This window comes from Pseudophryne corroboree, chromosome 10, assembly GCF_028390025.1.
Source record: "Pseudophryne corroboree isolate aPseCor3 chromosome 10, aPseCor3.hap2, whole genome shotgun sequence".
NCBI lineage: Eukaryota > Metazoa > Chordata > Amphibia > Anura > Myobatrachidae > Pseudophryne > Pseudophryne corroboree.
The window spans coordinates 385274154-385562511 of NC_086453.1; the positions used below are offsets into that span (position 1 = coordinate 385274154).

Below are 288358 nucleotides of genomic sequence, written 5' to 3' on the forward strand. Positions count from 1 at the left end.
TACTCCTGCTTGCAGGAAATGCAGAAATCGACCTAGTTGAAATTCCTCCGTTGGGGCCTTTTCGGCCTCACACCAAGCAACATACTTCCGCCATATGCGGTGATAATGAGTTGCTGTGACCTCTTTCCTGGCTTTAATAAGCGTAGGAATGACTTCCTCCGGAATGCCCTTTTCCTTCAGGATCCGGCGTTCAACCGCAATGCCGTCAAACGCAGCCGCGGTAAGTCTTGGAACAGACAGGGCCCCTGCTGTAGCAGGTCTTGTCTGAGCGGCAGAGACCACGGGTCCTCTGAGATCATCTCTTGAAGTTCTGGGTACCACGCTCTTCTTGGCCAATCCGGAACCACGAGAATTGTGTTTACTCCTCGCTTTCTTATTATTCTCAATACCTTTGGTATGAGAGGTAGAGGAGGGAACACATAAACTGACTGGTACACCCACGGTGTCACTAGAGCGTCCACAGCTATCGCCTGAGGGTCTCTTGACCTGGCGCAATACCTCTCTAGTTTTTTGTTTAGGCGGGACGCCATCATGTCCACCTGTGGACGACCCCATTGATTTACAATCATTTGGAAGACTTCTGGATGAAGTCCCCACTCTCCCGGGTGGAGGTCGTGTCTGCTGAGGAAGTCTGCTTCCCAGTTGTCCACTCCCGGGATGAACACTGCTGACAGTGCTAGTACATGATTTTCCGCCCATCGGAGAATTCTTGTGGCTTCTGCCATTGCCATCCTGCTTCTTGTGCCGCCCTGTCGATTCACATGGGCGACTGCCGTGATGTTGTCTGACTGGATCAGCACCGGCTGGTGTAGGAGCAGGGATTTTGCTTGACTTAGGGCATTGTAGATGGCCCTTAGTTCCAGAATATTTATGTGAAGGGCAGTCTCCTGACTTGACCATAGTCCTTGGAAGTTTCTTCCCTTTGTGACTGCCCCCCAGCCTCGTAGGCTGGCATCCGTGGTCACCAGGACCCAGTCCTGTATGCCGAATCTGCGGCCCTCCAGAAGATGAGCAGTGCACTCTGCAGCCACCACAGCAGAGACACCCTGGCCCTTGGAGACAGGGTTATCAAGCGATGCATCTGAAGATGCGATCCGGACCACTTGTCCAACAGGTCCCACTGAAAAATTCTGGCATGGAACCTGCCGAATGGAATTGCTTCGTAAGAAGCTACCATCTTTCCCAGGACCCGCGTGCAGTGATGCACCGATACCTGTTTTGGTTTTAGGAGGTCTCTGACTAGAGAAGACAACTCCCTGGCTTTCTCCTCCGGGAGAAACACTTTTTTCTGGACTGTGTCCAGAATCATTCCCAGGAACATTAGACGTGTCGTCGGGACCAGCTGTGACTTTGGGATATTCAGAATCCAGCCGTGCTGGCGCAGCACTTCCTGAGATAGTGCTACTCCCACTAACAACTGTTCCTTGGATCGTGCCTTTATTAGGAGATCGTCCAAGTACGGGATAATTAAAACTCCCTTTTTTCGAAGGAGTATCATCATTTCCGCCATAACCTTGATAAATACCCTCGGTGCCGTGGAGAGTCCAAACGGCAGCGTCTGGAATTGGCAATGGCAATCCTGTACCACAAATCTGAGGTACTCCTGGTGAGGATGGTAAATGGGGACATGCAGGTAAGCATCCTTGATGTCCAGGGATACCATGTAATCGCCTTCGTCCAGGCTTGCAATAACCGCCCTGAGCGATTCCATCTTGAACTTGAATTTTTTTATGTATGTGTTCAAGGATTTCAAATTTAAAATGGGTCTCACCGAACCGTCCGGTTTTGGAACCACAAATAGTGTGGAATAGTAACCCCGGCCTTGTTGAAGTAGGGGTACCCTGATTATCACCTGCTGGGAATACAGCTTGTGAATCGCTGCTAGCACCGCCTCCCTGTCTGAGGGAGCAATCGGCAAGGCAGATTTTAGGAACCGGTGGGGTGGAGCCGCCTCGAATTCCAGCTTGTATCCCTGAGATACTATTTGAAGGATCCAGGGATCCACCTGTGAGCGAGCCCACTGATCGCTGAAATTCATGAGGCGGGCCCCCACCGTACCTGGCTCCGCCTGTGGAGCCCCACCGTCATGCGGCGGACTTGGAAGAGGAAGCGGGGGAGGACTTTTGTTCCTGGGAACCTGCTGTTTGCTGCAGCCTTTTTCCCCTACCTCTGCCTCTAGACAGAAAAGACCCTCCTTTTCCCCGCTTGTTTTTCTGGGTCCGAAAGGACTGAACCTGATAAAATGGCGCCTTCTTAGGCTGTGAGGGGACATGGGGTAAAAATGCTGACTTCCCAGACGTTGCTGTGGAAACTAGGTCGGAGAGACCATCCTCAAATAATTCCTCCCCCTTATAAGGCAAAACTTCCATGTGCCTTTTGGAATCTGCATCTCCTGTCCACTGGCGAGTCCATAAGCATCTCCTAGCAGAGATGGATAATGCACTTACTTTAGATGCCAATCGGCAGATTTCCCTCTGTGCATCTCTCATGTATAAGACTGAGTCTTTTATATGGTCAATTGTTAGCAGGATCGTGTCTCTGTCTAACGTGTCAATATTTTCTGACAGTTTATCTGACCACGCAGCGGCAGCACTGCACATCCATGCTGACGCAATAGCTGGCCTAAGTATAATGCCTGAGTGTGTATATACAGACTTCAGGATCGCCTCCTGCTTTCTATCAGCAGGTTCCTTGAGGGCGGCCGTATCCTGGGACGGTAGTGCCACCTTTTTAGACAAACGTGTGAGCGCTTTATCCACCCTAGGGGGTGTTTCCCAACGTAACCTATCCTCTGGCGGCAAAGGGAACGCCATTAGTAGCTTCTTAGGAATTACCAATTTCTTATCAGGGGAAGCCCACGCTTCTTCACACACTTCATTTAATTCATCTGACGGGGGAAAAACTACAGGTAGTTTTTTCTCCCCAAACATAATACCCTTTTTTGTGGTACCTGGATGTAAATCAGAAATATTTAACACCTCTTTCATTGCCTCAATCATGCAGTGAATGGCCTTAACGGGCATTAAATTTGACTCATCGTCGTCGACACTGGTGTCAGTATCCGTGTCGACATCTACTTGTGCCATCTGAGATAGCGGGCGTTTCAGAGCCCCTGATGACTTTTGAGACACCTGGACAGGCACGAGCTGAAGACTCGGCTGTCCCACAGTCGGCATGTCGTCAAATTTTTTATGTAAGGAGTCTATACGTGCACTCATTTCTTGCCATAATACCATCCACTCAGGTGTCTGCCCCGCAGGGGGTGACATCCCTGCTAAAGGCATCTGCTCCCCCTCCACATCATTATCCTCCTCAAACATGTCGACACAGCCGTACCGACACACTCCACACACACAGGGAATGCTCAAACAGAGGACAGGACCCACAAAAAGCCCTTTGGGGGGACAGAGTAAGAGTATGCCAGCACACACCAGAGCGCTATATATATACAGGGACTAACTGAGTTATGTCCCTAATAGCTGCTTTTCAATAAAATATATATACTGCCAAATTTAATGCCCCCCCTCTCTTTTCCCTCTTACTGGTACTGTAGATTGCAGGGAAGAGCCAGGGAGCTTCCCTCCAGCCGAGCTGTGAGGGAAAAATGGCGCCCAGTGTGCTGAGGGAGATAGCTCCGCCCCTTTTCCGCGGCCTATTCTCCCGCTTTTTTCTGGATTCTGGCAGGGGTATTTACCTCATATATAGCCCCTGGGGCTATATATTGAGGTATTTTAGCTAGCCAAGGTGTTTTTATTGCTGCCTCAGGGCGCCCCCCCCCAGCGCCCTGCACCCTCAGTGACCGGAGTGTGAAGTGTGTGAGAGGAGCAATGGCGCACAGCTGCAGTGCTGTGCGCTACCTTGGTGAACACAGAGTCTTCATGCCGCCGATTTTCCGGACCATCTTCTTGCTTCCGGCTCTGTAAGGGGGACGGCGGCGCGGCTCCGGGACCGAACATCAAGGCTGGGCCTGCGGTCGATCCCTCTGGAGCTAATGGTGTCCAGTAGCCTAAGAAGCCCAATCCGGCTGCAAGCAGGCGAGTTCGCTTCTTCTCCCCTTAGTCCCTCGCTGCAGTGAGCCTGTTGCCAGCAGGTCTCAATTCAGTAACAAATTCTAAGACTATAACTTTCTAAGAGCTCAGGAGAGCCCCTAGTGTGCATCCAACCTCGTCCGGGCACGAAATCTAACTGAGGCTTGGAGGAGGGTCATGGTGGGAGGAGCCAGTGCACACCAGGTAGTCTAAGATCTTTCTAGAGTGCCCAGCCTCCTTCGGAGCCCGCTATTCCCCATGGTCCTTACGGAGTTCCCAGCATCCACTAGGACGTCAGAGAAATTATATATTTCCTGATCCTCTTTAGTGTATTTGGATTTGAGCATAACCTACATTTATGTCTAATTAATGGCTGACAGGATATTCAGGTGGGCCGCCAGCCCTGACCCCGCTCTCTCCGATGATAAACACAAGTGCTTACAATACACTCCCCCCCCCCCCCCCCCCCTTTCAGATACGACTAGCAGATGCCATGGATAAATATATATACGGGGTATGGTTTTAGCAGTATATATATATATATATATATATATAATACAGCACTAACATCTCTCCAAGTTCATTGTAATATGCAGCACTAACATCTCCCCAAGTCCATTGTAATATGCAACACTAACATCTCCCCAAGTCCATTGTAATATGCAGGTCTAACATCTCCCCAAGTCCATTGTAATATACAGCACTAACATCTCCCCAAGCCCATTGTAATATACAGCACTAACATCTCCCCAAGTCCATTGTAATATACAGCACTAACATCTCCCCAACTTTATTGTAATATACAGCACTAACATCTCCCCAAGTTCATTGTAATATACAGCACTAACATCTCCCCAAGGCCATTGTAATATACAGCACTAACATCTCCCCAAGGCCATTGTAATATGCAGCACTAACATCTCCCCAAGGCCATTGTAATATACAGCACTAACATCTCCCCAAGGCCATTGTAATATGCAGCACTAACATCTCCCCAAGTTCATTGTAATATACAGCACTAACATCTCCCCCAAACCATTGTAATATACAGCACTAACATCTCCCCAAGTCCATTGTAATATGCAGCACTAACATCTCCCCAAGTCCATTGTAATATGCAACACTAACATCTCCCCAAGGCCATTGTAATATGCAGCACTAACATCTCCCCAAGTCCATTGTAATATACAGCACTAACATCTCCCCAACTTTATTATAATATACAGCACTAACATCTCCCCAAGTTCATTGTAATATACAGCACTAACATCTCCCCAAGTCCATTGTAATATACAGCACTAACATCTACCCAACTTTATTATAATATACAGCACTAACATCTCCCCAAGTTAATTGTAATATACAACACTAACATCTCCCCAATGCCATTGTAATATACAGCACTAACATCTCCCCAAGTTCATTGTAATATACAGCACTAACATCTCCCCAAGTTCATTGTAATATACAGCACTAACATCTCCCCAAGTCCATTGTAATATACAGCACTAACATCTCCCCAACTTTATTGTAATATACAGCACTAACATCTCCCCAAGTTCATTGTAATATACAGCACTAACATCTCCCCAAGGCCATTGTAATATGCAGCACTAACATCTCCCCAAGTTCATTGTAATATACAGCACTAACATCTCCCCCAAACCATTGTAATATACAGCACTAACATCTACCCAAGTCCATTGTAATATGCAGCACTAACATCTCCCCAAGTCCATTGTAATATGCAACACTAACATCTCCCCAAGGCCATTGTAATATGCAGCACTAACATCTCCCCAAGTCCATTGTAATATACAGCACTAACATCTCCCCAACTTTATTATAATATACAGCACTAACATCTCCCCAAGTTCATTGTAATATACAGCACTAACATCTCCCCAAGTCCATTGTAATATACAGCACTAACATCTCCCCAACTTTATTATAATATACAGCACTAACATCTCCCCAAGTTAATTGTAATATACAACACTAACATCTCCCCAATGCCATTGTAATATACAGCACTAACATCTCCCCAAGTTCATTGTAATATACAGCACTAACATCTCCCCAAGTTCATTGTAATATACAGCACTAACATCTCCCCAAGTCCATTGTAATATACAGCACTAACATCTCCCCAAGTCCATTAATATACAGCACTAACATCTCCCCAAGTAAAGCCTGTAATATAGGCTCTTGCACTGATCACACACATCAGTCACAGACAAGCGGCAGTGGCACTGATGAGGCAGCTACCTGCTCCTATGCGACGCTGCATTTCTGTAATCAGCGCAGTTTCCTGTCTCATAGTAAAAGCTGGAAAGATGTGATTAGCGATCTCTCTGCCCAGGATAGAGAAGCCGCCACTTTCTCCCTTCTGGGTGCTATGTGTAATATATATAATTCCCCTGCCTCTTATATGATACAGAACCGTATGTGTGTCACGGGATCCGCACTCTAGGAGAAAGGCGAATCAGACCAATATCTGCAATGAGAAGGATTCAGGAAACGGTCACTTATCACAGCTCTATTTCCCATATTGTGCCCCTGCATCATTCTGTCTCCCTCATAGTGGGGCTGATCCTGGTGAATGACCCCAGCAGCCTCAGAAGCCTCTCAGCGGCCCTTACCAGGAGTGGAATGCAGATGCAGGCTGTATGTGGATCGCATCTTTCCTATCTACTTATCATACAGGAAGTGCTGCTGCCGCCAGTGTTCAGCATGACTGCAGCTAGTAAAGACACACTTCTGCAGCTCTCCAGAGTCCTGTGCACACAGAACCCTTTACATGGACCAAGTGCTGGTACTCCGTAGATCTATCTGCCATGAACACAACTCCCTGCAGCCAGTGTCGGACTGGGGCATTAAGGGCCCACCGGGGGCATGCAGTTGTAGGGGCCCATGTTTAGGGGTGTGGCCACTCTCCAGAGGGGGTGTGGCCAGCCTGCACATATGCTATGCGGCGCTGTCGGCTTGGAGGATGACCCTGACAAATGCTATTGTGCCGCAGAACTGTCTTAGACTGTAAGCTCTCAGGATCAGGGCCCTCTTTCCACATGTGCATTTTCCCTCCCTTCCTTATACCCCCCCCCCCCCCACCCAAACTTCAGGTTCAGCTGTCACTGCTCCTGGGGGTATCATGTCACCTATTGCTATATAGCCTGTAGTACCCCATGTTCTGCAAAATGTCCTACTGGAAGTCTTTTCCGCAGTCCGGTATGTTACTGCAAGCAGCTGCTTATGTAATCTATAAGGCGCTGCAGACCCCTTGTAGCGCCATATAAAGGATAATAGTAATAGTCCCACCTCTCCAGACAGACAGGCAGCGGTAGGGGCCGTTGTCACTACAATGTGACGGGAGAGTGGGGCACAGAACCCAACCAGCGAGTAGAGAAATGCTCGTCCCCCAAGGTACCGCAGGTAAGTGCGAGGAGGCGGCTATGCTCTGCGCAGCATGATGCGATATTACATTATATAACACAACGCGGAGCAGATAGATAGTTCCGCATTCCTGGCACTCAGAGATGGACGTTGTTACGATGGTGACGCAGATTTCCGAGGTTTGGGGTCTGCGCATGTGTTAGAGGCACAGGGCGCTTGTGCCCCCATACAGCTGCAACGTCGCAGTGCTCCGAAAGCTGCAGGATCATTACAGAGAATGGGGGCGTCAGTCACATTTTTGGGGGCTTTCGGAAGCCAGTGGCTGTGTCCTCGGGAATGCCCACATTTAGGGTCTGGGTGCTGTGGTCACGTCACCAGCACAATGAGGACACCTAGAGCATCCAGGGTCACCCGTAGCCCGGTGCAGAGGGCAATGTAATAAAGGGGGACATTGGAAAGTCCTATATGTGGATCCCGTGTTCTGGCCTGGGTAACGTGTACAGGCCGTGTTGTGATTTATGCGATGTCCGTGTTATATGTCACAGGCTGGTCTCTGGGCCTCATTCAGACCTGATCTCAAAAGCAAAATCTTTTTCTAATTGAGAAAACCCTGTACAGTGCAGGTGGGGCAGATGTAACATGTGCAGAGAGAGTTAGATTTGGGTGGGTTATTTTGTTTCCGTGCAGGGTAAATACTGGATGCTTTATTTTTACACTGCAATTTAGATTTCAGTTTGAACACACCCCACCCAAATCTAACTCTCTCTGCACATGTTACATCTGCCCCACCTGCAGTGCAGCCCAACATCTAACTCTCTGCACAATGCTACATCTGCCCCACCTGCAGTGCAGACCATCTAACTCTCTCTGCACATGCTACATCTTCCCCACCTGCGGTGCAGCCCAACATCTAACTGTTTCTGAACATGTTACATTTGCCCCACCTGCAGTGCAGCCCAACATCTAACTCTCTCTGCACATTACATCTGCCCCACCTGCAGTGCAGTCCAACATCTAACTCACTCTGCACATGTTACATTTGCCCCACCTGCAGTGCAGCCCAACATCTAACTCTCTCTGCACATTACATCTGCCCCACCTGCAGTGTAGCCCAACATCTAACTGTCTCTGCACATGCCACATCTGCCCCACCTGCAGTGTAGCCCAACATCTAACTCTCTCTGCACATGTTACATTTGCCCCCTGCAGTGCAGCCCAACATCTAACTGTCTCTGCACATGCCACATCTGCCCCACCTGCAGTGCAGCCCAACATCTAACTGTCTCTGCACATGTCACATCTGCCCCACCTGCAGTGCAACCCAACATCTAGCTCTCTCTGCACGTTACATTTGCCCCCTGCAGTGCAGCCCAACATCTAACTCTCTCTGCACATGTCACATCTGCCCCACCTGCAGTACAGACCGACATCTAACTCTCTCTGCACATGTCACATCTGCCCCACCTGCAGTGCAGCCCAACATCTAACTCTCTCTGCACATGTTACATCTGCCCCACCTGCAGTGCAGCCCAACATCTAACTCTCTCTACACATGTCACATCTGCCCCACCTGCAGTACAGACCGACATCTAACTCTCTCTGCACATGTTACACCTGCCCCACCTGTAGTACACATGGTTTTGCCCATTAGAGAAAGATTTTGCTGCTGTGATCAGGTCTGAATTAGAAGGGCGATGAGTCTTTAGTTTTTGTACATTAAGCTGTAATCTGACTATTTCTTCTACAAGCTGTATCAGTGACACGACCTGACACGCTGGGAAATGTCGGGCAATACATCTTGTGCCACACACACATTACTGCGGACGCGGCGTCATTCATTATAAGTCATGCAGCGCTGCAGGGGGAAATGTAATGTGCGCGCTCTCATTTACATACTGGGGCGCCGTGTCCTGGGAAGAGTATAAATGTGGCCACACACACGCAGCTAGCGACCGGCACGCATTATGTCACCTTATGGGACAGCTGGCGGAGCCATCACCCCTATAATTCATTCACAATTTCTTATAGGTCCTCTTCCTGCGGCCACCGCTGACCCCTCACCCTACGCCCGGCCGTCATGTGCTGCAGCCGGCTGGGTCCTCATCACCCACTCAGGCTGCACCTCCGGTAACCCTGCAGTATGTAATAAGGGGCTTAGTGATGTGGTCTGGAGGAAATCCAGCGCGGGCTTGTCTCTTTGTGGCGGTCCGTACAATGGCCCTCATTCCGAGTTGTTCGCTCGCTAGCTGCTTTTAGCAGCATTGCACACGCTAAGCCGCCGCCTACTGGGAGTGAATCTTAGCTTATCAGAATTGCGAACGAAAGATTCTCAAAATTGCGAATAGAAATTTCTTAGCAGTTTCTGAGTAGCTCGAGACTTACTCTTCCAGTGCGATCAGTTCAGTGCTTGTCGTTCCTGGTTTGACGTCACAAACACACCCAGCGTTCGCCCATACACTCCCCCGTTTCTCCAGCCACTCCCGCGTTTTTCCCAGAAACAGCAGCGTTTTTCCGCACACACCCATAAAATGGCCAGTTTCCGCCCAGAAACACCCACTTCCTGTCAATCACATTACGATCACCAGAACGAAGAAAAAACCTTGTAATGCCGTGAGTAAAATACCAAACTTCTTAGCAAATTTACTTGGCGCAGTCGCAGTGCGAACATTGTGCATGCGCAATTAGCGGAAAATCGCTGCGATGCGAAGAAAATTACAGAGCGAACAACTCGGAATGACCACCAATGTCCCAAACGTATTACGCCTTAACGAGTGATAAAGTGGAGACGAATAAAGAGCCTTGATACACCTGGGCCCAGGTGCTGAGAGGAGGGTAATACGTGCAGCACGGGGCGTCCTGACGAGTTCTGTATATCAACTGGGCCCAGGTGCTGAGATAGGGGTAATATGTGCAGCACGGGGCGTCCTGACGAGTTCTGTATATCAACTGGGCCCAGGTGCTGAGAGGAGGGTAATACGTGCAGCACGGGGCGTCCTGACGAGTTCTGTATATCAACTGGACCCAGGTGCTGAGAGGGGGGTAATACGTGCAGCACGGGGCGTCCTGACGAGTTCTGTACATCAACTGGGCCCAGGTGCTGAGAGGGGGGTAATGTGTGCAGCACGGTGCGTCCTGACGAGTTCTGTACATCAACTGGGCCCAGGCGCTGAGAGGGGGGGTAATACGTGCAGCACGGGGCGTCCTGACGAGTTCTGTATATCAACTGGGCCCAGGTGCTGAGATAGGGGTAATACGTGCAGCACGGGGCGTCCTGACGAGTTCTGTATATCAACTGGGCCCAGGTGCTGAGAGGGGGGTAATACGTGCAGCACGGGGCGTCCTGACGAGTTCTGTACATCAACTGGGCCCAGGTGCTGAGAGGGGGGTAATACGTGCAGCACGGTGCGTCCTGACGAGTTCTGTACATCAACTGGGCCCAGGCGCTGAGAGGGGGGTAATGTGTGCAGCACGGGGCGTCCTGACGAGTTCTCTACATCAACTGGGCCCAGGTGCTGAGAGGGGGGTAATACGTGCAGCACGGGGCGTCCTGACGAGTTCTGTATATCAACTGGGCCCAGGCGCTGAGAGGAGGGTAATACGTGCAGCACGGGGCGTCCTGACGAGTTCTGTACATCAACTGGGCCCAGGTGCTGAGAGGGGGGTAATACGTGCAGCACGGGGCGTCCTGACGAGTTCTGTATATCAACTGGGCCCAGGTGCTGAGAGGGGGGTAATACGTGCAGCACGGGGCGTCCTGATGAGTTCTGTACATCAACTGGGCCCAGGTGCTGAAAGGGGGGTAATACGTGCAGCACGGGGCGTCCTGACGAGTTCTGTACATCAACTGGGCCCAGGCGCTGAGAGGGGGGTAATGTGTGCAGCACGGGGCGTCCTGACGAGTTCTGTACATCATCTGGGCCCAGGTGCTGAGAGGGGGGTAATACGTGCAGCACGGGGCGTCCTGACGAGTTCTGTATATCAACTGGGCCCAGGTGCTGAGAGGGGGGTAATACGTGCAGCACGGGGCACCCTGACGAGTTCTGTATATCAACTGGGCCCAGGTGCTGAGATAGGGGTAATACGTGCAGCACGGGGCGTCCTGACGAGTTCTGTACATCAACTGGGCCCAGGTGCTGAGAGGGGGGTAATACGTGCAGCACGGTGCGTCCTGACGAGTTCTGTACATCAACTGGGCCCAGGCGCTGAGAGGAGGGTAATACGTGCAGCACGGGGCGTCCTGACGAGTTCTGTACATCAACTGGGCCCAGGTGCTGAGATAGGGGTAATACGTGCAGCACGGGGCGTCCTGACGAGTTCTGTACATCAACTGGGCCCAGGTGCTGAGAGGGGGGTAATACATGCAGCACGGGGCGTCCTGACGAGTTCTGTACATCAACTGGGCCCAGGTGCTGAGAGGGGGGTAATACGTGCAGCACGGGGCGTCCTGACGAGTTCTGTATCTGTATATCAACTGGGCCCAGGTGCTGAGAGGGGGGTAATACGTGCAGCACGGGGCACCCTGACGAGTTCTGTATATCAACTGGGCCCAGGTGCTGAGATAGGGGTAATACGTGCAGCACGGGGCGTCCTGACGAGTTCTGTACATCAACTGGGCCCAGGCGCTGAGAGGAGGGTAATACGTGCAGCACGGGGCGTCCTGACGAGTTCTGTACATCAACTGGGCCCAGGTGCTGAGAGGAGGGTAATACGTGCAGCACGGGGCGTCCTGACGAGTTCTGTACATCAACTGGGCCCAGGTGCTGAGAGGGGGGTAATACATGCAGCACGGGGCGTCCTGACGAGTTCTGTACATCAACTGGGCCCAGGTGCTGAGAGGAGGGTAATACGTGCAGCACGGGGCGTCCTGACGAGTTCTGTACATCAACTGGGCCCAGGTGCTGAGAGGGGGGTAATACGTGCAGCACGGGGCGTCCTGACGAGTTCTGTACATCAACTGGGCCCAGGTGCTGAGAGGGGGGTAATACATGCAGCACGGGGCGTCCTGACGAGTTCTGTACATCAACTGGGCCCAGGTGCTGAGAGGGGGGTAATACGTGCAGCACGGGGCGTCCTGACGAGTTCTGTATATCAACTGGGCCCAGGTGCTGAGAGGGGGGTAATACGTGCAGCACGGGGCACCCTGACGAGTTCTGTATATCAACTGGGCCCAGGTGCTGAGATAGGGGTAATACGTGCAGCACGGGGCGTCCTGACGAGTTCTGTACATCAACTGGGCCCAGGTGCTGAGAGGGGGGTAATACGTGCAGCACGGTGCGTCCTGACGAGTTCTGTACATCAACTGGGCCCAGGCGCTGAGAGGAGGGTAATACGTGCAGCACGGGGCGTCCTGACGAGTTCTGTACATCAACAGGGCCCAGGTGCTGAGAGGAGGGTAATACGTGCAGCACGGGGCGTCCTGACGAGTTCTGTACATCAACTGGGCCCAGGTGCTGAGAGGGGGGTAATACATGCAGCACGGGGCGTCCTGACGAGTTCTGTACATCAACTGGGCCCAGGTGCTGAGAGGGGGGTAATACGTGCAGCACGGGGCGTCCTGACGAGTTCTGTATATCAACTGGGCCCAGGTGCTGAGAGGGGGGTAATACGTGCAGCACGGGGCGTCCTGACGAGTTCTGTACATCAACTGGGCCCAGGCGCTGAGAGGGGGGTAATACGTGCAGCACGGGGCGTCCTGACGAGTTCTGTATATCAACTGGGCCCAGGTGCTGAGATAGGGGTAATACGTGCAGCACGGGGCGTCCTGACGAGTTCTGTACATCAACTGGGCCCAGGTGCTGAGAGGGGGGTAATACGTGCAGCACGGTGCGTCCTGACGAGTTCTGTACATCAACTGGGCCCAGGCGCTGAGAGGAGGGTAATACGTGCAGCACGGGGCGTCCTGACGAGTTCTGTACATCAACTGGGCCCAGGTGCTGAGAGGAGGGTAATACGTGCAGCACGGGGCGTCCTGACGAGTTCTGTACATCAACTGGGCCCAGGTGCTGAGAGGGGGGTAATACATGCAGCACGGGGCGTCCTGACGAGTTCTGTACATCAACTGGGCCCAGGTGCTGAGAGGGGGGTAATACGTGCAGCACGGGGCGTCCTGACGAGTTCTGTATATCAACTGGGCCCAGGTGCTGAGAGGGGGGTAATACATGCAGCACGGGGCGTCCTGACGAGTTCTGTACATCAACTGGGCCCAGGTGCTGAGATAGGGGTAATACGTGCAGCATGGGGCGTCCTCACAAGTTCTGTACATCAACTGGGCCCAGGTGCTGAGAGGGGGGTAATACGTGCAGCACGGGGCGTCCTGACGAGTTCTGTACATCAACTGGGCCCAGGTGCTGAGAGGAGGGTAATACGTGCAGCACGGGGCGTCCTGACGAGTTCTGTACATCAACTGGGCCCAGGTGCTGAGATAGGGGTAATACGTGCAGCACGGGGCGTCCTGACGAGTTCTGTACATCAACTGGGCCCAGGTGCTGAGAGGAGGGTAATACGTGCAGCACGGGGCGTCCCGACGAGTTCTGTACATCAACTGGGCCCAGGTGCTGAGAGGGGGGGAATACGTGCAGCACGGGGCGTCCTGATGAGTTCTGTACATCAACTTGGCCCAGGCGCTGAGAGGGGGGTAATACGTGCAGCACGGGGCGTCCTGACGAGTTCTGTACATCAACTGGGCCCAGGTGCTGAGAGGGGGGTAATACGTGCAGCACGGGGCGTCCTGACGAGTTCTGTACATCAACTGGGCCCAGGCGCTGAGAGGAGGGTAATACGTGCAGCACGGGGCGTCCTGGCGAGTTCTGTATATCAACTGGGCCCAGGTGCTGAGAGGAGGGTAATACGTGTAGCACGGGGCGTCCTGACGAGTTCTGTACATCAACTGGGCCCAGGTGCTGAGAGAGGGGTAATACGTGCAGAACGGGGCGTCCTGACGAGTTCTGTACATCAACTGGGCCCAGGTGCTGAGAGGAGGGTAATATGTGCAGCACGGGGCGTCCTGACGAGTTCTGTACATCAACTGGGCCCAGGTGCTGAGAGGGGGGTAATACGTGCAGCACGGGGCGTCCTGACGAGTTCTCTACATCAACTGGGCCCAGGTGCTGAGAGGGGGGTAATACGTGCAGCACGGGGCGTCCTGACGAGTTCTGTATATCAACTGGGCCCAGGCGCTGAGAGGAGGGTAATACGTGCAGCACGGGGCGTCCTGACGAGTTCTGTACATCAACTGGGCCCAGGTGCTGAGAGGGGGGTAATACGTGCAGCACGGGGCGTCCTGACGAGTTCTGTATATCAACTGGGCCCAGGTGCTGAGAGGGGGGTAATACGTGCAGCACGGGGCGTCCTGATGAGTTCTGTACATCAACTGGGCCCAGGTGCTGAGAGGGGGGTAATACGTGCAGCACGGGGCGTCCTGACGAGTTCTGTACATCAACTGGGCCCAGGCGCTGAGAGGGGGGTAATGTGTGCAGCACGGGGCGTCCTGACGAGTTCTGTACATCATCTGGGCCCAGGTGCTGAGAGGGGGGTAATACGTGCAGCACGGGGCGTCCTGACGAGTTCTGTATATCAACTGGGCCCAGGTGCTGAGAGGGGGGTAATACGTGCAGCACGGGGCACCCTGACGAGTTCTGTATATCAACTGGGCCCAGGTGCTGAGATAGGGGTAATACGTGCAGCACGGGGCGTCCTGACGAGTTCTGTACATCAACTGGGCCCAGGTGCTGAGAGGGGGGTAATACGTGCAGCACGGTGCGTCCTGACGAGTTCTGTACATCAACTGGGCCCAGGCGCTGAGAGGAGGGTAATACGTGCAGCACGGGGCGTCCTGACGAGTTCTGTACATCAACTGGGCCCAGGTGCTGAGAGGAGGGTAATACGTGCAGCACGGGGCGTCCTGACGAGTTCTGTACATCAACTGGGCCCAGGTGCTGAGAGGGGGGTAATACATGCAGCACGGGGCGTCCTGACGAGTTCTGTACATCAACTGGGCCCAGGTGCTGAGAGGGGGGTAATACGTGCAGCACGGGGCGTCCTGACGAGTTCTGTATATCAACTGGGCCCAGGTGCTGAGAGGGGGGTAATACGTGCAGCACGGGGCACCCTGACGAGTTCTGTATATCAACTGGGCCCAGGTGCTGAGATAGGGGTAATACGTGCAGCACGGGGCGTCCTGACGAGTTCTGTACATCAACTGGGCCCAGGCGCTGAGAGGAGGGTAATACGTGCAGCACGGGGCGTCCTGACGAGTTCTGTACATCAACTGGGCCCAGGTGCTGAGAGGAGGGTAATACGTGCAGCACGGGGCGTCCTGACGAGTTCTGTACATCAACTGGGCCCAGGTGCTGAGAGGGGGGTAATACATGCAGCACGGGGCGTCCTGACGAGTTCTGTACATCAACTGGGCCCAGGTGCTGAGAGGAGGGTAATACGTGCAGCACGGGGCGTCCTGACGAGTTCTGTACATCAACTGGGCCCAGGTGCTGAGAGGGGGGTAATACATGCAGCACGGGGCGTCCTGACGAGTTCTGTACATCAACTGGGCCCAGGTGCTGAGAGGGGGGTAATACGTGCAGCACGGGGCGTCCTGACGAGTTCTGTATATCAACTGGGCCCAGGTGCTGAGAGGGGGGTAATACGTGCAGCACGGGGCACCCTGACGAGTTCTGTATATCAACTGGGCCCAGGTGCTGAGATAGGGGTAATACGTGCAGCACGGGGCGTCCTGACGAGTTCTGTACATCAACTGGGCCCAGGTGCTGAGAGGGGGGTAATACGTGCAGCACGGTGCGTCCTGACGAGTTCTGTACATCAACTGGGCCCAGGCGCTGAGAGGAGGGTAATACGTGCAGCACGGGGCATCCTGACGAGTTCTGTACATCAACTGGGCCCAGGTGCTGAGAGGAGGGTAATACGTGCAGCACGGGGCGTCCTGACGAGTTCTGTACATCAACTGGGCCCAGGTGCTGAGAGGGGGGTAATACATGCAGCACGGGGCGTCCTGACGAGTTCTGTACATCAACTGGGCCCAGGTGCTGAGAGGGGGGTAATACGTGCAGCACGGGGCGTCCTGACGAGTTCTGTATATCAACTGGGCCCAGGTGCTGAGAGGGGGGTAATACGTGCAGCACGGGGCACCCTGACGAGTTCTGTATATCAACTGGGCCCAGGTGCTGAGATAGGGGTAATACGTGCAGCACGGGGCGTCCTGACGAGTTCTGTACATCAACTGGGCCCAGGTGCTGAGAGGGGGGTAATACGTGCAGCACGGGGCGTCCTGACGAGTTCTGTACATCAACTGGGCCCAGGCGCTGAGAGGAGGGTAATACGTGCAGCACGGGGCGTCCTGACGAGTTCTGTACATCAACTGGGCCCAGGTGCTGAGAGGAGGGTAATACGTGCAGCACGGGGCGTCCTGACGAGTTCTGTACATCAACTGGGCCCAGGTGCTGAGAGGGGGGTAATACATGCAGCACGGGGCGTCCTGACGAGTTCTGTACATCAACTGGGCCCAGGTGCTGAGAGGGGGGTAATACGTGCAGCACGGGGCGTCCTGACGAGTTCTGTATATCAACTGGGCCCAGGTGCTGAGAGGGGGGTAATACATGCAGCACGGGGCGTACTGACGAGTTCTGTACATCAACTGGGCCCAGGTGCTGAGATAGGGGTAATACGTGCAGCATGGGGCGTCCTCACAAGTTCTGTACATCAACTGGGCCCAGGTGCTGAGAGGGGGGTAATACGTGCAGCACGGGGCGTCCTGACGAGTTCTGTACATCAACTGGGCCCAGGTGCTGAGAGGAGGGTAATACGTGCAGCACGGGGCGTCCTGACGAGTTCTGTACATCAACTGGGCCCAGGTGCTGAGATAGGGGTAATACGTGCAGCACGGGGCGTCCTGACGAGTTCTGTACATCAACTGGGCCCAGGTGCTGAGAGGAGGGTAATACGTGCAGCACGGGGCGTCCTGACGAGTTCTGTACATCAACTGGGCCCAGGTGCTGAGATAGGGGTAATACGTGCAGCACGGGGCGTCCTGACGAGTTCTGTACATCAACTGGGCCCAGGTGCTGAGAGGAGGGTAATACGTGCAGCACGGGGCGTCCCGACGAGTTCTGTACATCAACTGGGCCCAGGTGCTGAGAGGGGGGTAATACGTGCAGCACGGGGCGTCCTGATGAGTTCTGTACATCAACTTGGCCCAGGCGCTGAGAGGGGGGTAATACGTGCAGCACGGGGCGTCCTGACGAGTTCTGTACATCAACTGGGCCCAGGTGCTGAGAGGGGGGTAATACGTGCAGCACGGGGCGTCCTGACGAGTTCTGTACATCAACTGGGCCCAGGCGCTGAGAGGAGGGTAATACGTGCAGCACGGGGCGTCCTGGCGAGTTCTGTATATCAACTGGGCCCAGGTGCTGAGAGGAGGGTAATACGTGTAGCACGGGGCGTCCTGACGAGTTCTGTACATCAACTGGGCCCAGGTGCTGAGAGAGGGGTAATACGTGCAGAACGGGGCGTCCTGACGAGTTCTGTACATCAACTGGGCCCAGGTGCTGAGAGGAGGGTAATATGTGCAGCACGGGGCGTCCTGACGAGTTCTGTACATCAACTGGGCCCAGGTGCTGAGAGGGGGGTAATACATGCAGCACGGGGCGTCCTGACGAGTTCTGTACATCAACTGGGCCCAGGTGCTGAGAGGAGGGTAATACATGCAGCACGGGGCGTCCTGACGAGTTCTGTACATCAACTGGGCCCAGGTGCTGAGAGGAGGGTAATACGTGCAGCACGGGGCGTCCTGACGAGTTCTGTACATCAACTGGGCCCAGGTGCTGAGAGGAGGGTAATACGTGTAGCACGGGGCGTCCTGACGAGTTCTGTACATCAACTGGGCCCAGGTGCTGAGAGGAGGGTAATACATGCAGCACGGGGCGTCCTGACGAGTTCTGTACATCAACTGGGCCCAGGTGCTGAGAGGAGGGTAATACGTGCAGCACGGGGCGTCCTGACGAGTTCTGTACATCAACTGGGCCCAGGTGCTGAGAGGGGGGTAATACGTGCAGCACGGGGCGTCCTGACGAGTTCTCTACATCAACTGGGCCCAGGTGCTGAGAGGGGGGTAATACGTGCAGCACGGGGCGTCCTGACGAGTTCTGTACATCAACTGGGCCCAGGTGCTGAGAGGGGGGTAATACGTGCAGCACGGGGCGTCCTGACGAGTTCTGTACATCAACTGGGCCCAGGTGCTGAGAGGGGGGTAATACGTGCAGCACGGGGCGTCCTGACGAGTTCTGTACATCAACTGGGCCCAGGTGCTGAGAGGGGGGTAATACGTGCAGCACGGTGCGTCCTGACGAGTTCTGTACATCAACTGGGCCCAGGCGCTGAGAGGAGGGTAATACGTGCAGCACGGGGCGTCCTGACGAGTTCTCTACATCAACTGGGCCCAGGTGCTGAGAGGGGGGTAATACGTGCAGCACGGGGCGTCCTGACGAGTTCTCTACATCAACTGGGCCCAGGTGCTGAGAGGGGGGTAATACGTGCAGCACGGGGCGTCCTGACGAGTTCTGTACATCAACTGGGCCCAGGTGCTGAGAGGGGGGTAATACGTGCAGCACGGGGCGTCCTGACGAGTTCTGTACATCAACTGGGCCCAGGTGCTGAGAGGGGGGTAATACGTGCAGCACGGGGCGTCCTGACGAGTTCTGTACATCAACTGGGCCCAGGTGCTGAGAGGGGGGTAATACGTGCAGCACGGTGCGTCCTGACGAGTTCTGTACATCAACTGGGCCCAGGTGCTGAGAGGGGGGTAATACGTGCAGCACGGGGCGTCCTGACGAGTTCTGTACATCAACTGGGCCCAGGTGCTGAGAGGGGGGTAATACGTGCAGCACGGGGCGTCCTGACGAGTTCTGTACATCAACTGGGCCCAGGTGCTGAGAGGGGGGTAATACGTGCAGCACGGTGCGTCCTGACGAGTTCTGTACATCAACTGGGCCCAGGTACTGAGAGGGGGGTAATACATGCAGCACGGGGCGTCCTGACGAGTTCTGTACATCAACTGGGCCCAGGTGCTGAGAGGGGGGTAATACGTGCAGCACGGGGCGTCCTGACGAGTTCTGTACATCAACTGGGCCCAGGCGCTGAGAGGAGGGTAATACGTGCAGCACGGGGCGTCCTGGCGAGTTCTGTATATCAACTGGGCCCAGGTGCTGAGAGGAGGGTAATACGTGTAGCACGGGGCGTCCTGACGAGTTCTGTACATCAACTGGGCCCAGGTGCTGAGAGAGGGGTAATACGTGCAGAACGGGGCGTCCTGACGAGTTCTGTACATCAACTGGGCCCAGGTGCTGAGAGGAGGGTAATATGTGCAGCACGGGGCGTCCTGACGAGTTCTGTACATCAACTGGGCCCAGGTGCTGAGAGGGGGGTAATACATGCAGCACGGGGCGTCCTGACGAGTTCTGTACATCAACTGGGCCCAGGTGCTGAGAGGAGGGTAATACATGCAGCACGGGGCGTCCTGACGAGTTCTGTACATCAACTGGGCCCAGGTGCTGAGAGGAGGGTAATACGTGCAGCACGGGGCGTCCTGACGAGTTCTGTACATCAACTGGGCCCAGGTGCTGAGAGGAGGGTAATACGTGTAGCACGGGGCGTCCTGACGAGTTCTGTACATCAACTGGGCCCAGGTGCTGAGAGGAGGGTAATACATGCAGCACGGGGCGTCCTGACGAGTTCTGTACATCAACTGGGCCCAGGTGCTGAGAGGAGGGTAATACGTGCAGCACGGGGCGTCCTGACGAGTTCTGTACATCAACTGGGCCCAGGTGCTGAGAGGGGGGTAATACGTGCAGCACGGGGCGTCCTGACGAGTTCTCTACATCAACTGGGCCCAGGTGCTGAGAGGGGGGTAATACGTGCAGCACGGGGCGTCCTGACGAGTTCTGTACATCAACTGGGCCCAGGTGCTGAGAGGGGGGTAATACGTGCAGCACGGGGCGTCCTGACGAGTTCTGTACATCAACTGGGCCCAGGTGCTGAGAGGGGGGTAATACGTGCAGCACGGGGCGTCCTGACGAGTTCTGTACATCAACTGGGCCCAGGTGCTGAGAGGGGGGTAATACGTGCAGCACGGTGCGTCCTGACGAGTTCTGTACATCAACTGGGCCCAGGCGCTGAGAGGAGGGTAATACGTGCAGCACGGGGCGTCCTGACGAGTTCTCTACATCAACTGGGCCCAGGTGCTGAGAGGGGGGTAATACGTGCAGCACGGGGCGTCCTGACGAGTTCTCTACATCAACTGGGCCCAGGTGCTGAGATAGGGGTAATACGTGCAGCACGGGGCGTCCTGACGAGTTCTGTACATCAACTGGGCCCAGGTGCTGAGAGGGGGGTAATACGTGCAGCACGGTGCGTCCTGACGAGTTCTGTACATCAACTGGGCCCAGGTGCTGAGAGGGGGGTAATACGTGCAGCACGGGGCGTCCTGACGAGTTCTGTACATCAACTGGGCCCAGGTGCTGAGAGGGGGGTAATACGTGCAGCACGGGGCGTCCTGACGAGTTCTGTATATCAACTGGGCCCAGGTGCTGAGAGGGGGGTAATACGTGCAGCACGGGGCACCCTGACGAGTTCTGTATATCAACTGGGCCCAGGTGCTGAGATAGGGGTAATACGTGCAGCACGGGGCGTCCTGACGAGTTCTGTACATCAACTGGGCCCAGGCGCTGAGAGGAGGGTAATACGTGCAGCACGGGGCGTCCTGACGAGTTCTGTACATCAACTGGGCCCAGGTGCTGAGAGGAGGGTAATACGTGCAGCACGGGGCGTCCTGACGAGTTCTGTACATCAACTGGGCCCAGGTGCTGAGAGGGGGGTAATACATGCAGCACGGGGCGTCCTGACGAGTTCTGTACATCAACTGGGCCCAGGTGCTGAGAGGGGGGTAATACGTGCAGCACGGGGCGTCCTGACGAGTTCTGTATATCAACTGGGCCCAGGTGCTGAGAGGGGGGTAATACGTGCAGCACGGGGCACCCTGACGAGTTCTGTATATCAACTGGGCCCAGGTGCTGAGATAGGGGTAATACGTGCAGCACGGGGCGTCCTGACGAGTTCTGTACATCAACTGGGCCCAGGCGCTGAGAGGAGGGTAATACGTGCAGCACGGGGCGTCCTGACGAGTTCTGTACATCAACTGGGCCCAGGTGCTGAGAGGAGGGTAATACGTGCAGCACGGGGCGTCCTGACGAGTTCTGTACATCAACTGGGCCCAGGTGCTGAGAGGGGGGTAATACATGCAGCACGGGGCGTCCTGACGAGTTCTGTACATCAACTGGGCCCAGGTGCTGAGAGGAGGGTAATACGTGCAGCACGGGGCGTCCTGACGAGTTCTGTACATCAACTGGGCCCAGGTGCTGAGAGGAGGGTAATACATGCAGCACGGGGCGTCCTGACGAGTTCTGTACATCAACTGGGCCCAGGTGCTGAGAGGGGGGTAATACGTGCAGCACGGGGCGTCCTGACGAGTTCTGTATATCAACTGGGCCCAGGTGCTGAGAGGGGGGTAATACGTGCAGCACGGGGCACCCTGACGAGTTCTGTATATCAACTGGGCCCAGGTGCTGAGATAGGGGTAATACGTGCAGCACGGGGCGTCCTGACGAGTTCTGTACATCAACTGGGCCCAGGTGCTGAGAGGGGGGTAATACGTGCAGCACGGTGCGTCCTGACGAGTTCTGTACATCAACTGGGCCCAGGCGCTGAGAGGAGGGTAATACGTGCAGCACGGGGCATCCTGACGAGTTCTGTACATCAACTGGGCCCAGGTGCTGAGAGGAGGGTAATACGTGCAGCACGGGGCGTCCTGACGAGTTCTGTACATCAACTGGGCCCAGGTGCTGAGAGGGGGGTAATACATGCAGCACGGGGCGTCCTGACGAGTTCTGTACATCAACTGGGCCCAGGTGCTGAGAGGGGGGTAATACGTGCAGCACGGGGCGTCCTGACGAGTTCTGTATATCAACTGGGCCCAGGTGCTGAGAGGGGGGTAATACGTGCAGCACGGGGCACCCTGACGAGTTCTGTATATCAACTGGGCCCAGGTGCTGAGATAGGGGTAATACGTGCAGCACGGGGCGTCCTGACGAGTTCTGTACATCAACTGGGCCCAGGTGCTGAGAGGGGGGTAATACGTGCAGCACGGGGCGTCCTGACGAGTTCTGTACATCAACTGGGCCCAGGCGCTGAGAGGAGGGTAATACGTGCAGCACGGGGCGTCCTGACGAGTTCTGTACATCAACTGGGCCCAGGTGCTGAGAGGAGGGTAATACGTGCAGCACGGGGCGTCCTGACGAGTTCTGTACATCAACTGGGCCCAGGTGCTGAGAGGGGGGTAATACATGCAGCACGGGGCGTCCTGACGAGTTCTGTACATCAACTGGGCCCAGGTGCTGAGAGGGGGGTAATACGTGCAGCACGGGGCGTCCTGACGAGTTCTGTATATCAACTGGGCCCAGGTGCTGAGAGGGGGGTAATACGTGCAGCACGGGGCACCCTGACGAGTTCTGTATATCAACTGGGCCCAGGTGCTGAGATAGGGGTAATACGTGCAGCACGGGGCGTCCTGACGAGTTCTGTACATCAACTGGGCCCAGGCGCTGAGAGGAGGGTAATACGTGCAGCACGGGGCGTCCTGACGAGTTCTGTACATCAACTGGGCCCAGGTGCTGAGAGGAGGGTAATACGTGCAGCACGGGGCGTCCTGACGAGTTCTGTACATCAACTGGGCCCAGGTGCTGAGAGGGGGGTAATACATGCAGCACGGGGCGTCCTGACGAGTTCTGTACATCAACTGGGCCCAGGTGCTGAGAGGGGGGTAATACGTGCAGCACGGGGCGTCCTGACGAGTTCTGTATATCAACTGGGCCCAGGTGCTGAGAGGGGGGTAATACGTGCAGCACGGGGCACCCTGACGAGTTCTGTATATCAACTGGGCCCAGGTGCTGAGATAGGGGTAATACGTGCAGCACGGGGCGTCCTGACGAGTTCTGTACATCAACTGGGCCCAGGCGCTGAGAGGAGGGTAATACGTGCAGCACGGGGCGTCCTGACGAGTTCTGTACATCAACTGGGCCCAGGTGCTGAGAGGAGGGTAATACGTGCAGCACGGGGCGTCCTGACGAGTTCTGTACATCAACTGGGCCCAGGTGCTGAGAGGGGGGTAATACATGCAGCACGGGGCGTCCTGACGAGTTCTGTACATCAACTGGGCCCAGGTGCTGAGAGGAGGGTAATACGTGCAGCACGGGGCGTCCTGACGAGTTCTGTACATCAACTGGGCCCAGGTGCTGAGAGGGGGGTAATACATGCAGCACGGGGCGTCCTGACGAGTTCTGTACATCAACTGGGCCCAGGTGCTGAGAGGGGGGTAATACGTGCAGCACGGGGCGTCCTGACGAGTTCTGTATATCAACTGGGCCCAGGTGCTGAGAGGGGGGTAATACGTGCAGCACGGGGCACCCTGACGAGTTCTGTATATCAACTGGGCCCAGGTGCTGAGATAGGGGTAATACGTGCAGCACGGGGCGTCCTGACGAGTTCTGTACATCAACTGGGCCCAGGTGCTGAGAGGGGGGTAATACGTGCAGCACGGTGCGTCCTGACGAGTTCTGTACATCAACTGGGCCCAGGCGCTGAGAGGAGGGTAATACGTGCAGCACGGGGCATCCTGACGAGTTCTGTACATCAACTGGGCCCAGGTGCTGAGAGGAGGGTAATACGTGCAGCACGGGGCGTCCTGACGAGTTCTGTACATCAACTGGGCCCAGGTGCTGAGAGGGGGGTAATACATGCAGCACGGGGCGTCCTGACGAGTTCTGTACATCAACTGGGCCCAGGTGCTGAGAGGGGGGTAATACGTGCAGCACGGGGCGTCCTGACGAGTTCTGTATATCAACTGGGCCCAGGTGCTGAGAGGGGGGTAATACGTGCAGCACGGGGCACCCTGACGAGTTCTGTATATCAACTGGGCCCAGGTGCTGAGATAGGGGTAATACGTGCAGCACGGGGCGTCCTGACGAGTTCTGTACATCAACTGGGCCCAGGTGCTGAGAGGGGGGTAATACGTGCAGCACGGGGCGTCCTGACGAGTTCTGTACATCAACTGGGCCCAGGCGCTGAGAGGAGGGTAATACGTGCAGCACGGGGCGTCCTGACGAGTTCTGTACATCAACTGGGCCCAGGTGCTGAGAGGAGGGTAATACGTGCAGCACGGGGCGTCCTGACGAGTTCTGTACATCAACTGGGCCCAGGTGCTGAGAGGGGGGTAATACATGCAGCACGGGGCGTCCTGACGAGTTCTGTACATCAACTGGGCCCAGGTGCTGAGAGGGGGGTAATACGTGCAGCACGGGGCGTCCTGACGAGTTCTGTATATCAACTGGGCCCAGGTGCTGAGAGGGGGGTAATACATGCAGCACGGGGCGTCCTGACGAGTTCTGTACATCAACTGGGCCCAGGTGCTGAGATAGGGGTAATACGTGCAGCATGGGGCGTCCTCACAAGTTCTGTACATCAACTGGGCCCAGGTGCTGAGAGGGGGGTAATACGTGCAGCACGGGGCGTCCTGACGAGTTCTGTACATCAACTGGGCCCAGGTGCTGAGAGGAGGGTAATACGTGCAGCACGGGGCGTCCTGACGAGTTCTGTACATCAACTGGGCCCAGGTGCTGAGATAGGGGTAATACGTGCAGCACGGGGCGTCCTGACGAGTTCTGTACATCAACTGGGCCCAGGTGCTGAGAGGAGGGTAATACGTGCAGCACGGGGCGTCCTGACGAGTTCTGTACATCAACTGGGCCCAGGTGCTGAGATAGGGGTAATACGTGCAGCACGGGGCGTCCTGACGAGTTCTGTACATCAACTGGGCCCAGGTGCTGAGAGGAGGGTAATACGTGCAGCACGGGGCGTCCCGACGAGTTCTGTACATCAACTGGGCCCAGGTGCTGAGAGGGGGGTAATACGTGCAGCACGGGGCGTCCTGATGAGTTCTGTACATCAACTTGGCCCAGGCGCTGAGAGGGGGGTAATACGTGCAGCACGGGGCGTCCTGACGAGTTCTGTACATCAACTGGGCCCAGGTGCTGAGAGGGGGGTAATACGTGCAGCACGGGGCGTCCTGACGAGTTCTGTACATCAACTGGGCCCAGGCGCTGAGAGGAGGGTAATACGTGCAGCACGGGGCGTCCTGGCGAGTTCTGTATATCAACTGGGCCCAGGTGCTGAGAGGAGGGTAATACGTGTAGCACGGGGCGTCCTGACGAGTTCTGTACATCAACTGGGCCCAGGTGCTGAGAGAGGGGTAATACGTGCAGAACGGGGCGTCCTGACGAGTTCTGTACATCAACTGGGCCCAGGTGCTGAGAGGAGGGTAATATGTGCAGCACGGGGCGTCCTGACGAGTTCTGTACATCAACTGGGCCCAGGTGCTGAGAGGGGGGTAATACATGCAGCACGGGGCGTCCTGACGAGTTCTGTACATCAACTGGGCCCAGGTGCTGAGAGGAGGGTAATACATGCAGCACGGGGCGTCCTGACGAGTTCTGTACATCAACTGGGCCCAGGTGCTGAGAGGAGGGTAATACGTGCAGCACGGGGCGTCCTGACGAGTTCTGTACATCAACTGGGCCCAGGTGCTGAGAGGAGGGTAATACGTGTAGCACGGGGCGTCCTGACGAGTTCTGTACATCAACTGGGCCCAGGTGCTGAGAGGAGGGTAATACATGCAGCACGGGGCGTCCTGACGAGTTCTGTACATCAACTGGGCCCAGGTGCTGAGAGGAGGGTAATACGTGCAGCACGGGGCGTCCTGACGAGTTCTGTACATCAACTGGGCCCAGGTGCTGAGAGGGGGGTAATACGTGCAGCACGGGGCGTCCTGACGAGTTCTCTACATCAACTGGGCCCAGGTGCTGAGAGGGGGGTAATACGTGCAGCACGGGGCGTCCTGACGAGTTCTGTACATCAACTGGGCCCAGGTGCTGAGAGGGGGGTAATACGTGCAGCACGGGGCGTCCTGACGAGTTCTGTACATCAACTGGGCCCAGGTGCTGAGAGGGGGGTAATACGTGCAGCACGGGGCGTCCTGACGAGTTCTGTACATCAACTGGGCCCAGGTGCTGAGAGGGGGGTAATACGTGCAGCACGGTGCGTCCTGACGAGTTCTGTACATCAACTGGGCCCAGGCGCTGAGAGGAGGGTAATACGTGCAGCACGGGGCGTCCTGACGAGTTCTCTACATCAACTGGGCCCAGGTGCTGAGAGGGGGGTAATACGTGCAGCACGGGGCGTCCTGACGAGTTCTCTACATCAACTGGGCCCAGGTGCTGAGAGGGGGGTAATACGTGCAGCACGGGGCGTCCTGACGAGTTCTGTACATCAACTGGGCCCAGGTGCTGAGAGGGGGGTAATACGTGCAGCACGGGGCGTCCTGACGAGTTCTGTACATCAACTGGGCCCAGGTGCTGAGAGGGGGGTAATACGTGCAGCACGGGGCGTCCTGACGAGTTCTGTACATCAACTGGGCCCAGGTGCTGAGAGGGGGGTAATACGTGCAGCACGGTGCGTCCTGACGAGTTCTGTACATCAACTGGGCCCAGGTGCTGAGAGGGGGGTAATACGTGCAGCACGGGGCGTCCTGACGAGTTCTGTACATCAACTGGGCCCAGGTGCTGAGAGGGGGGTAATACGTGCAGCACGGGGCGTCCTGACGAGTTCTGTACATCAACTGGGCCCAGGTGCTGAGAGGGGGGTAATACGTGCAGCACGGTGCGTCCTGACGAGTTCTGTACATCAACTGGGCCCAGGTACTGAGAGGGGGGTAATACATGCAGCACGGGGCGTCCTGACGAGTTCTGTACATCAACTGGGCCCAGGTGCTGAGAGGGGGGTAATACGTGCAGCACGGGGCGTCCTGATGAGTTCTGTACATCAACTTGGCCCAGGCGCTGAGAGGGGGGTAATACGTGCAGCACGGGGCGTCCTGACGAGTTCTGTACATCAACTGGGCCCAGGTGCTGAGAGGGGGGTAATACGTGCAGCACGGGGCGTCCTGACGAGTTCTGTACATCAACTGGGCCCAGGCGCTGAGAGGAGGGTAATACGTGCAGCACGGGGCGTCCTGGCGAGTTCTGTATATCAACTGGGCCCAGGTGCTGAGAGGAGGGTAATACGTGTAGCACGGGGCGTCCTGACGAGTTCTGTACATCAACTGGGCCCAGGTGCTGAGAGAGGGGTAATACGTGCAGAACGGGGCGTCCTGACGAGTTCTGTACATCAACTGGGCCCAGGTGCTGAGAGGAGGGTAATATGTGCAGCACGGGGCGTCCTGACGAGTTCTGTACATCAACTGGGCCCAGGTGCTGAGAGGGGGGTAATACATGCAGCACGGGGCGTCCTGACGAGTTCTGTACATCAACTGGGCCCAGGTGCTGAGAGGAGGGTAATACATGCAGCACGGGGCGTCCTGACGAGTTCTGTACATCAACTGGGCCCAGGTGCTGAGAGGAGGGTAATACGTGCAGCACGGGGCGTCCTGACGAGTTCTGTACATCAACTGGGCCCAGGTGCTGAGAGGAGGGTAATACGTGTAGCACGGGGCGTCCTGACGAGTTCTGTACATCAACTGGGCCCAGGTGCTGAGAGGAGGGTAATACATGCAGCACGGGGCGTCCTGACGAGTTCTGTACATCAACTGGGCCCAGGTGCTGAGAGGAGGGTAATACGTGCAGCACGGGGCGTCCTGACGAGTTCTGTACATCAACTGGGCCCAGGTGCTGAGAGGGGGGTAATACGTGCAGCACGGGGCGTCCTGACGAGTTCTCTACATCAACTGGGCCCAGGTGCTGAGAGGGGGGTAATACGTGCAGCACGGGGCGTCCTGACGAGTTCTGTACATCAACTGGGCCCAGGTGCTGAGAGGGGGGTAATACGTGCAGCACGGGGCGTCCTGACGAGTTCTGTACATCAACTGGGCCCAGGTGCTGAGAGGGGGGTAATACGTGCAGCACGGGGCGTCCTGACGAGTTCTGTACATCAACTGGGCCCAGGTGCTGAGAGGGGGGTAATACGTGCAGCACGGTGCGTCCTGACGAGTTCTGTACATCAACTGGGCCCAGGCGCTGAGAGGAGGGTAATACGTGCAGCACGGGGCGTCCTGACGAGTTCTCTACATCAACTGGGCCCAGGTGCTGAGAGGGGGGTAATACGTGCAGCACGGGGCGTCCTGACGAGTTCTCTACATCAACTGGGCCCAGGTGCTGAGATAGGGGTAATACGTGCAGCACGGGGCGTCCTGACGAGTTCTGTACATCAACTGGGCCCAGGTGCTGAGAGGGGGGTAATACGTGCAGCACGGTGCGTCCTGACGAGTTCTGTACATCAACTGGGCCCAGGTGCTGAGAGGGGGGTAATACGTGCAGCACGGGGCGTCCTGACGAGTTCTGTACATCAACTGGGCCCAGGTGCTGAGAGGGGGGTAATACGTGCAGCACGGGGCGTCCTGACGAGTTCTGTACATCAACTGGGCCCAGGTGCTGAGAGGGGGGTAATACGTGCAGCACGGTGCGTCCTGACGAGTTCTGTACATCAACTGGGCCCAGGTGCTGAGAGGGGGGTAATACATGCAGCACGGGGCGTCCTGACGAGTTCTGTACATCAACTGGGCCCAGGTGCTGAGAGGAGGGTAATACGTGCAGCACGGGGCGTCCTGACGAGTTCTGTACATCAACTGGGCCCAGGTGCTGAGAGGGGGGTAATACGTGCAGCACGGGGCGTCCTGACGAGTTCTCTACATCAACTGGGCCCCCAAGTCAGCCCCTTACTGCACATCAGTCCCAATCTGCGCTGCGCACACTGACACACCAGAGCATTCTGTAACATTAGTACATAGCTCTCCTAAGTGCCGCAGTCCTGTGCACTGGCACTATTATTGGGGTGGGGGCTTTGCGGTGGATTCTGTGCCATTGCCCCACCCTTCCCCAAGGTCTGACCCTATACATGGAGCAATGCAGCAGCAGCAATGACACTCTGGTTATAATAGATGGAGACATTATTATGTTACAGACCTCCCTGATAGCCACTGCTGTGCCCCGTGCCTCCTTGTGCCCCGTTATAGCCTAGAAATACCTCACTATACGGTAACTCTCAGTGCTCCCAGTAAATGAGGTGGGAGCCATCACATACAGCTTAATGGTGTGAGAAACGTAACCTCATGCCTCGGTCATGTCATCGTACGCGCGGCAGCCGCTGCCCTTATGGTATCTAACAAGTTATCAAATTGCAAAACGACTGTTTTATCCACATACGGGATCTTCCTCCATCGTCACATTAATAAGCAGCCTGAATCCCCTACTGAGCTGTAGGCAGCCTGGAGACTGGGCCATGGCGTATAGGATTGACATATCACACATCTGATTGGCTGATGCTGGCCGGCAGATGTAACATATCACACATCTGATTGGCTGAAGTCTGGCCGGCAAATATAACATATCACACATCTGATTGGCTGATGCTGGCCGGCAGATGTAACATATCACACATCTGATTGGCTGAAGTCTGGCCGGCAAATATAACATATCACACATCTGATTGGCTGAAGTCTGGCCGGCAAATATAACATATCACACATCTGATTGGCTGATGCTGACCGGCAGATATAACATATCACACATCTGATTGGCTGATGCTGACCGGCAGATATAACATATCACACATCTGATTGGCTGAAGTCTGGCCGGCAGATGTAACATATCACACATCTGATTGGCTGAAGCTGGCCGGCAGATATAACATATCACACATCTGATTGGCTGATGCTGACCGGCAGATATAACATATCACACATCTGATTGGCTGAAGTCTGGCCGGCAGATGTAACATATCACACATCTGATTGGCTGAAGCTGGCCGGCAGATATAACATATCACACATCTGATTGGCTGATGCTGACCGGCAGATGCAACATATCACACATCTGATTGGCTGAAGTCTGGCCGGCAGATGTAACATATCACACATCTGATTGGCTGAAGTCTGGCCGGCAGATATAACATATCACACATCTGATTGGCTGAAGCTGGCCAGAAGATATAACATATCACACATCTGATTGGCTGAAGCTGGCCGGCAGATATAACATATCACACATCTGATTGGCTGAAGCTGGCCGGCAGATATAACATATCACACATCTGATTGGCTGAAGCTGGCCGGCAGATTTAACATATCACACATCTGATTGGCTGAAGTCTGGCCGGCAGATTATTTTTATTATTATTATTATTATTATTATTATTATTATTATCCTTTATTTATATGGCGCCACAAGGGTTCCGCAGCGCCCAATTACAGAGTACATATGCACATAATCAAAACAGGAAAACAGTGACTTACAGTTGAAGACAATATAGGACAAGTACAGGGCAACTAAGCATAACTACACCAGTAAACATAGAGATAAGTTCCAGGTGGCCAAAAAACTGCGGGATCTGGGCAGTTGAGGATTATTAAAGTAAGAAAAGTATAAGCACATGAGGGAAGAGGGCCCTGCTCGTGAGAGCTTACATTCTAAGGGGAGGGGTAGACAGACAGGGGTGACACAGATGGGGTACATAGAGAGTGTAGAACAGAGGGTTAGGATGAGATTTGGCTACGTTTGGTAAAGAAATGGGTCTTAAGAGCCCGTTTGAAGTTTTGTAGAGAGGTGGAGAGTCTGAGGGGGAGAGGTAAAGAATTCAAGAGAAATGGAGCAGCACGTGAAAAATCTTGGAGATAGGAGTGGTAGGAAGTAATCAGAAGACAGGAGAGTCGGCGTGCATTAGCAGAGCGAAGAGGACGGGTGGGAGAGTAAAGGGAGATAAGGTCAGAGATGTAGATGGGAGAGGAGTGGGTGAGTGCTTTGTAAGTGAGTGTGAGAAGCTTGTATTGGATTCTGAAAGGGAAGGGGAGCCAGTGGAGGGCTTGTAGGAGAGGGGAGGTAGACGTAGTGCGTTTGGTGAGGAAGATGAGCCGGGCAGCAGCATTGAGGATAGATGGGAGTGGAGAGAGGTAATTGTCAGGGAGGCCAGTTAGGAGGAGATTACAGTAATCCAGTCTGGAGATGACCAGTGAGTGGATAAGAGTTTTAGTAGCATCCTGGGTCAGAAACGGTCTGATTCTGGAAATGTTTATGAGATGAAAATGGCAGGTTTGTGAGAGGTGCTGAATGTGTGGTTTGAAGGAGAGGGAGGAGTCAAGGATTACGCCAAGACAGCGCACTTGGGGGCTAGGGGAGATAGTCGTGCCATCAATGGATAATGAGATTGTGGGAGGTGAGGTTGTGCGGGAGGGTGGGAAGATGATCAGCTCGGTCTTAGACATGTTGAGTTTAAGAAAGCGCTGAGACATCCAGGAAGAGATAGCAGAAAGACAGTTTGAGGCACGAGTGAGGAGAGCCGTGGAGAGATCAGGGGAGGAGAGGTAGATTTGAGTGTCGTCAGCATAGAGGTGATACTGGAAATTAAAAGAACTAATGAGTTCACCTAAAGAGGACGTATAGAGAGAGAAAAGGAGAGGACCAAGAACAGAACCTTGGGGGACACCAACAGTTAGTGGAAGTGGGGGCGAGGTAGCATCATGAGAGGAGACAGAGAAGGAACGATCAGAGAGGTAGGAGGACAGCCAGGAGAGGGCAGTATCGCGTAGACCAAGAGAGTGAAGGATTTGCAGAAGGAGAGGGTGGTCCACAGTGTCAAAAGCAGCAGAGAGGTCAAGAAGAATAAGCAGAGACTAGTGGCCCTTAGATTTGGTGGCATGGAGGTCATTGCAGACTTTTGTGAGGGCAGTTTCAGTGGAGTGGAGAGAGCGGAAACCAGACTGGAATGGGTCAAGCAGTGAGTGAGAGGAAAGAAAGTCAGTGAGGTGGTTCTAGACAATATGCTCAAGACGTTTGGAGGCAAAGGGGAGGAGAGAGATGGGTCGATAGAGAGAGTGTAGGGTAGGTTTTTTAAGAATAGGGGAGACAAGAGCATGCTTGAAGGCAGAGGGGACAGTGCCTGATGAGAGGGAGAGATTGAGAAGGTGGACAAGATGGGAACAGGCAGAAGGAGAGAGGTTGCGGAGGAGGTGGGAGGGGATAGGGTCGAGTGGGGAGGTTGTGGGGGGGGGGGGGAGTGTATGAGGGCCATGACTTCCTCGCCAGATACATGGGAGAAAGATGTCAGAGTTGGAAAGAGGGTAGGGGAGGGTTGGCAAAGGATGGGTGGTGGCTGGTTGCTGGACTGGTGGGATGTGATGTCCTGACGTATGGAGTCAATCTTGGATGTGAAATAAGTGGCAAAGTCAAGAGCAGACAATGAGGAAGGGAGAGGAGGTGGTGGTGGGCAGAGGAGGGAGTTCACAGTGGCAAAGAGGCGCCGGGGGTTGGAAGACTGGGTGGAGATGAGGATTCTGAAGTACGATTGTTTAGCGAGGGAAAGGGCAGCACTGAAGGATGAGAGCATGAATTTGAAATGGAGGAAGTCTGCCTTAGAGCGTGATTTCCTCCACTGTCGCTCGGCAGTACGTGAGCATTTTTGTAGATATCTGGTGCATTTGGTGTGCCAGGGTTGAGGTGTTGATCTGCGAGGGTGAATAGTGGTTGGCGGAGCAACAGAGTCAAGAGCAGAAGTGAGGGATGCATTGTATAGAGATGTGGCTTGTTCAGGGCATGTGAGAGAGAGAAGAGGAGAGAGAAGTGAGTCAAACAGGGAGGACAGGGATGAGGTGTCAATAGCCTCAATGTTACGCTTCGTGATGGTAGCCTTAGGAGGGAGAGATGGGGAAGCAGAGATAGATAAGTTGAAAGAGAGCAAGTGGTGGTCAGAGAGGGGAAAAGGGGAATTGGAGAAATCACAGCGGTGAGTGAAAACCAGATCCAGTGAGCTCCCGTTCACATGGGAGGGTGAGGAGGTCCACTGGGAGAGACCAAGTGAAGAGGTGAGGTTAAGGAGTTTAGAGGCAGGTGGTTTTGTGGGGTTATCGATAGGGATGTTGAAATCACCTAGGATAATGGAGGGAATGTCAGAAGAGAGGAAGTGAGGTAGCCAGGAAGCAAAGTTGTCAAGGAATTTGGAGGAAATGCCAGGTGGACGGTAAATGACAGCAACTCGAAGATTAGTAGGTTGGTAGAGGCGAATTGCATGGACCTCAAATGTAGAGAATGTAAGAGATGGTTCTGGAGGTATAAGTTGGTATGTGTAGCTTGAGGGTAAAAGGATCCCAACACCACCCCCATGACGACCCCCAGGTCGGGGTGTGTGTGAGAATGTGAGGCCCCCAGCAGAGAGAGAAGCAGGAGAAGTGGTGTCATAGGGAGTAATCCAGGTTTCAGTAATGGCCAGGAGGTGCAGGGAGTTGGATATGAAAAGGTCGTGAGTGGGAGCCAGTTTGTTGTAAACAGATCTGGCATAACATATCACACATCTGATTTGCTGAAGTCTGGCCGGCAGATGTAACATATCACACATCTGATTGGCTGATGCTGGCCGGCAGATATAACATATCACACATCTAATTGGCTGAAGTCTGGCCGGCAGATTTAACATATCACACATCTGATTGGCTTAAGTCTGGCCGGCAGATGTAACATATCACACATCTGATTGGCTTAAGTCTGGCCGGCAGATGTAACATATCACACATCTGATTGGCTGAAGCTGGCCGGCAGATGTAACATATCACACATCTGATTGTCTGAAGTCTGGCCGGCAGATATAACATATCACACATCTGATTGTCTGAAGTCTGGCCGGCAGATGTAACATATCACACATCTGATTGGCTTAAGTCTGGCCGGCAGATGTAACATATCACACATCTGATTGGCTTAAGTCTGGCCGGCAGATGTAACATATCACACATCTGATTGGCTGAAGTCTGGCCGGCAGATGTAACATATCACACATCTGATTGGCTGAAGTCTGGCTGGCAGATATAACATATCACACATCTGATTGGCTGAAGTCTGGCCGGCAGATGTAACATATCACACATCTGATTGGCTGAAGCTGGCCGGCAGATATAACATATCACACATCTGATTGGCTGAAGCTGGCCGGCAGATATAACATATCACACATCTGATTGGCTGAAGTCTGGCTGGCAGATATAACATATCACACATCTGATTGGCTGAAGTCTGGCCGGCAGATGTAACATATCACACATCTGATTGGCTGAAGCTGGCCGGCAGATATAACATATCACACATATGATTGGCTGAAGTCTGGCCGGCAGATATAACATATCACACATCTGATTGGCTGATGCTGGCCGGCAGATATAACATATTACACATCTGATTGATTGGCTGAAGGTGACTGGCAGATATAACATATCACTCATCTGATTGGCTGAAGCTGGCCGGCAGATATAACATATCACACATCTGATTGGCTGAAGGTGACACATGATTGGCTGCTATAGGTCCATCCCAGCACGGCAATTTTATTAGATCAGACCCACAAACCCCAATCATAATCCTGCTCCCTACAGTGAGGAAAATAATGACAAAAGGCCCCTGCCTGGATGACTTACTAACTTGTTGCCCATAGCAACCAGTCAGATTCCAGCTATTATTGTCTACAATTTGCTGGATACATGATACACAGGTAGAACCGGATTGTTGCTCCCACCCAATATGTATCACACATCAGATGCTGATCAGAGGGGTAGTGGAGCATAATTTGTACCCAGACCAGCGCCTCCTCACCCACTGCCAACCTTTGCCTCCTCAGCCCTCAGCCGCTCCTGACTATTGGCACCAGGACATGCCCACTAGCCCGAGCAGATGACAGCTTCCGGTTTGCTTTTCAGCTGCTGGAACACAATTTTCGGAAGCATGGCAGTCAGAGTCGGCAGTCAGTGCCTGCCGGCTACGTGTGGGTGGCTGGAGAGAGGCACAGGATCTAATGGATTAAGGGAGGGGCGAGAGGGGCGGTCGCCTCAGGGCCCCCACACATTAGGGGCGCCCACACACTGCATATTGATTTGGAGGATGCGTTTAATGACAGCGGCCGCCGAGGAGCTGCTCCGTAAACAGACAAGTGACTGTGAGCCACCGGCTGCTGAGGTGTGCTGTCGCTGCTGCTCTCCCTAAGTGGTGTGTGTTGAAACGCGTCAGCCCTAGGTGGTGGAACAGCTGAGGTTACTATTTACCTGGGTCCAGGTTACCAAGTGTTTCTGCCTGTTATAGTGCTGCAATATTGGTACTCTAGGGGAGATGTATCAAGCCTTGGAGAGAGATAAAGTACCAGCCAGTCAGCTCCTGCCATGTTACAGGCTGTTTAAAATGACAGGAGCTGATTGGCTGGTCATTTATCTCTCTCTCTGAGGTTTGATACATCTCCCCCTCTGTGTCCATACCTGCAAACGGAGCTCCTACTGGACGAGACTCTGGAGCTCTGCATAATGCTATTTATCCATGATCCCCTATCTGCCCTGCGTCTCGGTGCACCTTTCTGTCACCTAGCATTGCTCCCATCTACACACGATACGCACAGGGCTGTCTATACAGCATTGTAGGGCCTGAGTAAAGCAATGCAACACAAAAACTTACCCCTCTTGTGGTCAACTCTTCACTCTGATTGGTGGATACCTTCAGCCATCCTCCAATCAGCATGCTGAAAGGATATCCGGTCTATAGATCTACAATAAAAAGGTCTACAGTCAATAGATCGACCACTAATGGTAGACAAGCGTCGAAAGGATTTTTTTTGTGTGTGTTTTTTAAACATTTTTACAGCTTTTGCTGCATTTACTGTCCACGTCCCAAACTATCCCCTCTAGTAACCTTGTGGCGAGCGGACACATTTCAACAAATTGGGGTAAAAAATGTTTAAAACCACAAACAATACCCTAAATTTTATTTTTGTGTGTCGACCTTTTGACTGTCTATCTTTTTAATGTCTATCTACTGTATCAGAACCTGCTGAAAGCCATTCACTGTCTGGCTGCAGGCTGGAGGCAGGTAGAGATAGCTGCAGTCTGATTGGTGGATGGCTCCAGCCATCCACCAATCAGCATGCACCGTCTGGCTGCAGGCAGGTAGAGATAGCTGCAGTCTGATTGGTGGATAGCTCCAGCCATCCACCAATCAGCATGCACCGTCTGGCTGCAGGCTGGAGGCAGGTAGAGAAAGCTGCACTCCGATTGGTGGATAGCACCAGCCATCCACCAATCAGCATGCACACAGCCATACACCGTCTGGCTGCAGGATGGAGGCAGGTAGAGAAAGCTGCAGTCTGATTGGTGGATAGCTCCAGCCATCCACCAATCATCATGCTGACAGCCATGCACTGTCTGGCTACTTGCTGGAGGCAGGTAGAGATATCTGCAGTCTGATTGGTGTATAGCTCCGGCCATCCACCAATCAGCATGCACACAGCCATGCACTGTCTGGCTGCAGGCTGGTAGAGAAAGCTGTGAGGCCGCTCTGATTGTAATTCATAATCAGAGCAGCCGGGCAGCATTCTCTACCTGCCTCCCAAAAAGCTCTTGATGCACCAGCCCAGGGGGCAGATACCCCCGCCCAGCTGCCCCTGTTCGAAAGGGCCCATGAAACATGGATCTCTGGGAAACTGCCCGGGGTGTCCATACATTTAGATGGCCCTGGGTATGCCCCAGCTTACCAACTATTCCCCTGGACTCCGCCTGAGAGACTGCAATACAGTTTATTACGCCAGTTGTGTGTTTACTTTAAATAAATTCAAACTACCGCTTATAATAAAGTGTTGCCACATATGACCTCATCGCAGTATTATAACTTGTATGGATGCTTTTATTACATTGTGAGTCTGATTGTTATGCGTATAGTTATATTAGTTACTGTGCTGTCTTTCTTCTTTCATTTATATTGTGTACATCTTACAGTTTACTCAGACAGCAGCAACTACTAATATATCTCCAGCGCCAAAAGGTTATTCACCGATTGCAAGTCCTTATTTTATCAAGCCCAGAGGTTGTACCTTATTATATCTAGACTAGAGGTGACGCCTTATTGTACCCAGCCTAGAGGTGACGCCTTATTGTACCCAGCCTAGAGGTGACGCCTTATTGTACCCAACCTAGAGGTGACGCCTTATTGTACCCAACCTAGAGGTGACGCCTTACTGTACCCAGCATAGAGGTTACGCCTTATTGTACCCAGCCTAGAGGTGACGCCTTATTGTACCCAGCCTAGAGGTGACGCCTTACTGTACTCAGCCTAGAGGTGACGCCTTACTGTACCCAGCCTAGAGGTGAGGCCTTACTGTACCCAGCCTAGAGGTGACGCCTTATTGTACCCAACCTAGAGGTGACGCCTTACTGTACCCAGCCTAGAGGTGACGCCTTATTGTACCCAGCCTAGAGGTGACGCCTTATTGTACCCAGCCTAGAGGTGACGCCTTACTGTACTCAGCCTAGAGGTGACGCCTTATTGTACCCAGCCTAGAGGTGACGCCTTACTGTACCCAACCTAGAGCGGTGACGCCTTACTGTACCCAGCCTAGAGGTGACGCCTTTTTGTACCCAGCCTAGAGGTGAGGCCTTATTGTACCCAGCCTAGAGGTGACGCCTTATTGTACCCAGCCTAGAGGTGAGGCCTTACTGTACCCAACCTAGAGGTGACGCCTTACTGTACCCAGCCTAGAGGTGACGCCTTATTGTACCCAGCCTAGAGGTGAGGCCTTATTGTACCCAGCCTAGAGGTGACGACTTATTGTACCCAGCCTAGAGGTGAGGCCTTACTGTACCCAGCCTAGAGGTGACGCCGTATTGTACCCAACCTAGAGGTGACACCTTACTGTACCCAGCCTAGAGGTGAGGCCTTACTGTACCCAGCCTAGAAGTGACGCCTTATTGTACCCAACCTAGAGGTGACGCCTTATTGTACCCAGCCTAGAGGTGACGCCTTACTGTACCCAGCCTAGAGGTGAGGCCTTACTGTCCCCAGCCTAGAGGTGAGGCCTTATTGCACCCAGCCTAGAGGTGACGCCTTACTGTACCCAGCCTAGAGGTGACGCCTTATTGTACCCAGCCTAGAGGTGACGCCTTACTGTACCCAGCCTAGAGGTGACGCCTTATTGTACCCAGCCTAGAGGTGACGCCTTACTGTACCCAGCCTAGAGGTGAGGCCTTACTGTACCCAGCCTAGAGGTGACGCCTTATTGTACCCAGCCTAGAGGTGAGGCCTTACTGTACCCAGCCTAGAGGTGAGGCCTTACTGTACCCAGCCTAGAGGTGACGCCTTATTGTACCCAACCTAGAGGTGAGGCCTTACTGTACCCAGCCTAGAGGTGACGCCTTACTGTACCCAGCCTAGAGGTGACGCCTTACTGTACTCAGCCTAGAGGTGACGCCTTATTGTACCCAACCTAGAGGTGAGGCCTTACTGTACCCAGCCTAGAGGTGAGGCCTTACTGTACTCAGCCTAGAGGTGACGCCATATTGTACCCAACCTAGAGGTGAGGCCTTATTGTACCCAGCCTAGAGGTGAGGCCTTACTGTACCCAGCCTAGAGGTGACGCCTTATTGTACCCAGCCTAGAGGTGAGGCCTTACTGTACTCAGCCTAGAGGTGACGCCTTATTGTACCCAACCTAGAGGTGACGCCTTATTGTACCCAGCCTAGAGGTGAGGCCTTACTGTACTCAGCCTAGAGGTGACGCCTTATTGTACCCAGCCTAGAGGTGACGCCTTATTGTACCCAGCCTAGAGGTGATGCCTTACTGTACCCAGACTAGAGGTGAGGCCTTACTGTCCCCAGCCTAGAGGTGAGGCCTTACTGTACCCAGCCTAGAGGTGACGCCTTATTGTACCCAACCTAGAGGTGACGCCTTATTGTACCCAGCCTAGAGGTGAGGCCTTACTGTACTCAGCCTAGAGGTGACGCCTTATTGTACCAAACCTAGAGGTGACGCCTTACTGTACCCAGCCTAGAGGTGACGCCTTATTGTACCCAACCTAGAGGTGACGCCTTATTGTACCCAGCCTAGAGGTGACGCCTTATTGTACCCAGCCTAGAGGTGACGCCTTACTGTACCCAGCCTAGAGGTGAGGCCTTACTGTCCCCAGCCTAGAGGTGAGGCCTTACTGTACCCAGCCTAGAGGTGACGCCTTATTGTACCCAACCTAGAGGTGACGCCTTATTGTACCCAGCCTAGAGGTGAGGCCTTACTGTACTCAGCCTAGAGGTGACGCCTTATTGTACCCAACCTAGAGGTGAGGCCTTACTGTACCCAGCCTAGAGGTGACGCCTTATTGTACCCAACCTAGAGGTGAGGCCTTACTGTACTCAGCCTAGAGGTGACGCCTTATTGTACCCAACCTAGAGGTGAGGCCTTACTGTACCCAGCCTAGAGGTGAGGCCTTACTGTACCCAGCCTAGAGGTGACGCCTTATTGTACCCAGCCTAGAGGTGAGGCCTTACTGTACCCAGCCTAGAGGTGAGGCCTTACTGTACCCAGCCTAGAGGTGACGCCTTATTGTACCCAACCTAGAGGTGAGGCCTTACTGTACCCAGCCTAGAGGTGACGCCTTACTGTACCCAGCCTAGAGGTGACGCCTTACTGTACTCAGCCTAGAGGTGACGCCTTATTGTACCCAACCTAGAGGTGAGGCCTTACTGTACCCAGCCTAGAGGTGAGGCCTTACTGTACTCAGCCTAGAGGTGACGCCATATTGTACCCAACCTAGAGGTGAGGCCTTATTGTACCCAGCCTAGAGGTGAGGCCTTACTGTACCCAGCCTAGAGGTGACGCCTTATTGTACCCAGCCTAGAGGTGAGGCCTTACTGTACTCAGCCTAGAGGTGACGCCTTATTGTACCCAACCTAGAGGTGACGCCTTATTGTACCCAGCCTAGAGGTGAGGCCTTACTGTACTCAGCCTAGAGGTGACGCCTTATTGTACCCAGCCTAGAGGTGACGCCTTATTGTACCCAGCCTAGAGGTGATGCCTTACTGTACCCAGACTAGAGGTGAGGCCTTACTGTCCCCAGCCTAGAGGTGAGGCCTTACTGTACCCAGCCTAGAGGTGACGCCTTATTGTACCCAACCTAGAGGTGACGCCTTATTGTACCCAGCCTAGAGGTGAGGCCTTACTGTACTCAGCCTAGAGGTGACGCCTTATTGTACCCAACCTAGAGGTGACGCCTTACTGTACTCAGCCTAGAGGTGACGCCTTATTGTACCCAACCTAGAGGTGACGCCTTATTGTACCCAGCCTAGAGGTGACGCCTTATTGTACCCAGCCTAGAGGTGACGCCTTACTGTACCCAGCCTAGAGGTGAGGCCTTACTGTCCCCAGCCTAGAGGTGAGGCCTTACTGTACCCAGCCTAGAGGTGACGCCTTATTGTACCCAACCTAGAGGTGACGCCTTATTGTACCCAGCCTAGAGGTGAGGCCTTACTGTACTCAGCCTAGAGGTGACGCCTTATTGTACCCAACCTAGAGGTGAGGCCTTACTGTACCCAGCCTAGAGGTGACGCCTTATTGTACCCAACCTAGAGGTGAGGCCTTACTGTACTCAGCCTAGAGGTGACGCCTTATTGTACCCAACCTAGAGGTGAGGCCTTACTGTACTCAGCCTAGAGGTGACGCCTTATTGTACCCAACCTAGAGGTGACGCCTTACTGTACCCAGCCTAGAGGTGACGCCTTATTGTACCCAGCCTAGAGGTGACACCTTACTGTACCCAACCTAGAGGTGACGCCTTATTGTACCCAGCCTAGAGGTGAGGCCTTATTGTACCCAGCCTAGAGGTGACACCTTACTGTACCCAACCTAGAGGTGACGCCTTATTGTACCCAGCCTAGAGGTGAGGCCTTATTGTACCCAGCCTAGAGGTGACGCCTTATTGTACCCAGCCTAGAGGTGACACCTTACTGTACCCAGCCCAGAGGTGAGGCCTTACTGTACCCAGCCCAGAGGTGAGGCCTTACTGTACCCAGCCTAGAGGTGAGGCCTTACTGTACCCAGCCTAGAAGTGACGCCTTATTGTACCCAACCTAGAGGTGACGCCTTATTGTACCCAGCCTAGAGGTGAGGCCTTACTGTACTCAGCCTAGAGGTGAGGCCTTACTGTACCCAGCCTAGAGGTGACACCTTACTGTACCCAGCCTAGAGGTGATGCCTTACTGTACCCAGCCTAGAGGTGAGGCCTTACTGTACCCAGCCTAGAGGTGACGCCTTATTGTACCCAACCTAGAGGTGAGGCCTTACTGTACCCAGCCTAGAGGTGACGCCTTACTGTACCCAGCCTAGAGGTGACGCCTTACTGTACTCAGCCTAGAGGTGAGGCCTTACTGTACTCAGCCTAGAGGTGGCGCCTTATTGTACCCAACCTAGAGGTGAGGCCTTACTGTACCCAGCCTAGAGGTGAGGCCTTACTGTACTCAGCCTAGAGGTGACGCCTTATTGTACCCAACCTAGAGGTGAGGCCTTACTGTACCCAGCCTAGAGGTGAGGCCTTACTGTACCCAGCCTAGAGGTGACGCCTTATTGTACCCAACCTAGAGGTGAGGCCTTACTGTACTCAGCCTAGAGGTGACGCCTTATTGTACCCAACCTAGAGGTGACGCCTTATTGTACCCAGCCTAGAGGTGAGGCCTTACTGTACTCAGCCTAGAGGTGACGCCTTATTGTACCCAACCTAGAGGTGACGCCTTACTGTACTCAGCCTAGAGGTGACGCCTTATTGTACCCAACCTAGAGGTGACGCCTTATTGTACCCAGCCTAGAGGTGACGCCTTACTGTACCCAGCCTAGAGGTGACGCCTTACTGTACCCAGCCTAGAGGTGACGCCTTACTGTACCCAGCCTAGAGGTGAGGCCTTACTGTACCCAGCCTAGAGGTGACGCCTTATTGTACCCAACCTAGAGGTGACGCCTTATTGTACCCAGCCTAGAGGTGAGGCCTTACTGTACTCAGCCTAGAGGTGACGCCTTATTGTACCCAACCTAGAGGTGACGCCTTACTGTACTCAGCCTAGAGGTGACGCCTTATTGTACCCAACCTAGAGGTGACGCCTTATTGTACCCAGCCTAGAGGTGACGCCTTATTGTACCCAGCCTAGAGGTGACGCCTTACTGTACCCAGCCTAGAGGTGAGGCCTTACTGTCCCCAGCCTAGAGGTGAGGCCTTACTGTACCCAGCCTAGAGGTGACGCCTTATTGTACCCAACCTAGAGGTGACGCCTTATTGTACCCAGCCTAGAGGTGAGGCCTTACTGTACTCAGCCTAGAGGTGACGCCTTACTGTACCCAACCTAGAGGTGAGGCCTTACTGTACCCAGCCTAGAGGTGACGCCTTATTGTACCCAGCCTAGAGGTGACGCCTTATTGTACCCAACCTAGAGGTGAGGCCTTACTGTACTCAGCCTAGAGGTGACGCCTTATTGTACCCAACCTAGAGGTGAGGCCTTACTGTACTCAGCCTAGAGGTGACGCCTTATTGTACCCAACCTAGAGGTGACGCCTTATTGTACCCAGCCTAGAGGTGACGCCTTATTGTACCCAGCCTAGAGGTGACACCTTACTGTACCCAACCTAGAGGTGACGCCTTATTGTACCCAGCCTAGAGGTGAGGCCTTATTGTACCCAGCCTAGAGGTGACACCTTACTGTACCCAACCTAGAGGTGACGCCTTATTGTACCCAGCCTAGAGGTGAGGCCTTATTGTACCCAGCCTAGAGGTGACGGCTTATTGTACCCAGCCTAGAGGTGACACCTTACTGTACCCAGCCTAGAGGTGAGGCCTTACTGTACCCAGCCCAGAGGTGAGGCCTTACTGTACCCAGCCTAGAGGTGAGGCCTTACTGTACCCAGCCTAGAAGTGACGCCTTATTGTACCCAACCTAGAGGTGACGCCTTATTGTACCCAGCCTAGAGGTGACGCCTTATTGTACCCAGCCTAGAGGTGACGCCTTACTGTACCCAGCCTAGAGGTGAGGCCTTACTGTACCCAGCCTAGAGGTGACGCCTTATTGTACCCAGCCTAGAGGTGACGCCTTACTGTACCCAGCCTAGAGGTGAGGCCTTACTGTACCCAGCCTAGAGGTGAGGCCTTACTGTACTCAGCCTAGAGGTGACGCCTTACTGTACCCAACCTAGAGGTGACGCCTTATTGTACCCAGCCTAGAGGTGACGCCTTATTGTACCCAGCCTAGAGGTGACGCCTTACTGTACCCAGCCCAGAGGTGAGGCCTTACTGTACCCAGCCTAGAGGTGAGGCCTTACTGTACCCAGCCTAGAGGTGACGCCTTCTTGTACCCAGCCTAGAGGTGACGCCTTACTGTACCCAGCCTAGAGGTGACGCCTTACTGTACCCAGCCTAGAGGTGACGCCTTCTTGTACCCAGCCTAGAGGTGACGCCTTCTTGTACCCAGCCTACAGGTAACGCCTTATTGTACCCAGCCTAGAGATGACGCCTTGTTGTTCCCAGCCTAGAGGTGACGCCTTATTGTACCCAGCCCAGAGGTGACGCCTTATTGTACCCAGCCTAGAGGTGACGCTTTATTGTCCCCAGCCTAGAGGTGCCACCTTACTGTACCCAGCCTAGAGGTGACGCCTTATTGTCCCCAGCCTAGAGGTGACGCCTTATTGTCCCCAGCCTAGGGGTGACGCCTAATTGTCCCCAGCCTAGAGGTGACGCCTTACTATACCCAACCTAGAGATGATGCCTTATTGTCCCCAGCCTAGAGGTGACGCCTTGTTGTACCCAGCCTAGAGGTGAGGCCTTACTGTACTCAGCCTAGAGGTGAGGCCTTACTGTACCCAGCCTAGAGGTGACGCCTTATTGTACCGAACCTAGAGGTGAGGCCTTACTGTACCCAGCCTAGAGGTGACGCCTTACTGTACCCAGCCTAGAGGTGACGCCTTACTGTACTCAGCCTAGAGGTGAGGCCTTACTGTACTCAGCCTAGAGGTGACGCCTTATTGTACCCAACCTAGAGGTGAGGCCTTACTGTACCCAGCCTAGAGGTGAGGCCTTACTGTACTCAGCCTAGAGGTGACGCCTTATTGTACCCAACCTAGAGGTGAGGCCTTATTGTACCCAGCCTAGAGGTGAGGCCTTACTGTACCCAGCCTAGAGGTGACGCCTTATTGTACCCAGCCTAGAGGTGAGGCCTTACTGTACTCAGCCTAGAGGTGACGCCTTATTGTACCCAACCTAGAGGTGACGCCTTATTGTACCCAACCTAGAGGTGAGGCCTTACTGTACCCAGCCTAGAGGTGAGGCCTTACTGTACCCAGCCTAGAAGTGACGCCTTATTGTACCCAACCTAGAGGTGACGCCTTATTGTACCCAGCCTAGAGGTGAGGCCTTACTGTACTCAGCCTAGAGGTGAGGCCTTACTGTACCCAGCCTAGAGGTGACACCTTACTGTACCCAGCCTAGAGGTGATGCCTTACTGTACCCAGCCTAGAGGTGAGGCCTTACTGTACCCAGCCTAGAGGTGACGCCTTATTGTACCCAACCTAGAGGTGAGGCCTTACTGTACCCAGCCTAGAGGTGACGCCTTACTGTACCCAGCCTAGAGGTGACGCCTTACTGTACTCAGCCTAGAGGTGAGGCCTTACTGTACTCAGCCTAGAGGTGGCGCCTTATTGTACCCAACCTAGAGGTGAGGCCTTACTGTACCCAGCCTAGAGGTGAGGCCTTACTGTACTCAGCCTAGAGGTGACGCCTTATTGTACCCAACCTAGAGGTGAGGCCTTACTGTACCCAGCCTAGAGGTGAGGCCTTACTGTACCCAGCCTAGAGGTGACGCCTTATTGTACCCAACCTAGAGGTGAGGCCTTACTGTACTCAGCCTAGAGGTGACGCCTTATTGTACCCAACCTAGAGGTGACGCCTTATTGTACCCAGCCTAGAGGTGAGGCCTTACTGTACTCAGCCTAGAGGTGACGCCTTATTGTACCCAACCTAGAGGTGACGCCTTACTGTACTCAGCCTAGAGGTGACGCCTTATTGTACCCAACCTAGAGGTGACGCCTTATTGTACCCAGCCTAGAGGTGACGCCTTACTGTACCCAGCCTAGAGGTGACGCCTTACTGTACCCAGCCTAGAGGTGACGCCTTACTGTACCCAGCCTAGAGGTGAGGCCTTACTGTACCCAGCCTAGAGGTGACGCCTTATTGTACCCAACCTAGAGGTGACGCCTTATTGTACCCAGCCTAGAGGTGAGGCCTTACTGTACTCAGCCTAGAGGTGACGCCTTATTGTACCCAACCTAGAGGTGACGCCTTACTGTACTCAGCCTAGAGGTGACGCCTTATTGTACCCAACCTAGAGGTGACGCCTTATTGTACCCAGCCTAGAGATGACGCCTTATTGTACCCAGCCTAGAGGTGACGCCTTACTGTACCCAGCCTAGAGGTGAGGCCTTACTGTCCCCAGCCTAGAGGTGAGGCCTTACTGTACCCAGCCTAGAGGTGACGCCTTATTGTACCCAACCTAGAGGTGACGCCTTATTGTACCCAGCCTAGAGGTGAGGCCTTACTGTACTCAGCCTAGAGGTGACGCCTTACTGTACCCAACCTAGAGGTGAGGCCTTACTGTACCCAGCCTAGAGGTGACGCCTTATTGTACCCAGCCTAGAGGTGACGCCTTATTGTACCCAACCTAGAGGTGAGGCCTTACTGTACTCAGCCTAGAGGTGACGCCTTATTGTACCCAACCTAGAGGTGAGGCCTTACTGTACTCAGCCTAGAGGTGACGCCTTATTGTACCCAACCTAGAGGTGACGCCTTATTGTACCCAGCCTAGAGGTGACGCCTTATTGTACCCAGCCTAGAGGTGACACCTTACTGTACCCAACCTAGAGGTGACGCCTTATTGTACCCAGCCTAGAGGTGAGGCCTTATTGTACCCAGCCTAGAGGTGACACCTTACTGTACCCAACCTAGAGGTGACGCCTTATTGTACCCAGCCTAGAGGTGAGGCCTTATTGTACCCAGCCTAGAGGTGACGGCTTATTGTACCCAGCCTAGAGGTGACACCTTACTGTACCCAGCCTAGAGGTGAGGCCTTACTGTACCCAGCCCAGAGGTGAGGCCTTACTGTACCCAGCCTAGAGGTGAGGCCTTACTGTACCCAGCCTAGAAGTGACGCCTTATTGTACCCAACCTAGAGGTGACGCCTTATTGTACCCAGCCTAGAGGTGACGCCTTATTGTACCCAGCCTAGAGGTGACGCCTTACTGTACCCAGCCTAGAGGTGAGGCCTTACTGTACCCAGCCTAGAGGTGACGCCTTATTGTACCCAGCCTAGAGGTGACGCCTTACTGTACCCAGCCTAGAGGTGAGGCCTTACTGTACCCAGCCTAGAGGTGAGGCCTTACTGTACTCAGCCTAGAGGTGACGCCTTACTGTACCCAACCTAGAGGTGACGCCTTATTGTACCCAGCCTAGAGGTGACGCCTTATTGTACCCAGCCTAGAGGTGACGCCTTACTGTACCCAGCCCAGAGGTGAGGCCTTACTGTACCCAGCCTAGAGGTGAGGCCTTACTGTACCCAGCCTAGAGGTGACGCCTTCTTGTACCCAGCCTAGAGGTGACGCCTTACTGTACCCAGCCTAGAGGTGACGCCTTACTGTACCCAGCCTAGAGGTGACGCCTTCTTGTACCCAGCCTAGAGGTGACGCCTTCTTGTACCCAGCCTACAGGTAACGCCTTATTGTACCCAGCCTAGAGATGACGCCTTGTTGTTCCCAGCCTAGAGGTGACGCCTTATTGTACCCAGCCCAGAGGTGACGCCTTATTGTACCCAGCCTAGAGGTGACGCTTTATTGTCCCCAGCCTAGAGGTGCCACCTTACTGTACCCAGCCTAGAGGTGACGCCTTATTGTCCCCAGCCTAGAGGTGACGCCTTATTGTCCCCAGCCTAGGGGTGACGCCTAATTGTCCCCAGCCTAGAGGTGACGCCTTACTATACCCAACCTAGAGATGATGCCTTATTGTCCCCAGCCTAGAGGTGACGCCTTGTTGTACCCAGCCTAGAGGTGAGGCCTTACTGTACTCAGCCTAGAGGTGAGGCCTTACTGTACCCAGCCTAGAGGTGACGCCTTATTGTACCGAACCTAGAGGTGAGGCCTTACTGTACCCAGCCTAGAGGTGACGCCTTACTGTACCCAGCCTAGAGGTGACGCCTTACTGTACTCAGCCTAGAGGTGAGGCCTTACTGTACTCAGCCTAGAGGTGACGCCTTATTGTACCCAACCTAGAGGTGAGGCCTTACTGTACCCAGCCTAGAGGTGAGGCCTTACTGTACTCAGCCTAGAGGTGACGCCTTATTGTACCCAACCTAGAGGTGAGGCCTTATTGTACCCAGCCTAGAGGTGAGGCCTTACTGTACCCAGCCTAGAGGTGACGCCTTATTGTACCCAGCCTAGAGGTGAGGCCTTACTGTACTCAGCCTAGAGGTGACGCCTTATTGTACCCAACCTAGAGGTGACGCCTTATTGTACCCAGCCTAGAGGTGAGGCCTTACTGTACTCAGCCTAGAGGTGACGCCTTATTGTACCCAACCTAGAGGTGACGCCTTACTGTACTCAGCCTAGAGGTGACGCCTTATTGTACCCAACCTAGAGGTGACGCCTTATTGTACCCAGCCTAGAGGTGACGCCTTATTGTACCCAGCCTAGAGGTGACGCCTTACTGTACCCAGCCTAGAGGTGAGGCCTTACTGTCCCCAGCCTAGAGGTGAGGCCTTACTGTACCCAGCCTAGAGGTGACGCCTTATTGTACCCAACCTAGAGGTGACGCCTTATTGTACCCAGCCTAGAGGTGAGGCCTTACTGTACTCAGCCTAGAGGTGACGCCTTATTGTACCCAACCTAGAGGTGAGGCCTTACTGTACCCAGCCTAGAGGTGACGCCTTATTGTACCCAGCCTAGAGGTGACGCCTTATTGTACCCAACCTAGAGGTGAGGCCTTACTGTACTCAGCCTAGAGGTGACGCCTTATTGTACCCAACCTAGAGGTGAGGCCTTACTGTACTCAGCCTAGAGGTGACGCCTTATTGTACCCAACCTAGAGGTGACGCCTTATTGTACCCAGCCTAGAGGTGACGCCTTATTGTACCCAGCCTAGAGGTGACACCTTACTGTACCCAACCTAGAGGTGACGCCTTATTGTACCCAGCCTAGAGGTGAGGCCTTATTGTACCCAGCCTAGAGGTGACACCTTACTGTACCCAGCCTAGAGATGACGCCTTATTGTACCCAGCCTAGAGGTGAGGCCTTATTGTACCCAGCCTAGAGGTGACGGCTTATTGTACCCAGCCTAGAGGTGACACCTTACTGTACCCAGCCTAGAGGTGAGGCCTTACTGTACCCAGCCCAGAGGTGAGGCCTTACTGTACCCAGCCTAGAGGTGAGGCCTTACTGTACCCAGCCTAGAAGTGACGCCTTATTGTACCCAACCTAGAGGTGACGCCTTATTGTACCCAGCCTAGAGGTGACGCCTTATTGTACCCAGCCTAGAGGTGACGCCTTACTGTACCCAGCCTAGAGGTGAGGCCTTACTGTACCCAGCCTAGAGGTGACGCCTTATTGTACCCAGCCTAGAGGTGAGGCCTTACTGTACCCAGCCTAGAGGTGAGGCCTTACTGTACTCAGCCTAGAGGTGACGCCTTACTGTACCCAACCTAGAGGTGACGCCTTATTGTACCCAGCCTAGAGGTGACGCCTTATTGTACCCAGCCTAGAGGTGACGCCTTACTGTACCCAGCCCAGAGGTGAGGCCTTACTGTACCCAGCCTAGAGGTGAGGCCTTACTGGACCCAGCCTAGAGGTGACGCCTTCTTGTACCCAGCCTAGAGGTGACGCCTTACTGTACCCAGCCTAGAGGTGACGCCTTACTGTACCCAGCCTAGAGGTGACGCCTTCTTGTACCCAGCCTAGAGGTGACGCCTTCTTGTACCCAGCCTACAGGTAACGCCTTATTGTACCCAGCCTAGAGATGACGCCTTGTTGTTCCCAGCCTAGAGGTGACGCCTTATTGTACCCAGCCCAGAGGTGATGCCTTATTGTACCCAGCCTAGAGGTGACGCTTTATTGTCCCCAGCCTAGAGGTGACACCTTACTGTACCCAGCCTAGAGGTGACGCCTTATTGTCCCCAGCCTAGAGGTGACGCCTTATTGTCCCCAGCCTAGGGGTGACGCCTAATTGTCCCCAGCCTAGAGGACGCCTTACTATACCCAACCTAGAGATGATGCCTTATTGTCCCCAGCCTAGAGGTGACGCCTTGTTGCACCCAGCCTAGAGGTGACGCCGTATTGTACCAAGCCTAGAGGTGACGCCTTACTGTACCCAACTTAGAGGCGACGCTTTATTGTACCCAGCCTAGAGGTGACGCCTTATTGTACCCAGCCCAGAGGTGACGCCCTACTGTACCCAGCCTAGAGGTGACGTCTTACTGTACCAAGCCTAGAGGTGACGGCTTATTGTACCCAGCCTAGAGGTGACGCTTTACTGTACCCAACCTAGAGGCGACGCTTTATTGTACCAAGCCTAGAGGTGACACCTTATTGTACCCAGCCCAGAGGTGACGCCCTACTGTACCCAGCCTTGAGGCGATGCCTTACTGTACTCAGCCTAGAGGTGACGGCTTATTGTACCCAGCCTAGAGGTGACGCCATATTGTACCCAGCCTAGAGGTGACGCCATATTGTACCCAGACTAGAGGTGACGCCTTACTGTACCAAGCTTAGAGATGACACCTTACTGTACCCAGCCTAGAGATGACACCTTACTGTACCCGACCTAGAGGCGACGCTTTACTGTACCCAGCCTAGAGATGACACCTTACTGTACCCAGCCTAGAGGTGACGCCATATTGTACCCAGCCTAGAGGTGACGCCTTACTATACCCAACCTAGAGATGATGCCTTATTGTCCCCAGCCTAGAGGTGACGCCTAATTGTCCCCAGCCTAGAGGTGACGCCTTACTATACCCAACCTAGAGATGATGCCTTATTGTCCCCAGCCTAGAGATGACACCTTACTGTACCCAGCCTAGAGGTGACGCCATATTGTACCCAGCCTAGAGGTGACGCCTTACTATACCCAACCTAGAGATGATGCCTTATTGTCCCCAGCCTAGAGGTGACGCCTAATTGTCCCCAGCCTAGAGGTGACGCCTTACTATACCCAACCTAGAGATGATGCCTTATTGTCCCCAGCCTAGAGGTGACGCCTAATTGTCCCCAGCCTAGAGGTGACGCCTTACTGTACCCAACCTAGAGGCGACGCTTTATTGTACCCAGCCCAGAGGTGACGCCTTACTGTACCCAACCTAGAGGTGACGCTTTATTGTACCCAGCCCAGAGGTGACGCCTTATTGTACCCAACCTAGAGGTGAGGCCTTATTGTACCCAACCTAGAGGTGACGCCTTACTGTACCCAACCTAGAGGTGAGGCCTTATTGTACCCAACCTAGAGGTGACGCCTTACTGTACCCAACCTAGAGGTGACGCCTTACTGTACCCAACCTAGAGGTGACGCCTTTTTGTACCCAACCTAGAGGTGATGCCTTACTGTACCCAACCTAGAGGTGACGCTTTATTGTACCCAGCCCAGAGGTGACGCCTTATTGTACCCAGCCTAGAGGTGACGCCTTACTGTACCCAACCTAGAGGTGACGCCTTATTGTACCCAGCCTAGAGGTGAGGCCTTATTGTACCCAGCCTAGAGGTGACGGCTTATTGTACCCAGCCTAGAGGTGAGGCCTTACTGTACCCAGCCCAGAGGTGAGGCCTTACTGTACCCAGCCTAGAGGTGAGGCCTTACTGTACCCAGCCTAGAAGTGACGCCTTATTGTACCCAGCCTAGAGGTGACGCCTTATTGTACCCAGCCTAGAGGTGACGCCTTACTGTACCCAGCCTAGAGGTGAGGCCTTACTGTACCCAGCCTAGAGGTGACGCCTTCTTGTACCCAGCCTAGAGGTGACGCCTTACTGTACCCAGCCTAGAGGTGACGCCTTACTGTACCCAGCCTAGAGGTGACGCCTTCTTGTACCCAGCCTAGAGGTGACGCCTTCTTGTACCCAGCCTAGAGGTGAGGCCTTATTGTACCCAGCCTAGAGATGACGCCTTGTTGTTCCCAGCCTAGAGGTGACGCCTTATTGTACCCAGCCCAGAGGTGACGCCTTATTGTACCCAGCCTAGAGGTGACGCCTTATTGTCCCCAGCCTAGGGGTGACGCCTAATTGTCCCCAGCCTAGAGGTGACGCCTTACTATACCCAACTTAGAGATGATGCCTTATTGTCCCCAGCCTAGAGGTGACGCCTTGTTGTACCCAGCCTAGAGGTGAGGCCTTTCTGTACTCAGCCTAGAGGTGACGCCTTACTGTACCCAACCTAGAGGTGACGCCTTATTGTACCCAGCCTAGAGGTGACGCCTTATTGTACCCAGCCTAGAGGTGACGCCTTATTGCACCCAGCCCAGAGGTGACGCCTTATTGTACCCAGCCTAGAGGTGACGCTTTATTGTCCCCAGCCTAGAGGTGCCACCTTACTGTACCCAGCCTAGAGGTGACGCCTTATTGTCCCCAGCCTAGAGGTGACGCCTTATTGTCCCCAGCCTAGGGGTGACGCCTAATTGTCCCCAGCCTAGAGGTGACGCCTTACTATACCCAACCTAGAGATGATGCCTTATTGTCCCCAGCCTAGAGGTGACGCCTTGTTGCACCCAGCCTAGAGGTGACGCCGTATTGTACCAAGCCTAGAGGTGACGCCTTACTGTACCCAACCTAGAGGTGACGTCTTACTGTACCAAGCCTAGAGGTGACGGCTTATTGTACCCAGCCTAGAGGTGACGCCTTCTTGTACCCAGCCTAGAGGTGACGCCTTACTGTACCCAACCTAGAGGTGACGTCTTACTGCACCAAGTCTAGAGGTGACGCCTTCTTGTACCCAGCCTAGAGGTGACGCCTTCTTGTACCCAGCCTAGAGGTGACGCCTTATTGTACCCAGCCTAGAGGTGACGCCTTATTGTCCCCAGCCTAGAGGTGACGCCTTCTTGTACCCAGCCTAGAGGTGACGCCTTATTGTACCCAGCCTAGAGGTGACGCCTTATTGTACCCAGCCTAGAGGTGACGCCTTATTGTCCCCAGCCTAGAGGTGACGCCTTACTATACCCAACCTAGAGATGATGCCTTATTGTCCCCAGCCTAGAGGTGACGCCTTCTTGTACCCAGCCTAGAGGTGACGCCTTATTGTCCCCAGCCTAGAGGTGACGCCTTACTATACCCAACCTAGAGATGATGCCTTATTGTCCCCAGCCTAGAGGTGAGGCCTTACTGTACCCAACCTAGAGGCGACGCTTTATTGTACCCAGCCCAGAGGTGACGCCCTACTGTACCCAGCCTAGAGGTGACGGCTTATTGTACCCAGCCTAGAGGTGACGCCTTACTGTACCCAACCTAGAGGCGACGCTTTATTGTACCCAGCCCAGAGGTGACGCCCTACTGTACCAAGCCTAGAGGTGACGGCTTATTGTACCCAGCCTAGAGGTGACGCCTTACTGTACCCAACCTAGAGGCGACGCTTTATTGTACCCAGCCCAGAGGTGACGCCCTACTGTACCCAGCCTAGAGGTGACGCCTTACTGTACTCAGCCTAGAGGTGACGGCTTATTGTACCCAGCCTAGAGGTGACGCCTTACTGTACCAAGCCTAGAGATGACGCCTTACTATACCCAACCTAGAGATGATGCCTTATTGTCCCCAGCCTAGAGGTGACGCCTAATTGTCCCCAGCCTAGAGGTGACGCCTTACTATACCCAACCTAGAGATGATGCCTTATTGTCCCCAGCCTAGAGGTGACGCCTAATTGTCCCCAGCCTAGAGGTGACGCCTTACTATACCCAACCTAGAGATGATGCCTTATTGTCCCCAGCCTAGAGGTGACGCCGTATTGTACCCAGCCTAGAGGTGACGCCTTACTGTACCCAACCTAGAGGCGACGCTGTATTGTACCCAGCCCAGAGGTGACGCCCTACTGTACCAAGCCTAGAGGTGACACCTTATTGTACCCAGCCCAGAGGTGACGCCCTACTGTACCAAGCCTAGAGGTGACGGCTTATTGTACCCAGCCTAGAGGTGACGCCTTACTGTACCCAACCTAGAGGCGACGCTTTATTGTACCCAGCCCAGAGGTGACGCCCTACTGTACCCAGCCTAGAGGTGACGCCTTACTGTACTCAGCCTAGAGGTGACGGCTTATTGTACCCAGCCTAGAGGTGACGCCATATTGTACCCAGCCTAAAGGTGACGCCATATTGTACCCAGCCTAGAGGTGACGCCTTACTGTACCAAGCCTAGAGATGACGCCTTACTGTACCCAGCCTAGAGGTGACGCCTTACTGTACCCAACCTAGAGGCGACGCTTTATTGTACCCAGCCCAGAGGTGACGCCCTACTGTACCCAGCCTAGAGATGATGCCTTACTGTACTCAGCCTAGAGGTGACGGCTTATTGTACCCAGCCTAGAGGTGACGCCATATTGTACCCAGCCTAGAGGTGACGCCATATTGTACCCAGCCTAGAGGTGACGCCTTACTGTACCAAGCCTAGAGATGACGCCTTACTGTACCCAGCCTAGAGGTGATGCCTTACTGTACCCAGCCTAGAGATGACACCTTACTGTACTCAGACTAGAGGTGACGCCTTATTGTACCCAGCCTAGAGGTGACACCTTTGCTGTACCCAGCCTAGAGGTGATGCCTTACTGTACCCAGCCTAGAGATGACACCTTACTGTACCCAGCCTAGAGGTAACGCCTTATTTTACCCAGCCTAGAGGTGACACCTTTGCTGTACCCATCCTAGAGGTGACACCTCATTGTACCCAGCCTAGAGGTGACGCCTTACTGCACCAAGTCTAGAGGTGACGCCTTGTTGTACCCAGCCTAGAGGTGACACCTCATTGTACCAAGCCTAGAGCGGACGTCTTACTGTACCCAGCCTAGAGGTGACACCTTACTGTATCCAGCCTAGAGGTGATGCCTTATTGTCCCCAGCCTAGAGGTGACGCCGTATTGTACCCAATGTAGAGGTGACTCCTTGTTGTTCCCAGCCTACAGGTAACACCATGTTGTCCCCATCCTAGAGGTGACGCCTTACAGTACCGAGCCTAGACATGATACGGTATAGAATTATTACAGTTAGGAGCAGGTTGGTCGGTATTTTATCTGTCACCACTTTATCACTCTCCAAGTCTTAGTAGATAGACCCCATAGCCACAATTTCCATTTTATATTCTATGTGGCAAAATGTAAAGGAAAATGTGTTTGTGAATTGTGGGTATTTCAAAATCATCATTGCAGAGCTGAACCCCCCCCCCCCAGGTCCTCACCAGCACGCCATGTTGCCACGTATAAACAAGTGAAAGGAGCCCAATTTCACCTTCGCTGGCCTTGTCTGATCCTATGAAATGAGAGCTAGCGGATGGGTGGTTTTCCTTCACAAAGTATTTCTGGAAAGATAATTTATACTTAAAATAGATGCTCCTGAGCGACTGGGTAACTATTCCCAATAACATCCCAATACGGACAGCTATGTGCCCGGGGCACTGTTATTATAATCACCAGGAGGCATGTGATGTGCACATGTACTGGTCCAGAAATAGTACTAGAACTATGGTACTACCCAGGTTACATCGCTGTCATTCCAGCGTCACAGGCACCACCCTCACCCAACAGCAATGGTCAGGAAGATGGGTCCTCTTATCTACTGTGAGACATGGAGAAAGAATTCAGGTGCAGAGGGAGGTGAGTGGACGCCTCATCCTGACACCTTACCGCAAGAAGCCTCTTCACGTAGGAATGTCACTGCCGCAGGGGGTCACTTCTGTCAAGTGGGCAAGTGGCCTCCTTGCGGGGCTTGCTACAGGGCCAAGGGAAGGATAACTTTAAAAGGGAATCTTCTACTGGCCTGGGAACAGCTTCTTTATCTTTCGGAAGTGCTAGAATGTGGATGAGTTCATGCCTGGGACATGTTGGTGGCACGTATAAAACCAGTCCGTGTTGTGACGAGCAGACAGTCAGGGAGGCAAGCAGACCAGCGAGAGACGGGATCAGGCACTTGCCCAGAGGACAAAACCACCAGGAGACATGGAGACCTCAGTTGTTGGGTACTTTACATTTGTTCTGCTTCTTCTGGCTTTAACTAAGGTCCATGGAGGTCCAGCGTACAGCTCCGTCCTGTCATCAGACCTATCGGATTTAAAGGTAAGCGTGCCGGCTAGCAGATGCCATCACACAACAATGCAAGGTTCAGGATGTAGCCCAAAGCAGGTCATCTCCTAGATAGGAACCGTTACTCCGTGTACAGGTAATTAGCAGATGATTCGTGGACTCCTTTCTCTAGGGATTAGCCGTACTGTCCCAGATATTCGTACAAAGCCGCTGAAGGAAGACCCGGAATATTAATGTTTCCATGCTTGGGTCTTATTGGGAATCCTCCATTTCCCTTCCGGCCTGGTTATCTATTCCTCACGCCTTCTGCGCCCTGCGCCAGTGTTTCTCGGACTCTGTGTTTTCTAGGTAACCTCAGGAACAGTTAGTACCACCTGTAGATCTATCGTGTTAGTCTATCGACACTCCTGTGCCCCAACCAGATGACCCGGAAGACACGCTCCATGAGGAACGCTGTCTACGCCCCTACTAGATCAGATGTTAGGCACCAATATATAGTGGCACGGCGAATAGGATAGGCACGTGCCTCGTCTGTCACTGTTATTATACAAACACACTGCACACATCGGAATGACGCCTTGTCTCTTATAATGACCTCACACCATTACTTATACGCTGTCTGCTCCGTCACATAACCCTTTTACTACCAGAAAAGCAAAATGTGATTCTTAGGGTCACGGCCTGGAAGAATGGCGGTTATATCTGTAGAGAGAACCTTGTACCCTGTAACAGAGTGCAGAAAGCGCGTTCCCGTAGCCTTCCTGCAGCCTGGTGTGCTGCTCCCATTATATTGTACCGAGCGCCGCTGCAAGAGTGGGATTCAAACGCCGGCATGAAAGTGTGCGCACTGGTCCACTCGCTTGCACTCCTTCCGGGATTATCAGTGACAATGATCATTTATTAGGATTTAGGACCACTTTTGAAACAGATACAATGAAGCCAAATAAGAATAGAAGTGGCCAGTAACAGACAGGGACGGTGTATTGTGTATTGCTCGTACAGAAGATGAACATATATTAAGGTCTTCCTGCCTCTTAAATATATGACCAGTGACCACATGGCTGTTGTGGTACTACAAGTCCCTGCATGCCCTGCCAACATACTGGAACTGAGCAGGCACATAGTTCCCATCTCTAGATCCACCTTGAATCTGCAAGTGAAACTACAAGTCCCAGCATGCTCTTCCAGATAGCAGCTAGGGTATGCTCTCTGTAATGTGCGTATGGAGCTCTCATGAGTGGATATTGTACATGGCACATCAGTGATATTTCCCAGAGCAGTGTTCATTGTGGTAGAAGTGGACGGTGGGGTCAGGGAGCGATTGCTAAAATTCGCAGTCTCTATGTCTCATTACCGTGTTTGGGTCCACGTGTAAAGCGCTGCAGAGCGCGCCTCATTAGGGTTACCTGCCTCTAGATATATAATAATTACAGACCTCACAAAGGGAAGATTCCTGCTATAGTCTAGAAATCGCACACAGACACACACGCGTGATGTTATAGATATTTGTTGTTTATGTAAATAGGCCTTAGATGTGAATGTTGCTTTTGCACATGGCATACACTATACAATGATCTGGCTGGTCAGAATGAAAATCTGGTACTGGATGAGAGCAAATGACAATTAACCATTTGTTCTCAAGCACTGGAAAATGGACAAAAGCCTTCGTGTATACAAATTGGGGTAATCCGGGATTTAACCAATTTGTCTGAACAACAGGTTTTGTCCATTTTCCAGCGTTTGGGAGCATATGGTCAATTGTCATTTGCTCTCACCCGTTACCAGATTTTCATTCCAGCCAGCCAGATCTGCCAGATAATTGTATAGTATATGCCCAGTTTAATTCTCTACTCCCCCGCGTGTCTGTGAGACCAACCTGCACATCCGCGGGGCCACTTACCAAACACTAAGCTGACGCAAGACAGGGTATCTGGGCTATGACCGGGGCAGCTGGAAATGTAGGTGTGTTACACTGCGCTTACCATATAGCTCTACAGGTGGCAAATTTATTAATAAACCATAATTCTGATATATTAAAATACAGGAGAAAACATGTAAATGTAAAAAGGTATTTATTAAATAGTGAGATAAAAAATATCTTTGTATGGATAATAATAACCTAATAGCGGTATACTATGTGACCGGGGCAGCTGCCCAGGGAGTAAATCTGCTAGGGGTACATAGAATATTATAGGTTACTGTGGCTACAATTGGGGGCAACACAATTCCTTGCATGAGGCACTGTAATCCCTAGTTGCAGCTCTGCCGTATAGTCACATTTACACAACGGACTGAGGAAGATAAATGTCTCAGTACGGGAGAGGTTGCAGGAGAGATCAGGATGGCTCTTATTAAACACAGCCGTCACTTGCTGAAGCGTTGCCGCTTAGTAACGCGCGGAGAGTCGGGACAGCTCATTAGTATCAGTGACTGTCCGTCCCGCCAGCTACATAACGCCGCCATGTGCAGCTGCTTCTCCCCGCCAAATAAGTAGATGTGCCGCAGGGGAGAGTTATATAAGAGGATCCTATAGAGTATAACAGGAGGGACAACCAAGGGTAAACGCTATACTCAATTAGCTACAAAACGCTGACAAATACCGTCACACAGTCACAGAAAGTGCTATAGCTACATGATACAAGACTTTGCCACCTTAAAGAGATTACTATCAACCTTATGTAATAATAATAATTATCTACAGCACCGCTGAAAAAATCAAAGTGTACGGTAATTGTAATGCCTGTATGTTAGCAGCTATCACGCAGCCTGGTTCTGATTTGGAAGTAAAGCAAAAGAACTAACTTTGTATCAGGAACAAGCCATATTGCCATGAAAAGGGAGCAAATACAATAAAAAAAAATTATGTGCAGGGTAAATACTGGTTGCATTTGCATGTAGCACACAAATGTTAGGCATCTTTGGGGGGTAATTCAGACCTGATCGTAGCAGCAAATTTGTTAGCAGTTGGGCAAAACCATGTGCAGGTGGGGGAGAGCAGATGTAACATGTGCAGAGAGAGTTAGATTTGGCTGGGGTGTATTCAAACTGAAATCTTAATTGCAGTGTAAAAATAAAGCAGGAAGTATTTACCCTGTACAGAAACAATATAACCCACCCAAATCTAACTCTCTCTGCACATGTTACATCTGCCCCCCCCCCCCCCCCCCCCCCCCCCCCCCCCCCTGCAGTGCACATGGTTTTGCCCAACTGCTAACAAATTTGCTGCTGCTATCAGGTCTGAATTACCCCCTTTATTTCTACACGCAATTTAGATTTCAGTTTGAACACACACCACCCAAATCTAACTCTCTCTGCACATGTTACATCTGCCCCCCACTGCAGTGCAGCATGGCGTTACCCAGGTTGCTTTTTTTCTACTTTACTTCCAAATCAGCAGCAGTCCCACACTCATCCTGCTATAAAGTACTAAGGAAAGACGTAAGCATATAGCCCCATCTAGAGTATGGATTTATTTCCGTATACCAGCCGCACTCTGACCCATGCCTTATCCAGTTAATGCCAAAACAGTATATTTAACCTGTATCTATTGGCACCCAAAATAAAATTAAATCATATGTCAAACTGGCGATGCTAATGAAATAGTGAAAAGACACAAGCGGTTTATTAAAACCACACGTATATGTATCTATAGTACTACGGGTGGCATTCATGTGACCGCCGGTCAGCTGACCGACAGTCATACTAGTAAAGCATCATTACGTCTCCTGTGCATAGTGTATTACTCCACCACACTCACCCTCACCCCTCCAGCTTTCCCTACAGGTCATGTTTTCAGGATTTTTTTATGTGGAAGCAGGAGGGATAATTACTGACCCAGATTAACTCCCCTGTGTATTATTAAAGAAATCCACAAAACATGGCCTGTTGGTGGTACCTAAGGACTGGAGTAGACAACCGCTCACCTACCATAAATAAGTCACTATACACAGCGAGCGGAGCGTCTGCTCTCACCCTGGCTCCGGGCACCAGCAGTAACACTGGTCAGCGAGAAAGACCTAATTGTTATTTGTGACAGTGTAAATACACAGGTCAAATGTAAAACACACAGGGGGGGGGAATTCAATTAATTGCGGTATTTTTTTGAGCAAAAAAAACACACAAAAAACCAGGCATTTTTTTGCCTAACGGTCATTATCTGGCAATTTAATTACCCGTTTTCGTACAAAAACACAGGGATCCGGGGACTTATCCTGGATGCCTGAGTTTTTTTTGCGATCGCAGCTATGATTAGGTGAAACAATGGGGGTCATTCAGATCTGATCGCTGCTGTGCGTTTTCGCACAGCGGGCGATCAGATTCGAACTGCGCCTGTGTCTGAGCCGCAATGTGCAGGCGCGTCGGACGGCTACAACGGGCATCGGCGGTCAGCGACGGGATGGTGCGAAAAATCCGATCGCACGCGGTGACTATCTGATCGCAGGACAGCAAAATTAGCAGCCCAGCGAACAGATCTGAATTAGGCCCAAAATCCCTGTTAATGGCAGCTATCGGGAGAATTTCATTATCCCCCAGGAGTTTATTTATTTATTTTATTTATTAACAGTTTCTTATATAGCGCAGCAAATTCCGTTGCGCTTTACAATTTGAAATAACAATTACAAACTGGGTGATAACAGTCATAGAGGTAGGAAGGCCCTGCTCGCAAGCTTACAATCTATAGGCATATGTACATAAGGAAAGGTGCTATCTATTGCATAGAATGAGAAGACATGTGAGGATATGTGTGGACTGTACAGAGTGGATGTAATTTGATAGCAAGGTTTATGAAAGTTATGTGGGCGGTTCAGGAATTTGATACGCTTGCCTAAAGAGGTGAGTTTTGAGGGAACGCTTGAAGGTTTGGAGACTAGAGGAGAGTCTTATTGTGTGTGGTAGGGCATTCCACAGAGTGGAATTAGCCATGGTAAGTTACTGTGGCTAATTGAATCCCCCCCCCCCAGTATACTTACCAATTGATTATTGCTCACTGTTCCTTTAAGTACAAATGTAAATGCATGCAAGTATAGCCATACAGGACCCTCTGGTAAGGTCTTCACCAGGTTTGAGCAGAGCGACTTGAGCTTACGAAGTTCCCTGATCTTATACTCTGAGTACCACGCACTTTTATAGGATACTGGACGCAGTACCGGGCAAAAACGAACCCGTTACAAAAATAATTTATAGCTCTTTGACCTACATTTATAGATGTGAGTCCGAGGACGTCCTATATAACGACACTTACCTACGAAAAAGAATCATAGTATACCGTATACATGTGCCGCGGTGTTCTGATCGGTCGTTGTAGAGACACGTACGCCCGCAGACCCACGACGACCGATCGTAATGATACTTTGCCTAAAACCAGCGTGGGAAAATGACCGACACAATGGTGATAACGGCATCGCAGTTGGTCCAGTGGTTTCAGACGTTCTCATTTATAAGATGTATAAATCACTGGACAGCAATCAGAGATGTGATTATTGAATTACTTTATTTGGTAAAGGGTATCTGTAGGCCTGTGAAACATCTTCGCCCTTTTGGCAAAAAAAAAATACACAAAACCTGATTTGTGAATGCGCCTGACACTGCCCTAGAACCTGTGTAGAGGTGTGACACACTGGGGCACTACAGTCCCAGCGCAACACGTGCACCTTATAATAACACTTTGTATGTAGGAACAAAGAGAATTGCATTGTCTATACACGAGAAGCTGGTTGGTATAAAATAGGGACATTGCAGTGACAGAACATTACATCTTGGGGCTGTCCCAGGACAGTAGGAAAGTGTCAGCTCTTCGTCACAGCTAATTATGAAATGTTTCTCCGCAGGGTCTCCTGGAGCGTTTAGAAGACAAACTCCCAGCGGAAGAAGCAGAAGTCCCAGCTCAAGACTTATTTCTCCCAAACTATGATTCAGCCGACTCCTCTAATGCAGCTCCAGCCTGGACTGGAGACGCCGCCCATCCCCCAGCAGATATGGGCTATAACCGGGGGTCCTGGGCCCAGCCAGAGAAAATGACACCATTGAAGAACAAGCTTCGAGAGCTGCTGAATGCCCCCCGGAGCATGAGACGATCCTCAGACTGCTTTGGATCTCGGATTGACAGAATTGGAGCCCAAAGTGGCATGGGCTGCAACCGCAGGGTGAGAACACAGGGGTATATGGGGGGCGGTATCTGCAGACACCATTAGATGCTGATGTATGGTGTTGGTAGTGGGGCTGATGTGCACAACTCCCGTCTATCACATTCCTAACGCCCTGATACAGGGATTAGGTAGAGACGCCCGAATCATTCAAACTCATCATACTGACCGGTCCAAGGGCCTCAATCCCACTTCTGCTATGGTCTATGGACTCGATCTTGTGGCTCAAACATCGCAGCTCCGTGTTCCTATTTCCCATTTAAAAGTCTTAAAAATGGAATAAACTATGAGATGTATCAAAACCTTCTAGAGGTAGCAATTTGCAGAATGTACTAGATACCGTAAATAGTAGCTAGAAGCAGGTAGGAGACATGTTGCCCCAGGATATAGATGCTGCCTGTTTGATCTTAAATGGTTAGAAATGTACAGATGTATCCACATTCATCTTGACATCTTTGCTGCGCCTAGGTGCACCATGGTTTATTAGCATAAGCCTTTCATCTATTGTTCTCAGCTGCAATACAAATCAGAGAACAATACAGCAGGGGATTAAGTCTGACTGACCTGGCTCAATTAATCTTATTAAAGGCCAAGATAAACATGGATCCATCTGTATCATTATTCTGCAGTTAGAACAGGGAACCGCACTGCAGACGGCAAATATCACACCTTGAATTGATTGGAGACTGCTAAGCACTGTGCAGGCATGAGATGCCATATTGGCAGCAGCTGTACAGCCAATTCCATGAACTTGTCCGAGGACCAAGACGGGGCAGCTTCAGTTTTTATAGAGTATAACAATAAAAACTAGATGTCACATAGTGAGCAAACCATTACAAGGTGCCGGTAAGAGAACCATATGTCATTCCTACACACTCAGTAATAGATGGAGCCCAAACGCTGACACTCTAATGCCCCGGGAAACATCTGTGGCCGGGCTCCTCTATTACTGGTGCCAGTAGTATGTTCTAATGTGTACACCACAGAGTATACAGGCGGTGCTCAATCTACCCACACCATGTAAGGACGAGCCTAGGGCCAAGAAGAAAAGTAAATTTTTTTTTAAAGAGGTGAAAGAACAGCATTATGCAGAAACTCAGCAGGCATTTGTCCTAGCTGAGGAAGAGGTAGGAGATGCCTCATGCCTCAGTGATGTTACCAAGAAGGTGATGGGTCTATTTACAAAAGTATGGAATATATGAATCTCTCAAACAAATGTGCTTTGGAGAACACAGTGTACATATGTACCGACACAGACACACTTGCAGCGAACGCTGTATCTAAGGTGTACTTAGCATCTAGGAATACGAAAAATGCGTGGCTTGTATTACGCGTGACACGTTCCGTCGCTAGTGATAAGCCACCATATTGCATTGCTTGTATTACGCGTGACGCGTTCCACCGCCAGTTGTGAACCATCTTGCATTGCTTGTATTAAGCAGGATGTGTTCTGTCACCAGTGCTAAGCCACCATATTGCGTTGCTTGTATTACGCGTGACGCGTTCCACCGCCAGTTTTGAGCCACCATACTGTGTTGCTTGTATTAAGCAGGACGCGTTCTGCCGCCAGTGATAAGCCACCATATTGCGTTGGTTGTATTACGCAGGACGCGTTCTGCCACCATATTGCACTGCCTGTATTACGCAGGACTCGTTCCGCCACCAGTGATGCGCCACCATATTGCATTGCTTGTATTAAGCAAGACGCTTTCCGCCACCATATTGCACTGCCAGTATTATGCAGGACGCGTTTCGCCGCCAGTGGTTAGCCTAACACAACAAACAGCAGTGGATTACATCCATATGGTATGATGCAGACAGGCCACTCGGACGTAGGTTCCCCTAACCAGGGGTAGTGTTCTGTGAATGTACACAATTACTGCACATGCACTCTGTGAATTATACATCCAAGTCACTAATGATAAACCTATGTTTTTGTTCCCAGTTTTGACAGGACCCCCCCCAGGTATGGAGGAAGCGTGAGGGGACTACAGCAGCCGAGGGCCACTTTATAAGGATGGTCCTATTACAGCCTCACTGCACCAAACACAACCGCCCTAATTATTTACCCCATGTGCAAAATCTATTTATTTTTCTACATCCAGAATAATTTTGCTCACGCTCGTCACTTGTTCCGGTACTGCTCCGGGTCACACGTGGGTGGTTCAGGACTCGGATGTTGGGATTTGTTATGTATGGGAAGGCAATAAAGACAGGTTTATACTACGCTCATGGTGTCATGCTCCGTTCTGTTACTGACCTGCAATGTGCTGCAGCCTCACTGTACCCTGTGCCCACACACACCCTGGCACAAGGTCTGATGCCACCCCAAGGGTAAGAGCTGAATGGTCTCATCCTCAGATGCATGGCTGAAATATAAATAAAGGAAACCACCGGAGAACGCATAACCCATAACCTAGTCCTGAGGCCGCTCCTCCATTCCCCTGCCCTGAGGCCGCTCCTCCATCCCCCTGCCCTGAGGCCGCTCCTCCATCCCCCTGCCCCGAGGCCGCTCCTCCATCCCCCTGCCCCGAGGACGCTCCTCCATCCCCCTGCCCCGAGGACGCTCCTCCATCCCCCTGCCCCGAGGACGCTCCTCCATCCCCCTGCCCCGAGGCCGCTCCTCCATCCCCCTGCCCCACGCCTTGAACATCTCTGCTTCCTTACATACTGCCATCAGGCTTCCTCCCGCTTGCTTGCACCTCATGTCATCTGTCTGTCGCCCCTTCCCACTAGATTGTTAGCTCCTCAGAGCAGGGCCCTCTTTCCTCTTGTTGTCTAAGCCATCTTCTCCTCACATTTCACTCGCAGCTCTCTCCTACTCAGCGACCATCTTTACCGCTTTCTCTCCGGCTGGTAAAGGCTCCTCTCTATCTATGGCCGCCAGCCCCTAGTAATACGATGATCACTCCCTCACTACTTACATCTTAGCTGTATTATGTATGAGAATTGTGCTGCTCTGTGTTACCTGTACTCTATTTGTGTTATTTATTTACTGTAATGCTAAGTTCTGTGTCCCTGTACTGTCCTCTGTACGGCGCTGCAAAACACTTGTGGCGCCTTATAAATAAAATGTAATAATAATAATAAACGCATCTGGCCGTCGGCCCGTGATCTCAGGATCAGTAACCTGCCCAACTCACCCTGTTCTCCAGCCAGCGTCACAGCGATCAGGCTGGCATGTGGGGCCCTAATAGCTCCCATCTCTGCAGGTCCCAGGGGGCCACGCTGTGCCGATGTGTAGGTGCAGGAAATCTCCCGAAGCAATGGTCAGTAACGCAGAATTACAGGTGAGCAGCACTCAGGGGAGCCGCAGGGTTTATATTACTAAAAAACTAATTATAAGTGCAAATGAGACAAAACGGGCAATGCTGAGGGTGAGACCATCACACCCACTGCCCCAGCCACCAGTGCTCTAGGGGGGAAGTCACAATGATTGTCATTAGCACGCTCACTTACCGCCCATACACGCCACGCTCACGCCAGACGACTAATGAGTAACTCAATCACCCTCTTCTCCATCCATGTGACGAGCAGGCCGGGCAGGATCAGACAGCTGCAGCCGTGCCCTGGTACCATGCATACAATGGGGGCAGCCATTCTCTGCGTCAGCTCCCCAGTAGCCTGCCTCCTGGTCACACCTGGCCTCAGTCACTGGTTCCTAGGGGACTGACAGCTGCAGCCGTGCCCTGGTACCATGCATACAATGGGGGCAGCCATTCTCTGCGTCAGCTCCCCAGTAGCCTGCCTCCTGGTCACACCTGGCCTCAGTCACTGGTTCCTAGGGGACTGACAGCTGCAGCCGTGCCCTGGTACCATGCATACAATGGGGGCAGCCATTCTCTGCGTCAGCTCCCCAGTAGCCTGCCTCCTGGTCACACCTGGCCTCAGTCACTGGTTCCTAGGGGACTGACAGCTGCAGCAGATGCCCTGGTACCATGCATACAATGTGGAATGCCAGTCTCTGCGTCAGCTCCCCAGTAGCCTGCCTCCTGGTCACACCTGGCCTCAGTCACTGGTTACTAGGGGACTGACAGCTGCAGCCGTGCCCTGGTACCATGCATACAATGGGGGCAGCCATTCTCTGCGTCAGCTCCCCAGTAGCCTGCCTCCTGGTCACACCTGGCCTCAGTCACTGGTTACTAGGGGACTGACAGCTGCAGCCGTGCCCTGGTACCATGCATACAATGGGGGCAGCCATTCTCTGCGTCAGCTCCCCAGTAGCCTGCCTCCTGGTCACACCTGGCCTCAGTCACTGGTTCCTAGGGGACTGACAGCTGCAGCCGTGCCCTGGTACCATGCATACAATGGGGGCAGCCATTCTCTGCGTCAGCTCCTCAGTAGCCTGCCTCCTGGTCACACCTGGCCTCAGTCACTGGTTCCTAGGGGACTGACAGCTGCAGCCGTGCCCTGGTACCATGCATACAATGGGGGCAGCCATTCTCTGCGTCAGCTCCTCAGTAGCCTGCCTCCTGGTCACACCTGGCCTCAGTCACTGGTTCCTAGGGGACTGACAGCTGCAGCCGTGCCCTGGTACCATGCATACAATGGGGGCAGCCATTCTCTGCGTCAGCTCCCCAGTAGCCTGCCTCCTGGTCACACCTGGCCTCAGTCACTGGTTCCTAGGGGACTGACAGCTGCAGCCGTGCCCTGGTACCATGCATACAATGGGGGCAGCCATTCTCTGCGTCAGCTCCCCAGTAGCCTGCCTCCTGGTCACACCTGGCCTCAGTCACTGGTTCCTAGGGGACTGACAGCTGCAGCCGTGCCCTGGTACCATGCATACAATGGGGGCAGCCATTCTCTGAGTCAGCTCCCCAGTAGCCTGCCTCCTGGTCACACCTGGCCTCAGTCACTGGTTCCTAGGGGACTGACAGCTGCAGCCGTGCCCTGGTACCATGCATACAATGGGGGCAGCCATTCTCTGCGTCAGCTCCTCAGTAGCCTGCCTCCTGGTCACACCTGGCCTCAGTCACTGGTTCCTAGGGGACTGACAGCTGCAGCCGTGCCCTGGTACCATTCATACAATGGGGGCAGCCATTCTCTGCGTCAGCTCCCCAGTAGCCTGCCTCCTGGTCACACCTGGCCTCAGTCACTGGTTCCTAGGGGACTGACAGCTGCAGCCGTGCCCTGGTACCATGCATACAATGGGGGCAGCCATTCTCTGCGTCAGCTCCCCAGTAGCCTGCCTCCTGGTCACACCTGGCCTCAGTCACTGGTTCCTAGGGGACTGACAGCTGCAGCCGTGCCCTGGTACCATGCATACAATGGGGGCAGCCATTCTCTGAGTCAGCTCCCCAGTAGCCTGCCTCCTGGTCACACCTGGCCTCAGTCACTGGTTCCTAGGGGACTGACAGCTGCAGCCGTGCCCTGGTACCATGCATACAATGGGGGCAGCCATTCTCTGCGTCAGCTCCTCAGTAGCCTGCCTCCTGGTCACACCTGACCTCAGTCACTGGTTCCTAGGGGACTGACAGCTGCAGCCGTGCCCTGGTACCATGCATACAATGGGGGCTGCCATTCTCTGAGTCAGCTCCTCAGTAGCCTGCCTCCTGGTCACACCTGGCCTCAGTCACTGGTTCCTAGGGGACTGACAGCTGCAGCCGTGCCCTGGTACCATGCATACAATGGGGGCAGCCATTCTCTGAGTCAGCTCCCCAGTAGCCTGCCTCCTGGTCACACCTGGCCTCAGTCACTGGTTCCTAGGGGACTGACAGCTGCAGCCGTGCCCTGGTACCATGCATACAATGGGGGCAGCCATTCTCTGCGTCAGCTCCTCAGTAGCCTGCCTCCTGGTCACACCTGACCTCAGTCACTGGTTCCTAGGGGACTGACAGCTGCAGCCGTGCCCTGGTACCATGCATACAATGGGGGCAGCCATTCTCTGCGTCAGCTCCTCAGTAGCCTGCCTCCTGGTCACACCTGGCCTCAGTCACTGGTTCCTAGGGGACTGACAGCTGCAATCACATGACAGAGCACACGATACGGCTGCTTCCACTGTGACTAGCAAGGCCTTCTAATAACCATATTAAGCTGAATCTTCAGAATTTGCTATAAATCTAATTTAATGCTGATGGTTTCCTAAGCACGCACAGCACTGCGCCCGTGTCCCACATTCTCTGCCTACTAAGCAGTTTATTAATCCCAGGAAAATGGTTTTTGCACTATAATATCCAGGATATTTGATTTGGAAACGAAACTAATACAAGTTGGCGATTGTGTTAGAGTATACGATTGCGCATGTCACCCCCAAATCACCAGATACCCCAACACTAACCAAACCATCACTGCATCATGGGTGCACGGAGACTCAGAAAGCTGGCCGTGGTATGCCCAGTACGGAAGTTACAGGAAGACGGAACACGGTGTGACTGGTTACTGCGGGTTAGGGGAAACCGTACACCCACATGCGATGTCCGAGGAGGATTTCGGGGTAACTGCACACCCCATGAAAGGAAAAACAACACCTTAGGAAACGGACATTTTCTTTTTATTGTAGTGGTAATACTGAAAATTACTGAGCAATTAAATTAAATAACAAAAATAAAATCTAACACCACAATTGTATGTACAACGATGAGAAAAATGACGTAACTTACAATACAATTAGTGCAAAACATAATTAGTGGAATGTTACACTAACAGAGCAGGGGAAGGAGATACACAGCGCACAACTACCAGAACCTGGACTTATCCCCAGCTCGCTCCCTCCCCGACGGGCCGGACTGCCTAAGCCGCCATGTTATCACTGCCGCAGTCTCTATACATAGACAGCTTTATTTTGCTCTACTTTAGTTTTTGACCTTTACAGCAAAAATTATCTTCTGTTCAAAATCTCCCCGGATGGAAAATAAGTATGGCTGACAGGCACAGGCTCACAGCTCTCAGCATGTTGTGTGATGGAAGAGAGAGGAGAAGGGGAACAATATGACAGTGAGTACAGAGCTCAGAGGGTGTTCCAAATAGTCTCTGCTCACTGCATCACGTGCCAGGTGACTGTGGTTGCTATGGAGTCATGTAACATATGGGAAATTAGCAGAATAACCAGTTATTAATAGCAGTCCAAATAAGAAAATAATAAGAATTTACTTACCGATAATTCTATTTCTCGTAGTCCGTAGTGGATGCTGGGAACTCCGTAAGGACCATGGGGAATAGCGGCTCCGCAGGAGACTGGGCACATCTAAAGAAAGCTTTAGGACTATCTGGTGTGCACTGGCTCCTCCCCCTATGACCCTCCTCCAAGCCTCAGTTAGGATACTGTGCCCGGACGAGCGTACACAATAAGGAAGGATTTTGAATCCCGGGTAACTCATACCAGCCACACCAATCACACCGTACAACTTGTGATATGAAACCCAGTTAACAGCATGATAACAGAGGAGCCTCTGAATAGATGGCTCACAACAAGAACCCGATTAGTTAACAATAACTATGTACAAGTATTGCAGACAATCCGCACTTGGGAAGGGCGCCCAGCATCCACTACGGACTACGAGAAATAGAATTATCGGTAAGTAAATTCTTATTTTCTCTGACGTCCTAGTGGATGCTGGGAACTCCGTAAGGACCATGGGGATTATACCAAAGCTCCCAAACGGGCGGGAGAGTGCGGATGACTCTGCAGCACCGAATGAGAGAACTCCAGGTCCTCCTCAGCCAGGGTATCAAATTCGTAGAATTTTGCAAACGTGTTTGCCCCTGACCAAGTAGCTGCTCGGCAAAGTTGTAAAGTCGAGACCCCTCGGGCAGCCGCCCAAGATGAGCCCACCGTCCTTGTGGAATGGGCTTTTATTGATTTAGGCTGCGGTAATCCTACCGCAGAATGCGCCAGCTGAATAGTGCTACAAATCCAGCGCGCAATAGACTGCTTAGAAGCAGGAGCACCCAGCTTGTTGGGTGCCATCAGGATAAACAGCGAGTCAGTTTTCCTGACTCCAGCCGTCCTGGAAAAATAAAATTTTCAGGGCCCTGACTACGTCCAGCAACTTGGAATCCTCCAAGTCCCCAGTAGCCGCAGGCACCACAATAGGTTGGTTCAAGTGAAAACCTGAGACCACCTTCGGGAGAAACTGAGGACGAGTCCTCAACTCTGCCCTCTCCATATAGAAAATCAGATAAGGCCTTTTACATGACAAAGCCGCCAATTCTGACACACGCCTGGCCGAAGCCAGGGCCAACAGCATGACCACTTTCCACGCGAGATACTTTAGCTCCATGGTTTTAAGTGGCTCTACCCATGCGACTTTAGGAAATCCAACACCACGTTGAGATCCAAAAAGTGCCACAGGAGGCACAAAAGGAGGCTGAATATGTAGTACTCCTTTAACCAAAGTCTGAACTTCAGGCAGTGAAGCCAGTTCTTTCTGGAAGAAAATCGACAGAGCCGAAATCTGGACCTTGATGGACCCCAATTTGAGGCCCAAACGTCACCCCTGCTTGCAGGAAGTGCAGGAATCGACATAGTTGAAATTCCTCCGTCGGGGCCTTCATGGCCTCCCACCAAGCAACAAATTTTCGCCAAACTCGGCGATAATGTCTTGCGGTGACATCCTTCCTGGCTATGATCAGGGTAGGGATGACTTCCTTCGGAATACCCTTTTCCTTTAGGATCCGGTGTTCTACCGCCATGCCGTCAAACGCAGCCGCGGTAAGTCTTGGAACAGACAGGGTCCCTGAGCGGCAGAGGCCAAGGGTCCTCTGCCAGCATCTCTTGAAGTTCCGGGTACCAAGCTCTTCATGGCCAATCCGGAACCCCGAGTATGGTTTTCACTCCTCGCCTTCTTATTATTCTCAGTACCTTGGGTATGAGAGGTAGAGGAGGAGACACATAAACCGACTGGTACACCCACGGTGTCACTAGAGCGTCCCCAGCGATCGCCTGAGGGTCCCTTGACCTGGCGCAATATCTTTTCAACTTCTTGTTGAGGCGGGACGCCATCATGTCCACCCGTGGTCATTCCCAACGGTTTACCCGCATTTGGAAATCTTCTGGATGAAGTCCCCATTCTCCTGGGTGTAGGTCGCCCATCGGAGAATCCTTGTGGCTTCTGCCATCGCCATCCTGCTTCTTGTGCCGCCCTGTCTGTTTACATGGGCGACCGCCGTGATGTCGTCTGATTGGATCAGTACCGGCTGGTTCTGAAGCAGGGGCCTTGCTTGGCTTAGGGCATTGTAAATGGCCCTTAGCTGCAGAATATTTATGTGAAGCGAAATCTCCTTGGAAATTTCTTCCCTGTGTGACTGCACCCCAGCCCCGAAGGCTGGCATCCGTGGTCACCAGGACCCAGTCCTGTATTCCGTATCTGCGGCCCTCTAGTAGATGAGCCCTCTGCAGCCACCACAGCAGCGACACCCTGTTTCTTGCTGACAGGGTTATCCGCTGTTGTATCTGTAGATGGGACCCGGACCATTAGTCCCACAGGTCCCACTGGAACGTCCTTGCGTGGAGTCTTCCGAATGGAATTATGCTTCGTACGAAGCTACCATTTTTCCCAGGACTCGTGCGCATTGATGTACCGACACCTGTCCTGGTTATAGGATGTCTCTGACTAGAGATGACAACTCCTCGGCTTTTCCCACTGGAAGAAACACTCTTTTCTGGTCTGCGTTCAGAAACATTTCCAGGAACAGAAGACGTGTCGTCGGGACCAGCTGTGACTTTGGAATATTGAGAATCCAGTCGTGTTGTTGTAGCACTTCTGCTACCCCCACTACCAACTGTTCTTTGGACCTCGCCTTTATCAGGAGATCGTCCAAGTACGGGATAATAAAAACTTCCTTCTTGCGAAGGAGTATCATCACTTCGGCCATTACCTAGGTAAAGACCTTCGGTGCCGTGGACAACTCCAACGGCCGCGTCTGGAACTGATAGTGACAGTCCTGTACCACATATCTGAGGTACTCCTGGTGAGGGGGGTAAATGGGGACATGCAGGTACGCATCCTTGATGTCCAGGGAGACCCTGTAATCCCCCTCGTCCAGGCTCGTAATAACCGCCCTGAGCGATTCCATCTTGAACTTGAATCTTCTGATATAAAAGTTCAAGTATTTTAATTTCAAGATGGGTCTCACCGAACCGTTGCGGTACCACAACCACTGTGGAATAGTAACCCCTTCCTTGCTGAAGGAGGGGCACCTTGACAATCACTTGTTGTGATTATAGTGTTGAATATCCACCAACACCGTCTCCCTGGCAGAGGGAGGTGCCGGTAAGGCAGATTTTAGGAAACGGCGGGGGGAAGAACGTCTCGAACTCCAGCCTGTACCCCTGAGATACTACTTGAAGGACCCAGGGATCCATGTGAGAGAGCCCACTGTCCGCTGAAATATCTGAGACGGGCCCCCACCGTACCCGGGTCCGCCTGAGCAGCCCCAGCACCATGCTGTGGACCTACCGGACGCAGGGAGGACTTCTGCTCTTGGGAACTAGCTGTGTGTTGCAGCTTTTTCCTCTACCTTTGCCTCTCGGCAGAAAGGATGAGCCTCTAGCCCTCTTGCTTTTCTGGGGTCGAAAGGACTGTACTTGATGATACGGTGCTTTCTTTTGTTGTGGGGTAGCCTGTGGCAAAAAAATCGATTTCCCAACAGTAGCTGTGGAAACGAGGTCTGAAAGACCATCCCCAAACAGTTTTACCCCCTTATAGGGCAAAACTTCCATGTGCCGATTCGAGTCGGCATCGCCTGACCATTGCCAAGTCCTTAACCCCCGTCTGGCGGCAATGGACCTAGCGCTTATTTTTTATGCCAGCCGGCAAATATCCCTCTGTGCATCACGCATGTATAAGACCACGTCTTTTATATGCTCTATTGTCAGCAAAATATTGTCCCTATCCATGGTTATTTTCCGACAGGGAATCTGACCACGCAGCGGGAGCACTGCACATCCATGCCGAAGCAACGGCTGGTCGCAATATAATGCCCTAGTGTGTGACCATATCTTATAGGGTAACCTCCTGCTTTCTATCAGCAGGTTCCTTCAGGGCGGCCGTATCCGGAGACGGTAGTGCCACCTTTTCTGATAAGCATGTAAGCGCTGTATCTACCCTATGGGGTGTTTCCCCGCGTGACCTATCCTCTGGCGGGAAAGGGTACGCTGCCAATAACCGTTGTAGAAATTATCAATTTCTTACCGGGGGAAGACCACTCTTCCTCACACACCTCATTTAATTTCTCAGATGCAGGAAAAACTACTAATAGTTTTCTCTCACCAAACACAATACCCTTTTATGTGGTACCTGGGGTATAATCATAAATGTGTAATACATTTTTCATTGTCTCAATCCTGTAACGGGTGGACCTATTTGGAGGGTACACCAGTCTCATCGATGTCGACACTGGAGTCAGTATACGTGTCGACATCTGTGTCTGATATCTGAGGTAGCGGGCGATTTTAGAGCCCCCCATGACATTTGAGACGCTGGAACAGGCACAAGCTGAGTAGCCGGCTGTTCCGTGTCGTCGACCTTTTATGTAAGGAGTGGACACTTTCACGTAATCCTTCCATAAGTTCAACCACACCGGTGTCGACCCCGCAGGGGGTGACAACATATTTACAGGCATTCGCTCCGCCTCCACCTCATTATCCTCCACATACCTGTCGACACAGCCGTACCGACACACAGCACACACACAGGGAATGCTCTGATAGAGGACAGGACCCCACAAAGCCCTTTGGGGAGACAGAGGGAGAGTATGCCAGCACACACCAGGGCGCTATATATCACAGGGATAGCACCTATAAAAAATAAGAATTTACTTACCGATAATTCTATTTCTCGGAGTCCGTAGTGGATGCTGGGGTTCCTGAAAGGACCATGGGGAATAGCGGCTCCGCAGGAGACAGGGCACAAAAAGTAAAGCTTTTCCAGATCAGGTGGTGTGCACTGGCTCCTCCCCCTATGACCCTCCTCCAGACTCCAGTTAGGTACTGTGCCCGGACGAGCGTACACAATAAGGGAGGATTTTGAATCCCGGGTAAGACTCATACCAGCCACACCAATCACACCGTACAACTTGTGATCTAAACCCAGTTAACAGTATGATAACAGAAGAGCCTCTGAAAGATGGCTCCCTAAACAATAACCCGAATTAGTTAACAATAACTATGTACAAGTATTGCAGATAATCCGCACTTGGGATGGGCGCCCAGCATCCACTACGGACTCCGAGAAATAGAATTATCGGTAAGTAAATTCTTATTTTCTCTATCGTCCTAGTGGATGCTGGGGTTCCTGAAAGGACCATGGGGATTATACCAAAGCTCCCAAACGGGCGGGAGAGTGCGGATGACTCTGCAGCACCGAATGAGAGAACTCCAGGTCCTCCTTTGCCAGGGTATCAAATTTGTAGAATTTTACAAACGTGTTCTCCCCTGACCACGTAGCTGCTCGGCAGAGTTGTAATGCCGAGACCCCTCGGGCAGCCGCCCAAGATGAGCCCACCTTCCTTGTGGAATGGGCCTTAACAGATTTAGGCTGTGGCAGGCCTGCCACAGAACGTGCAAGTTGAATTGTGTTACAAATCCAACGAGCAATCGACTGCTTAGAAGCAGGCGCACCCAACTTGTTGGGTGCATACAGTATAAACAGCGAGTCAGATTTTCTGACTCCAGCCGTCCTTGAAATGTATATTTTTAAAGCTCTGACAACGTCCAACAACTTGGAGTCCTCCAAGTCGCTTGTAGCCGCAGGCACTACAATAGGCTGGTTCAGGTGAAACGCTGATACCACCTTAGGGAGAAAATGCGGACGCGTCCGCAGCTCTGCCCTATCCGAATGGAAAATTAAATAAGAGCTTTTATAAGATAAAGCCGCCAGTTCAGATACTCTCCTGGCGGACGCCAGGGCCAGTAACATAGTCACTTTCCATGTGAGATATTTCAAATCCACATTTTTTAGTGGTTCAAACCAATGGGATTTGAGGAAATCTAAAACTACATTTAGATCCCACGGTGCCACCGGAGGCACCACAGGAGGCTGTATATGCAGTACTCCTTTGACAAAAGTCTGGACCTCAGGAACTGAGGCCAATTCTTTTGGAAGAATATTGACAGGGCCGAAATTTGAACCTTAATAGATCCCAATTTGAGACCCATAGACAATCCTGATTGCAGGAAATGTAGGAAACGACCCAGTTGAAATTCCTCCGTCGGAGCACTCCGATCCTCGCACCACGCAACATATTTCCGCCAAATGCGGTGATAATGCTTCGCGGTGACTTCCTTTCTTGCCTTAATCAAGGTAGGAATGACTTCTTCTGGAATGCCTTTTCCTTTTAGGATCTGGCGTTCAACCGCCATGCCGTCAAACGCAGCCGCGGTAAGTCTTGGAATAGACACGGTCCCTGCTGAAGCAGGTCCTGTCTTAGAGGTAGAGGCCACGGATCGTCCGTGACCATCTCTTGAAGTTCCGGGTACCAAGACCTTCTTGGCCAATCCGGAGCCACTAGTATCGTTCTTACTCCGTTTTGCCGTATGATTCTCAATACCTTTGGTATGAGAGGCAGAGGAGGAAACACATACACCGACTGGTACACCCAAGGTGTTACCAGCGCGTCCACAGCTATTGCCTGCGGATCTCTTGACCTGGCGCAATACCTGTCCAGTTTTTTGTTGAGGCGAGACACCATCATGTCCACCATTGGTCTTTCCCAACGGTTTATTAGCATGTGGAAAACTTCTGGATGAAGTCCCCACTCTCCCGGGTGAAGATCGTGTCTGCTGAGGAAGTCTGCTTCCCAGTTGTCCACTCCCGGGATGAACACTGCTGACAGTGCTATCACGTGATTCTCCGCCCAGCGAAGGATCCTGGCAGCTTCTGCCATTGCACTCCTGCTTCTTGTGCCGCCCTGTCTGTTTACATGGGCGACTGCCGTGATGTTGTCCGACTGGATCAACACTGGTCTTCCTTGAAGCAGAGGTTCCGCCTGGCTTAGAGCATTGTAGATTGCTCTTAGTTCCAGAATGTTTATGTGAAGAGACTTTTCCAGGCTCGACCACACTCCCTGGAAGTTTCTTCCTTGTGTGACTGCTCCCCAGCCTCTCAGGCTGGCGTCCGTGGTCACCAGGATCCAATCCTGTATGCCGAATCTGCGGCCCTCCAATAGATGAGCCCTCTGCAACCACCACAGAAGAGATACCCTTGTCCTTGGAGACAGGGTTATCCGCAGGTGCATCTGAAGATGCGTGCATTGATGTACAGACACCTTTCCTGGTTTTAGGAGATTCCTGACCAGGTCGGATAACTCCTTGGCTTTTTCCTCGGGAAGAAAAACCTTTTTCTGAACCGTGTCCAGAATCATCCCTAGGAACAGCAGACGAGTTGTCGGCATTAATTTGGATTTTGGAATATTCAGAATCCATCCGTGCTGCTTTAGCACCTCTTGAGATATTGCTAATCCCATCTCTAGCTGTTCTCTGGACCTTGCCCTTATTAGGAGATCGTCCAAGTATGGGATAATTAATACGCCTTTTCTTCGAAGAAGAATCATCATCTCGGCCATTACCTTTGTAAAGACCCGAGGTGCCGTGGACAAACCAAACGGCAGCGTCTGAAACTGATAGTGACAGTTTTGTACAACGAACCTGAGGTACCCCTGGTGTGAGGGGTAAATTGGAACGTGGAGATACGCATCCTTGATGTCCAAGGATACCATAAAGTCCCCTTCTTCCAGGTTCGCTATCACTGCTCTGAGTGACTCCATCTTGAACTTGAACTTCTTTATGTACAGGTTCAAGGACTTCAGATTTAGAATAGGCCTTACCGAGCCATCCGGCTTCGGTACCACAAATAGAGTGGAATAATATCCCTTCCCTTGTTGTAGAAGAGGTACCTTGACTATCACCTGCTGAGAGTACAGCTTGTGAATGGCTTCCAAAACCGTCTCCCTTTCGGAAGGGGACGTTGGTAAAGCAGACTTCAGGAAACGGCGAGGTGGATCTGTCTCTAATTCCAACCTGTACCCCTGAGATATTATCTGCAGGATCCAGGGATCTACCTGCGAGTGAGCCCACTGCGCGCTGTAATTTTTGAGACGACCACCCACCGTCCCCGAGTCCGCTTGAGAAGCCCCAGCGTCATGCTGAGGCTTTTGTAGAAGCCGGGGAAGGCTTCTGTTCCTGGGAAGGAGCTGCCTGTTGCTGTCTCTTCCCTCGACCTCTGCCTCGTGGCAGATATGAATAGCCCTTTGCTCTCTTATTTTTAAAGGAACGAAAGGGCTGCGGTTGAAAAGTCGGTGCCTTTTTCTGTTGGGGAGTGACTTGAGGTAGAAAGGTGGATTTCCCGGCTGTAGCCGTGGCCACCAAATCTGATAGACCGACTCCAAATAACTCCTCCCCTTTATACGGCAAAACTTCCATATGTCGTTTTGAATCCGCATCGCCTGTCCACTGTCGCGTCCATAAAGCTCTTCTGGCCGAAATGGACATAGCACTTACCCGTGATGCCAGGGTGCAGATATCCCTCTGTGCATCACGCATATAAAGAAATGCATCCTTTATTTGTTCTAACGACAGTAAAATATTGTCCCTGTCCAGGGTATCAATATTTTCAATCAGGGACTCTGACCAAACTACCCCAGCACTGCACATCCAGGCAGTCGCTACAGCTGGTCGTAGTATAACACCTGCATGTGTGTATATACTTTTTTGGATATTTTCCATCCTCCTATCTGATGGATCTTTAAGTGCGGCCGTCTCAGGAGAGGGTAACGCCACTTGTTTAGATAAGCGTGTTAGCGCCTTGTCCACCCTAGGAGGTGTTTCCCAGCGCTCCCTAACCTCTGGCGGGAAAGGGTATAATGCCAATAATTTCTTTGAAATTATCAGCTTTTTATCAGGGGCAACCCACGCTTCATTACACACGTCATTTAATTCTTCTGATTCAGGAAAAACTATAGGTAGTTTTTTCACACCCCACATAATACCCTGTTTAGTGGTACCTGTAGTATCAGCTAAATGTAACGCCTCCTTCATTGCCAAAATCATATAACGTGTGGCCCTACTGGAAAATACGGTTTATTCGTCACCACTGGAATCAGTGCCTGTGTCTGGGTCTGTGTCGACCGACTGAGGCAAAGGGCGTTTTACAGCCCCTGACGGTGTTTGAGGCGCCTGGACAGGCACTAATTGATTGTCCGGCCGCCTCATGTCGTCAAACGACTGCTTTAGCGTGTTGACACTATCCCGTAATTCCATAAATAAAGGCATCCATTCTGGTGTCGACCCCCTAGGAGGTGACATCCCCATATTTGGCAATTGCTCCGCCTCCACACCAATATCGTCCTCATACATGTCGACACACACGTACCGACACACAGCAGACACACAGGGAATGCTCTAAACGAAGACAGGACCCACTAGCCCTTTGGGGAGACAGAGGGAGAGTCTGCCAGCACACACCAAAAAGCGCTATATATGACAGGGATAGCCTTATAATAAGTGCTCCCTTATAGCTGCTTTATATATATCTAGATATTGCCATTAAATTTGCCCCCCCTCTCTGTTTTACCCTGTTTCTGTAGTGCAGTGCAGGGGAGAGACCTGGGAGCCGTCCTGACCAGCGGAGCTGTGAGAGGAAATGGCGCCGTGTGCTGAGGAGATAGGCCCCGCCCCTTTTTCGGCGGGCTCGTCTCCCGCTATTTTGTGAATACAGGCAGGGGTTAAATATCTCCATATAGCCTCTGGGGGCTATATGTGAGGTATTTTTAGCCTTTATATAGGTTTACATTTGCCTCCCAGGGCGCCCCCCCCCAGCGCCCTGCACCCTCAGTGACTGCGTGTGAAGTGTGCTGAGAGGAAAATGGCGCACAGCTGCAGTGCTGTGCGCTACCTTTAGAAGACTGCAGGAGTCTTCAGCCGCCGATTCTGGACCTCTTCTTACTTCAGCATCTGCAAGGGGGCCGGCGGCGCGGCTCCGGTGACCATCCAGGCTGTACCTGTGATCGTCCCTCTGGAGCTGATGTCCAGTAGCCAAGAAGCCAATCCATCCTGCACGCAGGTGAGTTCACTTCTTCTCCCCTCTGTCCCTCGTTGCAGTGATCCTGTTGCCAGCAGGAATCACTGTAAAATAAAAAACCTAAGCTAAACTTTCTCTAAGCAGCTCTTTATGAGAGCCACCTAGAATTGCACCCTTCTCGGCCGGGCACAAAAATCTAACTGGAGTCTGGAGGAGGGTCATAGGGGGAGGAGCCAGTGCACACCACCTGATCTGGAAAAGCTTTACTTTTTGTGCCCTGTCTCCTGCGGAGCCGCTATTCCCCATGGTCCTTTCAGGAACCCCAGCATCCACTAGGACGATAGAGAAAAGTGTTTTCCCTTATAGCTGCATATATATTGTATACTGCGCCTAAATTGTGCCCCCCCCCTCTCTTTTTAACCCTTTCTGTAGTGTATTAACTGCAGGGGAGAGCCAGGGAGCTTCCCTCCAACGGAGCTGTGAGGGAAAAATGGCGCCAGTGTGCTGAAGGAGATAGCTCCGCCCCTTTTTCGCGGACTTTTCTCCCGCATTTTTATGGATTCTGGCAGGGGTTAATGTACATCCATATAGCCCTGGGGGTTATATGTGATGTATTTTTGCCAGCGAAGGTGTTAATGTTGCTGCTCAGGGCGCCCCCCCCCAGCGCCCTGCACCCATCAGTGACCGCAGTGTGAGGTGTGCATGAGGAGCAATGGCGCACAGCTGCAGTGCTGTGCGCTACCTTGATGAAGACTGATGTCTTCTGCCGCCGATTTTCCGGACCTCTTCTTGCTTCTGGCTCTGTAAGGGGGCCGGCGGCGCGGCTCTGGGACCGGACTCCGAGGCTGGGCCTGTGTTCGATCCCTCTGGAGCTAATGGTGTCCAGTAGCCTAAGAAGCCCAAGCTGGCTGCAAGCAGGCAGGTTCGCTTCTTCTCCCCTTAGTCCCTCGATGCAGTGAGCCTGTTGCCAGCAGGTCTCACTGAAAATAAAAAACCTAAAACTAACTTTTATCTAAGAAGCTCAGGAGAGCCCCCTAGATTGCACCCTGCTCGGTCGGGCACAAAAATCTAACTGAGGCTTGGAGGAGGGTCATAGGGGGAGGAGCCAGTGCACACCAGATAGTCCTAAAGCTTTCTTTAGATGTGCCCAGTCTCCTGCGGAGCCGCTATTCCCCATGGTCCTTACGGAGTTCCCAGCATCCACTAGGACGTCAGAGAAAATACATTTTATAGACTGTCACAGGTAAAATAAGACACCTCATATTATTATCATGGGATTGCTGCTTTACATTACAGCCTTACAAAGGGTGTCAGAGATCTATTCAGGTGCCAAGGGTCCTCAGACCGGGGCAATAGGGAGATGTACCGAACCTTCTAAAGAGTTCAACTGGAGTACGTGCCCATGGCTTCCGGAGACTAGCTATGATTTTATACTATGTACTAGATAAAGGAGGGCGAGAAGCTGATCTGCTGAGACACTTCCATTTCTCCTCTTTCAAAGGTTTGCTACAGCACGTCTCCTTCAGATGTCTTCCAACCACACACCTATTGCATCTGGCTAGCCACTGGCATTGTTCCCACTGGAGATAACCTGCCCTTCCACGAATCTGTGGACAGGGCTTATAGTAGAAAGAGAAAAAAACACATTAAGTAGACAATACAAGATACGTACAGGATGGTCCAACAGGAACCAAGCACTGGAACATACATAGACAGGATGGTCCAACAGAAACTAGACCCTGGAACACACATAGATGATACAAGACACATACATGATCGTCCAACAGAAACTAGATCATGGAGCACACATAGATGATACAAGACACATACATGATGGTCCAACAGAAACTAGACCCTGGAGCACACATAGATGATACAAGACACATACATGATGGTCCAACAGAAACTAGACCCTGGAGCACACACAGATGATACAAGACACATACAGGATGGTCCAACAGAAACTAGACCCTGGAGCACACATAGATGATACAAGACACACACAGGATGGTCTAACAGAAACTTGACCCTGGAGCACACATAGATGATACAAGACACATACAGGATGGTCCAAAAGAAACCAGACCCCGGAGCACACATAGATGATACAAGACACATACAGGATGGTCCAAAAGAAACTAGACCCTGGAGCACACATAGATGATACAAGACACACACAGGATGGTCTAACAGAAACTAGACCCTGGAGCACACATAGATGATACAAGACACATACAGGATGGTCCAACAGAAACTAGACCCTGGAGCACACATAGATGATACAAGACACATACAGGATGGTCTAACAGAAACTAGACCCTGGAGCACACATAGATGATACAAGACACACACAGGATGGTCTAACAGAAACTAGACCCTGGAGCACACATAGATGATACAAGACACATACAGGATGGTCCAACAGAAACTAGACCCTGGAGCACACATAGATGATACAAGACACACACAGGATGGTCTAACAGAAACTAGACCCTGGAGCACACATAGATGATACAAGACACATACAGGATGGTCCAACAGAAACTAGACCCTGGAGCACACATAGATGATACAATACACATACAGGATGGTCCAACAGAAACTTGACCCTGGAGCACACATAGATGATACAATACACATACATGATGGTCCAACAGAAACAAAGCGCTGGAACATACATAGACAGGATGGTCCAACAGAAACTAGACCCTGGAACACACATATATGATACAAGATACGTACAAGATGGTCCAACACTGGGGAACACACATTTGGGGCTCACAGACTGGCAGACGCCACAAAATGTCAGCATAATGTAAGTCACCATCTAATAAAACCCCCAAAACCTGACCCAACATGAAGCAGAGGCATGTGTAACACCCCCATCGCCTGCTGTGTAGCAGTCAGACACAGAGACAGATTCCAGATTCCCTGAAGTTTAGCGTGATGCAGATCAGAATAGGCTTCGGATGCTGAACGCATGGAACACTGACCCTATATAACATAAACTTTTTATAATGGATATAAACATACAGAAAAGAAAAACCTCACAAATAAATTACTACTTCCTTCACGTTAGTTTTTGGAATTTTGACCGTTAATTTTAAACATAAGGAAGGTGGAATTCATGAAGAGAGCCAACTAAATAACACAGAAAACAAAGATCCAGTTATCAATGATTTCCAGTTCCTGGAATGTGACCCCCACGGACCGTACTGCACAGCAGTAACATAAAGGGACTTGCATTCACTGTAACAATCCGTCCCATTGGTAGCTGCAGGGTCACAGGGTCACACCTGGTAGCGGACGCGGGTTATAGGTTTTGTTGCAAATATTATTCCAGCAGCTCCCGACGGCGGCCCTGTACAGCTCATATGTCTCCCTGTCATACCGTAACACACTTCGCATAATAAGGACTTTAGGAACAGAAAAAACACATTTTGTAAATGGCATCGCAGGTGACGGATGCCGGTACACTGCGCGGCATGACAGCTACTCAGGATGACTGATTTCTGGGACATTTCTGCAAAAAACCTTTGGCATTGGAAAAATAAATAAGCCCTGAATAGCTCGAGGCTTCATATTTTGTTGCCGTATCCATCATTTCAGCAATTTTCTTTGGGGCAGTGTGGGCGGCGGGAGTAGCTCTGCAGACACTCTGTAATAAGACTAGAACATAACCCTGATACAATGTGTTCTGCAACATCCGCCGCAGCATCTCTGGCTGTTGTGGTACTACAAGTTTCAGCATGCCTTTAACACTGTGCATACCACAGGGATACGTGAAGTTACTTAGAAACGATTAATGCCTTTAAACACTGAACTCCTCTGCAACTGCTAATATCTTACCTTAGGTAGCACATTCCATACACCCCCTTCTCTATAGGTGACCTGGCACTACCTTCCACTGTGTAACCTTCCACACCTAACATTCATTGGTAAGAAGACAAAAGTATTAGAACACCTAATAATAAGACTTATTACATAATGGACAAAATGGAACGGATCTATCTTATACATCAGAAAATGCAGCTGGAATGATATTCCCATGCAGCAAGATAGTGGAGGTAAGGTGCGAGGCTATCACAGCAGCACAGAGGACCTGTCTGGGGCCAGGGATAGGGATAGCTACAGGGTCAGGGACATCCTGTGTACGTATCAGGAACCAATGTAGTAACCAGACTGGTTGTGGTCAATGGGAGTCAGCAGACGGAATGAAGAGACATTACTGTCCCTAGATCACATACACATCCTCTTCCAGTTCTGTAGCCATCGCCTGGTATATACATCATTACTGCATATAGTGTGTTCTAGTGTGGCTGGGCCAGTCTGGGGATTTTATACATTATACATGTAAACACATCGGAGTCCTTAAAACGAGCCTCTATTCCCTCAGTGGTCGTCATCCTTTTTACACTACTAGAATTTCTGCTGAGTGCGTCTCCTCCTGACACAGGCATGAAACGCCAGTGGTAACGAGACGGGGTGGACACAGATAAAGGGCTCACATATAGTGCAGCGGAGGCCATTTACAAAGTGCATGGGGCATACCGCCCAGAAGGCCAGAGGTGTTTGCCTAACACACCGCCTAGGTGAGAGCGGAGAGGGTAAGTGTCTCATCGGGTCCACCTACCGCACTGCAGAAACACCTCTCCTTACATTATAATACTGCTTAGCTCAACACCATGTGCGGACTGCTAAATCCTCACGATAAGGGGCCACGAAGGCCGTCACTATTACACATGCCTGTTCTGTGCGAGCCTTTTATTACACTGCCTCTAGGGGGAGTATGGAAACGCTCTTCTCCAAAGTGCAACATGGAGTCTCAAAGCCTCAGGACAAGCCCTGAACACTGGCAACACTGAACGCCTCTCCGCACAGCGAGAATGGCTCCTGAAATCCTGCCCTCTTCCCACCTATATAAGCGGCTTGGACTTTGCACGGAACGCTAAAAAAAAGAAACAACAAAAAAAAACCCGCTGCCGTCTTATGCCATAAAACGTGTGATTTGGTGGAATCCTATACGTGAGAATCGGAGCAGGTCCAAAGCTGCATTTGCACTGTGCAGTGGACGGTTTGCGCTTTGTAAATGACCTCCATTTTGTGCCTCAGTGGCAGCACTAGAATTGGTAATGGCTTCCTCCGCTGTGTTTGCGGCACAGGGAATATAAGATGTTTGCATTCTGCGCGGTGACCTGATCTGCCAGCGGCTCCAGAGTGGAAAGCATCATAGAATGAGGAGACATCTGTAGGCGGAAGGGTCCCTTTTACACTGGAATAGTTCTCATGCTATTAGCAGCTTCCTCCCGGAACACACAATAGCGGACACATGACCTTAGCGTGTACGAGGATGCAGGGAAGGAGGAGGGCATGACCGGTCCGGCACTGGAGAACCCGTCTTCAACATGGCAGAACTCAAGCGTGAAGTCTTTGGAAAGCTCAACCACCCAGAATAGGGCAAATGCGAGGTCACAGTTCACCGATGAGTCCTTAGGGAGGACGGCGGGATCAGGAGGTCATATAGTGCTGCCGCAGCCGCTCTTTTAGGGATTCGTGGGTTAAATTATGCCGGGTTATAATACCAACAATCTGTTATAGAAACAAAAACAATCTATTAGTACAGAGCACCTCAGTGGAACACAGACTGGGGCAGAGGAACCGGCTGTAGGGGCGACGTCTGGACCTGGAGAAATCATGTTCGGCTGCAAGGGGAGTAAATGGAAAAATCCTGCACGCAGGGAACACATTGCCCTGTAACTCAAACATACCGGCAGCTTCCCCTCCCACCTCTGCACCCGTCTCCCCAGCAGCACAATGTCCCATGTACAAGCCTGCGCCTTCCAGCTGTAATCATCCCTAACTGCAGCTAAGGCCCAGACTGAGCACTACGGCACTGGCTGACACAGGAGTTTGTCTCCACCTTCTGGCCACAATCTAATACAGCAAGTCTGCAAATTCAGCCCACTCCATCACAAGCAGGTCTGACGGGAACATTATCGTTTATGTACATAGCGGTACGCAGAGAATATATAATCATTCACACCAGTCCATGCACCATTGGAACGTACAGTCTGCACTCCCTAGCTGCACACTGGGTAACCTGTGGATATCGGATACAGCTGTGCATCAGACACATTCACCACACGGACGTTCTAGGAATTACTGCCTACATGTACTTACCTCTCCCACCGCATTCACCACAGGTAGATGTCTAAGCCCCATGGTTCTGAACAGGTTAAACACCTGCGAGGCATGCGTGTTAGGCGACACAGTGAATGGACATTGGTTCATGTAAGGAGTGACGTCCTGGAAACACAGAGAGAGGAGACATTATAAAGAGGTAGTGATGCAGAATTGTGAGAGACTACACCCCGTTCTCAGACTTCCCCACATCCTGCAGCTACTCTGTACACTAGGCTGTGAGACTCTACACACCATCATCAGACTTCCCCGCATCCTGCAGCTACTCTGTACACTGAGCTGTGAGACTCTACACCCCATCATCAGACTTCCCCACATCCTGCAGCTACTCTGTACACTAGGCTGTGAGACTCTACACACCGTCATCAGACTTCCCCACATCCTGCAGCTACTCTGTACACTGAGCTGTGAGACTCTACACCCCGTTGTCAGACTTCCCCACATCCTGCAGCTACTCTGTACACTAGGCTGTGAGACTCTACATCCTATCATCAGACTTCCCCACATCCTGCAGCTACTCTGTACACTAGGCTGTGAGACTCTACATCCTATCATCAGACTTCCCCACATCCTGCAGCTACTCTGTACACTGAGCTGTGAGACTCTACATCCTATCATCAGACATCCCCACATCCTGCAGCTACTCTGTACACTAGGCTGTGAGACTCTACACCCCATCATCAGATATCCCCACATCCTGCAGCTACTCTGTACACTAGGCTGTGAGACTCTACACCCCATCATCAGACTTCCCCACATCCTGCAGCTACTCTGTACACTGAGCTGTGAGACTCTACACCCCGTTCTCAGACTTCCCCACATCCTGCAGCTACTCTGTACACTGAGCTGTGAGACTCTACACCCCATCATCAGTCTTCCCCACATCCTGCAGCTACTCTGTACACTAGGCTGTGAGACTCTACACCCCATCATCAGACTTCCCCACATCCTGCAGCTACTCTGTACACTAGGCTGTGAGACTCTACACCCCATCATCAGATATCCCCACATCCTGCAGCTACTCTGTACACTAGGCTGTGAGACTCTACACCCCATCATCAGACTTCCCCACATCCTGCAGCTACTCTGTACACTGAGCTGTGAGACTCTACACCTCATCATCAGACTTCCCCACATCCTGCAGCTACTCTGTACACTAGGCTGTGAGACTCTACATCCTATCATCAGACTTCCCCACATCCTGCAGCTACTCTGTACACTGAGCTGTGAGACTCTACACCCCATCATCAGTCTTCCCAACATCCTGCAGCTACTCTGTACACTAGGCTGTGAGACTCTACACCCCATCATCAGACTTCCCCACATCCTGCAGCTACTCTGTACACTAGGCTGTGAGACTCTACACCCCATCATCAGATATCCCCACATCCTGCAGCTACTCTGTACACTAGGCTGTGAGACTCTACACCCCATCATCAGGCTTCCCCACATCCTGCAGCTACTCTGTACACTAGTCTGTGAGACTCTACACACCATCATCAGACTTCCCCGCATCCTGCAGCTACTCTGTACACTGAGCTGTGAGACTCTACACCCCATCATTAGACTTCCCCACATCCTGCAGCTACTCTGTACACTAGGCTGTGAGACTCTACATACCATCATCAGACTTCCCCACATCCTGCAGCTACTCTGTACACTGAGCTGTGAGACTCTACACCCCATCATCAGACTTCCCCACATCCTGCAGCTACTCTGTACACTGAGCTGTGAGACTCTACACCCCATCATCAGACTTCCCCACATCCTGCAGCTACTCTGTACACTAGGCTGTGAGACTCTACACCCCATCATCAGACATCCCCACATCCTGCAGCTACTCTGTACACTGAGCTGTGAGACTCTACATCCTATCATCAGACTTCCCCACATCCTGCAGCTACTCTGTACACTAGGCTGTGAGACTCTACACCCCGTTATCAGACTTCCCCACATCCTGCAGCTACTCTGTACACTGAGCTGTGAGACTCTACACCCCATCATCAGTCTTCCCCACATCCTGCAGCTACTCTGTACACTGAGCTGTGAGACTCTACACCCCGTTGTCAGACTTCCCCACATCCTGCAGCTACTCTGTACACTAGGCTGTGAGACTCTACACCCCATCATTAGATATCCCCACATCCTGCAGCTACTCTGTACACTAGGCTGTGAGACTCTACACCCCATCATCAGACTTCCCCACATCCTGCAGCTACTCTGTACACTAGGCTGTGAGACTCTACACCCCATCATCAGATATCCCCACATCCTGCAGCTACTCTGTACACTAGGCTGTGAGACTCTACACCCCATCATCAGGCTTCCCCACATCCTGCAGCTACTCTGTACACTAGGCTGTGAGACTCTACACCCCATCATCAGTCTTCCACACATCCTGCAGCTACTCTGTACACTAGTCTGTGAGACTCTACACACCATCATCAGACTTCCCCGCATCCTGCAGCTACTCTGTACACTGAGCTGTGAGACTCTACACCCCATCATTAGACTTCCCCACATCCTGCAGCTACTCTGTACACTAGGCTGTGAGACTCTACACCCCATCATCAGACTTCCCCACATCCTGCAGCTACTCTGTACACTAGGCTGTGAGACTCTACACCCCATCATCAGACATCCCCACATCCTGCAGCTACTCTGTACACTAGGCTGTGAGACTCTACATCCTATCATCAGACTTCCCCACATCCTGCAGCTACTCTGTACACTAGGCTGTGAGACTCTACATCCTATCATCAGACTTCCCCACATCCTGCAGCTACTCTGTACACTAGGCTGTGAGACTCTACACCCCGTTATCAGACTTCCCCACATCCTGCAGCTACTCTGTACACTGAGCTGTGAGACTCTACACCCCATCATCAGTCTTCCCCACATCCTGCAGCTACTCTGTACACTGAGCTGTGAGACTCTACACCCCGTTGTCAGACTTCCCCACATCCTGCAGCTACTCTGTACACTAGGCTGTGAGACTCTACACCCCATCATCAGATATCCCCACATCCTGCAGCTACTCTGTACACTAGGCTGTGAGACTCTACACCCCATCATCAGGCTTCCCCACATCCTGCAGCTACTCTGTACACTAGGCTGTGAGACTCTACATCCTATCATCAGACTTCCCAACATCCTGCAGCTACTCTGTACACTGAGCTGTGAGACTCTACACCCCATCATTAGACTTCCCCACATCCTGCAGCTACTCTGTACACTAGGCTGTGAGACTCTACACCCCATCATTAGACTTCCCCACATCCTGCAGCTACTCTGTACACTAGGCTGTGAGACTCTACATCCTATCATCAGACTTCCCCACATCCTGCAGCTACTCTGTACACTAGGCTGTGAGACTCTACACACCATCATCAGACTTCCCCGCATCCTGCAGCTACTCTGTACACTGAGCTGTGAGACTCTACACCCCATCATTAGACTTCCCCACATCCTGCAGCTACTCTGTACACTAGGCTGTGAGACTCTACATCCTATCATTAGACTTCCCCACATCCTGCAGCTACTCTGTACACTAGGCTGTGAGACTCTACATCCCATCATCAGACATCCCCACATCCTACAGCTACTCTGTACACTAGGCTGTGAGACTCTACACCTCATCATCAGACTTCCCCACATCCTGCAGCTACTCTGTACACTAGGCTGTGAGACTCTACATCCCATCATCAGACATCCCCACATCCTACAGCTACTCTGTACACTGAGCTGTGAGACTCTACACCCTGTTATCAGACTTCCCCACATCCTGCAGATACTCTGTACACTAGGCTGTGAGACTGTACACCCCATCATCAGACTTCCCCACATCCTGCAGATACTCTGTACACTAGGCTGTGAGACTGTACACCTCATCATCAGACTTCCCCACATCCTGCAGCTACTCTGTACACTAGGCTGTGAGACTCTACACCCCATCATCAGACTTCCCCACATCCTGCAGATACTCTGTACACTGAGCTGTGAGACTCTACACCCCATCATCAGACTTCCCCACATCCTGCAGCTACTCTGTACACTAGGCTGTGAGACTCTACACCCCATCATCAGACTTCCCCACATCCTGCAGATACTCTGTACACTGAGCTGTGAGACTCTACACCCCATCATCAGACTTCCCCACATCCTGCAGATACTCTGTACACTAGGCTGTGAGACTCTACACCCCATCATTAGACTTCCCCACATCCTGCAGCTACTCTGTACACTAGGCTGTGAGACTCTCCACCCAATCATCAGACTTCCCCACATCCTGCAGCTACTCTGTACACTAGGCTGTGAGACTCTACACCCCATCAACAGACTTCCCCACATCCTGCAGCTACTCTGTACACTAGGCTGTGAGACTCTACACACCATCATCAGACTTCCCCGCATCCTGCAGCTACTCTGTACACTGAGCTGTGAGACTCTACACCCCATCATCAGACATCCCCACATCCTGCAGCTACTCTGTACACTGAGCTGTGAGACTCTACACCCCATCATCAGACCTCCCCACATCCTGCAGCTACTCTGTACACTGAGCTGTGAGACTCTACACCCCATCATCAGACTTCCCCACATCCTGCAGCTACTCTGTACACTAGTCTGTGAGACTCTACATCCCATCATCAGACATCCCCACATCCTACAGCTACTCTGTACACTGAGCTGTGAGACTCTACACCCCATCATCAGACTTCCCCACATCCTGCAGCTACTCTGTACACTGAGCTGTGAGACTCTACACCCCATCATCAGACTTCCCCACATCCTGCAGCTACTCTGTACACTAGTCTGTGAGACTCTACACCCCATCATCAGACTTCCCCACATCCTGCAGCTACTCTGTACACTGAGCTGTGAGACTCTACACCTCATCATCAGACTTCCCCACATCCTGCAGCTACTCTGTACACTAGGCTGTGAGACTCTACATCCTATCATCAGACTTCCCCACATCCTGCAGCTACTCTGTACACTGAGCTGTGAGACTCTACACCCCGTTCTCAGACTTCCCCACATCCTGCAGCTACTCTGTACACTGAGCTGTGAGACTCTACACCTCATCATCAGACTTCCCCACATCCTGCAGCTACTCTGTACACTGAGCTGTGAGACTCTACACCCCATCATCAGTCTTCCCCACATCCTGCAGCTACTCTGTACACTAGGCTGTGAGACTCTACACCCCATCATCAGATATCCCCACATCCTGCAGCTACTCTGTACACTAGGCTGTGAGACTCTACACACCATCATCAGACTTCCCCGCATCCTGCAGCTACTCTGTACACTGAGCTGTGAGACTCTACACCCCATCATTAGACTTCCCCACATCCTGCAGCTACTCTGTACACTAGGCTGTGAGACTCTACATCCTATCATCAGACTTCCCCACATCCTGCAGCTACTCTGTACACTAGGCTGTGAGACTCTACATCCTATCATCAGACTTCCCCACATCCTGCAGCTACTCTGTACACTAGGCTGTGAGACTCTACACCCCATCATCAGACATCCCCACATCCTGCAGCTACTCTGTACACTGAGCTGTGAGACTCTACACCCCATCATTAGACTTCCCCACATCCTGCAGCTACTCTGTACACTAGGCTGTGAGACTCTACATCCCATCATCAGACTTCCCCACATCCTACAGCTACTCTGTACACTGAGCTGTGAGACTCTACACCCTGTTATCAGACTTCCCCACATCCTGCAGATACTCTGTACACTAGGCTGTGAGACTGTACACCTCATCATCAGACTTCCCCACATCCTGCAGCTACTCTGTACACTAGGCTGTGAGCCTCTACACCCCATCATCAGACTTCCCCACATCCTGCAGCTACTCTGTACACTAGGCTGTGAGACTCTACACCCCATCATCAGACTTCCCCACATCCTGCAGCTACTCTGTACACTAGGCTGTGAGACTCTACACACCATCATCAGACTTCCCCACATCCTGAAGCTACTCTGTACACTGAGCTGTGAGACTCTACACCCCATCATCAGGCTTCCCCACATCCTGCAGCTACTCTGTACACTAGGCTGTGAGACTCTACACACCATCATCAGACTTCCCCGCATCCTGCAGCTACTCTGTACACTGAGCTGTGAGACTCTACACCCCGTCATCAGACTTCCCCACATCATGCAGCTACTCTGTACACTGAGCTGTGAGACTCTACACCCCGTCATCAGACTTCCCCACATCCTGCAGCTACTCTGTACACTAGGCTGTGAGACTCTACATCCTATCATCAGACTTCCCCACATCCTGCAGCTACTCTGTACACTGAGCTGTGAGACTCTACACCCTGTTATCAGACTTCCCCACATCCTGCAGATACTCTGTACACTAGGCTGTGAGACTGTACACCCCATCATCAGACTTCCCCACATCCTGCAGCTACTCTGTACACTAGTCTGTGAGACTCTCCACCCAATCATCAGACTTCCCCACATCCTGCAGCTACTCTGTACACTAGGCTGTGAGACTCTACACCCCATCATCAGACTTCCCCACATCCTGCAGCTACTCTGTACACTAGGCTGTGAGACTCTACACCCCGTTATCAGACTTTCCCACATCCTGCAGCTACTCTGTACACTAGGCTGTGAGACTCTACACCCCGTTATCAGACTTCCCCACATCCTGCAGCTACTCTGTACACTAGGCTGTGAGACTCTACACCTCATCATCAGACTTCCCCACATCCTATAGCTACTCTGTACACTGAGCTGTGAGACTCTACACCCCATCATCAGACTTCCCCACATCCTGCAGCTACTCTGTACACTAGGCTGTGAGACTCTACACCCCGTTATCAGACTTTCCCACATCCTGCAGCTACTCTGTACACTAGGCTGTGAGACTCTACACCCCGTTATCAGACTTCCCCACATCCTGCAGCTACTCTGTACACTGAGCTGTGAGACTCCACACCCCATCATCTGACTTCCCCACATCCTGCAGCTACTCTGTACACTAGGCTGTGAGACTCTACACCTCATCATCAGACTTCCCCACATCCTGCAGCTACTCTGTACACTAGGCTGTGAGACTCTACACCCCATCATTAGACTTCCCCACATCCTGCAGCTACTCTGTACACTAGGCTGTGAGACTCTACACCCCATCATCAGACATCCCCACATCCTACAGCTACTCTGTACACTGAGCTGTGAGACTCTACACCCCGTTATCAGACTTCCCCACATCCTGCAGCTACTCTGTACACTGAGCTGTGAGACTCCACACCCCATCATCAGACTTCCCCACATCCTGCAGCTACTCTGTACACTAGGCTGTGAGACTCTACACCTCATCATCAGACTTCCCCACATCCTGCAGCTACTCTGTACACTAAGCTTTGAGACTCTACACCACATTATCAGACTTCCCCACATCCTGCAGCTACTCTGTACACTAGGCTGTGAGACTCTACACCTCATCATCAGACTTCCCCACATCCTGCAGCTACTCTGTACACTAGGCTGTGAGACTCTACACCCCATCATTAGACTTCCCCACATCCTGCAGCTACTCTGTACACTAGGCTGTGAGACTCTACACCCCATCATCAGACTTCCCCACATCCTGCAGCTACTCTGTACACTAGGCTGTGAGACTCTACACCCCATCATTAGACTTCCCCACATCCTGCAGCTACTCTTTACACTAGGCTGTGAGACTCTACACCCCATCATCAGACTTCCCCACATCCTGCAGCTACTCTGTACACTAGGCTGTGAGACTCTACACCCCATCATCAGACTTCCCCACATCCTACAGCTACTCTGTACACTGAGCTGTGAGACTCTACACCCTGTTATCAGACTTCCCCACATCCTGCAGATACTCTGTACACTAGGCTGTGAGACTGTACACCCCATCGTCAGACTTCCCCACATCCTGCAGCTACTCTGTACACTAAGCTTTGAGACTCTACACCACATTATCAGACTTCCCCACATCCTGCAGCTACTCTGTACACTAGGCTGTGAGACTCTACACCCCATCATCAGACTTCCCCACATCCTGCAGCTACTCTGTACACTAGGCTGTGAGACTCTACACCCCATCATTAGACTTCCCCACATCCTGCAGCTACTCTTTACACTAGGCTGTGAGACTCTACACCCCATCATTAGACTTCCCCACATCCTGCAGCTACTCTTTACACTAGGCTGTGAGACTCTACACCCCATCATCAGACTTCCCCACATCCTGCAGCTACTCTGTACACTGAGCTGTGAGACTCTACACCCCGTTATCAGACTTCCCCACATCCTGCAGCTACTCTGTACACTGAGCTGTGAGACTCTACACACCATCATCAGACTTCCCCGCATCCTGCAGCTACTCTGTACACTGAGCTGTGAGACTCTACACCCCATCATCAGACTTCCCCACATCCTGCAGCTACTCTGTACACTGAGCTGTGAGACTCTACACACCATCATCAGACTTCCCCGCATCCTGCAGCTACTCTGTACACTGAGCTGTGAGACTCTACACCCCGTCATCAGACTTCCCCACATCCTGCAGCTACTCTGTACACTGAGCTGTGAGACTCTACACCCCATCATCAGACTTCCCCACATCCTGCAGCTACTCTGTACACTGAGCTGTGAGACTCCACACCCCATCATCAGACTTCCCCACATCCTGCAGCTACTCTATACACTAGGCTGTGAGACTCTACACCCCATCATCAGACTTCCCCACATCCTGCAGCTACTCTGTACACTGAGCTGTGAGACTCTACACCCCGTCATCAGACTTCCCCACATCCTGCAGCTACTCTGTACACTGAGCTGTGAGACTCTACACCTCATCATCAGACTTCCTCACATCCTGCAGCTACTCTGTACACTAGGCTGTGAGACTCTACACCCCATCATTAGACTTCCCCACATCCTGCAGCTACTCTGTACACTAGGCTGTGAGACTCTACACCCCATCATCAGACATCCCCACATCCTACAGCTACTCTGTACACTAGGCTGTGAGACTCTACACCCCATCATTAGACTTCCCCACATCCTGCAGCTACTCTGTACACTAGGCTGTGAGACTCTACACCCCATCATCAGACATCCCCACATCCTACAGCTACTCTGTACACTAGGCTGTGAGACTCTACACCCCATCATTAGACTTCCCCACATCCTGCAGCTACTCTGTACACTAGGCTGTGAGACTCTACACCTCATCATCAGACTTCCCCACATCCTGCAGCTACTCTGTACACTAGGCTGTGAGACTCTACACCTCATCATCAGACTTCCTCACATCCTGCAGCTACTCTGTACACTAGGCAGTGAGACTCTACACCCCATCATCAGACTTCCCCACATCCTGCAGCTACTCTGTACACTAGGCTGTGAGACTCTACACCCCATCATTAGACTTCCCCACATCCTGCAGCTACTCTGTACACTAGGCTGTGAGACTCTACACCCCATCATTAGACTTCCCCACATCCTGCAGCTACTCTGTACACTAGGCTGTGAGACTCTACATCCTATCATCAGACTTCCCCACATCCTGCAGCTACTCTGTACACTGAGCTGTGAGACTCCACACCCCATCATCAGACTTCCCCACATCCTGCAGCTACTCTGTACACTAGGCTGTGAGACTCCACACCCCATCATCAGACTTCCCCACATCCTGCAGCTACTCTGTACACTAGGCTGTGAGACTCTACACCCCATCATTAGACTTCCCCACATCCTGCAGCTACTCTGTACACTAGGCTGTGAGACTCTACATCCTATCATCAGACTTCCCCACATCCTGCAGCTACTCTGTACACTAGGCTGTGAGACTCTACACCCCATCATTAGACTTCCCCACATCCTGCAGCTACTCTGTACACTAGGCTGTGAGACTCTACATCCTATCATCAGACTTCCCCACATCCTGCAGCTACTCTGTACACTGAGCTGTGAGACTCTACACCCCATCATTAGACTTCCATACATCCTGCAGCTACTCTGTACACTAGGCTGTGAGACTCTACACCCCGTCATCAGACTTCCCCACACCCTGCAGCTACTCTGTACACTAGGCTGTGAGACTCTACACCCCATCATCAGACTTCCCCACATCCTGCAGCTACTCTGTACACTGAGCTGTGAGACTCTACACCCCGCCATCAGACTTCCCCACATCCTGCAGCTACTCTGTACACTAGGCTGTGAGACTCTACACCCCATCATCAGACTTCCCCACATCCTGCAGCTACTCTGTACACTGAGCTGTGAGACTCCTTACCACAATCATTCTGGGATTGAGGAGGGTCAAGTTAACATCATGAATGTCTGGATAACGTGGATAATCCTCCGCCATCTCAGTGTGGGTGAGGCGCGGCTGGCTGGCGCTCTAAGAGGCAAAAAACAACTTAAAATATAAATGATAAACATAAATTGATCAAATCTTGTCAATTATAGGTTGCACATAATAAACGAGCCTTATTAATCTGAAAGCACAAACTCTGGGATAATGATCTATTACAGAGATTTATGGAGTACAGAGGGCGACAGAGAAGGACACACACAGGGAAGTATTATTGCTCCGTACAGAAGTATTACACAACTTACAGACTGGTTCTCAGAGTAACACACTCCCCGTACTAGTAACGTGACCAGCTGCGAGCGGAGGATGAGGCCGTGGAAGGTCAGAGGTCTGAATCGTTCCTCCATGGTCCACTCTTCACTAGGGGACTGGTCAGGGTATAGATTGGGATATGGGGTGTACCTGTAAGCAATGTGACCGGGAGACGTTAGCCGGGAAACAGATGATGTATGAGGGTTTGTGGGTTGTAGAGAAGGCGGCTTTACCTGCGCTCTAACATCTGCTGCAGCATGTCCTCCTTCTCCGCCGGTTCCTCTGTGGCCAGGTGCTCGTCGCACATATTACGCAGCTCGCTGGACGGATAGGACTTCATAGACTGACTGCGCTTCCTCTGCTCGCCTGCCCGGGTCAGGATACTGGACTTCTACAGAAGAGGAGACCCCACACTCTGTAATAACGTGTCACCCACAGACTGACAGCCCCGGGGGGAGACTGGCCCTTCCCTGCTCGCCTGCCCGGGTCAGGATACTGGACTTCTACAGAAGAGGAGACCCCACACTCTGTAATAACGTGTCACCCACAGACTGACAGCCCCGGGGGGAGACTGGCCCTTCCCTGCTCGCCTGCCCGGGTCAGGATACTGGACTTCTACAGAAGAGGAGAACCCCACACTCTGTAATAACGTGTCACCCACAGACTGACAGCCCCGGGGGGAGACTGGCCCTTCCCTGCTCGCCTGCCCGGGTCAGGATACTGGACTTCTACAGAAGAGGAGAACCCCACACTCTGTAATAACGTGTCACCCACAGACTGACAGCCCCGGGGGGAGACTGGCCTTCCCTGCTCGCCTGCCCGGGTCAGGATACTGGACTTCTACAGAAGAGGAGAACCCCACACTCTGTAATAACGTGTCACCCACAGACTGACAGCCCCGGGGGGAGACTGGCCTTCCCTGCTCGCCTGCCCGGGTCAGGATACTGGACTTCTACAGAAGAGGAGAACCCCACACTCTGTAATAACGTGTCACCCACAGACTGACAGCCCTGGGGGGAGACTGGCCTTCCCTGCTCGCCTGCCCGGGTCAGGATACTGGACTACTACAGAAGAGGAGAACCCCACACTCTGTAATAACGTGTCACCCACAGACTGACAGCCCCGAGGGGAGACTGGCCCTTCCCTGCTCGCCTGCCCGGGTCAGGATACTGGACTTCTACAGAAGAGGAGAACCCCACACTCTGTAATAACATGTCACCCACAGACTGACAGTCCCGGGGGGAGACTGGCCTTCCCTGCTCGCCTGCCCGGGTCAGGATACTGGACTTCTACAGAAGAGGAGAACCCCACACTCTGTAATAACGTGTCACCCACAGACTGACAGCCCCGGGGGGAGACTGGCCTTCCCTGCTCGCCTGCCCGGGTCAGGATACTGGACTTCTACAGAAGAGGAGAACCCCACACTCTGTAATAACGTGTCACCCACAGACTGACAGCCCTGGGGGGAGACTGGCCTTCCCTGCTCGCCTGCCCGGGTCAGGATACTGGACTACTACAGAAGAGGAGAACCCCACACTCTGTAATAACGTGTCACCCACAGACTGACAGCCCCGAGGGGAGACTGGCCCTTCCCTGCTCGCCTGCCCGGGTCAGGATACTGGACTTCTACAGAAGAGGAGAACCCCACACTCTGTAATAACATGTCACCCACAGACTGACAGTCCCGGGGGGAGACTGGCTCTTCCCTGCTCGCCTGCCCGGGTCAGGATACTGGACTTCTACAGAAGAGGAGAACCCCACACTCTGTAATAACGTGTCACCCACAGACTGACAGCCCCGGGGGGAGACTGGCCTTCCCTGCTCGGGTCAGGATACTGGACTTCTACAGAAGAGGAGAACCCCACACTCTGTAATAACGTGTCACCCACAGACTGACAGCCCCGGGGGGGAGACTGGCCTTCCCTGCTCGGGTCAGGATACTGGACTTCTACAGAAGAAGAGAACCCCACGTCACCCACATACTGACAGCCCCGGGGGGAGACTGGCCCTTCCCTGCTCGCCTGCCCGGGTCAGGATACTGGACTTCCACAGAAGAGGAGAACCCCACACTCTGTAATAACGTGTCACCCACAGACTGACAACCCCGGGGGGAGACTGGCCTTCCCTGCTCGCCTGCCCGGGTCAGGATACTGGACTTCTACAGAAGAGGAGAACCCCACACTCTGTAATAACGTGTCACCCACAGACTGACAGCCCCGGGGGGAGACTGGCCTTCCCTGCTCGGGTCAGGATACTGGACTTCTACAGAAGAGGAGAACCCCACACTCTGTAATAACGTGTCACCCACAGACTGACAGCCCCGGGGGGGAGACTGGCCTTCCCTGCTCGGGTCAGGATACTGGACTTCTACAGAAGAGGAGAACCCCACGTCACCCACAGACTGACAGCCCCGGGGGGAGACTGGCCCTTCCCTGCTCGCCTGCCCGGGTCAGGATACTGGACTTCCACAGAAGAGGAGACCCCACACTCTGTAATAACGTGTCACCCACAGACTGACAACCCCGGGGGGAGACTGGCCCTTCCCTGCTCGCCTGCCCGGGTCAGGATACTGGACTACTACAGAAGAGGAGACCCCACACTCTGTAATAACGTGTCACCCACAGACTGACAGCCCCGGGGGGAGACTGGCCTTCCCTGCTCGGGTCAGGATACTGGACTTCTACAGAAGAGGAGAACCCCACACTCTGTAATAACGTGTCACTCACAGACTGACAACCCTGGGGGGAGACTGGCCTTCCCTGCTCGGGTCAGGATACTGGACTTCTACAGAAGAGGAGAACCCCACACTCTGTAATAACGTGTCACTCACAGACTGACAACCCCGGGGGGAGACTGGCCTTCCCTGCTCGGGTCAGGATACTGGACTTCTACAGAAGAGGAGAACCCCACACTCTGTAATAACGTGTCACCCACAGACTGACAGCCCCGGGGGGAGACTGGCCTTCCCTGCTCGCCTGCCCGGGTCAGGATACTGGACTTCTACAGAAGAGGAGACCCCACACTCTGTAATAACGTGTCACCCACAGACTGACAGCCCCGGGGGGAGACTGGCCCTTCAGTGCTCGCCTGCCCGGGTCAGGATACTGGACTTCTACAGAAGAGGAGAACCCCACACTCTGTAATAACATGTCACCCACAGACTGACAGTCCCGGGGGGAGACTGGCCTTCCCTGCTCGCCTGCCCGGGTCAGGATACTGGACTTCTACAGAAGAGGAGACCCCACACTCTGTAATAACGTGTCACCCACAGACTGACAGCCCCGGGGGGAGACTGGCCTTCCCTGCTCGCCTGCCCGGGTCAGGATACTGGACTTCTACAGAAGAGGAGAACCCCACGTCACCCACAGACTGACAGCCCAGGGGGGAGACAGGCCCTTCCCTGCTCGCACTATGTAACATGCAGAGGTTCCCTTTACTGTGAGCCAATGAGCAGAGATTGTTACATAATAATGACAAAACATATAACGTATCTTATAACCTTTAGAGGAAACATTCGCCGCCCCCCAGACACTGACTTTGAACTTGATGTTGTTGCTAATCAGCTGGTTGCCCTTCATGAATTCCTTTTCATTTCCGCGGTTCTCCGTCACCACCGGGAAGGCGTGATGCGCGGTGGTGCGCAGGATGCTGACCAAAGACTGGATACGTGTGTGAGGGTACACATAGGTCAGATTGGGCTCCATGATATCACTGGCTCTCAGCCTGTGGTAAGAGAACAGCGTATCAAATAGTGAGTACAGCAGCAGCAACGCAGAGCGACCGGAGCAGACACCAGATCAGCTGGAAGGGCTGGCCTATACCGTAGTGCAGACATATACTCCTGCAGGAATCTGACGGCTCAGTACACAACAGGGGCTCAATGGGGCCAGGAGTCCGTGTGTAAAGCGGATACATCAGATGTCTGTCACGGGGCATAGGAGGACCGGAGACACAGATATTTCATGTTACACTTCTCTCTTTTTGTAGCCGGATGCAGATTAGTAAAAGCTAGCGCCTTACTTGTCCATTTCCACCTCGGTTTCCCACTCCAGCAGCGGCACGCCGCGAAGTACCACGTGGATGTCGTATATGCCTTTGTTGAAAAAATCCCCAGTCCACTTAGCAACCTTAATGGGAGAGATCAGGAGTTACTAGCGGCATGTAACAGTCACAGTAGCTAGAACAGTGGTACACGCATGTAATGGGAGAGATGAGGAGTTACTAGCGGCATGTAACAGTCACAGTAGCTAGAACAGTGGTACACGCATGTAATGGGAGAGATCAGGAGATACTAGCGGCATGTAACAGTCACAGTAGCTAGAACAGTGGTACACGCATGTAATGGGAGAGATCAGGAGTTACTAGCGGCATGTAACAGTCACAGTAGCTAGAACAGTGGTACACGCATGTAATGGGAGAGATGAGGAGTTACTAGCGGCATGTAACAGTCACAGTAGCTAGAACAGTGGTACACGCATGTAATGGGAGAGATGAGGAGTTACTAGCGGCATGTAACAGTCACAGTAGCTAGAACAGTGGTACACGCATGTAATGGGAGAGATCAGGAGATACTAGCGGCATGTAACAGTCACAGTAGCTAGAACAGTGGTACACGCATGTAATGGGAGAGATCAGGAGTTACTAGCGGCATGTAACAGTCACAGTAGCTAGAACAGTGGTACACGCATGTAATGGGAGAGATGAGGAGTTACTAGCGGCATGTAACAGACACAATAGCTAGAACAGTGGTACACGCATGTAATGGGAGAGATCAGGAGTTACTAGCGGCATGTAACAGACACAATAGCTAGAACAGTGGTACACGCATGTAATGGGAGAGATGAGGAGTTACTCGCGGCATGTAACAGTCACAGTAGCTAGAACAGTGGTACACGCATGTAATGGGAGAGGTCAGGAGTTACTAGCGGCATGTAACAGGTATAATAGCTAGAAAAGTGGTACACACATGTAATGGGAGAGATGAGGAGTTACTAGCGGCATGTAACAGGCACAATAGCGAGAACAGTGGTACACGCATGTAATGGGAGAGATGAGGAGTTACTAGCGGCATGTAACAGACACAATAGCTAGAACAGTGGTACACGCATGTAATGGGAGAGATCAGGAGTTACTAGCGGCATGTAACAGACACAATAGCTAGAACAGTGGTACACGCATGTAATGGGAGAGATGAGGAGTTACTAGCGGCATGTAACAGACACAATAGCTAGAACAGTGGTACACGCATGTAATGGGAGAGATGAGGAGTTACTCGCGGCATGTAACAGGCACAATAGCTAGAACAGTGGTACACGCATGTAATGGGAGAGATGAGGAGTTACTAGCGGCATGTAACAGGCACAATAGCTAGAACAGTGGTACACGCATGTAATGGGAGAGATGAGGAGTTACTAGCGGCATGTAACAGACACAATAGCTAGAACAGTGGTACACGCATGTAATGGGAGAGATCAGGAGTTACTAGCGGCATGTAACAGTCACAGTAGCTAGAACAGTGGTACACGCATGTAATGGGGGAGATCAGGAGTTACTAGCAGCATGTAACAGGCACAATAGCTAGAACAGTGGTACACGCATGTAATGGGAGAGGTCAGGAGTTACTAGCGGCATGTAACAGGCGCATTAGCTAGAACAGTGGTACACGCATGTAATGGGAGAGATGAGGAGTTACTAGCGGCATGTAACAGGCACAATAGCTAGAACAGTGGTACACGCATGTAATGGGAGAGATGAGGAGTTACTAGCGGCATGTAACAGGCACAATAGCTAGAACAGTGGTACACGCATGTAATGGGAGAGATGAGGAGTTACTAGCGGCATGTAACAGACACAATAGCTAGAACAGTGGTACACGCATGTAATGGGAGAGATGAGGAGTTACTAGCGGCATGTAACAGACACAATAGCTAGAACAGTGGTACACGCATGTAATGGGAGAGATCAGGAGTTACTAGCGGCATGTAACAGACACAATAGCTAGAACAGTGGTACACGCATGTAATGGGAGAGATCAGGAGTTACTAGCGGCATGTAACAGACACAATAGCTAGAACAGTGGTACACGCATGTAATGGGAGAGATCAGGAGTTACTAGCGGCATGTAACAGACACAATAGCTAGAACAGTGGTACACGCATGTAATGGGAGAGATGAGGAGTAACTAGCGGCATGTAACAGACACAATAGCTAGAACAGTGGTACACGCATGTAATGGGAGAGATGAGGAGTTACTAGCAGCATGTAACAGTCACAGTAGCTAGAACAGTGGTACACGCATGTAATGGGAGAGATCAGGAGTTACTAGCGGCATGTAACAGACACAATAGCTAGAACAGTGGTACACGCATGTAATGGGAGAGGTCAGGAGTTACTAGCGGCATGTAACAGTCACAGTAGCTAGAACAGTGGTACACGCATGTAATGGGAGAGATCAGGAGTTACTAGCAGCATGTAACAGTCACAGTAGCTAGAACAGTGGTACACGCATGTAATGGGAGAGATCAGGAGTTACTAGCGGCATGTAACAGACACAATAGCTAGAACAGTGGTACACGCATGTAATGGGAGAGGTCAGGAGTTACTAGCGGCATGTAACAGGCGCATTAGCTAGAACAGTGGTACACGCATGTAATGGGAGAGATGAGGAGTTACTAGCGGCATGTAACAGGCACAATAGCTAGAACAGTGGTACACGCATGTAATGGGAGAGATGAGGAGTTACTAGCGGCATGTAACAGACACAATAGCTAGAACAGTGGTACACGCATGTAATGGGAGAGATGAGGAGTTACTAGCGGCATGTAACAGGCACAATAGCTAGAACAGTGGTACACGCATGTAATGGGAGAGATGAGGAGTTACTAGCGGCATGTAACAGACACAATAGCTAGAACAGTGGTACACGCATGTAATGGGAGAGATGAGGAGTTACTAGCGGCATGTAACAGACACAATAGCTAGAACAGTGGTACACGCATGTAATGGGAGAGATCAGGAGTTACTAGCGGCATGTAACAGACACAATAGCTAGAACAGTGGTACACGCATGTAATGGGAGAGATGAGGAGTTACTCGCGGCATGTAACAGGCACAATAGCTAGAACAGTGGTACACGCATGTAATGGGAGAGATCAGGAGTTACTAGCGGCATGTAACAGACACAATAGCTAGAACAGTGGTACACGCATGTAATGGGAGAGATGAGGAGTTACTCGCGGCATGTAACAGGCACAATAGCTAGAACAGTGGTACACGCATGTAATGGGAGAGATGAGGAGTTACTAGCGGCATGTAACAGGCACAATAGCTAGAACAGTGGTACACGCATGTAATGGGAGAGATGAGGAGTTACTCGCGGCATGTAACAGGCACAATAGCTAGAACAGTGGTACACGCATGTAATGGGAGAGATGAGGAGTTACTAGCGGCATGTAACAGGTATAATAGCTAGAACAGTGGTACACACATGTAATGGGAGAGATGAGGAGTTACTAGCAGCATGTAACAGGCACAATAGCTAGAACAGTGGTACACGCATGTAATGGTAGAGATCAGGAGTTACTAGCGGCATGTAACAGGCACAATAGCTAGAACAGTGGTACACGCATGTAATGGGAGAGGTCAGGAGTTACTAGCGGCATGTAACAGGCGCATTAGCTAGAACAGTGGTACACGCATGTAATGGGAGAGATCAGGAGTTACTAGCGGCATGTAACAGGCGCATTAGCTAGAACAGTGGTACACGCATGTAATCATCTCCTGGAAACATATGTGGCCCCTGCGGGCAGGACACCCGGCAGAGAAAACACCGCACATGTGGCCTGTCTCGTGCACCCTGCCTAGGCGGCAATGATTTGGGGTGAAGTCACATTTGTAGGGGTGCAGCCTAGAACACTGGGAACCAGGGCTGCAAATACCTCAGCAACGCTCCTGGAAACTGCACGCCTGGAAGGGGTCACTGGTAACTAACGAGCGGGCAGTCCGGGCGCCACTTTACAATCAAAGGTTTTCAGCCAACAGAAAAATGATTGCAGAAGTTTGCTGTACCATCACCTAATTCTAGATTCAGTGCTAACACCTAATAATCCGGCTCAGGGGATTCCTGCTGTAACCCTCTGCGGGCGACAACGGAGAATAACAATGGCATAATAAATGTGCGCAAGAGTCATTCGCTAACTGAAGTTCACCTTAGAAAAGTAAATATATATTATAATAAGAATTTACTTACCGATAATTCTATTTCTCGGAGTCCGTAGTGGATGCTGGGGTTCCTGAAAGGACCATGGGGAATAGCGGCTCCGCAGGAGACAGGGCACAAAAAAGTAAAGCTTTAGGATCAGGTGGTGTGCACTGGCTCCTCCCCCTATGACCCTCCTCCAAGCCAGTTAGGTACTGTGCCCGGACGAGCGTACACAATAAGGGAGGAATTTTGAATCCCGGGTAAGACTCATACCAGCCACACCAATCACACCGTACAACTTGTGATCTAAACCCAGTTAACAGTATGATAACAGCGGAGCCTCTGAAAAGATGGCTCACAACAATAATAACCCGATTTTTGTAACTATGTACAAGTATTGCAGATAATCCGCACTTGGGATGGGCGCCCAGCATCCACTACGGACTCCGAGAAATAGAATTATCGGTAAGTAAATTCTTATTTTCTCTATCGTCCTAGTGGATGCTGGGGTTCCTGAAAGGACCATGGGGATTATACCAAAGCTCCCAAACGGGCGGGAGAGTGCGGATGACTCTGCAGCACCGAATGAGAGAACTCCAGGTCCTCTTTTGCCAGGATATCAAATTTGTAGAAATTTACAAACGTGTTCTCCCCTGACCACGTAGCTGCTCGGCAGAGTTGTAATGCCGAGACCTCTCGGGCAGCCGCCCAAGATGAGCCCACCTTCCTTGTGGAATGGGCCTTAACCGATTTAGACTGTGGCAGGCCTGCCTCAGAATGTGCAAGTTGAATTGTGTTACAAATCCAACGAGCAATCGACTGCTTAGAAGCAGGCGCACCCAACTTGTTGGGTGCATACAGTATAAACAGCGAGTCAGATTTTCTGACTCCAGCTGTCCTGGAACATATTTTCAGGGCCCTGACAACTTCTAGCAACTTGGAGTCCTCCAAGTCCCTAGTAGGTGCAAGGCACCACAATAAGCTGGTTCAGGTGAAACACTGACACCACCTTAGGGAGAGAACTGGGGACGAGTCCGCAGCTCTGCCCTGTCCGAATGGACAAACAGATATGGGCTTTTTTGAGAAAAAACCACCAATTTGACACTCGCCTGGTCCAGGCCAGGGCCAAGAGCATGGTCACTTTTTATGTGAGATGCTTCAAATCCACATATTTGACTGGTTTTAAACCAATGTGATTTGAGGAATCCCAGAACTACGTTGAGATCCCACAGTGCCACTGGAGGCACAAAAAAGGGTTTTGTATATGCAATACTCCCTTGACAAACTTCTGGACTTCAGGAACTGAAGCCAATTCTTTCTGGAAGAAAATTTACAGGGCCGAATTTGAACCTTAATGGACCCCAATTTGAGGCCCATAGACACTCCTGTTTGCAGGAAATGCAGGAAACGACCGAGTTGAAATTTCTTTGTGGGGCCTTCCTGGCCTCACACCACGCAACATATTTTCGCCACACGTGGTGATAATGTTGTGCGGTCACCTCCTTTCTGGCTTTGACCAGGGTAGGAATGACCTCTTCCGGAATGCCTTTTTTCCCTTAGGATCCGGCTTTCCATCTCCATGCCGACAAACGCAGCTGCGGTAAGTCTTGGAACAGACATGGTACTTGCTGAAGCAAGTCCCTTCTTAGCGGCAGAGGCCATAAGACCTCTGTAAGCATCTCTTGAAGTTCCGGGTACCAAGTCCTCCTTGGCCAATCCGGAGCCATGAGTATAGTTCTTACTCCTCTACGTCTTATAATTCTCAGCACCTTAGGTATGAGAAGCAGAGGAGGGAACACATACACCGACTGGTACACCCACGGTGTTACCAGAACGTCCACATCTATTGCCTGAGGGTCTCTTGACCTGGCGCAATACCTGTCCCGTTTTTTGTTCAGACGGGACGCCATCATGTCCACCTTTGGTATTTTCCAACGGTTTACAATCATGTGGAAAAAACTTCTCAATGAAGTTTCCACTCTCCCGGGTGGAGGTCGTGCTGAGGAAGTCTGCTTCCCAGTTTCCATTCCCGGGATGAAAAACTGCTGACAGTGTTATCACATGATTTTCCGCCCAGCGAAAAGTCCTTGCAGTTTCTGCCATTGCCCTCCTGCTTCTTGTGTCGCCCTGTCTGTTTACGTGGGCGACTGCCGTGATGTTTTTCCCACTGGATCAATACCGGCTGACCTTGAAGCAGAGGTCTTGCTAAGCTTAGAGCATTATAAATTTACCCTTAGCTCCAGTATATTTATGTGGAGAAAAGTCTCCATACTTGATCACACTCCCTGGAAATTTTTCCCTTGTGTGACTGCTCCCCAGCCTCTCAGGCTGGGCTCCGTGGTTACCAGCATCCAATCCTGAATGCCGAATCTGCGGCCCTCTAGAAGATGAGCACTCTATAACCACCACAGGAGAGACACCCTTGTCCTTGGATATTGGGTTATCCGCTGATGCATCTGAAGATGCGATCCGGACCATTTGTCCAGCAGATCCCACTGAAAAGTTCTTACGTGAAATCTGCCGAATGGAATTGCTTCGTAGGAAGCCACCATTTTTACCAGGACCCTTGTGCAATGATGCACTGTTTTTAGGAGGTTCCTGACTTGCTCGGATAACTCCCTGGCTTTCTCTTCCGGGAGAAACACCTTTTTCTGGACTGTGTCCAGAATCATCCCTAGGCACAGCAGACGTGTCGTCGGGATCAGCTGCGATTTTGGAATATTTAGAATCCACCCGTGCTGATTGTAGCAGTATCCGAGATAGTGCTACTCCGACCTCCAACTGTTCCCTGGACTATGCCCCTATCAGGAGATCGTCCAAGTAAGAGATAATTTAGACGCCTTTTCTTCGAAGAAGAATCATCAATTCGGCCATTACCTTGGTAAAGACCCCGGGGTGCCGTGGACAATCCAAACGGCAGCGTCTGAAACTGATAGTGACAGTTCTGCACCACGAACCTGAGGTACCCTTAGTGAGAAGGGCAAATTTGGGACATAGAGGTAAGCATCCCTGATGTCCCGGGACACTATATAGTCCCCTTCTTCCTGGTTCGTTATCACTGCTCTGAGTGACTTCATCTTAATTTGAACCTTTGTAAGTGTTCAAAAAAAAATTTTTAGAATAAGTCTCACCTAGCCTTCTGGCTTCAGTACCACAATATAGTGTGGAATAATACCCCTTTTCTGTAGTAGGAGGGGTAATTTAATTGTCACCTGCTGGGAATACAGCTTGTGAATTTTTTCCCATACTACCTCCTTGTCGGAGGGAGACTTGGTAAAGCAGACTTCAGGAGCCTGCGAAGGGGAAACGTCTCGACATTCCCATCTGTACCCCCGGGATACTACTTGTAGGATCCAGGGGTCCTGTACGGTCTCAGCGCCATGCTGAGAACTTGTCAGACGCGGTGAAACGCTTCTGTTCCTGGGAATAGGCTGCCTGCTGCAGTCTTCTTCCCTTTCCTCTATCCCTGGGCAGATATGATCTTATAGGGACGAGAGGACTGAGGCTGAAAAGACGGTGTCTTTTTCTGCAGAGATGTGACTTAGGGTAAAAAACGGTGGATTTTCCAGCAGTTGCCGTGACCACCAGGTCCGAAGGACCGACCCCAAACAAGTCCTCTTCCTTTATACGGCCATACTGTGCCGTTTGGAATCTGCATCACCTGACCACTATCGTGTCCATAACATCTTCTGGCAGTTATGGACATCGCGTTTATTCATGATGCCAGAGTGCAAATATCCCTCTGTGCATCTCGCATATATAGAAATGCTCTATAGTCAATAAAATACTGTCCCTGTCAAGGGTATCAATATTTTTAGTCAGGGAATCCGACCAAGCCACCCTAGCTCTGCACATCCAGGCTGAGGCGATCGCTGGCCGCAGTATAACACCAGTATGTGTGTATATACTTTTTATTATATTTTCCAGCCTTGTCAGCTGGTCCTTGAGGACGGCCCTATCTATAGACGGTACCGCCACTTGTTTTGATAAGCGTGTGAGCGCCTTATCCACCTTAAGGGGTGTTTCCCAACGCGCCCTAACTTCTGGCGGGAAAGGGTATACCGCCCATAATTTTCTATCGGGGGGAACCCACGCATCATCACACACTTTATTTAATTTATCTGATTCAGGAAAAACTATGGTAGTTTTTTCACATCCCACATAATACCCTCTTTTGTGGTACTTGTAGTATCAGAAATACGTAACACCTCCTTCATTGCCTTTAACGTGTGGCCCTAATAAGGAATACGTTTGTTTATTCACCGTCGACACTGGATTCAGTGTCCCTGTCTGTGTCTGTGTCGACCGACTAAAGTAAACGGGCGTTTTAAAACCCTTGACGGTGTTTTTGAGACGTCTGGACCGTACTAATTGTTTGTCGGCCGTCTCATGTCGTCAACCGACCTTGCAGCGTGTTGACATTATCACGTAATTTCCTAAATAAGCCATCCATTCCGGTGTCGACTCCCTAGAGAGTGACATCACCATTACAGGCAATTGCTCCGCCTCCTCACCAACATCGTCCTCCTACCTGTCGACACACACGTACCGACACACAGCACACACACAGGGAATGCTCTGATAGAGGACAGGACCCACTAGCCCTTTGGAGAGACAGAGGGAGAGTTCGCCAGCACACACCAAAAACGCTATAATTATATAGGGACAACCTTATATAAGTGTTTTCCCTTATAGCATCTTAATATATATATAAGCATATCGCCAAATTAGTGCCCCCCCTCTCTGTTTTAACCCTGTTTCTGTAGTGCAGTGCAGGGGAGAGCCTGGGAGCCTTCCCTCCAGCCTTTCTGTGAGGGAAAATGGCGCTGTGTGCTGAGGAGATAGGCCCCGCCCCTTTTTCGGCGGCCTCGTCTCCCGCTCTTTAACGGATTCTGGCAGGGGTTAAATATCTCCATATAGCCTCCGGAGGCTATATGTGAGGTATTTTTAGCCAAAATAGGTATTCATTTGCCTCCCAGGGCGCCCCCCTCCCAGCGCCCTGCACCCTCAGTGACTGCCGTGTGAAGTGTGCTGAGAGGAAAATGGCGCACAGCTGCAGTGCTGTGCGCTACCTTTAGAAGACTGAGGAGTCTTCTGCCGCCGATTCTGGACCTCTTCTTACTTCAGCATCTGCAAGGGGGCCGGCGGCAAGGCTCCGGTGACCATCCAGGCTGTACCTGTGATCGTCCCTCTGGAGCTGATGTCCAGTAGCCAAGAAGCCAATCCATCCTGCACGCAGGTGAGTTCACTTCTTCTCCCCTAAGTCCCTCGTTGCAGTGATCCTGTTGCCAGCAGGACTCACTGTAAAATAAAAAACCTAAGCTAAACTTTCCTAAGCAGCTCTTTAGGAGAGCCACCTAGATTGCACCCTTCTCGGCCGGGCACAAAAATCTAACTGGCTTGGAGGAGGGTCATAGGGGGAGGAGCCAGTGCACACCACCTGATCCTAAAGCTTTACTTTTTTGTGCCCTGTCTCCTGCGGAGCCGCTATTCCCCATGGTCCTTTCAGGAACCCCAGCATCCACTAGGACGATAGAGAAATATAATAAATAATAATGAAACACAACAAACAAGAAAAAGCCCCAGCGCACAAACCGCACTCTGCGCCGAGGGGCTCGCAGCAGCCTACACTGGGGTAAATCGCCAGGGCACGGCTTTATGCCTCACCATGAGCGTAATCATTATCGGTAATCCGTACGAGATCTCATTGGTGGATTCAATAAGGATGACGGTGAGACTGATGGTCATCCGGACCACGCCACCCAGGAAAGCCGCGGCTCCAATCAGGGCGAACGTCCCAGAGTAGATATGAGTCATTCCCAAATAACTGGAAGAGACAGAGAACGTCACACCCCAAAGCCAAAAGCCCGGGTGAAGCACCTGCTGGTACATAATCTACCTTTTCAGGAGGTTAGCAACCAAGCGACCAAAGGCTGCACCGCAGAGCAAGGAGGGCACAAAGAGGCCACTGGGCACAGAGACGCCGTAGGTCCAGCATGCCAGCAGGAAGTACAGGCAGCAGAAGACAGACAGCGTGACGGGGCTGAACGTGCCTGGAATACAAGACACAGAGAGATCGTCACATTACAGACCCTCCTGACCATCCGCCACCAGCAATGACACCACATACACACTGACCATCCTGGTGGAAGAGCTGCAAGATGGCCGACTCCTGGGGATTGAAGAAGAGGGTCGCCATGTCGTTGTAGGTGTCATTAGGACAAAAGAACGTTCTGATGCTGGAATTCACTTCATCTGACGAGGAGACCTGAGGAAACATCGTAACGTACAATGAGCGAGAGAAGACAGAGACGTACTCATGGGGATAGCTAGCAGGGGAGGAGCCAGCCACAGGGGGGAGATAGCGAGAGACGTACTCATGGGGATAGATAGCAGGGGAGGAGCCAGCCACAGGAGGGAGATAGCGAGAGACGTACTCATGGGGATAGATAGCAGGGGAGGAGCCGGCCAGACACAGGAGGGAGATAGCGAGAGACGTACTCATGGGGATAGATAGCAGGGGAGGAGCCAGCCACAGGAGGGAGATAGCGAGAGACGTACTCATGGGGAGAGCTAGCAGGGGAGGAGCCAGCCACAGGGAGGAGATAGCGAGAGACGTACTCATGGGGATAGATAGCAGGGGAGGAGCCGGACACAGGGAGGAGATAGCGAGAGACGTACCCATGGGGAGAGCTAGCAGGGGAGGAGCCGGCCAGCCACAGGAGGGAGATAGCGAGAGATGTACCCATGGGGAGAGCTAGCAGGGGAGGAGCCGGCCACAGGGAGGAGATAGCGAGAGATGTACCAATGGGGAGAGCTAGCAGGGGAGGAGCCAGCCACAGGAGGGAGATAGCGAGAGACTTACTCATGGGGATAGATAGCAGGGGAGGAGCCGGCCACAGGGAGGAGATAGCGAGAGACGTACTCATGGGGAGAGCTAGCAGGGGAGGAGCCGGCCACAGGAGGGAGATAGCGAGAGACGTACTCATGGGGAGAGCTAGCAGGGGAGGAGCCAGCCACAGGAGGGAGATAGCGAGAGACTTACTCATGGGGATAGATAGCAGGGGAGGAGCCGGCTACAGGAGGGAGATAGCGAGAGACGTACTCATGGGGAGAGCTAGCAGGGGAGGAGCCGGCCAGCCACAGGGGGGAGATAGCGAGAGACGTACTCATGGGGAGAGCTAGCAGGGGAGGAGCTGGCCAGCCACAGGGAGGAGATAGCGAGAGATGTACTCATGGGGATAGCTAGCAGGGGAGGAGCCAGCCACAGGAGGGAGATAGCGAGAGACGTACTCATGGGGATAGATAGCAGGGGAGGAGCCGGCCACCGGGAGGTGATAGCGAGAGACGTACTCATGGGGAGAGCTAGCAGGGGAGGAGCCAGCCACAGGGGGGAGATAGCGAGAGACGTACTCATGGGGAGAGCTAGCAGGGGAAGAGCCAGCCACAGGGGGGAGATAGCGAGAGATGTACTCATGGGGATAGCTAGCAGGGGAGGAGCCGGCCACAGGGGGGAGATAGCGAGAGATGTACCCATGGGGATAGATAGCAGGGGAGGAGCCGGCCAGCCACAGGGAGGAGATAGCGAGAGACGTACTCATGGGGATAGCTAGCAGGGGAGGAGCCGGCCACAGGGGGGAGATAGCGAGAGATGTACTCATGGGGATAGATAGCAGGGGAGGAGCCGGCCACAGGGGGGAGATAGCGAGAGACGTACTCATGGGGATAGATAGCAGGGGAGGAGCCGGCCAGCCACAGGGAGGAGATAGCGAGAGACGTGCTCATGGGGATAGATAGGGGAGGAGCCAGCCACAGGAGGGAGATAGCGAGAGATGTACTCATGGGGAGAGCTAGCAGGGGAGGAGCCAGCCACAGGGGGGGGGATAGCGAGAGATGTACTCATGGGGATAGATAGCAGGGGAGGAGCCAGCCACAGGGGGGAGATAGCGAGAGACGTACTCATGGGGAGAGCTAGCAGGGGAGGAGCCAGCCACAGGGGGGAGATAGCGAGAGATGTACTCATGGGGATAGATAGCAGGGGAGGAGCTAGCCACAGGGGGGAGATAGCGAGAGACGTACTCATGGGGAGAGCTAGCAGGGGAGGAGCCGGCCAGCCACAGGAGGGAGATAGCGAGAGATGTACTCATGGGGATAGATAACAGGGGAGGATCCGGCCACAGGAGGGAGATAGCGAGAGACGTACTCATGGGGATAGATAGCAGGGGAGGAGCCGGCCAGCCACAGGGGGGGAGATAGCGAGAGACGTACTCATGGGGATAGATAGCAGGGGAGGAGCCAGCCACAAGAGGGAGATAGCGAGAGATGCACTCATGGGGATAGATAGCAGGGGAGGAACCAGCCACAGGGGGAGATAGCGAGAGACGTACTCATGGGGATAGATAGCAGGGGAGGAACCGGCCAGCCACAGGGGAAGATAGCGAGAGACGTACTCATGGGGATAGATAGCAGGGGAGGAGCCGGCCAGCCACAGGGGGAGATAGCGAGAGATGTACTCATGGGGATAGATAGCAGGGGAGGAGCCGGCCACAAGGGGAAGATAGCGAGAGACATACTCATGGGGATAGATAGCAGGGGAGGAACCGGCCACAGGGGGGAGATAGCGAGAGACGTACTCATGGGGATAGATAGCAGGGGAGGAGCCAGCCACAGAAGGGAGATAGCGAGAGATGTACTCATGGGGATAGATAGCAGGGGAGGAACCGGCCACAGGGGGGAGATAGCGAGAGACGTACTCATGGGGATAGATAGCAGGGGAGGAGCCAGCCACAGGAGGGAGATAGCGAGAGACGTACTCATGGGGATAGATAGCAGGGGAGGAGCCAGCCACAGGGGGGAGATAGCGAGAGACGTACTCATGGGGAGAGCTAGCAGGGGAGGAGCCAGCCACAGGGGGGAGATAGCGAGAGACGTACTCATGGGGATAGATAGCAGGGGAGGAGCCAGCCACAGGGGGAGATAGCGAGAGATGTACTCATGGGGATAGATAGCAGGGGAGGAGCCGGCCAGCCACGGGGGGAGATAGCGAGAGACGTACTCATGGGGATAGATAGCAGGGGAGGAGCCGGCCAGCCACAGGGGGGAGATAGCAAGACACGTACTCATGGGGATAGATAGCAGGGGAGGAGCCGGCCAGCCACAGGGGGGAGATAGCGAGACACGTACTCATGGGGATAGATAGCAGGGGAGGAGCCGGCCAGCCACAGGGGGGAGATAGCGAGAGATGTACTCATGGGGAGAGCTAGCAGGGGAGGAGACGGCCACAGGAGGGAGATAGCGAGAGACGTACTCATGGGGATAGATAGCAGGGGAGGAACCGGCCAGCCACAGGGAGGAGATAGCGAGAGATGTACTCATGGGGATAGATAGGGGAGGAGCCGGCCAGCCACAGGGGGGAGAAAGCGAGAGACGTACTCATGGGGATAGATAGCAGGGGAGGAGCCGGCCAGCCACAGGGGGGAGATAGCAGGGGAGGAGCATGTGAGCAGCAGATAGCAAGAGAAGACAGAAGTATGGTGTAGAAGCATGCTTACGATGAGAGCCAGATAGAGGAACATGTGCGTATGCTTGCAGAAAGGAGGCACTAGTGATGACAGATGGAGGATCATGCTCTCAGGGGAGGGGGGGGGGTTTCTTCCAGAACTACAGAGGTGGGGTCTAGTGACAGATCAGAGATACTCTTGAAGGCGGGGAAGGATTGTGCCTGTATGGGGAGCTACTGAGAAGCTGGAGATTCGGGCATGCCCCATGCATTTTAAGAAGCACCGTGCACGTGGGCTGGAGGCCTAGCAAGCAATGCTAAACAGTTGAAATAATCCCCAAATACACTACCTGCATGACCCAAATACACTACCTGCATGACCCAAATACACTACCTGCATGACTTCCTGCATGACCCAAATACACTACCTGCATGACCCAAATACACTACCTGCATGACCCAAATACACTACCTGCATGACTTCCTGCATGACCCAAATACACTACCTGCATGACCCAAATACACTACCTGCATGACCCAAATACACTACCTGCATGACCCAAATACACTACCTGCATGACCCAAATACACTACCTGCATGACCCAAATACACTACCTGCATGACGATGGAGCCATTACTCCAGCTTGTGGGAGGAGACAGTTTTCTACATTCTCCCAGAACCATTGATGACACAAAGACAATTACTGTGGTGACCAAAGAGACCAAGAGGCTTTCACACACCCTGGAAGACAGGACCTTGTGTTACTACATGCAGACGCAGGCAAAGAGACATGCAGACAGAGAGATAAATGCAGGCAGAGAGTCACAGAGAGGCGCGCAGGCAGAGAGTCACAGAGAGAGGGGCGCAGGCAGAGAGTCACAGAGAGGCGCGCAGGCAGAGAGTCACAGAGAGAGGTGCAGGCAGAGAGTCACAGAGAGAGGCGCAGGCAGAGAGTCACAGAGAGAGGTGCAGGCAGAGAGTCACAGAGAGAGGCGCAGGCAGAGAGTCACAGAAAGAGGTGCAGGCAGAGAGTCACAGAGAGGGGCGCAGGCAGAGAGTCACAGAGAGGGGCGCAGGCAGAGAGTCACAGAGAGGGGCGCAGGCAGAGAGTCACAGAGAGAGGGGCGCAGGCAGAGAGTCACAGAGAGGGGCGCAGGCAGAGAGTCACAGAGAGAGGGGCGCAGGCAGAGAGTCACAGAGAGAGGCGCAGGCAGAGAGTCACAGAGAGAGGTGCAGGCAGAGAGTCACAGAGAGAGGCGCAGGCAGAGAGTCACAGAGAGGGGCGCAGGCAGAGAGTCACAGAGAGAGGGGCGCAGGCAGAGAGTCACAGAGAGGGGCGCAGGCAGAGAGTCACAGAGAGAGGGGCGCAGGCAGAGAGTCACAGAGAGGGGCGCAGGCAGAGAGTCACAGAGAGAGGGGCGCAGGCAGAGAGTCACAGAGAGGCGCGCAGGCAGAGAGTCACAGAGAGAGGCGTGCAGGCAGAGAGTCACAGAGAGAGGGGCGCAGGCAGAGTCACAGAGAGACATGCAGAGAGATAAGCGCAGGCAGAGGGTCACAGAGAGGCGCAGACAGAGTCACAGAGAGACATGCAGAGAGATAAGCGCAGGCAGAAAGTCACAGAGAGGCGCAGACAGAGAGATAAGCGCAGGCAGAGAGTCACAGAGAGGCGCAGACAGAGAGATAAGCGCAGGCAGAGAGGCGCAGACAGAGAGATAAGCGCAGGCAAAGAGAGTCACAGAGAGGCGTGCAGGCAGAGAGTCACAGAGAGATAAGCGCAGGCAGAGAGTCACAGAGAGGCGCGCAGGCAGAGAGTCACAGAGAGGCGCGCAGGCAGAGAGTCACAGAGAGGCGCGCAGGCAGAGAGTCACAGAGAGGCGCGCAGGCAGAGAGTCGCAGAGAGGCACGCAGGCAGAGAGTCACAGAGAGGCACGCAGGCAGAGAGTCACAGAGAGATAAGTGCAAGCAGAGAGTCACAGAGAGATAAGCGCAGGCAGAGAGTCACAGAGAGATAAGTGCAGGCAGAGAGTCACAGAGAGATAAGTGCAGGCAGAGAGTCACAGAGAGGCGTGCAGGCAGAGAATCACAGAGAGATAAGCGCAGGCAGAGAGTCACAGAGAGATAAGCGCAGGCAGAGAGTCACAGAGAGGCGTGCAGGCAGAGAGTCACAGAGAGATAAGCGCAGGCAGAGAGTCACAGAGAGGCGTGCAGGCAGAGAGTCACAGAGAGATAAGCGCAGGCAGAGGGTCACAGAGAGGCGCGCAGGCAGAGAGTCACAGAGAGGCGCGCAGGCAGAGAGTCACAGAAAGGCGCGCAGGCAGAGAGTCACAGAGAGGCGCGCAGGCAGAGAGTCACAGAGAGATAAGTGCAGGCAGAGAGTCAAAGAGATAAGTGCAGGCAGAGAGTCACAGAGAGATAAGCGCAGGCAGAGAGTCACAGAGAGGCACGCAGGCAGAGAGTCACAGAGAGATAAGTGCAGGCAGAGAGTCAAAGAGAGATAAGTGCAGGCAGAGAGTCACTACACACATGTTGGGCTCTGCAGGTACAGGCAGACTGATATGTCCTCACTACACACGTATGTTGTGCTCTGCAGGCACAGGCAGACTGATGTGTCCTCACTACACACGTATGTTGTGCTCTGCAGGCACAGGCAGACTGATGTGTCCTCACTACACACGTATGTTGGGCTCTGCAGGCACAGGCAGACTGATATGTCCTCACTACACACGTATGTTGTGCTCTGCAGGCACAGGCAGACTGATGTGTCCTCACTACACACGTATGTTGTGCTCTACAGGCAGACTGATATGTCCTCACTACACACGTATGTTGTGCTCTACAGGCAGACTGATATGCCCTCACTACACACGTATGTTGTGCTCTGCAGGCACAGGCAGATTGATATGTCCTCACTACACACGTATGTTGTGCTCTGCAGGCACAGGCAGATTGATATATGTCCTCACTACACACGTATGTTGTGCTCTGCAGGCAGACTGATATGTCCTCACTACACACGTATGTTGTGCTCTGCAGGCACAGGCAGATTGATATGTCCTCACTACACACGTATGTTGTGCTCTGCAGGCACACGCAGACTGATATGTCCTCACTACACACGTATGTTGTGCTCTGCAGGCGGTCTGGGTACCTGACCAGCTTTGGCTTGGGGTGCACGTTCCTCATGCGGTACTTTGCCAGCCTCTTATTCAGACAGTTGAACGTGGCTCCGAGTAAGCCCCCGATCATCCCCATGATGATAAAGAACGCCAGGTCCAGCACCGTCCACAGGTGACACTTCTTATCCGTCTCCGAGCACTGGAAAGTGACCACATGACACGTAATAATCCCGAGACCACAGTCCCCAGCGCCAGTTACACGCCATATACTGCCATACACACCAGGACATGATACCACAGTCCCCAGCGCTCCTCAGTCCGGTTACAGTTACACCGCCATATACTGCCATACACACCAGGACATGAGACCAAAGTCCCCAGCACTCCTCAGTCTGGTGCCGATTACACCGCCATATACTGCCATACACACCAGGACATGAGACCACAGTCACCAGCGCTCCTCAGTCCGGTTACAGTTACACCGCCATATACTGCAATACACACCAGGACATGAGACCACAGTCCCCGGCGCTCCTCAGTCTGGTGCCGATTACACCGCCATATACTGCCATACACACCAGGACATGAGACCCCAGCCCCCCCGCGCTCCTCAGTCCGGTGCCAGTAACACCGCCATATACTGCCATACATACCAGGACATGAGACCACAGTCACCAGCGCTCCTCAGTCCGGTGCCAGTTACACCGCCATATACTGCCATACACACCAGGACATGGGACCATAGTCCCCAGCGCTCCTCAGTCTGGTGCCGATTACACCGCCATATACTGCCATATACACCAGGACATGAGACCCCAGCCCCGGCGCTCCTCAGTCCGGTGCCGGTTACACCGCCATATACACCAGGACATGAGACCACAGTCCCCAGCACTCCTCAGTCCGGTGCCAGTTACACCGCCATATACTGCCATACACACCAGGACATGGGACCATAGTCCCCAGCGCTCCTCAGTCCGGTGCTAGTTACACCGCCATATACTGCTATACACACCAGGACATGAGACCACAGTCCCCAGCACTCCTCAGTCCGGTGCCAGTTACACCGCCATATACTGCCATACACACCAGGACATGGGACCATAGTCCCCAGCGCTCCTCAGTCCGGTGCTAGTTACACCGCCATATACTGCCATACACACCAGGACATGAGACCACAGTCCCCAGCGCTCCTCAGTCCGGTGCCAGTTACACCGCCATATACTGCCATACACACCAGGACATGGGACCAGAGTCCCCAGCGCTCCTCAGTCCGGTGCTAGTTACACCGCCATATACTGCCATACACACCAGGACATGAGACCACAGTCCCCAGCACTCCTCAGTCCGGTGCCAGTTACACCGCCATATACTGCCATACACACCAGGACATGGGACCATAGTCCCCAGCGCTCCTCAGTCCGGTGCTAGTTACACCGCCATATACTGAAATACACACCAGGACATGAGACCACAGTCCCCAGCGCTCCTCAGTCCGGTGCCAGTTACACCGCCATATACACTAGAACATGAGACCAGTCACCAGCGCTCCTCAGTCCGGTGCCAGTTACACCGCCATATACTGCCATACACACCAGGACATGAGACCACAGTCACCAGCGCTCCTCAGTCCGGTGCCAGTTACACCGCCATATACTGCCATACACACCAGGACATGAGACCACAGTCACCAGCGCTCCTCAGTCCGGTGCCGATTACACCGCCATATACTGAAATACACACCAGGACATGAGACCACAGTCCCCAGCGCTCCTCAGTCCGGTGCCAGTTACACCGCCATATACACTAGAACATGAGACCAGTCACCAGCGCTCCTCAGTCCGGTGCCAGTTACACCGCCATATACTGCCATACACACCAGGACATGAGACCACAGTCACCAGCGCTCCTCAGTCCGGTGCCAGTTACACCGCCATATACTGCCATACACACCAGAACATGAGACCACAGTCACCAGCGCTCCTCAGTCCGGTGCCGATTACACCGCCATATACTGAAATACACACCAGGACATGAGACCACAGTCCCCAGCGCTCCTCAGTCCGGTGCCAGTTACACCGCCATATACACTAGAACATGAGACCAGTCACCAGCGCTCCTCAGTCCGGTGCCAGTTACACCGCCATATACTGCCATACACACCAGGACATGAGACCACAGTCACCAGCGCTCCTCAGTCCGGTGCCAGTTACACCGCCATATACTGCCATACACACCAGGACATGAGACCACAGTCACCAGCGCTCCTCAGTCCGGTGCCGATTACACCGCCATATACTGAAATACACACCAGGACATGAGACCACAGTCCCCAGCGCTCCTCAGTCCGGTGCCAGTTACACCGCCATATACACTAGAACATGAGACCAGTCACCAGCGCTCCTCAGTCCGGTGCCAGTTACACCGCCATATACTGCCATACACACCAGGACATGAGACCACAGTCACCAGCGCTCCTCAGTCCGGTGCCAGTTACACCGCCATATACTGCCATACACACCAGAACATGAGACCACAGTCACCAGCGCTCCTCAGTCCGGTGCCGATTACACCGCCATATACTGAAATACACACCAGGACATGAGACCACAGTCCCCAGCGCTCCTCAGTCCGGTGCCAGTTACACCGCCATATACACTAGAACATGAGACCAGTCACCAGCGCTCCTCAGTCCGGTGCCAGTTACACCGCCATATACTGCCATACACACCAGGACATGAGACCACAGTCACCAGCGCTCCTCAGTCCGGTGCCAGTTACACCGCCATATACTGCCTACACACCAGGACATGAGACCACAGTCACCAGCGCTCCTCAGTTCGGTGCCAATTACACCGCCATATACTGCCATACACACCAGGACATGAGACCCCAGCCCTCCTCAGTCTGGTGCCGGTTACACCGCCATATACTGCCATACACACCAGGACATGAGACCACAGTCCCCAGCACTCCTCAGTCCGGTGCCAGTTACACCGCCATATACTGCCATACACACCAGGACATGGGACCATAGTCCCCAGCGCTCCTCAGTCCGGGTTACAGTTACACCGCCATATACTGCCATACACACCAGGACATGAGACCACAGTCCCCAGCACTCCTCAGTCTGGTGCCGATTACACCGCCATATACTGCCATACACACCAGGACATGAGACCACAGTCACCAGCGCTCCTCAGTCCGGTTACAGTTACACCGCCATATACTGCCATACACACCAGGACATGAGACCACAGTCCCCGGCGCTCCTCAGTCTGGTGCCGATTACACCGCCATATACTGCCATACACACCAGGACATGAGACCCAAGCCCCCCCGCGCTCCTCAGTCCGGTGCCAGTTACACCGCCATATATTGCCATACACACCAGGACATGAGACCACAGTCACCAGCGCTCCTCAGTCCGGTGCCGATTACACCGCCATATACTGCCATATACACCAGGACATGAGACCCCAGCCCCGGCGCTCCTCAGTCCGGTGCCGGTTACACCGCCATATACACCAGGACATGAGACCACAGTCCCCAGCACTCCTCAGTCCGGTGCCAGTTACACCGCCATATACTGCCATACACACCAGGACATGGGACCATAGTCCCCAGCGCTCCTCAGTCCGGTGCTAGTTACACCGCCATATACTGCCATACACACCAGGACATGAGACCACAGTCCCCAGCACTCCTCAGTCCGGTGCCAGTTACACCGCCATATACACTAGAACATGAGACCAGTCACCAGCGCTCCTCAGTCCGGTGCCAGTTACACCGCCATATACTGCCATACACACCAGGACATGAGACCACAGTCACCAGCGCTCCTCAGTCCGGTGCCAGTTACACCGCCATATACTGCCATACACACCAGGACATGAGACCACAGTCACCAGCGCTCCTCAGTCCGGTGCCGATTACACCGCCATATACTGAAATACACACCAGGACATGAGACCACAGTCCCCAGCGCTCCTCAGTCCGGTGCCAGTTACACCGCCATATACACTAGAACATGAGACCAGTCACCAGCGCTCCTCAGTCCGGTGCCAGTTACACCGCCATATACTGCCATACACACCAGGACATGAGACCACAGTCACCAGCGCTCCTCAGTCCGGTGCCAGTTACACCGCCATATACTGCCATACACACCAGGACATGAGACCACAGTCACCAGCGCTCCTCAGTCCGGTGCCAGTTACACCGCCATATACTGCCATACACACCAGGACATGAGACCACAGTCACCAGCGCTCCTCAGTTCGGTGCCGATTACACCGCCATATACTGCCATACACACCAGGACATGAGACCCCAGCCCTCCTTAGTCCGGTGCCAGTTACACCGCCATATACTGCCATACACACCAGGACATGGGACCATAGTCCCCAGCGCTCCTCAGTCCGGTGCCAGTTACACCGCCATATACTGCCATACACACCAGGACATGAGACCACAGTCCCCAGCGCTCCTCAGTCCGGTGCCAGTTACACCGCCATAAACACTAGGACATGAGACCACAGTCACCAGCGCTCCTCAGTCCGGTGCCAGTTACACAGCCATATACTGCCATACACACCAGGACATGAGACCACAGTCCCCGGCGCTCCTCAGTCCGGTGCCGGTTACACTGCCATATACTGCCATACACACCAGGACATGAGACCGCAGTCCCCAGCACTCCTCAGTCCGGTGCCAGTTACACCGCCATATACTGCCATACACACCAGGACATGAGACCACAGTCCCCAGCACTCCTCAGTCCGGTGCCAGTTACACCGCCATATACTGCCATACACACCAGGACATGGGACCATAGTCCTCAGCGCTCCTCAGTCCGGTGCTAGTTACACCGCCATATACTGCCATACACACCAGGACATGAAACCACAGTCCCCAGCGCTCCTCAGTCCGGTGCCAGTTACACCGCCATATACTGCCATACACACCAGGACATGGGACCATAGTCCCCAGCGCTCCTCAGTCCGGTGCCAGTTACACCGCCATAAACACTAGGACATGAGACCACAGTCACCAGCGCTCCTCAGTCCGGTGCCAGTTACACCGCCATATACTGCCATACACACCAGGACATGAGACCACAGTCCCCGGCGCTCCTCAGTCCGGTGCCGGTTACACTGCCATATACTGCCATACACACCAGGACATGAGACCGCAGTCCCCAGCACTCCTCAGTCCGGTGCCAGTTACACCGCCATATACTGCCATACACACCAGGACATGAGACCACAGTCCCCAGCACTCCTCAGTCCGGTGCCAGTTACACCGCCATATACTGCCATACACACCAGGACATGGGACCATAGTCCTCAGCGCTCCTCAGTCCGGTGCTAGTTACACCGCCATATACTGCCATACACACCAGGACATGAAACCACAGTCCCCAGCGCTCCTCAGTCCGGTGCCAGTTACACCGCCATATACTGCCATACACACCAGGACATGGGACCATAGTCCCCAGCGCTCCTCAGTCCGGTGCTAGTTACACCACCATATACTGCCATACACACCAGGACATGAGACCACAGTCCCCAGCACTCCTCAGTCCGGTGCCAGTTACACCGCCATATACTGCCATACACACCAGGACATGGGACCATAGTCCCCAGCGCTCCTCAGTCCGGTGCTAGTTACACCGCCATTTACTGCCATACACACCAGGACATGAGACCACAGTCCCCAGCGCTCCTCAGTCCGGTGCCAGTTACACCGCCATATACACTAGAACATGAGACCACAGTCACCAGCGCTCCTCAGTCCTGTGCCAGTTACACCGCCATATACTGCCATACACACCAGGACATGAGACCACAGTCACCAGCGCTCCTCAGTCCGGTGCCAGTTACACCGCCATATACTGCCGTACACACCAGGACATGAGACCACAATCACCAGTGCTCCTCAGTCCGGTGCCGATTACACCGCCATATACTGCCATACACACCAGGACATGAGACCACAGTCCCCAGCACTCCTCAGTCCGGTGCCAGTTACACCGCCATATACTGCCATACACACCAGGACATGGAACCATAGTCCCCAGCGCTCCTCAGTCCGGTGCCAGTTACACCGCCATATACTGCCATACACACCAGGACATGAGACCACAGTCCCCAGCGCTCCTCAGTCCGGTGCCAGTTACACCGCCATATACACTAGGACATGAGACCACAATCACCAGCGCTCCTCAGTCCGGTGCCAGTTACACCGCCATATACTGCCATACACACCAGGACATGAGACCACAGTCCCCGGCGCTCCTCAGTCCGGTGCCGGTTACACCGCCATATACTGCCATACACACCAGGACATGAGACCGCAGTCCCCAGCACTCCTCAGTCCGGTGCCAGTTACACCGCCATATACTGCCATACACACCAGGACATGGGACCATAGTCCCCAGCGCTCCTCAGTCCGGTGCCAGTTACACCGCCATATACTGCCATACACACCAGGACATGAGAACCCAGCCCCGGCGCTCCTCAGTCCGGTGCCGGTTAGACCGCCATATACTGCCATACACACCAGGACATGAGACCACAGTCCCCAGCGCTCCTCAGTCCGGTGCCAGTTACACCGCCATATACTGCCATACACACCAGGACATGGGACCATAGTCCCCAGCGCTCCTCAGTCTGGTGCCAGTTACACCGCCATATACTGCCATACACACCAGGACATGAGACCACAGTCCCCAGCGCTCCTCAGTCCGGTGCCAGTTACACCGCCATATACACTAGGACATGAGACCACAGTCACCAGCGCTCCTCAGTCCGATGCCAGTTACACCGCCATATATACCAGGACATGAGACCACAGGCCCCAGCGCTCCTCAGTCTGGTGCCGGTTACACCGCCATATACTGCCATACACACCAGGACATGAGACCACAGTCCCCAGCGCTCCTCAGTCCGGTGCCAGTTACACGCCATATTCTGCCATACACACCAGGACATAAGACCACAGTCCCCAGCGCTCCTCAGTCCGGTTAGTTACCCTGCCATATACTGCCATACACACCAGGACATGGAGACCACAGTCCCCAGCGCTCCTCAGTCCGGTGCCAGTTTTACACCGCCATATACTGCCATGCACACCAGGACATGAGACCACAGTCCCCAGCACTCCTCAGTCCGGTTAGTTACCCCGCCATATACTGCCATACACACCAGGACATGAGACCACAGTCCCCAGCGATCCTCAGTCCGGTGTCAGTTTTACACCGCCATATACCCAGACTCACATATCTTCACCATTACTTACATGACGCCAAATCATACTAAATTAACATATATAAGAGGTCATTTAAGCCAGAACATCCTGCAGAACAGAAGCAGGTAACTGGAGGCACTACAAGTCCCAGCATGCCACAGCTGGCGCGCTACAGGCTGCTTTTTCTGTTACTGTACAAGGAAACACTCTTTGGCTTGAGCCGACCTCAACTGGGAATGCGGGTGGGTTACCTCTCACCTACTTACAGTCCAGTGTATAGTAGTGGCTTGCAGAAACACACCACACACATACACATCAGGACTGGAACATACAGAAACGTTTACATACAAAAGGTATTTAGAAAATGCACTTGGAACAATTTTGCCTCTATTCAGAGATCGATTATTATTATTATGTAAAAATAATAGATACGAACCTTAAATTCCCCAAAATTGAGCAGCCCGGGCACTTGGAAGGATCCCCAGCTTGAAAACAGAATCCCGGATCGGAAGAAATTCAGTGTGAACGTGGCGGACATGGAACAGAAGAGCTGACAGGGATGGAGAATTAGCAATCCAGAACCGATGGCGTCCTGTCCTAACACAGATCTTACACGCATGGGTGAGACAGAGCACGCGGGGTATCGCAGAGTAATATGGGGATCACAGACCTTACACGCATGGGTCAGACAGAGAACGCGGGGTAACGCAGAGTAATATGGGGATCACAGATCTTACACGCATGGGTCAGACAGAGCACGCGGGGTATCGCAGAGTAATATGGGGATCACAGACCTTACACGCATGGGTCAGACAGAGAACGCGGGGTAACGCAGAGTAATATGGGGATCACAGATCTTACACGCATGGGTCAGACAGAGCACGCGGGGTAACGCAGAGTAATATGGGGATCACAGATCTTACACACATGGGTCAGACAGAGCACGTGGGGTAACGCAGAGTAATATGGGGATCACAGATCTTACACGCATGGGTCAGACAGAGAACGCGGGGTAACGCAGAGTAATATGGGGATCACAGATCTTACACGCATGGGTCAGACAGAGCACGCGGGGTAACGCAGAGTAATATGGGGATCACAGATCTTACACACATGGGTCAGACAGCGCACGCGGGGTAACGCAGAGTAATATGGGGATCACAGACCTTACACGCATGGGTCAGACAGAGCACGCGGGGTAATGCAGAGTAATATGGGGATCACAGATCTTACACGCATGGGTCAGACAGAGCACGCGGGGTAACGCAGAGTAATATGGGGATCACAGATCTTACACGCATGGGTCAGACAGCGCACGCGGGGTAACGCAGAGTAATATGGGGATCACAGATCTTACACGCATGGGTCAGACAGAGCACGCGGGGTAACGCAGAGTAATATGGGGATCACAGATCTTACACGCATGGGTCAGACAGAGCACGCGGGGTAACGCAGAGTAATATGGGGATCACAGATCTTACACGCATGGGTCAGACAGAGCACGCGGGGTAACGCAGAGTAATATGGGGATCACAGATCTTACACGCATGGGTCAGACAGAGCACGCGGGGTAACGCAGAGTAATATGGGGATCACAGATCTTACACGCATGGGTCAGACAGAGCACGTGGGGTAACGCAGAGTAATATGGGGATAGCAGACCTTACACGCATGGGTGAGACAGCGCACGCGGGGTAACGCAGAGTAATATGGGGATCACAGACCTTACACGCATGGGTCAGACAGAGCACGCGGGGTAACGCAGAGTAATATGGGGATCACAGATCTTACACGCATGGGTCAGACAGAGCACGTGGGGTAACGCAGAGTAATATGGGGATAGCAGACCTTACACGCATGGGTCAGACAGAGCACGCGGGGTAACGCAGAGTAATATGGGGATCACAGATCTTACACGCATGGGTCAGACAGAGCACGTGGGGTAACGCAGAGTAATATGGGGATAGCAGACCTTACACGCATGGGTGAGACAGAGCACGCGGGGTAACGCAGAGTAATATGGGGATCACAGATCTTACACGCATGGGTCAGACAGAGCACGTGGGGTAACGCAGAGTAATATGGGGATAGCAGACCTTACACGCATGGGTGAGACAGCGCACGCGGGGTAACGCAGAGTAATATGGGGATCACAGATCTTACACGCATGGGTCAGACAGAGCACGCGGGGTAACGCAGAGTAATATGGGGATCACAGATCTTACACGCATGGGTCAGACAGAGCACGCGGGGTAACGCAGAGTAATATGGGGATCACAGACCTTACACGCATGGGTCAGACAGAGAACGCGGGGTAACGCAGAGTAATATGGGGATCACAGATCTTACACGCATGGGTCAGACAGCGCACGCGGGGTAACGCAGAGTAATATGGGGATCACAGATCTTACACGCATGGGTCAGACAGCGCACGCGGGGTAACGCAGAGTAATATGGGGATCACAGACCTTACACGCATGGGTCAGACAGAGCACGTGGGGTAACGCAGAGTAATATGGGGATCACAGATCTTACACGCATGGGTCAGACAGAGCACGTGGGGTAACGCAGAGTAATATGGGGATCACAGATCTTACACGCATGGGTGAGACAGAGCACGCGGGGTAACGCAGAGTAATATGGGGATCACAGATCTTACACGCATGGGTGAGACAGAGCACGCGGGGTAACGCAGAGTAATATGGGGATCACAGATCTTACACGCATGGGTGAGACAGAGCACGCGGGGTAACGCAGAGTAATATGGGGATCACAGACATTACACGCATGGGTCAGACAGAGCACGCGGGGTAACGCAGAGTAATATGGGGATCACAGACCTTACACGCATGGGTCAGACAGAGCACGCGGGGTAACGCAGAGTAATATGGGGATCACAGACCTTACACGCATGGGTCAGACAGAGAACGCGGGGTAACGCAGAGTAATATGGGGATCACAGACCTTACACGCATGGGTCAGACAGAGAACGCGGGGTAACGCAGAGTAATATGGGGATCACAGATCTTACACGCATGGGTCAGACAGCGCACGCGGGGTAACGCAGAGTAATATGGGGATCACAGACATTACACGCATGGGTCAGACAGAGCACGCGGGGTAACGCAGAGTAATATGGGGATCACAGATCTTACACGCATGGGTCAGACAGAGCACGTGGGGTAACGCAGAGTAATATGGGGATCACAGATCTTACACGCATGGGTCAGACAGAGCACGCGGGGTAACGCAGAGTAATATGGGGATCACAGATCTTACACGCATGGGTCAGACAGAGCACGCGGGGTAACGCAGAGTAATATGGGGATCACAGATCTTACACGCATGGGTCAGACAGAGCACGTGGGGTAACGCAGAGTAATATGGGGATCACAGATCTTACACGCATGGGTCAGACAGAGCACGCGGGGTAACGCAGAGTAATATGGGGATCACAGATCTTACACGCATGGGTCAGACAGCGCACGCGGGGTAACGCAGAGTAATATGGGGATCACAGATCTTACACGCATGGGTCAGACAGAGCACGCGGGGTAACGCAGAGTAATATGGGGATCACAGATCTTACACGCATGGGTCAGACAGAGCACGTGGGGTATCGCAGAGTAATATGGGGATCACAGACCTTACACGCATGGGTCAGACAGCGCACGCGGGGTAACGCAGAGTAATATGGGGATCACAGATCTTACACGCATGGGTCAGACAGAGCACGCGGGGTAACGCAGAGTAATATGGGGATCACAGATCTTACACGCATGGGTCAGACAGCGCACGCGGGGTAACGCAGAGTAATATGGGGATCACAGACATTACACGCATGGGTCAGACAGAGCACGCGGGGTAACGCAGAGTAATATGGGGATCACAGATCTTACACGCATGGGTCAGACAGAGCACGTGGGGTAACGCAGAGTAATATGGGGATAGCAGACCTTACACGCATGGGTCAGACAGAGCACGCGGGGTAACGCAGAGTAATATGGGGATCACAGACCTTACACACATGGGTCAGACAGAGCACGCGGGGTAACGCAGAGTAATATGGGGATCACAGACCTTACACACATGGGTCAGACAGAGCACGCGGGGTAACGCAGAGTAATATGGGGATCACAGACCTTACACACATGGGTCAGACAGAGCACGCGGGGTAACGCAGAGTAATATGGGGATCACAGACCTTACACGCATGGGTCAGACAGAGCACGCGGGGTAACGCAGAGTAATATGGGGATCGCAGACCTTACACGCATGGGTCAGACAGAGAACGCGGGGTAACGCAGAGTAATATGGGGATCACAGATCTTACACGCATGGGTCAGACAGAGAACGCGGGGTAACGCAGAGTAATATGGGGATCACAGACCTTAGACACATGGGTCAGACAGAGCACGCGGGGTAACGCAGAGTAATATGGGGATCACAGACCTTACACGCATGGGTCAGACAGAGCACGCGGGGTAACGCAGAGTAATATGGGGATCACAGAGAAACTTTAGACCAGTACAAGATGTTCCTCCTGTTAATGACATTTATTAAAGGGGAGGACAATCTTTTATAAACTTTAAACATCTGCTAAATGATTTGTGTGTTCTATACGTTGCAGAGTTTAATTCTATTTTATACACAATGCAATAACCTACACGCATGTAAATAAGCAGCAATATACAGATGGGTCCACGGTTATCTTGGCTAGTTTTCTGCACCTAAGCACAACATGACTTATTAGCATAAATCCTTCATCTATTGTTCTCAGCTGCAATACAATACAGAGAGCAATACAGCAGGGGATTAAGTCATTCTGAGTTGATCGCTCGCTAGCAGTTTCTAGTAGCCGTGCAAACGCTATGCCGCCTCCCACTGGGAGTGTATTTTAGCTTAGCAGAAGTGCGAACAAAAGGATCGCAGAGCGGCTACAAAATAATTTTGTGCAGTTTCAGAGTAGCTTCAGACCTACGCAGCGCTTGTGATCAGACTGTTCAGTTCCTGTTTTGACGTCACAAACACGCCCTGCGTTTGCCCAGCTACGCCTGCGTTTTTCCTGGCACAACTGTGTTTTTCCGAACACTCCTTGAAAACGGTCAGCTGACACCCAGACACACCCACTTCATGTCAATCACTCTGCGGCCAGCAGTGCGACTGAAAAGCTTTGCTAGACCTTGTGTGAAACTACATTGTTGGTTGTAATAGTACAACGCGCGTGCACATTGCGACACATACGCAGAAGTGACTTTTTTTGCCCGATTGCTGCGCAACGAACGAAAGCAGCTAGCGATCAACTCGGAATGACCCCCTAAGTCATTACAGCAGGGGATTAAGTCCGACTGGCCAGTCTCAGTTAATCCTATTAAAGGTCAAGATAAATATGGACCCATCTGTATGTATGAGTTCACATTGCTCAAAGCTGAAAATCTGCAGTAAACCAAACCAGCCAATCAGCTCTTATCTCTACAGTACAAGGCAGATAATAAAAGCAGACGTCTCATTGGTTCCTGGGTCTCTGTTGACATTTGCACTCTTGAGCAATGTTAGTAAATACTGGCCATTGTGTCACGGTTATAGCTTGGTGGGGAGGGGCAGACACAAAGACCCCATACAGATACGCAGAGCAGACGCCAGGTGGCTGGGGGAGGCACAGCAGCTGTACAGACATGCTCCTCACCACTTTCCATGTTAGGCCCTGATTCCAGAACGAGGAGCCTTCTTCCAAGCTGAAGAGTGTACCCCCGATAGGGGCCCCGAAGGCAGCAGCCACCCCGGCAGCCGCTCCTGCGGACACAAAGTCCCTCTTGTCCCTAAGAGAAGAGCCAATAACCAATGGTTTAATGATAGGAGATATTGGGCAAATACATTAGTAAATACCTGCTATCTGGTATTACACTACCATTAATAGTACAGCCTGACTGCAACGTCCAGCCACTGATAGAGCGGTGCTTCCAGCGCAGCTACTGCTGGAGACGACTGTCACACTGAGCCAATCAGGAGCAAGCTGTACGCTGACGTCAGAAGCTGTCACACAGAACCAATCAGGAGCAAGCTGGGCGCTGACGTCAGAGGCTGTCACACTAAGCTAATCAGGAGCAAGCTGCACGCTGACGTCAGAGGCTGTCACACTGAACCAATCAGGAGCAAGCTGCACGCTGACGTCAGAGGCTGCCACACTGAGCCAATCAGGAGCAAGCTGGACGCTGACGTCAGAGGCTATCACACTGATCCAATCAGGAGCAAGCTGGATGCTGACATCACAGGCTGTCACACTGAGCCAATCAGGAGCAAGCTGGATGCTGACATCACAGGCTGTCACACTGAGCCAATCAGGAGCAAGCTGCACGCTGACGTCAGAGGCTGTCACACTGAGCCAATCAGGAGCAAGCTGGATGCTGACATCACAGGCTGTCACACTGAGCTAATCAGGAGAAAGCTGGACGCCGATGTCAGAGGCTGCTACCTAGGAGCACACACAGTGAGCATGCTCCTGCCAGCATCTGGGCTCCCTACACTCCAGCATACCCACACTGAGCTCATGTGATCATTCAGAGCCAATCAGGAGAAAGCTGGACGCTGACATCAGCGGCTGTTACCTAGGAGCACAGTGAGCATGCTCTTGCCAAGAACCTGAGCTCCCTACACTCCTTTATACCCGCACTGAGCTCATGTGATCATTCAGAGCCAATCAGGAGAAAGCTGGACGCTGACATCAGCGGCTGTTACCTAGGAGCACAGTGAGCATGCTCCTGTCAGTACCTGAGCTCCCTACACTCCTTTATACCCGCACTGAGCTCATGTGATCAATCAGAGCCAATCAGGAGAAAGCTGGATGCTGACATCAGCGGCTGTTACCTAGGAGCACAGTGAGCATGCTCCTGCCAGTAACCTGAGCTCCCTACACTCCTTTATACCCGCACTGAGCTCATGTGATCAATCAGAGCCAATCAGGAGAAAGCTGGATGCTGACATCAGCGGCTGTTACCTAGGAGCATAGTGAGCATGCTCCTGCCAGTACCTGAGCTCCCTACACTCCTTTATACCCACACTGAGCTCATGTGATCAATCAGAGCCAATCAGGAGAAAGCTGGATGCTGACATCAGCGGCTGTCCCTACACTCCGTCATACCCGCACTGAGCTCAGGAGAAAGCTGGACCTCCATCTACATTACAGTTATCCCGCTGCCGGACTCTCAGTGCGAGCAGTAAGTACAGGAGTCACTATATCTGATTGACGCAATATGGCAGCATTTCACATCCGTACCTGTCGCTGCGGAAATACGGAAAGTCACAGCGAATCTTCTGGAAAGAAATACTCTGGAACTGAAAAGAAATGACAGCGTTAGGACAGGCACAAATGTGTCACTGAAATCAGTTCTGGCTGGATACAAAGCCGGTCACTGACAGGAGGGGATATAACGATGTCCTGTAATATAGTAACTGAGCAGCACCACACGCCATCCCGTCAGGTTCACGGTCAGCGGAGCACCAGCATGGCTGGACCACGTACACTGTATACCTGTCCTGCGCACTCTAACTGTATCCGGATCATTCCTCTCAGCAGGGACACGTAATAGAGGCACAGGTGGCAGGAGACAGGAATATCCGTGCAATCAGTCCTCAACCCCAAATACAGACCCCATGCCTACCTGAGGTAACCCTGCTCCGACAACAGCCCCGCTGTGGATCATCGGCCCCTCCTTGCCTACAAACAGTCCTGCCAACAAGAGAAGGATTGGTACAGTCACATCACAGGCTCCGGGGCCACACACAAGCACGCGGGGGACAGGGGGGGGATTCTACTGACGCAGACTTTACATTTACTATGCACCTGTGTAAGTGCTCACTCTAAGGACTGATTCTCCTGCAGCTGTCTTTTTCTAGAGGATATATATATATATATATATATTACACACACACACATATTTTGTAATGCTGTTGGCTAGTAGGGTGGGTAAATGTCCCTACCTGCGGACACACTGAACAAGACGCCCAAAGCTTTGCAGACCAGTGTTCTGAGCCGGACCACGCCGGGGACCTTCACCCCATTCAGGTAACATTTAATCTCGGGTATGCCAGAACCAGCCGCCACAGGCTAAATAACAGAAAGCAGACAGGGATTAAGCAGAACTATTACAGCCACATACCGTAGGTGCCGTTTCGCTGTAAGTCGCTCAGAAACCCATGAACACTACCTGTAGGAGGACAAACAGGGTTGCGATGAAGGCAAAAGTCAAGTTGAATCCGAGGAGTTCCAGTAAAGAGAGGGCAAGGCAGCCTCGGTCCGTACATTCCTCCACAGCTACAGTCACCATGTCAAGGAACAAACACCACAGGCCACATATAAAACAGAAGTCCCAAACGCGGAAACAATTGAGTAGCTCCCGTCAGGTGCCCATTTCTTACGGGCGCCCATAAACAGTTGAATTCCCCTTCCAGCGTTAAACATGCCCAGCAGGACTCCATTAGGTATGAGGCATTAACGTCTTATGCCGCACGCGGTCTTGCGCTCTCTCAATGTTGGATCATACTAGCCCTGATAACACGGACACTTACCTGCTAGGTTTCCCTCACGCTACCTTAGAGAGTACAGAGACAGGAGGGTGTATATCCAGCATGGGGTGACATGTGGAACACGTGGGTAATTAGACCCACCCCGCGGGCAGGAAAGGATACAGCCTTGTACCACTCGGAACTTAAACTGGGAAAACAGGCGGACAAAGTAATCCACGAACAGCCCAACCTGGACAAAGCAGAAAAGCAGAATTATTCACGTGCGCACAATTACAAAAAGCAAATGTAAGACTCGTTACAGCTAACGCGGACACGGTGAAACGGTCGGAGCAGAACAATATATGGGTCACGTGATATAAAGCATGGACAATCATTACTGTTTGCTACAAAGTTACAGGTGATGAAGAACTTCTGTACCGGAGGATGCCGTCTGCAGCGCAGACACGTAAATATCGGAGAGGACCAATCATCATCAGGGAACACTTCCGAATTACAAAGTACTACAAGTACTAAGGGGCGGATGCAGAAATTTAGGGGGTCATTCCGAGTTGATCGCTAGCTGAATTTGTTCGCAGCGCAGCGATCAGGTTAAAAAAAGGCAGTTCTGTGCATGCGGCGCAATGCGCACGCGCATCGTACGGGCACAACGAACGATGCAGTTTCACACAGGGTCTAGCGATGCTTTTCAGTCGCACTGCTGGCCGCAGAGTGATTGACAGGAAGTGGGCGTTTCTGGGTGGCAACTGACCGTTTTCAGGGAGTGTGCGGAAAAATGCAGGCGTGCCAGGAAAAATGCAGGCGTGGCTGGGCGAACGCTGGGCGTGTTTGTGTAGTCAAATCCGGAACTGAACAGTCTGAAGTGATCGCAAGCGCTGAGTAGGTTTTGAGCTACTCTGAAACTACACAAAAAATTTTGCAGGCGCTCTGCGATACAACCGTTCGCACTTCTGCTAAGCTAAAGTACACTCCCAGTGGGCGGCGGCATAGCGTTTGCACGGCTGCTAAAACTAGCTAGCGAGCGATCAACTCGGAATGACCACCTTAATCCGGTTGTCAGACGCATCCTTTGCACAAGGATGGAGCCGCAGCAAGAGCGCACTGTTAATGATAGTGGCTATTTAAGAAAGCGTATAACTCTGCATATGGCGGATGCACACAATGTAGGAGCAATTACGGCCCCTAAGTGTGAGGCTAGCCATCTGCCGTCAGCTGATCCCCCAAGCGCCAGTAGCATACTGCGTAACCGAGGAGACGGCAGTGAGGGCGGCAGGTCGGAGAGAAAGATGGCCATTGCAATTAAACTAATTCAATCCTGTTTATTCCATTTACAGGAGCAGTAAACACTATAGCAGGAAGCCTCTGGACAGCCGGGTGCAAAGGCTTTCAGAAGCAAATTTTAAAACCACCTGAAATTAAATCAGTTTCTAACGAGCTTTTAAAAAGTTAAGTGTTGAAAATAAACATTTACTTTGGCAAGAGATTTAAATCACAAAGTATTTATTAAGCTCTGCATTAAATATGTCTAGGGGGCGTGGTCCCGGGATTCCGCTGGCAGCGCACATTGCTGGCGGGAGAAACCCCTGCGCTGAAGGGGACCAGAGACTGCGGCCCGTGAGCTGCAGCTAATACAGGGAACCCCCCCAGGGTGTGCCGAGTGTAGCGCGGGGATTACACAGTGGAAAATCCCTCTAATAAGATCATCATCTGCATTTCTGCCACATTTAGCAGTGTGCAGCTCTTCTAGAACTACCTGTACCAGGCTCACAATATAGGTGAGAGGTTACTCCCAGCTTCTAGCAGATAAAACAAACAGATATGGATGAGGGTGACAATGAGGGTTACAATGTCAATAAACGCCGCAGGAGCCAACAGAAATAAGACACACAGGTGGAAATTTACTAAGGTCTCAAATCCATTCGCGTTTGTGTTTTTTTTTTTTTTTTTGTGTGTGATCTCGGGAATTTACTAAACACAAATCTCGGCAGTGTTGGGGCTATTCGTATTGAGATACACACAAATACGAATCAATAGACCATCGGTCAAGCACGGCTGTTATTTTATACAACGCGGGAATTTACCGAGAATTTGTATTCTCAATCACTGCGGACAATAGCCAAACACTGCCGGGAACGCATAGAATTCATGTAAAAATAGAACTTTCAAATAGACCAGCTTCTGGCTGGCGTGTTTAGATAGTCATGCACGGATCAGTGAGGTCCATGCATGTTTCTCTGAGTAAAAGTGTCTGAAATAGTTAAAAATATATATATATATTTTTTTGGCGTGGGGTCCCCCCTCCTATGCATAACCAGCCACGGACTGTTTGAGCCGGCCCTGGTTGTTAAAATATTGGGGGGGGGGGGAGGGAGGGGTGTGTGTTAATGCGTAGTATTTATACAACCAGTATTATATAACCAGTATTTATATAACCAGCACTGGGCTCTTGGTCTAGTCCTGGTTCCAAAAATACGGGGGACAAAAGACGTATGGGTCCCTCGTATTTTTTAAACCAGCACCAGTCTCCACTAGCCAGGGACATAATGCCACAGCTGGGGGACACATTTAAGTAGGTCCCTGTGGCCGTGGCACCCAAGGGCGGTTTGTTATTTTTAACCCATGGATGCCTACATGGACAGAAGAGGACCGATCATCACTGGATTACAGGTGAGTATATTGGTTTTTTTTTCTACAGGTACACCAATGGATTCTACGTTGACAAGGGGAACGATGGGCACCGTGGGACACTAGGTAAGTATGTGTGAGTGTGTAAGTGTGCATGTTTGTGTAAATAAACTTGTATTATCACGGCGAGTGTTGTGGTTTTTTGGGGGTATTTCTTTTGTTGTGGATCTACAGGTACCAGTGGGCCCATTAATTCTCAGCATGCTGGTACTTGTGGTTCTCCAAGTACCAGCATGCGAGGGAGGCTTGCTGGGATTTGTAGTTCCACAGCAAAAGACAGTATTCTGTTTTTACACACTTTTGGCTATCAGCCCTCCATCCACCACCGAGGGATGAAGGGGGGGGGGGGGGGGAGCCTCGGGCTTTACCCCTGGAGGGGGAGGAGGGAAGGGGCTTGATTTAAAGGGTCCCCTCTCCCCCAGGGAACCCCGGCCAGGGGTGACTAGTTGGGGGGTAATGCCACGGCCGCAGGTACCTACATAAATGTGTCCTCCAGCTGTGGCATTATGTCCCTAGCTAGTGGAGCCCGGTGCTGGTTTCAAAAATACGGAGGACCCCTACTTCTTTTGTCCCCCGTATTTTTGGAACCAGGACCGGACCAAGAGCCTGAAGCTGATTGTATAAATATGGGGAGACCCTACGCATTTTCCCCCTGGTATTTTAACAACAAAGGACCGGCTCAAAGAACCCGGGGCTGGTTATGCTTAGGAGGGGGGACCCCACGCAATTTTTTTTTAATGATTTTTAACTCTTTCAATACTGTACACAATGAAGCCCTGCACGGATCTCACTGATCCGGCCGGGCTTCATTGTGTTACGTCAGGCAGTGTTTTGCTATTCTCTCCCGTAAAATTACTACGACATCAGTGAACTCGAATTGAAAAAACACGGTAGTTTAGTAAATTACCGTGTTTTTTCCCCAAAAAAGTTGCAATCGCACACTGCCAAAGTCAGCCGAGATTGATCTCGACTGAAATAGTCAGAAATATGGATCTTAGTAAATATACCCCACAGACTGATTGTAAGCATGTGCTATTACCAAGGGAGTCACTGCACAAATACATCCCAAAATAATATTACATTGCAATTCCAAAAACCAAACCACTACCGTTATGAATCATATATAATACCATGTTTGTGGTTTCATACGACAATGACTGAAACTTACGCCTGATGGTTTGGGCACAAATGAAAGTTCCGGCGTCATTACTTTGCTTGTTACTAGTGAACAAGACGTTACACAGCGACCCCAGGGGTCATTTACCATCTGACAAGCTGTACACACTTCTGCCACTAATAAATGTACAGATGCGTCCTCTGACATCCTTGCTGAGGTCACGCTAAACAGCCCTTGAAGTCGCGCCGTGGCGGGACTCGGTAGTGTCGAGCATCTTTTTTTGCGTCTTTTGCCACGAAAATGTGTCTTAGACACAATGTAATGTAATAGAATGAAGGAGCAGCTTCTGCGGAGTAAAATGATATACAGCATGCCTATATTGTGTGTGACTGCGACTGCATCTGCATACAAAATGCTCTGCTACAGTGTTTCCTGGAAAACTGTAACGCTTCATTTCGGATGCAGATACAGCTGCAGTCACACCCAGAATATAGGCATACCGTATATCATTTTACTCAGCAGAAGCTGCTTGTGCATCATATTACATTGCATTGCGTCTAATACACATTTCCGCGGCAAAATACACAAAAAAAGACGCTCAACACTACCGAGTCACGCGGCACTAACGCAACTTGTAGCGCAAAGTTGTAAGAGGACACATCTGCATAAGCAAATGGAGAACAACATGCAATAAACTGAGAGAAGAGGTAAGTACCAGTCCTGTGCACACTCCGATAGCAAAGACCATGATCCAGCGCACCGCCTCGTACCGCCTGGCTTTCTGTGAAGGACAAGAAAACGCATCACTCTGAGGGTCGGCATTATGCATACACGGTCATACATACATACGTATAACAATTTTCCACTCAGGTTACATTATAAAACACAGAGACTGACGGAACAAGGCAGTAACGCCTTAGAAGGTGCGTGTCCTGGGCTCTGCAGTGTGCAGTTACATGGCACGACGCACGGGACCAGCGCCTGCGCAAGAATTCAGCGCTATATACTTGGGCTGTACTCTGATAACACGGCTACACCGGGTACGCTGAGGGCGGTCTACAGCCCAGTCCTGTAACGGTGGTGAATGATCTGCGTGTTGTTGCACTGCATCCTGTATATTACACGGCTGTTCTGGTCACCGCTGAGCAGTATGGGAAACGGGTGACATCAGCTACAGATGTGAGCGTCTTCTTATGATCAGCATTATAACTGCGATGCCAGGCTGCTGTGCCCACAATACAATTAGCAGTAAGGAGGCACAGATTATACAGTCATTACCTTGTGGCTAATGCATTCCAGTACTTCCAGGTAAGGGTCATTGATGCATCGATCGTAATCCAAGCTCTGCATAAGACAGAAGAGAGCACAGAGATATACAACAGGACACGACACAGCCATTGGCAGCCCACATAACCCCATCTGTACCCATACACTTGTAATAGGGGGCTCCAATGGCACAGTGCCCCCCCAATGATCCTGGGAATACTGTCAAATGTTTACATGGCAGTAACAACTATTTCAAGGATCTATCGGCATGGCTCTACAACAGGAAAAATCCACTGTGTAACCCCGGGGACAGGGGTAGGGTGGCCCCATAGATAAAGCAATTTGGGGAGCTTACTTCATAATCCTTACGTGGCAAGATCTCCTCATCTTCCTCACGGGTCTCCCCCAGAATGGTCTGCAAAATATACATCAAGGACACATTTACTAGTGACAGAAAATGGAATGCACCCTCATTACTGAATAAATATGTGCTGCCACACCATCCAAACATTGGTGGTCATTCCGAGTTGTTCGCTCGGTAATTTTCTTTGCATCGCAGCGATTTTCCGCTATTTGCGCATGCGCAATGTTCGCACTGCGACAAGTAAATTTGCTATGCAGATTGATATTTTACTCACGGCATTACAAGGTTTTTTCTACGTTCTGGAGATCGGAGTGTGATTGACAGGAAGTGGGTGTTTCTGGGCGGAAACTGGACGTTTTTATGGGAGTGTGTGAAAAAACGCTGCCGTTTCTGGGAAAAACGCGGGAGTGGCTGGAGAAACGGCGGAGTGTCTGGGCGAACGCTGGGCGTGTTTGTGACGTCAAACCAGGAACGACAAGCACTGAACTGATCGCACTGGAAGAGTAAGTCTCGAGCTACTCAGAAACTGCACAGAGATGTCTTATCGCAATATTGCGAATCTTTCGTTCGCAATTTTGATAAGCTAAGATTCACTCCCAGTAGGCGGCGGCTTAACGTGTGCAAAGCTGCTAAAAGCAGCTTGCGAGCGAACAACTCGGAATGACCACCATAATGCATTTAGGGGGTCATTCCGAGTTGGTCGCTCGCTAGCAGTTTTTAGCAGCCATACAAACGCTATGCCACCGCCCTCTGGGGAGTGTATTTTAGCTTAGCAGAAGTGCGAACGCCTGTGCAGCCGAGCTCAGCAAAAACAGTCTGTGCAGTTTCTGAGTAGCTCTGAATCTACTCAGCACTTGCGATCACTTCAGCCTATTCCTGTCCGGATTTGACGTCATACACCTGCCCAGCGAACGCCCAGACACGCCTGCGTTTTTGAAAACACTCCCTGAAAACGGTCAGTTGACACCCAGAAACGCCCCCTTCCTGTCAATCTTCTTGCGGCCGTCACTGCGACTGAAAACTTCGCTAGAACCTGAGCACAACCACAAAGAGCTTTGTACCAGTACATCGCGCGTGCGCATTGCGGGGCATGTTTTTTCACCTGATCGCTGCGCTACGAAAATCGTCAGTGAGTGATCAACTCGGAATGACCCACTTAATCTCTGCATCTTTACTCCGCATTGTGCAGAACCTGTGTCCACCTTGTATTGGGGGGGGGAATGAAGGGATCACCTGTGGGTGCTGTAGCTCATCTCCAGCAATGGAGGCTATGTAATAATGATAACAGCTGGACACAAGCCTGTACTGTGCACTGAGACGTGACACGCGGCCTGTTACACACGGGAATACTGTAAATCAGCAATTCCTGACATTCCTCTGATAGTGTACATTCCCTGAGAGGAAGAAACATCCAACACGCTGCGATTCATGGATCACACAGCCTTAAAGAGCGGTAAAGTGCTTTATAGGAACTTCTTTTAAGGATTCTGTAAATAAATGATAATTATATTCTATTTTTATTGTTCAGAAAATAGGATTTTAATACCTACCGGTAAATCCTTTTCTCCTAGTCCGTAGAGGATGCTGGGGACTCCAAAAGTACCATGGGGTATAGACGGGATCCGCAGGAGACATGGGCACTTTAAGACTTTAAATGGGTGTGAACTGGCTCCTCCCTCTATGCCCCTCCTCCAGACCTCAGTTATAGGAACTGTGCCCAGGGAGACGGACATTTCGAGGAAAAGGATTTTTGTTAACTAAGGGTGAGACACATACCAGCTAACACCTCACACACCGTACAACATGGCTTTTAAGTAAATACCAGTTAACGGAATGAACTAAAATCAGCAACAGGCTGACCACAAAAGAAACACAACCTTTGTGCAACATAAGCAAGAACTAAAGCAAGTACTGCAGCTAGAGTCCGCACTGGGACGGGCGCCCAGCATCCTCTACGGACTAGGAGAAAAGAATTTACCGGTAGGTATTAAAATCCTATTTTCTCTTACGCCCTAGAGGATGCTGGGGACTCCAAAAGGACCATGGGGTTTATACCAAAGCTCCAGACCGGGCGGGAGAGTGCGGACGACTCTGCAGCACCGATTGAGCAAACATGAGGTCCTCATCAGCCAGGATATCAAACTTGTAGAACTTAGCAAAAGTGTTTGAACCCGACCAAGAAGCTGCTCGGCAAAGTTGAAGCGCCGAGACTCCTCGGTCAGCCGCCCAAGATGAGCCCACCTTCCTGGTAGAATGGGCCTTCACCGACTTCGGTAACGGCAATCCCGCCGTAGAATGAGCATGCCGAATCATATTACAGATCCAGCATGCAATAGTCTGCTTGGAAGCAGGAGCCCCAAGTTTGTTGGGAGCATATAGGACAAACAGAGCCTCTGATTTCCTAATCTGAGCCGTTCTGGCCACATAAATTTTCAAAGCTCTGATTACATCGAGAGACTTTGAAACAGCCAATGCTTCAGTAGCCCCAGGCACCACAATAGATTGGTTTATGTGAAACGGAGAAACCACCTTCGGCAGAAATTGTTGACGAGTTCTCAACTCCGCTCTATCTTCATGGAAGATCAAATAGGGGCTCTTGTGAGAAAGCCGCTAATTCCGACACCCGCCTCGCGGACACCAAGGCCAAAAGCATGACCACTTTCCAAGTGAGAAATTTCAACTCAACCTTTCGCAAAGGTTCAAACCAGTGTGACATAAGAAATTGTAACACCATGTCAAGGTCCCATGGTGCCACAGGTGGCACAAACAGAGGTTGGATGTGCATCACTCCTTTCACGAAAGTCTGAACCTCTGGAAGGGCGGCCAATTCTTTTTGAAAGAAAATAGATAAGGCCGAAATCTGCACTTTAATGGAGCCTAATTTTAGGCCCGCATCCACACATGCTTGCAAAAATTGGAGCAAATGCCCCAGCTGAAATTCCTCCGTAGGAGCCTTCTTGGATTCACACCAAGACACATACTTTCTCCAAATATGGTGATAATGCTTCGCCGTAACCTCCTTTCTAGTCTTAAGCAGAGTGGGAATGACTTTCCCGGGAATACCCTTGCGAGCTAGGATTTGGCGTTCAACCTCCACGCCGTCAAACGCAACCGCGGTAAGTCCTGGAAGACGCACGGCCCCTGAAGCAACAGATCCTCTCTGAGAGGAAGAGGCCAGGGATCTTCTATGAGTAATTCCTGAAGATCCGGATACCAGGCCCTCCGTGGCCAATCTGGACAACGAGTATCGTCTGAACCCTTGTTCTTATGATCCTTATCACTTTTGGAATGAGTGGAAGTGGAGGGAACACATATACCGACTGAAACACCCACGGAGTTACCAGGGCGTCCACTGCGCTGGCTTGAGGGTCCCTCGACCTGGAACAATATCTCTGAAGCTTCTTGTTGAGGCGAGATGCCATCATGTCTATTTGAGGAATTCCCCAACGACTTGTCACTTCTGCAAAATCCTCTTGATGAAGACCCCACTCTCCTGCTCTGCTGAGGAAATCTGCTTCCCAGTTGTCCATGCCCGGAAGGAAAACTGCTGACAGAGCGCTTACATGTTTCTCGGCCCAGCAGAGAACTTTTGTGGCCTCCGCCATCGCCGCTCTGCTCTTTGTTCCGCTCTGGCGGTTTATGTACGCCACTGCTGTTACGTTGTCAGACTGAATCAGGACAGGTAGACCTCGAAGAAAGTGTTCCGCTTGTAGAAGGCCGTTGTAGATGGCTTTTAATTCTAGAACGTTTATGTGTAGACAAGCTTCCTGGTTTGACCATTTTCCCTGGAAATTTTTCCCCTGTGTGACTGCTCCCCAGCCTCGGAGACTTGCATCCGTGGTCACCAGGACCCAATCCTGGATCCCGAACCTGTGTCCCTCTAGGAGGTGAGAACTTTGAAGCCACCACAGGAGAGATATTCTGGTCCTGGAAGATAGGCTTATTTTCCGGTGCATGTGCAGGTAAGACCCGGACCACTTATCCAACAGGTCCCACTGAAACACCCGGGCATGAAACCTGCCAAATGAAATGGCTTCGTAGGCTGCAACCATCTTCCCCAACACTCGAGTGCATTGATGAATCGACACTCTTGCCGGTTTCAGTATCTCCTTGACCATGTTCTGGATTTCCAGAGCTTTTTCCGCTGGGAGAAACACTCTCTGTAGTTCCGTGTCCAGGATCATGCCCAAGAAGGACAGGCGTGTCGTCGGCATCAACTGTGACTTTGGCAAATTTAGGATCCAACCATGTTGTTGCAGAACTGTCAGGGAGAGCGCAACGTTTCTTAGCAACAGCTCCTTTGATCTCGCCTTTATCAGGAGATCGTCCAAGTACGGGATAATTGTGACACCTTGCTTGCGTAGGAGCACCATCATTTCCGCCATTACTTTGGTGAAAACCCTCGGAGCCGTGGAAAGATCAAACGGCAACGTCTGAAATTGGTAATGACAATCCTGAACAGCAAACCTCAGGAAAGCTTGATGTGGAGGATATATTGGGACATGTAAGTAGGCATCCTTGATGTCGACTAACGCCATAAAATCCCCCCCTTCCAGACTGGAGATCACCGCTCGAAGAGATTCCATCTTGAACTTGAAACTTTTCAAATATAGATTGAGGGATTTTAGGTTCAGGATCGGTCTGACCGAACCATCCAGCTTTGGAATGACAAACAAGCTCAAATAAAACCCTTTTCCCCGTTGAGACGGGGGAACCGTGACAATTACACGCTGTTGACACAGCTTTTGTATCGCAGCGCACACTACTTCCCTTTCTGGGAGAGAAACTGGCAAGGCTGATTTGAACAATCGGTGGGGGTGCACGTCTTGAAACTCCAGTTTGTACCCTTGGGACACTATTTCTAACACCCAAGGATCCAGGCCCGAGTGAAACCAGACCTGACTGAAGAGTCGTAGACGCGCCCCCACCGGTACTGACTCCTGTAGAGGAGCCCCAGCGTAATGCGGTGGACTTGGCAGAAGCCGGGGAGGACTTCTGCTCCTGGGAACCTGGCACAGCAGGCGTCCTTTTTCCCCTTCCTCTACCTTTAGAGGCAAGGAAGGACGAGCCCCTTCCTTTTTTGTATTTATTAGGCCGAAAGGACTGCATCTGATAATGCGGCTTCTTTTTCTGTTGTGCAGGAACATAAGGAAGAAAGGATGACTTACCCGCTGTAGCTGTAGACACCAGGTCAGCGAGGCCGTCACCAAACAAGACCCTACCTTTATAAGGGAGAGCTTCCATAGCTTTCTTAGAGTCGGCATCAGCATTCCATTGATGAATCCACAGCGCTCTCCTGGCCGAGACTGCCATGGCATTGGCCCTTGATCCCAAGAGGCCAATATCCCTTGCCGCATCCTTTAGGTAAGCTGCAGCGTCCCTGATATAACCAAGAGTCAAAAGAATGCTATCCCTATCCAAGGTATCCATGTCAGATGCCAAATTATCTGCCCACTTACCAATAGCACTACTCACCCAAGCCGACGCCACGGCAGGTCTGAGCAGCGCACCCGTAGTGACATAAATGGATTTTAAGGTAGTTTCCTGCTTACGATCCGCAGGGTCCTTTAGGGCAGCAGTGTCAGGAGACGGAAACGCCACCTTTTTGGACAGTCGTGATAGAGCCTTGTCCACATTGGGAGATGACTCCCACTTTTCCCTGTCGTCAGAGGGGAAAGGATATGCCATTAGAATTCTCTTGGGAATCTGCCACTTCTTGTCAGGAGATTCCCAAGCTTTTTCACAAAGAGTGTGCAGCTCATGAGAGGGGGGAAACGTCACCTCAGGCTTTTTACCCTTATACAAACAAACCCTTGTATCAGGAACAGTAGATACTTCTGAAATATGTAAAACGTCTTTAATTGCCACAATCATGTACTGAATACTCTTAACCAGCTTCGGATTTAAACTGGCCTCACTATAGTCGACACTGTAATCAGAGTCCGTGTCGGTATCAGTATCCGCCATTTGGGTAAATGAACGCTTTTGAGACCCTGAGGGGGTCTGTACCTGAGATAAGGCGTCTTCCATGGATTTTCTCCATGTTTGTGTCTGAGAATCAGATTTATCCAGCCTTTCAGTCAATAACGCCACATTCGCATTCAATGTACTCAACAAATCCACCCAATCAGCAGTCGGCGGTGCCGACAGAGTCACTCTCAGCGCCTTATCCGTCCCCACAGTAACCTCCTCATGGGAGGAGCACTCAGCCTCAGACATGTCAACACACACGTACCGACACGCACTAACACACTGGCTATAGGGGACAGACCCACGGAAAGCCTGTTAGAGACACACAGAGGGAGTTTACCAGCTCACACCCCAGCGCCTATCCCGGTACTGAGAGCAAACACACACTGCCTCAGACCCGTTTGTGCTGTTTTTATCAATGGATAATCGCACCAATTCACTGTGCCCCCCCGTTTTGCACCCTGTTACTTGTGCAGCAGTGTGGAGGTCCGGGCCAGCGTCTCTGCATCCTGTGAAGAGAAAATGGCGCTGGTAAGCTGTGAGGGCTAAGCCACACCCCCTCACCGGCATCCCGCTCAAATTTAAAATATTTATACTGGTGGGGGCTATATTTAGTGCCAAGTTACTTCCAACATATATATTTTTGCCAGTTTTATTGTAAAACTTCAGTAATCATGCTGCCCAGGGCGCCCCCCCTGTGCCCTGCAAGTGCCGCCGTATGCGTGTGTGGGAGCATGGCGCGCGGTACCTCAGTACTAAAGTCTTCTGCCGTCACTGAAGTCTTCTTGTCTTCTTAATACTCACCCGGCTTCTATCTTCTGGCTTCTGTGAGGGGGGTGACGGCGCGGCTCCGGGAACAAGCAGCTAGGTGCACCAAGTGATCGGACCCTCTGGAGCTAATGGTGTCCAGTAGCCTAAGAAGCAGAGCCTATCATTTAAGTAGGTCTGCTTCTCTCCCCTCAGTCCCACGAAGCAGGGAGCCTGTACCCAGCAGTGCTCCCTGAACACAAAAAACCTAACAAAAAGTATTTTTACAGAGAAACTCAGGAGAGCTCCCCTGTTAGTGTCCAGTCTCTCTGGGCACAGTTCCTATAACTGAGGTCTGGAGGAGGGGCATAGAGGTAGGAGCCAGTTCACACCCATTTAAAGTCTTAAAGCGCCCATGTCTCCTGCGGATCCCGTCTATACCCCATGGTCCTTTTGGAGTCCCCAGCATCCTCTAGGACGTAAGAGAAAACCCTAAGATGGGGGAAGAGGCCCAAATGTAACAGCCGTGTTCCTGCAGCGCAGTGCCCCAGGGACCAATCATCCTGCACAACTTAAGGCTTCATTTATTTATTGGAAAAGGTATTTTTCCCTATGTGAGATCTTAAAGTTTAGGCAATACTGAAAATCACATCCTCGTGAAGATGCGTACACAGAAGACGATAATAAAAGTTACTTTAAGTTGCCACTACTCCACTTATACACTGTTACTGTAACACGTTGCAGCTACACTGTCACACCTCTATCCACATACACCGTGCAGCTACACTGTCACACCTCTATCCACATACACCGTGCAGCTACACTGTCACACCTCTATCCACATACACCGTGCAGCTACACTGTCACACCTCTATCCACATACACCGTGCAGCTACACTGTCACACCTCTATCCACATACACCGTGCAGCTACACTGTCACACCTCTATCTACATACACCCTGCAGCTACACTGTCACACCTCTATCCACATACACCCTGCAGCTACACTGTCACACCTCTATCCACATACACCCTGCAGCTACACTGTCACACCTCTATCCACATACACCCTGCAGCTACACTGTCACACCTCTATCCACATACACCCTGCAGCTACACTGTCACACCTCTATCCACATACACCCTGCAGCTACACTGTCACACCTCTATCTACATGCACCGTGCAGCTACACTGTCACACCTCTATCTACATACACCGTGCAGCTACACTGCCACACCTCTATCCACATACACCGTGCAGCTGCACTGTCACACCTCTATCCACATACACCGTGCAGCTACACTGTCACACCTCTATCCACATACACCCTGCAGCTACACTGTCACACCTCTATCTACATACACCGTGCAGCTACACTGCCACACCTCTATCCACATACACCGTGCAGCTGCACTGTCACACCTCTATCCACATACACCGTGCAGCTACACTGTCACACCTCTATCCACATACACCGTGCAGCTACACTGTCACACCTCTATCCACATACACCGTGCAGCTATACTGTCACACCTCTATCTACATACACCGTGCAGCTACACTGTCACACCTCTATCCACATACACCGTGCAGCTACACTGTCACACCTCTATCCACATACACCCTGCAGCTACACTGTCACACCTCTATCCACATACACCGTGCAGCTACACTGTCACACCTCTATCCACATACACCCTGCAGCTACACTGTCACACCTCTATCCACATACACCCTGCAGCTACACTGTCACACCTCTATCCACATACACCCTGCAGCTACACTGTCACACCTCTATCTACATACACCGTGCAGCTACACTGTCACACCTCTATCCACATACACCCTGCAGCTACACTGTCACACCTCTATCCACATACACCCTGCAGCTACACTGTCACACCTCTATCTACATACACCGTGCAGCTACACTGTCACACCTCTATCTACATACACCGTGCAGCTACACTGCCACACCTCTATCCACATACACCGTGCAGCTGCACTGTCACACCTCTATCCACATACACCGTGCAGCTACACTGTCACACCTCTATCCACATACACCCTGCAGCTATACTGTCACACCTCTATCTACATACACCGTGCAGCTACACTGCCACACCTCTATCCACATACACCGTGCAGCTGCACTGTCACACCTCTATCCACATACACCGTGCAGCTACACTGTCACACCTCTATCCACATACACCGTGCAGCTACACTGTCACACCTCTATCCACATACACCGTGCAGCTACACTGTCACACCTCTATCTACATACACCGTGCAGCTACACTGTCACACCTCTATCCACATACACCGTGCAGCTACACTGTCACACCTCTATCCACATACACCCTGCAGCTACACTGTCACACCTCTATCCACATACACCGTGCAGCTACACTGTCACACCTCTATCCACATACACCCTGCAGCTACACTGTCACACCTCTATCCACATACACCCTGCAGCTACACTGTCACACCTCTATCTACATACACCGTGCAGCTACACTGTCACACCTCTATCCACATACACCGTGCAGCTACACTGTCACACCTCTATCCACATACACCGTGCAGCTACACTGTCACACCTCTATCTACATACACCGTGCAGCTACACTGTCACACCTCTATCTACATACACCGTGCAGCTACACTGTCACACCTCTATCCACATACACCGTGCAGCTACACTGTCACACCTCTATCTACATACACCGTGCAGCTACACTGTCACACCTCTATCCACATACACCGTGCAGCTACACTGTCACACCTCTATCTACATACACCGTGCAGCTACACTGTCACACCTTTATCAACATACACCGTGCAGCTACACTGTCACACCTCTATCCACATACACCGTGCAGCTACACTGTCACACCTCTATCCACATACACCGTGCAGCTACACTGTCACACCTCTATCCACATACACCGTGCAGCTACACTGTCACACCTCTATCCACATACACCGTGCAGCTACACTGTCACACCTCTATCCACATACACCGTGCAGCTACACTGTCACACCTCTATCTACATACACCGTGCAGCTACACTGTCACACCTCTATCTACACACACCCTGCAGCTACACGGTCACACCTCTATCTACACACACCCTGCAGCTACACGGTCACACCTCTATCCACATACACCGTGCAGCTACACTGTCACACCTCTATCCACATACACCGTGCAGCTACACTGTCACACCTCTATCCACATACACCGTGCAGCTACACTGTCACACCTCTATCCACATACACCGTGCAGCTACACTGTCACACCTCTATCCACATACACCCTGCAGCTACACTGTCACACCTCTATCTACACACACCCTGCAGCTACACGGTCACACCTCTATCTACACACACCGTGCAGCTACACTGTCACACCTCTATCTACACACACCGTGCAGCTACACTGTCACACCTCTATCTACATACACCCTGCAGCTACACGGTCACACCTCTATCTACACACACCGTGCAGCTACACTGTCACACCTCTATCTACATACACCCTGCAGCTACACGGTCACACCTCTATCTACACACACCGTGCAGCTACACTGTCACACCTCTATCTACATACACCCTGCAGCTACACGGTCACACCTCTATCTACACACACCCTGCAGCTACACTGTCACACCTCTATCTACATACACCCTGCAGCTACACGGTCACACCTCTATCTATACACACCGTGCAGCTACACTGTCACACCTCTATCTACACACACCGTGCAGCTACACTGTCACACCTCTATCTACATACACCCTGCAGCTACACGGTCACACCTCTATCTACACACACCGTGCAGCTACACTGCCACACCTCTATCTACATACACCGTGCAGCTACACTGTCACACCTCTATCCACATACACCGTGCAGCTACACTGTCACACCTCTATCCACATACACCGTGCAGCTACACTGTCACACCTCTATCTACATAAACCGCACAGCTACACTGTCACACCTCTATCCACATATGGTACACGTTGCAGCTACACTGTCACACCTCTTTCCACTTACACCCTGCAGCTACACTGCCACACCTATATCTACATACACCGCACAGCTACACTGTCACACCTCTATCTACACACACCCTGCAGCTACACTGTCACACCTCTATCTACATACACCGTGCAGCTACACTGTCACACCTCTATCTACATACACCGTGCTACACTGTCACACCTCTATCTACATACACCCTGCAGCTACACTGTCACACCTCTATCTACACACAGCATGAAGCTACACTGTCACACCTCTATCCACATACACGTTGCAGCTACACTGTCACACCTCTATCCACATACACCCTGCAGCTACACTGTCACACCTCTATCTACATACACCGTGCTACACTGTCACACCTCTATCTACATACACCCTGCAGCTACACTGTCACACCTCTATCTACACACAGCATGAAGCTACACTGTCACACCTCTATCCACATACACGTTGCAGCTACACTGTCACACCTCTATCCACATACACCCTGCAGCTACACTGTCACACCTCTATCTACATACACCGTGCTACACTGTCACACCTCTATCTACATACACCGTGCAGCTACACTGTCACACCTCTATCTACATACACCCTGCAGCTACACTGTCACACCTCTATCTACACACAGCATGAAGCTACCCTGTCACACCTCTATCCACATACACCCTGCAGCTACACTGTCACACCTCTATCTACACACACCGTGAAGCTACACGGTCACACCTCTATCCACATACACGTTGCAGCTACACTGTCACACCTCTATCCACATACACCCTGCAGCTACACTGTCACACCTCTATCCACATACACCGTGCAGCTACACTGTCACACCTCTATCTACATACACCGTGCAGCTACACTGTCACACCTTTATCAACATACACCGTGCAGCTACACTGTCACACCTCTATCCACATACACCGTGCAGCTACACTGTCACACCTCTATCCACATACACCGTGCAGCTACACTGTCACACCTCTATCTACATACACCGTGCAGCTACACTGCCACACCTCTATCTACATACACCGTGCAGCTACACTGTCACACCTCTATCCACATACACCGTGCAGCTACACTGTCACACCTCTATCCACATACACCCTGCAGCTACACTGTCACACCTCTATCCACATACACCGTGCAGCTACACTGTCACACCTCTATCCACATACACCCTGCAGCTACACTGTCACACCTCTATCTACACACACCCTGCAGCTACACGGTCACACCTCTATCCACATACACCGTGCAGCTACACTGTCACACCTCTATCCACATACACCGTGCAGCTACACTGTCACACCTCTATCCACATACACCGTGCAGCTACACTGTCACACCTCTATCCACATACACCGTGCAGCTACACTGTCACACCTCTATCCACATACACCCTGCAGCTACACTGTCACACCTCTATCTACACACACCCTGCAGCTACACGGTCACACCTCTATCTACACACACCGTGCAGCTACACGGTCACACCTCTATCTACACACACCGTGCAGCTACACTGTCACACCTCTATCTACACACACCGTGCAGCTACACTGTCACACCTCTATCTACACACACCCTGCAGCTACACGGTCACACCTCTATCTACACACACCGTGCAGCTACACTGTCACACCTCTATCTACATACACCCTGCAGCTACACGGTCACACCTCTATCTACACACACCGTGCAGCTACACTGTCACACCTCTATCTACACACACCGTGCAGCTACACTGTCACACCTCTATCTACATACACCCTGCAGCTACACGGTCACACCTCTATCTACACACACCCTGCAGCTACACTGTCACACCTCTATCTACATACACCCTGCAGCTACACGGTCACACCTCTATCTATACACACCGTGCAGCTACACTGTCACACCTCTATCTACACACACCGTGCAGCTACACTGTCACACCTCTATCTACATACACCCTGCAGCTACACGGTCACACCTCTATCTACACACACCGTGCAGCTACACTGCCACACCTCTATCTACATACACCGTGCAGCTACACTGTCACACCTCTATCCACATACACCGTGCAGCTACACTGTCACACCTCTATCCACATACACCGTGCAGCTACACTGTCACACCTCTATCTACATACACCGCACAGCTACACTGTCACACCTCTATCCACATATGGTACACGTTGCAGCTACACTGTCACACCTCTTTCCACTTACACCCTGCAGCTACACTGCCACACCTATATCTACATACACCGCACAGCTACACTGTCACACCTCTATCTACACACACCCTGCAGCTACACTGTCACACCTCTATCTACATACACCGTGCAGCTACACTGTCACACCTCTATCTACATACACCGTGCCGCTACACTGTCACACCTCTATCTACATACGGTACACGTTGCAGCTACACTGCCACACCTATATCTACATACACCGCACAGCTACACTGTCACACCTCTATCTACACACACCCTGCAGTTACACTGTCACGCCTCTATCTACATACACCGTGCAGCTACACTGTCACACCTCTATCTACATACACCGTGCAGCTACACTGTCACACCTCTATCTACATACACCGTGCAGCTACACTGTCACACCTCTATCTACATACACCGTGCAGCTACACTGTCACACCTCTATCTACATACACCCTGCAGCTACACTGTCACACCTCTATCTACACACAGCATGAAGCTACACTGTCACACCTCTATCCACATACACGTTGCAGCTACACTGTCACACCTCTATCCACATACACCGTGCAGCTACACTGTCACACCTCTATCTACATACACCCTGCAGCTACACTGTCACACCTCTATCTACATACACCGCGCAGCTACACTGTCACACCTCTATCTACATACACCGTGCAGCTACACTGTCACACCTCTATCTACATACACCCTGCAGCTACACTGTCACGCCTCTATCTACATACACGTTGCAGCTACACTGTCACACCTCTATCCACATACACCGTGCAGCTACACTGTCACACCTCTAACTACATACACCCTGCAGCTACACTGTCACACCTCTATCTACATACACGTTGCAGCTACACTATCACACCTCTATCTACATACACCGCGCAGCTACACTGTCACACCTCTATCTACATACACGTTGCAGCTACACTGTTACACCTCTATCCACATACACCCTGCAGCTACACTGTCACACCTCTATCCACATACACCGTGCAGCTACACTGTCACACCTTTATCCACATACACCGTGCAGCTACACTGTCACACCTCTATCTACATACACCGTGCAGCTACACTGTCGCACCTCTATCTACATACACCGTGCAGCTACACTGTTACACCTCTATCCACATACACCCTGCAGCTACACTGTCACACCTCTATCCACATACACCGTGCAGCTACACTGTCACACCTCTATCTACATACACCGCGCAGCTACACTGTCACACCTCTATCTACACACACCCTGCAGCTACACTGTCACACCTCTATCTACATACACTGTGCAGCTACACTGTCACACCTCTATCTACATACACCCTGCAGCTACACTGTCACACCTCTATCTACATACACCGTGCTACACTGTCACACCTCTATCTACATACACCGTGCTACACTGTCACACCTCTATCTACACACACCATGAATTCACACTGTCACACCTCTATCCACATACACGTTGCAGCTACACTGTCACAACTCTATCCACATACACCCTGCAGCTACACTGTCACACCTCTATCCACATACACCATGCAGCTACACTGTCACACCTCTATCTACACACACTGTGAATCTACACTGTCACACCTCTATCTAAACACACCGTGAAGCTACACTGTCACACTTCTATCTACATACACCCTGCAGCTACACTGTCACACCTCTATCTACATACACCGCGCAGCTACACTGTCACACCTCTATCCACATATGGTACACGTTGCAGCTACACTGTCACACCTCTATCCACATATGGTACACCGCACAGCTACACTGTCACACCTCTATCTACACACACCCTGCAGCTACACTGTCACACCTCTATCTACATACACCGTGCAGCTACACTGTCGCACCTCTATCTACATACACCGTGCAGCTACACTGTTACACCTCTATCCACATACACCCTGCAGCTACACTGTCACACCTCTATCCACATACACCCTGCAGCTACACTGTCACACCTCTATCTACATACACCGTGCAGCTACACTGTCACACCTCTATCCACATACACCGTGCAGCTACACTGTCACACCTCTATCTACATACACCCTGCAGCTACACTGTCACACCTCTATCCACATACACCCTGCAGCTACACTGTCACACCTCTATCTACATACACCCTGCAGCTACACTGTCACACCTCTATCCACATACACCGTGCAGCTACACTGTCACACCTCTATCTACATACACCGCACAGCTACACGGTCACACCTCTATCTACACACACACTGCAGCTACACTGTCACACCTCTATCTACACACACCCTGCAGCTACACTGTCACACCTCTTTCTACATACACCGTGCAGCTACACTGTCACACCTCTATCCACATACACGTTGCAGCTACACTGTTACACCTCTATCCACATACACCCTGCAGCTACACTGTCACACCTCTATCTACATACACCCTGCAGCTACACTGTCACACCTCTATCTACATACACAGTGCTACACTGTCACACCTCTATCTACATACACCCTGCAGCTACACTGTCACACCTCTATCTACACACACCATGAAGCTACACTGTCACACCTCTATCCACATACACCCTGCAGCTACACTGTCACACCTCTATCCACATACACCCTGCAGCTACACTGTCACACCTCTATCTACATACACCCTGCAGCTACACTGTCACACCTCTGTCTACATACACCGCGCAGCTACACTGTCACACCTCTATCTACACACACCCTGCAGCTACACTGTCACACCTCTATCTACATACACCGTGCAGCTACACTGTCACACCTCTATCTACATACACCCTGCAGCTACACTGTCACACCTCTATCCACATACACCGTGCAGCTACACTGTCACACCTCTATCTAAACACACCGTGAAGCTACACTGTCACACTTCTATCTACATACACCCTGCAGCTACACTGTCACACCTCTATCTACATACACCGCGCAGCTACACTGTCACACCTCTATCTACATACACCCTGCAGCTACACTGTCACACCTCTATCTACATACACCGTGCAGCTACACCGTCACACCTCTATCTACATACACCGTGCAGCTACACTGTCACACCTCTATCTACATACACCGTGCAGCTACACTGTCACACCTCTATCCACATACACCGTGCAGCTACACTGTCACACCTCTATCCACATACACCGTGCAGCTATACTGTCACACCTCTATCCGCATACACCGCACAGTTACACTGTCGCACCTCTATCTACATACACCGTGCAGCTACACTGTTACACCTCTATCCACATACACCCTGCAGCTACACTGTCACACCTCTATCCACATACACCCTGTAGCTACACTGTCACACCTCTATCCACATACACCGTGCAGCTACACTGTCACACCTCTATCTACATACACCGCACAGCTACACTGTCACACCTCTATCTACACACACCCTGCAGCTACACTGTCACACCTCTATCTACATACACCCTGCAGCTACACTGTCACACCTCTTTCTACATACACCGTGCAGCTACACTGTCACACCTTTATCCACATACACGTTGCAGCTACACTGTTACACCTCTATCCACATACACCCTGCAGCTACACGGTCACACCTCTATCTACATACACCCTGCAGCTACACTGTCACACCTCTATCTACATACACCGTGCTACACTGTCACACCTCTATCTACATACACCGTGCAGCTACACTGTCACACCTGTCTACATACACCCTGCAGCTACACTGTCACACCTCTATCTACACACACCATGAAGCTACACTGTCACACCTCTATCTACACACACCATGAAGCTACACTGTCACACCTCTATCCACATACACGTTGCAGCTACACTGTCACACCTCTATCCACATACACCCTGCAGCTACACTGTCACACCTCTATCCACATACACCCTGCAGCTACACTGTCACACCTCTATCTACATACACCCTGCAGCTACACTGTCACACCTCTATCTACATACACCGCGCAGCTACACTGTCACACCTCTATCTACATACACCTTGCAGCTACACCGTCACACCTCTATCTACATACACCGTGCAGCTACACCGTCACACCTCTATCTACATACACCGTGCAGCTACACTGTCACACCTCTATCTACATACACCGTGCAGCTACACTGTCACACCTCTATCCACATACACCGTGCAGCTACACTGTCACACCTCTATCCACATACACCGTGCAGCTACACTGTCACACCTCTATCCGCATACACCGCAGTTACACTGTCGCACCTCTATCTACATACACCGTGCAGCTACACTGTTACACCTCTATCCACATACACCCTGCAGCTACACTGTCACACCTCTATCCACATACACCCTGCAGCTACACTGTCACACCTCTATCCACATACACCGTGCAGCTACACTGTCACACCTCTATCTACATACACCGCACAGCTACACTGTCACACCTCTATCTACACACACCCTGCATCTACACTGTCACACCTCTATCTACATACACCCTGCAGCTACACTGTCACACCTCTATCTACATACACCCTGCAGCTACACTGTCACACCTCTATCCACATACACCGTGCAGCTACACTGTCACACCTCTATCTACATACACCGTGCAGCTACACTGTTACACCTCTATCCACATACACCCTGCAGCTACACTGTCACACCTCTATCCACATACACCGTGCAGCTACACTGTCACACCTCTATCTACATACACCGCGCAGCTACACTGTCACACCTCTATCTATACACACCCTGCAGCTACACTGTCACACCTCTATCTACATACACCCTGCAGCTACACTGTCACACCTCTATCTACATACACCGTGCTACACTGTCACACCTCTATCTACATACACCGTGCTACACTGTCACACCTCTATCTACACACACCATGAATTCACACTGTCACACCTCTATCCACATACACGTTGCAGCTACACTGTCACAACTCTATCCACATACACCCTGCAGCTACACTGTCACACCTCTATCCACATACACCATGCAGCTACACTGTCACACCTCTATCTACACACACCGTGAAGCTACCCTGTCACACCTCTATCTAAACACACCGTGAAGCTACACTGTCACACTTCTATCTACATACACCCTGCAGCTACACTGTCACACCTCTATCTACATACACCGCGCAGCTACACTGTCACACCTCTATCTACATACACCTTGCAGCTACACCGTCACACCTCTATCTACATACACCGTGCAGCTACACCGTCACACCTCTATCTACATACACCGTGCAGCTACACTGTCACACCTCTATCTACATACACCGTGCAGCTACACTGTCACACCTCTATCCACATACACCGTGCAGCTACACTGTCACACCTCTATCCGCATACACCGTGCAGCTACACTGTCACACCTCTATCCGCATACACCGCAGTTACACTGTCGCACCTCTATCTACATACACCGTGCAGCTACACTGTTACACCTCTATCCACATACACCCTGCAGCTACACTGTCACACCTCTATCCACATACACCCTGCAGCTACACTGTCACACCTCTATCCACATACACCGTGCAGCTACACTGTCACACCTCTATCTACATACACCGCACAGCTACACTGTCACACCTCTATCTACACACACCCTGCAGCTACACTGTCACACCTCTATCTACATACACCCTGCAGCTACACTGTCACACCTCTTTCTACATACACCGTGCAGCTACACTGTCACACCTCTATCCACATACACGTTGCAGCTACACTGTTACACCTCTATCCATACACCCTGCAGCTACACTGTCACACCTCTATCTACATACACCCTGCAGCTACACTGTCACACCTCTATCTACATACACCGTGCTACACTGTCACACCTCTATCTACATACACCGTGCAGCTACACTGTCACACCTCTATCTACACACACCATGAAGCTACACTGTCACACCTCTATCCACATACACGTTGCAGCTACACTGTCACACCTCTATCCACATACACCCTGCAGCTACACTGTCACACCTCTATCCACATACACCCTGCAGCTACACTGTCACACCTCTATCTACATACACCCTGCAGCTACACTGTCACACCTCTATCTACATACACCGTGCAGCTACACTGTCACACCTCTATCTACATACACCGTGCAGCTACACTGTCACACCTCTATCCACATACACCGTGCAGCTACACTGTCACACCTCTATCCACATACACCGTGCAGCTACACTGTCACACCTCTATCCACATACACCGTACAGCTACACTGTCACACCTCTATCTACATACACCATGCAGCTACACTGTCACACCTCTATCTACACACACCGTGAAGCTACCCTGTCACACCTCTATCTACATACACCCTGCAGCTACACTGTCACACCTCTATCTACATACACCATGCAGCTACACTGTCACACCTCTATCTACACACACCGTGAAGCTACCCTGTCACACCTCTATCTAAACACACCGTGAAGCTACACTGTCACACCTCTATCTACATACACCCTGCAGCTACACTGTCACACCTCTATCTACATACACCGTGCAGCTACACCGTCACACCTCTATCTACATACACCGTGCAGCTACACTGTCACACCTCTATCTACACACACCGTGAAGCTACCCTGTCACACCTCTATCTAAACACACCGTGAAGCTACACTGTCACACCTCTATCTACATACACCCTGCAGCTACACCGTCACACCTCTATCTACATACACCGTGCAGCTACACCGTCACACCTCTATCTACATACACCGTGCAGCTACACTGTCACACCTCTATCCACATACACCGTGCAGCTACACTGTCACACCTCTATCCACATACACCGTGCAGCTACACTGTCACACCTCTATCCACATACACCGTGCAGCTACACTGTCACACCTCTATCTACATACACCATGCAGTTACACTGTCACACCTCTATCTACACACACCGTGAAGCTACTCTGTCACACCTCTATCTACATACACCCTGCAGCTACACTGTCACACCTCTATCTACATACACCCTGCAGCTACACTGTCACACCTCTATCTACATACACCGTGCAGCTACACCGTCACACCTCTATCTACATACACGTTGCAGCTACACTGTCACACCTCTATCCACATACACCGTGCAGCTACACTGTCACACCTCTGACTACATACACCCTGCAGCTACACTGTCACACCTCTATCTACATACACCGCGCAGCTACACTGTCACACCTCTATCTACATACACGTTGCAGCTACACTATCACACCTCTATCTACATACACTGCGCAGCTACACTGTCACACCTCTATCTACATACACGTTGCAGCTACACTGTTACACCTCTATCCACATACAGCCTGCAGCTACACTGTCACACCTCTATCCACATACACCGTGCAGCTACACTGTCACACCTCTATCCACATACACCGTGCAGCTACACTGTCACACCTCTATCCACATACACCGTGCAGCTACACTGACTGTCACACCTATCTACATACACTGTGCAGCTACACTGTCGCACCTCTATCTACATACACCGTGCAGCTACACTGTTACACCTCTATCCACATACACCCTGCAGCTACACTGTCACACCTCTATCCACTTACACCGTGCAGCTACACTGTCACACCTCTATCCGCATACACCGCAGTTACACTGTCGCACCTCTATCTACATACACCGTGCAGCTACACTGTTACACCTCTATCCACATACACCCTGCAGCTACACTGTCACACCTCTATCCACATACACCCTGCAGCTACACTGTCACACCTCTATCCACATACACCGTGCAGCTACACTGTCACACCTCTATCTACATACACCGCACAGCTACACTGTCACACCTCTATCTACACACACCCTGCATCTACACTGTCACACCTCTATCTACATACACCCTGCAGCTACACTGTCACACCTCTATCTACATACACCCTGCAGCTACACTGTCACACCTCTATCCACATACACCGTGCAGCTACACTGTCACACCTCTATCTACATACACCGTGCAGCTACACTGTTACACCTCTATCCACATACACCCTGCAGCTACACTGTCACACCTCTATCCACATACACCGTGCAGCTACACTGTCACACCTCTATCTACATACACCGCGCAGCTACACTGTCACACCTCTATCTATACACACCCTGCAGCTACACTGTCACACCTCTATCTACATACACCCTGCAGCTACACTGTCACACCTCTATCTACATACACCGTGCTACACTGTCACACCTCTATCTACATACACCGTGCTACACTGTCACACCTCTATCTACACACACCATGAATTCACTGTCACACCTCTATCCACATACACGTTGCAGCTACACTGTCACAACTCTATCCACATACACCCTGCAGCTACACTGTCACACCTCTATCCACATACACCATGCAGCTACACTGTCACACCTCTATCTACACACACCGTGAAGCTACCCTGTCACACCTCTATCTAAACACACCGTGAAGCTACACTGTCACACTTCTATCTACATACACCCTGCAGCTACACTGTCACACCTCTATCTACATACACCGCGCAGCTACACTGTCACACCTCTATCTACATACACCTTGCAGCTACACCGTCACACCTCTATCTACATACACCGTGCAGCTACACCGTCACACCTCTATCTACATACACCGTGCAGCTACACTGTCACACCTCTATCTACATACACCGTGCAGCTACACTGTCACACCTCTATCCACATACACCGTGCAGCTACACTGTCACACCTCTATCCACATACACCGTGCAGCTACACTGTCACACCTCTATCCGCATACACCGCAGTTACACTGTCGCACCTCTATCTACATACACCGTGCAGCTACACTGTTACACCTCTATCCACATACACCCTGCAGCTACACTGTCACACCTCTATCCACATACACCCTGCAGCTACACTGTCACACCTCTATCCACATACACCGTGCAGCTACACTGTCACACCTCTATCTACATACACCGCACAGCTACACTGTCACACCTCATCTACACACACCCTGCAGCTACACTGTCACACCTCTATCTACATACACCCTGCAGCTACACTGTCACACCTCTTTCTACATACACCGTGCAGCTACACTGTCACACCTCTATCCACATACACGTTGCAGCTACACTGTTACACCTCTATCCATACACCCTGCAGCTACACTGTCACACCTCTATCTACATACACCCTGCAGCTACACTGTCACACCTCTATCTACATACACCGTGCTACACTGTCACACCTCTATCTACATACACCGTGCAGCTACACTGTCACACCTGTCTACATACACCCTGCAGCTACACTGTCACACCTCTATCTACACACACCATGAAGCTACACTGTCACACCTCTATCCACATACACGTTGCAGCTACACTGTCACACCTCTATCCACATACACCCTGCAGCTACACTGTCACACCTCTATCCACATACACCCTGCAGCTACACTGTCACACCTCTATCTACATACACCCTGCAGCTACACTGTCACACCTCTATCTACATACACCGTGCAGCTACACTGTCACACCTCTATCTACATACACCGTGCAGCTACACTGTCACACCTCTATCCACATACACCGTGCAGCTACACTGTCACACCTCTATCCACATACACCGTGCAGCTACACTGTCACACCTCTATCCACATACACCGTACAGCTACACTGTCACACCTCTATCTACATACACCATGCAGCTACACTGTCACACCTCTATCTACACACACCGTGAAGCTACCCTGTCACACCTCTATCTACATACACCCTGCAGCTACACTGTCACACCTCTATCTACATACACCATGCAGCTACACTGTCACACCTCTATCTACACACACCGTGAAGCTACCCTGTCACACCTCTATCTAAACACACCGTGAAGCTACACTGTCACACCTCTATCTACATACACCCTGCAGCTACACTGTCACACCTCTATCTACATACACCGTGCAGCTACACCGTCACACCTCTATCTACATACACCGTGCAGCTACACTGTCACACCTCTATCTACACACACCGTGAAGCTACCCTGTCACACCTCTATCTAAACACACCGTGAAGCTACACTGTCACACCTCTATCTACATACACCCTGCAGCTACACCGTCACACCTCTATCTACATACACCGTGCAGCTACACCGTCACACCTCTATCTACATACACCGTGCAGCTACACTGTCACACCTCTATCCACATACACCGTGCAGCTACACTGTCACACCTCTATCCACATACACCGTGCAGCTACACTGTCACACCTCTATCCACATACACCGTGCAGCTACACTGTCACACCTCTATCTACATACACCATGCAGCTACACTGTCACACCTCTATCTACACACACCGTGAAGCTACTCTGTCACACCTCTATCTACATACACCCTGCAGCTACACTGTCACACCTCTATCTACATACACCCTGCAGCTACACTGTCACACCTCTATCTACATACACCGTGCAGCTACACCGTCACACCTCTATCTACATACACGTTGCAGCTACACTGTCACACCTCTATCCACATACACCGTGCAGCTACACTGTCACACCTCTGACTACATACACCCTGCAGCTACACTGTCACACCTCTATCTACATACACCGCGCAGCTACACTGTCACACCTCTATCTACATACACGTTGCAGCTACACTGTCACACCTCTATCTACATACACTGCGCAGCTACACTGTCACACCTCTATCTACATACACGTTGCAGCTACACTGTTACACCTCTATCCACATACAGCCTGCAGCTACACTGTCACACCTCTATCCACATACACCGTGCAGCTACACTGTCACACCTCTATCCACATACACCGTGCAGCTACACTGTCACACCTCTATCCACATACACCGTGCAGCTACACTGACTGTCACACCTATCTACATACACTGTGCAGCTACACTGTCGCACCTCTATCTACATACACCGTGCAGCTACACTGTTACACCTCTATCCACATACACCCTGCAGCTACACTGTCACACCTCTATCCACTTACACCGTGCAGCTACACTGTCACACCTCTATCTACATACACCGCGCAGCTACACTGTCACACCTCTATCCACATACACCGTGCAGCTACACTGTCACACCTCTATCCACATACACCGTGCAGCTACACTGTCACACCTCTATCTACATACACCCTGCAGCTACACTGTCACACCTCTATCTACATACACCCTGCAGCTACACTGTCACACCTCTATCTACATACACCCTGCAGCTACACTGTCACACCTCTATCCACATACACCGTGCAGCTACACTGTCACACCTCTATCTACACACACCATGAATTCACACTGTCACACCTCTATCCACATACACGTTGCAGCTACACTGTCACACCTCTATCCACATACACCCTGCAGCTACACTGTCACACCTCTATCTACATACACTATGCAGCTACACTGTCACACCTCTATCTACACACACCGTGAAGCTACCCTGTCACACCTCTATCTAAACACACCGTGAAGCTACACTGTCACACCTCTATCTACATACACCCTGCAGCTACACTGTCACACCTCTATCTACATACACCATGCAGCTACACTGTCACACCTCTATCTACACACACCGTGAAGCTACCCTGTCACACCTCTATCTAAACACACCGTGAAGCTACACTGTCACACCTCTATCTACATACACCGTGAAGCTACACTGTCACACCTCTATCTACATACACCGCGCAGCTACACTGTCACACCTCTATCTATATACACCCTGCAGCTACACTGTCACACCTCTATCTACATACACCGTGCAGCTACACTGTCACACCTCTATCTACATACACCGCGCAGCTACACTGTCACACCTCTATCTACACACACCCTGCAGCTACACTGTCACACCTCTATCTACATACACCGTGCAGCTACACTGTCACACCTCTTTCTACATACACCCTGCAGCTACACTGTCACACCTCTATCCACATACACCGTGCAGCTACACTGTCACACCTCTATCTACATACACCGTGCAGCTACACTGTTACACCTCTATCCACATACACCCTGCAGCTACACTGTCAGACCTCTATCCACATACACCGTGCAGCTACACTGTCACACCTCTATCTACATACACCGCGCAGCTACACTGTCACACCTCTATCTATACACACCCTGCAGCTACACTGTCACACCTCTATCTACATACACCGTGCAGCTACACTGTCACACCTCTATCTACATACACCCTGCAGCTACACTGTCACACCTCTATCTACATACACCGTGCTACACTGTCACACCTCTATCTACATACACCGTGCTACACTGTCACACCTCTATCTACACACACCATGAATTCACACTGTCACACCTCTATCCACATACACGTTGCAGCTACACTGTCACAACTCTATCCACATACACCCTGCAGCTACACTGTCACACCTCTATCCACATACACCATGCAGCTACACTGTCACACCTCTATCTACACACACCGTGAAGCTACCCTGTCACACCTCTATCTAAACACACCGTGAAGCTACACTGTCACACTTCTATCTACATACACCCTGCAGCTACACTGTCATACCTCTATCTACATACACCGCGCAGCTACACTGTCACACCTCTATCTACATACACCTTGCAGCTACACTGTCACACCTCTATCTACATACACCGTGCAGCTACACCGTCACACCTCTATCCACATACACCGTGCAGCTACACTGTCACACCTCTATCCACATACACCGTCCAGCTACACTGTCACACCTCTATCTACATACACTGTGCAGCTACACTGTCGCACCTCTATCTACATACACCGTGCAGCTACACTGTTACACCTCTATCTACATACACCCTGCAGCTACACTGTCACACCTCTATCCACTTACACCGTGCAGCTACACTGTCACACCTCTATCTACATACACCGCGCAGCTACACTGTCACACCTCTATCCACATACACCGTACAGCTACACTGTCACACCTCTATCCACATACACCGTGCAGCTACACTGTCACACCTCTATCTACATACACCCTGCAGCTACACTGTCACACCTCTATCTACATACACCCTGCAGCTACACTGTCACACCTCTATCTACATACACCCTGCAGCTACACTGTCACACCTCTATCCACATACACCGTGCAGCTACACTGTCACACCTCTATCTACACACACCATGAATTCACACTGTCACACCTCTATCCACATACACGTTGCAGCTACACTGTCACAACTCTATCCACATACACCCTGCAGCTACACTGTCACACCTCTATCCACATACACCCTGCAGCTACACTGTCACACCTCTATCTACATACACCATGCAGCTACACTGTCACACCTCTATCTAAACACACCGTGAAGCTACACTGTCACACCTCTATCTACATACACCCTGCAGCTACACTGTCACACCTCTATCTACATACACCATGCAGCTACACTGTCACACCTCTATCTACACACACCGTGAAGCTACCCTGTCACACCTCTATCTAAACACACCGTGAAGCTACACTGTCACACCTCTATCTACATACACCGTGAAGCTACACTGTCACACCTCTATCTACATACACCGCGCAGCTACACTGTCACACCTCTATCTATATACACCCTGCAGCTACACTGTCACACCTCTATCTACATACACCGTGCAGCTACACTGTCACACCTCTATCTACATACACCCTGCAGCTACACTGTCACACCTCTATCTACATACACCCTGCAGCTACACTGTCACACCTCTATCCACATACACCGTGCAGCTACACTGTCACACCTCTATCCACATACACCGTGCAGCTACACTGTCACACCTCTATCTACATACACCCTGCAGCTACACTGTCACACCTCTATCTACATACACCGCGCAGCTACACTGTCACACCTCTATCTACACACACCCTGCAGCTACACTGTCACACCTCTATCTACATACACCGTGCAGCTACACTGTCACACCTCTATCTACATACACCCTGCAGCTACACTGTCACACCTCTATCCACATACACCGTGCAGCTACACTGTCACACCTCTATCTACATACACCGTGCAGCTACACTGTTACACCTCTATCCACATACACCCTGCAGCTACACTGTCACACCTCTATCCACATACACCGTGCAGCTACACTGTCACACCTCTATCTACATACACCGCGCAGCTACACTGTCACACCTCTATCTATACACACCCTGCAGCTACACTGTCACACCTCTATCTACATACACCCTGCAGCTACACTGTCACACCTCTATCTACATACACCGTGCTACACTGTCACACCTCTATCTACATACACCGTGCTACACTGTCACACCTCTATCTACACACACCATGAATTCACACTGTCACACCTCTATCCACATACACGTTGCAGCTACACTGTCACAACTCTATCCACATACACCCTGCAGCTACACTGTCACACCTCTATCCACATACACCATGCAGCTACACTGTCATACCTCTATCTACACACACCGTGAAGCTACCCGGTCACACCTCTATCTAAACACACCGTGAAGCTACACTGTCACACTTCTATCTACATACACCCTGCAGCTACACTGTCACACCTCTATCTACATACACCGCGCAGCTACACTGTCACACCTCTATCTACATACACCTTGCAGCTACACTGTCACACCTCTATCTACATACACCGTGCAGCTACACCGTCACACCTCTATCTACATACACCGTGCAGCTACACTGTCACACCTCTATCCACATACACCGTGCAGCTACACTGTCACACCTCTATCCACATACACCGTGCAGCTACACTGTCACACCTCTATCCGCATACACCGCGCAGTTACACTGTCGCACCTCTATCTACATACACCGTGCAGCTACACTGTTACACCTCTATCCACATACACCCTGCAGCTACACTGTCACACCTCTATCCACATACACCCTGCAGCTACACTGTCACACCTCTATCCACATACACCGTGCAGCTACACTGTCACACCTCTATCTACATACACCGCACAGCTACACTGTCACACCTCTATCTACACACACCCTGCAGCTACACTGTCACACCTCTATCTACATACACCCTGCAGCTACACTGTCACACCTGTCTACATACACCCTGCAGCTACACTGTCACACCTCTATCTACACACACCATGAAGCTACACTGTCACACCTCTATCCACATACACGTTGCAGCTACACTGTCACACCTCTATCCACATACACCCTGCAGCTACACTGTCACACCTCTATCCACATACACCCTGCAGCTACACTGTCACACCTCTATCTACACACACCGTGAAGCTACCCTGTCACACCTCTATCTAAACACACCGTGAAGCTACACTGTCACACCTCTATCTACATACACCCTGCAGCTACACTGTCACACCTCTATCTAGATACACCGTGCAGCTACACTGTCACACCTCTATCTACATACACCGTGCAGCTACACTGTCACACCTCTATCTACATACACCGTGCAGCTATACTGTCACACCTCTATCCACATACACGTTGCAGCTACACTGTCACACCTCTATCCACATACACCCTGCAGCTACACTGCCACACCTCTATCTACATACACAGTGCAGCTACACTGTCACACCTCTATCTACATACACCCTGCAGCTACACTGTCACACCTCTATCTACATACACCACGCAGCTACACTGTCACACCTCTATCTACATACAGGTTGCAGCTACACTGTCACACCTCTATCTACATACACCGTGCAGCTACACTGTCACACCTCTATCTACATACACCACGCAGCTACACTGTCACACCTCTATCTACATACAGGTTGCAGCTACACTGTCACACCTCTATCTACATACACCGTGAAGCTACACTGTCACACCTCTATCTACATACACCCTGCAGCTACACCGTCACACCTCTATCTACATACACCGTGCAGCTACACCGTCACACCTCTATCTACATACACCGTGCAGCTACACTGTCACACCTCTATCTACATACACCGTGCAGCTACACTGTCACACCTCTATCCACATACACCGTGCAGCTACACTGTCACACCTCTATCCACATACACCGTGCAGCTACACTGTCACACCTCTATCCACATACACCGTGCAGCTACACTGTCACACCTCTATCTACATACACCATGCAGCTACACTGTCACACCTCTATCTACACACACCGTGAAGCTACCCTGTCACACCTCTATCTACATACACCCTGCAGCTACACTGTCACACCTCTATCTACATACACCCTGCAGCTACACTGTCACACCTCTATCTACATACACCGTGCAGCTACACCGTCACACCTCTATCTACATACACCGTGCAGCTACACTGTCACACCTCTATCTACATACACCGTGCAGCTACACTGTCACACCTCTATCTACATACACCGTGCAGCTACACTGTCACACCTCTATCTACATACACCCTGCAGCTACACTGTCACACCTCTATCTACACACACCGTGAAGCTAACCTGTCACACCTCTATCTACATACACCGCGCAGCTACACTGTCACACCTCTATCTATATACACCCTGCAGCTACACTGTCACACCTCTATCTACATACACCGTGCAGCTACACTGTCACACCTCTATCTACATACACCCTGCAGCTACACTGTCACATCTCTATCTACATACACCCTGCAGCTACACTGTCACACCTCTATCCACATACACCGTGCAGCTACACTGTCACACCTCTATCCACATACAACGTGCAGCTACACTGTCACACCTCTATCTACATACACCCTGCAGCTACACTGTCACACCTCTATCTACATACACCGTTCTACACTGTCACACCTCTATCTACATACACCGTGCAGCTACACTGTCAGACCTCTGTCTACATACACCCTGCAGCTACACTGTCACACCTCTATCTACATACACCCTGCAGCTACACTGTCACACCTCTATCTACACACACCGTGAAGCTACACTGTCACACCTCTATCAACATACACGTTGCAGCTACACTGTTACACCTCTATCCACATACACCCTGCAGCTACACTGTCACACCTCTATCTACATACACCCTGCAGCTACACTGTCACACCTCTATCTACACACACCGTGAAGCTACCCTGTCACACCTCTATCTACACACACCGTGAAACTACACTGTCACACCTCTATCTACATACACCCTGCAGCTACACTGTCACACCTCTATCTACATACACCCTGCAGCTACACTGTCACACCTCTATCTACACACACCGTGAAGCTACCCTGTCACACCTCTATCTACACACACCGTGAAACTACACTGTCACACCTCTATCTACATACACCGCGCAGCTACACTGTTACACCTCTATCTACATACACCCTGCAGCTACACTGTCACACCTCTATCCACATACACCCTGCAGCTACACTGCCACACCTCTATCTACATACACCGTGCAGCTACACTGTCAAACCTCGATCTACATACACCCTGCATCTACACTGTCACACCTCTATCTACATACACCGCGCAGCTACACTGTCACACCTCTATCTACATACACGTTGCAGCTACACTGTTACACCTCTATCCACATACACCCTGCAGCTACACTGTCACACCTCTATCTACATACACCCTGCAGCTACACTGTCACACCTCTATCTACACACACCGTGAAGCTACCCTGTCCCACCTCTATCTAAACACACCGTGAAGCTACACTGTCACACCTCTATCTACATACACCGCGCAGCTACACTGTCACACCTCTATCTACATACACCCTGCAGCTACACTGTCACACCTCTATCTACATACACCGTGCAGCTACACTGTCACACCTCTATCTACATACACCGTGCAGCTACACTGTCACGCCTCTATCTACATACACGTTGCAGCTACACTGTCACACCTCTATCCACATACACCGTGCAGCTACACTGTCACACCTCTGACTACATACACCCTGCAGCTACACTGTCACACCTCTATCTACATACACCGCGCAGCTACACTGTCACACCTCTATCTACATACACGTTGCAGCTACACTGTCACACCTCTATCTACATACACTGCGCAGCTACACTGTCACACCTCTATCTACATACACGTTGCAGCTACACTGTCACACCTCTATCCACATACACCGTGCAGCTACACTGTCACACCTCTATCCACATACACCGTGCAGCTACACTGTCACACCTCTATCCACATACACCGTGCAGCTACACTGTCACACCTATCTACATACACTGTGCAGCTACACTGTCGCACCTCTATCTACATACACCGTGCAGCTACACTGTTACACCTCTATCCACATACACCCTGCAGCTAGACTGTCACACCTCTATCCACATACACCCTGCAGCTACACTGTCACACCTCTATCTACATACACCCTGCAGCTACACTGTCACACCTATCCACATACACCATGCAGCTACACTGTCACACCTCTATCTACACACACCATGAATTCACACTGTCACACCTCTATCCACATACACGTTGCAGCTACACTGTCACAACTCTATCCACATACACCCTGCAGCTACACTGTCACACCTCTATCCACATACACCCTGCAGCTACACTGTCACACCTCTATCTACATACACCATGCAGCTACACTGTCACACCTCTATCTACACACACCGTGAAGCTACCCTGTCACACCTCTATCTAAACACACCGTGAAGCTACACTGTCACACCTCTATCTACATACACCCTGCAGCTACACTGTCACACCTCTATCTACATACACCATGCAGCTACACTGTCACACCTCTATCTACACACACCGTGAAGCTACCCTGTCACACCTCTATCTAAACACACCGTGAAGCTACACTGTCACACCTCTATCTACATACACCGTGAAGCTACACTGTCACACCTCTATCTACATACACCGCGCAGCTACACTGTCACACCTCTATCTATATACACCCTGCAGCTACACTGTCACACCTCTATCTACATACACCGTGCAGCTACACTGTCACACCTATCTACATACACCCTGCAGCTACACTGTCACACCTCTATCTACATACACCCTGCAGCTACACTGTCACACCTCTATCCACATACACCGTGCAGCTACACTGTCACACCTCTATCCACATACACCGTGCAGCTACACTGTCACACCTCTATCTACATACACCCTGCAGCTACACTGTCACACCTCTATCTACATACACCGTTCTACACTGTCACACCTCTATCTACATACACCGTGCAGCTACACTGTCAGACCACTGTCTACATACACCGTGCAGCTATACTGTCACACCTCTATCTACACACACCATGAAGCTACACTGTCACACCTCTATCCACATACACCCTGCAGCTACACTGTCACACCTCTATCCACATACACCCTGCAGCTACACTGTCACACCTCTATCCACATACACCCTGCAGCTACACTGTCACACCTCTATCTACATACACCCTGCAGCTACACTGTCACACCTCTATCTAAACACACCGTGAAGCTACACTGTCACACCTCTATCTACATACACCCTGCAGCTACACTGTCACACCTCTATCTACATACACCGTGCAGCTACACTGTCACACCTCTATCTACATACACCGTGCAGCTACACTGTCACACCTCTATCTACATACACCGTGCAGCTATACTGTCACACCTCTATCCACATACACGTTGCAGCTACACTGTCACACCTCTATCCACATACACCCTGCAGCTACACTGCCACACCTCTATCTACATACACAGTGCAGCTACACTGTCACACCTCTATCTACATACACCCTGCAGCTACACTGTCACACTTCTATCTACATACACCACGCAGCTACACTGTCACACCTCTATCTACATACATCCTGCAGCTACACTGTCACACCTCTATCTACACACACCGTGAAGCTACACTGTCACACCTCTATCCACATACACGTTGCACTTACACTGTTACACCTCTTTCCACATACACCCTGCAGCTACACTGTCACACCTCTATCTACATACACCCTGCAGCTACACTGTCACACCTCTATCTACATACACCCTGCAGCTACACTGTCACACCTCTATCTACACACACCGTGAAGCTACCCTGTCACACCTCTATCTACACACACCGTGAAGCTACACTGTCACACCTCTATCTACATACACCCTGCAGCTACACTGTTCACACCTCTATCTACATACACCGCGCAGCTACACTGTCACACCTCTATCTACATACACATTGCTTCTACACTGTCACACCTCTATCCACATACACCCTGCAGCTACACTGCCACACCTCTATCTACATACACCGTGCAGCTACACTGTCACACCTCTATCTACATACACCCTGCAGCTACACTGTCACACCTCTATCTACATACACGTTGCAGCTACACTGTCACACCTCTATCTACATACACGTTGCAGCTACACTGTCACACCTCTATCTACATACACTGCGCAGCTACACTGTCACACCTCTATCTACATACACTGCGCAGCTACACTGTCACACCTCTATCTACATACACCCTGCAGCTACACTGTCACACCTCTATCTACAATCACCCTGCAGCTACACTGTCACACCTCTATCTACATACACCGCGCAGCTACACTGTCACACCTCTATCTACATACACCCTGCAGCTACACTGTCACACCTCTATCCACATACACCCTGCAGCTACACTGTCACACCTCTATCTACATACACCGTGCTGCTACACTGTCACACCTTTATCTACATACACCGCACAGCTACACTGTCACACCTCTATCTACATACACCGTGCAGCTACACTGTTACACCTCTATCCACATACACCCTGCAGCTACACTGTCACACCTCTATCTACATACACCCTGCAGCTACACTGTCACACCTCTATCTACATACACCGTGCAGCTACACTGTCACACCTCTATCTACATACACCGTGCTACACTGTCACACCTCTATCTACATACACCGTGCAGCTACACTGCCAAACCTCTATCTACATACACCGTGCAGCTACACTGTCACACCTCTATCTAAACACACCGTGAAGCTACACTGTCACACCTCTATCTACATACACCCTGCAGCTACACTGTCACACCTCTATCTACATACACCGCGCAGCTACACTGTCACACCTCTATCCACATACACGTTGCAGCTACACTGTCACACCTCTATCTACACACACCATGAAGCTACACTGTCACACCTCTATCCACATACACGTTGCAGCTACACTGTCACACCTCTATCCACATACACCCTGCAGCTACACTGTCACACCTCTATCTACATACACCGAGCAGCTACACTGTCACACCTCTATCCACATACACGTTGCAGCTACACTGTCACACCTCTATCTACACACACCATGAAGCTACACTGTCACACCTCTATCCACATACATGTTGCAGCTACACTGTCACACCTCTATCCACATACACCCTGCAGCTACACTGTCACACCTCTATCTACATACACCCTGAAGCTACACTGTCACACCTCTATCTACATACACCCTGCAGCTACACTGTCACACCTCTATCTCCACACACCGTGAAGCTACCCTGTCACACCTCTTTCTACACACACCGTGAAGCTACACTGTCACACCTCTATCCACATACACGTTGCAGCTACACCGTCACACCTCTATCTACATACACCGCGCAGCTACACTGTCACACCTCTATCTACATACACCCTGCAGCTACACTGTCACACCCCTATCTACATACACAGTGCAGCTACACTGTCACACCTCTATCTACATACACCGTGCAGCTACACTGTCACACCTCTATCCACATACACGTTGCAGCTACACCGTCACACCTCTATCCACATACACGTTGCAGCTACACTGTCACACCTCTATCCACATACACCCTGCAGCTACACTGCCACACCTCTATCTACATACACCGTGCAGCTACACTGTCACACCTCTATCTACATACACCCTGCAGCTACACTGTCACACACCCTGCAGCTACACTGTCAAACCTCTATCTACATACACCCTGCAGCTACACTGTCACACCTCTATCTACATACACCGCGCAGCTACAGTCACACCTCTATCTACATACACCCTGCAGCTACACTGTCACACCTCTATCTACACACACCGTGAAGCTACACTGTCACACCTCTATCCACATACACGTTGCAGCTACACTGTCACACCTCTATCTACATACACCGTGCAGCTACACTGTCACACCTCTATCTACATACACCCTGCAGCTACACTGTCACACCTCTATCTACATACACCGTGCAGCTACACTGTCACACCTCTATCTACATACACCGTGCAGCTACACTGTCACACCTCTATCTACATACACTGTGCTACACTGTCACACCTCTATCTACATAAACTGTCACACCTCTATCTACATACACCCTGCAGCTACATTGTCACACCTCTATCTACATACACTGTCACACCTCTATCCACAAACACCCTGCAGCTACACTGTCACACCTCTATCCACATACACGTTGCAGCTACACTGTCACACCTTTAGCTACATACACCCTGCAGCTACAGTCACACCTCTATCTACATACACCCTGCAGCTACACTGTCACACCTCTATCCACATACACCGCACAGCTACACCGTCACACCTCTATCTACATACACCGTACAGCTACACTGTCACACCTATCTACATACACTGTCACACCTCTATCTACATACACCCTGCAGCTACATTGTCACACCTCTATCTACATACACTGTCACACCTCTATCCACAAACACCCTGCAGCTACACTGTCACACCTCTATCCACATACATGTTGCAGCTACACTGTTACACCTCTATTCACATACACCCTGCAGCTACACTGTCACACCTCTATCTACACACACCGCGCAGCTACACTGTCACACCTCTATCTACACACACCGTGAAGCTACACTGTCACACCTCTATCCACATACACGTTGCAGCTACACTGTCACACCTCTATCCACATACACCCTGCAGCTACACTGTCAGACCTCTATCTACATACACCGCGCAGCTACACTGTCACACCTCTATCCACATACACGTTGCAGCTACACTGTCACACCTCTATCTACATACACCCTGCAGCTTCACTGTCACACCTCTATCCACATACACCCTGCAGCTACACTGTCACACCTATCTACATACACCGCGCAGCTACACTGTCACACCTCTATCCACACACACATTGCAGCTACACTGTCACACCTCTATCTACATACACCCTGCAGCTACACTGTCACACCTATCTACATACACCGCGCAGCTACACTGTCACATCTCTATCCACATACACGTTGCAGCTACACTGTCACACCTCTATCTACATACACCCTGCAGCTACACTGTCACACCTCTATCTACATACACCCTGCAGCTACACTGTCACACCTCTATCTACATACACCCTGCAGCTACACTGTCACACCTCTATCTACACACACCGTGAAGCTACACTGTCACACCTCTATCCACATACACGTTGCAGCTACACTGTCACACCTCTATCCACATACACCCTGCAGCTACACTCTCACACCTATCTACATACACCGCGCAGCTACACTGTCACACCTCTATTCACACACACGTTGCAGCTACACTGTAACACCTCTATCCACATACACCCTGCAGCTACACTGTCACACCTATCTACATACACCGCGCAGCTACACTGTCACACCTCTATCTACATACACCCTGCAGCTACACTGTCACACCTCTATCTACATACACGTTGCCGCTACACTGTCACACCTCTATCTACATACACCCTGCAGCTACACTGTCACACCTCTATCTAAAAACACCGCGCAGCTACACGGTCACACCTCTATCCAAATACACGTTGTAGCTACTGTCACACCTCTATCCAAATACACGTTGTAGCTACTGTCACACCTCTATCTACTTACACCCTGCAGCTACACTGTCACACCTCTATCTACATACACCCTGCAGCTACACTGTCACACCTCTATCTACATACACCCTGCAGCTACACTGTCACACCTCTATCCACATACACGTTGCAGCTACACTGTCACACCTCTATCCACATACACCCTGCAGCTACACTGTCACACCTATCTACATACACAGCGCAGCTACACTGTCACACCTCTATCCACATACACCGCACAGCTACACTGTCACACCTCTATCAACATACACCCTGCAGCTACACTGTCACACCTCTATCTACACACACCGTGCATCTACACTGTCACACCTCTATCCACATACACCGCGCAGCTACACTGTCACACCTCTATCCACATACACCCTGCAGCTACACTGTCACACCTCTATCCACATACACCTTGCAGCTACACTGTCACACCTCTATCTACACACCGTGCAGCTACACTGTCACACCTCTATCCACATACACCCTGCAGCTACACTGTCACACCTCTATCTACATACACCGCGCAGCTACACTGTCACACCTCTATCTACACACACCGTGAAGCTACACTGTCACACCTCTATCCACATACACGTTGCAGCTACACTGTCACACCTCTATCCACATACACCCTGCAGCTACACTGTCACACCTCTATCTACATACACCGCGCAGCTACACTGTCACACCTCTATCTACACACACCGTGAAGCTACACTGTCACACCTCTATCCACATACACCCTGCAGCTACACTGTCACACCTATCTACATACACCGCGCAGCTACACTGTCACACCTCTATCTACACACACCGTGAAGCTACACTGTCACACCTCTATCCACATACACCGCGCAGCTACACTGTCACACCTCTATCCACATACACCCTGCAGCTACACTGTCACACCTCTATCCACATACACCCTGCAGCTACACTGTCACACCTCTATCCACATACACCGCACAGCTACACTGTCACACCTCTATCAACATACACCCTGCAGCTACACTGTCACACCTCTATCTACACACACCGTGCATCTACACTGTCACACCTCTATCCACATACACCGCGCAGCTACACTGTCACACCTCTATCCACATACACCCTGCAGCTACACTGTCACACCTCTATCCACATACACCTTGCAGCTACACTGTCACACCTCTATCTACACACCGTGCAGCTACACTGTCACACCTCTATCCACATACACCCTGCAGCTACACTGTCACACCTCTATCTACATACACCGCGCAGCTACACTGTCACACCTCTATCTACACACACCGTGAAGCTACACTGTCACACCTCTATCCACATACACGTTGCAGCTACACTGTCACACCTCTATCCACATACACCCTGCAGCTACACTGTCACACCTCTATCTACATACACCGCGCAGCTACACTGTCACACCTCTATCTACACACACCGTGAAGCTACACTGTCACACCTCTATCCACATACACCCTGCAGCTACACTGTCACACCTATCTACATACACCGCGCAGCTACACTGTCACACCTCTATCTACACACACCGTGAAGCTACACTGTCACACCTCTATCCACATACACCGCGCAGCTACACTGTCACACCTCTATCCACATACACCCTGCAGCTACACTGTCACACCTCTATCTACACACCGTGCAGCTACACTGTCACACCTCTATCCACATACACCCTGCAGCTACACTGTCACACCTCTATCTACATACACCGCGCAGCTACACTGTCACACCTCTATCCACATACACCCTGCAGCTACACTGTCACACCTCTATCTACATACACCGCGCAGCTACACTGTCACACCTCTATCCACATACACGTTGCAGCTACACTGTCACACCTCTATCTACATATACCCTGCAGCTACACTGTCACACCTCTATCTACACACACCGTGAAGCTACACTGTCACACCTCTATCCACATACACGTTGCAGCTACACTGACACACCTCTATCTACATACACCGTGCAGCTACACTGTCACACCTCTATCTACATATACCGTACAGCTACACTGTCACACCTCTATCTACATACACTGTCACACCTCTTTCTACATACACCCTGCAGCTACATTGTCACACCTCTATCTACATACACTGCCACACCTCTATCCACAAACACCCTGCAGCTACACTGTCACACCTCTATCCACATACACGTTGCAGCTACAATGTCACACCTTTATCTACATACACCCTGCAGCTACAGTCACACCTCTATCTACATACACCGCGCAGCTACACGGTCACACCTCTATCTACATACACCGCGCAGCTACACCGTCACACCTCTATCTACATACACCGCGCAGCTACACTGTCACACCTCTATCTACATACACCGTGCTACACTGCCACACCTCTATCCACATACACGTTGCAGCTACACTGACACACCTCTATCTACATACACCCTGCAGCTACACCGTCACACCTCTATCTACATACACCGCGCAGCTACACTGTCACACCTCTATCTACATACACCTCTATCTACATACACCGCGCAGCTACACTGCCACACCTCTATCTACATACACCCTGCAGCTACACCGTCACACCTCTATCTACATACACCGCGCAGCTACACTGTCACACCTCTATCTACATACACCGTGCAGCTACACTGTCACACCTCTATCTACATACACCGCGCAGCTACACCGTCACACCTCTATCTACATACACCGCGCAGCTACACTGTCACACCTCTATCTACATACACCTCTATCTACATACACCGCGCAGCTACACTGCCACACCTCTATCTACATACACCGTGCAGCTACACTGTCACACCTCTATCTACATACACCGGGCAGCTACACTGTCACACCTCTATCTACATACACCGTGTAGCTACACTGTCACATCTCTATCTACATACACAGTGCAGCTACCCTGTCACACCTCTATCCACATACACGTTGCAGCTACACTGTCACACCTCTATCCACATACACCCTGCAGCTACACTGTCACACCTCTATCTACATACACCGCGCAGCTACACTGTCACACCTCTATTCACACACACGTTGCAGCTACACTGTCACACCTCTATCCACATACACCCTGCAGCTACACTGTCACACCTATCTACATACACCGCGCAGCTACACTGTCACACCTCTATCCACATACACGTTGCAGCTACACTGTCACACCTCTATCTACATACACCCTGTAGCTACACTGTCACACCTCTATCTACATACATGTTGCCGCTACACTGTCACACCTCTATCTACACACACCGTGCAGCTACACTGCCACACCTCTATCTACATACACCCTGTAGCTACACTGTCACACCTCTATCTAAAAACACCGCGCAGCTACACTGTTACACCTCTATCCACATACACGTTGCAGCTACACTGTCACACCTCTATCTACTTACACCCTGCAGCTACACTGTCACACCTCTATCTACATACACCCTGCAGCTACACTGTCACACCTCTATCTACATACACCCTGCAGCTACACTGTCACACCTCTATCTACACACACCGTGAAGCTACACGGTCACACCTCTATCCACATACACGTTGCAGCTACACTGTCACACCTCTATCCACATACACCCTGCAGCTACACTGTCACACCTATCTACATACACAGCGCAGCTACACTGTCACACCTCTATCCACATACACGTTGCAGCTACACTGTCACACCTCTATCCACATACACCGTGCAGCTACACTGTCACACCTCTATCCACATACACCGCGCAGCTACACTGTCACACCTCTATCTACATACACCCTGCAGCTACACTGTCACACCTCTATCTACACACACCGTGCAGCTACACTGTCACACCTCTATCCACATACACCGCGCAGCTACACTGTCACACCTCTATCTACATACACCCTGCAGCTACACTGTCACACCTCTATCCACATACACCCTGCAGTACACTGTCACACCTCTATCCACATACACCTTGCAGCTACACTGTCACACCTCTATCTACACACCGTGCAGCTACACTGTCACACCTCTATCCACATACACCCTGCAGCTACACTGTCACACCTCTGTCTACATACACCGCGCAGCTACACTGTCACACCTCTATCTACACACACCGTGAAGCTACACTGTCACACCTCTATCCACATACACGTTGCAGCTACACTGTCACACCTCTATCCACATACACCCTGCAGCTACACTGTCACACCTCTATCTACATACACCGCGCAGCTACACTGTCACACCTCTATCTACACACACCGTGAAGCTACACTGTCACACCTCTATCCACATACACCCTGCAGCTACACTGTCACACCTATCTACATACACCGCGCAGCTACACTGTCACACCTCTATCTACATACATCGTGCAGCTACACTGTCACACCTCTATCTACATACACCGTGCAGCTACACTGTCACACCTCTATCTACACACCGTGCAGCTACACTGTCACACCTCTATCCACATACACCCTGCAGCTACACTGTCACACCTCTATCTACATACACCGCGCAGCTACACTGTCACACCTCTATCCACATACACCCTGCAGCTACACTGTCACACCTCTATCTACATATACCCTGCAGCTACACTGTCACACCTCTATCTACACACACCGTGAAGCTACACTGTCACACCTCTATCCACATACACGTTGCAGCTACACTGACACACCTCTATCTACATACACCCTGCAGCTACACTGTCACACCTCTATCTACATACACCGTACAGCTACACTGTCACACCTCTATCTACATACACTGTCACACCTCTATCTACATACACCCTGCAGCTACATTGTCACACCTCTATCTACATACACCCTGCAGCTACACTGTCACACCTCTATCTACATACACCCTGCAGCTACACTGTCACACCTCTATCTACATACACCGTACAGCTACACTGTCACACCTCTATCTACATACACTGTCACACCTCTATCTACATACACCCTGCAGCTACACTGCCACACCTCTATCCACAAACACCCTGCAGCTACACTGTCACACCTCTATCCACATACACGTTGCAGCTACAATGTCACACCTTTATCTACATACACCCTGCAGCTACACGGTCACACCTCTATCTACATACACCGCGCAGCTACACTGTCACACCTCTATCCACATACACGTTGCAGGTACACTGTCACACCTCTATCTACATACACCGCGCAGCTACACCGTCACACCTCTATCTACATACACCGCGCAGCTACACCGCCACACCTCTATATACATACACCGCGCAGCTACACCGTCACACCTCTATCTACATACACCGCGCAGCTACACTGCCACACCTCTATCTACATACACCGCGCAGCTACACTGCCACACCTCTATCTACATACACCGTGCAGCTACACTGTCACACCTCTATCTACATACACCGTGCAGCTACACTGTCACACCTCTATCTACATACACAGTGCAGCTACACTGTCACACCTCTATCTACATACATCGTGTAGCTACACTGTCACATCTCTATCTACATACACAGTGCAGCTACCCTGTCACACCTCTATCTACATAAACTGTGCAGCTACACTGCCACACCTCTATCTACATACACCGTGCAGCTACCCTGTCACACCTCTATCTACATAAACTGTGCAGCTACACTGCCACACCTCTATCTACATACACCCTGCAGCAACACTGTCACACCTCTATCTACATACACCCTGCAGCTACCCTGTCACACCTCTATCTGCATACACCGTGCAGCTACCCTGTCACACCTCTACCTACATAAACCGTGCAGCTACACTGCCACACCTCTATCTACATACACCGTGCAGCTACCCTGTCACACCTCTATCTACATAAATTGTGCAGCTACACTGCCACAACTCTATCTATATACACCCTGCAGCAACACTGTCACACCTCTATCTACATACACCGTGCAGCTACACTGCCACACCTCTATCTACATACACCGTGCAGCTACACTGCCACACCTCTATCTACATACACTGTGCAGCTACACTGTCACACCTCTATCTACATACACCCTGCAGCTACACTGTCACACCTCTATCTACATACACCGTGCAGCTACCGTCACACCTCTATCCAAATACGCCCTGCAGCTACACTGTCACACCTCTATCTACATACACCATGCAGCTACACTGCCACACCTCTATCTACATACACTGTGCAGCTACACTGTCACACCTCTATCTACATACACCGTGCTACACTGTCACACCTCTATCTACATACACCGTGCAGCTACACTGTCACACCTCTATCTACATACACCGTGCAGCTACACTGTCACACCTCTATCTACATACACCGTGCAGCTACACTGTCACACCTCTATCTACATACACCGTGCAGCTACACTGTCACACCTCTATCTACATACACCGTGCAGCTACACTGTCACACCTCTATCTACATACACCGTGCAGCTACACTGTCACACCTCTATCTACATACACCCTGCAGCTACACTGTCACACCTCTATCTACATACACCGTGCAGCTACACTGTCACACCTCTATCTACATACACCGTGCAGCTACACTGTCACACCTCTATCTACATACACCGCACAGCTACACTGTCACACCTCTATCTACATACACCGTGCAGCTACACTGTCACACCTCTATCTACATACACCGTGCAGCTACACTGTCACACCTCTATCTACATACACCGTGCAGCTACACTGTCACACCTCTATCTACATACACCGCACAGCTACACTGTCACACCTCTATCTACATACACCGTGCAGCTACACTGTCACACCTCTATCTACATACACCGTGCAGCTACACTGTCACACCTCTATCCACATACACCCTGCAGCTACACTGTCACACCTCTATCCACATACACCGTGCAGCTACACTGTCACACCTCTATCTACATACACCGTGCAGCTACACTGTCACACCTCTATCCACATACACCCTGCAGCTACACTGTCACACCTCTATCTACATACACCGTGCAGCTACACTGTCACACCTCTATCCACATACACCGTGCAGCTACACTGTCACACCTCTATCCACATACACCCTGCAGCTACACTGTCACACCTCTATCCACATACACCGTGCAGCTACACTGTCACACCTCTATCCACATACACCCTGCAGCTACACTGTCACACCTCTATCCACATACACCGTGCAGCTACACTGTCACACCTCTATCCACATACACCCTGCAGCTACACTGTCACACCTCTATCCACATACACCGTGCAGCTACACTGTCACACCTCTATCCACATACACCCTGCAGCTACACTGTCACACCTCTATCCACATACACCGCACAGCTACACTGTCGCACCTCTATCAACTGTCCACCTCCCACCAGAAACCCACACTGGGGATCCAGTCAGGAAACCGGCGGTCGAATCCCAGCAGTTGAAATACAGACGCTGGAATCCTGACACTACTCTGACGGGATTCTGAACGTCGGAATGCCGCAGTCGGTATTCTGAAACTGGCATCCCAAATGCCGGCATTTCAATCCCAACCCCCAAACTGCATGAGAAATTACCACGGATCTGTCACCCTGTAACACCACCTCCCCGCAGAGACCCAAGCTGCCTGGAAGACTGTATCACTATGAAGGGGGCTGTACGCTGAATGTGTGACTATGGGGGGGCTATACGCTGGATGTGTGACTATGGGTGGGCTGTACGCTGGATGTGTGACTATGGGGGAGCTGTACACTGGATGTGTGACTATGGGGGGGCTGTACGCTGGATGTGTGACTATGGAGGGCTGTACGCTGGATGTGTGACTATGGGGGGGCTGTACGCTGAATGTGTGACTATGGGGGGGCTATACGCTGGATGTGTGACTATGGGTGGGCTGTACGCTGGATGTGTGACTATGGGTGGGCTGTACGCTGGATGTGTGACTATGGGTGGGCTGTACGCTGGATGTGTGACTATGGGGGGCTGTACGCTGGATGTGTGACTATGGGGGGGCTGTACGCTGGATGTGTGACTATGGAGGGCTGTACGCTGGATGTGTGACTATGGGGGGGCTGTACGCTGAATGTGTGACTATGGGGGGGCTATACGCTGGATGTGTGACTATGGGTGGGCTGTACGCTGGATGTGTGACTATGGGGGGCTGTACGCTGGATGTGTGACTATGGGTGGGCTGTACACTGGATGTGTGACTATGGGGGGGCTGTACGCTGGATGTGTGACTATGGAGGGCTGTACGCTGGATGTGTGACTATGGGGGGCTGTACGCTGAATGTGTGACTATGGGGGGCTGTACGCTGGATGTGTGACTATGGGGGAGCTGTACGATGGATGTGTGACTATGGGGGCTGTACACTGGATGTGTGACTATGGGGGGGCTGTACGCTGGATGTGTGACTATGGAGGGCTGTACGCTGGATGTGTGACTATGGGGGGGCTGTACGCTGAATGTGTGACTATGGGGGGCTGTACGCTGGATGTGTGACTATGGGGGGCTGTACGCTGGATGTGTGACTATGGGGGAGCTGTACGCTGAATGTGTGACTATGGGGGGGCTGTACGCTGAATGTGTGACTATGGGGGGCTGTACGCTGGATGTGTGACTATGGGGGGGGCTGTACGCCGGATGTGTGACTATGGGGGGGCTGTACGCCGGATGTGTGACTATGGGGGGCTGTACGCCAGATGTGTGACTATGGGGGGGCTGTACGCTGGATGTGTGACTATGGGGGGCTGTACGCTGAATGTGTGACTATGGGGGGCTGTACGCTGAATGTGTGACTATGGGGGGCTGTACGCTGAATGTGTGACTATGGGGGGCTGTACGCTGAATGTGCGACTATGGGGGGCTGTACGCTGGATGTGTAACTATGGAGGGCTGTACGCTGGATGTGTGACTATGGGGGGCTGGATGTGTGACTATGGGGGGGCAGTACGCCGGATGTGTAACTATGGGGGGCTGGATGTGTGACTATGGGGGGGCTGTACGCTGGATGTGACTATGGGGGGGCTGTACGCTGAATGTGTGACTATGGGGGGCTGTACGCTGAATGTGTGACTATGGGGGGCTGTACGCTGAATGTGTGACTATGGGGGGACTGTACGCTGAATGTGTGACTATGGGGGGCTGTACGCTGAATGTGTGACTATGGGGGGCTGTACGCTGAATGTGTGACTATGGGGGGCTGTACGCTGAATGTGTGACTATGGGGGGCTGTACGCTGAATGTGTGACTATGGGGGGGCTGTACGCTGAATGTGTGACTATTGGGGGGCTGTACGCCAGATGTGTGACTATGGGGGGGCTGTACGCTGGATGTGTGACTATGGGGGGGCTGTACGCTGAATGTGTGACTATGGGGGCTGTACGCTGAATGTGTGACTATGGGGGGCTGTACGCTGAATGTGTGACTATGGGGGGCTGTACGCTGAATGTGCGACTATGGGGGGCTGTACGCTGGATGTGTAACTATGGAGGGCTGTACGCTGGATGTGTGACTATGGGGGGCTGGATGTGTGACTATGGGGGGGCAGTACGCCGGATGTGTAACTATGGGGGGCTGGATGTGTGACTATGGGGGGGGCTGTACGCTGGATGTGACTATGGGGGGGCTGTACGCTGAATGTGTGACTATGGGGGGCTGTACGCTGAATGTGTGACTATGGGGGGCTGTACGCTGAATGTGTGACTATGGGGGGACTGTACGCTGAATGTGTGACTATGGGGGGCTGTACGCTGAATGTGTGACTATGGGGGGCTGTACGCTGAATGTGTGACTATGGGGGGCTGTACGCTGAATGTGTGACTATGGGGGGCTGTACGCTGAATGTGTGACTATGGGGGGGCTGTACGCTGAATGTGTGACTATGGGGGGCTGTACGCTGAATGTGTGACTATGGGGGGCTGTACGCTGAATGTGTGACTATGGGGGGCTGTACGCTGAATGTGTGACTATGGGGGGCTGTACGCTGAATGTGTGACTAGACTATGGGGGGCTGTACGCTGAATGTGTGACTATGGGGGGCTGTACGCTGAATGTGTGACTATGGGGGGCTGTACGCTGAATGTGTGACTATGGGGGGCTGTACGCTGGATGTGTAACTATGGGGGGCTGGATGTGTGACTATGGGGGGGCAGTACGCCGGATGTGTGACTATGAGGGGCTGTACGCCGGATGTGTGACTATGGGGGGGGGGCGTACGCCGGATGTGTGACTATGGGGGGGGCGTACGCCTGGATGTGTGACTATGGGGGGCTGTACGCTGGGTGTGTGACTATGGGGGGGCTGTACGCTGGATGTGTGACTATGGGGGGCTGTACGCTGGGTGTGTGACTATGGGGGGGCTGTACGCCGGATGTGTGACTATGGGGGGGCTGTACGCTGGATGTGCGACTATGGAGGGCTGTACGCTGGATGTGTGACTATGGGGGGTGTACGCCGGATGTGTGACTATGGGGAGCTGTACACTGGATTGTGTGACTATGGGGGGCTGTAGGCCGGATGTGTGACTATGGGGGGCTGTACGCTGGATGTGTGACTATGGTGGGCTGTACGCCGGATGTGTGACAATGGGGGGCTGTACGCCGGATGTGTGACTATGGGGGGGGCGTACGCCGGATGTGTGACTATGGGGGGCTGTACGCTGGGTGTGTGACTATAGGGGGCTGTACGCTGGATGTGTGACTATGGAGGGCTGTACGCTGGATGTGTGACTATGGGGGGTGTACGCCGGATGTGTGACTATGGGGAGCTGTACGCTGGATGTGTGACTATGGGGGGCTGTAGGCTGGATGTGTGACTATGGGGGGCTGTAGGCTGGATGTGTGACTATGGAGGGCTGTACGCTGGATGTGTGACTATGGGGGGGCTGTACGCTGGATGTGTGACTATGGGGGAGCTGTACGATGGATGTGTGACTATGAGGGGCTGTACGCTGGATGTGTGTGACTAAGGGGGCTGTACGCTGGATGTGTGACTATGGGGGGGGCTGTACGCTGGATGTGTGACTATGGCGGGGCTGTACGCTGGATGTGTGACTATGGGGGGCTGTACGCTGGATGTGTGACTATGGGGGGGCTGTACGCTGGATGTGTGACTATGAGGAGCTGTACGCTGGATGTGTGACTATGGGGGGGGCTGTACGCTGGATGTGTGACTATGGGGGGGGGCTGTACGCTGGATGTGTGACTATGGGGGGCTGTACGCTGGATGTGTGGACTATGGGGGGGCTGTACGCTGGATGTGTGACTATGGGGGAGCTGTACGATGGATGTGTGACTATGGGGTGGCTGTACGCTGGATGTGTGACTATGAGGGGCTGTACGCTGGATGTGTGACTATGGGGGGGCTGTACGCTGGATGTGTGACTATGGGGGGGGCTGTACGCTGGATGTACGCTGGATGTGTGACTATGGGGGGGCTGTACGCTGGATGTGTGACTATGGGGGGGCTGTACGCTGGATGTGTGACTATGAGGAGCTGTACGCTGGATGTGTGACTATGGGGGGGCTGTACGCTGGATGTGTGACTATGGGGGGGGCTGTACGCTGGATGTGTGACTATGGGGGGCTGTACGCTGGATGTGTGACTATGGGGGGGCTGTACGCCGGGTGTGTGACTATGGGGGGCTGTACGCTGGATGTGTGACTATGGGGGGGGCTGTACGCTGGATGTGTGACTATGGGGGGCTGTACGCTGGATGTGTGACTATGGGGGGCTGTACGCTGGATGTGTGACTATGGGGGGCTGTACGCTGGGTGTGTGACTATGGGGGGGCTGTACGCTGGGTGTGTGACTATGGGGGGCTGTACGCTGGATGTGTAACTATGGGGGGGGACGTACGCCGGATGTGTAACTATGGGGGGGACGTACGCCGGATGTGTAACTATGGGGGGGACGTACGCCGGATGTGTGACTATGGGGGGGCCGTACGCCGGATGTGTGACTATGGGGGGGCTGTACGCCGGATGTGTGACTATGGGGGGGCCGTACGCCGGATGTGTGACTATGGGGGGCTGTACGCCGGATGTGTGACTATGGGGGGGCTGTACGCTGGATGTGTGACTATGGGGGCTGTACGCTGGATGTGTGACTATGGGGGGCTGTACGCTGGATGTGTGACTATGGGGGGCTGTACGCTGGATGTGTGACTATGGGGGGCTGTACGCTGGATGTGTGACTATGGGGGGCTGTACGCTGGATGTGCGACTATGGGGAGCTGTACGCTGGATGTGTGACTATGAGGAGCTGTACGCTGGATGTGTGACTATGAGGAGCTATACGCTGGATGTGTGACTATGGGGGGCTGTATGCTGGGTGTGTGGCTATGGGGGGGCTGTACGCTGGGTGTGTGGCTCTGGGGAGCTGTACGCTGGATGTGTGACTATGGGGGCTGTACCGCTGAGTGTGTGATTATGGGGGGGCTGTACGCTGGGTGTGTGACTATGGGGGGGCTGTACTCTGGATGTGTGACTATGGGGGAGCTGTACGCTGGATGTGTGACTATGGGGGGGCTGTACGCTGGATGTGTGACTATGGAGGGCTGTACGCTGGATGTGTGACTATGGGGGGGCTGTACGCTGGATGTGTGACTATGGGGGGCTGTACGCTGGATGTGTGACTTTGCGGAGCTGTACGCTGGCTGTGTGACTATGGGGGGGCTGCATGGCTGTACGCTGGGTGTGTGACTATGGGGGGGCTGCATGGCTGTATGGTATGTACCTGTCAGCAATGGGTAAATACATTACATTAATTACAGGGTGTGATGTGAGGGGAGGGGGGCATGTGGGGTGTGATGTGAGGGGAGGGGGGCATGTGAGGTGTGAGGGGAGGGGGGCATGTGGGGTGGGATGGGAGGGGGGCATGTGGGGTGGGATGGGAGGAGAGGGGGGCATGGAGGGTGGGATGGGAGGAGAGGGGGGCATGTAGGGTGGGATGTGAGGGGAGGGGGGCATGTGGGGTGGGATGTGAGGGGAGGGGGGCGTGTGGGGTGTGATGTGAGGGGAGGGGGGCATGTAGGGTGTGAAGTGAGGGGGGCATGTGGGGTGCGATGTATGGGGAGTGGGGCATGTGGGGTGGGATGTGAGGTGAGGGGGGGCATGTGGGGTGTGATGTGTGGGGAGGGGGGCATGTGGGGGGTGATGTGAGGGGAGGGGGGGCATGTGGGGGTTGATGTGAGGGGGCATGTGGGGGGTGATGTGAGGGGAGGGGGGCATGTGGGGTGGGATGTGAGGGGAGGGGGCATGTGGGGTGGGATGTGAGGGGAGGGGGGCATGTGGGGTGGGATGTGAGGGGAGGGGGGCATGTGGGGTGGGATGTATGGGGAGGGGGGGCAGGTGGGGTGTGATGTGAGGGGAGGGAGGCATGTGGGGTGTGATGTATGGGGAGGGGGCATGTGGGGTGTGATGTGAGGGTAGGGGGGCATGTGGGGTGGGATGTATGGGGAGGGGAGCAGGTGGGGTGTGATGTGAGGGGAGGGGGCAGGTGGGGTGAGATGTGAGGGGAGGGGGGCATGTGGGGTGTGATGTGAGGGGGGCATGTGTGGTGTGATGTGAGGGGAGGGGGGCATGTGGGGTGAGATGTGAGGGGAGGGGGCATGTGGGGTGAGATGTGAGGTGAGGGGGGGCATGTGGGGTGAGAGGGGAGGGGGGCATGTGGGGTGAGATGTGAGGGGAGGGGGGCATGTGGGGTGAGATGTGAGGGGTGCATGTGGGGTGGGATGTGAGGGGAGGCATGTGGGGTGGGATGTGAGGGGGGGCATGTGGGGTGAGATGTGAGGGGGGCATGTGGGGTGAGATGCGAGGGGGGCATGTGGGGGTGAGATGTGAGGGGGCATGTGGGGTGGGATGTGAGGTGAGGGGGGGCATGTGGGGTGGGATGTGAGGGGAGGGGGGCATGTGGGGTGAGATGTGAGGGGGCATGTGGGGTGGGAGGTGAGGGCGGGCATGTGGGGTGTGATGTGAGGTGAGGGGGGGGGGCATGTGGGGTGAGATGTGAGGGTGGGGGCAGGTGGGGTGAGATGTGAGGGGAGGGGGCAGGTGGGGTGAGATGTGAGGGGAGGGGGCAGGTGGGGTGAGATGTGAGGGGAGGGGGGCATGTGGGGTGTGATGTGAGGGGGGCATGTGGGGTGTGATGTGAGGGGAGGGGGGCATGTGGGGTGTGATGTGAGGGGAGGGGGGCATGTGGGGTGAGATGTGAGGGGAGGGGGCATGTGGGGTGAGATGTGAGGTGAGGGGGGGCATGTGGGGGTGAGAGGGGAGGGGGGCATGTGGGGTGAGATGTGAGGGGAGGGGGGCATGTGGGGTGAGATGTGAGGGGGGCATGTGGGGTGAGATGTGAGGGGAGGCATGTGGGGTGGGATGTGAGGGGGGTCATGTGGGGTGGTATGTGAGGGGGGGCATGTGGGGTGAGATGTGAGGGGGGCATGTGGGGTGAGATGCGAGGGGGGGCATGTGGGGTGGGATGTGAGGGGGGGCATGTGGGGTGAGATGTGAGGGGGGCATGTGGGGTGAGATGTGAGGGGGGGGCATGTGGGGTGGGATGTGAGGGGAGGCATGTGGGGTGGGATGTGAGGTGAGGGGGGGCATGTGGGGTGAGATGTGAGGGGGGCATGTGGGGTGGGATGTGAGGTGAGGGGGGGCATGTGGGGTGGGATGTGAGGTGAGGGGGGGCATGTGGGGTGGGATGTGAGGGGATGGGGGCATGTGGGGTGAGATGTGAGGGGGGCATGTGGAGTGGGATGTGAGGTGAGGGGGGGCATGTGGGGTGGAATGTGAGGTGAGGGGGGCATGTGGGGTGGGATGTGAGGTGAGGGGGGGCATGTGGGGTGGAATGTGAGGGGAGGGGGCAGGTGGGGTGAGATGTGAGGGGAGGGGGCAGGTGGGGTGAGATGTGAGTGGAGGGGGCAGGTGGGGTGAGATGTGAGGGGAGGGGGGCATGTGGGGTGTGATGTGAGGGTGGCATGTGGGGTGTGATGTGAGGGGGGCATGTGGGGTGTGATGTGAGGGGAGCGGGGCATGTGGGGTGAGATGTGAGGGGAGGGGGCATGTGGGGTGAGATGTGAGGTGAGGGGGGGCATGTGGGGTGAGAGGGGAGGGGGGCATGTGGGGTGAGATGGGAGGGGGGCATGTGGGGTGAGATGTGAGGGGGGCATGTGGGGTGAGATGTGAGGGGAGGCATGTGGGGTGGGATGTGAGGGGGGGCATGTGGGGTGGGATGTGAGGGGGGGCATGTGGGGTGGGATGTGAGGGGGGGCATGTGGGGTGAGATGCGAGGGGGGGCATGTGGGGTGAGATGTGAGGTGAGGGGGGGCATGTGGGGTGAGATGTGAGGGGAGGCATGTGGGGTGGAATGTGAGGTGAGGGGGGGCATGTGGGGTGGAATGTGAGGTGAGGGAGGGCATGTGGGGTGGGATGTGAGGGGGGGCATGTGGGGTGGGATGTGAGGGGGGGCATGTGGGGTGAGATGTGAGGGGGGCATGTGGGGTGAGATGCGAGGGGGGGCATGTGGGGTGAGATGTGAGGGGGGCATGTGGGGTGGGATGTGAGGTGAGGGGGGGCATGTGGGGTGAGATGTGAGGGGGGGCATGTGGGGTGGGATGTGAGGGGAGGCATGTGGGGTGGGATGTGAGGTGAGGGGGGGCATGTGGGGTGAGATGTGAGGGGGGCATGTGGGGTGGGATGTGAGGTGAGGGGGGGCATGTGGGGTGGGATGTGAGGTGAGGGGGGGCATGTGGGGTGGGATGTGAGGGGAGGGGGGCATGTGGGGTGAGATGTGAGGGGGGCATGTGGGGTGAGATGTGAGGGGGGCATGTGGGGTGAGATGTGAGGGGGGCATGTGGGGTGGGATGTGAGGTGAGGGGGGGCATGTGGGGTGAGATGTGAGGGGGGGGCATGTGGGGTGGGATGTGAGGGGAGGCATGTGGGGTGGGATGTGAGGTGAGGGGGGGCATGTGGGGTGAGATGTGAGGGGGGCATGTGGGGTGGGATGTGAGGTGAGGGGGGGCATGTGGGGTGGGATGTGAGGTGAGGGGGGGGCATGTGGGGTGGGATGTGAGGGGAGGGGGGCATGTGGGGTGAGATGTGAGGGGGGCATGTGGGGTGGGATGTGAGGTGAGGGGGGGCATGTGGGGTGGGATGTGAGGTGAGGGGGGCATGTGGGGTGGGATGTGAGGTGAGGGGGGGCATGTGGGGTGGAATGTGAGGGGAGGGGGCAGGTGGGGTGGAATGTGAGGGGAGGGGGCAGGTGGGGTGAGATGTGAGGGGAGGGGGCAGGTGGGGTGAGATGTGAGGGGAGGGGGTAGGTGGGGTGAGATGTGAGGGGAGGGGGGCATGTGGGGTGTGATGTGAGGGGGCATGTGGGGTGTGATGTGAGGGGGGCATGTGGGGTGTGATGTGAGGAGAGGGGGGCATGTGGGGTGAGATGTGAGGGGAGGGGGCATGTGGGGTGAGATGTGAGGTGAGGGGGGGCATGTGGGGTGAGAGGGGAGGGGGGCATGTGGGGTGAGATGTGAGGGGAGGGGGGCATGTGGGGTGAGATGTGAGGGGGGCATGTGGGGTGAGATGTGAGGGGAGGCATGTGGGGTGGGATGTGAGGGGGGGCATGTGGGGTGGGATGTGAGGGTGGGATGTGAGGGGGGGCATGTGGGGTGAGATGTGAGGGGGGCATGTGGGGTGAGATGTGAGGTGGGGCATGTGGGGTGAGATGTGAGGTGAGGGGGGGCATGTGGGGTGAGATGTGAGGGGAGGCATGTGGGGTGGGATGTGAGGTGAGGGGGGGCATGTGGGGTGAGATGTGAGGGGAGGCATGTGGGGTGGAATGTGAGGTGAGGGAGGGCATGTGGGGTGGGATGTGAGGGGGGGCATGTGGGGTGGGATGTGAGGGGGGGCATGTGGGGTGAGATGTGAGGGGGGCATGTGGGGTGAGATGCGAGGGGGGGCATGTGGGGTGAGATGTGAGGGGGGCATGTGGGGTGGGATGTGAGGTGAGGGGGGCATGTGGGGTGAGATGTGAGGGGGGCATGTGGGGTGGGATGTGAGGTGAGGGGGGGCATGTGGGGTGAGATGTGAGGGGGGCATGTGGGGTGGGATGTGAGGTGAGGGGGGGCATGTGGGGTGGGATGTGAGGTGAGGGGGGGCATGTGGGGTGAGATGTGAGGGGGGCATGTGGGGTGAGATGTGAGGGGGGCATGTGGGGTGAGATGTGAGGGGGGCATGTGGGGTGGGATGTGAGGTGAGTGGGGGCATGTGGGGTGGGATGTGAGGTGAGGGGGGGCATGTGGGGTGGAATGTGAGGTGAAGGGGGCATGTGGGGTGGAATGTGAGGTGAGGGGGGCATGTGGGGTGGGATGTGAGGGGGTAGATGCTGGGACAGGGGACACAGGCTGGGGCAGTCTCACAGCCCCGGGGTCCTCTCACCAGCTCCTCCGGGGTACGGCTCTCCCTGTCCCCACAGCAGCAGCAGCACGGAGACCCCCCACACGCCGCCATCTTCCTGTCACCCCCAGAGCCGCAAGTCACATGACAACAACAGCCCCCTGAGCAGCATCTGGCGGGACACGCCCAGCTAGAGTCACGTGTCCTCAGTAGTAGAACTGCGGAGATATCGCCCCGCCTCCGGTAGGCGGAGTTAAATGCGCTTTTCGGATCCATCGCTGCTGGTGACGTCACGGGTTGATGGCTGCGTGCACACAGCGGTCGGGAGCGCGCTCAGTCTGGGATCAAGGTGATAGCGGCGGCGGCTACGGAGGAGGTGAGACCCGGGGAGGTAGCGGGGAACCCTGTGTGACCGGGGGAGAGCTGTGTGTGAGAGCTGTGTGTGAGAGCTGTGCACCGGAGCATTGCTGAGAGCTGTGTCACTACCACCCTGCTGGGACTTGTAGTTCTCCACCAGGTGGGAGCCTCTGCTGCTAGGAAGGAATGAATGAGATGTCATTACGTAGTAGTGTAACAATGTATCACCTTCCCCTGTGCTGTCCTGTACACGGGGGTATATAGCGGTGTAACAATGTATCACCTTCCCCTGTGCTGTCCTGTACACGGGGGTATATAGCGGTGTAACAATGTATCTCCTTCCCCTGTGCTGTCCTGTACACGGGGGTATATAGCGGTGTAACAATGTATCACCTTCCCCTGTGCTGTCCTGTACACGGGGGTATATAGCGGTGTAACAATGTATCACCTTCCCCTGTGCTGTCCTGTACACGGGGGTATATAGCGGTGTAATAGTGTATCACCTTCCCCTGTGCTGTCCTGTACACGGGGGTATATAGCGGTGTAACAATGTATCACCTTCCCCTGTGCTGTCCTGTACACGGGGGTATATAGCGGTGTAACAATGTATCCCCTTCCCCTGTGCTGTACTGTACACGGGGGTATATAGCGGTGTAACAATGTATCCCCTTCCCCTGTGCTGCCTGTACACGGGGGTATATAGCGGTGTAACAATGTATCTCCTTCCCGTGTGCTGTCCTGTACACGGGGGTATATAGCGGTGTAACAATGTATCACCTTCCCCTGTGCTGTCCTGTACACTGGGGTATATAGCGGTGTAACAATGTATCCCCTTCCCCTGTGCTGTACTGTACACGGGGGTATATAGCGGTGTAACAATGTATCACCTTCCCCTGTGCTGTACTGTACACGGGGGTATATAGCGGTGTAACAATGTATCCCCTTCCCCTGTGCTGCCTGTACACGGGGGTATATAGCGGTGTAACAATGTATCTCCTTCCCGTGTGCTGTCCTGTACACGGGGGTATATAGCGGTGTAACAATGTATCACCTTCCCCTGTGCTGTCCTGTACACGGGGGTATATAGCGGTGTAACAATGTATCCCCTTCCCCTGTGCTGTACTGTACACGGGGGTATATAGCGGTGTAACAATGTATCACCTTCCCCTGTGCTGTACTGTACACGGGGGTATATAGCGGTGTAACAATGTATCTCCTTCCCCTGTGCTGTCCTGTACACGGGGGGTATATAGCGGTGTAACAATGTATCCCCTTCCCCTGTGCTGTCCTGTACACGGGGGTATATAGCGGTGTAATAGTGTATCACCTTCCCCTGTGCTGTCCTGTACACTGGGGTATATAGCGGTGTAACAATGTATCACCTTCCCCTGTGCTGTCCTGTACACTGGGGTATATAGCGGTGTAACAATGTATCCCCTTCCCCTGTGCTGTACTGTACACGGGGGTATATAGCGGTGTAACAATGTATCACCTTCCCCTGTGCTGTCCTGTACACTGGGGTATATAGCGGTGTAACAATGTATCACCTTCCCCTGTGCTGTCCTGTACATGGAGGTATATAGCGGTGTAACAATGTATCTCCTTCCCCTGTGCTGTCCTGTACACGGGGGTATATAGCGGTGTAACAATGTATCCCCTTCCCCTGTGCTGTCCTGTACACGGGGGTATATAGCGGTGTAACAATGTATCACCTTCCCCTGTGCTGTCCTGTACACGGGGGTATATAACTGTGTAACAATGTATCACCTTCCCCTGTGCTGTCCTGTACACGGGGGGTATATAGCGGTGTAACAATGTATCACCTTCCCCTGTGCTGTCCTGTACACGGGGGGTATATAGCGGTGTAACAATGTATCACCTTCCCCTGTGCTGTCCTGTACACTGGGGGTATATAGCGGTGTAACAATGTATCACCTTCCCCTGTGCTGTCCTGTACACTGGGGTATATAGCGGTGTAACAATGTATCTCCTTCCCCTGTGCTGTCCTGTACACGGGGGTATATAGCGGTGTAACAATGTATCACCTTCCCCTGTGCTGTCCTGTACACGGGGGTATATAGCGGTGTAACAATGTATCTCCTTCCCCTGTGCTGTCCTGTACACGGGGGTATATAGCGGTGTAACAATGTATCTCCTTCCCCTGTGCTGTCCTGTACACGGGGGTATATAGCGGTGTAACAATGTATCTCCTTCCCCTGTGCTGTCCTGTACACGGGGGTATATAGCGGTGTAACAATGTATTGCCTTCCCCTGTGCTGTCCTGTACACTGGAGGTATATAGCGGTGTAACAATGTATCACCTTCCCCTGTGCTGTCCTGTACACGTGGGTATATAGCGGTGTAACAATGTTTTGCCTTCCCCTGTGCTGTCCTGTACACGGGTGGTATGTAACAATGTATCACCTTCCCCTGTACTGTCCTGTACACGGGGGTATATAGCGGTGTAACAATGTATCACCTTCCCCTGTGCTGTCCTGTACACGGGGGTATATAGCGGTGTAACAATGTATCTCCTTCCCCTGTGCTGTCCTGTACACGGGGGTATATAGCGGTGTAACAATGTATCACCTTCCCCTGTGCTGTCCTGTACACGGGGGTATATAGCGGTGTAACAATGTATCACCTTCCCCTGTGCTGTCCTGTACACGGGGGTATATAGCGGTGTAACAATGTATCACCTTCCCCTGTGCTGTCCTGTACACGGGGGTATATAGCGGTGTAACAATGTATTGCCTTCCCCTGTGCTGTCCTGTACACGGGCGGTATGTAACAATGTATCACCTTCCCCTGTGCTGTCCTGTACACGGGGGTATATAGCGGTGTAACAATGTATCCCCTTCCCCTGTGCTGTCCTGTACACGGGGGTATATAGCGGTGTAACAATGTATCACCTTCCCCTGTGCTGTCCTGTACACGGGGGTATATAGCGGTGTAACAATGTATCACCTTCCCCTGTGCTGTCCTGTACACGGGGGTATATAGCGGTGTAACAATGTATCACCTTCCCCTGTGCTGTCCTGTATACGGGGGTATATAGCGGTGTAACAATGTATCGCCTTCCCCTGTGCTGTCCTGTACTCGGGGGTATATAGCGGTGTAACAATGTATCGCCTTCCCCTGTGCTGTCCTGTACACGGGGGTATATAGCGGTGTAACAATGTATCGCCTTCCCCTGTGCTGTCCTGTACACGGGGGTATATAGCGGTGTAACAATGTATTGCCTTCCCCTGTGCTGTCCTGTACACGGGCGGTATGTAACAATGTATCACGTTCCCCTGTACTGTCCTGTACACGGGGGTATATAGCGGTGTAACAATGTATCCCTTCCCATGTGCTGTCCTGTACACGGGGGTATATAGCGGTGTAAAAATGTTTCTCCTTCCCCTGTGCTGTCCTGTACACGGGGGTATATAGCGGTGTAACAATGTTTCTCTGACGTCCTAGTGGATGCTGGGGACTCCGTAAGGACCATGGGGAATAGCGGCTCCGCAGGAGACTGGGCACAAAAGTAACGCTTTAGAACTACCTGGTGTGCACTGGCTCCTCCCCCTATGACCCTCCTCCAAGCCCCAGTTAGATTTTTGTGCCCGAACGAGAAGGGTGCACACTAGGTGGCTCTCCTGAGCTGCTTAGTGAAAAGTTTAGTTTTAGGTTTCTTATGTTCAGTGAGACCTGCTGGCAACAGGCTCACTGCATCGAGGGACTAAGGGGAGAAGAAGCGAACTCACCTGCGTGCAGAGTGGATTGGGCTTCTTAGGCTACTGGACATTAGTTCCAGAGGGACCGATCACAGGCCCAGCCATGGATAGGTCCCAGAGCCGCGCCGCCGGCCCCCTTACAGAGCCAGAAGACAGAAGAGGCCTGGAAAATCGGCGGCAGAAGACGTCCTGTCTTCAACAAGGTAGCGCACAGCACTGCAGCTGTGCGCCATTGCTCTCAGCACACTTCACACTCCGGTCACTGAGGGTGCAGGGCGCTGGGGGGGGGCGCCCTGAGACGCAATAAAAACACCTTGGATGGCAAAAAATGCATCCCATATAGCTCCTGGGCTATATGGATGAATTTAAGCCCTGCCAGAATACACAATAAAACGGGAGATAAGGCCGCCGAGAAGGGGGCGGAGCCTATCTCCTCGGCACACTGGCGCCATTTTCCCTCACAGCTCCGTTGGAGGGAAGCTCCCTGGCTCTCCCCTGCAGTCACTACACTACAGAAAGGGTTAAAAAAGAGAGGGGGGCACTAATTACGCGCAGTATTAAAAATACAGCAGCTATAAGGGGAAAAACACTTATATAAGGTTATCCCTGTGTGTGTGTGTGTGTATATATATATATATATATATATATATATATATATATATATATATATATATATATATATATATATATATATATATATATATATATATATATATATATATATATATATTATAGCGCTCTGGTGTGTGCTGGCAAACTCTCCCTCTGTCTCCCCAAAGGGCTAGTGGGGTCCTGTCCTCTATCAGAGCATTCCCTGTGTGTGTGCTGTATGTCGGTACTTTTGTGTCGACATGTATGAGGAGAAAAATAATGTGGAGACGGAGCAGATTGCCTGTAATAGTGATGTCACCCCCTAGGGAATCGACACCTGAGTGGATGAACTGTTGGAAGAAATTACGTGACAGTGTCAGCTCTGTATAAAAGACAGTGGTTGACATGAGACAGCCGGCTACTCAGCTTGTGCCTGTCCAGACGTCTCATAGGCCGTCAGGGGCTCTAAAGCGCCCGTTACCTCAGATGGCAGATATAGACACCGACACGGATACTGACTCCAGTGTCGACGGTGAAGAGACAAATGTGACTTCCAGTAGGGCCACACGTTACATGATTGAGGCAATGAAAAATGTTTTACACATTTCTGATAATACGAGTACCACCAAAAAGGGGTATTATGTTCGGTGAGGAAAAACTACCTGTAGTTTTCCTGAATCTGAGAAATTAAATGAGGTGTGTGATGATGCGTGGGTTTCCCCCGATAACAACTGATAAAAATGTTATTGGCATTATATCCTTTCCCGCCAGAGGTTAGGGTGCGTTGGGAAACACCCCCTAGGGTGGATAAAGCGCTCACACGCTTGTAAGGGCTCTACCCTCGCCTGAGATGGCCGCCCTTAAGGATCCTGCTGATAGAAAGCAGGAGGGTATCCTAAAAGGTATTTACACACATACTGGTGTTATACTGCGACCAGCAATCGCCTCAGCCTGGATGTGCAGTGCTGGGTTGGCGTGGTCGGATTCCCTGACTGAAAATATTGATACCCTAGATAGGGACAGTATATTATTGCCTATAGAGCATTTAAAAGATGCATTTCTATATATGCGTGATGCACAGCGGAATATTTGCCGACTGGCATCAAGTCTAAGTGCGTTGTCCATTTCTGCCAGTAGAGGGTTATGGACACGACAGTGGTCAGGTGATGCGGATTCCAAACGGCATTTGGAGGGAAATCCACGTTTGTACCCCAGGTCGCCTCTCAACATAAGAAGACGCCGTATTATCAGGCGCAGTCTTTTCGTGGGCAAGCGGGCAAAAGGTTCCTCATTTCTGCCCCGTGACAGAGGGAGAGGAAAAAGGCTGCAGAAATCAGTCAGTTCCCAGGAGCAGAAGCCCTCTCCCGCCTCTGCCAAGCCCTCAGTATGACGCTGGGGCTTTACAAGCAGAATCAGGCACGGTGGGGGCCCGTCTCAATGAATTTCAGCGCGCAGTGGGCTCACTCGCAAGTAGACCCCTGGATCCTTCAGGTGATATCTCAGGGGTACAAATTGGAATTCGAGACGTCTCCCCCTCGCCGTTTCCTAAAGTCGGCTTTACCGATGTCTCCTTCTGACAGGGAGGCAGTTTTGGAAGCCATTCACAAGCTGTATTCCCAGCAGGTGATAATCAAGGTACCCCTCCTGCAACAGGGAACGGGGTATTATTCCACACTGTTGTGGTACCGAAGCCGGACGGCTCGGTGAGACCGATTCTAAATCTAAAATCTTGAACACTTACATACGGAGGTTCAAATTCAAGATTGAGTCACTCAGAGCAGTGATTGCGAACCTGGAAGAAGGGGACTACATGATGTCTCGGGACATCAAGGATGCTTACCTTCATGTCCCAATTTACCCTTCTCACCAAGGGTACCTCAGGTTTATGGTACAGAACTGTCACTATCAGTTTCAGACGCTGCCGTATGGATGGTCCACGGCACCCCGGGTCTTTACCAAGGTAATGGCCGAAATGATGATACTCCTTCAAAGGAAGGGAATTTTAGTTATCCCTTACTTGGACGATTCCCTGATAAGGGTAAGATCCAGGGAACAGTTGGAGGTCGGTGTAGCACTATCTCAGGTAGTGTTGCGGCAGCACGATTGGATTCTCAATATTCCAAAATCGCAGCTGATTCCGACGACTCGTCTGTTCCTAGGGATGATCCTGGACACAGTCCAGAAAAAGGTGTTTCTCCCGGAGGAGAAAGTCAGGGAGTTATCCGAGCTAGTCGGGAACCTCCTATAACCGAGCCAAGTCTCAGTACATCAATGAAAGGGTTCTGGGAAAAATGGTGGCTTCCTACGAAGCAATCCCATTCGGCAGATTCCACGCAAGAACTTTCCAGTGGGACCTGCTGGACAAATGGTCCGGGTCGCATCTTCAGATGCATCAGCGGATAACCCTGTCACCAAGCACAAGGGTGTCTCTCCTGTGGTGGTTGCAGAGTGCTCATCTTCTAGAGGGCCGCAGATTCGACATTCAGGACTGGGTCCTGGTGACCACGGATGCCAGCCTGCGAGGCTGGGGAGCAGTCACACAGGGAAGGAATTTCCAGAGCTTATGGTCAAGCCTGGAGACATCACTTCACATAAATATCCTGAAGCTAAGGGCCATTTACAATGCTCTAAGCTCAGCAAGACCTCTGCTTCAAGGTCACCCGGAGTTGATCCATTCGGACAACATCACGGCAGTCACCCACGTAAACAGATAGGGTGACACAAGAAGCAGGAGGGCAATGGCAGAAGCTGCAAGGATTCTTCGCTGGGCGGAATATCATGTGATAGCACTGTCAGCAAGTGGGGACTTCACCCAGAAGTCTTCCACATGTTTATAAAACTCGACAAGTATTGCGCCGGGTCAAGGGACCCTCCGGCAATAGCTGTAGACGCTCTGGTAACACAGTGGGTGTACCAGTCAGTGTATGTGTTCCCTCCTCTGCCTCTCATACCCAAGGTACTGAGAATTATAAGATGGAGAGGAGTAAGCACTATATTCGGGCTCCGGATTGGCCAAGAAGGACTTGGTAACCGGAACTTCAAGAGATGCTCACGGAGGATCCGTGGCCTCTACCTCTAAGAAGGGACCTGCTCCAGCAAGGACCCTGTCTGTTCCAAGACTTACCGCGACTGCGTTTGACGGCATGGCGGTTGAACGCCGGATCCTGAAGGAGAAAGGCATTCCGGATGAAGTCATTCCTATCCTGATCAAAGCCAGGAAAGATATAACCGCAAAACATTATCACCGCATTTGGCGAAAATATGTTGCGTGGTGCGAGGCCAGTAAGGCCCCGACGGAGGAATTTTCAACTAGGTCGATTCCTACATTTCCTGCAAACAGGAGTGTCTATGGGCCTGAAATGGGGGTCCATTAAGGTTCAAATTTCGGCCCTGTCAATTTTCTTCCAAAAAGAACTAGCTTCAGTCCCTGAAGTTCAGACGTTTGTGAAAAGGGTACTGTATATACAGCCTCCTTTTGTGCCTCCAGTGGCACCTTGGGATCTAAATGTAGTTTTTGGGTTCCAAAAGTCACATTGGTTTGAACCACTTAAATATGTGGAGTTAAAATATCTCACATGGAAAGTGGTCATGCTGTTGGCCCTGGCCTGGGCCAGGTGCGTGTCGGAATTGGCTGCTTTATCCTGTAAAAGCCCTCATCTGATTTTCCATTCGGACAGGGCGGAATTGAGGACTTGTCCTCAGTTTCTCCCTAAGGTGGTTTTCAGCGTTTCACCTGAATCAACCTATTGTGGTGCCTGCGGCTACTAGGGACTTGGAGGACTCCAAGTTGCTAGACGTTGTCAGGGCCCTGGAAATATAGGTTTCCAGGACGGCTGGAGTCAGAAAATCTGACACGTTGTTTATTCTGTATGCACCCAACAAGCTGGGTGCTCCTGCTTCTAAGCAGACTATTGCTCGTTGGATTTGTAGTACAATTCAGCTTGCACATTCTGTGGCAGGCCTGCCACAGACAAAATCTGTAAAAGCCCATTCCACAAGGAAGGTGGGCTCATCTTGAGCGGCTGCCCGAGGGGTCTCGGCTTTACAACTTTGCCGAGCAGCTACTTGGTCAGGAGCAAATACGTTTGTAAAATTCTACAAATTTGATACCCTGGCTGAGGAGGACCTGGAGTTCTCTCATTTGGTGCTGCAGAGTCATCCGCACTCTCCCGCCCGTTTGGGAGCTTTGGTATAATCCCCATGGTCCTTACGGAGTCCCCAGCATCCACTAGGACGTCAGAGAAAATAAGAATTTACTTACCGATAATTCTATTTCTCGTAGTCCTTCCCCTGTGCTGTCCTGTACACGGGCGGTATGTAACAATGTACTGTCCTGTACACGGGGGTATATAGCGGTGTAACAATGTATCACCTTCCCCTGTACTGTCCTGTACACGGGGGTATATAGCGGTGTAACAATGTGTCACCTTCCCCTGTGCTGTCCTGTACACGGGCGGTTTATAGCGGTGTAACAATGTATCCTTCCCCTGTGCTGTCCTGTACACGGGGGTATATAGCGGTGTAACAATGTATCCTTCCCCTGTGTGGTCCTGTACACGGGGGTATATAGCGGTGTAATAGTGTATCACCTTCCCCTGTGCTGTCCTGTACACGGGGGTATATAGCGGTGTAACAATGTATCACCTTCCCCTGTGCTGTCCTGTACACGGGGGTATATAGCGGTGTAACAATGTATCACCTTCCCCTGTGCTGCCTGTACACGGGGGTATATAGCGGTGTAACAATGTATCACCTTCCCCTGTGCTGCCTGTACACGGGGGTATATAGCGGTGTAACAATGTATCGCCTTCCCCTGTGCTGCCTGTACACGGGGGTATATAGCGGTGTAACAATGTATCACCTTCCCCTGTGCTGCCTGTACACGGGGGTATATAGCGGTGTAACAATGTATCACCTTCCCCTGTGCTGCCTGTACACGGGGGTATATAGCGGTGTAACAATGTATCGCCTTCCCCTGTGCTGCCTGTACACGGGGGTATATAGCGGTGTAACAATGTATCACCTTCCCCTGTGCTGCCTGTACACGGGGGTATATAGCGGTGTAACAATGTATCGCCTTCCCCTGTGCTGCCTGTACACGGGGGTATATAGCGGTGTAACAATGTATCACCTTCCCCTGTACTGTCCTGTACACGGGGGTATATAGCGGTGTAACAATGTATCACCTTCCCCTGTGCTGTCCTGTACACGGGGGGTATATAGCGGTGTAACAATGTATCACCTTCCCCTGTGCTGTCCTGTACACGGGGGTATATAGCGGTGTAACAATGTATCTCCTTCCCGTGTGCTGTCCTGTACACGGGGGTATATAGCGGTGTAACAATGTATCACCTTCCCCTGTGCTGTCCTGTACACGGGGGTATATAGCGGTGTAACAATGTATCACCTTCCCCTGTGCTGTCCTGTACACGGGGGTATATAGCGGTGTAACAATGTATCACCTTCCCCTGTGCTGTCCTGTACACGGGGGTATATAGCGGTGTAACAATGTATCACCTTCCCTGCTGTCCTGTACACGGGGGTATATAGCGGTGTAACAATGTATCACCTTCCCCTGTGCTGTCCTGTACACGGGGGTATATAGCGGTGTAACAATGTGTCACCTTCCCCTGTGCTGTCCTGTACACGGGGGTATATAACTGTGTAACAATGTATCTCCTTCCCCTGTGTGGTCCTGTACTTGTGCGGTATATAGCGATGTAACAATTTATCCTCTTCCCCTGTGCGGTCCTTTGCACGGGCGATATATAGGGGTGTAAAAAAAATTCTGCAGCGGGGTATACTGGTATTCCACAGGGAGTAACATCGGGGGTGTAGAGTTGGATCTTGATCCGAGGCACTAACAGTCTAAAGCTTTGACTGTTCCCAGGATGCACTGCACCGCCTCCTCTATATCCCCGCCTCCAGCCACTGGAGCGCAGTTTGTAAGTTGGTGCCTGCAGTGCAGGCAGCTAACAGGTGGGGCTGCGTTAGGCATCCCTTTATAAGAGCTTTTCTAAGAAGAAAGGAGACTTTACTTCCCCTAGTGGCGCTGCATAATCCCGCGCCCTGGTTGCCGGGTGTGACCAGACGTCCCCAGTACACAGAATGGATGTTTAGGTCACATGGGACCTGGCCACATAGGGGATTCCCACTTACCGTCAGTAACCGCCTGTTACAAACTCCACCCACTGCGCAGTGGGTGGGTTCTACGCTGCCACCACCAAACTCCTAACCTGTTGTGGCGTCTGGAACCACGGTTCTTCTCTGTATGCATCGACATGACGTCTTACCACACCTGTGTGGTATTGACGAATCCCCACTAGTCGCTTGACTAGGCCTCTATCCGGTAGCTGGCTGGAGGCGGAGCTAGGAGACGCTGGTTACACCCTGGATAGCCAAAAAACGGAGCTAGGTTTCGCCTAGCCCTGCAGGTCACAAGGTGAAGCGGTCGTCTTAAGGCAGATGATGTTTTTTGCTCAAATATTCTTAAAAACGGCTCTTCCCTATTGCTAGGGGCAACAGCAATACAGCAAGATGTTACTGCAGAATGAAAATGGTATTTTACACCTTTCATGGGGCACTGCCCTCCTTTTATCCTACTCCAGTACACATTACCACAGGGGGTAAGTCCGCCCTGTGGTTTACAACCAATCAGTGTTTACCAATGGGCTGTGCATGCCTTGGTCACATGCACAGCTACCATTGTTCTCTATGGACAGTGGGGAGTGGTCACTCTCCTTTGACCGTCCCATCCTGGAGGATCTGGATCCGCCCCGGAGTTGTTCAGTCTGCACTGGGGGAAATTTTCCCGCCGAAACTTCCAGGAATCTGCCCGGGACCCAGCTCAGCATCTGCAGCCTGAATTCAGGCTCCAGAGCTGGGCAGCCTAGATCCCCGGTCAGGGTTTCCTGCTCACAAAAGGCGATCCCTATGGAGCTCCAGAAAACCGCTCGGCTTGTTGGAAAACCTGAGCTTTTCCTCTCTCCCCATGATACTTTTAAGTGTGAGGCTGGAGGAGAAAGCATTCTGTCTTTTTGGGAAAAGGTCTGGAGGAATCCAACAGCCTGCACAGCCATGGATTCCCCCCTCCTGGGACACAACAACCAGTGTGTGTGTGTGTCTCTCTCTCTCTTCTCACCAGTGGTTTTTCAACAGGCAAGTTTAATGATAGCTCAGAAATACATGGGTATTGTGTTGACGTTTCGTCGCCTCAGGACCTTTTTCGAGACATTGAACAAACAACCAGGAGACAGCTTGTCGGGATGCATCACCATTCACCAGATGCCACACAGACTTCCCCCTATATAGCACAAGACCACACCGGCCACTCCAGCCAATCAATGAATGCAGGAAGTGCCGCGGTTGGCCACCTACGTAGAACTGAGGTGCCGGGAGCTCCCCAGTGGCGGCACACCCAGCGCTGCAAAGGGAGCTGATCTCCCGGCTGCAGCGGCTCTCTCCCCCCCCCCCCAAGTGCGCACACACAGCTCAGCGCGCCGGGGGACTCGCCATAGAGGTCCGGGACCGCGGCACAGCATAATTGCAGATTTTAAACCATTATCAATTACATGGAGCCTAGCGCCCTATACATTTTAAAGATGGCACCAAGTGCCAGTACACAATTTAAAAGTGGTGCCCATTGTCCTGGAAAATGGCGCCGGGCACTGGGGGTTAACCCCATCAGTGCCGCGACCGCCATTACACATGTGGCTGGGGGGTCTCTCCTGCCACACCGGGTACTTGCAGCAGAGGTGCTCCGGTTCTCTTAAGGCACACATCACCACTACTGCTCTCCTGGATCGCGTGGCCCTAGGTGTGGCCCCGCAGAAATCGCGATCGGGACGCGGTCCCAGGAGATGGACTGCGCCGTTGTCGTGGACACTGTGGCCGTGCAGGGACCCCTCTATATCCACCAAGGCAAGGGGCACAGGTCGGATTTACTAAAATCCGTTTGTTATAGGCTCCATAGTACCCGGTAGTGAAGTTCAGCTGAGGGGATAATGCGCTGACCTGTAGCCCCTCCTCCAGTCCCAGGCGCCGACCTGTAGCCCCTCCTCCAGTCCCAGGCGCCATCTACAGCAGGTGTTCCTACCCTGGAGCGGCATCTCTCTCTCCCTCACTCCCTGTCAGTGTTTGGGCGCCATTACACAGAGCGCTGATTCTGGGACTGCCGGGCAATGTCTCCTCTGTAAAGCCGCCTTCCTCATCAGCGCTGTGCATTTACAGGACACTTAAGTGTTCTACATGTCGTTTAGACAGTGATAGTTAAGAACAAGTGCATAACTACAGGGATATTTAGTATTCTGTGATATACATCCAGTGTTTACTGTGCATTGTTATATCTGTATACATACATAGCTATATGTAGTATTACCAGTGCAGTTTTATTGTTATATGTAATAATTTCTGCATTGTACATGTGACTGTGCGTGCCTATAGCTGCTGTGTGGTTCCTATTCCGTGTATCTCGCACACATTGCTATCCCTATATTCTGTACCCTGGGGTGCTAAGTGCTTCAGGGTCTCCTATACCATATAGTGTTCCACAGGATATACTGTTTTGTATCTTTCTCTGTGTATTTCAGTCACCTCATACCACTTAAATCCTCTGTTTGAGCTCTGCATTGCAGTCACATAACACAGGGGTTTTTTGTGAGGTATTGTGTTTGTCTGGCTATATTGTACTGTTACGCCTTAAGGCTACATTCCCAATAATGTCTGATGCACAGGGCAGGAACTCCGCGGACGCTCCTGCTTCATGCAGTGCTGACGCCCCGGTTTTACCTGAGGAAAATGTTTCAGCTGAGGGTCCAGGTACTGGGTGTTTTGCATCCCCCAGTCAGCCTGCAGCACCAGTGGCACACCAAGACCCACCTTGGGCTACTTTTTCATATTTCCTGACTATGCTTGTAACATGACTTACGCCCCTTGTGGGACCTCCTGTGCCATTACAGCCACATTTCTCTATCGTCCTAGTGGATGCTGGGGTTCCTGAAAGGACCATGGGGAATAGCGGCTCCGCAGGAGACAGGGCACAAAAAGTAAAGCTTTTCCAGATCAGGTGGTGTGCACTGGCTCCTCCCCCTATGACCCTCCTCCAGACTCCAGTTAGATTTTTGTGCCCGGCCGAGAAGGGTGCAATCTAGGTGGCTCTCCTAAAGAGCTGCTTAGAAAAAGTTTAGCTTAGGTTTTTTATTTTACAGTGAGTCCTGCTGGCAACAGGATCACTGCAACGAGGGACTGAGGGGAGAAGAAGTGAACTCACCTGCGTGCAGGATGGATTGGCTTCTTGGCTACTGGACATCAGCTCCAGAGGGACGATCACAGGTACAGCCTGGATGGTCACCGGAGCCGCGCCGCCGGCCCCCTTGCAGATGCTGAAGTCAGAAGAGGTCCAGAATCGGCGGCTGAAGACTCCTGCAGTCTTCTAAAGGTAGCGCACAGCACTGCAGCTGTGCGCCATTTTCCTCTCAGCACACTTCACACGCAGTCACTGAGGGTGCAGGGCGCTGGGGGGGGGCGCCCTGGGAGGCAAATGTAACCTATATAAAGGCTAAAAATACCTCACATATAGCCCCCAGAGGCTATATGGAGATATTTAACCCCTGCCTGGATTCACTAAATAGCGGGAGACGAGCCCGCCAAAAAAGGGGCGGGGCCTATCTCCTCAGCACACGGCGCCATTTCCTCTCACAGCTCCGCTGGTCAGGACGGCTCCCAGGTCTCTCCCCTGCACTGCACTACAGAAACAGGGTAAAACAGAGAGGGGGGGCAAATTTATGGCGATATTTTTATATATATAAAGCAGCTATAAGGGAGCACTTATTATAAGGCTATCCCTGTTATATATATAGCGCTTTTGGTGTGTGCTGGCAAACTCTCCCTCTGTCTCCCCAAAGGGCTAGTGGGTCCTGTCTTCGTTAGGAGCATTCCCTGTGTGTCTGCTGTGTGTCGGTACGTGTGTGTCGACATGTATGAGGACGATATTGGTGTGGAGGCGGAGCAATTGCCAAATATGAGGATGTCACCCCCTAGGGAGTCGACACCAGAATGGATGCCTTTATTTATGGAACTACGGGATAGTGTCAACACGCTAAAGCAGTCGTTTGACGACATGAGACGGCCGGACAATCAATTAGTGCCTGTCCAGGCGACTCAAACACCGTCAGGGGCTGTAAAACGCCCTTTGCCTCAGTCGGTCGACACAGACCCAGACACAGGCACTGACTCCAGTGGTGACGGTGACGAATCAACCGTATTTTCCAGTAGGGCCACACGTTATATGATTTTGGCAATGAAGGAGGCGCTACATTTAGCTGATACTACAGGTACCACTAAACAGGGTATTATGTGGGGTGTGAAAAAACTACCTATAGTTTTTCCTGAATCAGAAGAATTAAATGACGTGTGTAATGAAGCGTGGCTTGCTCCTGATAAAAGGCTGATAATTTCAAAGAAATTATTGGCATTATACCCTTTCCCGCCAGAGGTTAGGGAGCGCTGGGAAACATCTCCTAGGGTGGACAAGGCGCTAACACGCTTATCTAAACAAGTGGCGTTACCCTCTCCTGAGACGGCCGCACTTAAAGATCCATCAGATAGGAGGATGGAAAATATCCAAAAAAGTATATACACACATGCAGGTGTTATACTACGACCAGCTATAGCGACTGCCTGGATGTGCAGTGCTGGGATAGTTTGGTCAGAGTCCCTGATTGAAAATATTGATACCCTGGACAGGGACAATATTTTACTGTCGTTAGAACAAATAAAGGATGCATTTCTTTATATGCGTGATGCACAGAGGGATATCTGCACACTGGCATCACGGGTAAGTGCTATGTCCATTTCGGCCAGAAGAGCTTTATGGACGCGACAGTGGACAGGCGATGCGGATTCAAAACGGCATATGGAAGTTTTGCCGTATAAAGGGGAGGAGTTATTTGGAGTCGGTCTATCAGATTTGGTGGCCACGGCTACAGCCGGGAAATCCACCTTTCTACCTCAAGTCACTCCCCAACAGAAAAAGGCACCGACTTTTCAACCGCAGCCCTTTCGTTCCTTTAAAAATAAGAGAGAAAAGGGCTATTCATATCTGCCACGAGGCAGAGGTCGAGGGAAGAGACAGCAACAGGCAGCTCCTTCCCAGGAACAGAAGCCCTCCCCGGCTTCTACAAAAGCCTCAGCATGACGCTGGGGCTTCTCAAGCGGACTCGGGGACGGTGGGCGGTCGTCTCAAAAATTACAGCGCGCAGTGGGCTCACTCGCAAGTAGATCCCTGGATCCTGCAGATAATATCTCAGGGGTACAGGTTGGAATTAGAGACAGATCCACCTCGCCGTTTCCTGAAGTCTGCTTTACCAACGTCCCCCTCCGAAAGGGAGACGGTTTTGGAAGCCATTCACAAGCTGTACTCTCAGCAGGTGATAGTCAAGGTACCTCTTCTACAACAAGGGAAGGGGTATTATTCCACTCTTTTTGTGGTACCGAAGCCGGATGGCTCGGTAAGGCCTATTCTAAATCTGAAGTCCTTGAACCTGTACATAAAGAAGTTCAAGTTCAAAATGGAGTCACTCAGAGCAGTGATAGCGAACCTGGAAGAGGGGGATTTTATGGTATCCTTGGACATCAAGGATGCGTATCTCCACGTTCCAATTTACCCCTCACACCAGGGGTACCTCAGGTTCGTTGTACAAAACTGTCACTATCAGTTTCAGACGCTGCCGTTCGGATTGTCCACGGCACCTCGGGTCTTTACAAAGGTAATGGCCGAGATGATGATTCTTCTTCGAAGAAAAGGCATATTAATTATCCCATACTTGGACGATCTCCTAATAAGAGCAAGGTCCAGAGAACAGCTAGAGATGGGATTAGCACTGTCTCAAGAAGTGCTAAAACAGCACGGGTGGATTCTGAATATTCCAAAATCCCAGTTAATGCCGACAACTCGTCTGCTGTTCCTAGGGATGATTCTGGACACGGTTCAGAAAAAGGTTTTTCTCCCGGAGGAAAAAGCCAAGGAGTTATCCGAGCTTGTCAGGAACCTCCTAAAACCAGGAAAGGTGTCTGTACATCAATGCACAAGAGTCCTGGGAAAAATGGTGGCTTCTTACGAAGGAATTCCATTCGGCAGATTCCACGCAAGAATTTTCCAAAGGGATATGTTGGACAAATGGTCAGGGTCGCATCTTCAGATGCACCTGCGGATAACCCTGTCTCCAAGGACAAGGGTGTCTCTTCTGTGGTGGTTGCAGAGTGCTCATCTATTGGAGGGCCGCAGATTCGGCATACAGGATTGGATCCTGGTGACCACGGACGCCAGCCTGAGAGGCTGGGGAGCAGTCACACAAGGAAGAAACTTCCAGGGAGTATGGACGAGCCTGGAAACGTCTCTTCACATAAACATTCTGGAACTAAGAGCAATCTACAATGCTCTAAGCCAGGCAGAACCTCTGCTTCAGGGAAAACCGGTGTTGATCCAGTCGGACAACATCACGGCAGTCGCCCATGTGAACAGACAGGGCGGCACAAGAAGCAGGAGTGCAATGGCAGAAGCTGCAAGGATTCTTCGCTGGGCAGAGAATCATGTGATAGCACTGTCAGCAGTGTTCATCCCGGGAGTGGACAACTGGGAAGCAGACTTCCTCAGCAGACACGATCTTCACCCGGGAGAGTGGGGACTTCATCCAGAAGTCTTCCACATGCTGGTAACCCGTTGGGAAAGACCAATGGTGGACATGATGGCGTCTCGCCTCAACAAAAAACTGGACAGGTATTGCGCCAGGTCAAGAGATCCGCAGGCAATAGCTGTGGACGCGCTGGTAACGCCTTGGGTGTACCAGTCGGTGTATGTGTTTCCTCCTCTGCCTCTCATACCAAAAGTATTGAGAATTATACGGCAAAGAGGCGTAAGAACGATACTAGTGGTTCCGGATTGGCCAAGAAGGACTTGGTACCCGGAACTTCAAGAGATGATCACGGAAGATCCGTGGCCTCTACCTCTAAGGAGGGACTTGCTTCAGCAGGGTCCCTGTCTGTTTCAAGACTTACCGCGGCTGCGTTTGACGGCATGGCGGTTGAACGCCGGATCCTAAAGGAAAAAGGCATGCCGGAAGAAGTCATTCCTACTTTGATTAAAGCACGGAAGGAAGTAACCGTGCAACATTATCACCGAATTTGGCGAAAATATGTTGCGTGGTGCGAAGATCGGAGTGCTCCGACGGAGGAATTTCAACTGGGTCGATTCCTACATTTCCTGCAATCAGGATTGTCTATGGGTCTCAAATTGGGATCTATTAAGGTTCAAATTTCGGCCCTGTCGATTTTCTTTCAAAAAGAATTGGCTTCAGTCCCTGAAGTCCAGACCTTTGTTAAGGGAGTGCTGCATATACAGCCTCCTGTGGTGCCTCCAGTGGCACCGTGGGATCTCAATGTGGTTTTGGATTTTCTAAAATCTCATTGGTTTGAACCACTAAAAAAGGTGGATTTGAAATATCTCACATGGAAAGTGACCATGCTTCTAGCCCTGGCTTCGGCCAGGAGAGTGTCAGAACTGGCAGCTTTATCTTACAAAAGCCCATATCTGATTTTCCATTCGGACAGGGCAGAACTGCGGACTCGTCCGCATTTTCTCCCTAAGGTGGTGTCAGCATTTCATCTGAACCAGCCTATTGTAGTGCCTGCGGCTACAAGTGACTTGGAGGACTCCAAGTTACTGGACGTTGTCAGAGCATTAAAAATATATATTGCAAGGACAGCTGGAGTCAGAAAATCTGACTCGTTGTTTATATTGTATGCACCCAACAAGATGGGTGCTCCTGCGTCTAAGCAGACGATTGCTCGTTGGATCTGTAGCACAATCCAACTTGCACATTCTGTGGCAGGCCTGCCACAGCCTAAATCTGTAAAGGCCCACTCCACAAGGAAGGTGGGCTCATCTTGGGCGGCTGCCCGAGGGGTCTCGGCATTACAACTTTGCCGAGCAGCTACGTGGTCAGGGGAGAACACGTTTGTAAAATTTTACAAATTTGATACTCTGGCTAAGGAGGACCTGGAGTTCTCTCATTCGGTGCTGCAGAGTCATCCGCACTCTCCCGCCCGTTTGGGAGCTTTGGTATAATCCCCATGGTCCTTTCAGGAACCCCAGCATCCACTAGGACGATAGAGAAAATAAGATTTTACTTACCGATAAATCTATTTCTCGGAGTCCGTAGTGGATGCTGGGCGCCCATCCCAAGTGCGGATTATCTGCAATAATTGTACATAGTTATTGTTAACAAATTCGGGTTATTGTTGAAGGAAGCCATCTTTCAGAGGCTCCGCTGTTATCATACTGTTAACTGGGTTTAGATCACAAGTTGTACGGTGTGATTGGTGTGGCTGGTATGAGTCTTACCCGGGATTCAAAATCCTCCCTTATTGTGTACGCTCGTCCGGGCACAGTACCTAACTGGAGTCTGGAGGAGGGTCATAGGGGGAGGAGCCAGTGCACACCACCTGATCTGGAAAAGCTTTACTTTTTGTGCCCTGTCTCCTGCGGAGCCGCTATTCCCCATGGTCCTTTCAGGAACCCCAGCATCCACTACGGACTCCGAGAAATAGATTTATCGGTAAGTAAAATCTTATTATTGGCCCTGTAGTTAATCTGCCATGGGTGGATGCTCTGTCAACTCAGTTACAGCAATTAAATCAGTCCTTGGTTAAACAAAAGCTTAACCCTTGCCCTACTGGGACCAAAGGGTCATCTAAGCGGGCCATTTCTTCCTCACAATCTACTCCTGTTTCGGATACTTCATCCGATGATGATGGGGAATACACCGATCCCTCAGACACTGATACAGCTGCTTCTGATGTGGAATCTACAACTCAGGTTGATGTTCCTGACCTAGTGGAGGCTATCACATTGATTCTTCAGATTGAGGATGAGATTGATCCTGCAGATACGTCTAAGACACCTGATAAGTTCAAACGTCAGAAGGTTACTAAATTAGTCTTACCACATTCTGACAATTGACATACGTCAGGAATCCTGGGAGTCTCCAGGAAAAAAATTCTCCCTGTCTAAAAAGATGCTAGCTCGTTATCCTGTCTCTGCGGAGTTAAGTACCAAGTGGGAAACTCCGCCACCGGTGGACTCACATGTAGCTCGTCTTGTGGTGTCATCTACTCTGCCTGTCATCACCATCACCTCTCTGAAGGAACTGACGGATAAGCGTGTGGAGGGCTGCTTGAAGTCTATTTACACACTTGCAGGTGCTGGACATAGACCCACTATGGCTACAAAAGCGATTGAAGCCTGGGTTCACGCAGTTGAGGCAGAGCTACTTCTGAGTTTTCCTGATGATGCCAGACAATGCCTATCTTATATTACCACTGCCTCCCACTACATTCAGGAGGTGGCCTCTGATGCAGGCGTTATGGTGGCCAAAGCGTCTACTACATCCATACTGGCTCACAGGATTCTGTGGACCTGGACTCTAAGAAGACCTTGGAGGTGCTCCCTTTCAAGGGAGATATACTGTTTGGGGAATATGTGAACAAGATTGTGACTGACTTGGCGTCTGCCAAGACTGCGTGTCTTCCAAGTACTAATCCTTCGGCTCCGAATGCTAAGAGTACCACCTTTCGTTCCTTTCGACCTCCAGGTAAAGCAAAGGGTCAGGCGTACCAGAGACAAGCTCGTACTTCCAAAACCTCTAAGCCCAAACCTAAACATTCTTGGGCAGCCCGTCAGCCTGCTTCCAATTCGGGCAAGCCTGCTGCATGACGGGACGGGCCTCCCCCTGGGGGACTCCAGGGTGGGAGGCCGACTTCTACAATTCACCCAGGTACGGTTAAAGACAACTTCAGATCCCTGGGTGCGGGAAGTTGTCTCTCACAGATACGCCCTCTCTTTTGAGAAACGTCCCCCTCGCCAGTTTTGCTTGACGGTTATCCCTTCAGATCTGTTAAAAGCAAAAACTCCATCTGGTGGTACCATCCCTCCTGGATACAGGAGTGATAGTGCCGAAGCCTCTGGCTCAGAGGGGCGGGGGGTGCTATTCAACGCTGTTCCAAAGCTGAATGGATCCTCCCGACCCATTCTCAACCTCAAATCTTTGAACAAATTTGTGAAGGTATACAAATTCCATATGGAAACTCTTCGCTCTATTATTCTGGCATGGGAGCCCAAGGATTATATGGTATCCCTGGACATACAGGATGCTTACCTACACATTCCTATTATTGCCATGTCGCATCGGCATTATCTGCGGTTTGCTATTGGCAACCTACATTATCAATTCCAAGCCTTGCCCTGTGGACTGACCACAACTAATCTGATCTTCACCAAGGTCATGACGGCCATTCTCCATCGGCAAGGTACCAGGATCCTGCCGTATCTAGACAACTTGTTGATCCTGGCGAACGCCCCAGAAGTTCTCATCCGTCATCTGGAACTGACGGTCCAATTCCTACAAGCACATGGGTGGCTCGTCAATTGGAATAAATCCTCGCTGGTCCCTACTCAGAGCATGGTGGACCTGGGGGCATTACTGGACGCACACAACCAACGCTTGTTCTTGTCTCCAGAGAAGGTCCTGAAGCATCAGGATACGATGCTTCCTTTCTCGCCCAAGAGTGTCGATATACTCTGCGATGCAAGTACTAGGCATCATGGTGTCTGCTTTCGACATGGTAGAGTACGCTCAATTTCATTCTCGCCCTCTGCAGAGTTTAATCCTTTACAAGTGGGATAATCTGCCTCACAGGATCAGATCTCACATGATTTCTTTGACTCTGGAGGTCTGTCGGTCACTGGCCTGGTGGTTACAGGACCAACAATTGAGCAGGGGTTGTCCCTTCTGAATTTCCAACTGGGTCCTTCTGACGATGGACGCCAGTCTGCGGGGTTGGGGTGCGGTGTTGGCGCAACACTCTCTTCAGGGTCGGTGGATCAGTGAGGAATCTCTTCTCCCGATAAACATTCTGGAATTGCGGGCGGTGTTCAATGCCCTGAACCTTGCCCTGCCCCTGATACAGAACAGGCCTGTTCAAGTACAGTCTGACAACGCCACCACGGTGGCGAACATAAATCATCAAGGCGGCACTCGAAGCCGCATGGCGATGATGGAAGTGTCAAAAAATTCTTCACTGGGCGGAAAGCCATCTGCCAGCAATATCGGCATTGTTCATTCCAGGGGTCCTCAACTGGGAAGCGGACTTCCTCAGTTGTCGGGACGTACACGCCGGAGAGTGGAGTCTCCATCCGGAAGTCTTTCAACTCCTAATGGACAAGTGGGGCCTACCAGATGTAGACATGTAGATGTCTCTCCTCTGTGTCACCCGTCTGTCTATCCCTCCCCTATAGAGTGTATTATCTCATCCTAACCCACCGCTCTATGCTCCTCACTCACTGTCTCTCCTCTGTGTCACCCCTGTCTGTCTGTCCCCCCCGTATAGAGTGTAATCTCAAACTAACCCACCACTCTATGCTTCTCGCTCACTGTCTCTTCTGTGTCACCCCTGTCTGTCTGTCTATCCCTCCCCTATAGAGTTTAAGCTCTCATCCTAACCCACCGCTCTATGCTCCTCACTCACTGTCTCTCCTCTGTGTCACCCCTGTCTGTCTGCCCCTCCCCTATAGAGTGTAAGCTCTCATCCTAACCCACCGCACTATGCTTCTCACTCACTGTCTCTCCTCTGTGTCACCCCTGTCTGTCTATCCCTCCCCTATAGAGTGTAATCTCTCATCCTAACCCACCGCTCTATCCTCCTCACTCACTGTCTCTCCTCTGTGTCACCCCTGTCTGTCCCTCCCCTATAGAGTGTAAGCTCTCATCCTAACCCACCGCTCTATGCTTCTCACTCACTGTCTCTCCTCTGTGTCACCCCTGTCTGTCTGTCCCTCCCCTATAGAGTGTAATCTCAAACTAACCCACCGCTCTATGCTCCTCACTCACTGTCTCTCCTCTGTGTCACCCCTGTCTGTCTGTCCCTCCCCTATAGAGTGTAAGCTCTCATCCTAACCCACCGCTCTATGCTCCTCACTCACTGTCTCTCCTCTGTGTCACCCCTGTCTGTCTGTCCCTCCCCTATAGAGTGTAATCTCTCATCCTAACCCACCGCTCTATCCTCCTCACTCACTGTCTCTCCTCTGTGTCACCCCTGTCTGTCCCTCCCCTATAGAGTGTAAGCTCTCACCCTAACCCCCCGCTCTATCCTCCTCACTGTCTCTCCTCTGTGTCACCCCTGTCTGTCTGTCCCTCCCCTATAGAGTGTAATCTCTCATCCTAACCCACCGCTCTATGCTCCTCACTCACTCTCTCCTCTGTGTCACCCCTGTCTGTCTGTCCCTCCCCTATAGAGTGTAATCTCTCATCCTAACCCACCGCTCTATGCTCCTCACTCACTGTCTCTCCTCTGTCACCCCTGTCTATCTGCTCCTCCCCTATAGAGTGTAATCTCTCATCCTAACCCACCGCTCTATGCTCCTCACTCTCTCCTCTGTGTCACCCCTGTCTGTCTGTCCCTCCCCTATAGAGTGTAAGCTCTCACCCTAACCCACCGCTCTATGCTCCTCACTCACTGTCTCTTCTCTGTGTCACCCCTGTCTGTCCCTCCCCTATAGAGTGTAAGCTCTCATCCTAACCCACCGCTCTATGCTCCTCACTCACTGTCTCTTCTCTGTGTCACCCCTGTCTGTCCCTCCCCTATAGAGTGTAAGCTCTCATCCTAACCCACCGCTCTATGCTCCTCACTCACTGTCTCTCTCCTGTGTCACCCCTGTCTGTCGGTCCCTCCCCTATAGAGTGTAAGCTCTCACGAGCAGGGCCCTCCCTCTTCTCTCCCTAATACCATCACCTCTTCCCCACAGCACAATATTCTCTTGAGTTTTGCTGCACTGCTACTTATTTGGGTACTGTAACTTGTAGCAGCAATGTGTGTAAACCTGCAATGGTCTATGCTGTAAGTTTCATACTGTTGTACTCTGTAAGGCGCTGCGGAACCCTTGAGGCGTCATATAAATAAAGTATAATAATGAGGGCATCAGCTCATGCCCATGTTACACAATATCTGCTCTTAGTTTTCTTATTCTCCTTTAAGCTGCCAGCAGAGCCGGATAATCATGTGACGGAGCCATAGGCAGGTTGGAACACTGTTCCATGGCTCGGAGGTGCTGAATCATTGGAGAAGGTGCCATCGCTGTATTGTCAGTATAGCCAGCGGTGCCGATAGCCCAGGCGGGCCCTGGTATTGGGAGGAGGCGTGGCCAACTCAGGTAGGTGTAGAGAGAGAGAGAGGGGCAGAAGGGGTCATATATACTGTATAACGTACATTTAAAGAGGCACAGCGGCGTAGAAGGGGGCACAGAGAGATGATCATATGGTTTATCCTGCGGCCGGCAAGTGACCGTGTCCTTTAGGTAAAGTGTCTCCTCAAATTATTCTCTCTTATATTTATCCCGTGCATAAAAAGTTGGTTTATTTATTTTTATAGAATTTAGAAATGTTCGTTACAGTTTAAGTCGTTTTCAGCTATAAGTTACCGGAGCGTCATCATAGGGTGTTAGAGAATGCCGCACCGGTGGTAGCAGTAAATGGTCTATCAGACACACGCACTTATCGGGAGGAGGGAGAACATACAAACTCCAATATGATATATAATGTATGTTGCCAAAGCCATGTGGTTACACCTACAGAGCACGGCGGCATCTGGCCCCATCTCCCATGTGGTTTCCGGGTCACCTCTTCTGGGAATAGACTAACCTCTCGCCCCTTCGCCTTACTGGAGAACGTAGGTCAGTCCCTGGGTTAGTGTCCTTCTCATGTAGGCACCAAATATTGTGCAATCAGGAGAGCTGCTGTAACTACATTGCAGAGCCTGTACGTATATAGGGCAGGATGTTCTGCGCATGTGTAACTACATTGCAGAGCCTGTACGTATACAGAGCAGGGTGTTCCGCGCATGTGTAACTACATTGCAGAGCCTGTACGTATATAGGGCAGGATGTTCCGCGCATGTGTAACTACATTGCAGAGCCTGTACGTATATAGGGCAGGATGTTCAGCGCATGTGTAACTACATTGCAGAGCCTGTACGTATACAGAGCAGGGTGTTCCGCACATGTGTAACTACATTGCAGAGCCTGTACGTATACTGCAGAGCCTGTACGTATAAAGGGCAGGGTGTTCCGCGCCTGTATAACTACATTGCAGAGCCTGTACGTATACAGGGCAGGGTGTTCCGTGCATGTGTAACTACATTGCAGAGCCTGTACGTATAAAGGGCAGGTTGTTCAGCGCATGTGTAACTACATTGCAGAGCCTGTACGTATACAGAGCAGGGTGTTCCGCGCATGTATAACTACATTGCAGAGCCTGTACGTATACAGGGCAGGGTGTTCCGCGCATGTGCAATTACATTGCAGAGCCTGTACGTATACAGAGCAGGGTGTTCTGCACATGTGCAATTACATTGCAGAGCCTGTACGTATACAGAGCAGGGTGTTCTGCACATGTGTAACTACATTGCAGAGCCTGTACGTATACAGAGCAGGGTGTTCCGCGCATGTATAACTACATTGCAGAGCCTGTACGTATACAGGGCAGGGTGTTCCGCGCATGTGCAATTACATTGCAGAGCCTGTACGTATAAGGGCAGGGTGTTCCGCGCATGTGCAATTACATTGCCCAGCCTGTACATATATAGGGCACGGTGTTCCGCGCATGCAGTACATACCACCCCTGAGCACACGCAGAGCCGCGTTTAGTATTGCCGTATGCATGTACAATCACAAAGGACGATTCTTCGGATAAGATCTGTACTGTGTGGTGTGGGGACGGAGTCGTTCTGCGTGGCCGCTGGCACTGGATAGGGGTCCTATTGGATTGTTTGCAGGGAGTTATGTGGAAAGGAGCCCATAGGCTTCTATTAGGTAACACCATCGATAGAGGGCATTGTCCATCGGGTACAAGCTGCGGTACGTTTAGCTTTCCGGAACATGGAACTTATGGGGCATGATTGCATTTTGCCATTGATACATCCCGCCTATAATGCGGCCAGGTGCGTGTATGTAGAGCGATTGTGCATCTGCCTGGTTTCAGAACCCTCGCCAGTATCCGTGCTGGCAGTGGGTGATAGAGAAACGCCCGTCCCGGGTGTGACTCCTTCCTACTGCACCCACTGGCTACAGGATGACTGTCTGATGCAGAGCGGGTCTGCGCCTGTTTGCAGAGCATTTCTTGGGTGGTTTCCCATTGTGCACTCTCCAAGCACAGACTCTGCAGATTCGCGTACCTGTACCTGATGCAGCCAGTGCAAGCGGGGGCCATGTTGATTGTGGCAAAAGTGTGTAGTCCCCTGTATTCAGACACATCTATTGCACCAGGCATAGGCTGGCGTCTGTGCTCCCTGGTTACGCTGAGGATGGTTATCAAACTAGCATATGAGTAGTGGGTGGTACGGCCCTAAAAGATGAGGGCGAGAATACACGTGGCAGGCATATGGGGCTTGTCCCCCTCTCGTGGCAGGCATGTGGGCTCGTCCCCCTCTCGTGGCAGGCATGTGGGGCTCGTCCCCCTCTTGTGGCAGGCATATGGGGCTTGTCCCCCTCTCGTGGCAGGCATATGGGGCTTGTCCCCCTCTTGTGGCAGGCATGGGGCTTGTCCCCCTCTTGTGGCAGGCATATGGGGCTCGTCCCCCTCTTGTGGCAGGCATATGGGGCTCGTCCCCCTCTCGTGGCAGGCATATGGGGCTCGCCCCCCTCTCGTGGCAGGCATGGGGTCAGGCCTCATTTCTGTACTTATGTTTAATAGAGTTTTGTGAGCCCTCTCTGGCTTCAGGCTGGGGGCCCGGCCCTCTCCGGCTTCAGGCAGGGGGCCCGGCCCTCTTATGGAAGGTATTGGCCCTCATTCTTATGTGTAATAGAATTTTGTGGGCCCTCCCCAGCTTCCTCGTGAATGCGGTCTGTCATTTCTGCAGTAACCAGTGAGCTGACATCCGCACATAAAATGGCCGCCGCTGCTATACATAGGCTGATGGCACACTGGTGCTGGGATATACGCTGCTCAGTATGTCAGAATACTAATAATAACCTCACTGCTGACTTCTGCCCTACTTGGCAGTGGGGCCTGTTTGGATGCAGTCGGCCCTTGTGTATCATTTGCTATAATTGTGCGTCTTACTACAGAGCGCTGTGAGAGTATTGGGTCTCTGACAGAACCAGAGGTATTGTGTGATGTATGTGTGGTTACTAGGTGCAGCCCCTGCAATGCATTATGGGGGTAACCATAGCTGCCTGGGACTCGTACAGAGAGATGGCAGGTTATTGCTGCGGGGTATAATACATTGCTTCTTGTCCTCAGTCCTGGAGGCCTGCTCCTACACCCCTGAGCTGAGGCCTGACTGACGTATCGCGTATCCGTAGTCCCCAGGAATAGCAGCAGCCCTCCCCGTCCACTCCAGGATTGTGGCCGTGTCGCTGGTAGCGCTGAAAGTATTTATATTGCCGCTGCCAGGCTCCGGGCACCGTAACGCCACTGTACTGATTAAATATTAATACAATAAGTACAAATACTAAAATCAAAGATTATCAGTATCTGCATTAGCGCCCTCACTTTGAAGCGCTCCTGTCGTTTGCCCAGATATGGCAGCCATTTTGTACCAGGGCAACGTACGGCTCAGCTTACCTGCAGATATACACCCATTGTGTTTCTGCTACAAGTCTGCGCCGTGATGTCACTGGTCGCGCACAATATGGCAGCCTGCAGTACAGGTGTACGTTAATATCGCCCAATGAGCTGACATAAGGATATTGGCTGGCGGTCTGGACGCGTCAGCTGACGCTTGGTAATATAAAGGAACAGCACGCTCCCGTTCCCAGTAACAGATCTCTGTAGTGTCATCTGTCTTATCTATAAAGAGTGTTTGGGGCAGAGGTCTATGTAGTGAGTCTCCTTCTCTGCTACCTGTAACCTATATATGAGGTGCAGCCCCCGGGAGGGGGTGAGTCAGCGACTAAAGTCTGTGACATGACACTGACACCACCAGGGAATCTGTCATGCATATAAAATTGTGAATGAGAAAACTGTCCTATTATCAGCATCAGGAGATTAACCCTTTCAGCCCGCGCCTGCCACTGGGCCCGCGCCTGCTCCGCGCCTGGCACTGGGCCCGCGCCTGGCACTGGGCCCGCGCCTGGCACTGGGCCCGCGCCTGCTCCGCGCCTGGCCCGCCCATGCGCCCGCGCCTGCTCCGCTGTGGATTGCAGTGGACCCTATAACTGAACTGTAGTAAAGTGTTACCTGGACTCTTCTCTTTCCCTGAATGCAGCAAAGAGTACATAGGAGTTGCTCACCGGATGCTTCCATATTTCTGTAACCGCCCCTCCCGCTTCTTGAGCCATACTGAGGAAGTATTCCTAATGACTAATCTCCATTCTTTCTCCTCTCCCTAGAGTCTGTCTCACAGGCCTCATAATGGTGAACGCCAACAGCATAGACAGCGGCAGTGCGAGCAGCAATAGCACGGAGACCTCAAAGGAAAGCTCCCGATGTTCCACTCCCGTCCTAGACATAGAGCGACACGAGCGGCTGCGGGATAAAATGCGCCGGCGCATTGAAGCTGGAGACAAATGGTTCTCGCTGGAGTTTTTCCCACCACGTACGGTCAGCGGTGCCGTAAACTTACTCTCCAGGTGGGTAAAACACACACAGGTGGAACGGCGCTAATTAGTATGATTATATTATGTGCCAGTCACCGGCCCGCCAAACTAACGGAACAACGGAACAGTGATGTCAGCGCCTGTGCTCGCCCGAATGGAGTAACACCTGAATTGCCCGTTTGGTGGCCACTGGCGTGCAAAACACTTGAATTCCCCCCATAGAGGTGAGGAGCAGTGTTAGCCTTTTATTACGCAGGATAGGTGTGAGAGAGAGAGGGGAGGAAACGGAGATCTCATGAAGATAATGAGTTATACAATTGTACGGACCATGGAATGCCCCATGTGAGGCTTTACCAGTCCCTGTTGTGTTACCGTGTCCTGCTTACGTGTGTTGTGTGTCTCCCAGGATGTCTCACGTGGTCTTACACTGTGCGTCTTACACCAGGATGTCTCACGTGGTCTCACACTGTGCGTCTTACACCAGGATGTCTCACGTGGTCTCACACTGTGCGTCTTACACCAGGATGTCTCACGTGGTCTCACACTGTGCGTCTTACACCAGGATGTCTCACGTGGTCTCACACTGTGCGTCTTACACCATCTCCTCCTTATGCTGCAGGTTCGATCGCATGGGCTGTGGAGGTCCCCTCTTCATTGACGTGACCTGGCACCCTGCCGGGGACCCCGGCTCTGACAAAGACACCTCCTCCATGGTCATTGCCAGTACAGCGGTCAACTTCTGTGGACTGGAGACCATCCTGCACATGACCTGCTGTAACCAGGCCAAGGAGGAGATCACAAAGCATCTTCAGAAGGCAAAACACCTCGGCCTGAAGAACATCATGGCTCTCCGAGGAGGTAGGACGCACAATCCTGAGGAGTCTATATAATAAAATCCACTGCTGACAGCTGGAGAGGGGGCACCTGAGAGAATAATAAGAGCCTTGCACCCACGCCTGGCATGGGTGGGTGCAAGGGGTGCTGTTGCTATGGGACCCAGGTTACAAATTTGCATACCAGTTTCCCAGATTTGCCTGCAAAGCACTTGGGTCTGATCCATAGCACAGCCTAAATTGTGTGACATTACATTTTTAGTGAGAGGAACCGAACTGGGGCACTGTAGTGTGGCATCGTGTGAACTGGGGCACTGTAGTGTGGCATCGTGTGAACTGGGGCACTGTAGTGTGGCATCGTGTGAACTGGGGCACTGTAGTGTGGCATCGTGTGAACTGGGGCACTGTAGTGTGGCATCGTGTGAACTGGGGCACTGTAGTGTGGCATCGTGTGAACTGGGGCACTGTAGAGTGGCATCGTGTGAACTGGGGCACTGTAGAGTGGCATCGTGTGAACTGGGGCACTGTAGAGTGGCATCGTGTGAACTGGGGCACTGTAGAGTGGCATCGTGTGAACTGGGGCACTGTAGTGTGGCATCGTGTGAACTGGGGCACTGTAGTGTGGCATCGTGTGAACTGGGGCACTGTAGTGTGGCATCGTGTGAACTGGGGCACTGTAGTGTGGCATCGTGTGAACTGGGGCACTGTAGTGTGGCATCGTGTGAACTGGGGCACTGTAGTGTGGCATCGTGTGAACTGGGGCACTGTAGTGTGGCATCGTGTGAACTGGGGCACTGTAGTGTGGCATCGTGTGAACTGGGGCACTGTAGTGTGGCATCGTGTGAACTGGGGCACTGTAGTGTGGCATCGTGTGAACTGGGGCACTGTAGTGTGGCATCGTGTGAACTGGGGCACTGTAGTGTGGCATCGTGTGAACTGGGGCACTGTAGTGTGGCATCGTGTGAACTGGGGCACTGTAGTGTGGCATCGTGTGAACTGGGGCACTGTAGTGTGGCATCGTGTGAACTGGGGCACTGTAGTGTGGCATCGTGTGAACTGGGGCACTGTAGTGTGGCATCGTGTGAACTGGGGCACTGTAGTGTGGCATCGTGTGAACTGGGGCACTGTAGTGTGGCATCGTGTGAACTGGGGCACTGTAGTGTGGCATGGTGTGAACTGGGGCACTGGAGTGTGGCATGGTGTGAACTGGGGCACTGGAGTGTGGCATGGTGTGAACTGGGGCACTGGAGTGTGGCATGGTGTGTACTGGGGCACTGGAATGTGGCATGGTGTGTACTGGGGCACTGGAATGTGGCATGGTGTGTACTGGGGCACGGCAGTGTGGCATGGTGTGGACTGGGGCACGGCAGTGTGGCATGGTGTGGACTGGGGCACTACTGTAGTTTAGAAAATGAAGTAGGGCGCTATTATAACATTACGAACTGCAATAACTCTTATAAAGCATCGGGACATGGAATGATCAGAGGTCCGTATCATAGGGCAATACACACTGGTGGCTGGCGCGGAGCACCTACCTCTAGATGGCAGTGCTCTCCCAGTCCATCATCTTGTGTAACCAGTATGACCTGGGGATAGGACCACCCTTTGGCCGCCTGCAGGAGCCCGCGTTGTGTAGTTCAGGTGGGACTTTGTGCCGCTTTAATAACCGCTCTTATTTTGTGTTGCTGCGTTGCAGATCCTATTGGTGAGGAGTGGGAGGAGGAAGCCGACGGGTTTAACCACGCGGTTGATTTGGTGAAGCACATTCGCCAGGAGTTTGACGACTACTTTGACATCTGCGTCGCTGGTAATGGACTCGCGTCATCTGCGTCCCACCCGGAAAGGTTGTTGTGTTCTAGGGAATGGTGTGACGTGTGTGGTTGTGTCTCTGACCAGGTTACCCCAAAGGTCACCCCGAAGCCGAGAGTTACCAGCAAGATCTCCTGCACCTGAAGGAGAAAGTGGACGCCGGCGCAGACTTCATCATCACCCAGCTCTTCTTCCGCTCCGCAATGTTCTTACAGTTCCTGGCGGACTGTAGAGCCATCGGCATCACCTGCCCCATCCTGCCAGGAATCTTCCCCATCCAGGTGTGCGCTTCATCCTACAGCCGGGCTCTGACCTCCTCTCTGCACTAGAATAAGGGGTGACGGCAGTGACCGGGTTCTTGTTTTGGGACTAACGATCCCACTAAGTCTGGTGGTAAAACTGGCCATGTAGTAAGAGTCCATTGTTTGCCTTCTGCACCCATGTACACAGTGGCGGAACTAGCGAGCGGTGGGCCCAGGTGCGACAAAATGCTTTAAGCCCCCCTCATCCCATCCAAGTCCACCCACTCGCCCCTGGAGAGGATCTGGTGAGGGGGACCTGCTCAGGGCCAGAGAAATGGATACCTAGCAACAGTGCCGTAACTAGACATTTTAGCGCTGTGTGCAAGAAACGGCATCGGAGCCCCCCCCCCCCCCACCTCTATGTAAAATAGGGGCAGTGCGCGGTGTAGGCGCGTGCAAAAAATATAGGGGTGTGGCTTCATAGGGGAAGGGTGTGGCCACAAAATAATACCAATTCATATAACGGTGCACAGTAGTCTCCATTATTCATATTACGCTGCACAGTACTACCACTACACCAGGTAGAGACCCTTTTACACCTTACGGCGGACAGATTCCCTTATTTACACATTACGGGAGATGGCGCCCCCCTTTTTTACACATTACGGCAGACAGTGTCAACCTTTTACACATTACGGCAGACAGCGTCCCCCTTTTTTACACAGAACGGCAGACAGACAATATATAGAAAGAAAGAATAGATCAGAGGTTCTCAAACTCGGTCCTCAGGACCCCACACAGTGCATGTTTTGCAGGTCTCCTCACAGAATCGCAAGTGAAATAATTAGCTCCACCTGTGGACCTTTTAAAATGTGACAGTGAGTAATTAATACACCTGTGCACCTGCTGGGTTACCTGCAAAACATGCGCTGTGTGTGCCCCCGAGGACCGAGTTTGAGAACCTCTGGAATAGATTATACTTGCTGTCTCCGCTGGCAGTCAGGCTTCTCGGTGCAGCAGCTTCTGGCAGATGATGATCCTGGGCAGGGGGGGAGGAGGAGGGAGCCGCAACAGCACAGTGTAATTGGTGGAGGCGCTGCTGCTGCTGTCGTCCCTCTCCTTCACCATAGGCTGTCCTCCGCCGCTGTGAATGCTGGGAAGCGCTTCCCTCATCACAGCGGCGGAGGACAGCCTATGGTGAAAGAGAGGGGCAGCTGCAGCAGAGCCAGTTTGACTCATTACATGCCGCGCTGCTTTGGGCCCCTTGACAGTGGCGGGCCCCAGTGCAAGGCACAGCTTGCACTGGCAGTAGTTCCGCCACTGCATGTACCTCTATCTAGCGCCATCGCTCTCCTGATAACCCAATTAAGGTGTGATAATCATCATTAGGAACGTGTAGCGGTCTAGGAAGGAGTGAAGACAGAGAATGGAGAAATATAACGCAGTGTCCATCATCACACAGCGCTGTGCAGCGTCACTCTTCTACTAGGATTGTGCAGAGAGGACAGGACTCTACATCTTCCTGAATATTCAGGACTATAAGCTTTAACCTATAGCTAACCAATATGTAAGTGTGAGGCACAGGTGGGGGCGCTGGGATTAGGGTCCCCTGCACCCAGAACAGATTTCACTTACTGTCTGTAATTCATAAATCTAATATTCATTATTTCTGTCACTGAAAATATTAAATGAAAAGTTGGCCCCAGGGGTGAACTACAGATATGCAAAGGGGGGGGGGGGGGGAGACTAACGTACCACTTCACTTGGTGGGGTACACATCCAATACAGAGAGTAACATATAACTTTGTTACTAGCACTCTCATAAACATGACAATATATAGAATTTGTATCCAGTTTACAATAGTAAGCTCCAGTGCACCTCGGTTTCTTACTCCGTTGTCCCCGGCGCCCCTGTGTTACCATCCTGCAGTGCGTAGCGTCGGCAGGTAACTGGCGGTCAGCGATAACGGCGCTATCTATTGTCACTATCTAGGGACTGTCATCCCCGTCCAATGCTAAAGGATAATGGGAACAGATTCCCACTGAGATAAAAAAATATACAGGCTCGGTAATTCTACTGACCATAGGAAGCACAACTCCCATCTTCCCCAGCGGACTCCGGGACACTGTGGTTATAACTGATTGGACGTTGGGGGTCATTCCGAGTTGATCGCTCGCGGCCGTTTTTCGCAGTGCAGCGAACAGGTTACTACTGTGTATGCACCGCAATGCGCACGTGCGTCGTACGGGTACAAAGCGGATCGTTGCTGAGCGATGGATTTACTGGAGAATCCATTCGCACAGCCGATCGCAAGGAGACTGACAGGAAGAGGGCGTTTGTGGGTGGTAACTGACAGTTTTCTGGGAGTGTTTGGAAAAACGCAGGCGTGTCCAGGCGTTTGCAGGGCGGGTGTCCGACGTCAATTCCGGCCCCGGACAGGCTGAAGTGATCGCAGCGGCGGAGTAAGTCCAGAGCTACTCAGAAACTGCAGAAAACTTTTTCGTCCTGCTCGGCTACACATGCGATCGCACACTTGCAAAGCGAAAATACACTCCCCCATAGGCGGCGACTATCTGATCGCAGCGCTGCAAAAAATAGCTAGCAAGCGATCAACTCGGAATGAGGACCATTTATAGGTCCATGGTAATCCTTTTTAAGTCTGTATTATCACACTGATCATCCTTTTATATCCCTCATATTTACTATTATAGTTTTATTAAATGTGATACATACTCGCATGTTTATTTTAGCGCGTTCTAATCGTAACATAAGAGGGCTAGTTCCTCTGTACTAATCCACCAAATAAGTGGTTTTACTCTCTATATTGGAGGTGTGTCCCAGCAAGAAGTACGTTTGCCCCCCCCCCCCTACTTTCCATAAGTAAATGTTAATAAGTAAATATTCAGACATTGTAGTATAATACCAAGGTTACTAGTGTATATATAATATATAGATTAGGAAAATTAGTTAATGGCTAATGGCGCCTACAGGGTGTGATTAGATATATAGAACATTGTGACCCAACTTAACGTAATCAGGATGTCTTCAGTCATATGACAACCGTATGATTCTAGGCGTGTGACATAAAGAAAACATAGTGTGTACTGTGACAACATTGTATGTTTCAATAATAAAAAGTTTGAACCGTATATTTCCAGACAGAATAATCTCCTTCACTTCAGGAACTTTAAAAAAAAAAAAATAGTTTTAATTCAGCTGTGAAACAAATGGCGCTTATCTGTCCAAGGTCCCGTATCCGTACCAACCCGTTTCGCCTTATCTAAGATTTCTTCATGGGGATAGTGGTGTGGGACCATGAAAAAGTCTTCCAGATAAGACGAAACGCGCTGCCATTTGTTTTTACTGCTGAATTAAAACGGTTTATTTTTTAAGAAGTCCCGCACAGCGCAGCTAATGGCCGGACAGCGTTATTAGTAAGAAGTGCGCAATGTCAGAGTGAGCTGTAACCAGGTGTGACGGTTTTATTCCTCGGGACATGTGCTATATCAGTGCGGACTGATTCCCAGGAGGAGATTTACAAAAGCTTCTAAAACAGAGAATTGGTGATGTTGCCGTAGGAACCAATCAGATTTTAACTATCATTTTCTATGATGCAATCGAGAAATGATAGCTAAAACCTGATTGGTTGCTATGTGCAACACCTCCACTTGTCTGATTTAGAAGCTTTAGTAAATCTGCCCCCTAATCTCACTAATAATGATGACTCGGGGATTCAGACGCACTCAGCCAGTCGGGAGCGGCTGCCGATTGTCATCAGTGGTTCCCATTCTGCAGCTCAGTGATCCGCCTCCATTTGGGTGTATATGCCACTTCCATGTGGCCACATGGGTCTCTCTCTTACATACCCCATCCTGGTTCCCTTAGTGCAAGGGGCCGCAGCGCAGAATGCGTCTCGTGGCATGGGAGAGGTATAGCGTTCAATGTTGGTGCACATGTGACAAAGGTGCAAGTTGTGGGAAGACTGCACACCACGCGTTTCTGTCCCACTCTATATGCTCCCATCCATCACGCGTTTCTGTCCCACTCTATATGCTCCCATACATCTCTAGCTTTCACTTTTCAGCAGTAAGAACGCGGCCACCACATCTAGGGTGTACATCCACCCGCTGTGATGCCCTGGCGGGTCTGGCTGCTGCCCCCGGGCAAAGCTACTGTTACTGCAGTCATTACTATGGAACACGCCTAATGTATGGTATTGCAGACCTGATGTCTTTATTCTCCCCCCGTAGGGCTACTGCTCCTTGCGGCAGCTGGTGAAACTCTCTAAACTTGAAGTACCGCAAGAAATAAAGGATGTGATTGAGCCCATTAAGGATAATGATGCCGCCATAAGGAATTACGGCATTGATCTGGCGGTGTCGATGTGCCGGGAGCTGTTGGACAGCGGTCTGGTGCACGGGCTGCACATCTATACGCTGAATCGGGAGGTGGCCACCATTGATGTATTACGCCGCTTGGGAATGTGGCAGGAAGACCCGAGGTGGGTGATGGTTGTGTGCTGTGGCTGGGGTCACCCTGGTCCCTGCCGGTTGTATTTGGGGAACTGTGTAGTAAAGTAGGCAACCGGCTGGTGATGTATGAAAACGCTCTGGAATTGATACTGAATTTGCTGAGACTTGTAGTGCCATAGACTGCCCGGGTCTGTTCTTAGATATACCTAGAAGAATAGAGTTGTCATTCACGGGTTTCAGATATGTGGAAGCTGTTTGTATATGGAGGCACGGTCATATGCCGGTATATCTCCATAGGAGGCCACAATATACCCTATAATGAGGTGTATAAGCTCATCACCCACGTGACTATGTATACCTCTCACACGCTAGCTGCTGGTAAATGTTTTTGAATCTGGTTTGTAGGTCTCCGTATTTACACATGTAAAAAGTTTCTCCACCAAAACCAATATCTGCACTGCCGATGCCATATAAAAGTCACTTCACAAGCTGACGTCTGAACAAGAGTTTTAAGGTTCAGCTTCTTTATTCAACTTCTTTATACATGACTCTCTAAGGCTTGTTTAGGGGGGCCCTATATAAAATAGTATGTTTGACCAGTCATTCACCAGGTTGTTGCCCACCATATAGTCTCATCCACCCTGTCTCCAGCCTCATTGCCCCTTCCAGTGTCTCTCCAGTCTCGTTTCCCCTCCCGGTGTCTCTCCAGTCTCGTTTCCCCTCCCGGTGTCTCTCCAGTCTCGTTTCCCCTCCCGGTGTCTCTCCAGTCTCGTTTCCCCTCCCGGTGTCTCTCCAGTCTCGTTTCCCCTCCCTGTGTCTCTCCAGTCTCGTTTCCCCTCCCGGTGTCTCTCCAGTCTCGTTTCCCCTCCCGGTGTCTCTCCAGCCTCGTTTCCCCTCCCGGTGTCTTTCCAGCCTGGGGGGGACCTCCTTTCCCCTCCCGGTGTCTCTCCAGCCTCATTTCCCCTCCCGGTGTCTCTCCAGCCTCTGCAGTGGGAGACATGGCAGGTCTCCCACCGTGCACACTGGAGATGGGACAGAGCTTAGCCAGTTGTTATACAGATTGTAGTTCCGTCTTCTGGTTGGGTGCCCCTTATGGAAACTGAATGTGTTTTGGCGTTAGCGGAGAACATTGACGCTGATTCCTGAAGCTTTGTGTTCTTCTCCCCACCTCTCGTCAGACGCCCGCTGCCCTGGGCTGTAAGTGCACACCCCAAGAGGAGAGTGGAAGATGTCCGCCCAATTTTCTGGGCCTCTCGTCCAAAGAGCTACATTCACCGGACACAGGAGTGGGACGATTTCCCAAATGGACGTTGGTATGTATCCTAGTCGGGGAAACGTGTGCATTGTCTGCTGATCAGACGGGAACTATACAGAGACACTTATTTTTTTGTGTTGTCTTTGCAAAGGGGTAACTCTTCCTCTCCAGCCTTTGGGGAGCTGAAGGACTATTACCTCTTCTACTTGAAGAGCAAATCAGCCCGGGATCAGTTACTGAAAATGTGGGGAGAGGAGCTGAGCAATGAGGAAAGTGTGTTTGAGGTCTTCACCAGCTACATATCGGGAAATCCCAACTATAAAGGACACAAAGTAAGTTCCGTGCTGGTAAAATACTTTAAATTACAGTTTTAGACCTTACAGACACTGCAGCCGTCGCCTACTGCACGTAGCTTGTCTGCAGGCAGCCCGAGCCCTTGCCTGACCACACTTTGCTTCGCAGGTGACTTGTCTACCTTGGAACGATGACCCACTGGCACAGGAAACCAATTTGCTAAAGGAGGAGCTGGAGAAAGTGAATAAAAGAGGAATCCTGACCATTAACTCTCAGCCTAATGTGAACGGAAAACCTTCGACAGACCCAATAGTTGGCTGGGGTCCCAGCCGCGGTTACGTCTTCCAGAAGGTATGAGAGCTGTTGTGCAACATACGGCTGGTCCTGCTACTTACAATATGGAATGTAGGGGCATTGCCGGTACCCTCTGGAATAGGATTATTTTACATGTGTTCCTGTATGTGGAACTGCCCTAGTGCGTCCTACCCCAGCTGTTATATTGGGGCCTGGAAATAAATAAAACCTCTAAATATAAAATATTAAAGAAGACAATTTGTTTATACACTAAGCTGATATATGCACAGTATATTTAGTACATTTTCTTAAAATAACTCACAATTACACAAACTATCTAAATACAACACAACAAATATTCTGCACACATCTGGGTCTGAAGCCCATTACGGTGGAAGTGGGGGGGGAGGAGTCTGAAGCCCATTACGGTGGGAGGTCGGAAGCCCATTACGGTGGGGGAGGTCTGAAGCCCATTACGGGGGGAGAAATCTGAAGCCCATTATAGTGGGAGGGGGGTGGGATTTGAAGCCCATTACGATGGGGGGGGGGGGGGGGGAGAGGAGTCTGAAGCCCATTACGGTGGGAGGTCGGAAGCCCATTATGGTGGGAGGGTGGGGGAGGTCTGAAGCCCATTACGGGGGGAGAAATCTGAAGCCCATTACGGTGGGAGGGGGGTGGGATCTGAAGCCCATTACGGAGGGAGATGGGGGGGGTCGAAAGCCCGTTACGGTGGGACGGGGGGGATTCTGCAGCTCATTACGGTGGGAGGGGGGGGGGTCTGCAGCTCATTACGGTGGGGGGCGGGGGTCTGCAGCTCATTACAGTGGGGGGGGTCTGCAGCCCATTACGGTGGGGGGGGTCTGAAGCCCATTACAGCAGGAGTGGGACATAAAGTTGGGGGTCTGCAGTGATACCAGTAATGTGAAGTTATTATAGGGAGATGTATTCACTATGAGGGGGCGAGATGACTTCTGGTCGGAGTCACTGACTGTGTATATGACCCTGGTTTAGTTAGCGGCTAGTTATTACACCTGTATTACGTGTTATGACGCTGACCTTGTGCCCTCTCCCTGTACAGGCGTATCTGGAGTTCTTTACATCCAGTGAGATGGTGACTGCGCTTATCAAAGTCCTGAAGAGATACGAGCCGCGGGTGAACTATCATATAGTGAATGTGCAGGTGTGTAATGTGTGTCGTGTAACACTCCACCTCCCATCCCCCGCACCGTGCCTCACCACTGCTGCCCCCTCTGGCCAGACATAGATGTGTGTGTAATGTGTGTTGTGTAACACACCACCTCCCATCCCCCGCACCGTGCCTGACCGCTGCTGCCCCCTCTGGCCAGACATAGATGTGTGTAATGTGTGTGTGTGTGTGTGTGTGTAATGTGTGTTGTGTAACACTCCACCTCCCATCCCCCGCACCATACCTGACCGCTGCTGCCCCCTCTGGCCAGACATAGATGTGTGTAATGTGTGTGTGTGTAATGTGTGTTGTGTAACACGCCACCTCCCATGTCCCGCACCATGCCTGACCGCTGCTGCCCCCTCTGGCAAGACATAGATGTGTGTAATGTGTGTGTGTCGTGTAACACTCCACCTCCCATCCCCCGCACCATGCCTGACCGCTGCTGCCCCCTCTGGCCAGACATAGGTGTGTGTGTGTGTGTGTAATGTGTGTTGTGTAACACGCCACCTCCCATGTCCCACACCATGCCTGACCGCTGCTGCCCCCTCTGGCCAGACATAGATGTGTGTAATGTGTGTGTGTCGTGTAACACTCCACCTTCCATCCCCCGCACCATGCCTGACCGCTGCTGCCCCCTCTGGCCAGACATAGATGTGTGTAATGTGTGTGTGTCGTGTAACACTCCACCTTCCATCCCCCGCACCATGCCTGACCGCTGCTGCCCCCTCTGGCCAGACATAGATGTGTGTAATGTGTGTGTCGTGTAACACTCCACCTCCCATCCCCCGCACCATGCCTGACCGCTGCTGCCCCCTCTGGCCAGACATAGATGTGTGTAATGTGTGTCGTGTAACACTCCACCTCCCATCCCCCGCACCATGCCTGACCGCTGCTGCCCCCTCTGGCCAGACATAGATGTGTGTAATGTGTGTCGTGTAACACTCCACCTCCCATCCCCCGCACCATGCCTGACCGCTGCTGCCCCCTCTGGCCAGACATAGATGTGTGTAATGTGTGTGTGTGTGTAATGTGTGTGTGTGTGTAATGTGTGTTGTGTAACACCCCACCTCCCATCCCCCGCACCGTGCCTGACCGCTGCTGCCCCCCTATACATAGTGTCCCCCTATACATAGCGGCCCCCCTATACATAGTGTCCCCCCATCCATAGTGCCCCCCCCCCTATACAGAAGCCAGTGAAGATCCATTTGGTTTAAGTGTAAGAATACAACAGTCCGCAGGACATCGCCACATGTCCGTGTAACACTGAGCCCCCCGCCCGCAGTAGCTGGAAGTAGGCGGCTTCCATTAGATATATCTGTATTTCATTCTGCTTTTCCTGGGGGGGGGGGGTCTCGTCTATACAGGGGGCACGCACTGGGGAACCTGTAATATGAATAAGAATGTTCCAGATGAAGTGGAGAAAGATATGTAATTGGAAATGCATGTAACGTTTTCATTTGCTGCAGGATAAAAACATCACGAATTCCGCGGACATGCAGCCGAACGCCGTGACGTGGGGGATATTTCCTGGGCGTGAAATCATCCAGCCTACGGTGGTGGATCCCGTCAGCTTCATGTATTGGAAGGTAAATGGCGTGTTACTACTGGGGCTTATACTAGGTCACTGACCATTGGTGTATATATCTTCTGATGTCCTCAAATACTGAATAATGCAGCTTTCTCTGAAGTCCGCTAAGTCGCTGGGAAAACCGCGGCAGAATGTGCCCTTTGCCGTGACCCTACGCCCGCACTCCTCTTTACCCACCCATATTGAGGCATTGTGTGTACACCGCTATGCCGGGTTGTATAGTAAAGCAATAATGTACAGTGTGACGTGGCAGGGCACTTGCTAAATGCAGTATTTGTGGCCTTTCCTGCAGGACGAAGCCTTTGCCCTGTGGATCGAGCAATGGGCCAAGCTGTACGAGGAGGAGTCTCCGTCCCGAATGATCATTCAGTACATCCACGATAACTATTTCTTGGTGAACCTGGTGGACAATGACTTCCCCCTGGAGAACTGCCTGTGGCAGGTGATCGAGGACACCTTTCAGGAACACGATAATCCCACGGAGCAATGACGGACAGTGTCCTGCCTCTGAGACCCACTACCTCATGGCCCAGTGCCGCCATTCCCCCTCCCCCACTACGGTGGGACATGGTCCAAGCCTCTGTTCCTCCTGCGCTTCCCTCTGCACCTACCCCTGACTCTCCTGCTCTGTCCCCCATGATCTGATGCCAGGATACAGTACGGCTTCTGTAGAACTGGGCCAGGTGGATGGATCTATTGATAGGGAGTGAGGGACAGCCCCTGTCCGGTTACCTTCACCCGTTACTGTATTACAGGGACTCCCCGTTTCCAGAGGATGCTCCGCCCTCTGCGTGACTGTTTCTGATAAATCCGCCACAGACTGTCAGACTGACCAGGTGCCCCCGCGGTGAGGACGCTGCGTAGTTGAAGATGTGGGTGACAGAATCCGTGTGCACCAGAGTAGATTCCCTGCCGTGTACCAGCAGATGCTCCACGGATGGGCTGTATTTATTAGGATGTTTTATTTTGGGCGCAGACCCACGGTGTAGATCAGCATAGATAGTACACATTTGTGCTCTTCTGCTGAGTGGCAGTATGGAAGGTAAGGGCCGTCCATTGTGTGCATCAGTGCTTATACCATAGCGGTCTAATTAATGACCTATTAATGATGTAGCTCATTTTCTGGAGAGAGAAGTATCTTTCCAATGTATTTTTTAACATGTTTTGTAAAACAAAATGTATCCGAAAGCTGTGAGTTAATGCATCTTTGCATCAAGGAGCAGCGTTAGTATACTGTACTGGTAGGCCTTTGTAAAACGCGCCTAAGCTGTACTGGTAGGCCTTTGTAACGCGCCTATACTGTACTGGATAGGCTTTTGGAAAACGCGTCTATATTGTGCTGGATAGGCCTTTGTACAATGCGTCTACAGTATTCTGTACTGGTAGGCCTTTGTAACGCATCTATACTGTACCGGTAGGCCTTTGTACCACGCGTCTGCAGTATACTGTACCGGATAGGCCTTTGTACCACGCGTCTGCAGTATACTGTACCGGTAGGCCTTTGTACAACGCGTCTGCAGTATACTGTACCGGTAGGCCTTTGTACAACGCGTCTGCAGTATTCTGTACCGGTAGGCCTTTGTAACGCATCTATACTGTACCGGTAGGCCTTTGTACAACGCGTCTGCAGTATACTGTACCGGATAGTCCTTTGTACAACGCGTCTGCAGTATACTGTACCGGTAGGCCTTTGTACAACGCGTCTGCAGTTTTCTGTACCAGTAGGCCTTTGTACAACGCGTCTGCAGTATTCTGTACCGGTAGGCCTTTGTAACGCATCTATACTGTACCGGTAGGCCTTTGTACAACGCGTCTGCAGTATACTGTACCGGATAGTCCTTTGTACAACGCGTCTGCAGTATACTGTACTGGTAGGCCTTTGTACAACGCGTCTGCAGTATTCTGTACCGGTAGGCCTTTGTACAACGCGTCTGCAGTATTCTGTAACGGTAGGCCTTTGTACAACGCGTCTGCGGTATACTGTACCGGTAGGCCTTTGTACAACGCGTCTACGGTATTCTGTACCGGTAGGCCTTTGTACAACGCGTCTGAAGTATACTGTACCGGTAGGCCTTTGAGTTCAGTGTCCTCGCCAATTTCTGTGTATTGTAATAGACCGTAATGTGCGCAGTCAGACATCGCAGTGACGTGTGGCAGCACCATATGCAGAATTTAATATACCCCCCAAATAATGGTAAATAGCATAATAAGGATTATTTCACTTAAATTCACTCACTACTTCTATATACTTTACACTACATATAAAATGTATATATCATGGAATAACCCTGTGGGTGTATAGGAAAAGCAACAGTGACCCCTACAGACTATAAGCGGTAACGTCGGTCACGGATCATGTGTAGTATGGCTGCTATGTGGCTCAGTGTGGGGAGAATAACCCGTGTGTCGCACGTCGCCCTCTGCTGTATGGGTGCAAAGCCTCGGATAATGTCTGATAAATTATGTTTTTTGGGGGTTTTTAAAATGGAAAATTGATGTAATGGGGGGAAAAAGTTTTGGATCAGATTTAATGATAAGTTTATAAAATTAAATGTGTGAAGAGATTTTATTTTATTTGATTGTTTGTGTATTTATTGTGGACTGTGTAGAGTCTTGTAGGACTATGCGGCGTGCACAGAATTTGTGCCCTTGAGTGAGATGATTAACCAGCGTGGCCAACCGTCAGTAAATTTACTGTTCATATCTCAGTCCCTGACTAATACACACCGAGATGGAGAAGAATGGATCCCAGATTACACAGAATCACTTCTGGACGTCACACTGAGAGTGTCAGTAAATAATGAGTGTCAGTAAATAGGTGCATCAGAGGAGACCTTCTGTACTAGCCCAGGCTACTGGTAATACATATTATACAGGTATGTACGTGGAGAACGCTGCAGTGTATATGTATGTATGTATGTATGTATGTATGTATACATACATACATCGACATCGAAGTCCGGAACTTCGAAAGCACTTTCAGCCCCATCTAAACTACATGGTAATATATTCATTTTCCAATTATTTGCAGTAGACGTAAATGTAGTTTTTGGTTTGGAAACGTCATTATAATAAATGAAAAGCAGCAAAACCCCACGTGAGAGTGGTGACTCTACAATGTAACCCCATGCAGCATTATGTGAGTGCAGTATATAGATGAGCAGCCGGGGGTATACGGATGTTGGGGCCCCAGTGCAGAATGTCAGGAATTCTCCCTGCAGGAAATGTGAGAGTACTATATGGTGCAGTAGCTGCTGGGTCACCCGGAGCACTTGCTGATATTTGTAGTACAGCTGCTGTCACGCTCTGTGCTGTAATTATATATTATTTCCACCCAGGTCTTCTAGCTGCATGGGGCTGACGTCTGGTGCACCTTAGTGTTGCGTCCTTCCCACATGAAGCCCCCACTCTGTAAGTGCCTTATAGGGGCAGTGGGCACTACGGGGCCTGGCTTGCCCTAGCTTGTGGTGGAAAGAAAGGGGCCCAAACCAGTACGTTGTTTGCTGCCCCATTGGGTCTGTATGTGATGGATCCAGTGAAAGGAGTCACGAGTAGAGAGAGGGCACAGCCATGATTCTGCCTTCTATGCCAGCCCTTAGCTACAGATCGGTGCTGGATGGTGAGTAATGCCGCGCTGTATTTCCCGGTAGTAGTCTGCTTCTTCCTGTGGTGCGGCGGCATAGCCTCCTCTCCAGCTCTGGAGACACACCATCTGATGCCACCAAGGACAGGCTAGCTAACCCGGGTACAACGCGTGCTGCATCTGGGTGCAGAACTGACCGGAGAGGATGCATAAACTCACACTGGTTATCCGGGTGGTAGATAGACAATACATAGGTAGGCACCAGAGGGTCAACATGCAGGGTCAAAAAGTTGATATTAATGGTCCTCATGGTTCAAAAGGTCAACACATCTTTTTTCATGATTTTTAGCGTTAGGAGAGGGGCAGGCTGCGTAAGGAGATGATTAGGTTTTGGGTGGGGGGGTGTTAGGCTGCGTAAGGAGATGATTAGGTTTTGGGTGGGGGGGTGTTAGGCTGTGTAAGGAGATGATTAGGCTTTGGGTGGGGGGGGGGTGTTAGGCTGTGTAAGGAGATGATTAGGTTTTGGGTGGGGGGGTGTTAGGCTGTGTAAGGAGATGATTAGGCTTTGGGTGGGGGGGGGGGTGTTAGGCTGTGTAAGGAGATGATTAGGTTTTGGGTGGGGGGGTGTTTGTTAGGCTGCGTAAGGAGAAGATTAGGGTTTGGTGGGGGGGGGTGTTAGGCTGTGTAAGGAGATGATTAGGTTTTGGGTGGGGGGGTGTTTGTTAGGCTGCGTAAGGAGATGATTAGGTTTTGGGTGGGGGGGTGTTAGGCTGCGTAAGGAGATGATTAGGTTTTGGGTGGGGGGGTGTTAGGCTGCGTAAGGAGATGATTAGGTTTTGGGTGGGGGGGGTGTTTGTTAGGCTGCATAAGGAGATGATTAGGTTTTGGGTGGGGGGGTGTTAGGCTGCGTAAGGAGATGATTAGGTTTTGGGTGGGGGGGTGTTAGGCTGCGTAAGGAGATGATTAGGTTTTGGGTGGGGGGGGGTGTTTGTTAGGCTGTGTAAGGAGGAGATTAGGCTTTGGGTGGGGGGGGGGTGTTAGGCTGTGTAAGGAGATGATTAGGTTTTGGGTGGGGGGGTGTTTGTTAGGCTGCATAAGGAGATGATTAGGGTTTGGTGGGGGGGTGTTAGGCTACGTAAGGAGATTAGGTTTTGGGTGGGGGGGTGTTAGGCTGCATAAGGAGATGATTAGGTTTTGGGTGGGGGGGTGTTTGTTAGGCTGCATAAGGAGATTATTAGGTTTTGGGTGGGGGGGTGTTAGGCTGCGTAAGGAGAGGATTAGGTTTTGGGTGGGGGGGTGTTAGGCTGCGTAAGGAGATGATTAGGTTTTGGGTGGGTGTTAGGCTGCGTAAGGAGATGATTAGGCTTTGGGTGGGGGGGGGTGTTAGGCTGTGTAAGGAGATGATTAGGTTTTGGGTGGGGGGGTGTTTGTTAGGCTGCGTAAGGAGAAGATTAGGGTTTGGTGGGGGGGGGTGTTAGGCTGTGTAAGGAGATGATTAGGTTTTGGGTGGGGGGGTGTTAGGCTGCATAAGGAGATGATTAGGTTTTGGGTGGGGGGGTGTTAGGCTGCATAAGGAGATGATTAGGTTTTGGGTGGGGGGGTGTTTGTTAGGCTGCATAAGGAGATGATTAGATTTTGGGTGGGGGGGGGTGTTAGGCTGCGTAAGGAGATGATTAGGTTTTGGGTGGGGGGGTATTAGGCTGCATAAGGAGATGATTAGGTTTTGGGTGGGGGGGGTGTTTGTTAGGCTGCGTAAGGAGATGATTAGGTTTTGGGTGGGGGGGGGGTGTTAGGCTGCATAAGGAGATGATTAGGTTTTGGGTGGGGGGGTGTTAGGCTGCATAAGGAGATGATTAGGGTTTGGTGGGGGGGTGTTAGGCTGCGTAAGGAGATGATTAGGGTTAGGTGGGGGGGTGTTAGGCTGCATAAGGATATGATTAGGTTTGGGTGGGGGGGTGTTAGGCTGCATAAGGAGATGATTAGGGTTTGGTGGGGGGGGGTGTTAGGCTGCGTAAGGATATGATTAGGTTTTGGGTGGGGGGGTGTTAGGCTGCGTAAGGAGATGATTAGGGTTTGGTGGGGGGGGGGGGGTGTTAGGCTGCATAAGGAGATGATTAGGCTTTGGGTGGGGGTGTTGATTAGGTTTTGGGTGGGGGGGTGATGATTAGGTTTTGGGTGGGGGGGTGTTAGGCTGTGTAAGGAGAGGATTAGGGTTTGGTGGGGGGGGTGTTAGGCTGCGTAAGGAGATGATTAGGCTTTGGGTGGGGGGGGGTGTTGATTAGGTTTTGGTTGGTGGGTGTTAGGCTGCGTAAGGTGATGATTAGGTTTTGGGGGTGGGGTGGAGGGTGTTAGGCTGTGTAAGGAGATGATTATACACTGGAGGATTAGGGTTAAAAATAAGTGTCAACATTTTCTGTGTCAATCTTTTGATTCTGTTGACCTACTGGCTTTTGATCATCTGATGGTGACCTATTAGCTGTCTATCCTTCAGACCCACCCCTTAGACTGGTGGCGTGCGCCCTATAGTATGTGCTGAGTAGTAGGGAGGCCAATCCCGGGCCGTTTTTTCAATCCCGGGATTTGGGATTGAAAGACGCTCAATCCCGGGATTACCGGGATTGCAGTAGGGATCAGTGAAGAAGGGTGTAGGTAGCGGTGCAGAAGGGAGGGAGGGTGTAGGTATAGGTGCCGGAGGGTGTAGGTAGCGGCGCGGGAGGGAGGGTGTAGGTAGCTGGGTGGGAGGATGTTGGTAGCGGCGCGGGAGGGAGGCTGTTAGCACTGCACGGAGGGAGGCTGGGTGTAAGTAATATCACTTACTGTTAGGTGGGCGGCAGCCGTGGACACACTGAACGCGGCGGCATTTCAAATGAAGCGCCGGCCACCAGCCAACCAGAGCTGGCGGACCGGCAGCCAATGAGGGAAGCGGCCGCAGCAGTCGCTCCTGATTGACTGCTGCGGCAGCTTCCCTGATTGGCTGCCGGTCTGCCAGCTCTAATTGGCTGGTGGCCAGCGCCATATTTGAAGTGCCGCCGCGTTCAGCGTTTGTCTATGGCTGCCGCCCGCCTAATTGTAAGTATTACTTACACACCCTCCCTCCCGCACATGCGCAGTGTAAACCCGTGAATCCCGGGATTCAAATCCCGGCATTTTTAGGCCCAAATCCCGGGGTCCCACCGATCCCGGGATTGGCCTCCCTACTGAGTAGCCTCTAAGGGGGCGCTCTGCAATGTCCACCCGCCAATACGGAAATGGGGTGAAGCCTGAGCCAACAGTTGGAAGACCCCCGCTGGTGATAAGCCCCTTATCAGAGGCTCTCTGACAGCTGCTCCTGCAGAAGCTGATGGGGATGAGAGAACCCTGGCAGCTGTATGCTGCATCCTGTGACATCGGCAATTCCCACACTGAGGCGTCCGTGCATGGGGGAAGAAGCTTTATGTCAGACTTGTGGACTAACCCAATAGGTCCCAATTTGGTAAACAGCATTTTGGTGTTTTCCACAAAATTTAAAGCTGCATTTTTATAGTAGGCTAAAACCTGGTTTTACATTTTGTTTATTTTTTTTTTAATTACCTCTAAGTCCAGGGTCAAACTTTCGTGAAAAATAGTCCCTTGTGCCAAATTTGTACCTACCACATCTGGCCCATTGTGTTAAAGGAAGAAGTTTTCTCACCAGCAGGAATCTCGTAGAAGTTAGGTTTCCTCGGACAGCTAGAGGTCCCTCAAAGTGGAAGATTCCTCTGGTAATGACTGGGGAAGTGAACACACGAGGGGAGATCATGTGGATAACGTCAGTCTGATGCTAAGAGACTGGATCTTATGTGATGATGAGGAGATACAGAAATAGGCTTTGGTTTCTAAAGTAGATGCATCCATATCTCGCACACCTGCTGGGACTACAGTGCCACTAGAAGACTGAGGTCCTACTAGGGAAAGCATGCATAGTATTTCCTGAGGAAGTGGCATGGCGAATGGGGTGTCCCCATGGCCTCTGTAGCTACAGCTGTAACATTATGGGTTGATGTAGTCCATACATATATTGAGAAGTTAAATGGGGGATACCACAGAAGGAGTCTGGGAACTGGCTCCTTTGGGCACCACTGCGGTTGAGAACAGCCAGGACAGAGCAAAATCATGAAGGGTGGTCCACAGTATCAAAAGCAGAAGAGAGTAGTGGTCCTTGCATTTGGTAGCAAGGAGGTCATTGCTAACTTTCGTTAGAGCAGTTTCACTGGAGTGGAGAGGACACGAAGCCAGACTAAAATGCGTCAGACAGGGAGTGGGAGGAAAGAAAGGCAGTGAGGCGGTTGTAGACAATACGCTAATGGAATTTGGAGGCAAAAGGGAGGAGAGAGATGGGTACGTTGTTGCAGAGGGTGTTGGGAGCAGAGGTAGTTTTTTTAAGAAAGAGAGAGAAAAGCATGCTTGAATGCAGAGGGGCATTGCCTGATGAGAGTGAGAAGATGGGTAAGATGGGAGCAGGCAGAAGGTAAGAGGTAGCAGATGAGGTGGGAGGTGATGGGGTAAAGGGGGGAGGTGGATGGGTGTTTACAGTCATGACTTTATCTCCAGATACAGGGGGGAAAGAAGTCGGAGTTGGTGAAATGGATGGGGAGGGGTAGTCTGGGAAAGGAGGGAAGGAGGTGCTGATGGTCTGGTGGGATGTAATGTCCTGGCTAATTTTAGAAGTGAAGCAGATGGCAAATTATACTTTATAAAACAAGTAGCAGTGCTGCTACTTGATTTATATTGTGTAGATTTCTTTGAATTGACTATTCTTAATTAGCAGAAGCTTATTGAAAAGAGACCCTGGTTAGCGCCGAAGCAATTTTCAATTTGGTTAATTACCCCCTTTTTTGCAAGCAGGTGGCAAAGGCTGTTTATAGAGAGAGAGAGAGAGAGAGGGCAGCACTGTAGGATCGGAACATATATTTGAAATGGAGGAACTGAGGTTCCTAAGGAAGGAAGTTTTTGGACCAAAGTGGGAGGAGACATACTGTAGATGTCTTAAAGTTTCTTTCAGGAACGTGTTGGAGTGATTGTTTGGTGGTTAAGTGGAGTCTTGGAGATGCAGGTTCGCCAGAGAGCTATTTTGGGTTGCTGCTGTTAGGAGAAGCCGTCTATGGTAACCCATTGTTTGGTGTCCATGTTCCTGATCCATTCAGTTGTATTTGTAAAATGCATCTAAAGAAGGTCCATGCCAGTGTAGACCATAGACGGCTGATGCTACATGGAGATGCTGATTTGTATAGTACTTATTTCGGAGATTAAAAGCTCTCCTAACTTAGTGAAGACAATTACCCAATATCACTGGTACCATTACCTCGTGTAAACACCTGGGATAGTCAGATAGTATACAGAGTTACATCCGCAGAGAACAAGTCCATAACTTCAGCTCATTGGATTTTTCTTCATTTCTTGTCTTTGAGATAAAACGTATTCCTTAACAAAGAACGTTGTCGAGGAAAATCGTTCAAAGTTCATGGTGATATTTTTGGTTCCCGCTATAATTAGCCTCTGTGACAGGACGGTTCCATATGAAAGCACTCGCCGCTTTCGCGTCCCATCCCCTGTGCACAGAATGGAAGGTTAGGTCACACGGGACCTGACCACATAGGGGATTCCCGCTTACCGTCAGTAACCGCCTGTTACTGACTCCACCCACTGCGCTGTGGGCGGGTTTATGCTGCCACCACCAAACTCCTAACCTGCCGTGGCGTTTGGAACCACGGTTCTGCTCTGTATGTGCCGACACGCTGCCTTACCACACCTGTGTGGTGTTGACGAATCCCCACTAGCCACTTGCTAGGCCTCTACCGGTAGCTGGCGGAAGGCGGAACTTGGAGACGTTAGGTGCTTCCCTGGACAGCCGGAGGACGGGGCTATGTTTGGCATAACCCTGTAGGTCACAAGATGAAGCAATCTTCTTGAGGCAGATGATGTTTATTTGTTCAATAATAGTCTTAAAAAAGACTCTTCCCTATTGCTAGGGGCAACAGCATACAGCAAGATGTTCCAGCAGAATGAAGATGGTACAATTACACGCTGGAGGCACGCAGGCCTCCTTTTTATGTCAATTTTCCACACAGTACACCAGGGGAGGGGAGGGGGGGAAGGGGGTGAAGGGGGTCATGTCCTCCCTGAGCCCTTTCTATCCAATCAGGATATCTTAGAAAATACAAGTAAATAAATTACATTTTAAAAGGAGATAAGTGCAATAAAACAATATCCTCCTTCCTGTGACACAGACAACGTTTGGTATCAGATTAACATTCACTATTGATAAATTTATCACATAGCTTCAAAATATAAATGTTTCTGTCTCATTCACATCTCCAGGCAAACCCAGTGTTTGGGATTACAACAGGAAAGGCTGCAACACAACAAACAGTCTTCCTTCCTGCATCTGCCATTCGGGGTTCGTATATCAATTAAATCATTACATGAAACAGGTTCCAAGCCCAGAGCTACTTTACATATGGGATAAGGAGATCCCCCGTGATTAGCATCTCTCTCTAAGGAACTTACACATCAAAAGGTTTTGTCATTCACACTTCTCTGCTAGGACAGGGCCATTAGCTTGCCACTTGCTACTGACAGGAGATGATTATTCAGACATCTATAGTAAGTGCATTTTTCCTTTAAATATACAGGTGACCACATCTTAAATATAAATACATTTAAACATGCATTCCTGCAATTGTGCACAGAGCACTACATATGACATGTTAAGACACATCATTAAACATATTTTTAAACAGTCTGCGCCCAGCGCCGTTAGTACATTTAACAGTGACGCCAAGCGCCTATTGTCCGCAACATGGGGCCGAGCACGAGGGTTAACCCCTTCAGTGCCGCAACCGCCATTACACGTGTGGCTGGTTAGTCTCTCCGGCCACACTCCTTCCCCCCCCCCCCCCCCATTCAAGCGGGAAACTAGCGAGTCATGTCCCAACGATATGGCTCCTGGTCCCGCAGTCCCTTGTGTTGAAGGGGACGCTACCTAGGGGGTGTAGGCTCCGGCCTAGACAGTTCATAGTGTAGTGGGCCTCTCTTCGTGGGTGCACAATGTTCAAATAGTCCACCTGAAGTCCAAGTTCAAGGCTCCACCACAAAAGTCTGTCCAATTTCCCCAAGGTAGGTTGCAGCCACCTAACAGGTGGGTGGTAAGTCACCACGGTGGGGGGCCAGTTACACACAAGTGCCACCCAAGGTGTCCCCATAATCGCATGCCCCACCTTCCACCATAGCAGTTTTCTGCTCAAACAGGCCACAGGGTGCTCCTGCCCATATGGCTCCTCCTGGCTCGGTACTCCTCCCAGTCCGTGCAGTGACGCAGTAGTTTGTAAAACACAGTCCTGGTCAAGAATGTGCGCCATCCGCACTGGAGCAGGTACCAGAGCCTCCTTCAATGACTGGAATGCCAACTCGCAAGCGGGTGCAAAGTCCACTGACTTGGGAATGCCCTTCCTAGCCATCTCTGTAAAGGGGTTCACTACCGGACTAGAGTCGATGACAACGTGTCCGTAGGGCCTTACAGGTTCTAAGGTCAGTACCGGTCTGGGTGATGTGGGCCGGGGACAGCCTCTGGTCTCCTCTGCTTTGGGCCTACCCCTGTCTCCTCCCACATGGTGCCCCAGGCACTGCACCTCCGTCATTCCTATCTGGCAATTGTCTGCCCGAACTGTCAGACCTGCCCTCCAATCCTCCTCTGTCGACCTATGACTCGGGAAACCTACCCTGTCACCTAGGCCTACTCTTTCCTCCTCGTCCGCTACCTGTGCCACAGTGATGGCGGCCAGACCACCAGCCTCTGGATCCTGTGTGGCATCCACTACAGGGAGGCTGCGTGTCTTCTCCGATCTACTGCGCACAGGCAGGGGACCTGCTATGTCCACAGCAACTCGCTGTAAAGGTTCTCCTATGGGCAGAGGCCCAGAGACAACACAGCCACTGCAGTGCCCCAGCTGCCAACGCATGGCACCAGCCTTACAGTTGGTCTGGGCGTCATCCGACATTCCAGACCAGGGTAAGCTCTGTGTCAGGCACTTCAGAGGATGGTCTATCTCTGAGTGGCTGTCCAAAGGGGTTTCGCTGGCAACCGACACCGGTTGCGCAGGAAAGTTCCCTGGAGGGACCATCTGGACACGTTCCCTATCTGGTCTATCCCCTCCCACTTTCCTGGCTACCCTATACCTTAACCCTTCCCACCAGGTCAAACTTCCTGCCCCAACCCTGTCAAGGCCGCTGCCAGAGTGGCGCCTCATGCCTTTCGGGGATGGGTCAGAGAGTTGAGCCTCCCTAAACTCCTGCCTGTGGCCCTCAATCTCTCCTAAATTGGGACACTACAGGGGGATCTAGGTGGGGACTACTAGGGTCAGTCTGGTAGGGGTCAGTCATGGAAAAGTCAGTGTGGTTTCTCATACTCACCGCCGGAGTTGGCAAACCACTGGGGTCAGGAGCATCATTGGGCACCCCCACAGGATCAAACGAGCTGGAACCGACATCCTCTGCGTTGCTAGGGGACGTAGGCATACCAGAGGCAAAAGTCATGCGGGGTCGATGTGCCGATCTAGCCGCTGTAATCTTTTCCTCTGGGCTGGTTGATGCTGTGGTTGGCTGTGCTGGCAGTTGTCTAGCAGCTGTAGTCTTTTCCTCTGGGCTGGGCTGTGCTGTAGTAGCAGATGTCAACGGTGGTTGTGGAACTTGACTCCGGGGAATGGCGCCAGCAAACGTGGTGACGATCCCACCACCCAGATCATTTCCTAGGACCACATCAGTTGGGAGACCATCCATGACAGCAACTTCTCGAAACTCTGGTCCAGCTCCCCAGTCCAGGTAGACTCTTGCTATGGGAACCTCTTTCTCCATTCCATCTGCCAGAGTGACCTTGGCAGTGCGACCCTGCAATACTGCAGCAGGATCTATAAGGTGGGGGCTCACCACAGTGATTGAGGCCCCAGAGTCTCTTAGGCCTTCCCCCTGCAGGGGTCTCACGTGGACCAGCTGCAGGTGCCTCCACATGTTGTGTAGGGGCTGTTTGGCCATGCAGGTGACTCTCTCCGCAGAGTGCACCTGTCTCTCGCCACACTCCATCGGACTGACTGGAGGGGGAACAGTCTCTGTAGGCTCATCTCCTCTCGTCAAACAAGCGAGCCGGGCTCCAGCACTCGGATTTGGGGCACGAGTCTGGGGTGCTTGGGATGCAGGACAGTTCATCCTCAGATGTCCGATTTTCCCACAGCCGTAGCACTTTTTCTCCAGTCGTGGTACCGATGATCTCTGATCAGTTGCAGGGACGCTGCGGTGCGGTTGCTGGCCAAGAGCACCCGGGTTGGAAGATGCTTGTCTTTGGGGGTGATGAGCTGAAGAGGGGTGTCCCCCTGGTGGTACAGTTTTTTGGAGCTGGCTGCTGGCTGGGCGCTTCTGCCTATGTGGCCAAATTGCCACATATTTGTCGGCTAATTGGGCAGCCATCTTTAAGCTGGGGGGCTCCCGGTCCTTCACTTCTGGGGCGCACCTGCGGTAGAACTGCTCCCTGCAGATCAGGTCAATCAGTGCGTCCCATGTAGTGGCTTCAGAATCCTTCACCCACTTCACCACGTACTGCCGCAGCTGGGTGGCGAACTGCTCATGGGTGCTGCTAGGATTCTTGGGCAAGTCTCTGAACTTCTTCCTGTATGACTCTGGAGTGATGAAGAATCGTTGGAGGAGGGCCCGTGAGACTTCGTCGTAATTCCCACAGTCCTCCGTGGCCACTCCTCGATAGGCCTCCAATGCCTCTCCGTGCAGAGTGGGCACAAGGTGTCTCACCCACTCCGACTTGGGTAAATCGTGTAGTTTACAAGTTCTTTCAAAAACTTGTAAATGTCCATCAATGTCCCCATCACTGTCTGCAAACTTGGCAAACTGAATGCGTCCCGATCTGTGTACAGCAGCTGACAACGGCTCCCGGGGTACCACGGCTTGTGATGCCCGCTCCGCATGCCACATCCGAATGACAAGCATGCGTTCTTGCTCTGTTGCCCTTTCCCCCAATTCCGCTAGCCGATCTGCTAGGGTATCCGGGCCGCCCCCCCTGGGATGTTGGAATCCTGGCCCTGCTAGGGATTGCTGGGAAACATGGCTGCTGCTAGAAGGGGCGGGGCATGTGGGTCTCACCGGTTCCTTACGAAGGTCCACTGTTGAGCCTTCCTCTGCGATGCTGACGCCGTCAGTGCTGTCCACCTCCGCCCGATGGGACTCCTCCAAGCTCATGAGCGCCGCCTTCATGACGCTTCTGGATTCGTTGAAAGGGATATCCACACCCTTCTCCTGGCACATGATCTCCAGATCGCCCTTAGACGTTCCACTGAAGTCCGTCATCTTGTGCGTTCTCCTGCGCTGCAGTTACTCCTCTCCTGAGTAACTCGACTTCTCCAATCGGGTGACCGAAAAGCCGCCTGGAATGATCCCACCGCTATGCCACCAATTTCTGTGATAGGACGGTTCCGTACGAAAGCACTCACCGCTTTCGCGTCCCGTCCCCTGTGCACAGAATGGAAGGTTAGGTCACACGGGACCTGACCACATAGGGGATTCCCGCTTACCGTCAGTAACCGCCTGTTACTGACTCCACCCACTGCGCTGTGGGTGGGTTTATGCTGCCACCACCAATCTCATAACCTGCCGTGGCGTTTGGAACCACAGTTCTGCTCTGTATGTGCCGACACGCTGCCTTACCACACCTGTGTGGTGTTGACGAATCCTCACTAGCCACTTGCTAGGCCTCTACCGGTAGCTGGCAGAAGGCGGAACTTGGAGACGTTAGGTGCTTCCCTGGACAGCCGGAGGACGGGGCTATGTTTGGCATAGCCCTGTAGGTCACAAGATGAAGCAATCTTCTTGAGGCAGATGATGTTTATTTGTTCAATAATAGTCATGTAAAAGACTCTTCCCTATTGCTAGGGGCAACAGCATACAGCAAGATGTTCCAGCTGAATGAAGATGGTACAATTACACTCTGGAGGCACGCAGGCCTCCTTTTTATGTCCATTTTCCACACAGTACAACAGGGGGGGTCATGTCCTCCCCGAGCCCTTTCTATCCAATCAGGATATCTTAGAAAATACAAGTAAATAAATTACATTTCAAAAAGAGATAAGTGCAATAAAACAATATCCTCCTTCCTGTAACATAGACAACGTTTGGTATCAGATTAACATTCACTATTGATAAATTTATCACATAGCTTCAAAATACAAATGTTTCTGTCTCATTTACATCTCCAGGCAAACCCAGTGTTTGGGATTACAACAGGAAAGGCTGCAACACAACAAACAATCTTCCTTCCTGCATCTGCCATTCAGGGTTCGTATATCAATTAAATCATTACATGAAACAGGTTCCAAGCCCAGAACTACTTTACATATGGGATAAGGAGATCCCCCGTGATTAGCATCTCTCTCTAAGGAACTTACACATCAAAAGGTTTTGTCATTCACACCTCTCTGCTAGGACAGGGCCATTAGCATGCCACTTCCTACTGACAGGAGATTATTCAGACATCTATAGTAAGTGCATTTCTCCGACGTCCTAAGTGGATGCTGGGACTCCGTAAGGACCATGGGGAATAGCGGCTCCGCAGGAGACTGGGCACAACTAAAAGAAAGCTTTAGACTACTGGTGTGCTCTGGCTCCTCCCACTATGACCCTCCTCCAGACTTCAGTTAGAATCTTGTGCCCGGCTGAGCTGGATGCACACTAGGAGCTCTCCTGAGCTCCTAGAAAGAAAGTATATTTTAGGTTTTTTATTTTACAGTGAGATCTGCTGGCAACAGACTCACTGCAGCGAGGGACTAAGGGGAGAAGAAGCGAACCTACCTAACTGGTGGTAGCTTGGGCTTCTTAGGCTACTGGACACCATTAGCTCCAGAGGGATCGACCACAGGACCCGACCTCGCTGTTCGGTCCCGGAGCCGCGCCGCCGGCCCCCTTACAGAGCCAGAAGCAAGAAGTGTTCCTGAAAATCGGCGGCAGAAGACTTCTGTCTTCAACAAGGTAGCGCACAGCACTGCAGCTGTGCGCCATTGCTCCTCATGCACACCTCACACTCCGGTCACTGATGGGTGCAGGGCGCTGGGGGGGGGGGGCGCCCTGAGGGCAATATAAGACACCTTGGCTGGCAAATCTACACCATATATAGTCAGGAAGGCTATATAGGTGTAAAAATACCCCTGCCAGAATTCCAGAAAAAGCGGGAGAAGTCCGCCGGAAAAGGGGCGGGGCCATCACCCTCAGCACACTGGCGCCATTTTTCCCTCACAGCACCGCTGGAAGGACGCTCCCTGGCTCTCCCCTGCAGTGTACAAGCTACAGAAGGGTAAAAAAGAGAGGGGGGGGCACTAAATTTAGGCGCAGTATATATAATATAAGCAGCTATAAGGGAAAAACACTCATTTATAGTGGGATCCCTGTGTTATATAGCGCTCTGGTGTGTGCTGGCATACTCTCTCTCTGTCTCCCCAAAGTGCTTTGTTGGGGTCCTGTCCTCTGTCAGAGCATTCCCTGTGTGTATGCGGTGTGTCGGTACGGCTGTGTCGACATGTTTGATGAGGAGGCTTATGTGGAGGCGGAACAGATGCCGATAAATGTGATGTCACCCCCTGCGGGGTCGACACCTGAGTGGATGGTGCTGTGGAAGGAATTACGCGACAGTGTTGACTCCTTGCATAAAAGGTTTGACGACATACCAAATGTGGGACAGCCGGCTTCTCAGCCTGTGCCTGCCCAGGCGTCTCAAAAGCCATCAGGGGCTCTAAAACGCCCGCTACCTCAGATGGCAGACACAGATGTCGACACGGATACTGACTCCAGTGTCGACGACGATGAGACTAATGTAACTTCCAATAGGGCCACACGTTACATGATTGAGGCAATGAAAAATGTGTTACACATTTCTGATGTTACCCCGGGTACCACAAAAAAGGGTATTATGTTTGGAGAAAAAAAACTACCAGTGGTTTTACCAGTGGAATTAAATGAAGTGTGTGAAGAAGCGTGAGCTTCCCCTGATAAGAAACTGGTAATTTCTAAGAGGTTACTAATGGCGTACCCTTTCCCGCCAGAGGATAGGTCACGTTGGGAAACATCCCCTAGGGTGGATAAAGCGCTCACACGCTTGTCAAAGAAGGTGGCACTACCGTCTCCGGATACGGCTGCCCTGAAGGAATCTGCTGATAGAAAGCAGGAGGCTATCCTGAAGTCTATATATACACACACAGCTGTTATACTGAGACCTGCTATTGCTTCAGCATGGATGTGCAGTGCTGCAGCTGCGTGGTCAGATTCCCTGTCGGAAAATATTGATACCCTAGACAGGGACACTATATTGCTAACCGTAGAGCATATTAAAGACGCAGTCTTATACATGAGAGATGCACAGAGGGAGATCTGCCGGCTGGCATCTAAAATAAGTGCAATGTCCATTTCCGCCAGGAGAGGATTGTGGACTCGGCAGTGGACAGGAGATGCAGATTCTAAAAGGCACATGGAAGTTTTGCCTTATAAGGGTGAGGAGTTGTTCGGGGATGGTCTCTCGGACCTCGTTTCCACAGCAACGGCTGGGAAATCTACATTTTTACCCCATGTTCCCTCACAGCCAAAGAAAGCACCGTATTATCAGGTACAGTCCTTTCGGCCCAATAAGGGCAAGCGGGTTAGGGGCGCGTCCTTTCTGCCCAGAGGCAGAGGTAGAGGGAAAAAGCTGCAGCATACAGCCAGTTCCCAGGAGCAAAAGTCCTCCCCCGCTTCCTCTAAGTCCACAGCATGACGCTGGGGCTCCACAGGCGGAGCCAGGTACGGTGGGGGCCCGTCTCAAAAATTTCAGCAATCAGTGGGCTCGCTCACGGGTGGATCCCTGGATCTTTCAAGTAGTATCTCAGGGGTACAAGCTGGAATTCGAGACGTCTCCCCCCCCCCGCCGTTTCCTCAAATCTGCCTTACCAACAACTCCCTCAGACAGGGAGGCAGTGTTACAGGCAATTCACAAGCTGTATTCACAACAGGTGATAGTAAAGGTGCCCCTACTTCAACAAGGACGGGGTTACTATTCCACAATGTTTGTGGTACCGAAACCGGACGGTTCGGTGAGACCCATTTTAAATTTGAAATCCTTGAACACGTATATAAAAAAATTCAAGTTCAAGATGGAATCGCTCAGGGCGGTTATTGCAAGCCTGGACGAGGGGGATTACATGGTATCACTGGACATCAAGGATGCTTACCTGCATGTCCCTATTTACCTTCCTCACCAGGAGTACCTCAGATTTGTGGTACAGGATTGTCATTACCAATTCCAGACGTTGCCGTTCGGTCTATCCACGGCTCCGAGGGTCTTTACCAAGGTAATGGCCGAAATGATGATACTCCTTCGAAAGAAGGGAGTTTTAATTATCCCGTACTTGGACGATCTCCTGATAAAGGCGAGGTCCAGGGAGCAGTTGTTGGTCGGGGTAGCACTATCTCGGGAGGTGCTACAACAGCACGGCTGGATTCTAAATATTCCAAAGTCACAGCTGATCCCTACGACACTTCTACTGTTCCTGGGGATGGTTCTGGACACAGAACAGAAAAAAGTGTTTCTCCCGGAGGAGAAGGCCAAGGAGCTGTCATCTCTAGTCAGAGGCCTCCTAAAACCAAAACGGGTGTCGGTGCATCACTGCACGCGGATCCTGGGAAAGATGGTAGCTTCCTACGAAGCAATTCCATTTGGCAGGTTCCATGCAAGAACTTTTCAGTGGGACCTGTTGGACAAGTGGTCCGGATCGCATCTTCAGATGCATCGGCTGATAACCCTGTCTCCAAGGACCAGGGTGTCTCTGCTGTGGTGGCTGCAGAGTGCTCATCTTCAAGAGGGCCGCAGATTCGGCATACAGGACTGGGTCCTGGTGACCACGGATGCCAGCCTTCGAGGCTGGGGGGCAGTCACACAGGGAAGAAACTTCCAAGGACTGTGGTCCAGTAAGGAGACTTCCCTGCACATAAATATTCTGGAACTGAGGGCCATTTACAGTGCCCTAAGTCAGGCAAAACCCCTGCTTCAAAACCAGCCGGTACTGATCCAGTCAGACAACATCACGGCGGTCGCCCATGTAAACCGACAGGGCGGCACGAGAAGCAGGACGGCGATGGCAGAAGCCACAAGGATTCTCCGATGGGCGGAAAATCACGTGTTAGCACTGTCAGCAGTGTTCATTCCGGGAGTGGACAACTGGGAAGCAGACTTTCTCAGCAGACACGACCTCCACCCGGGAGAGTGGGGACTTCATCCAGAAGTCTTCCAACTGATTGTAAACCGTTGGGAAAGGCCACAGGTGGACATGATGGCGTCCCGCCTAAACAAAAAGTATTGCGCCAGGTCAAGAGACCCGCAGGCGATAGCTGTGGACGCTCTAGTGACACCGTGGGTGTACCGGTCGGTTTATGTGTTCCCTCCTCTTCCTCTCATACCAAAGGTACTGAGGATAATAAGGAGAAGAGGAGTAAGAACGATACTCATTGTTCCGGATTGGCCAAGAAGAGCTTGGTACCCGGAACTTCAAGAAATGATGTCAGAGGACCCATGGCCTCTGCCGCTCACACAGGACCTGCTGCAGCAGGGGCCCTGTCTGTTCCAAGACTTACCGCTGCTGCGTTTGACGGCATGGCGGTTGAACACCGGATCCTGAAGGAAAAGGGCATTCCGGAGGAAGTCATTCCTACGCTGATTAAAGCTAGGAAAGAAGTAACTGCAAACTATTATCACCGCATATGGCGAAAATATGTTGCTTGGTGTGAGGCCAGGAAGGCCCCAACGGAAGAATTTCAGCTGGGCCGTTTCCTGCACTTTCTACAGTCAGGGGTGACTATGGGCCTTAAATTGGGTTCCATTAAGGTCCAGATTTCGGCTCTATCGATTTTCTTCCAGAGAGAACTGGCTTCACTACCTGAAGTTCAAACTTTTGTTAAGGGAGTGCTGCATATTCAGCCCCCTTTTGTGCCTCCAGTGGCACCTTGGGATCTCAACGTGGTGTTGGATTTCCTAAAGTCACATTGGTTTGAGCCACTTAAAACCGTGGAATTGAAATATCTCACGTGGAAAGTGGTCATGTTGTTGGCCTAGGCTTCGGCCAGGCGTGTATCAGAATTGGCGGCTTTGTCATGTAAAAGCCCTTATCTGATTTTCCATATGGATAGGGCGGAGTTGAGGACTCGTCCCCAATTTCTCCCTAAGGTGGTGTCAGCCTTTCATCTAAACCAACCTATCGTGGTGCCTGCGGCTACTACAGACTTGGAGGCTTCCAAGTTGTTGGACGTAGTCAGGGCCCTGAAAATCTATGTTTCCAGGACAGCTGGAGTAAGAAAGACTGACTCGCTATTTATCCTGTATGCGCCCAACAAGTTGGGTGCACCTGCTTCAAAGCAGACTATTGCTCGCTGGATCTGTAGTACGATTCAGCTTGCACATTCTGCGGCTGGACTGCTGCATCCTAAATCAGTGAAAGCCCATTCCACGAGGAAGGTGGGCTCTTCTTGGGTGGCTGCCCGAGGGGTCTCGGCTCTTCAACTTTGCCGAGCAGCTACTTGGTCGGGGTCAAACACATTTGCTAAATTCTACAAGTTTGACACCCTGGCTGAGGAGGACCTAGAGTTTGCCCATTCGGTGCTGCAGTCTCATCCGCGCTCTCCCGCCCGTTTGGGAGCTTTGGTATAATCCCCATGGTCCTTACGGAGTCCCAGCATCCACTTAGGACGTCAGAGAAAATAAGAATTTACTCACCGGTAATTCTATTTCTCGTAGTCCGTAGTGGATGCTGGGCGCCCATCTCAAGTGCGGATTGTCTGCAATACTTGTATATAGTTATTGTTAACTAAAGGGTTTTCTTTTTCATCCACTAGGGGTCACTGGAGTACTCTTGGGATATGGACGGCTTAGCAGAAACAAAGGCACTGAATATTTAAATTTAGAACTCTCCACCCCTCCATATCCCCGAGTACCTCAGTGTTTTTTCTGTGCTCACAGCACTAACAAGGCTTGTGTGGAGTTCCCACACTTTGTTGAAGATTTTATTAATTTTTCATTTTTACTTTTTCACTTAGCACATCCCTTTCCAGTTTCTGTAAAAACATGGGTCCGGGATAGTGCCGCTGCACAGACAGCGCATGGCGTGTCGGTCCTCACAAAGAGCACCCTCACAGCCACAGGCAGCCCACTGCCTCCTGTAACAGCTGGACGGAGCTTACAGATAGAAGCCCCGTCGCAGCCATAAACTGAAGAGCTCGGAGCTTACAGATAGAAGAGGTCTACCTACAAAAGGTATGCTGGGGAAACGGGGCGGTCAGCGCAGGCTGCCGCCCCGCTGTGTGGGGTCAGTGTTGTAATGCCGCCCGCTCATACAGCCGCCCGCCCCAGCCGCTCCGTCCGGCCGCCCCAGACGCTCCGTCAGCGCTGTATTGCATGCCAGCGCTGAGAGGGGGAGAATCGCCGCAGCTCGGCTAGCGACGCCGGAAGCCGCTACGCGCCGCTCCGGCCAGCCGACCTCCGCTGCTCTGCAAGAAGTGTCCCTCGCCTCCCTGCAATGAGCTTCCCGGCGCTCCCCGCTGAGACACAGCGCTACAGGGAGTACAGGGGGAAGGGGGGGGGGGACCTGGCTGATTACAGCGCGGCTGCAAGGGAATGTAAAGGGAACTACCATATCTATATTAATAGAGAGATCCCTATATTAAACTGCAGTCAGCAGGCAGAGCCTATAATAGGCTATTGAGGAGCCTATATTAACACTGGAGGCATGTATTGATTATCACTGTATAATAGGCTATTGAGCCTATATTAACACTGGAGGCATGTATTGATTATCACTGTATAATAGGCTATTGAGCCTATATTCACACTGCAGCAGGTATGGTAACCTGTCCTGTGATATCAGTGTAAGCATGGCATGGGGGCCATTTTAACCATGCTTCCTGTTTCTTCCAGTTTGTAATTCCAGAATGTTCCTGCCCTACATCACTACTCCACAGGAGGCGCAGGGGTGTTAGTGGGAATTTTGGTTCAGGTTTCACATAGGCTGGCCATGTGAACTGCATTTCGGCCATAAATAGATAGATATATATTACACACCTTAAGTAATAATTTTACTGAGTCGTGCAAGTGTCTGTACTTTGCCTATTGTGTTGTCTGTCGGCATAAGGAGTAAGGCTCCAGCACAGACTAAAAATAAGTTTTACTACAATGTCTGGACATAAATCTACCACATGTTCAGTTGTTTTGTAGGTTTCCACTCCGGAAGCCGGTTAATTCCCAGATCCTATGTTAAGCATTGGCAATTCAAATTGACTCCGCTCGACAGGAGCGGTAAGACTCGGAAGTTACTCCGCCAGCTCTAACGGAGGAGTCTCAGCCTTTCCAAAGGTCCAACTTCACTTTGGGTACTTAACTGGTCTTATACTTTAAACATTTCTTCTATGTGGCAGACCTGACAATTCTATGTCAAACCTCACAGCGCTAAATACGAGTGAGGAGGCCACATTAGACCAGTAGTCCGATAGTGCGGGTTTTTGACAACCATACATTGCTAATGACCAGTGAGTCAGTCTCTGAAATTTACAGAGACTAAGGAGCCTCTAACATCTAATCCGTCGTATTTACTAGACGACAGATCTTCAATGGGTTTCTTATTTAGGATATCTTACTAAGATTTAAGTCTATTTCCCCGTTTCCACACAGTGACATCTAAATTGGAGAATCCGCCATTGGTGAATTCGTCTGTGTCAAACCTTATAAAGACCCAAGATACATTTGGGTCACTAGGGCGCTCTATGTATGGAAACAATGACGATCACGTTATATTTATCGTTAATCACATCTGAGAAGCTGCTGAGTATCTCTGTACAGCTTCTGCTGCCGCCTGTTAGCTCGCTTCTCGGTTTTCATCTTCGCTAGTTACAGCACGACAAGGCCAGAAGTTGTTTGGGGGAAAGTCTAATTTCACGCCATTGCCTCCTCCGGTATCAAGTCGGAAATACTCTGGTCCGGCGTTTAAAACCTTTAGACTTCAGTCTTTTCAAGGCTGTGGTACAAAAACAGTCACGCCTTGTAACGCCAGGTCGCTAAAGTCACAACAAGCCAGTGGCTTGACGGGCTCCCAGCCCATCTCGAATTTCCAATTGTGGGAGCGCGCCTTCAGACGTTACATTTGCCGGGATTCCAGACATCCACTCATGGATGTATCCGCTATTTAGGGTTAAAAGAAAGCTGTCTTCCGCCACTGCGATTTTTTAAGGCAGGACTGCCTCTGTCGGACGACAAGAAGGCGTTTTGGCAGGTTGCCATTCAGTCTCTGCTGGATTCAGCAGTTTTTAATTCCAGGCCTGGTACACCAACAATGTCAGGGTTATTATTCCCGTATGTTTGTGGTACCGAAGCCGGAGGGCTCCGTCAGTCTCAATCAGTAAGTCACTTACTACAGATTGAAGATGGAATTTCTGCGGTCAGTATTTGCAGATTTGGAGCCACAAAATTGCATAATTGCGCTTGATCTCCAGGATGCGTATTTACCCATTCCGGTTTGATCACCTCATCACAGGTTCTTGCGTTTTGCAATACGCCACAACCATTAACAGTTTCAGGCTCTACCGTTTGGCCTCTTGTCAGCGCCTCGGGTATTCACCAAAGTGATGTTGGTGAGGATAGCTCATCTCAGATCCCTGGCAGTGACAATCGTTCCGTACTTAGACGATCTGCTCATAAGAGCTCCGTCTCAACAGATGCTCCTCCGACTTGCGCTGCTAACGTACACCACGGTTGCAGTGTCAAGTTCAAAAACAATCGCATCTAATTCCGTCTGAACGACTTCAATTCCTAGGTATGATTCCAGATACGGTAAATCAAAGAATTTACCTACTACACCAGAAAGAACAGATTATACGCCATCTGGTACAATTAGTGCTCAAGCCACGCACACTATCGGTACATTTGTGTATTCGCCTATTAGGAACAATGGTGGGCTTTCGAAGCGCTTCAGTTCGGAGGTTTTCACTCGCGTCCATTTCAACAGCAGTGGTCGCCCTCACATAGGCAGATTTCCCACAGGGAAGCGAGGGTGTCTCTACTCTGGGCGAGAGTCTCAGAGGTTGGGGAGTTGTAGTTTAAAATGGTCAGCGACAGGCGGATCACGACCGATTGCTGTCTATAATGTCCTGGAACTCCGTGCAATTTACAATGCACTACATGCTTCGCTCTCAGACTGTCCAAGTGCAGTCACACAACGCGACGGCAGTCGCATACACAACAACCAGGGAGGAACGAGAAGCCGCATGGCAATGCGGGAAGTAGCTCGAATCCTCAATTGCCCAGAATACCACAAGGTGATATTGTCGACTGGGTTCATTCCGGGAGTGGACAACTGCTAGACGGATGATCTCAGCCGTCGGGATTTTCATCAAGGAGACTGGGCATTAAATCCAGAGGTGTTTCACATGTTGGTCCACAGGTGGGGTTAACCTCAGGTGGACATGATGGCATCTCGCCACAATTACAAACGCCCCAGTATGTGTCCAGAATGACAGATCCAAGGGCAGTGGCGGTGGATGCTCTCACAATCGCGTGGTCGTACAGCCTCGTGTATCTGTTTCCACCGTTTTCCGCTGCTCTCTCAGTTGCTAAAACGGATCACAAGAGAGTCCGTCACAGTCATACTAGTGATGCCTCATTGGTCTCAGAGAGCTTGGTTCTCGAATCTCCGCGGACTACTCGCAGACGATCCTTGGCCGCTCATACTACGTCCAGACCTGTTACAACAGGGTCCGTTCTTTTACCCCTATTTAGCGCGGCTGCGTTTGACGGGGTGGTTGTTGAGACCGCCCTCTTAAGAAGAGAGGGCATTACAGTATCGGTTATACCAACCATGTTACGAGCTAGGAAGCCGGTTACGGCAGCTCATTATTACAGAATTTGGCGTGCCTACTGTATATAGGTTGGTGTGAAGCTCGGAAGTTTCTGACATCTTTCAAGTTATCCCGTATTCTGTTATTTTTACAGACGGGGTTGGATGGAGGACTGCGTTTATCTACACTGAAGGTGCAGGTATCTGTGTTGTCAATTTATTTTCAAAGACGATTGGCTCTATTGCCGTCGGTACACACTTTTCTGCAGGGTGTCCTCAGAGTACAGCCTCCATTCATTCCACCTACAGCGCCATAGGACTTGAATCTGGGTTCAGATTTCTTACAGTCTTCATATTTTGAACCCTTACAGCAAGAGGATATTAAGTTTCTCACTTGGAAAACGATTTTTCTTCTAGCTTTAGCTTCAGCAAGGCGTGTTTCAGATTTGGGTGCCTTGTCATGCAAGCCACCGTATTTGGTGTTTCCTGATGACAGAGCGGAACTTCGGACGAATCCCGATTTCTTACCAAAGGTAGTGTCATCTTTTCACATCAATCAACCAATAGTGGTTCCTGTGTTGACAGCACATTCTAGAATTCTGAATGTGGTACGCGCACTACGCGTTTATATGTCCCGAACGTCTACGGTTCGTAATGCGGATACGTTGTTTGTTCTCTATGATGCTGCCAAGTGAGGTTGGCCAGTTTCTCAGCAGACCTTATCCAGATGGATAAAACTGACTATACGTCAGGCTTACCTTAAGGCTAAGTTACAGTCGCCTACATCAGTAATAGCTCATCCCACAGGTTCTGTGGGAACGTCATGGTCAGCTGGTCGTGGAGCTTCTACGACGCAGCTTGACCGTGCGGCTACATGGTCTTCAGTGCACACGTTTGTGCGCTTTTACAAGTTTGATACGTTTGCGGCATCAGCATCTAGCTTTGGCCGCCTAGTGTTACAGGTGTCAAACAGCTCTCCCGCCCACGAGGGAAGCTTTGGTACGTCCCAAGAGTACTCCAGTGACCCCTAGTTGATGAAAAAGAAAATAGGATTTTGGTACTTACCAGGTAAATCCTTTTCTTTGAATCCATAGGGGGCACTGGACGCCCACCCAGAGCAGTTTTACCTGGGTTGTATTAAGTTCAGGGGATCTTATGGTAACACATTTTCACCGACTGGTTCAAATTATAAAGGTCTATCGGTTATGGTGTCAACTGTTTAGTTGTCAGTAACGTTATGTGTCAACTTTGTTGTTGTCCGTTATGTTATAGGAATTCTCCATTGTCAACCTCTCTATAGTTCCTGTTCGGCTCAGTAAAAAACACTGAGGTACTCGGGGATATGGAGGGGTGGAGTGTTCTAAATTTAAATATTCAGTGCCTTTGTTTCTGCTAAGCCGTCCATATCCCAAGAGTACTCCAGTGCCCCCTATGGATTCAAAGAAAAGGATTTACCTGGTAAGTACCAAAATCCTATTATTGTTGAGCCATCTGTTGAGAGGCTCAGTTGTTATCATACTGTTAACTGGGTCTTGTATCACGAGTTATACGATGTGATTGGTGTGGCTGGTATGAGTCTTACCCGGGATTCAAAATCCTTCCTTATTGTGTCAGCTCTTCCAGGCACAGTATCCTAACTGAGGCTTGGAGGAGGGTCATAGTGGGAGGAGCCAGTGCACACCAGATAGACCTAAATCTTTCTTTTAGTTGTGCCCAGTTTCCTGCGGAGCCGCTATTCCCCATGGTCCTTACGGAGTCCCAGCATCCACTACGGACTACGAGAAATAGAATTACCGGTGAGTAAATTCTTATTTTTTCCTTTAAATATACAGGTGACCACATCTTAAATATAAATACATTTAAACATGCATTCCTGCAATTGTGCACAGAGCACTACATATGACATGTTAAGACACATCATTAAACATATTTTTAAACAGTCTGCGCCCAGCGCCGTAAGTACATTTAACAGTGACGCCAAGCGCCTATTGTCCGCAACATGGCGCCGGGCACAAGGGTTAACCCCTTCAGTGCCGCAGCCGCCATTACACGCGTGGCTGGTTAGTCTCTCCGGCCACAGCCTCCTAAGGTGAGTTTAGATATGAATTGTTGGAGTGGATGGATATTTTATACACATGAAATAATTCCATCCATAATAGTGTTTTTCTATAATTTTTATATTCATTTAAAAGGAAATTGAATTACAGCAGTAGGATCATTGCATTTATGATTTTGTTTTAATAAAACAAATACTTTATGCTTATTATTTTTTACCTAGCCATTATTACCACCCCGTCACCTTTATCTGTGGCATTAATTACAGATAAAATAAATATATATATATATGAGAGATAGATATAGATTTTATATATATATATATATATATATATATAATTAGTAAAGATCTGCATAAATAGAGTGTGTCGGCAGATAAGAAGCACTTGGCCCACCTAGTCTGCCCCTTCATAACCTTATAATAACCTCCAAAACCTATTTCGTCCTTTGTAGGTATATCCTTGTCCTATTTGACTCTCAGTTATTATTCATTCCCCTTTCAGACGGCCAGCAATAATCCAGGTTGCGTCATAGTCTGAAAGGGATTTCATCTTGGGTAGCGAGGGTGGTGACCCCGGCTCGCGGTGCAGTGTGAATGGGTAAGCCGGCTTATGCAACCCAGCACCCGTTCACTGCATAGGAAGAGGCAGCACTTCGTGATCATGTGATCTCCAAGCACCGCGTCGGTGGTGACGTCTCCAATCCAGCAATAAGCTGCATCGGGCTGCCAGTCTGAAAGTGGTCTCAGCCGGGAAGGATCCGGGTGCATCCGGGCAATGCGGCCTGAAAGGGTTATTACAGTAGTTTAGTCTTTTTGTAAAGACGACAAAGCAATCCCTTTCCTTAGTTACATTTCATTTCCTTATATATTTGCTGATTTTTTTTTTTTATTTTTTTTTACCATCCTCTAAACTTTAGAGTCTAAAGCCAGTGGCTGGAGGAAGTGGAGGATGAGATGTGTGTAGCTACAGAGAATAAGCCCCTGAAATACTAAGGCAATCCAGGAATATAGGGGGTCATTCCGAGTTGATCGCTAGCTGAAAATGTTCGCTGCGCTGCGATTAAGTAAAAATCCAGCACTTCTGTGTATGCGGTGCAGTGCGCACGCGTGATGTACTTTCACAACGGCCGATGTATTTTTACACAGGGTCTAGCGATGCTTTTCAGTCGCAGTGCTGGCCGCAGAGTGATTGACAGGAAGAGGGCGTTTCTGGGTGTCAACTGACCGTTTTCAGGGAGTGTTCGGAAAATCACAGGCGTGCCAGGAAAATCGCAGACGTGGCTGGGAGAACGCAGGGCGTGGCTGGGAGAACGCAGGGCGTGTTTGTGACATCAAAACAGGAACTGAACAGTCTGAAGTGACTGCAAGCGCTGAGTAGGTCTGAAACTACTCTGAAACTACACAAAAAACTTTGCCGCCGCTCAGCGATCCTTTCGTTCGCACTTCTGCTAAGATACACTCCCAGTGGGAGGCGGCATCGCGTTTGCACGGCTGCTAAAAACTGCTAGCGAGTGATCAACTCTGAATGACCCCCATAGTGTGTAGTGGGGAAGGATTATATAGCGGTAAGGATAAGAAGACCCCCACATTTCATCATTCTAGTAATAACCTCTGAGTAATACTAAATGCGCAGAACATTACTCTCCAGAGGAGACAATGAGCTGCTGATTATCCTGATAACAAAGCATTATCCGGCTACTGGAAATACTAACGAGCGAGAACACAATCGTTACCGTCCTTATCTACAGGTGAATATGGAATCCTATGTATCAATGTATTGGCGTGTGGCACCACCTCACCCTGTGTCTGTGCGCCATCGCTTCCCTAACTTTCTACCCTAGAACGTCACAGAGCTGTGTGCCAGGAGCCAGCCTCTGTACTGAGCATGGTGGCATCGGCGGGATCCCGGGATTTAGGCCTAAAAATTGTCCGGGATTCAATCCTGGGATTGGAGCTTCCAATCCCGGGTATTTGGGATTAGAAAGGCCCTTTGTTTTTTTCAATGCTGGGCAGTGTTAAGCGTCCTCTGGAGGCTCCGACGCTACCCAGCTCCCTGCCCTGGATCCTCCTGTCCCCGGCTGTACGCACTGCGCAGCAAGATGTGAAGTCAGAGGTCGCACTGCGCATTCTGACGCCGGCCACCCGCGCTGCCCGGACCGCACCTCTCCGCCCACAGCCTGCAGCAAGTAAACCCTCTGAGGGTGGTGAGTGGTTCTGTGGGGTTGGCGGGTCTGGGAAGGGGCGGGGGACACTGAAGATTTTAATTTTAAAATCTTCAACCCAATCCTGGGAATCCCGGGAATAATAATTTTTCAATCCCGATACCCAGGATTGAGAAAAAGGCCGGGATTGGCCTCCCTAGTACTGAGCAAAGAGAATTAATTACTAAATACAGTATTTTATACAAAAGGAAAGGACCCCGTGCCGTGTGACCAGGTGTTGTAGGTGTGACCAGGTGTTGTGACAGGTGTGACCAGGTGTTGTGACAGGTGTGACCAGGTATTGCAGGTGTGACCAGGTGTTGTGACAGGTGTGACCAGGTATTGCAGGTGTGACAAGGCTCACACCAGCTCATAAGGATAGAGAACTGCAGTTAAATATGTTTGACTCGTCTAAATGTAAGTAAAAAATAAAATAAAACCCCCTCGGATTGTAGAGATCCGGGTCCCAGTGCCGGCTGATGAAGGCTGCCAGGTAACTGCCCTGTAATAGGGGTGGTAACACACTGGCTGCTGGAACCTAGAACACTGCCTGTATGGACACTACTATCAGGCGCTGATAGTAACCACACACAGACATTGTGTAACGCACACTCAGCGCTGATAGTAACCACACACAGACATTGTGTAACGCACACTCAGCGCTGATAGTAACCACACACAGACATTGTGTAACGCACACTCAGCGCTGATAGTAACCACACACAGACATTGTGTAACGCACACTCAGCGCTGATAGTAACCACACACAGACATTGTGTAACGCACACTCAGCGCTGATAGTAACCACACAGACATTGTGTAACGCACACTCAGCGCTGATAGTAACCACACATAGACACTGTGTAACGCACACTCGGTGCTGATAGTAACCACACACAGACATTGTGTAACGCACACTCAGCGCTGATAGTAACCACACACAGAGATTGTGTAACGCACACTCAGCGCTAATAGTAACCACACACAGACATTGTGTAACGCACTCAGCGCTGACAGTAACCACACACAGACATTGTGTAACGCACACTCAGCGCTGATAGTAACCACACACAGACATTGTGTAACGCACTCAGCGCTGACAGTAACCACACAGACATTGTGTAACGCACACTCAGCGCTGATAGTAACCACACACAGACATTGTGTAACGCACACTCAGCGCTGAGAGTAACCACACAGACATTGTGTAACGCACACTCAGCGCTGATAGTAACCACACATAGACACTGTGTAGCGCACACTCGGTGCTGACAGTAACCACACACAGACATTGTGTAACGCACACTCAGCGCTGATAGTAACCACACACAGAGATTGTGTAACGCACACTCAGCGCTGATAGTAACCACACACAGACATTGTGTAACGCACTCAGCGCTGACAGTAACCACACACAGACATTGTGTAACGCACACTCAGCGCTGATAGTAGCCACACAGACATTGTGTAACGCACACTCAGCGCTGATAGTAACCACACACAGACATTGTGTAACGCACACTCAGCGCTGATAGTAACCACACACAGACATTGTGTAACGCACACTCAGCGCTGATAGTAACCACACACAGACATTGTGTAACGCACACTCAGCGCTGATAGTAACCACACACAGACATTGTGTAACGCACACTCAGCGCTGATAGTAACCACACACAGACATTGTGTAACGCACACTCAGCGCTGATAGTAACCACACACAGACATTGTGTAACGCACACTCAGCGCTGATAGTAACCACACACAGACATTGTGTAACGCACACTCAGCGCTGATAGTAACCACACACAGACATTGTGTAACGCACACTCAGCGCTGATAGTAACCACACACAGACATTGTGTAACGCACACTCAGCGCTGATAGTAACCACACAGACATTGTGTAACGCACACTCAGCGCTGATAGTAACCACACATAGACACTGTGTAACGCACACTCGGTGCTGATAGTAACCACACACAGACATTGTGTAACGCACACTCAGCGCTGATAGTAACCACACACAGAGATTGTGTAACGCACACTCAGCGCTAATAGTAACCACACACAGACATTGTGTAACGCACTCAGCGCTGACAGTAACCACACACAGACATTGTGTAACGCACACTCAGCGCTGATAGTAACCACACACAGACATTGTGTAACGCACTCAGCGCTGACAGTAACCACACAGACATTGTGTAACGCACACTCAGCGCTGATAGTAACCACACACAGACATTGTGTAACGCACACTCAGCGCTGAGAGTAACCACACAGACATTGTGTAACGCACACTCAGCGCTGATAGTAACCACACATAGACACTGTGTAGCGCACACTCGGTGCTGACAGTAACCACACACAGACATTGTGTAACGCACACTCAGCGCTGATAGTAACCACACACAGAGATTGTGTAACGCACACTCAGCGCTGATAGTAACCACACACAGACATTGTGTAACGCACTCAGCGCTGACAGTAACCACACACAGACATTGTGTAACGCACACTCAGCGCTGATAGTAGCCACACAGACATTGTGTAACGCACACTCAGCGCTGATAGTAACCACACACAGACATTGTGTAACGCACACTCAGCGCTGATAGTAACCACACACAGACATTGTGTAACGCACACTCAGCGCTGATAGTAACCACACACAGACATTGTGTAACGCACACTCAGCGCTGATAGTAACCACACACAGACATTGTGTAACGCACACTCAGCGCTGATAGTAACCACACACAGACATTGTGTAACGCACACTCAGCGCTGATAGTAACCACACACAGACATTGTGTAACGCACACTCAGCGCTGATAGTAACCACACACAGACATTGTGTAACGCACACTCAGCGCTGATAGTAACCACACACAGACATTGTGTAACGCACACTCAGCGCTGATAGTAACCACACACAGACATTGTGTAACGCACACTCAGCGCTGATAGTAACCACACAGACATTGTGTAACGCACACTCAGCGCTGATAGTAACCACACATAGACACTGTGTAACGCACACTCCGTGCTGATAGTAACCACACACAGACATTGTGTAACGCACACTCAGCGCTGATAGTAACCACACACAGAGATTGTGTAACGCACACTCAGCGCTAATAGTAACCACACACAGACATTGTGTAACGCACTCAGCGCTGACAGTAACCACACACAGACATTGTGTAACGCACACTCAGCGCTGATAGTAACCACACACAGACATTGTGTAACGCACTCAGCGCTGACAGTAACCACACAGACATTGTGTAACGCACACTCAGCGCTGATAGTAACCACACACAGACATTGTGTAACGCACACTCAGCGCTGAGAGTAACCACACAGACATTGTGTAACGCACACTCAGCGCTGATAGTAACCACACATAGACACTGTGTAGCGCACACTCGGTGCTGACAGTAACCACACACAGACATTGTGTAACGCACACTCAGCGCTGATAGTAACCACACACAGAGATTGTGTAACGCACACTCAGCGCTGATAGTAACCACACACAGACATTGTGTAACGCACTCAGCGCTGACAGTAACCACACACAGACATTGTGTAACGCACACTCAGCGCTGATAGTAACCACACAGACATTGTGTAACGCACACTCAGCGCTGATAGTAACCACACATAGACACTGTGTAACGCACACTCGGTGCTGATAGTAACCACACACAGACATTGTGTAACGCACACTCAGCGCTTATAGTAACCACACACAGACATTGTGTAACGCACACTCAGCGCTGATAGTAACCACACACAGAGATTGTGTAACGCACACTCAGCGCTGATAGTAACCACACACAGACATTGTGTAACGCACACTCAGCGCTGATAGTAACCACACACAGACATTGTGTAACGCACACTCAGCGCTGATAGTAACCACACAGACATTGTGTAACGTACACTCAGCGCTGATAGTAACCACACATAGACACTGTGTAACGCACACTCGGTGCTGATAGTAACCACACACAGACATTGTGTAACGCACACTCAGCGCTTATAGTAACCACACACAGACATTGTGTAACGCACACTCAGCGCTGATAGTAACCACACAGACATTGTGTAACGTACACTCAGCGCTGATAGTAACCACACACATAGACATTGTGTAACGCACACTCAGCGCTTATAGTAACCACACACAGACATTGTGTAACGCACACTCAGCGCTGATAGTAACCACACACAGAGATTGTGTAACGCACACTCAGCGCTGATAGTAACCACACACAGACATTGTGTAACGCACACTCAGCGCTGATAGTAACCACACACAGACATTGTGTAACGCACACTCAGCGCTGATAGTAACCACACAGACATTGTGTAACGTACACTCAGCGCTGATAGTAACCACACATAGACACTGTGTAACGCACACTCGGTGCTGATAGTAACCACACACAGACATTGTGTAACGCACACTCAGCGCTTATAGTAACCACACACAGACCTTGTGTAACGCACACTCAGCGCTGATAGTAACCACACACAGAGATTGTGTAACGCACACTCAGCGCTGATAGTAACCACACAGACATTGTATAACGCACACTCAGCGCTGATAGTAACCACACACATACATTGTGTAACGCACACTCAGCGCTGATAGTAACGCACAATCAGCGCTGATAGTAACCACACACAGACATTGTGTAACGCACACTCAGCGCTGATAGTAACCACACATAGACATTGTGTAACACACACTCAGCGCTGATAGTAACCACACACATAGACATTGTGTAACGCACACTCAGCGCTGATAGTAACCACACACATACATTGTGTAACGCACTCAGCGCTGACAGTAACCACACACAGAGATTGTGTAACGCACACTCAGCGCTGATAGTAACCACACACAGGCATTGTGTAACGCACACTCAGCGCTGACAGTAACCACACACAGAGGTTGTGTAACGCACACTCAGCGCTGATAGTAACCACACACAGAGATTGTGTAACGCACAATCAGCGCTGATAGTAACCACACACACAGATTGTGTAACGCACACTCAGCGCTGACAGTAACCACACAGACACTGTGTAACGCACACTCAGCGCTGATAGTAACCACACACATAGACATTGTGTAACGCACACTCAGCGCTGACAGTAACCACACACATACATTGTGTAACGCACACTCAGCGCTGATAGTAACGCACAATTAGCGCTGATAGTAACCACACACAGACATTGTGTAACGCACACTCAGCGCTGATAGTAACCACACATAGACATTGTGTAACACACACTCAGCGCTGATAGTAACCACACACATAGACATTGTGTAACGCACACTCAGCGCTGATAGTAACCACACACATACATTGTGTAACGCACTCAGCGCTGACAGTAACCACACACAGAGATTGTGTAACGCACACTCAGCGCTGATAGTAACCACACACAGGCATTGTGTAACGCACACTCAGCGCTGACAGTAACCACACACAGAGGTTGTGTAACGCACACTCAGCGCTGATAGTAACCACACACAGAGATTGTGTAACGCACACTCAGCGCTGATAGTAACCACACACACAGATTGTGTAACGCACACTCAGCGCTGACAGTAACCACACAGACACTGTGTAACGCACACTCAGCGCTGATAGTAACCACACACATAGACATTGTGTAACGCACACTCAGCGCTGATAGTAACCACACACATACATTGTGTAACGCACACTCAGCGCTGATAGTAACCACACACAGAGATTGTGTAACGCACACTCAGCGCTGATAGTAACCACACACAGAGGTTGTGTAACGCACACTCAGCGCTGATAGTAACCACACACAGAGATTGTGTAACGCACACTCAGCGCTGATAGTAACCACACACACAGATTGTGTAACGCACACTCAGCGCTGACAGTAACCACACAGACACTGTGTAACGCACACTCAGCGCTGATAGTAACCACACACAGACATTGTGTAATGCACTAAGCGCTGACAGTAACCACACACACATTGTGCAACGCACACTCAGCGCTGACAGTAACCACACATAGACATTGTGTAACGCACACTCAGCGCTGATAGTAACCACACACAGACATTGTGTAACGCACTCAGCGCTGATAGTAACCACACACAGACATTGTGTAACGCACTCAGCGCTGATAGTAACCACACACAGACATTGTGTAACGCACTCAGCACTGATAGCAACCACACACAGAGATTGTGTAATACACACTCAGCGCTGATAGTAATCACACACAGAGATTGTGTAACGCACACTCAGCTCTGATAGTAAACACACATAGACATTGTGTAACGCACACTCAGAGATGATAGTAACCACACACAGAGATTGTGTAATGCACACTCAGCGCTGACAGTAACCGTACATAGACATTGTGCAACGCACACTCGGCGCTGACAGTAACCACACATAGACATTGTGTAACGCACACTCGGTGCTGATAGTAACCACACACAGAGATTGTTTAACACACACTCGGTGCTGATAGTAACCACACACAGAGATTGTTTAACACACACTCAGTGCTGATAGTAACCACACACAGACATTGTGTAATGCACACTCAGATCTGATAGTAACCACACACAGAGATTGTGTAATGCACACTCAAAGCTGATAGTAACCACACACACAGATTGTGTAACGCACACTCAGCGCTGACAGTAACCACACAGACACTGTGTAACGCACACTCAGCGCTGATAGTAACCACACACAGACATTGTGTAATGCACTCAGAGCTGACCGTAACCACAAACACATTGTGCAACGCACACTCAGCGCTGACAGTAACCACACATAGACATTGTGTAATGCACACTCAGCGCTGATAGTAACCCCACACAGACATTGTGTAACGCACTCAGCGCTGATGGTAACCACACACAGACATTGTGTAACGCACTCAGCGCTGATAGTAACCACACATAGACATTGTGTAACGCACACTCAGCGCTGATAGTAACCACACACATAGACATTGTGTAACGCACACTCAGCGCTGATAGTAACCACACACATAGACATTGTGTAACGCACACTCAGCGCTGATAGTAACCACACACATACATTGTGTAACGCACACTCAGCGCTGATAGTAACCACACACAGACATTGTGTAACGCACTCAGCGCTGACAGTAACCACACACAGAGATTGTGTAACGCACACTCAGCGCTGATAGTAACCACACACAGACATTGGCCCTCATTCCGAGTTGATCGGTCGCAAGGCGAATTTAGCAGAGTTACACACGCTAAGCCGCCGCCTACTGGGAGTGAATCTTAGCTTCTTAAAATTGCGACCGATGTATTCGCAATATTGCGATTACTAACTTCTTAGCAGTTTCTGAGTAGCTCCAGACTTACTCTGCCTGTGCGATCATTTCAGTGCTTGTCGTTCCTGGTTAACGTCACAAACACACCCAGCGTTCGCCCAGGCACTCCCACCGTTTCTCCGGCCACTCCTGCGTTTTTTCCGGAAACGGTAGCGTTTTCAGCCACACGCCCCTGAAACGCCGTGTTTCCGCCCAGTAACACCCATTTCCTGTCAATCACATTACGATCGCCGGAGCGAAGAAAAAGCCGTGAGTAAAAATACTTTCTTCATAGTAAAGTTACTTGGCGCAGTCGCAGTGCGAACTTTGCGCATGCGTACTAAGCGGATTTTCACTGCGATGCGATGAAAAAGAACGAGCGAACAACTCGGAATGAGGGCCATTGTGTAACGCACACTCAGCGCTGATAGTAACCACACACAGGCATTGTGTAACGCACACTCAGCGCTGACAGTAACCACACACAGAGGTTGTGTAACGCACACTCAGCGCTGATAGTAACCACACACAGAGATTGTGTAACGCACACTCAGCGCTGATAGTAACCACACACACAGATTGTGTAACGCACACTCAGCGCTGACAGTAACCACACACAGACATTGTGTAATGCACACTCAGCGCTGATAGTAACCACACACAGACATTGTGTAATGCACTAAGCGCTGACAGTAACCACACACACATTGTGCAACGCACACTCAGCGCTGACAGTAACCACACATAGACATTGTGTAACGCACACTCAGCGCTGATAGTAACCACACATAGACATTGTGTAACGCACACTCAGCGCTGATAGTAACCACACACAGACATTGTGTAACGCACTCAGCGCTGATAGTAACCACACACAGACATTGTGTAACGCACTCAGCGCTGATAGTAACCACACACAGACATTGTGTAACGCACTCAGCACTGATAGTAACCACACACAGAGATTGTGTAATACACTCTCAGCGCTGATAGTAATCACACACAGAGATTGTGTAACGCACACTCAGCTCTGATAGTAACCACACATAGACATTGTGTAACGCACACTCAGAGATGATAGTAACCACACACAGAGATTGTGTAATGCACACTCAGCGCTGACAGTAACCGTACATAGACATTGTGCAACGCACACTCGGCGCTGACAGTAACCACACATAGACATTGTGTAACGCACACTCGGTGCTGATAGTAACCACACACAGAGATTGTGTAATGCACACTCAAAGCTGATAGTAACCACACACACAGATTGTGTAACGCACACTCAGCGCTGATAGTAACCACACATAGACATTGTGCAACGCACACTCTGCGCTGACAGTAACCACACACAGACATTGTGTAACGCACACTCGGTGCTGATAGTAACCACACACAGAGATTGTTTAACGCACACTCAGTGCTGATAGTAACCACACACAGACATTGTGTAATGCACACTCAGCGCTGATAGTAACCACACACAGAGATTGTGTAATGCACACTCAAAGCTGATAGTAACCACACACACAGATTTTGTAACGCACACGCAGCGCTGATAGTAACCACACATAGACATTGTGTAACGCACACTCAGCGCTGATAGTAACCACACACAGAGATTGTGTAACGCACACTCAGTGCTGACAGTAACTACACATAGACATTGTGTAATGCACACTCAGCGCTGATAGTAACCACACACAGAGATTGTGTAACTCACACTCAGCGCTTATAGTAGCAACACGCAGACATTGTGTAACGCACACTTGGCGCTGACAGTAGACATTGTGGAAAGTACACTCGGCGCTGACAGTAACCACACATAGACATTGTGTAACGCACACTCGGCGCTGACCGTAACCACACATAGACATTGTGTAACGCACACTCAGTGCTGATATTAACCACACACAGAGATTGTGTAACGCACACTCAGCGCTGACAGTAACCACACATAGACATTGTGTAACGCACACTCAGCGCTGATAGTAACCACACACAGAGATTGTGTAACGCACACTCAGCGCTGATAGTAACCACACGCAGACATTGTGTAACGCACACTCAGTGCTGATAGTAACCACACACAGACATTGTGTAACGCACACTCAGCGCTGATAGTAACCACACACAGACATTGTGTAATACACACTCAGCGCTGATAGTAACCACACACAGACATTGTGTAACGCACACTCAGCGCTGATAGTAATCACACACAGTGATTGTGTAACGCACACTTAGCGCTGATAGTAACCACACAGAGAGATTGTGTAACGCACACTCAGCGCTGATAGTAACCACACACAGACATTGTGTAACGCACACTCAGCGCTGATAGTAACCATACAGAGAGATTGTGTAACGCACACTCAGCGCTGATAGTAACCACACACAGACATTGTGAAATACACACTCAGCGCTGATAGTAACCACACACAGACATTGTGTAACGCACTCAGCGCTGATAGTAACCACACACAGAGATTGTATAACGCACACTCAGCGCTGATAGTAACCACACACAGACATTGTGTAATACACACTCAGCGCTGATAGTAACCACACACAGAGATTGTGTAATGCACACTCAGCGCTGATAGTAAGTAACTACACACAGACATTGTGTAACGCACTCAGCGCTGATAGTAACCACACATAGACACTGTGTAACGCACACTCAGCACTGATAGTAACCACACACAGACATTGTGTAACGCACACTCAGCGCTGATAGTAACCACACACAGACATTGTGTAACGCACACTCAGCGCTGATAGTAACCACACACAGGCATTGTGTAACGCACTCAGCGCTGATAGTAACCACACACAGACATTGTGTAACGCACACTCATCGCTGATAGTAACCACACACAGACATTGTGTAATACACACTCAGCGCTGATAGTAACCACACACAGACATTGTGTAACGCACTCAGCGCTGATAGTAACGCACAATCAGCGCTGATAGTAACCACACACAGACATTGTGTAACGCACTCAGCGCTGATAGTAACCACACACAGACATTGTGTAACGCACTCAGCGCTGATAGTAACCACACACACACATTGTGTAACGCACACTTAGCGCTGACAGTAACCACACACAGACATTGTGTAACGCACACTCAGCGCTGACAGTAACCACACACAGACATTGTGTAACGCACACTCAGCGCTGATAGTAACCACACACAGACATTGTGTAACGCACTCAGCGCTGATAGTAACCACACACAGACATTGTGTAACGCACTCAGCGCTGATAGTAACCACACACAGAGATTGTGTAATACACACTCAGCGCTGATAGTAATCACACACAGAGATTGTGTAACGCACACTCAGCTCTGATAGTAACCACACACAGAGATTGTGTAATGCACACTCAGAGATGATAGTAACCACACACAGAGATTGTGTAATGCACACTCGGCGCTGACAGTAACCACACATAGACATTGTGTAACGCACACTCGGTGCTGATAGTAACCACACACAGAGATTGTGTAATGCACACTCAGCGCTGATAGTAACCACACACAGAGATTGTGTAACGCACACTCAGTGCTGATAGTAACCACACATAGACATTGTGTAGCGCACACTCAGCGCTGATAGTAACCACACACAGAGACTGTGTAACGCACACTCAGCGCTGACAGTAACTACACATAGACATTGTGTAATGCACACTCAGCGCTGATAGTAACCACACATAGACATTGTGTAACGCACACTCGGCGCTGACAGTAACCACACATAGACATTGTGTAACGCACACTCAGTGCTGATATTAACCACACACAGAGATTGTGTAACGCACACTCAGCGCTGACAGTAACCACACATAGACATTGTGTAACGCACACTCAGCGCTGATAGTAACCACACACAGAGATTGTGTAACGCACACTCAGAGCTGATAGTAACCACACGCAGACATTGTGTAACGCACACTCGGCGCTGACAGTAACCACACATAGACACTGTGTAACGCACACTTGGCGCTGACAGTAGACATTGTGTAACGCACACTCGCCACTGAAAGTAACCACACATTGATATTGTGTAACGCACACTCAGCGCTGATAGTAACCACACACAGACATTGTGTAACGCACACTCAGCGCTGATAGTAACCACACACAGACATTGTGTAATACACACTCAGCGCTGATAGTAACCACACACAGACATTGTGTAATACACACTGAGCGCTGATAGTAACCACACACAGAGATTGTGTAACGCACCCTCAGCGCTGATAGTAACCACACACAGACATTGTGTAACGCACTCAGCGCTGATAGTAACCACACATAGACACTGTGTAACGCACACTCAGCGCTGATAGTAAGCACACACAGACATTGTGTAACGCACACTCAGCGCTGATAGTAACCACACACAGACATTGTGTAACGCACACTCAGCGCTGATAGTAACCACACACAGACATTGTGTAACACACACTCAGCGCTGATAGTAACCACACACAGAGATTGTGTAACGCACACTCAGCGCTGATAGTAACCACACACAGACATTGTGTAACGCACTCAGCGCTGATAGTAACCACACATAGACACTGTGTAACGCACACTCAGCACTGATAGTAACCACACACAGACATTGTGTAACGCACACTCAGCGCTGATAGTAACCACACACAGACATTGTGTAGCGCACACTCAGCGCTGATAGTAACCACACACAGACACTGTGTAACGCACTCAGCGCTGATAGTAACCACACACAGACATTGTGTAACGCACACTCAGCGCTGACAGTAGACATTGTGTAACGCACACTCGCCACTGAAAGTAACCACACATTGATATTGTGTAACGCACACTCAGCGCTGATAGTAACCACACACAGACATTGTGTAACGCACACTCAGCGCTGATAGTAACCACACACAGACATTGTGTAATACACACTCAGCGCTGATAGTAACCACACACAGACATTGTGTAATACACACTGAGCGCTGATAGTAACCACACACAGAGATTGTGTAACGCACACTCAGCGCTGATAGTAACCACACACAGACATTGTGTAACGCACTCAGCGCTGATAGTAACCACACATAGACACTGTGTAACGCACACTCAGCGCTGATAGTAAGCACACACAGACATTGTGTAACGCACACTCAGCGCTGATAGTAACCACACACAGACATTGTGTAACGCACACTCAGCGCTGATAGTAACCACACACAGACATTGTGTAACACACACTCAGCGCTGATAGTAACCACACACAGAGATTGTGTAACGCACACTCAGCGCTGATAGTAACCACACACAGACATTGTGTAACGCACTCAGCGCTGATAGTAACCACACATAGACACTGTGTAACGCACACTCAGCACTGATAGTAACCACACACAGACATTGTGTAACGCACACTCAGCGCTGATAGTAACCACACACAGACATTGTGTAGCGCACACTCAGCGCTGATAGTAACCACACACAGACACTGTGTAACGCACTCAGCGCTGATAGTAACCACACACAGACATTGTGTAACGCACACTCAGCGCTGACAGTAGACATTGTGTAACGCACACTCGCCACTGAAAGTAACCACACATTGATATTGTGTAACGCACACTCAGCGCTGATAGTAACCACACACAGACATTGTGTAACGCACACTCAGCGCTGATAGTAACCACACACAGACATTGTGTAATACACACTCAGCGCTGATAGTAACCACACACAGACATTGTGTAATACACACTGAGCGCTGATAGTAACCACACACAGAGATTGTGTAACGCACACTCAGCGCTGATAGTAACCACACACAGACATTGTGTAACGCACTCAGCGCTGATAGTAACCACACATAGACACTGTGTAACGCACACTCAGCGCTGATAGTAACCACACACAGACATTGTGTAACGCACTCAGCGCTGATAGTAACCACACAGAGATTGTGTAACGCACACTCGGTGCTGATAGTAACCACACACAGAGATTGTGTAATGCACACTCAGCGCTGATAGTAACCACACACAGAGATTGTGTAACGCACACTCGGCGCTGACAGTAACCACACATAGATATTGTGTAACGCACACTCAGTGCTGATATTAACCACACACAGAGATTGTGTAACGCACACTCAGCGCTGACAGTAACCACACATAGACATTGTGTAACGCACACTCAGCGCTGATAGTAACCACACACAGAGATTGTGTAACGCACACTCAGAGCTGATAGTAACCACACGCAGACATTGTGCAACGCACACTCGGCGCTGACAGTAACCACACATAGACACTGTGTAACGCACACTTGGCGCTGACAGTAACCACACATTGATATTGTGTAACGCACACTCAGCGCTGATAGTAACCACACACAGACATTGTGTAACGCACACTCAGCGCTGATAGTAACCACACACAGACATTGTGTAATACACACTCAGCGCTGATAGTAACCACACACAGACATTGTGTAATACACACTCAGCGCTGATAGTAACCACACACAGATTGTGTAACGCACACTCAGCGCTGATAGTAACCACACACAGACATTGTGTAACGCACTCAGCGCTGATAGTAACCACACATAGACACTGTGTAACGCACACTCAGCGCTGATAGTAACCACACACAGACATTGTGTAACGCACACTCAGCGCTGATAGTAACCACACACAGACATTGTGTAACGCACACTCAGCGCTGATAGTAACCACACACAGACATTGTGTAACGCACACTCAGCGCTGATAGTAACCACACACAGACATTGTGTAACACACACTCAGCGCTGATAGTAACCACACACAGAGATTGTGTAACGCACACTCAGCGCTGATAGTAACCACACACAGACATTGTGTAACGCACTCAGCGCTGATAGTAACCACACACAGACATTGTGTAACACACACTCAGCGCTGATAGTAACCACACACAGACATTGTGTAATACACACTCAGCGCTGATAGTAACCACACACAGACATTGTGTAACGCACTCAGCGCTGATAGTAAGCACACACAGACATTGTGTAACGCACACTCAGCGCTGATAGTAACCACACACAGAGATTGTGTAACGCACACTCAGCGCTGATAGTAACCACACACAGAGATTGTGTAACGCACACTCAGCGCTGACCGTAACCACACACAGACATTGTGTAACGCACTCAGCGCTGATAGTAACCACACATAGACACTGTGTAACGCACACTCAGCGCTGATAGTAACCACACACAGACGTTGTGTAACGCACTCAGCGCTGATAGTAACCACACACAGATATTGTGTAACGCACACTCAGCGCTGATAGTAACCACACACAGACATTGTGTAATACACACTCAGCGCTGATAGTAACCACACACAGAGATTGTGTAACGCACACTCAGCGCTGATAGTAACCACACACAGACATTGTGTAACGCACTCAGCGCTGATAGTAACCACACATAGACACTGTGTAACGCACACTCAGCACTGATAGTAACCACACACAGACATTGTGTAACGCACACTCAGCGCTGATAGTAACCACACACAGACATTGTGTAACGCACACTCAGCGCTGATAGTAACCACAACAGAGATTGTGTAATACACACTCAGCGCTGATAGTAACCACACACAGACATTGTGTAACGCACTCAGCGCTGATAGTAAGCACACACAGACATTGTGTAACGCACATTCAGCGCTGATAGTAACCACACACAGACATTGTGTAATGCACTCAGCGCTGATAGTAACCACACAGACATTGTGTAACGCACACTCAGCGCTGATAGTAACCACACACAGACATTGTGTAACGCACACTCAGCGCTGATAGTAACCACACACAGACATTGTGTAACGCACACTCAGCGCTGATAGTAACCACACACAGACATTGTGTAATGCACTCAGCGCTGATAGTAACCACACAGACATTGTGTAACGCACACTCAGCGCTGATAGTAACCACACACAGACATTGTGTAACGCACACTCAGCGCTGATAGTAACCACACACAGACATTGTGTAATACACACTCAGCGCTGATAGTAACACACACAGACATTGTGTAACGCACTCAGCGCTGATAGTAACCACACACAGACATTATGTAACGCACACTCAGCGCTGATAGTAACCACACACAGACATTGTGTAATACACACTCAGCGCTGATAGTAACACACACAGACATTGTGCAACGCACTCAGCGCTGATAGTAACCACACACAGACATTATGTAACGCACACTCAGCGCTGATAGTAACCACACACAGACATTGTGTAATACACACTCAGCGCTGATAGTAACCACACACAGACATTGTGTAACGCACTCAGCGCTGATAGTAAGCACACACAGACATTGTGTAACGCACACTCAGCGCTGATAGTAACCACACACAGACATTGTGTAACGCACTCAGCGCTGATAGTAACCACACACAGACATTGTGTAACGCACACTCAGCGCTGATAGTAACCACACACAGACATTGTGTAACGCACACTCAGCTCTGATAGTAACCACACACAGACATTGTGTAACGCACACTCAGCGCTGACAGTAACCACACACAGACATTGTGTAACGCACACTCAGCGCTGATAGTAACCACACACACACATTGTGTAACGCACACTTAGCGCTGACAGTAACCACACACAGACATTGTGTAACGCACACTCAGCGCTGACAGTAACCACACACAGACATTGTGTAACGCACACTCAGCGCTGACAGTAACCACACACAGAGATTGTGTAACGCACACTCAGCGCTGATAGTAACCACACACACACATTGTGTAACGCACACTTAGCGCTGACAGTAACCACACACAGACATTGTGTAACGCACACTCAGCGCTGACAGTAACCACACACAGACATTGTGTAATACACACTCAGCGCTGACAGTAACCACACACAGACATTGTGTAATGCACACTCAGCGCTGACAGTAACCACACACAGACATTGTGTAACGCACACTCAGCGCTGACAGTAACCACACACAGACATTGTGTAATACACACTCAGCGCTGACAGTAACCACACACAGACATTGTGTAATACACACTCAGCGCTGACAGTAACCACACACAGACATTGTGTAATGCACACTCAGCGCTGACAGTAACCACACACAGACATTGTGTAACGCACACTCAGCGCTGACAGTAACCACACACAGACATTGTGTAATACACACTCAGCGCTGACAGTAACCACACATAGACATTGTGTAACGCACACTCAGCGCTGATAGCATAGGTGTGCGCAGGGGGGGTTCCTGGTGCGCACAGGCACCCCCTAATGTCTGGCACCCCGATCTCACATGCCTGATGCAGTGATCGCCGAGCAGGCTGATTACTGTCCCCTCTGCGCTGCACCCTGTCAGGACTGCATTACTGACCGGACGCCTGGGTTAATCAAGGGTGCCACTGCCACCGGCTTTCAAACTCCCGGCTCCACCTAATGTACAAAAGCAGTGTGATGTGACGTGATGACATCATGCTGCTTGCATGGCCACCCGTCACACCCGCCACATACACACCTCTCTCCTTCTATGCTATGCCAACGCCAGCCACTAATGCGGAGCAGCATGCAGCCAGCGTTCCTCTTAGGAAGACAAATTCAATACTGACAGGCGGTCGGCAGCAGCATTGACATGTCACTCGTTTTTCCAGCAGCAGCAGTAACTAGTCTGCGACTGTCAGTGTCAGTTCAGTTACCGACTTGTAAGTAAGCTGCTGCAGCTTGCAGGGGAAAGAGAGGGGGAGCCAGACCAGGCTGAGGAGGAGCAGTGTAATTGCAGTGAGTGCCATCAGGGGTGTTTGTTTGGTGCACACCACAACATCTGACAATGTGTCTGCTTTATTAGGATTGGTCCAAAGGTGGATATTTTATATGCATTGACCATCAATAGACGGTGCTAGACTCGCCCCTCCGACGGTGCACCCCCTAATAAAATGTGCTGCGCACGCCAGTGGCTGATAGTAACCACACACAGAGATTGTGTAACGCACACTCAGCGCTGACAGTAACCACACATAGACATTGTGTAACGCACACTCAGCGCTGATAGTAACCACACACAGAGACTGTGTAACGCACACTCAGCGCTGATAGTAACCACACGTAGACACTGTGTAACGCACACTTGGCGCTGACAGTAGTCATTGTGTAACGCACACTCGGGGCTGACAGTAACCACACATAGACATTGTGTAACGCACACTCGGCTTTGACAGTAACCACACACAGACATTGTGTAACGCACACTCAGTGCTGATATTAACCACACACAGACAATGTGTAACGCACACTCAGCGCTGATAGTAACCACACGTAGACATTGTGCAACGCACACTCGGTGCTGACAGTAACCACACATAGACACTGTGTAACGCACACTTGGCGCTGACAGTAGACATTGTGTAATGCACACTCGGCGCTGACAGTAACCACACATAGACATTGTGTAACGCACACTCGGCGCTGAAAGTAACCACATATTGACATTGTGTAACGCACACTCGGCGCTGATAGTAACCACACACAGACATTGTGTAACGCACACTCGGCGCTGAAAGTAACCACATATTGACATTGTGTAACGCACACTCAGCACTGATAGTAACCACACACAGACATTGTGTAACGCACACTCGGCGCTGAGTAATGACTCTGCGGAAGATTGTTACAGCTTTACTTTTATTGTACTTATAAGAACAGTAAATGTTGCCAAAATGTATTACATTTACACAAGTGTCATTATAATCACCCAGTGATAGCTTTCTCTAATTACAGAGAAGAAATGGTAAGTGCAGCACCTCCATCAGGCCAATAGATGGCAGCATTCCACCCTGCACAGCAGCTGTATGCTGACATACCCTTACATTAATATACTGTATGTGGGAATACTCTGCGCCTGTCACAGTCTACAGGGAGACCTGCAATCAGGAATACAGACATTTACTGCACAAGGGCAAGATGTACTAAGCCTTATGCTATGTACACAATGGGGGTCATTCCGAGTTGCTCGCTAGCTGCTTTTAGCAGCTTTGCACACGCTAAGCCGCCGCCTACTGGGAGTGAATCTTAGCTTATCAAAATTGCGAACGAAAGATTAGCAGAATTGCGAATAGACACTTCTTAGCAGTTTCTGAGTAGCTCCACACTTACTCGGCATCTGCGATCAGTTCAGTGCTTGTCGTTCCTGGTTTGACGTCACAAACACACCCAGCGTTCGCCCAGACACTCCTCCGTTTCTCCAGCCACTCCCGCGTTTTTCCCAGAAACGGCAGCGTTTTTTCGCACACACCCATAAAACGGCCTGTTTCCGCCCAGAAACACCCACTTCCTGTCAATCACATTACGATCACCAGAACGAAGAAAAAACCTCGTAATGCCGTGAGTAAAATTCCTAACTGCATAGCAAATTTACTTGGCGCAGTCGCACTGCGGACATTGCGCATGCGCATTAGCGACTAATCGCTCCGGTGTGAGAAAAAAATACCGAGCGAACAACTCGGACTGACCCCCCATTATGCGATCTCATACGATACAATATTGTATAAGATGATATATCGGATTGGATCGTGTGTACACACTACAAACGATGTGAAACGATGTCTAGTTCAAAACCACACAATATCACCTCATCAAGACTGCATGAAGTCCGATGTATGACGTTGCGGGCTACCCGCGGGAGCGGGCATCGTACGGCGGATCGTGCATACACATTATGCAATATCATTCAGATTGTGAGCGATGTTGTGTAGTGTGTGTGGGCCATTAGATGGAGATAAGGCTTATTACTGCCATTTTGCAGGCTGGTACTTTATCTCATACCTCCCAACTGTCCCGATTTTCTCTAGACAGTCCTGTTTTTTTGGGGGCCTGTCCCACTGTCCCACCCACGGATCGCAGTGTCCTGCGGTGCGGTAGGTGGGAGGGGCAGTTGGAAGGCTCCTGTCATCACTTCCCTGATTAGCAGAGCAGCGGTGAATCTATTCACTGGAGGGGGAGGAGGCATGGCAGCAGCTCACATGGCGCTGGACATGCCCCCTCAGTGACGGAAATGGGGGCGTGGCTTGCGGTTGTGGCACTCCTGTGAAGCCACGCCCCTTTCATATAGGCCACATCCCCTTTCCAAAGTCGGGCGCAGCTTCGCTGTGCAAGTGCCCCTCTTCGCCTCTACAAAATGTTGGGAGGTATGTTTATCTCCGTCCACTTTATCTCTCGCCAACGCTTAGTACATCTGCCCCAGTGTGTTTTAATTTAAAAAAAAAAAAAAATCATAATAAAAATAGATGGGTTTTTTTTTATTTGAAACTTGATTTCATTAAACATGGTGGACAATGGGTAAAATGATGCGTCTGGTATTTTATTGTCCCTACACTAGTATTATACAGAAAAAGTGGGCGCTATATTAATTTATATTTTGCTGTTACAATCCGTTTAGAGATATTAAAAGTATTAGTTTTCTTGCAGCCCACAAATGGGGAATCTGGAAGTCCACCAATAATATATGCAAAATAGAGATAAAGTATTGTGGGTGCACTAAAAAATAGTATAATAGCGGCTGCTGGTTTTGTAAAACACAATTCACAAAATATTTAATAATTTATAAATACAACTTTCAATCCTTACACACCGTAAGAACAACTATATTAAAAATATAGACACGTGTCTTAAAACTGAAGACTTGCTAATATAGCATAAATTGCTGGTGCGGCCGCACAGTACCGGGGCTGGATAGCAAGCTCAATGCTGCAGGGGACGCTCAGTCGCCGCGTACCTCGACTTCCGGGTTCGGGGCTTCCGGCTGCATTCCACCTGCGTTCCACTGACGTGTGTAGATCACCTGACGCGTTTCTCTGCCTCTAAGGAGGGCGGTTTCATCAGAGGTATTCCTTGCTATACTAACATCCCGCGTGAGCTCTATGTGCAGTACTAATCAGTGGCTATTAATTATCAGTGCATGCATGCAATCCTATGTTCAATTAACCAGCAATTTATGCTATATTAGCAAGTCTTCAGTTTTAAGACATGTGTCTATATTTTTAATATAGTTGTTCTTACGGTGTGTAAGGATTGAAAGTTTTATTTATAAATTATTAAATATTTTGTGAATAAATTGTATTTTACAAAACCAGCAGCTGCTATTAAAATAAGATTTTAAACCTATCGGTAAATCTTTTTCTCGTAGTCCGTAGAGGATGCTGGGACTCCGTAAGGACCATGGGGATAGACGGGCTCCGCAGGAGACATGGGCACTTTAAGAAAGACTTTGACTCTGGGTGTGCACTGGCTCCTCCCTCTATGCCCCTCCTCCAGACCTCAGTTAGAGAAACTGTGCCCAGAGGAGATGGACAGTACGAGGAAAGGATTTTAGTTAATCCAAGGGCAAGATTCATACCAGCCACACCAATCACACCGTATAACCTGTGTTAAACTAACCAGTTAACAGTATGAAAAAACAACATAGTTTCGGTCCAAAACCGATGAAACTATAACATAACCCTTATTTAAGCATTAACTATATACAAGTCTTGCAGAAGTAGTCCGCACTTGGGACGTGCGCCCAGCATCCTCTACGGACTACGAGAAAAAGATTTACCGGTAGGTTTAAAATCTTATTTTCTCGAACGTCCTAGAGGATGCTGGGACTCCGTAAGGACCATGGGGATTATACCAAAGCTCCCATACGGGTGGGAGAATGCGGATGACTCTGCAGCACCGATTGAGCAAACATGAGGTCCTCCTCAGCCAAGGTATCAAACTTATAAAACTTTGCAAAGGTGTTTGACCCCGACCAAGTAGCAGCTCGGCACAGCTGTAGTGCCGAGACCGCTCGGGCAGCCGCCCAAAACGAGCCCACCTTCCTAGTGGAATGGGTCTTAACCGATTTTGGTAACGGCAATCCTGCCGTAGAATGCGCCTGCTGAATCGTGTTACAGGTCCAGCGAGCAATAGTCTGCTTTGAAGCTGGGCCGCCAACCTTGTTGGCTGCATACAGGACAAACAGTGCTTCTGTTTTTTCTGATCCTAGCCATTCTGGCCACGTAAATTTTCAAAGCCCTGACCACACCAAGGGACTCTGAATCCTCCAAGTCACGCGTAGCCACAGGCACGACAATAGGTTGGTTCATATGAAAGGATGAGACCACCTTAGGTAGGAATTGAGGACGGGTCCTTAACTCCGCTCTATCCATATGGAAAACCAGATAGGGGCTTTTATGTGATAAAGCCGCCAATTCCGAAACTCGCCTAGCCGAAGCCAAGGCTAACAACATGACCACCTTCCAAGTGAGATATTTTAACTCCACCGTTTTGAGTGGTTCAAACCAATGTGACTTAAGGAAACTTAACACCACATTAAGGTCCCAAGGCGCCACCAGAGGTACAAAAGGAGGCTGAATATGCAGTACTCCCTTTACAAAAGTCTGTACTTCAGGTAGAGAGGCCAATTCCTTTTAAAAGAAAATGGATAAGGCCAAAATCTGAACTTTTATGGAGCCTAATTTTAGGCCCAAATTCACTCCAGTTTGCAGGAAGTGAAGGAGACGACCCAGATGGAATTCCTCCGTAGGAGCATTCCTGGCCTCACACCAAGAAACATATTTTCTCCATATTCGGTGATAATGTTTTGATGTCACGTCCTTCCTAGCCTTTATTAGCGTAGGAATGACCTCATCCGGAATACCTTTTTCCGCTTGGATCCGGCGTTCAACCGCCATGCCGTCAAACGCAGCCGCAGTAAGTCTTGGAACAGACAGGGCCCCTGCTGCAGCAGGTCCTGTCTTAGAGGAAGAGGCCACGGATCTTCTGTGAGCAATTCCTGTAGATCCGGATACTAAGTCCTTCGTGGCCAATCTGGAACAATGAGGATTGTTCTCACTCTTCTTTGTCTTATTATTCTCAACACCTTGGGTATAAGAGGAGGAGGAGGAAACAACACATAGACCGACCGAAACACCCACGGTGTCACCAGGGCGTCCACAGCTATCGCCTGAGGATCTCTTGACCTGGCGCAATACCTTTTTAACTTTGTGTTGAGACGGGACGCCATGTCTATCTGGGGCAGTTCCCACCGACCTGCGATCGACCTGCGATCTGCGCGAAGACTTCCTGATGAAGTCCCCACTCTCCCGGATGCAGGTCGTGTCTGCTGAGGAAGTCTGCTTCCCAGTTGTCCACTCCCGGAATGAACACTGCTGACAGTGCGCTTACATGATTTTCCGCACAGCGAAGAATCCTGGTGCCTTCCGCCATTGCCACCCTGCTCCTTGTGCCGCCTTGGTGGTTTACATGAGCTACTGCGGTGACATTGTCCGACTGAATCAGAACTGGTTTGTCGCGAAATAATGCCTCCGCTTGACGTAGGGCGTTGTATATGGCCCTCAACTCCAGGATGTTGATGTGGAGACAAGTCTCTAGACTCGACCAAAGACCTTGGAAATTTCTTCCCTGTGTGACTGCTCCCCAACCTCGGAGACTTGCGTCTGTGGTCACCAGGATCCGGTCCTGAATGCCGAACCTGCGACCCTCTAGGAGGTGAGCACTCTGCAGCCACCACAGGAGAGACACCCTTGCTCTGGGGGACAGGGTGATCCTCTGATGCATTTGTAGATGTGACCCAGACCACTTGTCCAGTAGGTCCCATTGGAAGGTCCTCGCATGGAACCTGCCGAAGGGAATGGCTTCGTACGATGCCACCATTTTCCCCAGGACTCGAGTGCAGTGATGCACTGACACCTGTTTTGGCTTTAATAGGTTCCTGACCAGAGTCATGAGTTCCTGAGCTTTTTCCATTGGAAGAAAAACATTCTACTGGTCTGTGTCCAGAATCAAGCCCAAGAAGGTCAGACGCATCGTAGGAACCAACTGTAACTTTGGGATATTGAGAATCCAACCGTGTTGCTGTAACACCTTCAAAGACAGAGACACGCTGTCGCTTAACTTCTCCCGAGATCTCGCTTTTATGAGGAGATCGTCCAAGTATGGGATAATTGTGACCCCTCGCTTGCGCAGGAGCACCATCATTTCCGCCATTACCTTGGTGAAAATCCTCGGGGCCGTTGAAAGCCCAAACGGCAACGTTTGAAATTGGTAATGACAATCTTGTACAGCAAATCTCAGGAACGCCTGATGAGGAGGAAATATTGGAACATGAAGGTATGCATCCTTTATGTCCAGGAAAAAAATAAAATCCCCCCCTTCCAGGCTGGCGATGACCGCCCTGAGCGATTTCATCTTGAATTTGAACCTTTTCAAGTATAGGTTCAGGGATTTTAAATTCAAAATGGGTCTGACCGAACCGTCCGGTTTCGGAACCACAAACAGGGTTGAGTAATAACCCTTTCCTTGCTGCAGTAGAGGAATCTTGACCACTACCTGTTGAAGATACTATTTTTGTATTGCATTCAACACTAACTCCCTCTCTGAGGGAGCCGCAGGTAGAGCCGATTTGAAAAACCTGCGAGGAGGCACCTCCTCGAATTCCAGCTTGTATCCCTGAGAAACAATTTCTATTGCCCAGGGATCCACCTGTGAATGAACCCAGATGTGGCTGAAAAGTCGAAGGCGTGCCCCCACTTGAGCGGACTCCCCCAGGGAAGCCCTAGCGTCATGCGGTGGATTTTGCAGAGGCAGGGGAGGACTTCTGTTCCTGGGAACTAGCTGTGCTGTGCAGCTTTTTTCCTCTGCCCTTACCTCTGGCAAGAAAGGACGATCCTCGTACTCTTTTGCTTTTATTCGAACGAAAGGACTGCATTTGATAATGAGGCGCTTTCTTAGGCTGTGAGGGAACATAAGGCAAAAAATTCGATTTACCTGCCATAGCTGTGAAGATGAGGTCCGAGAGGCCTTCTCCAAATAACTCCTCACCTTTGTAAGGCAAAGACTCCATATGCCTCTTTGAGTCGGCATCACCCGTCCACTGTCGGGTCCATAAGACTCGCCTAGCAGAAACAGACATAGCGTTTATTCTGGAACTTGGCAAACAAATGTTTCTTTGAGCATCCCTCATATATAACGCAGCATCTTTTATATGCCCTAGTGTCATTAAAATGGTATCCTTATCTAGGGTCTCAATTTCCGTAGATAGGGAGTCTGTCCATGCTGCTACAGCACTACAAACCCAGACCGACGCCATTGCCGGTCTAAGAATTGTACCTGAATGTGTGTAAATGGACTTCATGGTAACCTCCTGTCTGCGATCAGCAGCATCCTTGAGGGTAGCTGTATCTTGGGATGGCAGCGCTATCTTCTTTGATAAACATGTTAAAGCCTTGTCCACCTTAGGAGAAGACTCCCATCGTATCCTATCCGTTTGCGGGAAAGTATACGCCATAAGAATCCTTTTGGGAATCTGCAGCCTCTTGTCTGGAGATTCCCAAGCCTTTTCGCACAGCTCGCTCAGCTCATACGAGGATGGAAAAGTGACCTCAGGCTTTTTCTCTTTATACATGTGTACCCTCTTGTCAGGGACAGGGGGTTCCTCTGTGATATGCAAAACATCTTTTATTGCAATAATCATATATCGAATGCCCTTAGCCACTTTTGGCTGTAGTTTTGCCTTTTCATAGTCGACACTGGAGTCTGAATCCGTGTCAGTATCTGTGTCCATTATTTGGGACAATGTGCGCTTCTGAGACCCGGAAGGTCCCGGTGACACAGGGACAGGCATGGTCTGACTACCTGACTGTTCCCTAGCCTCAGCCTTGTCTAATCTCTTGTGTAATAAATTTACACTAGCACTCAAGACATTCCACATCTCCATCCAGTCCGGTGTCGGCGCTGCCGACGGAAATCTGACATTCATACACCCCCCCTCCTCCTTAGGTGAGCCTTCCACTTCATACATGTCGACACACGCGTACCGACACCCCCACACACACAGGGAAGCTCTTATCTGAAGACAGTTCCCCACCAGGCCCTTTGGAGAGACAGAGAGAGAGTATGCCAGCACACACCCCAGCGCTATATAACCCAGGCAAAACACAGAATGTTTCCCCAGTAGCAATGAAATAACACGTTTTTCGCCAATTATGTGCCCCCCCCCCCCCCCCCTCTTGAAAAACCCACTGTCACCTCAGTAAGCAGGGGAGAGTCCGGGGAGCTTCCTCTCAGCGCTGTGCTGTGGAGAAAAATGTCGCTGGTGAGTGCTGAGGGAGAAGCCCCGCCCCCTCAGCAGCGGGCTTCTGTCCCGCTCAAATTATTCAAAAACATGGCGGGGGCTCTTTATATACATGTACAGTGCCCAGTTGTACATGTATATATGTGTTTATGCCATAATAGAGGTATATATTGCTGCCCAGGGCGCCCCCCCCTGCGCCCTGCAGCCTTACAGTGACCGGAGTGTGTGAGGTGTATGGGAGCAATGACGCACAGCTGCAGTGCTGTGCGTTACCTCAGTGAAGCTCACGAAATCTTCTGCCGCCTTTGAAGCCTTCTTTTTTCTCATACTCACCCGGCTTCTATCTTCCGGCTCTGCGAGGAGGACGGCAGCGCGGCTCTGGGACGAACTCCAGGGTGAGACCTGTGTTCCGACTCCCTCTAGAGCTAATGGTGTCCAGTAGCCTAAGAAACAGAGCCCTGAAACTCAGAGAGTAGGGCTGTTTCTCTCTCCTCAGTCCCACGATGCAGGGAGTCTGTTGCCAGTAGAGCTCCCTGAAAATAAAAAACCTAATTAAAATACTTTCTTAGCAGGAAACTCAGGAGAGCTCCCTGCAGTGCACCCATCTCCTCTGGGCACAGTATCAAACTGAGGTCTGGAGGAGGGGCATAGAGGGAGGAGCCAGTGCACACCAGAATCTAAATTCTTTCTTAAAGTGCCCATGTCTCCTGCGGAGCCCGTCTATCCCCATGGTCCTTACGGAGTCCCAGCATCCTCTAGGACGTTACAGAAAGTTTTTTTTTAGTGCGCCCACAATACTTTATCTCTACACTAGTATTAGCGGCGTTATTGGGATTTATGGTCCTTTACAGCTACTTTTGTACAGAGCCCCTTTCGGTGTAACGTGCACCAGGGCTCAGTCTGACTCTATCTCCACTCTACTAGGTGTCGATATTCCCACTCCAAGTGCTCTCTCATCAGCAGCTGCACTTCATGTTCTCCAATGCCCTCTTTTATCAGGTCCGGGCAGCTTTGTGCACACTGACAGCGGGGTCCGCTCAATTTGCCGGCTGTCGGGATCCCGGTGGTCAGAATCCCGGCAAAACAGAACTATTCTCACTCGTGGGTCTCCACAGCACCCATAGAGTGGGAATAGCTCCTGTGGTGAGCGTAGCGAGCCAGCAAGGGAACTCTGCGCTGGCCCTGCTGCCGGCATACTGGTGGGTGGGATTCTGCTGTCGGGATATGGACAACCGGCATCCCTGACAGCAGATGTACCCCACTAGCAGCCGCCCCTCACCCTCTCATCCACCGTCCTCTGCTTTCAGCATGACAATGACAGCAGATGTACCCCACTACAGTTCTCTCCATACTAGCGGCCGCCCCTCACCCTCTCATCCACTGTCCTCTGCTTTCAGCATAACGATGAGAGCAGATGTACCCCACTACAGTTCTCTCCATACTAGCGGCCGCCCCTCATCCACCGTCCTCTGCTTTCAGCATGACGATGACAGCAGATGTACCCCACTACAGTTCTCTCCATACTAGCGGCCGCCCCTCACCCTCTCATCCACCGTCCTCTGCTTTCAGCATGACGATGAGAGCAGATGTACCCCACTACAGTTCTCTCCATACTAGCGGCCG

At 51.2% G+C, this 288358-nt stretch overlaps 3 protein-coding genes across 5 annotated transcripts; 2 read left to right on the top strand and 1 right to left on the bottom strand.

Moving 5' to 3' along the window:
• The first annotated feature begins 55598 nt into the window (after positions 1-55598).
• Positions 55599-63871, top strand: LOC134965702 (natriuretic peptides A-like). The gene is made up of 3 exons (XM_063942010.1): positions 55599-55715; positions 61511-61825; positions 63771-63871. Exons 1-3 carry the CDS (start codon positions 55599-55601, stop codon positions 63774-63776), a joined length of 438 nt encoding a protein of 145 aa, XP_063798080.1. The 3' UTR covers positions 63777-63871.
• Positions 63872-79958: 16087 nt separating this feature from the next.
• CLCN6 (chloride voltage-gated channel 6) lies at positions 79959-192358 on the bottom strand. Of its 2 annotated transcripts, XM_063943872.1 has the most exons (23): positions 192176-192354; positions 137635-137694; positions 137292-137357; positions 136729-136794; positions 132377-132443; positions 131896-132002; positions 131669-131795; positions 131350-131417; positions 130965-131023; positions 129378-129510; positions 124128-124241; positions 116476-116642; positions 113942-114068; positions 109965-110094; positions 109726-109879; positions 109494-109653; positions 99647-99753; positions 99163-99349; positions 95860-96017; positions 95620-95776; positions 95294-95401; positions 84961-85086; positions 79959-84369 (listed from the first exon to the last, which is right to left on the bottom strand). In XM_063943872.1, exons 1-23 carry the CDS (start codon positions 192245-192247, stop codon positions 84289-84291), a joined length of 2601 nt encoding a protein of 866 aa, XP_063799942.1. In that variant the 5' UTR covers positions 192248-192354; the 3' UTR covers positions 79959-84288. The 2 variants fall into 2 exon arrangements, with proteins under 2 accessions (XP_063799942.1, XP_063799943.1); XM_063943873.1 differs by lacking the exons at positions 79959-84369; positions 84961-85086; positions 95294-95401; positions 95620-95776; positions 95860-96017 and adding an exon at positions 98807-98961 and having other exon boundaries at positions 192176-192358.
• A 36-nt stretch (positions 192359-192394) lies between these two features.
• MTHFR (methylenetetrahydrofolate reductase) lies at positions 192395-234995 on the top strand. 2 transcript variants are annotated; one of them, XM_063943875.1, is made up of 13 exons: positions 192395-192509; positions 215887-216061; positions 220238-220477; positions 221064-221302; positions 222974-223084; positions 223174-223367; positions 227580-227830; positions 228980-229114; positions 229208-229388; positions 229519-229701; positions 230723-230824; positions 232300-232419; positions 232714-234995. In XM_063943875.1, exons 3-13 carry the CDS (start codon positions 220260-220262, stop codon positions 232909-232911), a joined length of 1932 nt encoding a protein of 643 aa, XP_063799945.1. In that variant the 5' UTR covers positions 192395-192509; positions 215887-216061; positions 220238-220259; the 3' UTR covers positions 232912-234995. The 2 variants fall into 2 exon arrangements, with proteins under 2 accessions (XP_063799945.1, XP_063799944.1); XM_063943874.1 differs by lacking the exon at positions 215887-216061.
• The last annotated feature ends 53363 nt before the right edge of the window (positions 234996-288358 follow it).

Coding starts and splice junctions, on each gene's coding strand:
- LOC134965702 (XM_063942010.1), top strand. CDS start 55,599: ATGGAGACCTCAGTTGTTGGGTACTTTACATTTGTTCTGCTTCTTCTG. Junction 55,716..61,510: donor CAGACCTATCGGATTTAAAG/GTAAGCGTGCCG, acceptor GTTTCTCCGCAG/GGTCTCCTGGAGCGTTTAGA.
- CLCN6 (XM_063943872.1), bottom strand. CDS start 192,247: ATGGCGGCGTGTGGGGGGTCTCCGTGCTGCTGCTGCTGTGGGGACAGG. Junction 137,695..192,175: donor GCCGTACCCCGGAGGAGCTG/GTGAGAGGACCC, acceptor TATATTTTGCAG/ACCATTCTGGGGGAGACCCG. Junction 132,444..136,728: donor TCGGAGTGTGCACAGGACTG/GTACTTACCTCT, acceptor TGCTTTGTCCAG/GTTGGGCTGTTCGTGGATTA.
- MTHFR (XM_063943875.1), top strand. CDS start 220,260: ATGGTGAACGCCAACAGCATAGACAGCGGCAGTGCGAGCAGCAATAGC. Junction 227,831..228,979: donor ATGTGGCAGGAAGACCCGAG/GTGGGTGATGGT, acceptor ACCTCTCGTCAG/ACGCCCGCTGCCCTGGGCTG. Junction 229,702..230,722: donor GCGGTTACGTCTTCCAGAAG/GTATGAGAGCTG, acceptor CTCCCTGTACAG/GCGTATCTGGAGTTCTTTAC.